The sequence below is a fragment of the Folsomia candida genome, unplaced genomic scaffold (genome assembly GCF_002217175.1).
Source record: "Folsomia candida strain VU population unplaced genomic scaffold, ASM221717v1 Fcan01_Sc002, whole genome shotgun sequence".
NCBI lineage: Eukaryota > Metazoa > Arthropoda > Collembola > Entomobryomorpha > Isotomidae > Folsomia > Folsomia candida.
The window spans coordinates 18,706,353-18,926,026 of record NW_019091194.1 but is presented as its reverse complement, the minus strand read 5'-3'; the positions used below and the strand labels follow the sequence as shown (position 1 = coordinate 18,926,026).

The window sequence follows — 219,674 nt, the reverse complement described above, 5'->3', positions numbered from 1 at the left end:
TGTTAGAGAGAGAGTTTAGCTTGTAAGGTGAACTCGAGTAGGGACTAATCACCGGTGATTTCCGGTACTACTTACTGTTCTTCCAAACATCTAATTTGTGTCGGCATCAGAACGAATCAAATGTGCAGAGTAATCGCATAACTGCGTAAACCCTGCATAGGGATGGGCCAAATAATAGTCGTAAATTGGATAACACTTAAATTTCATCTTGCATAAATTGTACCACGCATTGTTTAAACATATCTGGCTCAAGGAAATAATATTTTATTTCGGCCTCCATTGTGGCCAAAGAAGACAGTTGAAAGGACACGTTTTTTTCCCTAGCCGAGTTTACAATCTGGCCGTCTGGTTGGAGATACGGTGGAAAAAGAAGAAAGGCTATGCAGTTCATCAGACTGACCAGAGCAGACAACCATCAAAATAAATCTGCGCCGTGAATGGAGGATAAACTCGGTTGAATGAATTGCTAAGAGGAGAAAGTGCTGATGGCGAATGAGGCTCAGGAGGAGAGGAGAAAGTAGTTCCACAAACAAACCACAGGCAAAGGAACACTTTGGACAGAGTTAGAAACAAAGATTAATTTCTTAGTGTAGGTTTGCTCATCCGAATCGGATACCAAATCCCTGATTGAGTTTCATCGCTCACATGTTCTGTTCTCGACGTGGCGGAATTAAGAAGACGGGAGATGAAGAAGGAGGAGAGACGGAAAAGTATTTCACAAAAGTTGGATAATTTCGTGGATATTATTTTCCATGTCGTGCATCTATCAAGGTCTAAAATAAGATGTTGTACAAATAATTAAGTAAAAGAATAGCGTACGTGCAGAATTACGTACGTATTATATAAAAAAAATGGTCTCACATTTCGTTACCAATGTTGGCAGTCAACTATGTCACCATACGATTATGTAAGACCACGATATGTTTCGAGTTTCCGTCTGTGAAGCCATTTTAGGGAACAAGTTTCAATTCCATCTTTCATCTTCTTGAATAACCGACCAACCGAAGGACGACGGAGTAGAGAGTTAGGAACGGAGAACAATAGGACAACAACATAATAATAATAACGTCGACAAAGAGGGAGGAGGAGGAAGAGGAGAGCTACGATTACAAATAAATTGCCCAGAATTCTCTGAGAGAACTGTAAACAAACGAAAGAATAAGAAGATTTTACCAAATAAACAGCAAATTTGGGCGAAAAGCATTCCTTAACTGTAATCTCGGCTTGCTTCATTTCTTGCCCCTATATGTTCACCTACCTAAGTCTACAAACAAGCCTTTGTTCAATTTCGTCTCGTTCCTCCCTGAAAGCGGTTTACATTACTGCTTACGTTGACGACTTGGCCATCTTTATAGCAATGCACTGGGGACCAAGGTCTTCCACCACACGAGTGCTTCTCGTGTGGTACATATGCTGGTGCCTTGCCCTGTCTGCGATTTGACGTAGGATCCATTTCCGGGCAAATTCGTGGTACATTTCAGAGCGGTGAGTGCTGTACAGATTTTCCTAAACACTTCCACATGCATGTTGGATGACTGATTTATCGCCTTCTAAAATTGGCAAAGGTGTAGAAAAATATGTGCTCGAAAACCGCACATCGCTTTCACGTTCCTCACCACCGGTGATGTTCTGATGAATACTTTTGCCTATTTGTTTATTTTCTCAGGTCTCGTTAAATGTACGTTTATTCATCGGGCGCCGTGTTATTCAAGGGCAGATGTGGCTGAAAAGGTATAAATTACGGAAATATATTTACCTCTGTCACTTCCAAGGAGGCACACCTGGTAAACATTTTAACGGAAATGTAAATATTCGATAAACGTGCAAAATATTTTCTTTGGTATTATTAACCTCGTGCTCTTACACGATATCACATGTGATAATCTTGCCAATATTGAGACTTAATTCTTCATATTCTATGTTTATCCTACGGTTTTTGCTGGAAGGGTTATCTGAGAATGGAATGTGATTGACACAATCGGGCGAAATTTTAAGAATGAATAATTACCGTAACACTAACTAAGGAAGATTCTACGATGAAGGGACGGTAACTTTTAGTTTTTGCATTATTGTGAATCTTTATCTCATAAATACACAGAGAAAAGTGCATATTTCAAGACAAAAGTTCACTTTCGTCGTTGTGCAAGAGTTTTCCTTGCATGGAAAATAAATACCAATGATTCTTATCCGGAAATCCGATACGTATAACAATAATAACGTCTTGGGAAATATTTTATTTCAAATCAACAACAACAGGTACTTGATCTTTATTTAGAAAAATAGTATTACCATTACACAAAGTTGGAATTTCAAATTATTCTGTACTTTAAGTGGTTATTTATACATGTGTGCAAGTTCGAATTTCAAAATGTATTCCTTTACAGCAAGCACAAGAAGGGGGTAGAATCCAGACGAAATTCTCATATTCTTGTTAAGATCTCACATTTCAATATCTTCTTTTTATTGAAGACGTATAAAATTTCATTTCGAAAGTGATCCGCACAAAAAGCATGACGACAACCGAAAAGTTGCGGTAAGCGAGAGACTCCAAACGTTTTGATGACACTTTTAATATGCTACGAGTATGGAGATCCCAAACGTACGTTGATGTGCAATAAATTAATCGAAATGACGAAACAAAACTAGGGAAATCATCCAAATTATGATAAATCGCATCCTCGAATTATGCATCTAACATAAACTAGCAGAGTTGAGAAACCCCTCCGCAACTGATGATGGTTCGAGTTACGTATTAAACCACCACGTTCTTATTTTATAAAATATGTCCGAAGCATCGCTTCTATGCATTAGCTTCACCTTGATTTATTTAACTTTTGTTTTAATTGCTTTCTTTCGGAAGGGCGCTGTCACTTTTCCCTCGAGCATATACTCTCAATCCTGCAGCAGCCTTGTTGCCCAGCACTCGGTCCAGCAAGGACTGCTTGGTCTTCCTACGGGCTGTCTGAACCTCTCTGCAAACCTGGGCAAGCAACAAGTCAAACTTCAATTCTCATTAATTCACCCCCTGTAAATTACCTTGTCAAGAAATGGTGGAAAGCAAATGAACCTTCCGATAAACTCAATATATATAAACTCATTTTATCGAATTTAAGCCCTCCGAGGGAAGAAGCTTGAAAAATCAAGGCCTCTCTTTGACCAGGCACCACCACCACCGGCTACTGTACAAGGGCTTCAAAGATTTACTTATACCGGCACGTCGTCCTGCTTCCCATGTAGTTCTTCACTTAAGCTGTCACTCAATCAAAGCCAATTCCTTTAATCACATTCACGTCTCAAACTAAGATTTTAGTAGTTTGACATTTGCTATTACTTTGAAAATCAAGTGGAACGTGGAGAAGAACAGAGCGAACATCAAGAGCTTGAGACCATGTTATAAGGGAAATAATTCAAACATCTGACAGCCATCGCTGTAGTCACACACACGTTTCTGTTCTCTCTCTCGCCCAGCCTCTTGGAAAGAAGAAGATTGGAAATTACTTATAAAAATTCATCGAGAAATAAAACGACTTTTCTCCCTTTGACGATAATGAGATTCAGAAATGTGACTTTGACACATCAGGTTTCCAATCTGTTTTCCTCGTAACGTACTCACATATGAACAAGGTAATTTCATAAGTAAGTTCAGATTTTGCAGGAAACATGACCCCGATCGAATCCGTCAAATATAAAATCAAACAAGTGACAAGAGCAAGAACATTTTATGTCGTCGTTTCTTCTCGTCTCCTCAAAAGCACATAAACAAGCATTTCTGGCTGAACAGGTGTGTGTATCGCAAAATTTGACGCTAGATCCAAATCTTTGAAATTGTTTTTCTCCTTTTGTTACATAACTTTTTAGAAAAAATAGAGAGAGAGAAACACGAACGGTTGGTTACCTCATGAAACACTTCTGCAACTTGAGTGACCTGCTCAGACGCTGCGACTTCAGCGAACGAACAGTCCAAATCCTTGGCAAGGGTTTCTCCTGAAAGTAACCAATAAAGAGAAATAATGGAATATTTATTGTACAACAAGTAGTGTAAAAAGCGGTCGTGGTGGTAAATGCATAAGTAGTATTCACACGTGAACGGGAGAAATCTGTTAACAAGGAATGTGACAAATTCTGATAAATAGAGGAGTAAACGCAATGCAATGGTTGCAAATCTGTCGAGTAAGATTTACAACCACCGGATAAGAAGAAGAAGGAAATCCGTGACCAACCCAGGCAAAAGAAAGTTTTGGGTCAGAGGTGTAAAAATTGGAAACTTTGTGCGGAAAGAAAAGTGCAAAGTTGTGCAAGATTTGAGTCAGCAATATAATGACCATCTTTGGTTGGCTGGCTGGCAGGGGGAAAAAGTAAAGGAGTGTGACACCCAATTTCCTACAATCATCGTCAACATATTTACAAACGCTGAGTGTCAGATTATATGTAGCACTCGCACTGGATCTATTCAGAATTGGGGTTTGATTAGTTTACACGGTTGTAAAAATTAAAATATGTGCACACAAACTTCCTGCGTCGTCAGGTAGGTATGAGCATGTGAGAGATACGTACAAGACACGAGTAGGGAGTTGAGATTTCCGAGAAAAATCTGTTCTGTCGAAGGGTAAAGATTATTTTCATAGATTTCCCACCACCATCACCATCATGCCAAAAGTATCATCCACTAATTCACCATATATCTACCATATTCACTTGGTATCTATGCTTTCTCTTACATCGTAAAAAGGAAATCTTATGATACGACCACTCCTTCTTCGCACTCTCCAAACTTTTCCGAGATCACACATAACACACGCAGAGAGAAACAAAGTGTGGGAAAAGCGTCGAAAACTTTCACGTTTCGAAGGAAATGTGAAAGTACTTTAGTTAGTCAATATTCAAACTTGTGGAAACTTTGCTTTCGAAGGTTCGCAATCAAAAATATCTTCCTAGAATTAGGCAATAGTTGTCTTTCAGTATATGTACGTAGGTACGTAGGCAGGCAGGCGAAATTCGTGGTGGCAGAAGGTGGCGAACATATACGTGAGAAATAAGGATTTGATACTAATGTGGCATGCACATCTCGTCATATATTCGCATGAGGTGCATAATAGTGTCTGGTAGGCATTATACCACGCTTCTTCCGCGTGCCATGTGCTCTTTGACAACATATTTTTCCATGACAAATTTCGATGGGCAAACATTACTTGTAATGATAATGGACAAGATATTATTAAAACTTGGTTGCAGTTTTTCGTGCTCTATTTTTACTCCTGGTAGCAAAAAATGCAGGTCATCATGAACCCACATGTCAATTCGTCTCACCTTCTTCCTGGCTGACTTGTCGCAAATGGACCAGATCCGCCTTATTGGCCACGAGGACGATGGACGTGCTGGGGGAGGAGGAGGAGGACGAGTTGTCCCTGCTGAAGCTGAAGCCTCCATTATTGTTGGAGCCCCCACCGCCGCCCGAGTGCAGGTTTCCGGCACTCCCACTGGCGGAGAGACCGTGCGGGCTGGCGACGGTGAGGGTGTTGCTGCTCCGAGTCTCTGTCAACTGTTGTTTCACGCGTTTGATGTAATTGAAACTCTGTCGATCAGTTATGGAGTAGACGAGTAAAAATCCGTCCGCCCATTGCACCGTCTCCGCCGACACGAGCTCGTTCCCCGTCTGTAAATGATAAAATGCCTGGATAAGTAAGTATTAAACTTCAACCGACGACGACCAACTTTGTTCCCAACTCTTCAATGCTCTCATACTCTGTTGTGTCAATAATACAGGGAAAAACTTTCTGAAACGGTAATTCTCTGGGTGCCATCCACACTGTCATTTCACCGTCTGCCTCTTCCCTCAGAAAAGTACTAATTTACTGAAGAGGACGCAGCTCTGAGGATGACATCCCTCTTTATCCCACTTCTCAGATTCCATCCACCACTTTTACGAGAAGGAATTGGACCAAATTTAAAGACGCTAACAAAGTCTCTATTTTCCCAATTAGGAGAGGCATTCATGGAACACGAGGCAGTGATCTTTCGACAAGGGAAAAAAGTTGCAAAATATTTTTTTAATATTGCCAAAAATATCATTTTTTACGATGTTTATGAACCGCCTAGGCGAGGCTAATAAGAAAGTCATACTTTCTCCGGAAATGCCATCAGTTTAGAGTTTTCTTCTTCTCGTGTTTCCAATTTCTTTGGCAGAATCTGTGCTTAAGGTTTCACTTTCACCAAGGCCGATCTCCTGTAGTGAGAACTGCGGAGAAAGTGGAGGGGCTATTATCTCCCCCCGATTCGGGACTACACGGTCGCTGTCATATCCATCACTCACTCATTAACTTTCAACTACGGGCGAGGACATATTTTTTGAAAGCGTCTTATGTGCATCTGCTCCGCCTTGATTTTACGGTAAATCTTATCATTCGTCTATCATTTCCAAAATGAATTTGTTGGGAAAATTGTTCCTACTTTTTAACGAAATAGTTGTTATTGTTTTTGAAGTAATGAGATTAAAAGTCCGTCTTTCCCAAGGCAAGTGATGGTGATGCTCTTACATAGCTCAGAAAATGGCAATTACGCCCGAGCAGTTGTTTAAGACGTTTAAGACAAATAAAGGAAATGGAAACGGTGCTGGAGTCACACTCCAAAAATACAATTTCACCATAATGAACTTATCAAAACTGGGCTGTCGGAAATGAATTGTTTTCTCTTCACAATACAATTCAATTATAAGCACTTTATTTGGGAATCAGTGGAAACTAATAGGAAAAGAAGACGAAACCAACTCCTCCTGAGTCTCTCTCCGCCAACTCTTCTTCTTCTGGCACTCTCGCACAATCAATGGCTTACATACTTTTTAAAAAGTGTTGTTGAACCAACTCCCATCCGAGAAGAAGAAGAAGAAGGGAAAGCACATCATCGTTCGCCTCCTCCTCCTCCAGACGGAGAAAGTTTGCGAGAAATATGGACAAAATACAATTACAAGTGTCGAGAATGAATTATAGAGCGGGTGTGCCGTGCTGAGAAAACAAGCTTTTCCTGACACAAGAGGCGAAATATTATTAGCAAGTGAGGAAGAAAGTGGTGGATGGATTGATGGATATAAAGAGACGCAGATTGATTTCAGGAGAATTCCAGAAAATCATAGGAAATTGACAACTCAACCAAAACAAACGAAATGAGCTTAAGTTGCCAAGTCATCAATCATTCCGGATCTCTCTTTGGAGAGGACAACAAGATTTTCTTAACCTTTTACTTCCATAACCACTTCCACATTGCTTCACAACAACAACCAACTGCACTTACCACGCCGTGGGAGGCTGGCTACTTCACCCGAGGTGAACCAGGAACAACTAAATCCCTACTCGATACATATGTAATGTGCACCATTGGGGGAAACCAGACCATTATTTATGAAAGTTGACCATGGGTGGTGGAGGATAACGTAATTTTGTCCTTATTTGCTCTATACCTACTTCTCCAATGGGTCCCTGCACACTTATCTCCACAGGTACGAGTTTATACTATTGATGGAAAAAATGGCTTTCAAAAAAAACTGTGCCTGGCAGTGCGAGGATTTTTCTTCAAAAATAATCCTTAAGTGTCATACACACAAACAAGCAATCTAAACGATCCCCACCGATTCCAGATGAATTTTGATTCTGACACACCTTTATTCCACCAGTGGAAAAAATCAACGATACCATTTTCATGATAAGAGAGAAATGATGCAAGTCTCCGTGTTGGCTTGGTGAGGTGACGCTCGCCGAGCTTTATTGACTGACGGATACACACTCCATGTCGGGGAGAAAGTTGCGAAGTGATACTTTCCATTAGCCAACAGCCTCCTCGGTCACGTCTGCGACAACAACGTATTTATTTTGTGGTTACGAGGAATAAATTCTTGTGGAGAAAGAAAAAGTAACGATGAGATCAAATACGATGGTGACACAGCTCTGTGCCCATGCCTTCAATAATATCACATCAAATAAAATATGTACAATTTTTGTCCATCAACGACTCAAAAACGCCATTACACACTTTCTTACGTAGGTAGGAACTGATTGCTTACGTCTTGGCGTGTACATATAGGTAGATAAGTGCACACTACGTATTCATGATGCTCTGGCTCGTTACATATTTGTCTACGGAGAGGAATCATCTCCTCGGGTGTGCGGATGATGCCACCCGATCAATCGCACCCCATCAATCGCACCCCGGCTAACGCACCCCACCATTGCCACCCCTAGGATGATGCCACCCCCGATCATTCGCACCCGAGCAATCGCACCCCTGTAGATGCCACCCCTTATCAATCGCACCCCTAGGAGTATCCCACCCCCGATTTTGTGAGATTTTGACAAATTTTCGGGCACAAATAAATGAGTGTAAATATGCGATATGTTGCTGAATTTATTGGGGTTATAAAACAATGCTAGGATTATCTCATGAGTGAGATTACCAGCACAGTTTAGGAACAAATTTTGGGTACCGGGACTGTACCTGCAACACTATACAAAAATGGTATCGGAACTATATGTACGGTTCCACCTGTACCAAAACTGTGCCAGTAAGATACCGATTTCCTTGTACCAGCACGAAATCGGTATACAATTGGTACCGAGAAATGGGGCACAAAATCGGCGCTGGCATGTACCGGAACCGGACAGGTTGTGCTGGTAGGGCGTCATCGTTTTTAAATAATTGACACAATTCTAATAAAGGATTTATACATTAATCCTGCTATATACTAGTAAAAATAAAGCAAACGTGTACGTATGTATGTACATATTACTTTCTTAATGCTTCCCAAAGGCGTGTAATTTATTCAATTATCATCAGGCTTGATAAATTAAATTCATATTTCGACAAAAAATCTATAAAAAATTAAATCTCCGTAAAAATTGAAACACGTAAGTCAATATCAACGAAAATAAATCTCAGTAAAAATTCAAATATCGTCAAAATATAAACAATTAGGTCTACAAATTAATCAGTTCAGCTTTATTTTTACTAGTAATAGGATTAATGTGTAAATCCTTCATGAATTCTTAGGATTGTGTCCATTATTTAAAAACGATGACGGTAACTCAAAATCTCACTCATGAGATAATCCTAGCATTGTTTTATAACCCCAATAAATTCAGCAACATATCGCATATTTACACTCATTTATTTGTGCCCGAAAATTTGTCAAAATCTCACAAAATCGGGGGTGGGATACTCCTAGGGGTGCGATTGATAAGGGGTGGCATCTACAGGGGTGCGATTGCTCGGGTGCGAATGATCGGGGGTGGCATCATCCTAGGGGTGGCAATGGTGGGGTGCGTTAGCCGGGGTGCGATTGATGGGGTGCGATTGATCGGGTGGCATCATCCGCAAATCATCTCCTCGTCAACTAACAAGTCGTGGAAAGGAATGCGGAATGGGGAGAAAGTGTGATGGGATGTGACAGCACATTATATTCCAATGGCAGGATGATGAATTTCAATATTTAGAGAAAGAAACGTGCCAGCATAAAAACCAGGCTGAAGTAGTAGGCAGTCGGGTGATAATGGTTTGTAAACAGTGAATTTTCCATGAACAAGCACTCTCTGTCTCTCTGTTTGTCTGGAGCAATGGCCTTGCTATTCTCAGACCCATACATTTAGTACAATAATTCACATTAATAGTTGATACAGTGAAAAATGGTGCTCAAAGATATATTTCTAATTGGATGTTGTAATAAAAATAGTTGTTTATTTACCTTTGGACAAGAATCTAGAATTTCGTAAAGGACGGGTTCTGAATCCACCATCATTTCGTGTTTGTAACGATTTTCTGGAAATTATGAAAGTCAATTTTTTATTGAGATAGTTTGATTTTTTTGTAATTCTTACCATTTTGATGATCATATTCGCCAATGTATCTCCTCGTTAGAAATCGAACGATTAGGGCTAAGCATAAAATAAAGGGACCTTTTTATGCAAAATGGCACGTAAATTTTTGCAAAGTAGCTAAACTCACCACTCTTTCCCACTCCAGGCGCACCCACGACGGCAACTTTCACCTCGCCCAAGGAGGACTTTTTACGACGAATCCCACGAATCCCACTTGAACTCATCTCGCTCCACTTGACTCGTTCCTGCCTCCTGCGACGCTTCCTAAGTTTCAATCAATATCAACTATCTCAAAATCAATTTAATTAGATCATTAAATAATAATTATTAATTTTGCTATGGTATACTGATTAAGTTAATAAAATGGTCAGTACCCTAAAATCAAGTGGGATAACATTAAATATGTGCACAAATCTTGCTCTCCTACTCACCATCACATCATCTCGATTCCACCCAAATAAAATCAGTATTGAATAACGTGATCAAGTTGAAGAGAAAGTTTGTACTAGATTGGAAACTACCATCGTGATTTGGGTCAAACGGAATAAATCATGGATTTTATGCAATCATTTGATATAGTTTGAACAAATTAAAATCTAGAGCACAGATATCACGGAGGATACGTATGTACACATCTCTCCTATATTTAGTATAATAAGAAGAAGCAGAGTGTGTATATAGGCAGGAGCAGGATTGATGTTCCACTTCCACTTTATTCATCCCCAGTAAACCCAAGCCTTTTACAACCTTAAATATTTACCCAGATCTAACAGAGCGTTGTTGACCGTAAAACTGACATTAATGAGCCTGTCTGCAGTGCAGGTGGTGGTGGTGGCAATACATTGTAAATCTTCACACCGGCCGTGTTAGGAGTATGTAAACCTAGTTCCTCCGATAGCATGTAAACCAACCTTCTTCGTAGGGATGCCCTGAGAGTGAAACAAAGTCTGATGGATTGCAGAACGTTTGCTGGGAAGTGCGTATCAACGCCGGCCAAAATCTCGTTCCGAGCGTGGGGAATCAGAAATGGATGTCTAGCCTCGCCAACAGGACGTAATTTCAAGATCCGATTTGGAACTTGTATAGACAAGAACCAACTGAGAGTTGATGAAACGGAACGAAAGATGATTTTGAATCCCACGACTGCATTCTTCTCTCCAACTTTTTTTCCCACTCGGATGTTTGTACATTATGCGAAGACATTATTACAACACGACGACAAGTGACCTTGCCCGACAGCCAAGTAGGTCTTTCTCATCTCGCTCAGCATTACAATGCTCAGTCGAACCATCGCTTTCATGTTTGTGGGTTATCACCCGTCGAACAAGAACCGCTGCGAATATCCCCATGACATCGGGATCAAGGTCCGCGTCTTTTTTCTGCACATACTCAATTGACCGAAACGACGGTTTGAACCACCTGCTTTCCTCGCTGTACTAAATAATCTGACTTAATGATTACTTTGTAATTATCAGTTTAATTATAACTGCTACTTGCTGACGGTTTTATGTATATGATTTCAGAGCGTATTCATTCTTTCGTTTTCGTTAGGAGAGCGTGGCCTACTTTTAGCCTAAAACTTTTTTTCGAAATAAATATTTATTATTGATTATTTACAATAAACTTCACTCTGGTAAATCCCAATCCGTCGAAAACCGTAATCTTACACCGTTTGGAACCAATACTGGATTATTATCCAAGGAATTCGCTAATGAGAAGGGGAAAACGTTATATAAAGTATTGGAAATATAAGAACAAAGCAAGAAACTTTGTTCATTTAACCAACATCTGGCCGACCGTCGGAAAAAAAATGTTTGGTAATGGTGCACATGCAGAACGGCGAGGATGTCATCTTGCTCGCGATCTTCTTCTTGGCCTGTGTGGAATACGAGAATAAGACGTGTTTCTTGTTTTGAATATGTCATCTGTCACTCCGACGTTGTAACGTATGAAGAAATGGCAACCAAGACTGCGCTCTGATCTTGAACTCTTTTCTTCCTCCGACCAACAATTTTAACTAGGCAGAGAAGAGAATCCTCAAATTCGCTGCATGCTAAAGAAAGGAAAAGTTATTTGTACATTGATGACGTTCTTCTCTTTGTAGATAAGTGAATCCAAGGTCAGATTACTACACGGATAAGGCCGCCTGCTGCTCCCCCGCCTACTCTCTTGACATTTTGTCAAGAATAGACTTCATTATATAAGCAAAAAAGGTTGAGTAAGAATGCATCCAAATTAGAATACCAAAACAGAGCAGAAACGAATTAAAAGTACGAAAGGGTGAAAATCTTGTCGTATAAGATTCTCACATCAGACGCGACGCGAACCAGCCTAGGACAAATTTGGTATAAATCAGCAGACGACTAAGGGAAAAATATAGGATTAGGATTTGCTTTGTCAGAAATCACACCACTCATGATGATCTCCTCTCCTACGTCAAAGTGCACTCACTTTCAATGTCTCTGAAAATGGAGGAAATATTTGTATATGCTGGAACATGGTATAGATGAAGGTATAAATATCTCGAAAATCTCGGAGAAGTTAGAATAAAACAAATCTCTTTCCTACATCAAGATTGAATCCATCAAATCCATTCCGAAAAGAGGATAAATATCAGCAAGAGGGGAAAAAAAGAAGAAGAAGACGTTCATCTTAATGGATTTGCATACGACGTGGGATGGGGTCTGTTGTGATTTATGCCGTAATAAATATTTTTTCGCTGTCTGAGATAAAGTGAAAGTACAAACCTTACCCAGAAGAAACATCCTTGTGTCGTTAGTATATTAATGTTTTGATTGAAATTAATTAATTATTCATTGCCAAGAAAAACAGAGTTATCACGTTCAATCGTACCCAATTATCACGGAGGTGGAGGACTACACATTTTCATCCTAAGGAGATTCCCTTCAGACACTTCCATTCAAGTAAATTAATCATAACAAGAACAACAAAAACAGGAAAAAACACTGGCAAAAATCTCTCTGGACCAGAATAATAATCAATCCTGAGATGGATTCCATCCAGGCAGCACTTTTTTTTGTAATTTTGTAAACGTGTTTTTTATAGTGCACTTTTATCTTTGTCTTTCGTAAGGTGAGTATTTTGAGCCAACAAATTTTCACAATGCTGCATCAGATGGGTGGAAATGTATGCAAATTATGACGAGCAAAATGAAGATGGATCATGTCCAAGGCGAATATGAATATTTCATGGCGTGATGAAATAGTCTCCAACAACTGTCCCCTCTCTCCATCTGCTGTTCTGCCTTATTTTCCGGTTTTCACTCCTCAGAAAAAAAGTAATTTTCCGGACCTCTGTCCCTAACCCGATAAGAGTGACGGGTTGATGAGACTTGTACTTGACTTTTGCGTAGGGAAAATTATTCATATGTGTTATTACATCAACTCTCTTCTCCCGTCTGAATAATACAGGGACGGAGAGGAATGTATGTATTCTCACGTGAGGAGGGAATTCATGCCATGTTTTTGTACGACAATGTTCACGTTATAATTTAACATGGTCGTTTTTTCCACGCAATTGTACATCTTTGCTTTAGGAAAAGGCAGAGTAGAGTTTTATAGCTTCATAAAATAAGAAATGTCAATTCGAACCAGCAGAATTGCACTATTACATTTGTCCCGGCCTATAAACGTGCACTTGTGGTTGTGGAAATGGAGTACGGGTCGTCAATAAGAGATGCATAATAAAAGTTCCATGCTACGTACCCCAGTCAGTCAGTCAGAATATCAAAAGTAATCAAAATTAAAATTAAATCTCATTGTGTGCACGAGTCAATATTTATTTTACTGTTATTACGTATGGAACTGGGTGTCCTCAGCCAGAGGAGATATGAACATATATCCACCAGGCCTTATGGTGTTGGTAGGTACACAGATATGCATTCACCAGCTTGGGTGAAATAGTCTCATGAATCTGGAATGATGCCCACCAACCACGGAAAGCTATAATCTCCATCAATCAACAAGGCGACTGTCGTGGGATTATTACAGCTATAAAAATACAAATCATCCATTCAGATTTACGACTGACAATGAGTGACAAGCAAGATTTCTCCACAAAAAGTGTCACATTTCCCCAACGCTAACATTATAAATTTGAAGGTTAAATTAAGTTATCCTTGCGAAAGATTGATATGGTGTTCATCTTATCACGATTTTAAGGGTAAATTGAAATTGGTTTTGATGGATTAAATCAAGTTTAATATCTTCTTGGGAGATGGTGAATGATTGTAAATGCCTTGTGTCAGGTAATTATTTAGATCGAGGTGGGTAAATTGAGGAAAAAATGGGCTGTCGTTGTCAAAAGATGATCTTTACCAACTAATTGTGTGCTTTATTAGCGTATTTCTCTATTAAAGCGCCTCCTTTTCAGCCTTCCTTGAAGACCTCCTCGCCTCAAGAAGATTTTAAAACGAGAGAGAGAGAAAAGCCATCATTTCATTTCTGTCCGTCTTAGAAAAATGCAGTCTCGGAGATTCAATTTGACACAGCTAATGGAGAATAACGAGAGAGAAAATCAGTGGGACGCATGGACAGATGCTTTTAGCTGTCGCATGGTGTGGCGTCAACCTTCGAGGTTGACTGCTTATCACAACATTTCCAAGTCGTACTACTACAACTGCAGGCAATAAGAAATATAAATATGTGTGACCCATAGCGTCAAGTTCACACGTCCGTGTTACTTACCAGTCCAAAATTTTGGCATTAAACTTCATGCAGAAAATCCACAAGCAGAGGAGCGGAAAGCAACCCTTGAGAACCCTCTCTTTACGTTTAATACACGTTTTATTGTGGACAAAGGACTTGTAAAAGTAGTAAAATTAAAATACAAAAGTGTAATGTCCACATAAAAAGTGTCCATATTTCGAGAGGCGGACCCACCCTTCGTTAGTATCGCTACATGAACACACGTTATTCACAGAAGAAAATAAATCATGAGCCAATAAATGAGCAAATATTGCAATTTGAGAATTGTACATAAAAATAGAGTTTGCAATAATACCCGGTCGGTCGATATGCAAAGAGCGACTTGCCTAATGCATTGTTCGACTTGGTTCGTCCTTCCATTTCATGCACCGACCGTGACTCAGGCCATATTAATTTCAGAATTTCTCTCTTTGTCATCGGATCTTGTACTTCGTGAAAGCTCTCTTGCAAGCTGTCATTCATTCATGTCACGTTTCCTGTTCCATCTGAAAACTTAAAAGTGTGCCATTGTGTCATCGTCATTACCTCCGAGACGTTTCTGGATGGAACACATTTGAGGATATCAGGATGATAACGGTCTTGTTTTCACAAAAGGATGATCTCATCATCGTCTCAATATTTATGGATGGATTTGTACAACAAACCAGTGCAAAGTTGTCCGCCTTTTCGCTTCTACTTCTACATAAATTATATAATGGAACGGTAATGACAAAAATCAGAGGCATGTTTGTTTCCTCGTTGTCTAATGAAACCTAATATCGGGATGACGTCGTACATCCTAGAATTTCTAGCAATGTTTTCCAATGATATGCTCACTCCGCAAAGTTTATTCCATGATTTATGACTTGCCACCGAGTCTAACACTTGTCATAAAAACATTCTTTCTTAGCACATCAGCCGTCTTATTAATTAATCTTGGCTTGGCTTTTCCACTCATTAGACGTTCATGTTCGGGACGACATTTCATGGACGTAGAGAGCCCCATAAACAAATAAATGAGGAACTGCGTATGTATAAGTAAATAAGATGGCTTCCCTCTCCGCGGTATCACAGATATCTATTAAAACTCAAACAGGAAACCACTCCTGAGCCATAACTCATTATTTCAAGTCCCATGCTGATTTAAGAAGGTGCGAAGGTTGTGGTTGCGGTTGGTGGATGGAAATGCGTAGGTGGATCTGAAATTAGCAGAAACGCAGGAAGAGTAATGGGCGCATTAGTGCCTTCTTTTCATCATCGCCGGAGAAGCGTTCTGAATTTTTTACGTCGCTCAATTAAAACTGTAAAATGGGAATTGTAGCGTTGCAAACTCCGAGAGAGCCAGCGATTCAATGATTTGGAGAGAAATAATTTATTCCCCTGTAAAAAGATGTATTGCCCACCTACAGCTGCAATGCCCCATTAACATCATCACTATTTAACTAACGCAGGTTATCGCTTCCGTGTTGGAGAAGAACATAACTTAATATTTAATTCACTTCCTACTTACTTACAACGTTTCCTCTTCCCCATGCACAATGCAGCTGGTCGTTAATCTAAATACGACGACTAAATTGCCATCACGATAAGTATGATTGCGTTGAAATGATTATCAGTTGAAACCTGGAAAAAAAGTCAACGCTGAAATTGTGACAAATGTTCAAAACAAAAATTCGAGATGGATACACTTTCACGCGAGAAAATGTGCATATCTGTGCTTGTAAATAGGATGCGAGTGTATCTGACGACGCTATGACCTCCTCATGAATATTTTGACACTTGCTAAGCCAACTTTATCTTTCCTGCTGGTTTACAAGGAAAAAATTCAATTTGCCATTTCAATGTTTCTTACAAAAGTTGATAATATTCTTGTTGACTTGGATGGAAAAAGTTTTGTAAGGTTTTCGAAGCAATAAATGTGACAAATGCTATCGTTATATTATTCACAGCATCCTCTCCTCCTACAAGTTGCATATCCTCCAGCTTATATTTTTTTCAGGGGCAGCCAATTCCTACTTTCGACTGGGTGGGATCCCGTAATGTGTCGTAATGCACAAAAGGAAGCGGAACTAGGGACGTGCTTAAAAATTAAAATTGCGTTGATAAATGTAAATTCGGGTAATTTATATGACAAAAAAATTGCAAAATGATCCGAGTTTTCCTCATTTGATCGTAATGCGAGAAGTAATATCTTTTAAAAGTTGCATTATATATCCACTTTTCCACTCAGGTTCTAAAATCAACAATAAATAAGTAACTACAGAGAAGTCTGCGTAACACCTTCTTCGAGTAGGAGCAGCGGATATGATAGAAGAGGATGCGGCAGGAGTAAGAGAAGTTGGAAAGTGGATAATGTTGGCACATCATTTGCATAATTTTCACATTTCCTTTCAATGTGCGATTTCTCGTGCCTAATATAAACATCGCACACACACACATTCCGTATGCATAAGGCAACCGCAAGTAAAAATCAAACTGAAACCCAAAACTATTTTCCCATGTAATTTCCTCTGATTTTAAAGTTTATACGGGTTCATGATATTTGGCTAAATGAAAGAAATCAATTACAAGTCCTGTGCTAAACTATTGGTTTCGTGGACGTCACAGGACGATTGAAAACTGCGGTGTTACTTATGTTCATTGGTGAAAGTGCTTTCACCACCACGAGAAAAGTAGCAACTGCTATTATTTTGAAAACTTTAAATATTTAAAACTACTTTATAAGTAAATTTAGGATTCATTCATAGAGTAGAAAATATCGGAAGTATGCGTAGTAAAGTTTTGATATGATATGGAGATGCAAATGTCCATAAAGGATGAATTTACATCTGATTTTGGCTCTGTGAACAAGAAATCTCAACCGTGACGCCTTTTTGTAATTTCATTGCTCCTCCCTCTTTGATTCCCACGATTTGTTCTAACGGGGCTTCTGCTTGAGATGCGTCGGCAAACAAAACATTGCTCGTCGCCAATTATTCCTCGAGCTTATTGCGGAGAAATAATATGTAAGAGTAGGAGGCAAGTCAGTAATATATATAGAAATATATAGAATATCGTTTAATGGTATATTATCACATCCATGAAAGTTTATGATCATAAAATTGATAACGGTAAGTGACAAAGGTAAGAAACCGAATGCATTGCTAATACCCCCACAAAATTAAGTACCCCCGATCATTCGAGCTCACCCTCTCAAATGAACTTGCGTCTCCTCCTTCACCGAAATGTTTTGATTACTTTCCGTTAATATGATAAACAAACGTCGGAATGTGGAAGACTGATGGCCAACGATATATTTACAAATTCGGGAATTGTTTGTTTTTCTGACCGATCTTCTTGGAGGATTCGCAACATGAAGAAGTATATAAAAGCAGAAGAAGATTAAAGAAGCCTTTCTCCACTCTGCGAGAAGCTTATTTGACATTAAGAATTCAGACCTAGACCTCGATTTGATTTGATGAGATCTCTTCTCTCCGCTGGTAGCTAGGCACGCAAACTCCTCTCCCAGGCAGCTCTGATGGCACTTGTTCGGAATCTCCTAACGAAACACTGCCTCCACCGCCGCTGACTGGCTGGACCCTCCAATCGAAAGTCAATGTATGAAAGCAATGCAAAATAAACAACTCGTTGGAAGAAGTTATTACATGATTCCCTTGCTCATTCTTGTATCAGGCAGGAGGATCTCGTCTCGTCTACGCCAAAATACCAAGCTAATCCCCATACACACACTTCACCGTCCCGATTTCCCATCCATCTCTCCACGAAGAAATGATACTTAGCCAATGGCTAACGATTCATTCACCTTTCTCTCTCTCGCATTTTTTGCGTCTTGCTCTTTACTCGAGGTTGCTCTCTTCATGGTGAAAGTTTTATAGAAGTGAGCAGAATTTTTATGAGGTTTAGCAGTCTCAACAATTTATAAATCTTTTTCTCTCTCTTAAGTGTGTGTAGGGTTGTGTGGTGTGTGCATATGTGTACGAGATGCAATTTCTGGTCCAAGTTTATTTAGAAATTTTGATCTCTTGTAGATTCCTTAATTTATAATTCAGGAGGGGCGGGATATAAAATAGCTGTAGAAACTAAATAGATGGAAACCATCAATAAACATGGAGACGAAGGATCCGTGTGCCGCATTCCTGCCTTATTTTTCCCTTCCGAGTGATTAGATAGATGAAAGCAAATAAAAAATGCATGCAATCCCACAAAAGTAAGTCGTGTAGTAACCACACAACGGAATTGTTCTCCACTCTCGCCTGCTTTCCATTTTTACTCCTTTCACTTAATGGCCGATCACTTAAAGTTCAATTTGCTCAAATAAACCTGGCTTTTAACTCGAGGAGCGTGTTTCATGCAAAATTCGCTCTCTCCATCTCGCTCCCTCGGCTTCCTTCCGATTCTTCTTGTGCTAAGTGTTAAATGCTTTGGAGAAGACGATCTTGTTTGTACGAACCAAGTGGAAGGAGGAAAATAAGAGAAAAGAAAGACGCAAAAAATGAGTGTGACCGTGTTAGCGAGTGAGCATGGGCTCGGAATAATAAAGAAATGGAACCTGACCCCGATCAACTTGACTTGACTGTAGCCTCGTTTAAAACATGGAACAAATAAAGGTTTCTTTTTGTCTTGAGACTAACGATAAGACATTTTTACGCATCAGGGAAGATAAGAAATGGGTTTACTTTCATCCTCCCGTGTCTAAAATGTCTGGAAAGTACGAATCACAAGTGTGTTTTTTGTTGTGCCCTTTGACTCTAAATCTTTGTATAGGTTGATATAGTCCCATAAATAAATATTTAGCAAACTAATCCTAAGCTGTAGTGGTTCTTATTATGTAATTTTATTAAAATACTGCACGATTTTAAATATGCAAAATGGACTTACCTTTAAGATTTCCTCTTTTTTTGGGTAACTCGACGGAAGAATAAAAAATAACTCGGAAACTGGTCCCAATAATAAGTGTAAGATTGCACTTATTCACCTCTGAGCGTGGGATCGATGAGAAATTTGTCACCCTAAATGCAGTATAAATCGAGATTTGGCAAGGATTTTTATTACGCGGAGCAATAGATGAGATGCGATGTTCGTGTATCAATGTACTTATGTGTGTAACTTTACTCCTAAAAAGTAGTAGATTGCATAAATTCGAGACCACGGAACTTCACTCGCGAGACAACTTTTTCTCTTGGGAAGTACACACGTACGTAGAGCCAGCGTAATAATTATATCTATTTTCCACCACCTCTCAACCGATATCGCTATCTCCGTCCGTCCGTCTCGATGATGTTCTCGTACTTTTGCGAGGAGAGTTTGTTCTCAACCGACATTAAGAAAGCGACTGAAAATGCACACACGAAACTGTTGTGAAGTTGTTTAAACCGAATCTTGGTTAAATGGATCATGGTTTTCTTCTTACTCTCTCGAAGATAAGAATTGGGCAACATGTAATTTTACGGAGCCAAGCTCTCAGCCTGAGTGAGACTGTAGTGCTTCTAAATATATATGTTTCATAGCCTGTGGTGTCGAGATACAAAAGTTTGCTTGTTCGTAGGCAGGCTTGTTCATGAAATGTGAATGCAGACTCTATGAATTAGTATGTACATACATACATATGAAGTGATAGGCAATAGTATGCGTATTTATGCATGCACCTGAAAAGTGACATGTGTACAAAGTTTCTAAAAAATTGGTAAAGTTAAATAGGTACATATACGCTATAAATCATCCATGTCCGCCGTTAATTTCTTTTAGTAATAAATATGACCATTGTGGAAAGCGGAAAAGTAGGAGTTTGATGAGTACAAAATTTCTGTAAAAAAATTTGAGTAAAATGAAGTGAGTCAACATGGTTTGCATCTTCTTGACAAGCAATTAAAGAGTCGCACTTTTTCATATTTATGATCCTCCCTACAAAAATGGGCCTCTCTTCCTAATGGAAGAGTGCATTATGACAGGCTCAGTCATTCTATAGGAATTTAGAAACATGTAGTAAATACGCCAATTAAGAGAAAAGATGGCATAATCAAAGGAATCTCTGTCCAGAAGAGCCACTACATAAATTCGAGTCAAGTCAGGATGGATATTTAGAAATGGGGAACTAAATTTAGTTTTCTTGTAACAAAACAAAATGCAAGACATGCAAACAGACACAAACAGCGAACTATGTAACACTTAAAGCATGAAAAGAAGAAAATGTCTTTTCCTGTGATTTGGAACACGAAAAGAGACGCGACTGTGAAGGAGATTTTTGCAATTTAGACTATGCCACGCCGGGTTCATTATAGCTCCTTCTTCATAAAAGAAAATCGTGCCAAATTAAAGTTCAATACTTGTAGTGTTGAGATTCCATAGTATTTATTACTTCAACAATCATCAGCTTTTGTAGCGTAATTACGTTATGTTACGTGTTTGTTTGTGTAGCAACATAATTTTTGCTTCTTTCCTAAATAACCAATAATAATAAATTGTAACTTAATAATTCAATCGCATATTAATTAATATTACTGAATCAACACATGAATTAAACAACAACGGCAAGTAATGTAGCATAGTATCACCCAATTTAAGTAAATCTACAAATCTCTGCTTTGGCTTCATCGAATTGCCATTTTTATGCACAAACTTGAATTGATTGCGTCAATAATTAGTTCATTTTAGTAAATCTTGATGAGTTGATTCAATCAAAATGTACGGCAGCAAAGCAAATATTATTTCTTAATGTAGGGAAAGTAAATACAAAAAAACTAAAAAAAGAAATGAACATGATTGATTACTATATAATGTCGAAAGTCTGATATATATGTATTGTAGTATATCTGCAAATAATGTTTTATCAATTTAATTAGATAGCTATAATATAATTAAGTAATTTTTTATATTTCACCGTACTGTATATAATCAAAATTCGGTGTGTTTTAAGTAATTTTTAAAAATAAACACAAGAGGTTCGACTGCGGGTTATACATTTATGTAACATTGTAACGAGTTTATTATAATAACGGTGTCATAATTATTAATTCAAGCGTCTTACAATTAGTCTCGATTCGCCAGTCAAACAGGAAGAACGCCTTGGTTGGATATATGTAATACAAAAGGTAGATTCCTCACAGTGCGAAATATTCCTAACACATTTCAATATTTGTGACAATTATATCAGAATTAATAAAAATGACGATAATGAGTCAAAGTATGAGATTAAATTAAATAATATAAAAACATGGTCAGATTCGTACAACTAGTCATGAACTTTACCAATCGCGTCATTTGGTCATCCATCAAGTCAATATACAGGGTGGTTAAAATGTCACGCCACAATGGAAAATTTTTTCGATGGGAAAAATTCGTAAATTTCCATTAGTTACCGAAATTTTGTCGCTAAAATTCAATATTTTTAAAATTTCGTCATCAATGTTCCATTAGTTTTGATAATAATTACAAAAATCTTGATCCAAAATCTTGTAACTAATGGAGATTTAGGGGTTTTTCCCATTAGAAAATTTTCCATTGTTGCGTGACATTTAAACCACCCTGTATAATCAAGTGAATATTTTTGAGGGCAAAGGAGAAAACTTGTTACGTACATTCCTCATTCAATATAATTATGTGTAAATATTGATTCTAGTTTAAAGTACGAACGAGGTAGTTAAGAAACGACAGGATGGCAAAACTTGTCTCAAACAACTGAATATAGTTCGTCGTGCTAGTCACTGTAAAATAAAATTCATCTATGGTCATACACCCATTGCGTATCTACACAATTTTGAAACTATGGAAGGTAATGATTATAATTTTAACCGAGTAGACTGACTAAGAGATGAAGATGTCGTATTATTAGCTTTGCTCGAAGGACTATTGTTGGAGGACAAGGATGGCGAAGATGAAGAGAGTAGAACCGTAGAATCGCATGAGGAAGGTACTTGTTCAAAATTTAACCTCAACAAATTTCTTTGACTTAAAGCTTCTTTCAATTTTGTTTTAGAGTCGCCACTGCCACAAGTAAGTATGCTCTTGTTTACATTTAATGTCGGTGTTCTCGAAGAACTTGGTGAAGTCATAGGGACGAGGTCTACATTGTTGTTTAAATTAATACTGACCATACTACTTGCGAAGGGAGCTGGTTGGGAGTTGATTTTTTGGGATGAGAGGTTGGGCTGGTGGCCTATTTTTGTTACCACTGGTGCTGGACTTATTGTTGGTGGTACAGTTATTGTTGTTGTTATTTGTGATGGTAGGAGTGGGACCGTTTTTTGAAGCGTGTCCTTTTGATGTTGTCGCAGTTGTTGTTGCTGTTGTTGTTGTTGCTGCTGCTGCTGCTGCTGTGGAGGTTGATGCTGAATTTGTTTTTGAAGATTTGCTTTTGTGGTGGCGGTGGGATGATGAAGTTGTTGAGGAAGAAGGTTTGGATGTCCCTGCAGAGGAACCACTGGCAGATTTATGTTTGGAGTTTGAAGAGTGTTTGGATGGTGACTTGGAGGTGGCATTTGTGGATGATGATGTAGTTGGTTTTGACTTGGTGACTTTGGGAGGTGAAGTATTTGCTGATGCATTTGTGGATGGTGATGTACCTGGTTCTGACTTGATGAAAATGATTTTGAATTTGGGAGGTGAAGTATTTGTTGATTTATCTTCGTTACGTGGTTTTCTATTTTTGGATCTGCGGACCGTTTTAAGAGTTGGGCCTGGGGTTGCAGGTGGGATGGGAACTTGGACGATGGGGGCGGGGGCATGTTTCGATTTTTCTGTCTTGAAATCTGCACCCGGTCGAAAAGGTATGAGGAACCCTTCGGACCCTCGAGTCCAGACAGAATTTCCATTATCGCACTAAAATGCAAACTCAATAATAAGTCGTGATAAACCCGATTTAGATGTTGACTACGCAAGCTTACTATCAGAAGCACTGTGTGAAAGAACAATTTCCTATGACTATTCAGAGTTACACAAAGGGTTAGTACAGTTAACATTGGTCAGTTAAAATTCCATTCATTCTCAAAATATTTCGTTTGATTAATAAATCTATTTAGAATGCGCAAATCTTTGGTAGATATAGACAAATATTTTGAAGACAAACAATTCAGTACTAAATAACTATAGTACAATTTGAATTAATCAGAATGAATGAAATTTTTCTGCGAAAACCAAACAAAGCGTAATTATGCCAAGTTTGGAAACACATTGTGTACATATATTGTACAAATACGTTATCACACTTTTCAAAATAGTAATACTCATACTTACGAAAAATATGAAATATGGTCACGAAAACACGAAAACACACATTTAAACAAAAGCATTTAAACCAAATACCAACACAAAAATAAAAATGAAACCACAAATAAATTAGTTAGTTGATAGAAATGTGTTTCCCAAAGAATCCAAAGCAAAGCTGTAAATAAAATTGTTCATGCGGCAGAAAGGCAATCAGCAACGATTACACAAACACAAACCTGTTTCCAGGTGAGATAGGGTGTGACGACGTGGAAGTTGAACTAGACGAAGAACAAATACCCGTTGAAGAAGACATAACCATTCCTACCTTTAATCTTATCTTATGTGCGTATAGCTTTCGAAGATGGGCGCATTGTTCTTCAACGCGATTCCGGTAGTCCATAACTCTAGAAGTGTAATACTCTTCTACTCCACGAACTCCACCAAGATTCATTTCCACCATAACCCGTTCCAGCGGATCCTTTATCACAAATTGATAATGTATAAAGAAAATTAAAAACCTGACAGAGCACAACAATTCAGTACTCACAGGAAACTCTTGTTCACAACCAGCCATCTCCATTTCTCGAACTTGTTTTAATCTATGAGCCATTTTCATGTAGAAATTTTCCATTACATCGGCCAAGACTTCAAGTGGCCGTTCATTTACATCTAAAAAAACACGAATAAAGCACAATAGAATCAATTCCATAACTCATAAAACAGTACATACAAACAAATTAGTACGATTAAAGCATAAAACGATACATACGAGTATATCCTCCATGAGCGAGTAAAATCGGCAGTCGATTTTGAATAATCTCCTTCGCTTGCCCCCCAGTGATTGGAATGTTTGGAATCAATAGCTGGCCTTTGGGAATCGGCTCCTTTATCTTAGGTATCTCGTCCATCTTGTAAACCACCGACTCCTCATCGATAAGCTCTACTCGAGTTTGCAAATCCCGTTTGTGGCGAAGCAACTCGATAGTGTGGTTGACCAGATGATTTTCAGGTATTTTGAAAGGGACTCCCCTACTGCGCGACAAAACAAATGCTCAAGTATTATAATTAAAATCAACTTTCAAAGACTCAATACATATCTGTAACTTCGTTTCATTACCCTCGTGAAGAGCCCTTTCTCCTAAACCATTTAATATTTAATGGCAATGGCAACTTCTTCTTTTTATCACCACCTCGTCCAGCAACCTTCTTCTTCTTCTTACCAACCGATTTCTTTATAACTTTCTGTCCTTTTTGCTTATCGTTAGCCTGCTTAAATTTTTGTAGCAGTTTTGCATAAAAGTCCGCGGGAACACGGAAGCCTCTTGCAAGAGTCATTGCGGCCATATGCTCCCGTTGAGCAATGGTCAGTTGACTTTTTTGTTCTGGTTGTCCGCTAGTTTTCTTCACTTTCGCTTTCACTTTTTTTCCTGGACCTTTGACTTTAACCTTAATTTTCGGTTTGCCTTTTTTGCTTTGATACCTTGTACTTAAATTTCTTGTATATTTCTTCAACTTCATTTTCATATTTTTAAGTCTTTCAGCCGACGCCGAACTCTTTTGCGCAAATGATATCGTTGCGAGTCTCAATGCCTTTGCGGAACACGTTTTCCTTCTTTTGTTTACATACTTGACAACTTTCCTTTTCTTTTTCGTCACCAAATCGAGTTTAGAATACATGTAAGGAAACCCACGTTTTCGTCTGTTGTTGATAGTGATATTATTGTTCGTTCCTGCTGCTGCTGCATATGTGGATGACGACGAAGATGAGGATGATGTTGAAGCTGTCAAATATGCTTGCATACACTTTTTCGAAGTGGATGGTTGTGGTTCTCTTTCCACACTAATCGAACGTGCCTGCTTCGCCCTCGGTGCTGATGGAGCTCTTGGCGGAGGCATCAAGCTCGAATCCTTGTCGGTTACAGAAACTTGTGACGCGGATGTGATGGTACATGTCGGAGGAGGAAACTTTTTCTTAATGACAGGATTCGCCGCCCCCAACGACGAAAAAATTGGCACCGGCTCGATCCGTTGATTCGCAACGTTATGGTTAGCCTTGATTTGGTTGGTGGCAGTATGTCCTCCCAAACTTCCCAATAGGGAAGGTCGACTCAATATCTTGATGGGGTCGTACTTTAGAAGAAGTAAATTTTTGATGGGAGGAATGCATGGCGCTGGAGGTGGTGGTGCGACGGGGGGTGTTTCCTGGTGGTGAGATCCTTGCGACATGGCCGTCCCCTTTGCACGGTCATTGGTTGAGGTCACTGAGCACCCAACCTCACCCAATCCAGACTTGGATTTACACCTTTCTATCCTCCTTCCTCTTTCCCCATGAGATGAAAGTGCTTAACACATTTCACACCGTGTTTCTAATACACATAACAAATTTTAAATGAAAATAAGTACTTGATTTGATATAAATAACTACTAAAGAATATATTTAAATGTCAATTAAACTAATATTGAACGTGGCTTATCCGTGGTTTACAAAGTTAGTTGAACACTCGAATACGTCGAGACTGCCACTGAACAACACGGAACCAAACCCAGAACGGGGGCTTATCACTGCTCGGCAGAGAAGGAAGATAAGGTTGAGCGGAGAACAAGCTGATTTCGTGTGAATTTGGTGGTGGTGGTGGTCTTGTGTTTGTGTGGTAGCCGAGTAGCTGGATTCGAAAAGGTGCGCGAGAGAAAGGGCCACAGGCCACAGAGTGAGAAACCCCGACAAACCGCTCCGCTTAAATCTCACCAGTCTCACCCGGAACGGAGTATTTCACCCTCACGTGCATTTCAGGTTTTTCTCATCCATCCTCATTTTCTGATCTCAAGAAGATAAGCTTTAAAGCGATAAGCCAAGAGATACAAGAGATATTAAGCGGAATAAGAAGCGGAGACCAGGAAGAAGGAAGGTAACTGAGATTGATGGTAGAGAACATATCAATGTTTTTTTTTTAATTGTGAATTTTTATTACATCATTTTTCTCTGTAGGAATCAAAGTCTTTAAGAATTAAAGTTTGATAAAAAGAATGAATTTCGACACGCCAGCCAGCAGCAGCTTATTCTCCTCGCCGGGGGCAGGCGGGATGGATAGCGCGTTTGGGAGTGGTACTCCAGCCCTGGGGGGTGCAGGGGGTTCGATGACTGCTCAAGATTCGGCTGAACTTCAAGAATTTCTGGCTATGGAACAAGAAAAGGCGAGAATGAGGTTGCAGGTAAGGTTGGACACGATTCGCCTTGATTACATAATTTTTTGTTTTGTGTTATACTGTTATTACGATGTGTAACTTAAATTTTCTCTTATGTGATGTATTAAAGATTCAAGCTATGACGGATCTCTGTTGGGATAAATGTATGGGTCAACCTTCGTCAAAATTGGAATCTAAAACGGAAGCATGTATGGATAACTGTGCCCAAAGATTTGTGGACGTTTCATTACTCATTACACAAAGATTTGCTACAATGTTGCAAAGACAGGCTAACATGTAACGCTGCCAGAGTCTAGGTCATTCAAATTTAGTTTCATAGCCAGTGTATTTAAATATTCTTATTGATATAACATGAAAAAATGAAAGATGCGTTTTTGGTTATTGTTATAAAGTTACTACAATTTGAAATGATTGTGTTCATTGTATGCAGATTGAATTTAATTCTATGATGACAATGTTGTATGAATAATCAATAGAATTCTCGTAGTATGAAAAATGATTTATAATAATTGTCTTGTAATACAAAATCACGAATTACTTGAGTAATTCAAAAAAATGAGAAATTGGCCGTGCAGGTCAAAGCATATATGTAAATGTATAAATCAAAAATGAGTAACTAATACAACACAATTCATTTCCTATATAAATTCTCATTTCATTGTTGATTATTTATTAATTTCAATGATTTGATGAACCATGTACTCTTACAAACTGTCACTCAAATCAAGACACTCATTCAATTACACACACTGACTTTACCAGTAGTATAGTTTCACTAAAAAAGATTTACAATACGTGACTTAAACAATAAATATAGTACCTAGTTTTGGTGTGGATTACGCCTCCTTTTTACTCTATCTCCCTCTTTCTCTGGACATTTACTCGTGCATAATGCATATAATTCATCCAACCAACAGCAGCACTGAACTGATTTTCATAACTGTTGTTTTGAATGTACTGTATATTTTTAAGCAGTTAGTTTAAGGGTTTCATTGGAGGAGCTTGCTTCACTTGGAGGATGATGGAACGCATACGAGAAATGTCTTTTGTATGTTTACTAGCTTTAGGATTAAAGTCGCACAATTTCGCGATTCTCTCCCACTCCGTTCCAGGCGCCATTGGTTCTGTGTCAGCCACAAGTTCTTTCTCGGCACTCCTGAAATTAGTACAAATATTTTCCCCATTATAGAACAATAAATGCTTAGTTGACATGCACAAAATTGTACTTTTTTACTCTAAATAATAACATTGAACTACCAGACATAATAATACGCCACACACCACACGAGACGAAGCAAAACTACTACTGCAATACAAACTCACTACTACATACGTAATTCTAAAACTGCATTATTATTGTTCTTACTTTGACGCTTCCCTAGGAAAGCATGGAACCATTGAAACATTTAAGTCATGATACGAATACATTTTTAGCACGCTTAATTGGACAGAAGGACAGAGTGAATGAAAAAATATAAATTTTATAAACTTGTTCAGTCAGACACCACTTTTTGAGGAAAGGAAGACAAAAAATTTCAAACGCTTATTGATATTCGTTGCTCTGAGAAAATGAAAAACGAGAAGAAGAAAAAGAAATGATCTCTTTTTCTGAGAAAGAGATGTTCGATCAATTGAGTTCCAACTTCCTATACCTGTTTGCATTTCTAGTTTTGACCACTTGTTCATCATGGGTCTTGTACCATTCGTCCAATTCTTTTCTGGCTGCCTCCTTCATTTCCGCTTTCTTTTTCTCCTCGTCTTCATCTACAGATAAAGAATGTAAAATCAATTAGCATCCATCACATTTACCACGTCACGTTTCGGCATAATGAATGAATGATTATCCACCCACCTTTCTTTTGTAACCGCCCTTGCTGTTCTTCTCGCCACCTTTTGATTTTTTCTGGCTCCTCACGTGGAGGTCTTTCTCTCTGTGGGGCCTCGTTAAAAACAGGCGACGGACTTCTTCGAGAAGTTTCAAATTCTGTAATCAAACCAAAAACAATTACAAATTATAAACACCCCCTCGTTTTTTAGGAACCTACTCATTCTAACCACACTTAACTAACTACACTTATTTTTAATTAGTTATGCTTAACTTTACACCATGATAAAAACACCCACCTGATGAAAGCCCATTTGTGACGACAGGTTTAATGTCATCGTCATCCTCCAACCCGGCCAATTCTTCTTGTTCTCTAGCTAAAAATTCTGCGGCTGGATCTGCCTCGAGATTGTTCCCGTCCCCGTCAAAATCCTCCACCGGGGGTTCCGGTGGCCCACCAAAAGTGTCGGCAAAATTGTCCATTTTTTACTATTTTTTTCAAAAGTCTATTGAATTTAGAAAATTGCAATTATTGTTTTTCACTCCACTTGATGAGTCTGACTAACACTTTTCTTCCGTCAACTCCCTACTGTCAAATCATCAGCAGCCAGCAGCAGAGGAGAGATACAGTTGAACCTGACTCACAGACAGATGTCGGGAAATGCAAAACCTGAATTTACTAAACTTTCAACAATGCTACGTATCAAATAATGGAGAAAAAACGAATGCCTATTTCTTTCAAAATTTCATAAAATTATGAAGCATTTGGTACGATCTCATAATTTGCATTATTCTGGAGCCTTTGAGCCACCCCTTTTGATTAGACTGACCAGGTTTTTACCACTTTCAGACGTTATTGTGAGTCAATGAGAAACAAAAAACGCCCCGTAGCGAAGCAGTCTTGCCTTGCCCCGTCTCAAAAAGAGCACGGAGAGGGAAGCTACGAAAAGTGCCCACCGGCATGGGTATCGCATAAAAGGTGCAGTGTGAAGTTAGAATTGTTCTGGAAGAGTCACATTTTGAGTCACGTTTTCCGTTTCGCATCTCAAAAAACGTGCTCTCACTTTTTTTCTTCAAAAACTGATAAGAATTTGTCTTTCGCAAAGTTTAATTCGTTGAAGCATAAAAAGAAGGAAAATGGTAAGTGAATATGTGTGGTTATCATTTGGGGAGGGGGTTTGTTAAGTTTTGGGGGTGAGAGAAGATTTATTGCAAAAGTGATGAAATTTAGATTTTTTGAGAAAGTGAAAATTTGAATAATTGAGTAAAAATTAATAAATTAAACAAGAGGGATATGAAATTATGGGGTTGAGGAGTTACAAGGGTGGTTAACAGGGTTAAAGTCTAAGAGAGTATTGTTAATATTCCTGGTTTTTGTCACAGGTGTCTTTAAATCCGGTGAGGATCTTGAGGGCTGAGGCCGACCAAGAAAAGGCAGAAATTGCTCGGATGAGCAGTTTCATCGGGGCCATTGCGGTTGGAGATTTGGTTAAATCTACTCTTGGGCCGAAGGGAATGGACAAGATTTTGGTAGGATTGGGAAGAAATGAAGGAACGGTGAGTCAAAAGAATGCATAATATTAAATAATATTAATTGGTATGAACTAATTGGTCTGCATAATCCAGATTGAAGTTACGAATGATGGTGCAACGATCTTGAGGTCAATCGGAGTGGATAATCCGGCAGCCAAGATTTTAGTGGACATGTCTAAAATTCAGGATGAGGAGGTGGGCGATGGAACGACGTCCGTTACTGTACTGGCGGCTGAACTTCTTCGCGAGGGGGAAAAATTAGTGGATATGAAGTTGCACCCCCAAACAATTCTCAAGGGATGGAGGGCTGCTGCCGTGGTGGCTTTGGATGCATTGGAAGCGTCAGCTTCAGACAATAGGTATGTTTCGTTATATATATTGCCTATACAAGATAGTAAATGTTGTAATAATGAGTCCTACTAATTAAATTTGTGCAGTGGTGACCCTGAAAAGTTCAAGGAAGACTTGCTTAACATTGCAAGAACAACTTTGAGCTCCAAGATCTTGTCTCAACATAAGGAGCACTTTACAAAGTTGGCTGTGGATGCCGTGTTGCGTCTAAAAGGATCTGGAAATTTGGATGCTATTCAAATTCTGAAGAAGCAAGGCGGTACTCTGAAAGACTCCTTCTTGGCTGAAGGTTTCATTTTGGATAAGAAAATTGGAGTCAACCAGCCACATATGATTGAAAATGCTAAAATCCTAGTCGCTAACACGCCTATGGACACTGATAAAATTAAAGTGTTTGGATCTCGCGTTAAGGTTGATTCTACCTCCAAAGTTGCAGAAATTGAAGCGGCTGAGAAGGAAAAGATGAAGGACAAGGTTAACAGAATCTTGAAACATGACATCAATGTTTTTATCAACCGGTATGTTGCATTGCTTTCACATTGACTTTATAATTAGTATAATCAACATTTTTAGTAACTAAATTATTACCTTGTTCTGCTAGACAATTGATCTACAACTACCCTGAACAATTGTTTGCGGATTCTGGAGTAATGGCAATTGAGCATGCAGATTTTGATGGGATCGAGCGACTAGCCTTGGTCACTGGGGGTGAAATTGTATCCACTTTTGATGATCCATCCGGCGTTAAACTTGGCACATGCAAGCTTGTTCATGAAATTATGATCGGAGAGGATAAAGTTATTCACTTTAGCGGTGTCGCTCGTGGAGAAGCATGCACCGTCGTCATCCGAGGAGCCACTCAGCAAATCATTGACGAGGCTGAACGATCTCTCCATGACGCATTGTGTGTCCTGACTGCGACGGTGAAGGAAACTAGGACCGTGTATGGTGGAGGCTGTAGTGAGGTTCTCATGTCCACAGCAGTATCGAAACTTGCTTCTGAAACCTGTGGGAAAGAAGCTGTTGCCATTGAAGCATTTGCGAAAGCTCTTTTGGTATGTTTTGAAGTTTGATAAAATCTGAATGGCTTTAAACAATTTAATCATAAATAAAATTATTGTAGACCCTACCAACTGTAATAGCTGATAATGCTGGATTCGATTCTGCTGAACTCGTCAGTCAATTGAAAGCTCATCACAGCCGAGGGTTGAAAACTTATGGGTTGAGTAAGTTGCACATTCATTATATTTTTGAAATATTTGTTCATTAAATGACGAACAAATATACTTACAAATGTTCAATCAACATTTTTAGACATGGATCAAGGAGAAGTGGGATGTGTTGCTGAATTGGGAATTACTGAATCTTTCGCTGTTAAACGCCGCGTTGTGTTTGCTGCTGCTGAAGCCGCCGAAATGATTATGCGAGTCGACAATATCATTCGTGCCGCCCCACGTCAACGACAACCTGATCGAAGCCGATGCTAATTTTAGGATTTCTATTATATGCATTTAATTACAGTTTTTCTACTTACCAATTTTCAGTAACTATATAACTTAATTCGTTTCTACACATTGCTACTACACTACAAATAACAACAAGAACAACAGGTATTGTCGGCTCTCCATTTTTTGTTATTATAAATAAAAGATGATGTCGTCATGAGAAAGACAATGACCATCATTAACATGGAGTAACTGGGGCGTAACATGTACGACAGGGCAGCCGCCACCCGGTTGGAACTATGGCCTGATTTCGTAACAGCAGTTCGGAACCACGAGAAGGGAACGCTGCTATGTGTTTAAGAACGCAGAAGGTGCCTCGGACATGTACCGTATTGGATTTAATGGGCTAATAATTTCAGCTGGCTTCTTTTAAGCAACCAGCTAAAACTATTAGCTTATTAAATAAAAAAATATGGTGCATGTCCGCAGCACCTTGTGCGTTACTTCGACACACAGCAGGTGTCCTTTTCGGGTTCCGAACCGCTGTTACGAAATCAGGCCAAAGCTCCAACCGGTCTTGGGGAAATCGTATGTCGTACATATTCCGACCTAGTTCCTCCGTGTTGATGAGGGTCATTGTCTTTCTCATGATATTCTAGAATTGGAGATACCATACATAAAATTTATAGTGTATTTTTTCTATATAACAGTCAACCGAGAAAGAAGGGCTTGTCTTTGTGATGCAACTCTCATCTGTCCTCCTCCCAGTGATCCCAGTGGTCAATAATAATAATAATAGCTCACCGGTTTGTTAAAAAAAGTACTCACTTTTAATGTATCTGAATAAAAAAAATGCCTTAAACAATAAATGCAAACAGTAATACCATGAAAATGTATTTTGATTTAATTCACGAACGTGCATGTTTCTGAAACCCATCAAACCCTGCATCATGAACGATCTCAAAGAAATGCTAACTCTTTCGTTTAACAATTCACATATTTTTATTTCGACACAAAAAAAAACATTTATAATATTGTAAATCATTGTCATCATATTTATAAACTTTATACAAAACAACTCGTTGAGTGAGATAAGAACATTCGAGTTCCAGTCAACCATTAACTGCTTTCCATGACCTCGTCCTCCGCATGCTCGTACGTTTGCTTCATCCACGTTGCTCATGCTTCTGTACGTCGTCATACTCGATAAGATTAAGGGAATCACAGAAAATATAATAATTTGTGTTCAAGGACCATAACAAAATTTGTAACAATGTGGTTTTTGACGGAACTGATCTTTAGCTCATACATAATTTGTCGTCCAAGTGTTTCATACCTAATTTTTATAATGTTCCGACTATTAAACTCTAAAAAATCTCAACAAATAATTCCTACTTACCTAACTTACAATACGAACTAGTTACATAAACGTTACGGTAAAGCTTTATGTAGTTTGTATCCTTAACTCAACTAAATTTACATGAAATATTACACAAATGAAAGCAGAATGGGTAATCTCACACTGTTTGTGGAATGTTTATGTATGTATGTATGTAAATATGTCTTTGTGATAAATCGTTGTATAATATTTAATTGTTGTCAGTAAATAATAGAGCTAAGTAATTATCTATGTTACATTAAATCATTCAGAGAAACCATACATTTTGGATTATACTTAAACTAGAAATAAGAAATGTGAGTGCGTTTAATAAGGTAAAATAAAATCCTAAAATGTATTTGACTAAATTTCTTTTGAGAATAATGAGACATTCGATGGGATGCTGTTCATACCACAATCAATATTCACCTCTTTCTATCTACTGCATGTCATTCACTAACTTGTCGCAATAACCGTAATATAATGATGATGTATTATGTAAGTATGTGTGTGTGTGTAACATAGAGCTAAATATAATATGCATATGCATCTATCTATGTATATATTAGAATTGAGAATAACTCTATCTAACGAGATACGGGAATTGAAAACGTTGACCACTGCACTAACCACTAATTGTAAAAGATAAAATAAATGCAACACATAGGAATTATTCAGCAATCACTGCGAATTAAAGAGAACATGAACTGCAGTCCTGGGGCTGAAATGTGTGAATACCCCGTTTGTTTAATATTAATTATAAATCACATCACATAAAATTGTGGTGGTAATAATTAGCAATAAGTAGAAGTTAGTTTGTTAAGTTGATAGGACAATTAGTAGCACCATGAATGACAAACAAAAAAGGTGTAAATTTACATGACAGGGCGAAGAAAGAGGAAACATATAGAGAGAATTATTCCTAATTAATAATGTCACTTAAAAAAAAGACTTGCTATTGAGCTTTCATTCAATATTGTTATGTTACGTGTAAAAGAGTAATAATGGACCGATATATGTATTTATATAATATTTGTATCATCACAAATTGTTACCGAGTTTGGTTGAAATGCAGATGCTTTTTTTATAACAATTTTCAGCCGAAATTTTGGAAAATATCGATACGTTGATATTTTTGAAGGCACGATTATTTCTCAGTGATATGAACAAAGTCTAGCACATGTTAAAAGGTATTGATTGCACAAAAGTTGTAAACTACATTTGTAAGTAAACCTGATCATAAAACTAAATTTGATGCTGAGCTCTGGCGTGTAGTTTTCTCTTCAATTAGTTTCTGTGTGGTGTTCCACATATTAAAATAATATTAATAATAATAACCTAAACGACTACCAAACTTCTACTACTGTTAAAATAAGTATACTGATATTACTGGCGAAAGAATTGAGAATCCCTTGAAATCTCAGGTTAATGTCGCATAAATTTAAATGCCGATTTGAATTGAGGCTAAAGGGTCGTTGCATGTTGAAATCGATTTCTTCAACAAGTTGGAATTTATAGCATCAGAAAGTAAAATTTGCCATATTCCTTCTGAATTATTAACCAAATCCATTGGTGCGCGTGGGTGTGGGGTTTCAGTTATTCAGCCGGACCGGATTCTGATCTATATATTACTTAAGATACATACATACGCGTGATGAGGACTATTTACGATGATACGTAAAATATTATTAAAATTGCTTATAATAATATTGAGTTAGTTGGAATAGAGCTTTTGAATCGATACGAAATTAGCGTTAACAGGTCTCCAATTCGTTGCGTTATATCCAAATTTGTAAACCAATCTTCGTCCTAATACTGGCTCGAAAACGTGGCTTTTGTAGTAGTATCTGAAACAGAGAGAGGAGACCAAATTATAATTAAATCATGCTAAAAAGGCAATAATAATAAGCACAATTTATTCGTGCTACACAATTGCATGCAACTGAAAGTATAATTTCGTGCCGTAAAAGTTACATAAAGCGTCCCACCTCATGGCTCTACTCAATTTTTCATACGTCATCCTCGGGTTCCCCTTAATTTGTCCCCACAGTTGAGCAACTTTTTCAGAATTAACGAAGCGAAAGTGTCCTTCTTCAGGATTTTCCCACCGTACCAGACTCGGACAGTATTCTGGATTCTTCAACAGGTCACGTATAAACTCCCACAGACGCCCAGTCTTCTTTTCTGCAAGAAGTCATCAACAAATCCAGACTGTTAAGTTATATATATATTTATATATATTCTACATTTTATTAGATAACTCTCTGATGTGTATCTTGCAGGTAGAAGGACAAGATTCTGGCGGCAGGGTAACCTTTTTGCCCTCTATTTTAATGCTGCATCCCATCATCATCATCATCCTCCTCGTAATCAGACGTTGCGTTATATATACATTCATCATGAACAACTCTCACAATATGATTCACACCAATCAGCTCTCATCCCCTCAGCCACAAGTCGTACGACGAGAAGCTGCGAATTGTGTGGATCACAATGAAACCCATGATAATGTTCTCACTCGCATATCGCCACGAATTGGTTTTGGGAAGGACACAAACATTGTTGTAGCACGTTACATTGTTAAAGTATCAAATTAAGTGGAATCAAAAATTGCAAGTTTTCTGCTCCTATCGGACGTTACATCGGAGGTGCATCATATTACACTTCTCAGTCGTAGATATTGTTGGTTTTATCGTGCACACCGCTTTGGACTAGTTCTGCAGCTATCGTATCATTATTGGTATCATACACATCATCACGGTCTTGGAAGGAGTTTGTTCAGTGTATAATTGCACTGCTGCTGCTGCTGCTGATGGGCAAGTAATGGAAAAAATGGTTTCGAAATTCTCATGGTTAATGTGGTGCGTTGGGCCACGGTTGCACAATCAATCTCGCAGGTAGTTAAGATCGCTTCGTAATAATAATATCAACCCCACTCGTTTGTTACTACCTGGCCAAATGCTCCATTAAAACGTGAAATAAAATCCATATCACGTCACACTATGCTACTTATTCTGCTATGAAAAAACGACCTCCTCCACGCCGTCCAATACTGTTTCTTTCGATCGGACAAGAAATGTTCAGCTTTTTTTGTGGCCGATGCAAGCCTACGATGCTCACGGGGTAGTAGTTGTTAGTTTACATTGAAAGAGTAAAAAAAAATAGAATCGTATGAGTTATCAAACGCTATGCCTATTTTGACCACCCTCCACTTAAGAAGAAGTGGCTTCTAGACAGTCCTAGAAAGAAACAAGGAGCAAATAAATATGTATGGATGGACGTACGTAAGTAAAGAAACGAGATGTAAAATGCTTAATGACACGTGTAAATGGTCTATAAAATTGAATTCGAGAAACAGAGCTACATATGCAACGACGACGAAATTGTCAGGTGGGTACATACGTGGAAAACAATGGTGTGTGCATGCATGCAGCTCATGTAATGACGTGCATTGTTGGTTGCATACTAGAAATTTAGCATTATTTATGCCATTATCAAAGCCAATCATGTCCGATTATTGGATCGAAATTGTTCTAAGGATCGAGTACGTGGAATACATTGCTGAGAGTTCATGTTGATTGATAACGAACGTTGTCATGAAAAGTCACATTTTTTTCAAAATTACCATTGCGTTTCATCTTTTTGTCCTTTTTTGGTGGCCGGCCAACTTTTCTCTTGGGAGGTGACACGTGGCATATTTCTTGTAAAGAAACGCTTCCTCTCGATGACTTTGATTCCATTTCTGAGTCAATGTCGGTATTGTACGAATTGATGGATTCTGAAAAGGCAGACGACAGGGGTAAATTTGGGCCAAATTTATGTACTTTTTGCAAGTGCCAAATAATTTGGCGTTTTCGCAAAAATACGATACAAAGTTGGGATTTGGAAGTATAAAACTGGGTCGGTTTTGCTACTGACCTGAGGTGGTTGGAGAATCTCCCTTGGGCAAGAAGAGGTACTCCCCTGGGTCACAGGTCAGATCGTCCCAGTTGTATTCCTGCTGCGAGGAGTTGGATGAAGGATGCCCCAGTGCACCCAAAGGGTCGCCGTTGAGGTTCAAGTGGTGGTGGTGGTGGTGATGATTATTATTGTTGTGATGATGATGATGGTGGTGGTTGTGCGGGCTGAAGGGGGACGAGGAACAGATACAGCCAGGAGAACATTGACCATTGTGGTGCAGGACGCTGTTGTTATTGATCATGGAATTGCTGCCACTGTTGTGGTGCTGATGAGGAGGAGGTGGATTCAAATCGGAAATAAACATGTCGTAGTTTTCCGAAAAGTTTGAGGGCGTTTCAGGTACTGGAATGCAATAATGAGTACGTTAATACATTCCTATCATATTTTAGTACGTCAAGAATGACCATTTTGAGACTGAGATAAATACTCCACGTACTCAGTCACTAAATAAATCACCCAGAACAAATACGTACTGAGAGTCATTTTAGGTACAGCTTTTTGGATACATGGTTTGAAGATCTGTACGCGTACATCCATTCATGTGACCGCAAATCACCATTTGTAAACCAAAGTAACGATAATGGAACTTGTTTCAGACGAATAACTCAAATTATTGGCGAGTGTGTGTGTGTGCAAATCATTAAGTGGGTAACAGAAATTTTGCACAACTTTGACGTATTTCTTGTAAAGTGCATTAACTTACATTTGTGGAAGTTATTGTCGGACGAGGGGGGAAATCCTTCCAGATGAATCTGGTGACATTCTCCGGAAGAGTACGGGTCTCCCAGGTTGGGTAGAGGGGTCAAGTAATGAGAACTTTGAAAGTGGCAGTCTCCTCGGTTTTGATGATGAATCGTGGTCGTTGGCGAGGTCGTCCCCCCGCTCGAGTGCGCTAAACTCGGCTCGTGCAACATGTCAATTATGTCATTCATTTTAGCAGGGTGCTGTTGATTCAAAGGTTCCTGTTCCCACATCCCCATGTACGACTGCAAAAAGAGGACAGGAAATTGGCTTGATTTATTTATTTTAGTCCTAAGTTTATGTAAAAATGACATTGCAGAGAAACACAAAATCGTATCATGTAATGAGTGCATTGTTGGTTTAAAAATGCATGCAAAATAATAAGAGTGGTTCTTGTAGTTGATGCATAAATATGCACATATGCATGAATATGTAAGGCATTTAAATGCGGAACGCGACACTGTCCAATATGCTAATTAATGATTGGATTAAAAATAATATTTTCCAAGAAAGCACAAAAAATTACCTCTTGATGAATGTTCACTGGAGTGACCGGGCTCAGCGAACTGTTCATTTTGCAATCCAACATATTGATCGATGTTCCATGAACCTGAAATCAGAGAAAATATAAACATGAATACATAATTTATCGAAATAGTTCACATTCATCGCCATGCAAAATGAATGAAAATCCCGTCCAGGTGGTGACAAAGTACGCGCATATGCATCTTGTGCATGGAAATGCACACGTTTGACAAACCAAAGTACGTTGAGAATGAAGACAAAAATGAAAAATGCATGAGTTCATTGAAAACTATTCAAGTTGACAAAGTTCATTTCTTGTAAATGAAAATTAAGATGTAACAAGCTTATCAAAAAGTCGCCATTTTCAGTTAAATATGGACCTTGATTTTTGCCCATGTATTTTACGAATTTCTAGAAACTTTGACTTAATAAATTTCCGTTATTATTCACCATTTAAAGAAAAATCTTGAAAAGAAAGAATCGTCTCACCATGAATGAACAAAGTTATTGCTAAACTCTTCACCGCTTGGAAACAACTAGTCCAAAAAATTAAAACGATCCAGACTCAAGAAGCTACTCCTACCCTTGACTGCACAGGATTGAACAAGAGCGAAGAAATTATTACTTTTCGTCCAAGAAATCACAAATTAAAGAACCCTTAACTTATTGTCACGAGATAATCAGATTTGCTTAAGTAGCAGTAGAAATTACCACTAATTTTCTCTTATGTATAAGTGTTTGAAGAATCTAGGCAGAAATACGAGTTAAAACTGAATTTTAAAATGCAGACTGCTTTTTGTGTCACGTCTGGGAGGGGAGGAGTCCCGTGCCATATGTAGCATACATTCGGCTGAGGTTTTACATAAAAACGGTATGGTTTGACCTTCTTACTTATTCGTCAATGACCAACGGCAAACTGATGAAGTGATGACTGTTTCTATATTGATCCGTGTTTTGTAACAAGACTTCTCACATTAGACTTCCTCGTTGGAGATTTAAATGTTTGGACTCCAGCCACAAGAGGCATAACAATAAAGCCGGTACCGTTTCGGACAATAGTTCTCGTTGCACACAAACTTTAAACTCCACTGCACGCACTAAAAGCGATAACTACCTGTCTAAATGGTTGAATGGATTCTAAAGATAAATTGAAAAATCCCACAACCATGTAAATGTTTATGACCAATCAATTCTGCAGTGGCGTCGCAGTATAGTTGTGATGTTAGGTGTTTATTTGGTTGGTTATGGTTAAATACTTATTTGGATGCGATTAGCTGACTTTAATTGCAGAGATAATTGTATGTGCTCGACCATACAAAAGTCAATCCTGTGAGGACATACTTTTAGTAGCTGATTAATAACACCAATTAGAAATCAGGACCAATAATCACTTGATGAAATGCAACCTCTCTCAGCCTCAGAAGACTGGTGGAGAACCCGCATCGACCAAGATGAGCGAGCCCACTGGAGAAAGAACCAAGACACAAAAGTAATAAAGTAGAATTCAATCACAGCCACACCACAGCAAACTATGTCTGCATTTAGCAGCCCAAAATGGCCGGAAGCACGCAGACCACACGAATGACCACTTGAGTATCGTCGTCCTCCTCAGGATAATTCTAGACGAAGAAGAGACGCTACCCAAGAACTCGGAGGAGGATGGGAATCGTATCTGTACTCACGAAAGGTTCTCCGCGCAAATGCATGTCGTTGACTTTCTTCGTCTCACAATTAGGTAGGTTATTGTTTCGAATTAATTACTCTGATTTGCATAATGTTCCTTGCACTACTTTTCCCTATCTTTGTTCTCACAAAGGGGATGCTTGTTTCTTGGTTGGTGTCTCAGATTAGTGTATTCTGGTCAATCGAAGATGTCCAAGATTACCCTCTTGCCCAGAATACCACTCACTTGCTGCCACTGCTGAGTAAATACCACTGCTACTACTACTTTGGGTATGACCACTGCGAGAATGGGAAAAATAATATGCTGTTGATGGTGTTTCGTTTCATGCGTCACTAATTTCCAAATTCAACTCTTCAGTGATATGACCACAATCATATTTAGAATCAGGTCTATGACACTGACAGCACACCTCTCTCGCTCTAAACGGCCGTTAGAAATCAAATTAGTTAATGACTCTTAAGTTTGCACGGATATTGGTTAATTTAGTCAGGCACCAAACCAAACCGACAAAAGTTCTTCCAATATTTTATTTTATTGTTTCTAGAGCAAATACTTGACGGACTGTGACAACTGATAGCGTCGTGATGATGCTGATCTGTGTGGGTACATATGTATGTGCCTAGAAATGGTTGGGATTACGTGATGCGATGGTACATATAACGACATACATATGTGCATAAGTAAATAGCTACACACACAAGCAGCTTGCTCGCCAATTCCTCATTTTCAGTTAATCAAATTAACATTACAACTTACATATTCTAATAAATAAATAGCTACAAATTTCAGAGGAGGAGTTGGTTTCAGCTGGAGCACCACTAATTATCTAATCACAATAATAATAATATTCTTCTTTGAACGAAATTTGGACATTTCTCTCAGAATGTGGATCATGCTCTGTTCGCATAAGAGCATACCAACCAATTCATAAATATAGCCATTAGTCAGAAGAGCTAATTGCAGGGTTCACTAAACTTTACAGATGTTGCTAAATATGTACGTATCATAGAAACGATGAGTAAATTCAGTACCGATGGGTGACTAAACTTTGGTATTTGTCGTCAATTTTTGGAAGCAAGGTTGGCTTAAAAATTGTTTAAAAACCTGTAAACCTCGTCACGTATCTGGAACTCGAACTTGAACGCGAATGAATACATGCAACTTAATTTTTGGCGAGAGGTGAGACGCCAAAATCCATAATTTTACAGATACAAGGTGTACAACAAAGTTTCTTAACTTAATTTCGTCTAGTGTCGGCTTCCTTTCAAAGATATCAGATCACGTAACCGTCACTTAAAAATGGGGCAAAATATGGGAGAAAATAAATTACGGCAATTGAGACATTATGACGACAGCCACGAAGGAATATTTCCAATTAAATTCCACCATGTATCCGTTGACCATTGAGGAGGAGACCACCGCATCGCTTTTTAGTTTCCAAACATTTTTCGCATGTTGTGTATTTGTAACCTTTGGTTTTTTTTACTTGAACGAAAGAACCAATTGAAACTGATTGAGAAATCCTCTAGCAAAAGGCTTTTACAAATACTTATGTACACACACACAACTAAATCAATCTTGGGATGATGTTCTCCACACACTTTATTGACCAGAAGAGAGGAGGAAATAGGCTAACCAGTAACCAAAGTTTGGTACTGATAAAAACGACTTGAGCAAGGTGTTCTAATGATTTTTTTGCGTCGTGTTGTTTTATGTGGTTGCAAATTACATGGAAGTATTGTTCAGCAAATTGTTTATGCGTGGATTGGATTCTCATAATTTTGAGAAATAATAATAATGCATCATTGCCGAATAGTAGATGTGATAAGATCATGACGAAAAGTAATTTCCAGTGGTGTGTCCATCCATACATTAGAAGCAGTCATTCTCTCATTACGTCCTGGGCAGATGTCACATTATGTCATTCCACAGTGTGACACTGCTGAATACCAGGATTCAATGACATCCCCTGCTCACCAACCACCACGGCTGGGGAATCCTTAACCACAGTTCATCCGATATTGTGAAAATCAATCAATTATTGAATGTGGTTGATTTACCAACTGAAAAACCACTGCAGTGCTGCGAATAATGCTGATTAGTAATAGTGTGACCAATGTACGTAATAAATAATTATGACAAGAAGGGGAGGATGAGATTTAAAGTGGTGTAAATGAGAAATATATTACGTGCTGGCCCAGTTCAGAAACCTCTTGCTTATTAATTGCTTAATTACTCAATGATCATCCGCTAACTACACAAACCAATGTTTATTCCTGACTAATTTGCAGCATGATTAGATAACGTTGATGTTTAATATTAAGTAAATACGTTCAAATTGCTGGAGATGGGATGTGTTTATTTTTTCGCTGACACATAATTTTAATCAGATTATCAACAATGTTCCAGACTGAATGGGGTATAAATACAAAATATTGACATTATTTCCACTCAACTGGACCCGGAACAGGAAATGGAAATATTGCAGAAAACTATGGTTTATTTATGGATATAATTAAGTTGGTCACCGCATCGCAGACGGAATACTTCGACCTCATTTAAGTTTTAAATGCATCAACGAGTACAATGTATGCAAACAAAATGCTGCAAATTTCAGTCTCCTTTTTCTCATCTTGATGGCATGTCCAATTATGTTCTCGACTCGTAAATTGAATCATGTAACAATTCAAGTCAATACGTCAATAGGCAATCAGCGTCGTTGTATCCTTTGCACGTCACACCGAACTAATTAATGTGAGAGTCTGTGAGAAATACAGAAGTTGGTGGAAAATATGGCTTATGAGAATTAAATAAAAATGATTAAGTTCTACTGACCAAGTTACACATTACGTAACAATATTTAATTAAAACATGCATTGCTGTACGAATACTTCAAGATTAATTTCCAGATTTATATATTTTTACGTATTCTGTTTTTTAAGGCGTGGGTTAAATATGTGCTTCAGATCTGCATCTGACGTTACGGAAAACTTCTGCGAATTATTTGTTTAACAGATCGAATAAATTCAGTAGGACTGCAATTTATGTATAAGTTGTCCGGTCTTTTTTATACGTCTGATGGAAAAAATGATGTGACTGCTACTGATTTTTGCTTCGACTCTGTGAGAACTCAACTCTTCTGTGAAATGTCATCTTCTTCTGTACTGCAATTTAAATAATTGCAAAAAATTGCACTCCTCGACACGGGACAAGAAATTTATAAAGTTGCGACAAACAGAGGCACACGCTGATATTTCATGTCATGTGAAATCTTTCGCAGATACAGCAAACGTCTGACCTTGGTGGTGCATCCCGTACTGCTTGATGCTTGTGATTACACGCTTTCTTTTTTAACAGAAATGCAAACCACATGAAATCTGGAGATTTTAACCTTCCAACTCTTAGAACGACAATTTGATGGACAGCTAAGAAGAAGAATAGTGTAGAACACGTGCAATTTTTGGGACATGTTTACAATATTTTGATCCATAGTCTGAGAATTTCTCGAAAGAATATAAATTTTGAAATCATGTATTTTAATTGATCAAATTCGCTTTCGAATCCAATTACTGTGAATTGTGTATTTTGTAATTTCGCTGAAAATTACTAAATATTTCGTTGAAAATGCTGTAAATAAAGTGAAGCATGTTGACGGACGGAATAAATATATAAAAAATGATCTATGATCACATTGCACCCAATATTTTGCGATAGTTGTAAGGTGAAGGCTGGCAGCTAAAAATTATTGCCGCAAGACAATACAAAGTATATTGGAGAATAATTTAATCGTACGTATGCACAACCAAATCTCGCTAGCCAACCTGGTCCACCTCAAGATGAAACTTTGCACTTGAGAATATTATCTCACGATCCATTTCTAATATTCTCTAATTAGTGATCCCCCACCACTATCATTACGTATTTGGGTATCACAATAATTACGACAAGTCCACAATCCAATCCAATCCAGTGAACGCAACTTCCACTGGACAACAATCAATTCATTTCCCTCGAAGTAATTACTCAATTACGGCCAATTAATAATTTACACATTACAATAATGAATATGTATTTTTTACTGGAAAGAAGTAGCAAAAAAATGCATGGATTTCACAATTTGCAATTCCACCCGAAACAAAATCCCTCCCATTTTTATACATATGCACACGTGCAGTGTTACATATATGTAAATATGTACTCGGTTATCTGGTTTAATTGAGGTACTAGTAGCATTCTATCAGCAACAAGATTCCCAGATTTTTTTAGCCTGGAACGTGGAGACATTTGATATTTTTTCTTTCTTTCTTTCATGCCAGCAATTACTTCCAGTTGAAATAATTAAGGCGTTATGAATACGTATACGTATTCACCTGATTGCATGCGTACTAAAGCTTCCCAGTATTTTTTTCACTGTTTTGACACCTATATTTTCATCGCATTTTATTGAATCCCATTTTACAGAGGGAGTTAAAAAGAGTTCTCAACAATTATGAATGGAAGAGGACGACGCTGAAGGTCTTTCAGTTCAAGTGAAGCCGTAATAATTAATGAGTTAGGACGACTAACTAACCAGCGAGAATCATAACAAGTTGAGATTTTGGACATGAACTTGAGACCCTTGAGAACTTGTCATTGTCAGGGGAATGGGATGGAATGGGCGGAAGTAGCAATTTGGAGATTGGCATAATCCCAGTAATTTACTCTTTGTTGCATTAATCTAAAAAATGGGCGATGTGGTGGACAATCCTGAACTACTTGCTTGGGGAAGGTATGTACGTATGTAAATCATTCGACCTCCAGGAGGATACCATGCACCGTCATAACATGGATACATAACAACCAGCAGACTTGTTATTGTGGCTGCATCGCATGCAAACTCGCAATTTAGTCCAGAAAGAAATTAAATATTTGCGAAAGCCTACTTTTACATGTTCATTATACAACCAACTCGGAATGAAAATATACTTTGGTGCTGAGGAATCATGACTAATGTTTGAAAAAAGGTCTTATCAGACTGCAGCATCACCCACCAGCATCGTATGAAAATACTTATCTCACATGGTTTTTTGTACGAATTAAGTATGTGTATCACTCCACGTTAGATTGATTTTTTAAGTCCGAATATAATTGAATATATAAAGTTACGCATGCAAATTTTAAGATTTTATTTAAAAATGGGTAAACTAGTGCGTTTTGTGTACGTACGTAGGAATGCTGCACGTGGTGCACGTGTCAATAATAACCTAATGACTTTGGGTAGTTTTGTGATTCATAGCAACTTTGTACATACATATTTCTTTACGCAAAGTGAGTGAAATGCGATACCATCAACTCTCGCAGTTAACAAATAATTCATGGACAATGCAAAAAACATTGTATGCAAGAAGAAGAGCTGCCTACACATGGACATCCTTTTTCTCATCCCTCCTCGTGCAGTCAAAAGTCGACCCACGGTTTGCATCTAGTTTGTTGTATAATTCAGATTCGTCGTATTTATCTTCTACTTCTTCGTCAGGTATGAATTAATCGAGTGCAATTTGAATCATTTAAAAAAACGGAGAATCTGGCCGTATAAACTTTTTATGTAACCAATATTCCAAATTATGTAAGGTGTTTTCATACAGGAATTTGGAAAACCCATCTTTAAAATTTTTTAATTGAGCATTAAAAAGCCTTTGGTAAAAACTAACTCACAATTATGACAACAATTAGTTACGATTTTTATGTGCAAAACATGATGCACTTCATTTGTGCATTCTCTCTCATCTTCCCCTCGTGTTATTTGCACAATAGCTCAGAAAATATGTATGCAAACTTCCCAGATACATATTTGCGTCTTTGTATGCGTTATGTACATTTTCACCGCAAGAGTAATATAATTATTCGGTTGGTTGAGTATGCACTATAAGCAAATTCTGGAGGTTAAAAAATTCAGGTGGAGGAAGGCGAAATTTTGGTCACAAGATGGTCGGTTACCATTATATACTGTTTAGCAAGTGAAATATGTGTGCAAGCACTCAGGCATCGTGATCATTCATACGTTTTGCAGGCTCCAGTCGTACCTTCCATGATGGAGTGAAGGGAACACGAATAATGTGATATTTTAATTGCTTCACTCACCAGCACAACGAAGCGATTACGGTTTCACGTATAGCCGTATTGTTTTGTGATGTTTAATTAATTTGCAGTATCATAAACGCACGGCCTTCATGAAAAAGTCAAGAGCAAGGTTGCCCATCTTATGCACCACCATCATTACCGACTCCCTCTCATTCATTTCCATGTTCTCCCCATTTTCTCACAACAAACCAATTCAATCATCTATTTTTATTTACCTATTTTTTGCATGCTTGCAAGTAATCCTTAAAAAAAGTGAGACTCTTAAAAAAATAAGAAGAAGGTCAATTATGCGACACTAAAAGTTCAACATGCAAATTGAACCGGGGCGACGTACCGATTCAAAAAACTAATGTGATCCCCCACTTTTCATGAATAGAAAACTAGGCGGTTAATGAAATAGATTTGCATGCAATTATGAAAATGGTGGCTTTTGAAAGTTGGGCTGACCTCAGGAAGAGGGTTAGCGTGCCCAGTAGCAGTGGGGTTCAGTTTCGAGAGCGTGTGAAGAACTCCAGGCAGTCGCATTATTTAAACAAGGTGAACAATTGGATTAGCCACCCAGTCTGCAGAGCTCAACGTTACAGATAAATGGGTACGCGATAACGAAATAATAATAAATAGTAATACCCAATGAGATGTGGATGCAAATAAGTAGGTAGATTTGTTATGTGCTTGAAGGAAGACTCGATTTTTATGTGCAATTTACGGTTCAAGACTGCAATTTTTAAATGGAAGGAGTGTCCAAGATTTAAACAGGGCGATATGTACGTATTATGAAACTTGGTGTGCAAACCCACGCAGTTTTAGGAGGTTGATGCCTTATTTTTGATGCCAGAAGAGACAGAAAAAACGTTTTAGAATAGAAATACGCACCGGTTATTTATTCCTTATTTTGTGGAGAGTACTCATAAAAATATGAACTTATGGAAAGCAGAAGTCTTCATTTCTCACACAAACGTGCGTATTTTTGGATCAAAATTGGGCAGAGATTTTGACCAAATTTTACTTAACATACACGAACGCACGAAAATTGCGAAAGGCAACCTTCAGTTTTATTAAGCATGAACAATACGATGTTAATTTGTGGGAGTAAATTTTCCAGCAAGCGACTATTTATTATGTTTCTTTAATGTCCGTCCACGCAGAGACATTGGATCTACTTACATAAATGCCAAATATTTAATCAGGCAGTGGCAAAAATTGGGCATTAAACTTTTACGCAACAAGTGTCCTCCGCTCTCGCAGGATTTCGCCCATTTGTTTATTTTAATGTCCGCAATCATTATCATAAAATTAATAAAGTTTGCAGCAATTAAGTAGGGAGATAAGAATGATGGGCTAATGTGAGATTCAGCTAAAGTTAATAAGTAGTTAATAACATGCGTTAACTAACATACTTTGAATTGAAAACTAATGTCGTTTAATTTATGGGCTGAAATATTAATTACGACCGAACCTCTAAATGTCAATGTGTCTCCTTCACACAGAAACACGTGAATTGTGAGCTATTATTGGAAATGATTACATACACCATGCTTAATTTTCCACATAAAACGAACTCTGAGTCCTCAATAGCCCCACTAACTAACTCTGTTCTCAAGATCCAGCCATACCATAAAACCCTGCCTTCCCTCTCCTCCTCTGGTTTCTCATGAAATCGCGTGAAGTGTTACTAGCTTATTGTTACACATAAGAAATAAGTTTCATTTTCTTGCCCAAATGAAAAACAATTCATGTAATGACTGCACATTTTGATTGGAGGAGGCTTCTTCATCAAATACAAAATGTTCGTGGTCGGTCTTTGTTTGAGGCACGATAAGAAAATATGTGTGGAATAAAGAAACTAATAATAATTTATCTAGATCTTCTTGGGTACATTCATCATATGCTCGTAGATACATGAACTCGTAGCTTTTTCTTTAGTTGGAATGAATGATGCCTTCATAAAAATAAGTAAACTGCCGATTTCACAGACAGACACGAGGGTTTAAACGATTTCATCCAATCCAGCAGGCAAAATTCAGGTATGAGATATTCTACTTTTCAAAACAAAACTATTTGTCTAGGGTTTTTAAGACTGGGAGAACTAAATATGTACAACATTGTGGTGTAATGTGTGGGTATATATTTTTTAATGAGCAATATACGAAGGAAATGGCATATGTACAAAGTCATAATCGGACTAAAACCTGGCTTTTTTATCCAGTATTATATATAATGTTGTTGATTTGAAGTAGGAATTATTATGGCTAAGTAATCCTGATATTAATGTAGAGATTTTGAAAATGGAAAGCACAGTTTAAGAAATATTTTGAAAATTGTGAGCTAAAACAGCGAAATAAAAATTCTTACTTGGTACGTGTCGCATAAATCCGTATTCCAGGCACGAGGACAAATCTCAAATCGTAATAGAGGATGAAATGCTCAAGTTAAGTTGGGAAAGTTGAGACATATTGCACCAAGAAGAGAAGAGAAGACTGAGACGTGTGTATTTCGGCTATCTACACTTTGTTTATTGGACTTTCATAACTTTCCCTTTCAATTCACAACCCTTGTCTGTTCAAAACTCACTGGAAACACATGTATTTTTTGTCGAGAATCAAAATTCGTCACTTATTTAAAAAATCAATGTCAATCAATGAAAGTTTCGGATTATTTTCAATTCTAAAATTCCTATAAGTAAGTAAATAACGTGTGTAGGAATCCAGACATGCAGTAGATCAGAAATCGTTCCACTCCAGGCCGAGTCTAGCTCCACAATAAAATTGCATGCATCGAGTAAGGTTGAGTAGTAGCAAAAACCATCGCAGTTAACTACACACCACATTCGCCAACTTTTTTCACTATGCGGCACGAAATGTATGCAATGCATATGATTCACCCGACCTGCGAGCAAGGTGAATTCAGCCAAGATTTCTACACCTGCACCACAACCAAGACGACCAAAGAGCAGTCCACTCCACACGACGACAACAAACCAAACTCCTCGTTTCAATTGCTTTTCTTCATCGAATGGAAATTTCGTAGGAAAAAAGCCGTCTACGAATTCGGTATTTCATCAAAAGGTTAGAATGTAAAGCTACAAAGTGTTAAAAATACTATCGATTCGGATTTATGAGGCTATGAAAATGTGGTTACTTGGATGTGGATGAGAGGAGGCATTGTGAGACTTTTAATGGGAAAATGTACATTTTTTTAGGGTAAATCTACTTTCTCCACCATTCGTCTCACGTCAGAAAAATAACAAAAATTTCCAAGATTTTAAACACACCAGAAACATGAAAGTATTGAGTCTGTCACGTACATATTGTTGCTGAGATGGGTAGCTGATGTTGAGAAGGGTTGATTGCGATTGCCCGTGACACATGATCCCCATCGCGTTAATCATCGTAAGATCGGTCTTATTCCTGTTTGAGCAAATGGATACTGGTAAGAATTACCATCCTCACGGAGAAATTTGTCTCTCCACGCGTCGCTTAATGGCACTTCTGCAGTGAGACTCGGGTCATTCAGCCTTCAAGGGTTCCAACTCTGGAAAAGGTAAAAAAATGGGCAAGAAATTAGTTGTGCTTACGAAACAGTAGTAGCGGTGAGATTTGTGATTTAGTGGGTTAATATCAATTTAAAATCGAGTTTAATATCTACTCGACGATTTTCCAGTTATTCATGCTTTCTCCAAAACGACTTTCTCCACTTATTGAAAAATATTTAGAATTTAAAATGTGATTCATTTTAGATATTCTAATTTAAGCCATGCTTTTGAGATTTAGACGATTCTATCAAGGATGCATCGCTAAGTATGTTGCAATTAATTTACAAAAATGTATTTACAACTAAACAATGAAATGTTTAAGAACTAAGGGTGTTAACTGTTGATTAATTTGCATTTAATTAATACAGCACAAATCCACTGAAATGGTAAAGCGTGATAGCTTAATATGTTTGCCTAGTTATCGAAGAGAATATTACGGCATGCCAATCATCTTTAATCCAAGGCTTGATTTTGGCCAAATTTGCAAAAATCGTGTACTTAGGTGTCAACCACAGTCAGTGTGCATTTTTATGCAAAACAAGACATCTTATAAAGAGTAATGATGTGGTCCGGTCTCAAAAAAGGATAAAAGGAATAAAAACTTGTTCCATAATACAATGTTTCGATCGGGCAACAGGTTTTTTCGATGTGGGCAGAGATCTTTTTTTTGCTGGATGATACACCTCATTTTCCAAGAATCGCAGATGAGGTGGGGCTGGCAGTTCTGCAATGGGACTTGATTCATGCAAACGTACTTCATAATCCCGACATAATTTGGAATGGTATTACCACCGGGTTACTGCGCAGTTCTACTTGACCAAGCAACGGAATTGCTGAAAATCAGGTAAGAAAATGGGGTTTTTAAGTACATAAGTCTTTCCGTGGTGCTGGACAATTTTGAAGTAGAACAATGATTATTCAATCAATTAGAGGAGTCGGTATTTATGATTTTCAAGGTCTGGTCATTATCAAAAGTCTGAAAGTCCGACATCTGATTTACTTCAAGCAGGGGCGACAAAGGTAACAAAGAGAGGATTTAATGAAGCATTTAATTTCGCACATCATAATTTCCCACGGCGTGTTTTGACGTATTTTGAAGTTATGAATGAGTCTTTTTTTGCAGTCAAGTAGCGGAACAATAGTCTCGTTTGAGGAGTAATTATCACAACAGGAGAATAAATAATTACGTTTATTATTCGACTCCAGGGATATGGTTTCGGTAATGAACAATGGTTCGAAAAGTAGAGAAAAATATAATACTTGCTTATATTGCAAATACTTGCTTAAAAATTTTACAAACTAGCCCATTAATTTAATGCATGGTTTTTACAATTTCAGAATTTAGAATTTTATTAGAAACATTCCAACAAATAGTGGCAGTTCGTATATCTAGTTCCCTGTTTACAATTATTATTAGTCTTTCGTCCATAAAAAAAGTGTGATGCGCTGCCAGACTATTTTTTAATAAATATTAAACTAGTTGATTATTTATAATATTTTATAGGTGAAGATATTAAGAATGCGTCAAAGATAAGTAAAAGGACCGATTCGGACGGATCTCCTGCCCTCAACATTTCGAAACTTTAATGCAGAAATCAAAATTAGTGATTTCGTCACCATGCAATACAACTGTTCTGTATAATCCCATGGATGTACAGTGTCAACTTGGTAATGTGCTTTCATTGTGCATAAATTTAATTTAAGCATCGATATTTTTTAAATTTCTGAAATATCAAATTATCATCAAAGTCATTTACTTATTCTAAATAAATAAAATAACATTGTACTTATTTTACTGGTATAAAAATCAGAGAGAGATCTGGGACATGAAACCTCAACGTCTCATCCGATCCTTTTCATCGTCCCATTTACGCTTCAGAGATCGATCGTCAATCAAGTCAATAAATTGAGGAGTGACTAATTAAATGTAGAAAATTCACGCAGTATATTAATAAGTTTGAACTCATGAACAAATAAATTATTCACCAAGACTCGTAAATAATGATGGTTCTTATGTTACAGAACTGGCCGTGTAGCATAGCAGTACAGTCACCTCCGGTGAACTGACACCTGTAATCCTCCGTCATTGTCAGCCTTTTTTTGGATGACACCGTGACCTTTGATTAAACCATTTGTTTGGGTGGCCCAACCCAAGCAAGCCCAGGATTGACTGACGTGGGGACCTGACACCGAAAACGAGGACCTTTTCATCAAAAGTAAACCGTGGTCATCAAGTATGCAAGCGGGCATCCGCGTTGACAATACAGCATCCCACCAAGTTGTGCATCCGTATTTTTATACACATACGTAAATAACATGGGTACATATGCGAAACATTTGCCATTGATTCTGATTCTAAAAAATATCTTGTGTTTTTAAGCAGGCCTTCTAGAATTCCTTCAATTCACAATATTCTACCGGATCAGACTGTCAAATCATGAAATGTAAATATGTGGCCTACCAAACACTTGGTTAAATTTGAATTTGATCCGTAAATAAAACTTAGCAACACTTGGCCAGCTCAATAAAAAACAAGGCTTCAATGGCCTCCCGGAAATTGATGACTTTTTATTCACCATAATGAATTACACTTTCCGGGTGATAGTAAATACATAACACGAGTCTATTTGTACTGTACATACGCCATGCATACGTTACCAATTCTTTCAATAAAATTACAATACAAGTCTCCTGTTACATGTAAAAAGCCATCAAAAGTTTCAATGACTAATTTAACGATTCTCATTTACTCTCCAATGACCACATACAAAAACCTAATTGCAACCTCCATCCACGCCAAAAATAATGCCCCACAGCAGCACAAGCTTGCAAATTGGTTGGTCAGACTTGAAGTCATCATCAGGACATTCGAGTCATCGTCGTGGCGCGATAGGAATAGAAAGAGTGAACCCGGCGTTAATAATTTGCCCACTCATCAGCCCGGTCTTATTGTACGTTGGAATATTGAGTGTCAATCAAGCTACCAATAAGTCAAGACAAAGATCAGCAGTCAGTGGGCTTGCTTCCATTATGCTCAAGTAAAAGATAACTGAACTCGTGGTGCTTTTTATCAGGCGAGGAGTCGTACTCTCTTTGAATATGAAATGAAATCACACGGGTGAGCTTGACATTTTACATGCTCATATTAATTCCCCCATTATGAATACGTACTTACGTACGGAAATTTGAATAAATAAAACATGCAGCCAACAACATGACGGCAAACAGGTGACAGTAATATGCAAAACATTATTGATGCCGTTGTTGAAACAATTAAAGGTTCCGTACAATACGAAGATAAGTATTGCCCATTAACGTCGCATTCTTAATTGACTTTTATTAATTAAAAATTACTATTCATTTCAACAGGTGAGTAAATATGCAATTTTTCGAGACACGGTTTTGTTCAATTTCTGAGAACTGAGTCGAAGTTGGGAAGAAAAATCTTTGTAAACAGAGACAATGCACCATGACATTTCTGACCCAGGGATGAACGAGTCTTCTTAATCGTCTTAAAATATACGCACCCACAATCTGCATCAAAACTCTGCTGCCTTGTTTCATAAATATGCAGTCGAGCCTTAACAAAGGAGCAGACAACAACGAGGCAATGAGACAAAGGGTGTTAGCAATGCTCGTCAGTTAATCGGATATTCTGGCCACATCAGAACATAATGATTCGGGACATTCGGAACACGGGGGGCCAAATATGCACATCCATCTCAGACTAAACGTTTCCCGTTGTTGCAAATGCCAACGGAATAAGTAGATAGTCGAAGGGGCAATTTAATTGCAACTTCAATCAGCAATTAATTCATCAACATCATCTCTTCTTGTTCTTCTCCGCTGCTTATTACTCACTGAACAAATCGCATTAAACCGTTTTTGATGCGGTCACTAAACTTTGTATGATATGATGTGTCAATTCATGATTTAGGTTACGACCCCCGACTCGCGAGCGCGTCTTGTTTTTTTCTTCAGACGGTAACAAAGTGGTAAGTTTAATCTCTCAAATCTATCAAATACGTGGTGAAAAATACGTACTTGCTGAATTATGAATATCATCGATAATACGGATTGAATGGAAATAGATGCATTGATTATGCATCAAATAGAGACATAATTTGAATGAAATTAGGCCAATAACATGGTCGGCAAGGATTAGTTTGGTTTGCCATTTCCTCTAAACCTCAATGCTAATCTTCTACTTTGGCGTTTTTTAGTAGCGACATGTTCCACATTTTGGAAATCCCATTTGTACACAAACCGACAATTACGTTTCCAGCGGATACGGGATTCTAGGCTAGAGGACAACAACTCGGTGGTTAATTTTTTTGTGGTGCTGATAAGGTTCTGAGGAACATGTAAGTTATTTTACGCATAAAAAATGGACACGAGGCTTCCACTGGAAATTACACAAATCAGAAAACACAATTGCAAGAAAACCTTGATGGCTAGACCACCTTCCTGTTTAAAAAAAGTCGGCTAGTAACCCAAACTCGTAATCAATTTTTCTTTGGAAACAAACAATCACCGCTCAAATTAATAACAAATGTAAATTAATTATGTAAGACAATAGGATGACACTATAGGTTTGTTGTTAGCAATGTTAAAAAATTCATAGGAATATTTAATTCATCTATGCAAAATCGAAATATCGTAATCTTGGGCAATAAATGCATGGAACAAACTACCAGAATGAATCATTTCATGTGATTCTCCACATATTTTTAAGAAACAATAAAATATGCCTGTTTTTAGTAGTGTAATGATTACAAGTAATTTTAAGTAATATTTGTGTCGTATTTTTGGCAACTCTGTGATAAATGAAAAATCTGCATATATGACGTATTAACACTATAATTAACTGATTTAACAATATTTGACGAAGTAGCAAGTGTAACAAGCTTCCCAAGCTAGTTTGTTTTTATAATAATAAATAAAATTCAAGATTATGGATCATGACAATTTGATTAGATATTTTCATCACTATTTACAACTAGATTACAGATATTATCCATGCAAACCTATGTATGCGCATATAAATCACATTTTTAATTCTAAAAAAATATAAAATTCTGAACTTTCTTTTAAATAATGATCTTCAACAAATGTCTAGATTTTAAAATATGGATTGCATTTTCAAACTGTAAATTTCCCTTATTGCAAATAATTTTAGAAGTACAAAAAGAGCCTATAACGTTTATACACACATATAAATACATATTACATAATTAATATTTTACTGTGCATCTCCTCTTGTAAAATTCAAACTGCTTATGAAAATCACTTTCCAAGATTCATCAATTTTTTGCCTCAAAAACAATCCGTATTTAAAAAATCAAGATTCACATATAATTTCACTAATCATGCCTGACGACGGAGAAAGCACGTATCCAAATAAACCACTCAATTTACAAAAAAATATAAATATGCACTTAATACAAACAAAAATAAAGAAATGGAGGCAAACTCATAAATTAAAAGGGAGCAAATAAGTGGCATCATGCGTTAATTGGCGATGCAGATTCATGCAAAAAAGTGGCTTGCACGGCAAACAAAAGTACCTAATTGAATTGTACAGGAGAAATCAATGAACTCGTCCATATCAGAATGCAGGGAGACCTGTAACGCGAGAGATGCATAGAAAAAGGCGAGTAATTCACTTTTGCAGATCACACATAACACGCCGCCGCATACGTTCCCCATGAATGAAAACCAACACGTTTTATCGTCATTCGCGAAAATGAATGAATGGAAGAGTTGAACAAGTGCAAAATCTACGCAAAGTTAAAGTTTCGAGCTTGCCAGCCATTCACTCTCGAGTTCGAAGCGTTCGTTGCCAATGTTTGTATACAAACAAAGTTTGTACACACCAAGCTTTCAGTCGGTATTCGCCTCACACGTCAACAACATGAACTCCCAAATGTACCTCAGTCAGCAGCAGACGTGGTAGAAAAATACTGCAATTTTTGCACAAGTCCCAGCATTATACTCCAGTCGAGAGCTACTTTTTATTAGCGAGTGGCGTACTGCACCCCTACTCCGCAAATCATTACACGAACTAATGTTGAAAGGAAAATTTGAAAATTGTTGAATTTTGAACGAACCGAAGCACTGCTTTGTTTAAAATAATTGTTGCGTTTTGCTTTTATAAAGTAGAAGATTTATCAGATATTTAAAGCATCTATTTAATAAACAAAGCTTAACATTGCATACATATTTTTGCGAAAAATGGAAAACCCGAATTTTAAACACGGTTAAATTTTGAAAGAGTAGAATTATTTCATTTAAATGGCTTCCCGTAAAAGTTGGCATAATTTAAAAGGATAATTCACTCAAATAAAATTCGCATTTGTAGAAATTCGTTGAAATCTAAGACGCTTCCGTATTAATTAATTTGACAGCTCAAGATTCGCAGTAAAATTTGAACTTGGCTCTAAAGTTGACGGCAAATTGCTACGTCAGAGATAAGGAGATATCACTGGGTTGCATCGCCAACCGCTAGAGGGCTTCGCCACCTAATGCCACTAGCTTTCGTAGCGGACAAATTAATTTGCACGAGAACAAGGATATCCTTGAATATTGGCAACTCGTAAAAAAAATTCGCAAATTGTTTCAGTTTCCGAAAATTTGTATCGTAACACCTTCTTACGCCCCTGCGGTATGTTGTTCAACTCGTTTGTTTTCAGATAAAAGTCATTCACCATCCTTTTTTTACACTAGCACTGCATTGTGATATTCGTATTTTATTCGTGTTCAGGTTTCACTGATAAATTGCACAGAAAATTTTCAAAAATATTCTTACCTTATTTTCCTTAAAGTGTAACTGTAAGCAGTTGATTTGTTTTGTAAATGGCGACTATTGCAGATTAAAATGACGACACGAAATTAGAAATTAGCTCGATAGAAATTTATTTATTTGTTTATTTTTTACTTTTATTTTGAAAACGTTTAAATTTTCACAGGTCACAAAAGTATTTAGCGTTCTTTTCGTTAAATTCGATTGCCTTTGGTGCCACACTTTAAAACTCATTTGTTCTATTTTGAAAATTAGGAAATATTCGGTGGAAATTTATAGAGTTGAATTGTAAACTGGTTAAAATCTCATTTTTCTTGCTGCCACATTTAACATTTCTGAATGAACATTGCACCCCCAGAATTCACAAGAGTAAAATTGAGAATAACTGAGCAGTTGCATCTCTTTCTCTCTCTCTCTTAAAACCCGTAGTCTCAACTTCCCTCAGAAATATCTATCGGAAAAATCGCCTCAACTTATTCACAGCAAGTTAAACCATTTGGCTGATAAATCCTAATAAATCCGGCGGTGCTAAAAAAAAGATAGCCCTCCCCCTCTCATTGATAACTAGGCTGCACTCAATTTCGGGGATATCTCAATAATTACTAAGCTCGCGATTGAATCAACTCGTATCACGGGACAGTTTAGCCCAGCTTTTCCTAATTGATGGAAAAGAAACCCACCAAATTAGTGTGAAAGACGTGGATATCTGTTATTATAATTATGTTAGGGTAGGGCCACCAATTTGGAAGTTGTGCCGTTCATGCTCTGGAGGATTTACGAACCTTGTGCAGGAATATTAGTACTAATAATAATAATAATAATAATATCTCTGGTAAGTGAGGTATAGTTGGGACTCTGTATTTATATCTCCCTATAAGTGGCTTAAAAAGGCACCAAAAAACGACAGAGCTAGTAAAGTGAGGCGTCGGCAACGATTTACTGGAAAATGAGGAAAGTTTGGAGCTGGAGGGAAGAATAAGGCTTTTTCCAATGAACAATTATTTTGCAAAATCTCAATAGATCTCTGCTACTTCATCATATCATGTACACACTCTTTGGCTGCATTGGACACTGCATCTCTCCTTCGTATATTCTGCATATCCCCCACCTAACCGTGCCAAAACGCCATGCATATAAATATACGTGGCTATATCCAACCATATAAATATATATAATCTTATATTGCAAACCCTGGTCCTACTCCTCCTCTCTTTGTAGTAGCAGAACCAACAATATAGCTACATCCCTCTCCTATAGGCTGCTCCTTCCTATACGAATTTTACCACGACCCATATTGCCTTTCGCACGAAGGATACTATTCATTTAGGCAGGGAAACTATGATGATGTAGTATTGCAACTGATAGGCTTCTCTCCAGTCCAGCCTGCCAGTTAGCGTTTCGTTTCGTACCACCAGCGTCTCCCAAGTAGTGACACACACGCCATAACCACTCCTCGCACTCACTCACCCAGCAACCCACGACCCACCGACCCACAGACAAAAGTGCACTGGTAAGTAGGTGAGCAAGGCAAGACGGGAAAAAGCCAGGGAAATCCGAGGTGACAACTATCTAATTGGGCATCCTGAACTTGACATTGAGTCATTTGGTCGAGTGGGTGGGGAAGGAAGGTCTAAGCTTTCGCAAAAATGGGGGACATTTCTGCAAAATTCGCATTTCTCCGTTTCGTTGGATGGGTCAAAAAAGCTCTGTCTCTTTTGGTGACGAAAATTCTCAAAAATTTCAGAAATACTTGACTTATTTTCCGAAATAAAACTTCAATTCGGAAATTCATCCACGTATTAAGCACACTAGTCATGCCCAAGATGCGTCCACCACACGGAAGGAAGATGCCTGCAAAAAATCTTCCCATGCACAAAGTGAAGCATGTTGTGGTGCGAGGAAGGATGTTGGATGCATGTGTGACCATGTCCTCTTATACACAAATAAATAAAGCAGCACAAGCCAATTGTGTTTGGGAGTTCAGGGTGATGAACAATAAAGTATCAATATTTTATAGCACACACACACACATCAAGCACCTATTTGCATTATCTGCACATAGTCATCATCATCACCCAAGTAGTGAGCACAGGTAAGGGAATTGTGTAAATATCAAGGTTGACATAGAACCCACGGCTCGTGCAGAATTTGGAGAATGGATGATGCAGTTTTTCATGGCTCGAATCTAATCCAGTTCTGTTATTAGCAGAAGAAGCGTCCGTATCAGTGAAATGTAATCACACTTGCCCTTATTTGAACTTCCATTCATCCCCTGTCAAGCACTTTTTGTGCAGCAAACACATAAGCATGAGGCCAGTCGGTTTCTCATTTAGCATTGACTGCCACGAGTCTTTCCAGCTTCGAGGTTTCTCCTTGTACGAATAATTTGCATTTCGCACAAATTTTCGAGGCGAATGCAACTGGAACAAGCAGCATCGGATCTGGACATGCGAACGTATGGGGACAACAAGTCTTTTGTTGTGCCATGGATCATGATCATGAATGAAATGAACAAGCTCTTCTTTGTGCATCGGCTGCTGCTTATCTGCCCAGTTAAATACGTATCTACATAAAAGTGAAGGGAGGTTTATTTTGTTTTGAAATGAGGATAAATATTGTTATTATTTACTTCATTCTATGGCTTTTTGGAAATTCGATACAATTTAAAAATATGTGTGTACTTGGGAGCATGACATTTAAAAAATGCAATCCGTGGTATCATCCATTCCGTGATGATGTTAGCGTCTCTTTCTGCCTGACGCCACCATCGCGTTGTTTTTTGTTGCATGCAGTTGAGGTAGTGAAGGAACCGAGTGAAATGTGTGTCAAATGGTAGGTAGCTACATACATACACAGACTCGATGCTCTTCTGTGCAATTCTGTGCACTCTGTAATTTGCAACGTGCAAAAAAAACCATGCACAACGTGGAAAGGTATTGTGGACAGTACTTTGTAAATGCAATGCATAACTCTTTATGGATTTATTGCTGGATTGATGGACAAACTTTCCACGTGTAGACCTCGTCTTATATTTTTATACATACATCTGTACATCCTCACTTCACACTCAAAAAATTCCACTTCCAGAAGCAGATTAATTCAGTCGTGGTACATGATCAGCGAAACTATTTACATAGTTTTCACTAGTGGGAGATTGTGCCAAAAAGTTTGGAAATGTCAAATTATTATAAAGTTTTTGTGGATGGGATGAAATTTCGTGCCTTGACGAATTTAAAATAATGGAATGAGATATTTGGGCATTTAAACTGATTGGCAATCTACTTATTTAGCAAATCTTTTGCAGGAAACCTGGCATAAAATCATGAAATTGGTGAGAAATAAATAAATATATGCATGTGATGCAATTTCCTCATTTCAATTAAATCAAACTGCTGCTGGACGGAGTGGTAAAAAGGGTTTTAAAGTAAAGTTTATCTTGTTATCGAGACATACACATGTCACTTCGACTGCCTGACTTGAAACCACTTTGAGGATGAGTGTGGCGTTAACCGGAACAGGATTTAACTCGTTTAAGCAAAGTTAGTTATGTATGCAGTAGTGGAGTCTTTGATCTTGGACTTTTTCTTCTGCCTTCGTGAATGTGCATTTAATTTCTTGTCGTAATGATTGTGCAAGTCAAGATCATTCCAATTCAACTTCAATGTTAAGGCGAAAGCTCTGCGCGTGTGGTAGGTACTTAACTTGCCTCGCCATGTATGGATAGGCCAACGTCACGTAGGTATTCTGTGTATTTTTCTGCTGTTACCTTAGATGCACTTAGATGCACTTTTGTAACACCATTGTCCACCTAGTCGCGTATTCTGTCCTGCATTAGATACTAGAACATGTGCATATTGTGTACAGAACGGTGTAGCGCTGTTTTAGTGAGGGTGAGAATAAGCCCTCTGCCAATTATGTGTAATCATTTACAGCTTTTAATTAGGACTTGTAATGGCTAATTATACATGTTTGATACATACTGGGAAATTGGTTAGATAAGCATAATTCTAAATATAATATTTCACACGTTCCCTGTACATTTCCACTTATTAATTATTCAATTCCATACACACACGTCCAAAATGTACGGCTGTATGACATGTATGTATTACAACTGCATAAGTACTGGAGTTTGGGTAGGAGATGCATAATAAATAGAGTTGCAAACTTGGCCTACAGTAATAATAATGTGCAACTTCCATAATATCCTCCACTTCCACCACTTGTTCACATGCAGTGTCGGAGGGAGAACAGTTATTTTTTAGCTTGTGGACGGAATTGGAACGCGTGTGGTGATCGAGGTCCTTCGCCGTGGAAGGGTCATCGTTGACCTACTCCTGCTCATTTCCGCCACGTGCGCACTCCTGTCCTTGTCCGCGGCCTAAAACTGCAAAAAAAATCATGAGTCATCTCTTCCCAAGAAAACTTTCTGCAGGGATGGATAAAGTGCAGTGTAATGTATATAATCGTAGAAGAAGTCTATTATCTATGCGGTAATGCATGATGGAGAGACTTGCATTGTTCAAGTAATAGATTGCTTCGTTGGTCAGTTTCTCAAGTCAAAACGGACTGGCAATGAGTTACTAAATAAATAAATAAAAATGCAGTAACATTCGCTACAAAAGTAATATTGGCCCAGTACGAATTTATATGAAATTGCTCGACTTTGCTGCATGCATGTCTTAGACGTTTGCTCAATATCGGTATGCTCCAAACTTATATAACGAAGTGATGCATACTTGCGCCTGGAAAATAAATACTAAATATCGTACCATTACATATCATCATCACTTCTAAATACATACATTTTGAAAATCGGTGTGATGGATTGAAGTACAAATTTATAGCGGAATCAAAGTCCGTGTTTGGATACATACTTTTGTATCACTAAGGCGTTCCTATCATGCTCGTTCTTTCGGGAGCGATTATTTTTGCAAATAATACAGAGCGAGATAGGCGGAGAGGAGGATAAGGGAGTGTTCTTGTGGGATCGTGTAATGGTAATATCATGCAGATCCCTCATGTAATGGATGGCGGAATGAATGTGCTTCATTGTTCTTCTCTCTGCAATTGTATGCAGTTTGAATTGTAGGTTATTCAATGTCAAAGTCAATAGGGCACTAGGTTACTTGTCTGTTGCTCATCATGTCTCCTGCCTGCCGCAACTATTACATATTATCTCCATTATCCAATCCTACCAGGAGGACAGGATGTGCTGCTGCTCCTCCAGCTCCTGCGAAAACTTGTCTTCAGAAGGTTTGAGAATTTGTGTCACCCTGTTAACTAACCAACTAATGGATACAACTAATCTGCTATACACATCTTACTTATTAGTGCTCTCAACCATTTTCCTGCATACATGGTTAACTAGCTATTGGTAATTCTGTGCTTAATGATGGTGTTTTTTTTACATCGAATAACCATGGTTTACAGCATATGATGACTTGCGGAACATGAGTTTTACCAGAGGAATGATTATGCTCAGCTCTGCTTCGTGGGATTTAAAGTTCTTGTGCAGATTTAGTGAATAAGTTATCACATCAAAAAGCTGCTGTTCGGTCGGACTGGGGATGATGATGATGGGGACCAGCATTTATTTGATTGGACATGATGATCACACTTTGCATGATGTTGCGAGATACGGAGTCGTAAAGTGAAATGAGTTGAGGCTGATCTGGAACAGGACTTGGCTTAATAAATCTGGTTTGGTTGCCCACTTGCGACTCTAAATACTTATCTCGATCTGTGTTATTATTGTTTGGGAGATGTGTCTAAAATATCAGAATTGCAACATTTGCAGCTTGCATGCATCATTTGGTTGGCCATGTAGACAGCCAGCGCAATGCAAGCAAAGCCCTATGGCTCAGAGGTACGAGGGTAGGATTGTCACCACGCAGTCACACGTTCGATTCCTCTGGCCGGGAAGCTATTGCTAATCCTACTCGGCTCGGTGTTAGTACGGGGTAGGTGCTGTCTCGTGACAGGGTGAGCCCAGCCATACGGAATGGCAATGTCACTGTGTACAGCCCCTAGCAGAGTCCGTTCTCTGTGGGGATGAGACAACTTGCTACGAAATTATGGCAAGAAGTCGCCATCTGAGGCTGAAAAGCAGAGAAATCTGAGTCCTGGCGATGTAAAACTGTCACATTTTAACATTTTAACATTTAATGTGTTTAACCAACTATAATAATATTAGACCGACCGAATGTCAGATGATAATGATCGCCTGATTATTATTATATTCGGCTGATAAGCCTTAATTGATATGAGATTCATTCTGAAAATAGATAGGTAGTGATGTTGATAGCAATTTTTTTAATGGCCATTATGACGAATTGCTTGCTTGTCAACTTCTTTTTTTTCAGTAATATGCAAACTACTTATTTTAAAAAAATGCTCAAACCTGGAAAAAAATCTCGTAGTAAATATTCATCATTATTGACACATCTGTTTTTAACTTAGCATAAATTTGAATACATTTAGAACCAATATATTTCCTTGTTTTGTTCCTGTATTTTGAAATTAAATAAATTCCCATCGAAAGCGAACTTGACACAAATTGCGAAAACTCAAAAAAATAATAATAATAAAGTTACAAAAGGAAAAAGACGGCAGATTTGCATTGTAACTTATTTCCTAACATATTCCATTTTGTGGGAGTGGAAACTTGAGTGATGGACGGACGGACAGGGCGGCGGATTACATGCGATGATCGACTACTCAATCTCCATCACCACTTTTGCGATATCTGAAGTTCGCATCAAATTATGGAAATGTGTGACAAATCTTGGCTGCTAAATACGTAAAATGTCAGACTCTGGAACACATGTAGAAACACTTGTAAGGAAGCTAAATAAGTTGTAGGACTTTGGCTAATTTGTGAGAACTACGTACAAACTGATGTCATTTGAATGCCAAGTTTTATGGCAAATGAAGCCACATTTTTATCCTGGAGCACATTTAATAGTTTTATTATAAGGATGGAAGAGAGGAGGACTTGTCCAATAGGTTTCCAGTTGTTGTAGGTCAGATTCCAGTCAATTTCTGCAATTTATTTCCCTTGTTCAAAAAGCATCACATCGGTCCACAAAAAGTTGCATGATTCGTTGGTGGATTTAAAAAAGCTAGTCAATTTATTCTAGCTGAGGTTCCAGGTGCACCAATTGTGTCTCTAATGCACGCACACACCTATCTATTTGCAGACGTATGTATGGAGTTATTTAAGCAGCACTTTATGGCGTACGGTTTCAACGCTAATGTCACTCCCATAAATATTGCATCGTTTTTGAACGAGCTGAATTTTATGAGGTGATGGTTCCTCTTCACCTATGAAATCGAAAACCGTTCGAATGATGTGGAAATTTCTGGGATTTCCTTTCAGTTTGTTGGAAATTGTATAATTATATAATTCTAAATGATACATATGGATTTATTCAAGTTCATCTGCTGACGTTTAATCTTTGAATGTTTATGTTTCTCTTAAACCTTAAAGCTTCTTGATTTCGTACTTACTTATATGGACAGTTTTACCATAATGTGCAAATTATTTTGGGAACTTTACTTGACAACTGGTTAATTACCGTAGTTTATAAATATGCTAGAATTAGCGCCATCCATATGTTGTCATATTTATCATCACCCCGATCAAAATTGGTTGAGCTGCTATTTCTGTTTCCAAGCCTTTCGCCAAGGTGGAATAAAAGGCATCCGCACTAATCACTCGGATACTCATCACGTATAAATTTACTTGGATTTGTGCCAAGTTGAAACAGGTTTTCAAACGTAAAGGCGAGAGAGAGAGAGCTTGGCGATTTTGTGGGGAAATACATGTCGTGCAAGGCGGTTGGATACAACTTAATTATTTATGTGACCATCATATGCAATACTGCAATGTAAGTACAGTAGTTAGTTTCGTGGTGGTGGTGGTGGTGGTGCTGGAGAAAATGTGCATGGTCAGGACCGCACGTTAAATTAAACGACGACAACTTGGGGACTGTGCAGAGCGAAGGAGAATTTGAGGGGGGTAGAGGTCAGGGCGTCCTATCCTTCCCACGATGATCGTAACAAGACGGGTACAGGTCACCCCACGGGGGCAGGGTCACCATCGATCACACGCTTTACGTACGGCCCCCTTATTAGACGACGCTTTGAGTGGTCATGTGTATGGCAAAATTGTGGCAAAAATGTAGCAACCTTTGTATACAGAGATACACAAACAATTCGCCTGGATACAAGCCCAGCCAACCATGTCTGCTGCCATATGTATGTACATACGTTATTGTTTTATTTAACATCGAGCAGTTGGACATTGGACTTGCCTCATGAGTGTGAGGAATGATGATGAAGATGAGATATAGCTCCGTGTATTGTGCAATTTTCCAATGTTTGGGGAAATAAAACCAAAATTATTTTTGCAACCGTAAGTCAGCAGAGGCAGACGTACATAGATATGTAGCTCGTTCATTATGATGATGTGAAGGGGTGTGTATTTTATGATGTGGTGTAGTGGTGCAGTTACATGAAATGCGTGGGTCAGGTTCATGCAATACTACGTTCAGATTTTATATTCATTCGTAGGTCGGATACCATTTTAGTAAATACTGACGGACCAAAAGTCATGCTGGATGGATGGATGGTTGAAAAGCTCTCGTTCTGTAGCATGATTATTTTCTCTAGTCACCACTTTGTCTGGCCGCACTAATAATTTTGCAGATACTGATGGAAGATGGTCACCTTGTTAGTTATGTACATGTAACAAACCAACACGCTGGATGCGCATGCAATTTTTAAGTAAGACTACTCAGATTGAGTTATACCACTGCATTAAAAAATGGTTCAACTACTTACATATTTAATTAATCATTAGTAAATATCTTGTAAAAAATAGTTAACTTGCAGTTTTTTCTTTCACCTGATTTTCTCATAATGTCTCAATTTTCTCATGGGTAAAAACGAAAAGGACATTGCAATGTAACAATGTACAAGAGTATTCTCATAATTAGCGGCTCCTGTAAAATATTTATTTCCATTTTTCTTTCCGAGTAGTTAACCAAGCGTTTTCTAAGGTATTTTTATGCATGTCCTGAAGTTACGAGCCAGTTTTCCTGTTAAGTAGTTAAGGGATGCTATAATAAATACTTATAATGCTGTGTGTGGATTACAATGAGGGTTGAATTTACTTGAAGCAATTTTACCGCATATTGCTATTGGATGCAGAAAGATGCAAGTAATGCCGATGTACATAAATGTGCAGGATCAAACGTGCTCATTCAGACAATGTCAATGTGAAGGTTGATGCAATACAGCCACATTCTTATGTGTACACATGATATTCATCCCCTTCGGATCAAACGATGGAGCTAAAATCGATTCAACTTTGGTGAAAATATTTAACTTTTTAGGAAAGTCATAATTAAATTTAAATTTGTCTCATTGCAGAGATTACGGCTGGCATAACTCTTAATTTGCATAGTGTAATAATATTACAGTACGCCGCCAAGAAATCCGGAAGTAACGCTGTAAGAGAAGGACCAAAAAGATGATGTTTAGCTAGTATTAGCATAGACTCAGGATTGTCAAACTAGCTGTAATTTGTGTACCTGGAAAAGTTGGGCTGGGCAGATTTGTACCTTGGTTTTACTGTAAAATTTTTCAGTGTTTTCTATTACTCATTAAATATGAATTTGCATGTGATATCTCAGGTTGAGATAGATTTTATTATTGATGTGATTTATAAGGCACAGTTGTTCGAATGACTGAATTTATTGTAATACTTTGAAATAACAATTTATGTTGCATGGTTTAAATTAATAGCAATCAATCTGTAAGCTCAACTAATTATAAAATTATATACAAATAACTACAATTACAATGCATATACATTGATTAGCAAAAATTTACAAAAATTTACAAAAAAAATGTTAAGATAAGTACCTGACCAAGGATAGTTTGTACAAAATTATTGCAATTAATGTTTATTTGCTTTTCTGACGAGTTGACTTTAGTGGAGTTAAGTTATATAAGTTATATAAGTTCATGGGGATGTGCTACATAATATTTGCATATTTGGTTTGATGGCATAAACAATATCTCAATCAAATAATGTCATACTTGTACAAAAATTATATATTTTCTGAAATTATCGAGAGAAAACCTGGAACAAATATTGGTTATGAAATTCACAAAAAAATTATCATGTATGCACTTTTATTATCCAATGCAGAATTTCCTTTCGCCCACATTTTTTTTACTTAATTTTACTGCATTATAGTCAAATTAATAATTTAAGTCATTCATCGTGACGTATGTACCTCACTCATAAATATTCGTACTTTTATTAAATATATATTTTATGTATGGCAATCCTGATCAATTAAAATCCTACCGCAAATAAAATAGAGGACTCCCTTTTCATAGTTATAGTCATAGTTTTATGTATAATTGATAAGGAACAATATTTCTAAAAACCAGGCAAAATTTCTAAAATGAAACAACATTCCAAAAACCGGACAAAATTCCAAGTATGAAGATGTACCAAATTTCTATTTAAAAACCAGGTAAAGTTTCCAAAATGAGGCAAAAATTCCAAGCATGAAGATTTACAAAAGGGTTAAGTTAGGAATTAAATTACCTACATACGCAAAAACATACTGGATTCACAACTCGATGAAAATTGCACACACAAAATTTTAAAGCGTGAACAAGATTCTAAAAAACTTGAAGGCACATTTTGGTTTATCAGAGTTACAAAGAAGAGCTTAACATTCTACGCAAAAATTCATCGGTATGTGATCGGAAGTCAAGGACACATTCCTGTTTATTTTTAATGCGTATTAAAATATAGTTATGCACAACACAGTTCAGATTGTGTGGAGACATACCTAAATATTTATGCATGTATGTATAATCTGCAATTGCCATTCATTTCCAAATTTCCATGCATTTCCAGCACGGGGTGAGGATTCGTAATAGATATTTAATAGTGCTATTTTTACAACGTATTATTATTCTAATTCTGGACGGTGTAACGTATGCACCTAAACAGTATAAATTCACGTCATCTTAAACGTAGCTCTCCTGACGAGAGGAGTAAAGGAGAAATGAGTCCAAAAGTCGTGGTTGGATTAAATCATCCGCTTGCAGTCCTTGAATTGCACCATCGCCACAAATGGAGACCAGTTTTCGTAGTGTCGCCTAAATAAAAAATAAATAAAACAAGTCCTACATTTAATTTATTTCGTGTTAGTTGGAGAACTAATGGGAAAATGGGATCTATTTTTTTATACCAAAGCAGCGATTAAAACTCCGTCCGAATAATTTCGTTCCTTTTCGTTACGAGAAAGTTGGATGAGTCGATGGAGTCCTCCTCTTTCCAGAATAAGCTGAGCCACCCCTTCCTCGGCACATAGTCTGTCGGGAATTAATTTGTCAAGCACTTATCATCATAAGATATTCATGGGTAACTTTTTGATAAGCAGTTACCTTGACATTGCAATCGTAGATTTTTGTTGGACTCGTTCACACGCCATGATTTCCGCCGCAGATTCGAGAGTGGGTGTGGGTCGTTTTTGGAGAAATTTGAGCAGGGCATGAATACCTCCAGATTTCACAATGCAATCCCGACATGACTCAACGCCTGCCATATTTGCTAAAATAGTAGCAACCTAAAATTGCCAGCAAATAAAATTTCAAATCCCATCCGATTGCCAACGTTGAATGGAATTATGTAACTTACGTGGTCCAAAACAAAGACGGAAAAGTTGCAGCCCGTCGTCTCAATTACGTTGATAATGTAAGAAACGGTATTACACCTTCGGAGGATTTCTACGGAAGAAACTTCCAAAAACGTGAGGTTGGAAATGGCTGCGACGATGAGTAGGAACGGTTCTTCGGACGATTTGCAGCCAGAAATTAGATCTGTTGAGAATAATGGTAAAAAGTTGGGCTTAATATTAAATCCTGGTACAACAAGGCGATAAATTTGCACTCCTTACTTGTCAACGCTACCACGATCTTCTCCAAATTTGCGCCCAAAGTACTTAACGAGGTTTCCAAATCGATCCACGGATCTGAAAGGAGATTGAGGCTCAATTGTGGGATCAGCAGAACATTGTGATATATTGTAGAGATTCGAAAAAAACAAATGTATGAAAAACAAATAAAATGTAGGACATAAATGCCGATATTTTATACTAGGGGAGACTTTCTTAACTCTTCTCATTTTTCCCTTCCCACTTATTCCGTATGCTGGCCTGTGTTGATCGTGCATACAACGTATTGATAAAACTCGGCTCACTGCTGTGCTAACTCCCATATGCTACTCCTATCTAACTCAATAACAAAATAAAGTTATCTTCAAAATGACATCCCCAAGTAATTCCCCAACCGCAAGAGATACGTTTCTTGCTCTTCGGTACAAGGAAATTCTTGAAGCTGTTTTGGACTCTACCAAAGATTGCAGCTCATCCAGCAAAAAAACAGCGAACTCGGTCATTCAGGAAATGATCAGGCCAAATGTAAGTTTAAATATTTATTTCAATGTACTGCGTGTATTATTATTATTATTTATTTTAGATGGAATACTATGAGAAGATGAGAGGGCCTTCTTTCCAGAAAATTACGGTGGAAAACTGTACAATCCAAGATGGAGTAAAAAATTACAAATGCCGAGTCTGTGGTAAGGGACAGAGCCCTAATTACAGATCACATCAAGATAAAGCATTTATGTGAGTGGAAGTTGACAATTTATTTACAAATTGTGGATAAAAATAAATAATTTGAGATTCGTTCTACTTTCAGTCCTCAATCCTTATATTTGTGAAGAATGCGACGTTTCTTGTGCCACCTTGAACAATCTAGTTAGACATGTAAAGAATGCTCATTTTATGATCTCTGAAGGTGCCAATTTTTTTGCTGAGGGTGAGGACAAGTACGTCAAACATGACAAATTTAAGAAAAAGAAACGACCAGGTTAGTTTCAATTAATTTTGCCATTATAAAAAAAATAATAGTTGTTCATATCTTAGATAATGAGAAAAATCAACAGTTGTACATGATAACATGGATAAATGAGGAGACAAAGGAAGTCAAGGACATGAGTATTGATGTTACAGGATGCAAGGACGTTAAAGTGGCCGCACATAGAATATTTGATAAAAACTTCATCGCAGCTGAAAATGAAAAAAAGGGGTAATGATCAGTACGGGATGCAGTTATGTATCTCAATTCCTGGACGGGTGGACTTTTGATCCTGAGAAGGCAGTCCCAATCCCAATTTATAGTTCGGATGAACCAACTGGCCATATCATGAAGGTAGCCTCCAGAGTTGTCACCAACTCAAAATGTCACCATAATTCGCAGAAATCATTACGTCTGATCAAAAGTTGTGAGGTCCAGCTCTTGCAAATATTGGAGACGATTGGTCATCATTTTCCAACAAAAAATCGGGAATATTTCATCAACAAGAAATGGACAAAGGAGTATGCAGACGGGAAAGATGCGAAACGCAAAAAAATAGAATAGTTTACCTTTAGTATTCGTATATATAAAACATTGTTTGTTGACTATTTACCCGTTGCTTGTGTCAGGACGGCAACCGCTTCAATCTTGAGGTCGAAGGAGTACATTGGTTCATACATAAAATCTGCCACAATTTCGAATCCGCTCGCCTGTAAAACATTTCGCATTAAAAACATTGCATATTGAAGATGTTAAGAGATCTAAGAAAGCAAAAAAAGTTGCATTATTTCATCCATCACGGTTTAATAAACTTTTGTGGTTTTGCAGACAAAATATAGGCAACGTCCGCGGCAAGAGTGGTATTGATTCTAAATGCTCGAAAAATGGTTTGGGTTTAGGTTTCGGTTCTGGTCAGGGAAATTCCCTTGCCTCGTTCTATCCAAAATATTAATAGTAATGAGTCAATAGTTTATCAACGTCTCGATGAATGAAAACCATGTAAATTTCATACTCAAAGTAAATACTATTTGAAAATGATTATGAGACTTGGTAATAAAGCCATCACGGTTCCGGTAAATACATAATTTTTACCACATAAATATCGCGTCCATGAGATGGAAGGTTATGAGTGTAACCACTATGAAAACGAAAATATGTAATACGTCTCCTTAACCGGATGGGTTGTGGATGGGAATTTCCGACCATTTTTTAAGGCGTAAATTTACTAGTAAACATTCAAAGTTCATTAAACACAAAATTTTGACTGTAATGATCTTGGAGCAAGGCCAGACTGTGTAGCTGCGTTAAGGAAACTTTGTCCAGAAATGAATACCACACGTACACACTCCTCTCCAGAAATGTCACACTCTCTGCATCCCCACTTTAACAAGTTATTGGTCCACCAAGCTGTGGTCCAACCGGATACGAAACGATGCACCACTTACCCGATCGAAATCCTTGACTGCTTCTCCAACGCAGAGAACGGTGGCTAAACACCGAAGTGAAAGAATTATTAAGTAGTCGTCTTTGGCGTCCAAAATGACACTGAGCATCCCTCGAACCGTGCGAATCTCGGATGCCAGCCGACACAAGTGGTTGCCTCCGTCCATCAGAATGTTGGCGAAGGATTTTAGCGCAACTTTTGCAGGAACTCCGCCTCCTTCCACCGTGTCCAGGACGCAGGTCAAATCTCGTGTCAGTCTCAAGTCAACAACTTGGCTGAATAGGTTGCCCACCGTGACGATGCCGTCGACCACCTCGCTCACCGCGACGTGATAACCTTCCCCCTTCTTCATGTTTTCAGACTCGATGATGGAATGCACGCTGGTGGGCTGCTTGTATTCGGACGAGTTTCCAGAAATCTCCATCATCACTTGAGCCGATCGGTGGAGGCGACGACACGACCGGGACAATTTGTGCTCCAACTTTTGAAGATTTCCGAAGACCGATGTTCCTTGAAACGTTCGGAGGAATTCTTCCACATAACTGACAAGGTTCTGAACTAAGCGAGGCACTTGTGATAAGAAACCAAATTCGATATTTCTGGAAAATTAAAACATTTATCATTAACACGACAGTCATTAAAATCAAGATTTATTCGCGTGTAATCAATAATCTGTTTGAAACGATGTGAGAATAGATAAAGGTTTTAGCAGATTGATTTCGCACATAATTTATTATTCCGCAGTTTTGGAATACTCGACAACTGTGGGAGATTAGGAGCTGCATGGGATCATTATTTAGTTGGTTAATTGTTCAGGTTTTTTGATACGAGTTTCACGTATGCAGCAGCAGGTGTTAGGCGATTGAGGAAAAGTTTGCAGTCTTATTCTTACTGTCGATTAGCTTGAGGGTGAATAATGGAATATCGTGATTCCAGTTATTGGCGCAATCAGAAACATATAATTATTTCTGACAATGTTGGTCAAAGAGAGCTCATGCATTCATAATTCATGGCACCCTTTCCATTCTCACAGTTTTTTTCTCGCTAAACACATGGTGCTGTAGGTGAGATCATGTTAAGTGATTCGGGGGTAAAATAATGCACATCAATTATCAATCAATCAACTCGTAAAACCTTTTAGAAACCATTCTCGCCTGATTTAGGGTAAAAATGTGTAGTACAATTTATACATATGTGAATAATAAATACTTACTTGCAAATCTTGGCAAACTCTGCAGAAACGACGTTGGCCATTTGCTCGACATTCTTGATGCTCATTAATGGAGCAGAAATGCTGTGAATGGCTTCCACCACGGATTTTTTCTTCGTATCGGATCCCGACGATCTACTACCTTGCGACCCATACGTCCCACTGTCAGAATCGGACGCGTTGGAAGTGACAGTGGTCATTTGTTGGTGTTTCTTCTGGTTGTTGGCATTGTCCTCTTCGGAAATTATGGACTTGGTTTGCAACATGTAGAAACATTCATTTTCTGTCTGAGATCTTAATTCGTGCAGCCACAGCCTCATGGATTCGTTGTCAAAGTGTGACTTGACCACGATCGTCCCGTCCGAAGAGCAAGTTTGAACGCCTGCATCGGACGTGCAGGAGACTGCCAGGTCACGAGTGGACACGCGTTTGTACCCCTTGGGAATATTCTTCCATTTGGGACTGCTTTTGATACACGACTTGAGTTGTGAGTGACTAGCATAGGTTGAAACCTCGTTGGGAGTAAAGCTGTTGTTTTCATGGCTGCTGGTTTGTGGGGGATGAGCTTCCGGCGTGGGAGGGAGAGGAAGGGGTCCCCGCGACACCACGGTTTTGTTCCCACTCGTTGAAACTTGTGAAGACGCGGATATGTTTGACTGAGGCGATTTTTGGGGGTTGGAGGATGACAGGGAAGAAAGCGAGAGTTTGTAGTGTTTCTTTGAGCCTTTGCTACTATGATGCTTCTCATAATGCGATACCGTGGAGGAGGAGGAAGTATTTGCTGCAGGAGTTGAAGGAGCAGGTGAAGAAACCTGAGAGCTTGAGGACAACTGATGGTTGAGATTCTTTGGAGAATTTTTGACCTTTTTTGCCGACGTGGGAGACGAGCTGACCACATTGGCGGAGGAGTTTGAGTTGCTACTATTGTTATTGTTGTCCAGAGCTCGCTGGTTTTTGTTGAGGCTTTCAAAGTTGTCAATCTTTTTCATTATGGACAATCGAGAGGAAGGATTGGAAGATGGAGACAGATTTCCTCCACGTTTCGGTGTAGATGAACAAATGGGATGCCCCAAGTGACCATTTTGTTCCGCTGCGTCGGACGCTGGAGAAATGGTGCTGTACAAAGCGTAATTTCCGGCACTTGACCGATTCTGACTCAAGTGGTAATGAACGTTGTGTAGTTGTTGGTACTGCTGCTGCTGAGAGGAATTGCTTCCATTCTTATGATACGAGGAGTGGACTCCTTGTGGAGGAGGTGACTGGCTTTGATGCTGCGATAAGACGATCTCTTGGTAGATGCAATTAGAACAATTTTCACCAACCACGACACCATTTCCGTTAATCTCGACGTAGTCCGTTGGGTGAGGGGTGTGAGCTTCCTTGGGCAGCGTGAAGGTGGATCCACTCCTCCTGATCGTCATTACTTTTCCGCCGCATCCTGACCCCGTGTGCGGTATCGGGCTGGGTACTGGATTAGAGTAACATTCGTACACGTGGTTGTTGCCATTAGCCAGAGAATAGGGAGGCTGATGAGCATCATGTTGTTGGTAAAGGTGGTGTGGGTGGTTCAGATCGTGCGTGTGGATAAACGTGGCCGATGTCCTGCCTCGCAAGTGCTGCTGACACGTTCCATTGGACGATAAGTAATTCAAATTTGAATCCACGCCGCAAAACGAGTCAACCACAATGTTCCCGTTGCTGTTGTTGCTACCCCTGGACGACACTGCGGCCATGAATTGGTTGTGCTGCAATTGGAGGGAGGGAGAATTGCTGAGATTCTGAAGTAGATGGGGAGACGAAGCTATTGACAAGTTGCGTCGAGATGGTCTCGTTTCTCCAGTGTCGGAAAAACCAGAGTCCTGACTTCGATGACTTCCTGTCGAACTCCCAGTCGAGTTCCGGCTTCCGTCGCTTAAGTCGTCTTTCGTGGGAGGGGAGGGAATGCTCCGGTGATGATGAACTCCGGGAGAAGAGTCAGCAATCATCACGGGAAGCGGGGAGCAGTTCAAACGGGAACTGTTAATGTTCACTTGAGGGGACCGGAGGACGGAGAGATGCATTTGCGTTTGATACAATTGGGGCGAGTCAATCCTGCGAAATTCCCATGACGTTCCAGTTGCATACTCGGAATCATAAAGGACTCGACTACGACTTCGGCGAAAGGGGCAAGAATTGTAGTTGGACGTGGAGGGAAAGTTGGTGGGCGTGTCACGTTTTTGCGACGGATCAATTTGGGTCGGGACTGACAAAGGACTTCGATACGTGCTTGCAGAAGCCATCTGAAAAGTAATCAAAATCAGGAGGAATTAGTCAATCATTCGGTATTCATCGCAGCTTAGATTATTATATGCTGGAAGTAGAATTAGGACATATTTGCAGTAGAATTTCGCGTGTTTCAGAAAATAACCACTTTAAAATTGACGTGCAGATAAATAGATTTATACGTAAGCTGCTTGATACCTGTCAGTCATGCATAGCTGTCAAAACTCTTTGTATGCAGCGATCAGCGAAATGAAGCCAAAGCTCAGAGGGTGATCTCCAATATTGGCCTTGTGAAATTGCCTTTCATGCTGGTCGCTCTATCTCAAAAGCACTTTCAAACCGAGGCGAAATAGATGGATGGATGGATGTGATTTGAAATGAAAGTCGGGTTGACAAACAAACACGACTTTCATCAACGTTTTCTCCATCAATAGTCTCGCCCAGTGATGATCGAGGGTAATGAAGAGGATAAAACTTACACATTCCTACGTAACACTTTCCCATAGTTTAGCCAAACTTTTAAACCTCCGCGATCCTGCAACTTTGAAACTATGCAAATTTTCTATATTCGATTATAACTTTAAACTGAGAAAACTTTGTCACGTTTAGTCAATTGATCCACTTCATTGGGTCAAAGTTCCTCCCTAACTTTTAAAATTATTGCATATTTAAGAACGTCAAGTTGAATTTCTGGGAGACTTGATGAGCAAAACAAGGTTAAGAGCCAAGAAAAGAGTTTTGCTGGAAAACTTGGAATATTGATCAAATATTCTTCCTGGTCGTGTACATAGTCCGAGGAGGAAGCTACTTTTGGAGGGTAGTCACTTCTTGCATATATCATTCCCTGCAAATAGCCTCCTCTCTTCACCAAGAAAACGAAGGGGACTGTGAACCTGTACTTGTACTTGTTTTTTTATGGACGAGATAATCCCCAACGAGCTGCAGCCTTAAAAAATTCAGTACTACAAAGTGGATCCTGGTCATCCTACAGATAGTCCTAGGGAAATAATACTGTTGAGTCGAAGAGAGAGAATTTTGACAGGAATGTATCTACAATCTGCATGCAAATTTCAAATACAAAATTGTAAGTAAGTGAAAGTAAGGAATTCGATGGATGTAGATGAATAGGAGTAGATGAATGGGTGTTAAGTAGGCTTAACATCACGGTCAATAGATACTTATACAATGTGCATAGCGTATAAAATTCGTCCATTGTCAAAAATGCTACAGTTTCACGTAGATCATTTTACCATCAATCATGACTAACTGAATAGTTTGGTTGTTATACTTGTTTTTAGTTTAGTACATAAACACGACCAATATCCCGAATAAATAGCAGCCTTCTAAATATGACAATTCCAAATATTCTGCACCAAGGACTAATGGTAAGCATGTGAGCACCACTGGTCCCCGGATGGACTCCAAATTGATTCGTAATTTTCCTCATAGTACGTGTCTACCAAGTCTCAAGTCGATCAGACCAGTTTAACAAGAGTTACGTCACGTCGGACGGACACGACGGTTACATAAGTCCTGAAAATTCGAGTATGGACAGAATAACGAATAAATGACGATCAAAATGCTTTCTCCTCTCGAGACCTTTCACTGCATTGTTGTTTTGTTTTCACCTCTCAACATTTTCCCGTCAATCATTCATGAAGGGTTTGATCCCTCCCGAAACGAAAATCATCTCTCAATGGAAAATTGCTCAATTTATTGACACGTCGGCTTAACCGTCTCTTTGATGACGGAGTAATAAAATTGAACACTTTGCCACTTTCTTTTTGCAAGCCCAATAATATCCTCGCCTAAAAGTATCGAAAAAAAACTAAGACCAAACCAAACGAAGAAAATTGAAAATATAGTTCAACCATGACATCTTAAGCCATTTCGTGGCAATTGTTTGTGCAGAACTTCCCCACCATGCACTTCCAGTTACAAGTATCACTCACTTTCAAGTCCGTCAATCACTTATCGTCTCTCGTGCAGCCGGCCGAAATTCTGAGATGAATCGTGAAGAAGTGGACACACTTTCTCGGACGTGGTACATTTGAGCAATGCGTCAATACTTGTCTGTCGCCTGTCTAAACACTCTCAGTCTTCTTGACCCCGGTCGAAGTGGAAGTGTGAAAAGGGGATCTTGGGAGGAGGAGTTGCCTGCCTTGGCAGAATTTTGGACCAGCTTTTGCCACTGGGCAAATCTTGTCACATCGACACCACCACAATGACGCTGCTTGTGAACTGAAATATGTGAATTTTTGGTGCAAGAAAATGCGATTTTTATTGAGCAGACCTTCTCATTTGTTCCCTGCCCTTAAGCCATTAGGTCCACAACCCATCATTCCGCATGCATAACAGAGTGGTGCTCTAAATCTTCTCACACTTTGAGAAATGAGTGCAAACCATTCTTCAACAAGGGCATTATTCCAACATAAATTCGTCATGGTCAGCAAATCATGCTGTCCATTTCAGCATGTGCAGGACTGCCTAGTTTTTAGGATTTTATTTTAGCAACTCCAGCTCTGTTCTCTATCAAAACTGAAATGTGTGTGTACATCGGCCGGATTACTTTCATCGTAAAAAAATTTCCTACAAATGTCCGCAACTTTGTTGTAAGTAATTCGTCCAAAACGGTCACATCACATGAGAGCTTGCCACACATAAACGACTCAGTCTTAGATAACCTATAAATCACACATCTTCTTAGAAACAAGGAGGACAAATTTCCATCTCATAAATTTTGACGGTGTCCAATATAATAAAAAATTATCCAGCGAGCGTTCCACTGCTGCGGAGCACTTCATTTCGGACAGCTCCCAAGCCGTAGTCACGTTTTGTCCTCCATTAAGAGAGAGAGACAGATTAGAACTTGGGACAGATCGGATCTTCTTCTGTGTCAGTTTCACTCCTTCTTCTTCCACGTGTATAGCTTTGGTTCGTGTGATGAAAAGCTGGGAAATGATCTCATTGGAAATTCCCAACTTCCCACATTTCCAAGCGACCGATGCCTCGTCTTATCCATCCCTTCACTTCTTCTTCCAATACTTTCCCAATTCCTCCACCGCTAGTTTTACCCTCATTTAAAAACAGCTCTCTGCTTATCATTTATTATTCAGCGGTGGACACGGTTACTTCTTTTCCCAAGGAAGATAGTTGATGTATGAGGGGCAAGTCATAGTTTGCTTGCTTTCATCACAACTGGAGGGGAAAGGAGAAACCAAACCAAACCAAACCACCAGCACCACCGCAGGAGGAGGCTTTTTTTCCAGGACCACCAACCCTGCTGGAACTTAAAGACTTCCAATTTCCTGAGAAAGAAAGAAAGAGAAATCGGCGAACGGAACGAAGCTATAAGAAGAACGAGGAAGTAAGAGAACAAACATGCAAGAAAAATACAAGATTCAATGAATGCATCCCCATCATCCCTCCGTCCATTCACTCCTCGGCATGCATTCCAGTCCCGTTTCAGTTCCAAGCAAGCTGACTTTTATATTATTTTCGTCTCTCTCATGAACTTTTGCAGAGTCGATGTATGTATAATGTCGTAATAAAATGCTAGGTAAAAAAAACCAAGTATTAACCTTCTTCTTTTCCGAAGGGGAGCAAACTGGTTGAACCAGGATGTAGGAATTTGAGACTACTTTTCTTGGTGGTGAATATGGGTTACCCGGATCCGGATCCTGGAGTTCTGGTCAACTATGGATCCCACAACATATACGTGTAATACTTCTCACGCTGATCCTTTTATCTTTCACTCTTTGACTTGTTTGACAGTTTAAAAAGCTCCGGGATCAAGTTATAAGTGGTTTGAGACATGGTTACTTGATACCTCGGCTGCCTATATGCTCATCCGAACCGCACGGATATTTCTGTCCCCCTTGGTGTCACTAACGCGCATACTTTCTCGGGAATTTTATTGGTATTCAAATATTCCGTTTTAAAAAAACCTAGCCCTCTTTACATGTCGAAATCCAGAGTGTAGATATTTATGTGTCCGCGTTAAAGTTGAATTTCACTTTTAATTTGTGTAAAATGTCACTTGCACAAAGAGCAGCAACTTCCTCCTCCTTCCCGGATAACGTAGTCCTGAATATATCTGCACATCTGCAAACACAGAGTCGACACAAAAATGTGCAAAATGTCACTGCATTGCTGCACACATTTTTTTCTTTTGGTGGGCAACTAAAAATATTTACTGGTCGAAAATAAAATCTGCCCAAGTCACGGGCACGATTCCAACAGTGGATCTCTCCCTCTTCAACGATGTCGAAGTACTGGAATGGTGCCCTTTAATTTTTAAATGGAATGGTTTCTCTCTCCTCCGATGAAAGGAGGAAGGGTCCCCTGACTGCGTTTCTTTATGTGCCGAATGCATACCTATGTATCCGTATCCAACAATGATGATCCGAATACGACTGGAATTTAAAAGGTCCTAATATTCCACCTCATCTCCCTACCCTGCCATCAAAACAGGCCAAAAGCCATTCAGCGTCACTCATCCTCAGTCAACGTGAGGAAGGTACTTTCCCTTTCATCATCAATACCACATTCCAAACGGTATTTAGAACGTGTACGGGTAGTAGAAGAGCTCAACTGTTGGAGGGGGATCCGCGAGATGCGATGATCAAAAACATTTCGACCGTTACATCAGAGATGATTCGCTCTCTAGCACGGCGACGAGTCTGTGTCTCACTCTTTCCTTATACGAAAGATGTCTGATTTTCAGAAACATTTTACGATGGTTCTCCAATTTATCCGTATTAAAGAAAAAGAAGCAACAACAGCATTCCTGAGGTTCAATCGTTTGAACAACTCGGCCCATCGGAGAGAAAAAGATGAATGGATGAGATGAAGCAGGTACGAGGAGTTGGTGAGGATTGCTTGGCCGAGGAGGAAAGTAAGGAAGGAAAGTGCGGAGAAGAATGTGATGAAAATGAAAAGATGACGACACATGAAAAGAGAATGGATTAGAATGCACACAAGTAAATAAGTGAGGAGAGAGCCGTGGTATTTAAGTGCCCACTAGGCTGCGATGCGACTCTTATTCTGGGAAGGGTCAGACCAAATCGTTCACATCAAAGAGGACTTTTGAGGGTCCTTTGCACACCGAGAATTATTTGTTCTTAACTGATTCTTTTCTTTCACCCTCCTTGAACTGAAATGCTTCAGCATTGCTCAATCTTGCTACTTGAATAACAAAACTTGCTTCATGTTCTGATATAATTTTCCTCTCATGATCATCTGAATAACGTGCTATTAAGCTTGCTCACTCGATAAGTAAAATTATCCTAATTTGGGAGGGAAGCATCCCCGGAAATGCAATAGAAAGCACAATTTGCTCTCCTCCTCATTAAGCCAAAGTATTCCAAATCTGGGAAGAAAATGTCCTTCCTTGGCCAACTCATTATGTTTCATAGTTCTCGTAAATTGCACCATCTTCTCTTCTCCAGCACACAGTTGATGATTGGAGGAAAGTGACAAAGGAGGAACAATATCGACCAGGAACCAACACAATAGCACAATATAATGCCTTCCTGTCTGCTTGCTTTGTGTCTTAAATCTGGGACTGCATCGGCCCAGATAGAGACGAACGACGGGGACGACTTTGACCGGGTTCGTAATAAGTATAATAGATTAGTGGATTCCTTATTTATTACGACGACTGCTACTTAATAACCAAATTTGATGAGGCGTCTCAAAAGTTTCTGGGGGAATGAGTCATGAAATTTCCGCCCCACGCACAACCCACTCGAGAGAAAGTTGGAACAATAAGATAAAGCCGAGTCATGGAGAAAGGCCGAGTGTGGAATATATTCTTCGCCACCATCTTCACATTTCACATCTCACACACAAGTGGCCGACCATTAAAACACTTTTATTCCACTCACTTAATCGTCAAGCACATAATTGAGCCATTTCATTGGGAATGAGTGAGAGGCTCATTTTTTCCTTTGCTCTTCTTCCCCCCTGAAAAGTTTGTGAGACAGCAATATTAACATTCAGAGGGCGTGAGACAGTCCGCCAGTTTGTGCAGAGTTTAGGTGTAATTAGTCAAAGTCCGTTAGTTATTGTTATAAAAGTTGCGATAATTCGTAGGTTGGTACATCCACGGGAAAAGTTGAGTCACATGTATGTACTATTAGGTAGGTAAGGATTGTGCGAATGTGAAGAAGGAAGGAAGTTGCGTATCACGAGGGATTAGAACAAGACTTTTTATCCGGAATAATTTTTGAACTTTTAATTACTTTGGCTTAAAATAAAGAGTGTTTTTTTAGGATTGAATACTCTGCCAAATTAATGACCCAGAACTTTTAAAGAGCTATCATGCGTGGCTTTTTGAAGTGAAGGATTCTCACTCCGGGCTCAATGATATGGTTCACATGAGAGGTTTCAAGTTGGTGTGTGAAGACTTTAAAAAAATGTGTGCGGGACAAAGAATGTCGGTATTTTGGGTGATGGATTTCTCCCCCGTACATTTTCCAGGATTATTACGCTCAATACAGAATCAGTACGTGTTTATGGATTGCCATCAGTCAGACTACTACAAAGGTAAGAAAGAAATACATAGGTATGGAAAAGGGTAATAAAAGCATTTTGAGCTTGTAAGGCACCCTTCCTCGATTTCGGAATGCGATAAGTTGATATTAGTAGTAAAACACCAAAGGAAGGAAAAACGTGATTCCTCCACCATTAATCTTCCAAACAAGATGCGAAACATCATTAGAGTGAGGAGAGAACTTTAGAGGAAGGTAGATATCCCATGATAAGTACATATGTGCAGTAATGGAGGATCGAGTAACAAAAAGTGAAACACCACCACCACCAAGTGTTACAAATTTAGAACAAAAGGAATTTGAACTGCGAGTGAGAAAGAATTGCAGGCCAAAGTGTCTAGACTGCTTGTTTTTAAAGGTGTCGGAAATCAGATGATGCTTGTGTAACCGAGAGGATTGGATTACATGCAGGGATAAAATTTATATAACCTGAAAGCATTCGACAAATTTACGCACTTTAAAGTGCAAGAAAGAAGCAACAAGTCGTATTATTCCGGAGCAGCCTCATCAAAATGCCAGCAATGATTTTGCAGTAATCTGAACTTTATTGGTACCCATATTTATCTGTGTATTTGGCATTAAAGCCCTCGACTAATCCTAATCAGACCAGAACTAGATTCGTACATAGTTCGTCATATTATAAAAGATGGAATAGTTTTGGTGACAAAGTCGTTTAGAAAAGTTATTTACGCTGCCAATGCAATGAATCCTGGCCCACGGTATAAATAAATAAGGATTGATTAAGTGGTGTAAAAATTGAGCCATATTACGTGATATTCAGCGAAAGTCTATTTTTTCGTGGGTCACTTTAGACAATTTTTGTACGAGAGAAAGAGTGTGAGAACCTGGAAAAAAATGCGAATCCGTGAGAAAAGGATTTCTAAAGATGTCTAATTCCGGAACAGAATCCTCCCTTATTGCTCAAACCCCTATGACCACCACCATTTTCTAGTCATACTGCTCCATGAAAAGAGCCCATTCTTTCTCCTCCTCTCATTAACATTTATTTATTTACAGGATTCTATTTGATTAAAGAGAACCTCTTTGGCTTTGGTTTTTACGGTAAGAAGACAAGTTCCCTACGGTGGACCCACTTGGTAGATTTACACATGGATCAAAACTTTAAATTCATCTCAAGTCTCGTCTACCTCTGTGCATTTGTTTTTAGAGTCATGAATGAAACGGAATAAATTGTGAGTACGCATGAAAGGATACAAAAAAATCTGTTTTACACGAGAACTAAAACCAAAAGGGTTTACGAGTGGACATAAATAGCCTGCCTGTAGGTCCTGAAAGAAGCAAGAAAGTTTGTCCTGCATGGAAAGAATCGTCCAGATTTTGGTTTGAATCAGATTAAAATAAACTCAGCTTATCCAATCAATTTGACCAGCACGTGGGATTGAAATATTTTCTAAGCAGTTAGGTCTCGTTCCATATCAAGGCGCACAATATGTCATGTTGTGTTTTGTCTCAATCGACCTTTGAATTTGGACGAAAAACAAAACAAGAAAGTTTTTAGGAACAACTTTCTCACGACTTTTTTCATTCATTCCCTTACCTTCCCTTATAGATCAGCTTTGAAGCAAAATATTAATTGCACTACGGACCGAATTATTCCTTGGATTGGGTAATTAAGCGCAAAACTGAGGAGGACGGAGCGCACATGTTGTACACAAAAAAAGTGTGTCGAATCCTGCCCTGGACGAAAAAATGGACTCGGACGCTGGGCAAAATTTCGCCGACCTACGCACCAACCAACCAAGCAAGACCTGGATGTATGTAGGAGCTCATCAGGAACTTTCACCCACAGAGAAGGAGCACCTAATGAAAAACATGCTGACAACTTGAGTAGATGATTGCACATCGGTGGGTCGGTCGGTTGGAGAGAGAGAGAAGAGCAGCAAATTGATAGATGAGCCTTAAGGATTTTCTCCCGGATTTGAATGGAGATCTGACGGACTTTCCGTCTATCTGTCAGCACTAAAACTTTGTTGGGAAAACAGTCTGCCCCTTAATTCTCTGTGGAGAGTTGTCTTATCGGCATTTCACACGTACGCCCTTCTCACCACCACGACCACAACGTCGCCCTCGTGTAAATAGAGATCATTTCCAACTAATTTCAACAGTTTCTCGCAATCTATTTGTTTAACCGGGTCGAAACATGCATTGCACTGGAGGTTCGAATAATGCTAATCGACACATGAGAAACGAGGACGGTGAAAGTACAAATATGATGCTTTACTCATGCAACAGCAACATTCAATTTTACATTTAGCGTTTATTTCGCCACGACTTCAACAACTTATTTCCACGCACTTGCTGCTGCCACAATTTTCAATAAGCTTACAAGTGGTACATGCTCGCAATAAAACCGTGTACTTTGCAACACCTGCCATTTCTTGGGAATGTGGCGGAATGTCTTGATACGTAGGAAATGGTGGGGTCTGCGTTTCAAATTTGGCTAAGTGCCTTCCTAGCAATTCAAAAGTAAATGATCCAGAAGAAGTCAATTGCCTTGCGGCAGGATACACACAACTTAACAGCCCTCGTCTTCGCAGATTGAATTCTTTTCTACTACAGGGCTCCGGAAATATTAAGAATTACGAACCTTACGAACGGAGACTAGAAACATAAAGGCAATTTGTTCTTGTTGCGACAGGAATGAATTTGAAGGCAGCTTCTCGAGAGAATTCCTATGAAGCCAATTGAATTGAATGGATTCAATCGAGGAGTAGGTCAGTTTCTGCCTCATTTGTCCGACGAATATAAGTTTACTTCCTTCTCAACAACAAATCACTTCACGTCTGTAATCTGCTCCTGGCCTGGCCTCTCCTCCTCCAATTCAACATTCCAAACAAACAAATAACAATTCTCTCCAGCCGACCTCCACAAATCCAACTCTTATTGAATCTTCTTCCCCCCTTATTTTTGTAATGAAGGAGGATTCAGCTCTTCCAGAGTTAAGAAGATTGTTGATCCACATTCACGAGATGAAAGAAGCAGAACAAGGCTCAGCAAATAAGAAAAAGTATCCACAACTCCTCCCGTGGTCAATATGTGACAGGAAAGTAAATCAGTGTTTCAAAATAAATCTGATCCGATTAGAAGATTCCTCGTCCGCACCTCCTCGCAAATACGTAAAAAAAGAAAAAAACTAACAAAATCTGGCATGATGACCTGTAAAAAAGTTGTTTAATCCGACTGATCAATTTATTTTTCCAATTTACACAGTAGCAGCATCTGCTCCTGCGTGTCCACGTATTTGATTCCCATTATGCGTTATGCTACCTAAATATATTGGAAATAATGCGAAATAAAGCAATGAAAAAACGAGGCACACAATTGCCAAAATAATAACGACGTGTGTGTAAGACAAAACGATTCTACGTACAACAAACAGCAGGTTGTGGAAAACAGAAGAAAAAGCAAATCCGAGCGTGTTGATATTAAACATGTTTGTTTTCACAATGATGTGTTATGCAATTACGGCACACAAAAATGAAATAAAAATGGTTATACAGATTCTCGTTCCACCACCAACACGGGCCGTGCATAGGCAGCAAGTTACATGTACACATACAAACAAATGGTGCTGAGCATAATAAGTAATTAGGAATAATCACCATGTTCATGCCGAATCAATAGTTAAGTCACGTTGATTTGTAGTTTGGATTATACCACTGCATCACACTTTTAATGAAATAATTGGCATATTTGGCAGGAGTTATGGAGCAAAGCATTCAATAAAACATGCGAGTAGTGCATAATTGTAATGGATTGGACCAACTTGGGATGACCAGTTTGCTTGCCATGCCGAAATGTGCATGTACATTCAAATTGAATGAGTGAGTCTCTCTCTCAAAGACAAATTGTGTTGAATGAAGTTGAACAGAAAATCGAGTTTTTATGCGACCATTCGACTTGTCATATTAGTGGGTACAAAGCGCCCAATTAAGTTACGCACAATCGAATCTGGATTGACTTTTTCAACGTGTTCTTTTTGGCAACTACCTAAATTTCTATGTAAACTTCGTCCTACTCTTGCGTGCCAAACGCCAAAAATCTTACTTGTTGTATAACCAAGAGTTTTGCGTGGTCACGAAGAAACAGACCAAAGATCAACTAAACGGTGCGTCCGTATAAAAAATTATGATAATTATTCCTTTAAGCATGCCCCGCAGATGTAATCGAATAAAATCTTATTGCAAATATTTATTATGTGCAAAAGATGCCGTCAGAGATATTGTACGCAAACAATTGTCCAGGAATCGAGAGTAAACGTTACACATGTACGTGTCACTCACTCATTAAGACAAATTGAAAAGTAAGACGAGAAACAAAAGATAGCCCAGCCCAGTCCCACGGCAATTTAAGACTTTATAAGTTAAACAAAATTACGTCTTTGCCCACGGACATGCAAAATCTCTCGTCAAGTTTTATCTTACCAAATTTTGTAGAATTTCTTCCCTTTATTTTGAACATGAGGTGTTGGCGTGTCACACTGAATTGGTCTCGTGTCATGTCAAATGTCAAAAAGACGAAGAAGGTTGCACGCAAACAATGTAAATGTCCCAAAAGAGGCGAGATGCCCAAATAATCGTATTAACGTTGATTTCGCTAAAGTGTGTGAGTTATTAGCTTGGACGGCGTTTCGCACAAGTACGTCTAATTACTCTTCATTATTTCTTATCAATTACAAGATTTATCACCACAGACCAGATAACACGGCAAAGTGACAAATATTATGGTGAAATTGGACATGCAAAAATAAAAACAAACTGTTAAAGAGTACAAAAAAAGTTACTTACTTACAAATGACACCAACTATTTTAGGAACTCAGAATAAAAAGTGTGTAGCACAACAACCACGTCAAGTAAACATCTTTGGTCGTCTTGTAGCCATGCAAGATTGCAATTTATGGAGTTGCATTACTTTGTTTTGTAAACATTTTAAAAGTGTAAACCACAGAGTAAACAGGCACGTAAATTATTACCAACATTTCTTGAAACTATCCATTTTCGTGGCCATCTCTCATAACCAATTTGCTTTGCGTTTCCTTTTACAGGAGGAATAAATGTATTTTTAAGTGAGAACAATTGCACCATCAACAACTTCCAACGTTACTACTAGATTTTGTAATATGGACACAATATTTTGGAAACTTTGGAATTTGACCCGATTTCTGGAAATGTTTTTATAACACGGTCTCCATCTTCTCCACGTGTATGTATAAAACATACAAACTTTGTTTACCTTGAGCACCGTCGCTGTTTTAGAAATTGAAAACAAACATCGTCACCCCGACGGGTCGTCGCTTCTCGACACGCTATGCAAAAAGTGTGAGGAATGTAGGCAAGCACGTCCGTAGATACGTCAATCTCTCTAAAGAAAAAAGTAGGAAGAATGGGACAGCACCTTCGAATAAATCGAATCCAATTACTGACCAGACGAAGGAATGTCAACACGAGGAAACTGTTTGAGAGGCAGGATGAGACGACTCTCTGGTGATGCGACAAGTCGTGAGAGTAAACTGAGGAATTTGCCTTTGCTTGTTGCTGCTGGACCAAAATCTCGACTACAATGGTTGAGCAGATCACTATAACATTTCATTCTCATCTCTCGTCTCGACTTCTTCTTCTTTATGTTGCTGCTTTCTTCTTCTTCTTCAAACATCTTCATTCTGCTCCAGTCACCAAGCAGCCCATTGTGCGAGAAGAGGGGCTGCAATGAAATCCTGCCATGCTGGATGAGGTCAATGAAGAAAGTTTAAATAGGAAGACAAAGAATAATCCCTTCCAGTCGTCAGCGTAGCGAGTATTCACAAAAATCCAATTGCACAAGTCTTAGAAGACTCTGAAATTACAATTCTTTTACAACGCGTAGAAATTATTGGATGGAAAATGAAATCCCCAATTTTTCTTGACTCCCTACAAAAGTTTTTTATTTATTTATTTGCTACAGATTTTTTTTCGATTTGAAGTGAGACATGTTACCCCGTAAGTGCACACTCAGAAATATGTATATACATTTACTTAGTATCGTTATCGCCCTTTTTATCGCAGCGTCTCAGCCACGTAGGACAAACAATGATTCTAAAAATTCAAATATTGTTTGTTTTATGCCTTGAGTGCAATTTAATGTAATGTAGCTGTCTGTCACTTGCACTAAAACACATTTCACAATGGAACGACCTTGCTTTTCTTTTTTCTTATTTAACGTTTATAAATAGAAGAAGAGAGGAACGAACGTGTCACGAATGATGAGATGGGAAGAAGGAATCTTCAATATGGAAATCGTGAAGGATGGGAAACGACGACCCTTGTCTCGAAGTTCTCCAACAATGCTGATCTCAGGCTCAGAATTAAATCAGAAAAAGGCTATTGTGTTGCAATATTTGCAATTTTATATAATAATATTCGACTGTATGAATGGACACAAGTTTGTGTGTGTATCTTTCTAAAAGTGCCAAGCCTTGAGGTGAACTGAGTTAGATGGAAATTGACATATTTTACTCATGCGTAAATGAGAAATTGTTGTCAGCACAATTTCAATATTCCTTTTAAGGACAAATTTCTTCTCTTCATCACCGATAAGAAATCTAACAAATAATTCCATCCAATTCAGCATAGATTGTTTTTCCTACGTAGGAAAATATTAGCAAATGAGACACATTACGCAGGTACATACATACATATGCCTCCTATTAAATTAGCAGTTAGCATTAAAGAGCACGAAAAGTAATAATATGCAATAAAAAATTAAACTAAAGTGTCGTTTGTAAAGTGATACAATGTGCGCTGCTAATTGGATAAATGGTTACATTACATGCGTTCCTCCTTTGCCTTGATATCGTCCTTTTTAATGTTTAATAGGATGGAATAAAATATAATATAAACCGGCACGACATGTTTCACGACAATTGTGGTTGGGGAATAATTTTGCATATGTAAACTGTGCACATTGTTCGTTCTCTGTGATGTGGGCGAGTGTGTGGTTCGTAATATGCACATAGATAGATGAGCAAGGAGGAAATGATAAGAAGTATAAACTATTCATGCAGGGTTTTCGTTCGCCGTTGATGATGGGACGGAGTCTCATCAGATACATAGCACAATGTACAAAAGGATCGTCTACACGACGACGATCCAACAAAGAAAGAAGGCAAATGTCACCGTCCGGACACTCCTGAGGAAGAGATAATCGCATCAAGTTGATGATCAGCCATCTTGATACGATCTGTGTGAATGTGTCACTCCCTCCGTAGTAGCACGACCAATAATCAATTATCGACCATCAATTACCTCCACTAATGAGCAGATCGCCAATCTTAGTTAATTTCGTGGGTTCAGACCCGTTGTAAATGCAAATGGAGTGGTTTCCTAAGTTTTTTTTGTGTGTGTACATGAAATATTCTGCTACTGCACAATCTAAACATGTACGTACTGTACACACTTTAATGAATTTCTGTATCATTTCAATCGACTTGGTTACATTTTTATTGCTGTGTAGATGGAAACATGATTAGGATAACTTTGATTGTTTCTCCATCGAAAAAAGTGGACATTACACACACACACACTCACTGCTTTGTCTCTGTGTTAAGGTAAATGAGTGACATGGATGGTCAGTAGGACGCAATTATGATTTTATAAGTAAGGACTGACGCACTTTTTTTGGAGTCAGTTTATGCAGAGATTAGATGTTCCGATTAAATTTGCATTACATTTTATTTGATCGCTTATTTTTTTATTGGCAAAATCAAGCCATCAAACAAAATTCAAGGTAAGTGATCGCATTCACTGATTAGGATTAGATTCAATCGACTGATGGAGTATTACATTAATAGTCGTACATAAGTCACGAGTGTGAACAGATTTTTAAACATTACATGACTGCTTTTGTAGTAAATTTCTTAAAATTCCGAGTCAGGATTTTACCAAGCATACTGATCGATAAGGACACACTTATGTCACTTTTATCCCATAGTGAGAGGTGACAAAACATTGTATTTTGATCTCATGTCGTTCCTGTCCGTGATGCTATTTACCAATCGTACATAGATTGCAGATAGATTCTCAATTATCTGTTGTAATAGCCTATCTCAGATCCGTTCAATGTCAGTGTCCATCAAGTTTTGATAAATTGATCATTTATTAATGCCAATTTGCAAACGCAGCCAACTTTTGTGAAGAAAGTTTTTATTAAGAAGCAATTTGTCAATCGCTTGTATTGAATATCACTGCTGACCACGTGACACAAATTTGCGATCATTATGAATGTTGTCTGCTGGATGTGAAAATAATTAAATTGAATATGATAATGAAGCTGACAATTTGTGAATATTGCCACAATTGAGCAATAAGGTTCTGATTATTGACGCTTCATGCACTTAAAAGGGGATGGGAAATAAAGTCGTCATAAATTACTGGCTCTATCAATATGGATGTTTTTTATGAACGGCAGACGAGGACAAAAAAGGCAAACTTATTATGCCAGCTACTTCTTCGATAAGTTGTAATAAGTTGCATCTTTTGTGCAAAATGAAACATGGACGTATATCATATTCATAATTGTATACGTACGCATTTACCCATTACGTCGACAAATATAGGAATTTCTTAAGTCTAGCCGGCAATTGTTTAATTAACCTCGAGACGAGTTGCATAAGACTTTGTGGTCTGATGCAAATGTGTGAGTTTGAAGTATTTATGTGGCAAGTGTCGACAGGAAGGAGGGCTTTACGTACATGGAATGCAGAGGTATTTACTGCCGACGGAGTGGTTTACAATTTCTTCAACTTTCCAGAGACAAATCGAAGCAGGTCAGCTTTCCAAAGTGCAATATTTTATTTTCGCAGTAAGAGCAGCAGCAGTTCCTTCGTTAGAGTCAGAAGTACCACTAAACGGCCACATTTATGGAGTTGAAAAGTTGAAATGAGTTATGATACAACCGACTGACCGACTGCTGGTTTCCAATTAAAAAAATAACTGCTCGGAATAAATAATAAGTAAAATGACAAGTTGAGGTAGCTACGTGTGGAGATGTGAAATCATATTTCATTTCGTGAATACTTGAAATTTTAGCGCCTCATCAATTACCTGTCATCCCCAAAATTAATCAAAGTTAAAATTTACTCGCTACAGTAATGCAATGTTTATTCCGCTGAAAATGTGAAATATAGACACGTAGCAGGAATAGGGGAAAAAATCGAGGAGATCTATGTATGAGATTCTTCAACTATTTGCAAAATATTATATGCACTCTGGGCAACATTTTATTGGGAAATGTGAAAGAGGGAAAACAGAACAATTGTTAAAATGTGGTCAATAAATATTAGCCGAGTTGACTCTTGATCCCAATAAACCACAAACACGAAAACATTTTGCAATTTTCTGTGGAATAAGTTAAAAAGCGTTACATGTTCGCTTTGTGTTAAGAAGATGATCCCACTGCAACAACAATAATGTTTATTGCTCTTGCTCTGTGAATTACTCTGCTTTGTATTTGTAGTTTAACAAGAAAACTTAAAAATCATCCCGGTTGGTCAACGACATTCCATTTATCAAAGTTTTCGTACAATTTATTAATCTTGGGATTACAATTACAGACCTTGAGCCAGATGCGATTTTTAACACAATGCAGAAATCGAATTATCAATTCCAATTCAACCCAAGTTAATAATATTATTCATTGAATATCGTCTACATTTAATTGATTGGGTGGGTTGTTGCATGCAAACTGCTACTTTCATTTCTCAGTTCGTTCATTCCGATTTTTTGATGTTTACACAATTAATAACTACAACTACAATTATACCACTAATTTCAATCTAAAAAATGCCATATGTAAATTGAATGATACAAATTAACCAGACTGCTACCGTCCACAAATCAGTGCTTTTATTCTACTTTTATGATGAAAGTATTAGACCGACTGTAAAACGCTTTCCCCACAAACTTTATTACTCTCTCTGTTAAACTTAAACCTGGACTTTCCACCAACGAAACTGCCCGCATAAATCTATTAATTTGCAAACCATTTAATGACCCATGACCAGAACAACAGTCTCCAGTCCCATCATATTCACCACTTTATCAACAAACAACGGACTGAGCTAAATAAGTTCTATTCTGTTGTAAAACTGCGCATGTATGTACATAAATTCCTTGTAAATAAATGAAAAAGTGACAAAGACAAATTTAAAAACATGAACACACTCTTAACAAACTTGTTTCATTACTATGTCACACACAGAATGACATCGACAATTTCGACAGTAATGTTTCGTTTTGAAGAAGAACATACACATGTCCATTGCCAAGATGTCAAACGCCTAATGAAAATTCCAAACTTTTTTTGCTGTACTTTACAAAATTGAATTGTAATTTGTGACAAACTAGACGAGGAAATGAATGTAGCGAATTAATTCATGAAAAACAAATATGAATACGGCGTGGCGTACACACAATGCATGATTTTACACAATAAGTGCAGAGAGTTGAATAGGTGAGCACAAGATGTAAAGTTGATTTATGCTCAGAAATTATCTCCAAACTACACCGCCAGTCCATCAATGTCACTCGATACAACATTTGACTAATTAAATCGCAAATTGTAAATACTCTTGGTTGGCGTATGCATGTAACAACGTACTAATTTGAATGGCCAGTTTACTTACTTAGTTAGCCAGCTATTGTACTTATGGACTGGCCAACCAATTCCGGTCTTATGCAGTGCTCACATATTTCAGCTTCATACAAATACGATACTTCAGATCCGCGTTAGCTGCCCAATTTGTTCTTCCTTCAATTTCATGCTCATCTTCATCTTCGCTACGTCCATCATTCTGCTACATATTTGTGTAGATAGAAATACTTCCCTGTGTTTGACCGAGGAAAAAATGGTGTTTAAGAGATTGATGGTGGATTAATGCAAAACTGGGAAATTTGAGAAAGTAATATGTAATGTGCAAATACATAAAGCTATTTATAAATCCATCATTTCTTCACTGTGCAAATTCTTTTTAACTTCTACCTCTTTATTTGACCAGTAATATTTTGATTCTGTGCAGCATTCTGGAAGTTACGCCAACAGCAAGGTCGAAGCATCTACCCCTCCCAGCCGATAACTTATCCTTCCGTAGCTCTATCTATGCAAGCCTTACCAGCACGTAGGAGAAATTCGACCAGCTCAAAAATAATTACGACAAAGCTGCTAAGCAGCAGCGCCAAGTATTGGAGAATGCATCAAGGAGAAAGTCTACAAACAACATTTATTGACCAGAAGATTCATTCAGTTTGGTTTCTCGTTTCAACATCCTCTTCAGAAAAGGGTAAGGAAATGTAAAAAAAGACACAACAGGAAGGACTTAAACCGAATGGTTGATGATCTTCGTCAACACCGTGAAATAAAGATTATAAAATGCAATACAGGGAGCTCCAGAGTGAGAATGCGTTGAAAAAAATTGAGTAACCCGCAATCAACTTTTACCAAGCCCCCAGAACTCTACCAGACTTCAAGAACATTAGAAATATGACATTTGACTGGTTTTGAAAAAGAAAATAGTAAATTTATGAGCAAATTTATGCGAAATTTTATGACACTCACACAAACTTGTACATATACCTTTATATGAATACCTTACAAATGCTAAATATTTGTTTCCTGCTATTTTTTTCCTAAGAATTGTTCGTCGTTCGATGTCAATTGATTTTTGCGACGCACGTTGTGCAGGGAAACATTCGTATTGTGCATATGCCATCGAGAACCGAATTTGAATCTTCACTCTTCATGCTTCGTGTGCATGATTTGAATAGATGGCAATTAATCTTAATCACGACCACAGTTCAAACCACTACTGATTCAGCATCTGATAGAATTTGCGCTCGTCACATTCAATCCAACATTTCGCTGCATTCATGTCCTGTAATCATTTATCAGCACTATTATGAAATCAGCCAGCGAGAGGAAAATTTATGTACCACAAACTTTCTCCCATTTATAAGCAAATGCCACACGAGTGACTAGGTTGGTCTCGTCAATTAAACAAAATTCACAATCAACCTGGCAAATTATACAACAACGCAGAATATAATAAAAGGGGGGACAAGTCAGAAATATTGGCAGGACAGGGTCTGACAAATTGCGTTGCGCAATAATGACGTGCATAATAGAAATGTTCAATCAACATGGTCCCCATTATAGCTAAAAATCAATCCCGAATCTAAAAAATTAATACATTGGATCGCATGTAATTTGTGCGTAGAACAATAGAGTTAACCTAAATGAAGATCTCCATATAAAATAGGACATCGAAACTTGGAAGTAAAGTAGATTTAATTAAAAATAGTCGGCAAATTCATCACAAAAACAGTAAACACATCCAATATGTCACTTCATTGCTGTTAGCTTTTGCAGAATGCGAAAAAAAATAATTACACACATTATTATAAGTGGAAAATTGTCATTTGGCATCAATACTTGAAACCACTAAATTAGATAGATTCGATATTTGCGTATCTGGCAGAGCGAGTAGTTCTTGTCGAATCTCGTCATTAATATATTTCGTCCTCCCATATATCCGCCCACCTTATTCAACGCCACAACAACAAAAGTTTATTTCCACCGAGTCAACATTCTTTGTTTTTTGTTGAATATGCATGCATCCGTGCAAAACTTGCCAAGTTTTTAGTCAGTTGGATTCTTTTCTGCCTCGTTAGGACGACGACCATGCGACAAACAAATAGGTAATAATTGCAAATTGATAACATTTTATGTTCTATTTTAAAAGGGAGATAATTGTTTTTTATCCATAAGTAGCAATAGAAGCTGGAAGATTTGAGGCGCCGATGCTCCATATCTGATCAATCTGCCAATGGCATGTCGCGATTGCCAGATTTGATTACCAGGATTTGTCTGCAAAGTAAATATGTACATGAGCTGCTGATTTTTCCTAGATGCGATATTACCTCAACTTTTAGTCAAAGTCGCAGAATCTGAATGAAGAAAAAATGAGAGAGAGTATGAAATTGTAGGGTCCATTGACAACGAGTTTTTGCATTTGAGTCATAAACATGACAACTTTTAATTGCTCGTCGGGGGTTGATGTCAAAAACAATACGAGAGAAGTTTACCAATTCTTGAGTTTCTTGTAACCTCCACCACACTCTTCGCTACCTATTTATTTAAGTATTTGCAGGAGTAGTGAGTTTAAAAAGGAACGAGCCAAAAGTCAATCAAGCATTATTATTACTTCATTTGTTTATTACCTTCTCACTCGAGGATGGATACACATATTTTTCCAACAATTAATCCCCCTCCATTAGAGAGACGCCTAACCACCTACTGAAACTAAATATAGAAATGGTCCTACCAAAAAAGAAGCTCGCCATTGAAATGCATAATGCAAATGATCTCTTCTCATCGTAAAACAAACGCAATCAGTCAGTCACCTACGTATTTATTTACTACGAATCCGTCGTACCGTACATACTGCCACCACCACCTTCTCCTCCATCCAACTATGGTTATTGGCAGTAGTAAAATTTATTATCAAATTTATTATTATCAATTGGTTTGTTAATTGTAAAAGTTACAACATTTTTTTCCAATTAAAAATTCAACAACACATTGTCTGACAGGTGTTGGATGATGGGGTTGAATGAGCAAAGATAAGATAAGGAAAGAAATCTTGGGCAAGTCAGTAATTTCTCCGGTTTGGATGAATAAATAAATAAACACCACATGGGAACATGTCATTAAAGGAGGAGGATGACGACGCAGCAATCTTGAAAAATTTGTCACCCATCACGTATCATCACTGCACAAGCACTTGCCATATTCGTAATTGACAGTTATTGACGATTAGTCGCACAATCTTTTAAATAAAATCATCATTGATGCTCAATAACGCCATAGAAATGGTTGAATGCGAACTGCTTGGGTCAGGTCATCGTGATTCTGTGACATCATGTTTGTAAGAAATCAAGTATCTACACATATTTAGACGTGATAAGCTAACGACTCATCGGGACACCATCGCCTATGTACGATATGGCCCAGATAGCTTAATCACATCATTTATACTGCAATCATCAACACCTGTTTGATACGTAACAAACAGCAATGCAAAGAAGGATGAGGATGTTGAAGACGTGGAATTTATGTGCATCAAATCAGCCCACGCAGTACCACGACCACGAGTAGCAGCAGAAAAGGTGCAAGTGCATGACATTTATGTCTGTCATTTTTGACATGTGCTGTTGCAAGTGTCAAGGTGGCAGTAAAAAAAGCGTGAATTTGATGTCAGAGAAGTGGATATATTTTGATACAAAGTATTACAAAATATAAGTCATTTTTTTGAGTAGGATTTTGGTGCGATACAAAGTTTTCGTCAATAAACTGCTTGAGTAATCTGCCTCAGATTGAATATCTTGAATCTCTTTTAACTTTACGATTCCATCCATTTGGCAAATTAATTAAATAAGTGAATAGTAAACCTTCCACTAATGCCGTATATGGCGGACATTAACTTTTTATAAATAAATATGTACGTCTATTTATTCGTACATTTTGTACCACCAGCTATTCATAGATGTGTTAACAACGGTAGTAATTGTTATGTAAAGACATAAAAATTTGCAATCACTGCAAACAATGGAAATTGTGGTGATTATGGCGAGGATTAAGGTTTAGGATGTCTCATCAGCTACCAAGAAAGTGGAAATTTCGAGGCCGTGACGACAGGTTTGTGTTTGAAAGGATTAGCATGTCAACAACGTCCATCATGAATCGATACTGCCCAAACTGAGAAACCGATTGACATTAAGACGTTAAGATAAAGCTATTTTATTGGCACTTTAATGCAAAATGTCATTGGAATTTGCCCGACACTTGGACCGACGAGTTTATCTAGCAATCAAGTGACTATTAAAGCCACTTTTAGGAGTAAATTAACACCTACAACCATGTGGTTGGTGGGTGCCTGTTTCTGGATGGAAAATTTTTTTTTGGTGTGGCGTGAGTGTGACATTATGCACCTGTTGCCCTGCGACAATATGCGATCTGCCATCATCTTGATCGACTTGTCCATTGCAGAAACTTACCAATCTCAACTAGCAATAAAAATCTGTAGCTTGATTTTTTTTTTGCAAAACTTGAACTCGTAAAATATACGGTCGTGGGGTGAACATTGTCATGTACATTGTACGTACATGACAAGTTGGAACCTCTCTCTCCTTAGAAAGAGAGGGCCAATTGGACTACATTCTACGTGTAATAGCTCGACTTGGACCCATTCGGAATTTATTGGCTAGGAGGACTTGTTCAGTTGAATGCAATAAAATGAAACCTTGCGGCTGGAATCAATGTGTTTTTGAAGTAAATAAAATGTATGAATGCCTTGATATCGACAAATATTCTGAAACTCTTAACCAATTTCTTGTGACGACCTTTCCGAGAGCTATTTTATACTGAGTTATTTACTCAAATTGTGGTCACATATGACTTAATTATTCAATTTAATCTATCCGACAATAATTTACATAAATAGTTTCGAATATCAATTTCAATCCTTTAATAATGACTAATCGCGTCTTAAATTATTGCAATCTAATTTAAATATTTAATGCGTCAACAATACAGACAATTTGCATGGATACGAGAATTTTCTTATGCATACACGCCACAAAAGAACAATGGATTTTTCAAAGTAATTGCAAAGTCCTTCAATTTAAGGAAATTGTTGACTGCTGACTAATTTCTGAAATATGCATGCATTTGCGAAGGTTTAACTGTACTGATATTCCTTTCGTTTGATTCGTGCCTAATAAAAACTTAACGTTTCTAAAAAAAAATTATGAATTTTTTCACTTACTTTTTAATTAGCAGGCTAACGTCCCACCAGAGCAGTGAGAGCACGCCATCATTAGAATTGAATTTCCGTCCTTGGGTAAAGCTTCCAACTTGAAAATCACTCCTGAACGTTTGGGATCCAATTTTGAGTTCTGCAATTGTATCGTAAAAATTAAGACTGTTCTTCAACGCCTTCGATTGGCATTTGTATTGAATAAAATATTCTAAGCCTGACACATCCACTTGCTCAATACTTTTGCAATATGGCAAACAAATAATGTTTACATTTTACAAGGCTGTCCACAAATGAATACCTCAGTTTTACGACAATCATTAAATTTTATTCTAGATTTCACACCGACATACAAAATAGCGGTCCATAACGCTGTCAGTTCAATAACAAGTGCAAATTCTAAATAATATTTTATTATTTTATTGCGACCAGCTACATATTTGTTCAGCCAGGTGCGCATAAATATGTGCATAAGACTTATGTCATAAGTGCGTATGCAATGTGATTCCTAACTGAAATTCTGCACTATTGTCTCACATTACTATAATTTAGACAAACAAACCCTGTTTAGTTTTAGGTACAATGGAAATCAAGTCAAAATATTGGTACGATTTCGTTTTATTAGGAAAACCAGAAATACTTGTGTCCCCTACAAATGACAGGTGCAAGAAATCGCTTACTTAATATTTTTACCATGCAATATCCACGTGCTAGAGAAATCTATTGATTTCTAATCTTGGCAAACGGTGGTGTATTCTACAAGATAAAAATTGTTTTTATCGCGACCAAAATATATATTGCACTTACAGGGAACAGGATTTACTAAATTGACAACATTATCAATATGATCTCTTTTCAATCGTGCGCTATTTGAAGGAGTCAGCCCATAAATAGGAACGTGAAATTGTCGAGTTTTTTGTGCAACCCCAACATTATGGCCGTATTTATGTAATGTTCCAACATTTTATGTCGGCCATCTGGATGAGCACATTAGACAAAGAAGATTTACAAACTTGATTTATGAAATCCAGAAATTGAAATGGTCCAAACAGAATAAACTGTCGTCGTCCTTCTGCCGCAGCCACACCACTTTTCGAAACCTGCTTCACCTTCGCTTCGTTATTTCAGACCAGAACCTCTGCCAGAGCCCAGAACAAGAATGCAGAGTTATTGACGACCCAAAGGCCAAGAATGTATGGGTCTTCTTACATATTGCGAAATACATAATGCGAACGTAATGGTGTTTTGTTTCTGAAATTTATTACCTTACTTTCCAACTTTGAATGAGTCGTGAAAGTACAACAATCGATTGTAAATTAAGACTTCTTAAATTCAGAGTTAGCAATTTTATTTAAAACTTGAATTTAATTTGTCATGTTCAATGAATGAAGTAAGAAATCTGGGATATGTTCCAAATTGTTGACAATATTTATACTTATATTATTTCTTACTTGCTAAACATAAAACAGTTCTATATGTAAGTTTGTGATATAATTCGTGAGTCAATTTTCTGGAACTATGTGCTTCCGCCCTTTGTCCTGGAAATGTTTGTTTTCTTAAGTTTTTTCATCAATGCTGAAGAAATGCAGGAGCATGTGGCCGCTATCAAAACAGGGGAGGAATCAAATAGTGTGTGCCTGCTCATAAATAAATGATGAATTATGCATGAAACAACATTGGATCGAATACATGGACATTCCAATGATGCATTGTAACCTATTAAATTATGTATGCACCAATTTTGAGGAAAAAAAATCAGGAAATCGACAAACAGTATTGACCAAATAGGACAAAATTCGGACTCAATTCTCAATTTCAAGTCAAGTCAAACAATGAAAGAGGAATCTTGGTGATGAGAAGAATAATGAGGACGACAGGACTCAAATTCTTGCTAAAATTAGTTTCTAACTGAAATCTGCAGACATTTATTAATTTCTAGAAACGAGAAAAAAAAATCAGAAAGAAAAAGTATCCAACCTGCGAATTCATCCCGAGGAAATGAAAACATAGTGGCTTCCTCTCATAATGAAGACAAAGTGCCGAACGCAGCTCTCATCAAATATTCCAACACATTTGGAGAGGTCGACGACAAAAATAATGAAATCAGTTTTTAAATCACTTCAATTTCGAGATAGACCTCGAACGAAGGAACAGCAGAAGCGTTTTGCATCTCGTCGTCCTCTTTCTTTGTTGCGAGACATTTCAGAACGGCAATTCTCTCCCGTCCTCCTTCAGCCCTATCTAATCTCAAGAGGGGAGCAGAACGACTTGACATTTACATTTCTTAATAAAAAAATAGGAACATTTCTTTCCAGTTTGATCGGATTTTTTTTGTTGCGAGGAGTCTTGCTATAATGAATAATGAAGGAATGAAGCAATGACGGGAATCATAATCAGGGCGACGTCTCACTCATTATTATACAGCAGCGGTAGTCTCACTTTTGTTCCGAAAATCGGTACAGAATAATTTTACAGTTGATCCCATCTCGCTTTTGTGTACAGGAGGTCTGGCTGGCTGAGATTTTGTACCTGGTGAACTTGTGAGGAAATGCAGGCAGGGTTGGGGAGGAGGGGATGTTCTTGAATTATGTAACGCTAAAAAGTGATTTTTTGAACTCCCACCCTCCTGTTGTAACGCTCGTACAGCACTTTTCCAAAACCCCCCGTGTAACATGACGAAAATTTAAATTTAAAAAACTTCAAAATCACACATTTTTATCTTAAATGCCAGAATAAACGTTATAGCAGTAAAAAAATCTGGAGCCGCAGAGCAGTGAGTACGAAATAGAGTACGAAAAAAAAATCGTATAATCACAAATCAATCGTGTAAAACCATATAATTTATGAAAATTGCATTTTGGGGCGACAAACAAAAGTTACGTAACGCTCGTCTCAAGGTTCGTAACGGAATTTTGAAACCCTCTCCCTCTTCTCGAAACGTTACGTAATTTAAGAACGTCCCCGGCGTAGCAGTTGTAGGCTGGCAGAATGGTTCTTTAAGAATACGATGGTATCTCTCCCTCTCTTATGAAAAAGCATATCTTTACGCAGTTTGATTTGCCTTTTTCCTCCCATGACATCGACATTTGAGATTGTAACAATTATATTGATGACCGAGCCAAATTCCAGTTTAAAATTTGAGCAAAACCTGTCAAACAACACGCATCATTACGCACACACGGATCGAATATTCAAGGAGTGTTTGTTTGCCAGTCGTCTTCCTCTTGAGAGGATCAGGCTTTGACAAATATTCCGAGCTACTGCTGCCGATGTCCGAGCAAGTGTCTTGTTTCATGTTGATATTGACGTTGTAAAATATTTGGGCTGTTGTATAATTGTTGGTGCGCAAACCAAAAAGAGGCAAATTAAGTGGGAGGGCTCACAATGATGTTGATGATGATGAAGAGGATTACAGAGGACGACAGCCTTTTTAAAACAATAAAAGCAAAAGGGATTTGATTTTGGTGGACGAGTAAGCAAAGGAATGTGTTGGCTTCCTTGTCCTTCATGGGAAGCGGATAATTTATACGAGTGTACAGCGAATTGACATTATTGAATCGGTTCATTTTAATGAGATGCACACACGCTGCTTGGCATAACAATGGGAAAGTTGCTCTCCCTTTAAATCAAGGTTTGTAGTTTCATTGTTTTCAAAGTGAAAAGATAAAAAATTTGGTGTACGTGTCCTGGAAATGCGACGGGTCGAAAATGCATAACTCTGCTGGGTTTTAAAAATAGACAGTTCATAACTTTTGGAAAGTAGTTATGTGCATTTTCGTACTTGTAAAATTGAGTCAGACTTAACGTCGTTTATGTAACTTCTTGACATTCCGGGTGACACTGGGGATGCAACGTTATGAGTAAAGTGACCAGAATTAAATTTTAATTTTGGTAAATTTCTCCTACATACAAATTGTATGCACTTCTATATGTACATATTTCACAGCATTAACCACATCCCGAAGGAGGAGAGCTTGTTACTGATGGACTCGCAGATTTTGATGCCCTTTGGATATCTTGGACTGGGTGAATGTACGAAAAGGAAGGAGGTGATTCCATGGCCCCATTTACGCCGCCACACCCACTCAAAGAGAAATCACGTACTAAATTGTTCGCATTACAAAATTTATAGAAAATCAAATTTTTCTCGGATTTTCAATTTTTTTATAATTTTCGTAATCTTGTGTAGTCCGTATCCGACATCAAGCTAAATTTTGAAAATTTCTTCAGTATTTTCAAAAATATTCTAACCTGCGGTGTTTCTTAAAAAATAAAAATTTCAAAAAAGTTGAGTTTGATATATCAAAACAACTATCTAAGATCAAGTGAATGCTAAAATTATGAAAATTCGAAATTGGATTTTTGAATGAGCCAGAACTGGGTCTTTTTCGCGTTTTTGCGCAAATGGGACCATGGAATAAACCCCTTTTTCACTCTTCGTACACTCATCTTGTACTACTACATTTACATATCCAAATGGCATCAAAATCTGTAAGTCTCCCAGTCACAAGTTATCCTAAGTACTTTCTAGACTTGTTGAAAATGAATGAAGAGTTAGCCCGACTTTAAGTAAATTTTGCAACATCCAGCCCCACGTAAAACTTGGTAGAAGCCGAGATTAATTAAACTACACCAGGCTTTCCTTAAGTAAAACTGGTCGTGGAGAGCGAGAGTCGCCCTTGGGTTACGAAACTTACCTCCTGGATTGCACTCGTCTCTTTAATCCGCCCGCAAATCCGTCCGTCTCCCGTTAAGCATAATTTGTAAAAGCATTTCCCACCCAAAGATAAATAAAACCTGCACCGAATTCGTTCCGCACCTCCGCCATCCGTCCCCCTTAATGCATATCCATTAAGTCGAGTGGGATGACAATATTTGCCTACAATTTTTCCATGAAAGCATGAACCCTTCCAAAAAACCGTGTGTGTGCGGAAGGAAGCTGTTCGAAATCATCGGTCAAATCCTGCCAGAATGAAGACCAAGAAGCATTAAAATTAAGGGAAAACTTGTCTCAGTCGTACCATGAATGAAACACGTATATCTCGGCAGCTTGGTAATCTATGCAGTCACAATAAATCACTGTGCTTACATTTTCCCTTGTTTTTGATTTATACTCGGCGAGGATGAACCACCACCACCACGATTACAACCGTAAACTTTAAAAGTGAGGTAAACTTTCCTCCTAAATCCTAAATCAAACCCACTTATGTACATATTACACGTCTCCCAGCTCGCCACCCATTTATACATTTATGCATTCATGTAAATTGTAAACGACTAATCTTAAGCGGATTTTGTGTAAAAATGTAAAACTGCAAAGTCGTAAAAGAAATAAATGACCTTTTGGTTGAACCAGAGAAATTTCATTTTATGATACACACATACGAATTGTACTACATTATGCAAATTCAATTGTTATTGAATACAATGTCGAACTAATGAAAGTTTAACCATGGTGCGAATTATGTCTCGCGTTACGTAAACATGAGACTTTTCGCAGCAACTTAAGAAGTCAAGAGTGATATTGTCCTTGCCTTGTGTGTCCTGCTGGGGTGGGGTGGGGGTGAATAAAAAGCTGAGAATTATGCAATATTAAAGCAACAGTAGTAGAAGAAGAAGAAGAAGCTGTACTGTTCTATTTCGTGGGACAGGTTGGTTATGTGTAGTTGGTGCCATTTCTTGTACCAGGAAAGATCACCACACAACTATCCTTTAACTTTCTCCTTCTTCGGTTGGGTGACATTACTTCCGTTCCACGGCCATAAATAAGACCAGATCTCGTGATTCTTTACCAGTGGAGAATGCGACTTTTATACGAAGCCTCCGACCAACCAGCGTCGTTACTCTAACCTTTTTTTTCTCCTGGCACAACTTTTATTTCTTTCCCAATCTACACATTTCCGTGATGCTTGTGACACGGCGTGGCCCTGTGTGTACAGAAAAATATAAATATTCTGCATCTCTTCAACAGTATGCCTTTTTATTGTTGAGATTGATGTCGTGCAATTTTAGAATTCGGGATGTGCACCAGATGCGAAAAACAGTAAAAACAAGAAAAGTCGTTTTGATTAATTTCTCGTTCTCAAAACAAATGTCTTATTTGATCTGATATTGGATATTTGGAAGCTTTTCTTTCCACTTTGCTACTACATACGTATGCAAATTCTGCTGAAACATCAAAGGAAAAAAATGTCCCGTAATCCCGAGATGGATAAAGCTACTTAGGTATATGCCAGCCATATACACGACACTGCTCGTCGTACGTATGTCCCCAGGAACTGCCACCCATCTGAAAATCTTCATTGAAATCCATTCATCTCTTCAAAGAGGGCAAGAAAGTCAAAGTGAAACATTTGTTTGCCATTCAAGCTGTCAGTGGTGGTTCGCCACGACGGGAATTCCAACCAAATCTCGGCTAACTAACCTGGTCTCTGATAAAAATGCGACAATCATGCAGTATTTATGCCTTCATTCATTGGGTTAAGTGTCAACATAGTTGAACATTTATGGCTTTTCGATATCTTAATTGCGCACTTACTGTTTAAAAGATGAGATGAGTAGCACGTTGTAAGTCAAGTTGCTTCACCGGTATTTTATCTGCGAGCGAGAAGTTTTTTTCGCTTTTTCACTCTCGTTAATTCAAAATTTAAAAGGTTCATACATGTATCCGACTTTTCATTAAAGTTTGAATGCGACATAATTTTAATGTATGATAAACAGTTATGTTCCATTTCATGGGATTGATAAAATCCCTTCCGGACATTACGTCGTGCTCGTCTTCCATCCGAATGGGAGGACAGGAGAGAAATTCCTATGGTTAAGCAGAGAACCGCAGGAATTTGATCAAATCTGCACTGGGGCTTTGTTTAACCCCGAATGGGTCATTACTCCTGCTTTATGTGCCGACACTAACAAAAATAAGTACCCCTGGAACGAGGTGACCTCTGGGGAATCAGGCTCACTTTGTGTGAAAAATATGAGACAACAAATGAAACGGACAGGTGAAAAGGGAAGAGTTCATTTTATGAGTTGTACTTTTTTTGTCAAGAATAAAATAGTACACAATTTAGTATTTTCTGAATTTCTGAATTTTAATTCTGCTCGATTTACAATTTATTAGGAAAATTATTTGATTTTTTTAACTTGAAATAGATAACTTTCACCTTTATATTCTTCGCATCGAATCACAAGTCTTAATAATTATAAAAAACGTACAACGTGTTTAAATAATTAAACATGAGACAAACGAATGCAAAAGTTTAAGGCGATGGTAGTGTACTAAAAATGACGGGAATTGGGCATATTTTATGACGCTCCGCAATCCAATGTGTTCTTTATGGAGGGAGCATGAGATTTAGTCATGTTTCTCTCTTTGACTATTTGTTCTGACCATTCACGCCGATTCCGAACATGTTTCGTTAAATAAACATTTTTTTAAAAGTTCCGAATAATCTTTAAGTGCAATTTCAAAGCCCAATCTACTACAAATCATGTCTTGTAATTACTCTGAAATGCTAATGTCTTTAGAAAACATGACACCAACATTTACCAGTTGTAATTCTGAGAGGGACGTACTCTTCCCGTTGTACTAAATCCATTCCCTCTCCGCGGGTGTTCTTCAATAATTACTTTCCGCTTAATGAAAAAAAAACTTGTATTTATCTTAAATGTTTCCAGCTTCCATTCAGCCCCAGCAAAAGAAAACTGTTCATTACCCAATGAAATGAGAAAACGAAGACGCTGCTGCTGTGTCCATTTCGTGAATACGTCTAATCTACACTTTGTGAATAAAAGGTCTCCATTTCTCGCAGAAATTGGTTGTGGCACGGCGAACAAAAAACAATTATTGGCCTCTTAGGAATAAATTGTTTCAGCTTAAGCCCCATGAACTGACTAAGAATCTAACCAGCAATTTTAATGTAACGAATTTGTCATGCTGATTGTAAGTATAATAGTGAAACAAAGTGGCCACATGACTCGGCTCCTATTTGCAAATATGCACTCACATGCGTATATATGAGATATAGTAGATGAGATTTGCAATCTGGTTCCTAATCGCAATAAAAGTCTCTAAATCTGGGATTGTGATGAATCGTTGCCACCAAAGACGAAGACAATTTACGCATTTGAATGGAAAAAAATAAAACTTAATTAAATTTGAAATTGCATTTAAGACTAATGTTCTCCATCTAAAGGAGAGGTTTAATTTCGAAAGTGAGTCGTCTTCAATCCAGGTTTTCTTTTCTTTCTCGTGTGTGTTTCTGTTTGTTATGTCACTTTGTCAGGCTTTTGGTTTTGCGATATATCGTCCTCCTCGAATCGGAGATTGGCTTTTACTCGTTGCGATGAATTTATTAGCAACAAAACAACTCCCACAGCTAAGAACAAGGACAAGTTGAAAGTCACATCTATGTAAGTATTTCGACGACATGAACTTTCGACAAGCTGACAAAATACCCATTCACAAATCCTCGACGTAATGTCAAACGTGGAATTTATATCCTACATTAAGGAAATTACTGGAGGGTAAGGAAACCAGACGGAGAGCCAGGTTTCTCAATACCACAGGAAAAAAAATATATGCACAAATGAGCCCACAATCAAACAAGAAACCACTTTGCCTTGAAACTTTGTCATTGTCAACGAAAAACAAGCACGACTGAGCCAAGAACAGACCGAGAGCGAAACAATGCAATAAAATAAAATGCATCGCATGGAACAAATAAACCGACCGAGAGACGCGAGTAAATCAACCGGATCAAAATTAAACCTTTACTTTTGGGCGAAATTGACAAGCTCGTCATCCGCAAACATACTCTTGCTTTTGGCCTTTCTGAAATAAAGTGTTATTACACGAGATCAAAGGAGCGAGGAGTTCCACCCACTCCGCCGACCACTTTTACACAACTCTCCCCTCTTTTCTGGAGTAAAAACTCCATTGTTCTAAACCTAAATCAAATTAGGTGATGAATCGACTCTGCAAATTCTCTTTTTGTGAGGGCACGTCTTAAAAATCTTAAATAATCAACGCACCATCATCAGCCCTAAGTATTTCTAGACTTTAATGAATTAAGATGTTGGTTGTTCAAGCTAAACATGATTTTTTGTGTCCAAATCGGAAACAATGCTTTATTGTCATTCATTATTAAGCAACAATACACAATTCTCTGCAGCAGCACTTGTAATAATAAGAATAAGAACATATTTTTACGAATATGAACAAATCCTTTGTCTGCTTCGTGGCATGGTGTTTTGCAGACAGCGTATTATTTTTGTCGCAGGCGAGGAAGGGAAGGCGACAAACTTTCCGTCGTTAATCAACCACTTCATATCAATTCTTGCATCTCTGCTTGCTAGCAGACTGAGCTAAAACAATGAATGAATAAGTTGCACAAATTTTAACATTAGAGAAGAAAAAAACGCCACCACACGGGCAGAGAATTGTGAGTTGTTTTGTCATTGAAACCATTAACTGATGTCCTAGTGTGTCGCTAGCGTGTTGTTGTGGGCGCATCCTCAATAAATCTTGACAAAGTCGGAAAGAAAACTGTTAAGCTCCGCTGTTTTCTGAATATATTTTGCATTTTAATTGCAAAACAGAACAAAGTCAATCTCAGCAGGTGTGGATTTTTTATAAACATGGAAAATTATACGAAACATTTCATATCGTGTGTGGTTGTACTTATTTAAATACGCATTTATGTACGTATGCACCTCAAATATCGAAGAGATCTAGGAACACAAATCCCCCCGTAAACCATTATTTGCAACAGTTATAAGTTTAACACTTATGTACAAATGATTGGAAAACATGCCATTTGCACAAGAAAAAACCCATAACTCACATTTTGCTCATGCACTTTACACTATTCCACGGATACTCGTCTCAAGACTTATCAAGGAGAATAATCTAGGGATAAGAAAGAGTGAAGCATCTGACGGTTTCTGTCAACAATTCAAAAGTAATCTCATATCATTAATTAAAGTGACAGTTGAATTAGTTTCTGACCCAATGCACCCCTGAACGTAACTACCTCAACTTTAACCATGAAACTTACTTGACGTAAATACGGGAACGTGGGGAAGGTACAAATTGCACAAGTAAATAAAGTATCATGCACTGCGTACTACCATCACCGTTAATCTTGATCTCGCATATGAGCAAGAAGGGGGACAAGGCAGTGACAGTCCTGATAAGACGTTGATAACCGCACTGTAGTTTCTCTCTCTGTGCTATTCTGCACAATTATTCTAGCAATTTGTCATTGCGTTGGTACAGGTGAGATGTTGCCTATTCACGTTCACGAGTGCAAAATGTATGAACCGTGGCAGAGCCCTGGTAAGGAAACTGACAGTTAATTAATGAGGAGCAAATAAGTGTTATGGGCAAGTGAACCACTTTAAATTAATTAAGAAGCTGTCTCTCCACTACTAACCTGCTCGTGCCCACCTCATTCGTACCCCTAATTAATTACCTTTGACTATTCATACAGCCATAAAATTAAAAATAATGGCATCTCCTCTCTCATCTCGGAATAAGTATGTGCACAAACTATATTTATTTGTGTTCTTAACGGAATCGTATTTTGCAATAAAATTACAAGTTATTGCCCTTCAGTGTTTCTAGCTTTAAACGATAATGGTCATAAATAGTTGTACATTAATTACATCCCCAGCCCAGCTATATAAGTGAAAACATGAAAACATTAGTCAAATTCCGTTTAGATTTCTTATTTGATTACTCTTGAAATTTATTCCACATTGATTTTTATTCTTGTTTGTAAATAAGTGAGTGCTATTTCATGGCCACCCAATTTTCGTACTTTGCCAATTTAGATCTTCCACAGCCCGATCTAAAATTGGCTTTAAAAAACTGACGCTGCACAACGCAAAATATCTTGTGAAAAGTAATTTTAACGCATTTTTAATATTTATTTCCGAAGTAGAATAAAAATTATCCAATCTAATCCAATCTCGAGTAGCGGCTCGTCTCATGTGTCACATGAGGCGTTCACATATTGATAATAAATAAAACTATGTATTATTATTTTCCTCCTCCTCATTCCACGCACCGACAATGGGAGACGACAAACTTTGACTTATCGTGTATATCGGTTTCAATCTAACAAAATGAAGATGACTGAATGAGCACGACATGCATAACCATGTATTCATAATAAATAACACCGCCATAAAATAAAATAAAATACCAATTCTTCACATAAATACTTAAGCAAACATTTAAAAGGCATGTTTTTATCCCCACTTTGTCTTTGTCACCTCCGTCCGCTTCATACATAAAAGTGCGGTGGTGTGAATGCGTTCATTTTAATTTATGCACTTACAGAAATAAAACCCCCATTAAACTCACAGGAACACGAGTCAAGGGTGTAATAAATATGTGGAAAGAATTTTCTTAAAAAACTTGTGGTATTGTAATGACGTGCTCACAGAAGGAGGAGTTCGTCACTCGTAACTGATCTGTAAAAGCACTGACTACATAAACCTGCTTGACGTTTAGACAAAGACGTCCTTTGTCCTTAGGACTGCTGACACCAGGGCTAAACCGACCACAAGCATCGTCAGCTATACAGTTGAACCATTCAATAAACACGACTCTGATGAAATGAATGGATTTTATTCGAATAACGTGACTCACAAAGAATGTATTGGATCCAGACTTTAAAACATTATTATAATTGCAGACAAGTCGTCGAAATACGACGACAAATAAATGTTGTGTAGCAGAAATTGCTGAAATTCTTTAGAATTGTTCTTACCTATGTGAAAACAAGGTTGTAATTAGTAATTTAAATTCTACATGTCGCAAATGTTGTACAAGTACAATTAAAACAATGGATGAATGGCTGCTGCCTTCTTTCTGCAGAATCCTGTTTTACCATCTTTTTGCAAAAAAGAAAAACGTATAAAATAAATTATTATTATTTACATTGACTTCTTGAACAGCTTTGGTTTACTTAACGGAAATTGTTAATGGTGGCAAAAGTGACATTCATCATTCACTTAACTCGTTGTCTAATCTCGGTCGGTCGTTACAGCTTTTTATACCTGCGAGTCTACGCATTTGCCACATTGTTATCATCAAAAACTCAACCTTTTACGGGCAGACTGAACCATTAGCAAGAAAAACAGATAATCCAAGTCTATATTTGATTACCCAATCATACATATTTAGCTGCTCACATACATTGTATAAATGGGATAAATGTAGAAAATTTTAATGAATTATGGTGTAAATGCCAGTTGCAATAAAGTTCTAATGAGTAAAAGTCATTAATGATAAGATTACTTACTTGGTTTTTATTTGGTTCACAGTAACGATCACTCCATTAATTAAAGTGGGAAAAGCATTCACATTCTCAAGTCAATGTCAATACGTACGTAGATTCATCATTTTTATGTGTGGAAAGATGGGATCTTTCCTTTTTTGCGTATTTACAGATACAGTGTCGGACAGATCTCTACGTCCACATAGTCGCGTCAATTTCATTTTCAAATTGTCACTGAACTACTGAACCAATTTTCATCATTGATATATCTAATTCTCACAAATTTAACGTAATTTCATAAAACATATGAGTTATTTCTGAAAATTCTGGGAAAACTGAGAATCATAGTGCAGAGCGAGAGAGGATGAAATTTGAGCGGACAAAAGTCTACGTCCACTTCACTTTAATTGTCAACAACAAAAATCTCTCCAATTTATAAAATCAGGTAACTTAATAAATCTATCAATAACATATGCCGCATTAATTTTTAAATAATTTTCTTCCAGAAAAATATGATGGCGTCGACACGCAAGGAAATTCCTATCGCTATTCGAGATCTTGTCATTCAGGACTGGAAGGGTGGACAAAAAGGGGGGCTGTCGCAGAGACAAATAGGGACCAAGTATAAATTAGCAAGGACAACCATCCAGACAATCATTAAGAACTTTAGAGCTAATGGTTCAGTCCAAAACAAGGTCAGAAGTGGTCGAAAACCGATTTTGGCTCACCGAGAAGTACGCCACGTGCTCAACAAAGTCAACGTTACACCCTCACTTAGTGCTCCAAAGCTATCTACCGAGATCAAGGAGATGTTCGACAAACAAGTTAGTCCTAGGACCATCCAAAGAACAATGAACAAGGGAAATTTGAAATCCCACAGAGCAGTCCGGAAGCCTCTTATTGTACCGAGGAATGCAACCAAACGAGTGAAGTTTGCCAGAGACCACATTTCCAAGCCACAAACATTCTGGGACAGTATTTTATGGACTGACGAGTCAAAGTTCAATGTCTTTGGGTCAGATGGGCGTCGTAGAGTGTGGAGATATCCAAAAGAAGCATTGAATCCAAAAAATCTCAACCCCACAGTTAAGCACGGCGGCGGGTCGGTAATGGTGTGGGGATGCATGGCTTCAAGTGGGGCAGGAAAAATGGAATTTGTTGACGGAATTATGGACCAATACAAGTACCAGGGAATACTTGACCGTAATATCCAGGAATCTGTTCGAAAACTTGGACTTGGACGACGATTTGTCTTCCAACAAGACAACGATCCGAAACACTCTGCCAAGTCCACCATGGAATACTTCAAGAAAAAAAAATTTCGAAGCTAGAATGGCCTCCCCAATCTCCAGACTTGAATCCCATTGAGCATTTGTGGGACCACATTGAAAGAGAAATAAGAAAACAATCTTTTTCAGGAATTCCGGGCCTAAAATCCAGAATTCTTGAAGTTTGGGAAACCATTTCTGAAGATGTGACCAAGAATTTGGTAAACTCTATGACTCGACGCCTTGAATCCGTCCTTAAAGCGAACGGAGGCCCAACAAAATATTAAAAATTAATTGTTATAACATTCCTTATAAATTACAGTTTTTTTTGTATGTTTTCTCTGACTGGACGTTGACTTTTGTCCATCCAATTGTTTTCATTTTGAATTAAAATACATCTCTGGCCTAAAATAAATTTTTTAGCGGAAAACTAATAATGTGCTATGAAATTACGTTAAATTTGTGAGAATTTGATATATCAATGATGAAAATTGGTTCAGTAGTTCAGTGACAATTTGAAAATGAAATTGACGCGACTATGTGGACGTAGACATCTGTCCGACACTGTAGATGATAGCCTGCACACAATTTAGCTAGATGAATGTCCAATTCGTCTGTCATTGACTTATTTTCACCACAAGCAACATGTGCATTTGTGTTCGGTGAACAATTTCTGTGAGGTTGATTGCATAAAAATAATGCCGAGAAGAATATAAAAAACATGACAAAAAAGAGTTGAATATTACACAGAAAGCTAAATGAATGAATTACGTACGTGCATACATACGTACCCACATCACTTTTACATATGCATTTTCCTGCATAAGTTTGGTACTTATTATCATCATTATTATTATTATGAATACTTGGGGATGGAATATTAAGTGAATTGCAGTGGAGTAGGACTGGTAAAAAGTTGATGGAGCAGTGTTATTTGTTACCTGCCTTGGCTACCCTCTCTCTCCACATTCGTATCAAAAGTTGAAATGAACCCTTTCTGTCCATCTGTCACCTTTGCCTCTGCCACCGTTTAGAAGATGTTGGTAGCCGCAAATGTGGTTGCAGCAATATGCAAGCCGATGGTCGTTCTCAGCACAAAAAAGTATTTTCGCCAAGGCAAATTTAAGAAGGGATACTCCTCCCATCCAACAACTTGGAACGTAATATGACTGACTGACTACTTACAAATACTTCTGCAGTACAAAGGAGCAACGAGGTAGGAACTTTTCAATGTGCGAAACTAACAAGATCTGCATTTATTACTGCCGAATGTGTACTTGTTGAGATGAGAAGTGGTGCATTCTTCCGAGCTTGTTGTAACTTTAACCCAGATATTTGTACAAAGGATTAGTTTGGATATTTCTCTCTTCCAGAAATCTCCCATTGTATGTACCAACTAACTAGTTGGGTTCAGTTACAAACCGGCAGCAATTCTAGTTTATGCGAAATGTCTGCTGTAGTTTTTGCACCACCGTTGTGGACAAACATCAACTTCCGCTTTCTTGCAGAAAAATAATAATGACATCTTGCTGCTCTTTTGGAAGAAGAAAGTTTAGCTTGAGGATTTCAGAATTGGGTTACATTTACAATTCAACAGGGTCAATCTAAAAAGTTCACATTCATCAAATATCTAACTTCATTCATAAAAGTTGAGGGTTGCATAACATCTTATTTATTATAGCAGAACTCTGAATACGTATAAAATAAGACAGATTTGAGTGACACGATATTTTTCAAGGAAAGAATACTCTTTATTATTTTGCATGATAAATATGCATTTTGCATTCACACACGTGTCATTTTGATACCATTGAAGCGAAGGATTTGGCAGTTTAAGCCACACTCGAGCAAGGGAAACATGACCGCTTTAGAAGAAGAAAAAAAATCATACACCATTTGAAATAGTTTAGTGGCAAAATACACAGACTTTTGAGAAATTTGCCATGTTTGCCACACACACAAAAGTTTCCGCAACCCCATATCCTGAAATAATCATTCACTGCTCCTGACTGCACATAAATAACGAGTTTTATCAACCATGAAGGAATAAAAAGAGCTCAGGCCGCAACATTTCTGACACTTGGTTGACTCATTTTCAACCTTTAAAATGTGCGACATTTCTCCATTTGCAACTGCTCCAGGTCAAACAATAAGCGAGACAACATTCACTCATTCTTCCTCTGAGCAGGTAGCGTCGTCTCGGGCACAAGTTGCCTATTACCAAAGTGATGTGATGATGATGATAATAATGCATATTGCAAATTCAAAGTTGGAGTTTCCTCCTCATAAAAGGGTGATGCCGCCCTTGAGACGTGGCCATAAAAAGGAAAACTTTCTCCCTCCTTTTATTTTATTTCTCTTCTTGGCACTCTTGCACTAATCCTTGTTGAGTGCCATGCCAAGTGTGTACTTCTCAATTGCTGGAGGACAAGGATGTAGCCTAAAAAGTGGAAAAACGCGGAGGAAAACCTCACAAAAAAGAAATAACAGCAAAAAGCTTGAGCCCCTTTGATTCCAAGATTCACAGCCACGTTAAACACTGGTGACAGATGGGTGCAACTTTGCTTAAGCGACGAGAGCGTGCTGTTAATTCTTCGTTAGAACTTATTTCATTTCACAAACAAACTGTATTACAAAAATACACCGACGAAGACGACGCCACGACGACGACCAGTCTTCGCAATAAGTTAGTCTTTTATGGTAATCATGCCAAAAACTGAATTCGGATGTAAAACTGGAGCTAGCAGCATTTTATTGAATTTACTCAAAGTACTGCTTCGAAATAATGGGAAAACGATGAGCCATTATTTTCGGATTTATTTACGTATATTCGTTATCTAAATATGTATATCTGGAGTTCCGCCGCATTAATTATTCTCAATTAAAGCTCGACTGGTTCCTTCGTAGATTATGTTTTTACACATCCTTCCCTTCACGACTAATAGCGGCCAACAATGCGTTTTACAGTTGAACAGGAAATGCATTCAGCCACTTTTCCTATGATTTAGTCTACATAACGTTTACCTTTTTCTAATTTAATGAGCTGTGTATCTCACAAAAAACTAAATACTTCTTGACATTTAGTTTGAACATTTAGTGCACTAAAACAACAATTCCAGTTTTATAGCTCAGTGTGTAATTCTCACACGAAATGCAATGTTTTTTTAGTAGAGTAAACACTGACGGTGTTTTTAGTATGTAGTTATCAAGGATGAAGATTGCAATATAAATGTCATTGCACATAGCCATCCACCAATAAAGAAGGTCAATAAATACACCATCAGAATAACAATCCATGTTTGATCAGCACGTAAAAGCGCGTAGTTTTGCTTGTAATTAAATTCTCATCAAAATGATATCAACTGACAAATTGACAGAGGAGAACCACCCACCAAAAAGCTGTCGACTACACAACTGCAGTATCACTTTTATTATTGAGCCAATGACCTCGGAAGGAAGCTGGGTGGAAGTGAGCCACGAAATCCGCAGCAAACTTTCACTCTGGATGAGTTTAGTGAATGAAACTGAATGAATGACCATCAAAAACGAGAAACAAGATGTGCCAGAGAAGGAAAAAAATGGCATCGACATCTTTACCAAAGGAACAACAACGGAGAAAATTTGTCCTTCTATTGTTACTCTGGGAGTGAGTTTTTTTTAAGTTTTTTGCCTAATTCGGCAAAGGCATAAAACCCCAAGAAAATTGAAAACCTATATTATTTGCTTCCACGAAATAAGGACGGATCTTCCATGCCCTTTAAAACTCGCTTACATATATTAGAACTGAATTTTTTTCTAGCCTCGCATACATAGATGGCTGAGAAAATGAGCGCAGGAATCTGCAAAGGGAAAAGGAAGTTGCATGCAGGAAACTTAATTCACGTTGAGATCCTGGCACACCAAGAGAAGGCTTCTCTTCAATTCAGAAATTCAAGTAAAGCATGAAATTCATCGGGGAGTCGGTCTATCTACGAAACCGTATTTATCTACTCAAGGCGAGATATGCATGCACCCATGTTCACATCCGCACATCAATAACCAAACCTCCTTAGCACCTTAAAGACCAGCAGTCGAGATGGAATGATGGATGGCTGCGTATAATTCTAAACTAGGTGAGATTCCTGGGGAAAGAAGTAAACAAGTGCGTAGTACATACACTGGTGAAAGCGCTGAATGGTAGATTTTGTGTAATCCATCCGAACCGAATCCTAATATTTAGTTTTAAAAAATACCCATACCGATCTGACTTTTCGGTAATTTAAAAATCCAAACTTTGGGTCAGGTTGGGATGGATATTTTATCCGAAAGTCGGATAACCGACTCAACTCTGAGCATTGAGGAGAGAAATTGAGGTTCTTAAGTTTATATTTCCTTGCTTTTAGTTAAGGAAAGAAAATTAAAGAGAGGGAAATTAAAGCTCAGGGATTTGTTAGTGTTATTAGCAGAGGATTTGTCCGCTGCACTATTAGGGAACTTGTTCTGCTAGTTTTAACTGTTATTCCTTATAGTTTCAGGTGAAAATGCACTTTTCTCTGCTCCCGAAGCTGCCGTAGTGCAGTCTTGTTTGAAGGTTAACTCACTTCGATCATAATATTTGATCTAATTTGAGACAGAAGAGGAGTGTGGAAGGCAAAGAGAAGAAAGATGAATGCATCATCTTTATGGGTTCGTTTTATCCGCATAATACTTAATACTAATTGGAGTGAGTTTTGCCGTTAAAGAATTAACCCTTCTTGTGAATAGTTGATTCTGAGAGAAATCCCATTTGAGCCATATTTCTGATACTGATTAGTCTAGTCTTTCTGAAAATAATAATTCTAAGCATAGTTCAACCATTGTACCCACGTGTTCATGTTTAGAAGATTGGTGAAAAAAACCTTCATAATGATTATGTAACATTGAGGCAATTTACGCAGTAAAATCCGTAAATTCTGCAAAGTTACAAAATATTTTTGAAGGAAAATTAGCTTACAAATTTTTGTAAACTTACTCAGGTAAAGGGCGTCTTTTTATTTTGTAAAATTTTATAAAATTATATTACAAACTTATGGATTTTATAAGTTATCTGTGTGAATTGCCTCATTATTTAAATAATATTTTCATTTTTGAACGCAAAACACTTGCAAAGTTTATAATTTTTGCCATTTTCACAAATATGATGAATTAAATTTGTATGTATCGAATAAATTTAAATATTTGTTTACCCATTCTTTTGTTACTGCAGAGTTTGCAACATTTGTTTAGAAGTAATACGTACATATGTATCTGCACTGTCAACAAATGAACGCTGCCAAGAAATGCACCTCCTGATATGCAAAACCGAGAGAGAAATTATGCTTGTTTTTCATAGCAATATCCATTACCCATCAATCCAGTATTGATAGGTAGGAAATTTGACATTGAGCAGCGACTAATCGTCATTTACGTGTGCACATATCGCCATACAAGTTTAAAAACCTGTATAAATTGAATCCATCGCACGTTCACCTTCTTTCTTTTATGTAATAACAATGACAGAGCAGTGGTTGCATTATTTGCTCCCTTCACATTGATTGTTTTGCTGCTGAAGTTTGTGACAAACTGGATTCAACAAAAATTTCTGGGCTAGATGAATGCCAAATTAATTTTAAATAGCGTGTCATGTCATTTTTGCAAACTAGTGGCATACACTATTTGCGATAAGGAATTTATTTAATGCTCCATACCCGAATTATTTTACGAGTGGATTGGATTCTAATGTGACGTTGAACTGACGTAAACCGCCCCAGAGAGTTGTATCCATATTTATTTTGTACGACTATAGGCGAGGTTTGAGAGAATTGAACTAAATGAAATTTAAGCCAAAGAAAATGAGACTGTCAAATCCTCGCTTTGTGCTAAAACTTCATATGCACTTTGAAATCAAGTGAGTACAATGGCATAACTTCACAGGACCAGTTTATCCCTATTCCGCAACCAGATTGTGACTGAATTTATCGCATGCATGCAAAAAGTACGACTGGAATTAATGCGATTTTCCGTAAATCGCAGTTGTATGTTCTAGTCGAGCTCTGTGTAATGCATATTTGGAGAAAATAATAATGCATTAATGCGAGATTATGCTGGACATCATTATCTCCGTGATCCGATTAATTGGATAGGTTTCATTTCATACTCGGTATTCATGGTGGATGTGAGGCTTCGATTTTTTAATGATACTAGTCATTCAACCAAAAACTCTTGCTTGCGATCCTGTTAAATCTATTTAACTCTCGCCATATTTGTAGGAAATTTTTACATGATTTCAAATAATTTGCTGGTAGTACCCCAAGTAAAAAGTCAAGCGTTGATGCATCTTTTCACCAGATAAACGAGTTGAGTGAGCAGCGAAATCGACTAATCTAGACGGACCAGATTCAGTGAGACTAATTAAAGCAGGACATTACTACTCATCATCGTTCATATTCCAGAAAGTTCGGCTGATCGAGTCCGACTGCGACTCTGGTGCGGAACCTTTTGCAATAATGGAACACCTGGCTTCCATCCATCCGTCGAATTTCACCCTCCTCGTCCTCCTCCTCCCGTATGTACTTCATGGAACGACGTATAAGTAACACTTGTGCCGCAGAGTGTTAAGGGTACACGACGTATTTACCAGGTTTAGTCCCACTTTAGAGGAGGTAACGATATCTCTACGTACCTTTAGCAGACCGCAGTACGTGCCGTAAATTTTCGAGCCTTTTCCTGCTCGCTCGCATGTTTTGTGTCATGAACTCGATAAAATAAAATACTGTTTGAACATGTAGTATGCAATGCACACAATGAGAAGCATATGGTCTTACCCACCCAAAACTGAGGCATGCATGAGTCTAATTGTGATAAAGTCTCAACTCTGCTGCTGGTGATTTTAAGGGTCCCCTGACGAAATAAAGCTATCAAAGCCTTGTCCACGAAATCAAATAACGACTAAACAAGTACATTGCGAAAGCACACGAATACTTACAAGTCGAAATTCAATAGAGTACAAATAAACAAACTGGAATGGAGCATGGACCTGAATGTAGTTATCTACGTACGTGTGTGTATCGCATTTATCTTGTGAGACGGACCACTTTTAAAACTTCTTGAGTGTATCATTGCAGAAAAATAAGGTTTAATTTGACTCATGCAGTTTATCATCTTGTCGGAAATAGCATTGTGACAGGGTCGTTAGTTGCAAATTCCAGGTACAGCCTGGCCTGCTCCCATTTTACGTATACAATTAAATACTTCTACGTATGAAAATGTAGGTGAGTGGAGGAGATTGTGCTATTTCTCACTTTCTGAAAATATTTACATTATGTAATGCACCGTGTAGCAAAAGTATGCAAAAGTTTTGGTCCCCGAGTTTGGCAACCCAATTTCCATCAGGGCAGGAGAGTAGATAAAATCAGGAATGATATTTCCATGAACATGTGAAATTATGCAAGTTGTTAAGTAAATCTGGGGCGGCGGGTGACATGAGTTATTTTCCAGTTTGTCTCCCCACCGACTCAACCCCAGCACATTACTATGCACTATTTTATACCACCACAAAAGACAATTTTGCTTACACAACCTCTCATTTGCATTTCAGAAGCAATTGAAATTCTCAACTTACACTTTATTTTTTTCTCTCCAAATCTGTCATCGCAAGATGAATCCAAATCCTGGGTTGTTTTGGTTCCTCACCAAATAGTTTTTATTCGGGAACAACGAGAGAAAGAAATTTATATTGTGTCACCCAACCAGAGAGAAGAAGTGGATCTTCTGCCATTGACACTACGACCTCTCGAAGCAATTTTTAATCCAGTCGTGGTTAACTTAACTTTTTTCTTTTTGTTTGCTTCTCAACTCACGATGTTTATTTATATGCAAATTGTGTTTGTGCTGATCTTTACCATTTGCTCACTTTCTGGGTCGGGTTTGATGATAATACGGAGAGAAAAGTCGCATCAGGTCCAAAGTCTGTGCAATAACTGGAACACTTGTGTTTTTGAAAACTAAACAACACAATTGTGGATATTGTCCAAATATTGGGGCAAAAGTATGGTTGTAATATTTGATAGCACTTTGTATCCGATACCGATGCTGGTAATAACGTGAAAAGACTCACTTTAGCACAATCCTCAAAGTTGGAGTAGCAAGATGAGACTGAACGATTCTCATCCCACTCCGGCAATTTTTATCTGACTCTCTGCTTCCCAAAGCTCAAAGCCTTCCTCTTCATTCACGTAATAGCAGGCGGAATGTGCGAGTGGAAAAGTCGAAGAAGAAGTAAAGCTGCAAATGCAAACCAGTTTTGTCTCATGCACAGCACACACATGTCTCACTTTGTGCACTGCTACATTTGCCAGCAGTGTGTTGTAAAGGACGGCTTATTTCATGCAGGGTTTGGAGGTTTTCTTTTAATAAGTTGTTGATGATGGTTATAACAAACGGAAAATATTTGGTCTTGTCCAGTTCTACTAAAACTAGGGGGAGGGTTCACCAAGTTGGGAAACTTGGGACTTTTTTGACAGTTTCGAATATTTCCTGAGCAGGGGTTTGTCTTTAAAAAATGTAAGTTTTTTTTCAAAAAAGTTGAGATTGAAGTCGAATATGATAAAGCAACTAACACGAATATGTAAAAATTAGGAAAATCTTTGGAAAATTGAATTTAAGTCATGGTTTTAGTGCGGCAAGTATATGATTGGGCGCCCATTGAAAGGGGTGTGGTTGGCACAAATGTGACCTTGGCATCAAATCGCTGGTCACCTTTAATGTTCTCTTAGGGTACTTTAACATATCCAAAGGACATCAATATCTGGGTTTCCTAACTTGGCGAACCCTCCTCCTAAATACCGAAGTTAAACTTATGGAAAACGGAAGATCTTACCCATATGTTTCCGGAGGGGGATAATTCTTATCTTATTTTCTCTCTTATTTTCGGCTGGAAATTTTAGGGATGATCTTCCATAGGGTACACATCAGCTATGTGTGATGCGTCTCAATTTAGAATTTTTCAAAAATACAGTTCCAACTGTTTTTGCCATTATACGGTTAGCATTTTGCTTTAATTATTTGTCACGCCTGACTTCTCTCAGATACACTCCAGTTAGTTAGTGACTCATTCATTTTAATTTTAATACCTCTTGTCTGCCTCAACATTCAAGTTATTGTTGGTAATTCTCCAGCCGGTTTATTACCGATGCGACAAATACATCAACAAAAATTCATTCCTCTCTTTCCATTCAAACTTTAACAAGCTGGAAAAGTCAAGCTGGAACGAGAGGGTGATGATATTACACCGTTTGTACATTTACAAGTTGGTTGGTTGGGTGGGTGTTGTGTTATTTACGTCGGACGTAAAGGCCTCTCCTCCAGTTCCGTCCAAACATAACATCCTCAATATTCACGACGAAACACATTCAGTTCAATGAGATCAGATCATGTGGCCTATGGTTGGTTGGTGGGTAGGAGGGTGACTATTTGGTAGCGTTGGTAGGTGCTGAGCAATATGGATGGAGTTGGATTCTCAAAAATTTAAAGGGTTTGAAAACGGAAGCCAAGTTCCTATCACATTTTCAAACCATTCCTAACACACCAAACCTTTTATGTTTGTTGTCATCTGGAAAGAAAGATTCCGCCCAAAGATATTTCCTATACGTTCTGCATCCACGTAGGGTTGTCTGCTCTTACCGGATTTTATTTCCGCAGCAAAAAGTTCCATGAATACTGAACTAAATTAAACCATAATTTTGTCTCTCACTTAAATTTATCCGAAATGAATTTATTTTCATTTTCCCATTTCTGGGAAGAAAATCTGATTTTATTGCTTGCGTTCATCATCGATTTTACAAATTTACTACTTTGCACCGTCGGCTCGAATAAGTCTTACGTTGCAGGACGAAGCGAAGGATAAATGCCAAACCAAATGCCAGATTCAGAAGGATTTTGGGTGTGTAAATATTTTTCCAACTGTAATACAAACTTGTGTATGTAATACTTTGTTTGTGTATATTTTGACGAATGTCTAGCTCAAGTTCTCGCTTTTGTCCACAAATGGCAGAAGAATCTTGGTTACCAAAAAGCATCACCTAGTCGTTTGATGAGGTTTTTAGAGTTTTCGACTTTATGGTCATGATGAGTCCCATTACATAAACTGTACGGACAAGAGCAGCTGAATTTACCAAATGGCAACATTTACAGATCCATTCGAACTTCTCTGCTGACTCTGAGCGAACATATTCTGAAAGACTTCCTGTTTCAAAACTCAAGTTACACCACTTGTGCTGCTGCCGTAAAATAAAATACTGTTCAAGGGCACACACTCGGTCCTCCTTCTACTCTCCATACCTGGTACAAGAAAAATGATTAAGAAGAGGTTTTGTGCCTGCTTTAATTGACTGGTTAGCACGACGTACACGCGTAAATATATAATACAGTTCAGTTCATATCGGATTCAGGTGCGACTTGAGAGTAGAGTTTGAATTAGACTGGAATAAAAGAATATTCGGTGGAAAAATAGACTGACTGACACATTGCATGCTGATCATTCTTCATTTTCATTTCATTCATGTACACATGCTTATTAAGTAGCTTCAGCTACTTTATGTGAAGACTTTGTCTGTCTGTCTGTCCGTCTGTCTGTCAGCAGGATAACGGGAGAACGGATAAAGATAATCGAAATCGGTTTTCGCCATCATACATAATACCCCAGGGGGAGGATCCTATCAACTTTTGGGTGCAACCGGACCACACCCCCGGTCGCCAGGGGGTGTGGTCGGGGCAAAATGAGATTTTTAGTGCAATTGAATCTATGGATGAAATGGAGTGAAATTTTGAGTTCCCCCGTTGTGCCACACCCCCCGGGCGCCAGGGGGTGTGGTCGGGGCAAAATGAGATTTTTGAAAAAATTGAATGCATAGATGAAATACAGTAGAATAAAGTGCTCCCGAGTTGTGCCACACCCCCTCGTCACTAGGGGGTGTGGTCGGGGCAAAATGAGATTTTTGAAAAAATTGAATGTATAGATGAAATACAGTAAAATCAAGTGTTCCCGCGATGTCGTGGGAGTGCTTGGAGTGAAGTAGTCTGAAGCTACTTCCGTATGCGCGTTTGCGACGGTTTATTTATGTATGCGACTACTGCTTCTTGAATCAACGGTTACAGCAGAAAAGATATATGTACAAGTAGGTATATGAATGTAGGCCCAAACAACTCTTCTTTCTGGCAGATGTGCTCTTCTCCATCCGCACCCTCGCAATAATTGGTGTACGAGGAGCATCAGTCAAATCTGAAATTACCATTGTAATTTTTACTATGAACCCGTGTTTAAAAGATGTTGAAAGAAAATTCTAAAGGTGAAGAACGTGCCTTTCGTGGTGGCCTTTTGTGCTCAAGTAGTAATTAGTGACTCAATAGGAAACACCAGTGCACGTGCTACAGTCCAAGACGAGAAGACGACTTCCATAGTTAATCTACTAACGCATTATTCTTATTATCGTAAACCTTAATTTTTTTGTGCAGTATAAGAAGTGTCGACGGTATAAAGACTTGTATTTATTGTCGCTTTCCAGATTCATCGCTTCATTACACGTCAAATCTTCCATTAAATCGCAAACTCGTGCAAATCTGCCTTTTCTCCTGTCGCTAATGTCAAACGCTGACCAGGAAAGATAACATCTTCCTTTCTCAAAAATATATGACACCAAGTCCAGTCCAGGTATTTCTTTCTTGACAGACAGACAGTTAACTCGACGAAGATATAACTTATTTCGGACGCCTTTGGCTTGGCTTGTGGCGCAAATACCAAAACATTACTGGCACGAGCCAACTGCACAAAAAGAAAGAAAGGACCCTTTCTTCATCCATTTCCAGAATATGCGGCTACTCATATTACTCCTGACTTTCCTTTTGACCAGCGCCCATAACATGGATCAGTATTATACAAAAAGAAATGTGAGACTTCGAAGGGATCAAGGAACATCTGCCACCCACCCACCCACCAAACCGCCATGCACTATTTCTACTACGTATGTGTCTCACCTGCAACAATTCTTTGTTTATTCATCCGCTTAGGTATACATATTCGCCACCAATGTGAATGTGCCATCCTATTTACGACTTGAACGAAAACCTTTCACATGCCTGGAACCAATCTTGTTAATGCTTAACATTGTAACGACATGATGCAGTAAACTTGTACGTACATCCCTGGCTATCCCAGGTCAAATATCGTAATAATTCTTAACGATGCATGTTTTCCTTTCATCCTTGCTTGTTGGGAATAATATTGTACTTATTTCGGAACTGTCTGTGTACGAGAACGTATCATCGTAAAAAACGGATGGCAGGTAGCAGTAAAAAAAAGGAAGAAGAAGAAATCGCCCCATAATCGATTCAAGCTGGACTCGCCAACAAAGCGAAGAGGATTGAGATGTCAACCACCAAGTCAAAAAAGAAAGGAAGAGTTGGCGAAAGAAAACTTATTTTGTGTCAAGAATTACTTTATTGCAAGGAAACTGACACTGTTATAGAGTTAAATGAACGAGAAGCTGAAATGTCATTCACCAAATAACAACACAATACATGTCACGAACAATAATTCTCAGAAATAACTGCCAAAGATTGCAACTGTCTTTATGACAAAAACATCGGAGTATCTCTTCATAAAATAACTTTTTTTGGGGGGAAGGATGAGAATTCTCATCTTTTCTGTCATCGTCTCATTTTGCTAAGATGAAACAGGATATTATTATTCTGCAAATGTTCTGCTGAGACATGAGACAAGCGCCATCTCGCCAAAAACTTGAGGAGTGGCAGTGCCATAACCACTGAGGCCTTTAAAATTTCATGAAAATTTTCAAAACGTAGTGTAGTTTTGAATCTATTTTGATTCCCTAGAAATATAAAGGATTGTAGAAATTTCTTCCAATTTTGCTTTCCAAGTCATTTCAGAATGGAAAATACGGCACTAGGAGAAAGGACCTGTATTGGGGCTGACGTGGAATTACTCGTGTAGTGGTTTGAAAGTTCATCTGAGAAACATCGTCATCGTCACGTCAAGTCATTATTTGTCAGCCGATTGGGTCAAGTGAAGATTTTCGAAACTTAAAATTTGCAGTCTTGTGTGTCCTATCGGTGTTACCTTATCTTCCATTTTCTAAGGGGATTCTTAAGAAAAAGAAAGCCCAGTTAGAAACCGATTGGGTGGTATTGAAAAATTTCACTTGTTTAGAAAACGGTAAGTCAATTGTTCAATTAACGAATAAGGACACGTCATATGACATTTAGTACGTAGCATAATTGGAGATAGACAATTGATTTGAATGGCTACCTGGGTTGGGTGTTAATTTGATCGACAGTTGGATTTATTAATAAAAGTTTGAATTATTAATTACAGGACACAGAAATCTTATTAATTTAGAATCCGGATCCAGTAGCAATTAGTAGTGGTGGTTTAATTGGTTAGTGAGATGGCTGACGAAGGTCCGAATAACAGTGCGGAAATTCAAGAGATTTTCCGGAAACTGAAAACTAATTCGGCAAATCGGGTGAGTCAGAGAAAAAAATTGAATTAGGATCATTGACGATGATCAACGTTTGTGGAATAATAAATAATTTCTATCTATTCATATAAATTAGGTTTGTTTTGACTGCAATGCATCTAATCCTACCTGGGCCAGCGTGACATATGGCGTCTTTATTTGCATTGATTGTTCTGCCGTCCATCGTTCTCTTGGAGTTCATGTTTCTTTTGTGAGGTCAATTCAGCTCGACACAAATTGGACGAGGAATCAACTTCGGTGCATGCAACTTGGAGGAAACGCAAATGCTGTAAGATGTCTCATTTATAAAAGAACGTGTAAAAATTAAATTTGGGTAGAATTAGGAATACTATATATTTCTTCTTTTTTTCCGCAGCAAGCGTTTTTCGCCCAGCACAATTGTACTTCCGTTGACGCCCAACAAAAGTACCATTCAAGGGCCGCCGTCTTGTACAAAGAGAAATTAAGTCAGCAAGTTTCAAAGCATAATCGGCTTCATGGTAATCAGGTAAGTTGATTTCTACAAAGTAAATCTAATAAATTAAGCATTAGTAGATAGAGTATATTTTGTCTATTTATCGTTTTAGATTGTCTTTGAGGAGAAATCGCATGCAAGTCACACAGAAAAAGAGGCTGACTTTTTTGACGAGATTCATAAAGTTGCTCAAAAGACGGAAAATCTGGCGATAGACAATGGAATGAGGTTATTCGAACCCAAGGTAATGTATTAATGGCTTGGGTAGCTTGGATAAAAGCGTCCGGTTTATCATTGATTCAATTATTTAATTTTAGAGTTCAAATAATCAAGCTGGTGATGGGCCTAGTGTTGATGGAATTCTCTCTGGATCCACCCCAGGATCATCTGCCCCCCGAAAATCCACAATTGGACAGAGAAAACCTGGAAACAAGGTATTCATTCAAAGATTGGATGGATTCACGATGTCGTATATCTTCTCTCAATATTAAATTAATACTTTACTCTCACTGTTTAGTTGGGTGCAAAGAAAGGTGGCCTAGGAGCTCAGAAAGTGAAAGCCGATTTCGCTGAGATTGAGAAAGAAGCAGAAATGATGGATCAAATGAAAGAAAGGGCTGTCGAGCAGGCCAAACTGGATAAGGAGCGACAAGCGGAGCAAGATGAACGCCAGGTGAGCATCAGTTATTAAAATAATTCTTTATGAAATCAACTAAGGATTGTCATGTAATTTATTAACTTAATATCATAAAACAGCGAATCACAATGAGCTTAGCATATCAAGACCTCAGTAAACAACAGACTAAACGGGCTAATAATTTGAGGACTATGGATCCAAAGAAGGCAGATCAGGTCGAACGTCTCGGAATGGGATTCGGCATGAGGAGGTATTTACTTGCTTATCCTCAGTTCTAGATCAATTCTATAGAGTAGAGATAGAAATAGTAATTCTTTCGTTAATGATTCAGCGGGATCAGTCATTCCATGATGTCCGACATGCAAACGATAGATCAGCAAGCTCCAAGTTCGTCTACTAGAGGAAATTCTAATAGTAATACTACGAGCAGCGGATTGTCTTCCACTCGTTCCGCATTTGATTCTGGTGATTCCTTTTTCGACGATTATGAAGTTGTGGATGAGGCAACAACACATAATGTTACAGGCCTTGAAGGGTAAGTTTAAAATTGAAAATTAATTACTAACATTATTATTAGACACACGACACATATGTAACGTTGTACATTTATTTACGTAGATTGACAACCGCACCGAAACGCAATGATGATTGGGACTTTAATCGTCAGTCGACGGCCAAAAAATACAGCGAAGAAGATTCTCACTACACCACACGATCAAAACCACGCGAGTCGGCAAATACGTCTTCTTTAGTTGCTGGTGATGAGGCGCAGAAAAAGTTTGGGAAAGCTAAAGCCATTTCTTCCGATCAGTTTTTCAGTGGCGGGGATGACAATGATGTATGATGAACATTTAACCTAAATGATATATTTTAGATTGGTATTTCGAATAACGATAAGTGAAACTTGATTTAAAATTCGTAGTACGAACGAAGGACCAACTTATCACGCTTTGAAGGATCTACTTCCATTTCTTCTGCAGATTACTTTGGGGATGGACGACAGAGGAATGAAGCTGCTGGTTCCTATTCCAATATGCAGGTATGTATGTCAGAATAATTATCGGTGATTTAGTTTGAAAACATTTGGCATGGTTATGACCCTCCCTGTTTGCATTCCTTTCATAGAATGTTGATCTGGACGATGTCAAAGAAAGCGTACGGCAAGGCGTTACAAAAGTTGCCGGAAAAATCAGTAACCTTGCAAATGGAGTCATGTCATCCCTTCAAGAAAAATACGGCTACTAAAACTCCTCTAATTAATTAGATAAATACTACTCTACATAGCCAATGCGTTTTCACAATGTTTTTTAAACTGTAAATATCCAAGTGCTACAATATCATTCATTGGACCATCATTTTATATTGTGTCAAACTTTCTTGTGAAATGTTATAGATAAACCTAGTCTAATCAGGAAAAAAACACAGCAATTCCTGCTTTCAATGATGCCTCCTGATATGAAGATATCTTGCAAGTTGTCTATATATTATGATTTATTAGATCCTATCCTAACCTGAGAAACCTTAGAAAAAATGTAACGCAATCTTTCACTTGCAAATTGTGAAACAAAATTCTAATCGCCAAATAGAAACCACCATGAACCGTTAATCTCGTATCTTATTCATTAGAAAATTTATCGTGCACATTCAAATGGATTGTATTATTCCCAACTATGAAATATAAAATATTTTAAACTATTTAAAGATCTTCAACTATAACGTCATCATTTTTAATTGTGCCATATTCATTGGAGCGTTGACCATTTGGACAAGCGTGCTTGTGGAAGGGGAAGAATGCAAGGGCAAAGCGGACGTGCTAGTAGCGTTGGAGGCATTTGAAGCACAACTTTGTAAAGGTCCATTTCCTTCCGTGATTCTCCCACAAGAGCATTTGGCCGTCGCCACGGCGTACATCCGCTTAACCCTCTTTTGCAGGTAACGACGAAATTCAACTCCGGCAGCAAAATATAGGAAAAAGTTGATGGCGAAATTAAATTGGTAGAACCCAAAGAAGAATGACCGGATGTATTTCAAGAGGATTTTGTACATCAACCTAAACAAGGAAAAAACAATTGTGTGTGCTGTATATAGAGGTAGACGAATTATTAAGCTTTACTATTCACCAGTGGACATATGCAGATTTTTGTGGCTCCAGTACTGAAATTGGAGCATGGTGGTGCAAATTCCAGTATAATTCCACAGTTTGTACGGCACCCAAGGGGAAGACTAGTACGAGATAGGCAAGAGAGACGGCAATCAGCATCGGGTTCGTGGGGCTGGGTTTATTAATAAAACTGTGTTTCCGCTGAGGTCCTGACCTGTTGGGGAGATTTCTTGTATGCTCTAAAATAAAATCAGTTAATTGCAAATTCAGAAAAAAATACTATGAGATGGAATTTATAAATGTAGTTTAAAAATGCAACCTGTAAGTCGCTGCCGATTGATTTTGATTTTTCGAAGTTTCCAAAACATGAGGCAATTAAAAGTGAAAACGATAATGGTGGGTATCCAAGTTTGGAATGCAATTCGAACATAGGCCATTCCTTCCCAAACATAGCGTTGCGAGTTGCATGGAACGTAACCGAAAACGCTGTCCTTTTCGAAACCTGTGTGTAACAAGGAAAATAAAGAATTTAATTAAGCACTTTGACATTATGAAACGTTCATTCATCATATTATCCACAAGTACCCGTTAAAAACAGTTTTGAGAGGCAGAAAAGTGTAAAAACCGTGGCAAGAGTTGCCACCACCACTTTGGCTCGTCGGTTCCTACTCTGTCGAAATAACATTGGGTACCACACGGCGAGGGAGCGTTCCACGGTGAACGCTACGACGATCCAGGCAGAAATGGTTTGAAATACTTCGACGAAAACGCCATGAGTTCTGCATAGCCATTCGGTTTCCTGAGCGATTTAATACATTAGTATGCAACATGGCATTAGTTAGTAGAAGTGGAGTTAGTATGTAGTAGTTAATAAATTTGTGCATATCATCGCTACCATAAAATATCCATTGAATTCGTGACTGGCTCCTCTCCACACCCCAATTAAAATATTGACAATCAAGTTGCCAGTATCGCAGAAAGCCAATGCGATTAAGTAGACGCCACTCCCATTCTTGGCAAGACCGGATGAGATAAAAATATAGACTGAGAGACTGTTGAGAATTATGCCTGAAATAGATATCCAAATTTTCCAGTAAATTTCATAAAGTCTCATGCAGTAAACTATTGACGGCAATCTTTCCGAACCCAATGTGATGATGACAAGACTTCCGTAAGATAAAAATGTTCTCGTCAATGTAATGAAGGGATGAATTTGTAGCCAAAACAGACGAATTTCACACGGCCATTCTTCATCACACTAAACAGACAAGTTTAATTTTAAAAAATTAATGAAACTCGAGTAAGAACTTTATTTCCTGTGACAAAATCAAGCCATAATTTATGAATTCACTCACGGGCTTGGTGTCAGATAAGTTGAAACAGGGATGATGTGGACGAAAATCCAAAGCTTCAAGACCAGGGCAATTGCTACCAAAAAAGTTTCAAACGAGAATAAAACTGATTTATAAATTTAGCAGATTTATAGCATGATGTTCGTACCTTAAGGTTAAGTTTTCTTCCATATTGTTGGAATACAACTAACTACAAGTCAGTGAGGGTTGAAACTGACAGTGAGTTGTGGTAGCAAACTGGGACAAGTAACATGTTTGATTACACTTTACCTGGAACGTCTGAGCATTATTAAGGTATTGAATTACACTTCCGAAGGGACTGTCTGGGCATTAAAACGTGAGTACATACATACGTGTTTCTTATGCAAAACTGGGTTTCCTTTTAATGCACACAGACCATCATAATCTACTATCGAAACGAGGATTATTTTATTATATCCATGAAAGCAGTTTATTACGCCTAGAGTTATGATATTGTGTAAATGTTTAGCTTGTGATCATACTTGTAAATAACATGGAGAAAATGAATGATGCCATTAAATACAACAATTATGGCATGGCGATGAAATTTGTCGCCATGCCATGCCTACACTACAGCTGGTGGGAGCTGTTGGCCGCCCTGAGAAGGGCGTTTCCAGAGCACACGACGAGGACGTCGCTCCCTCGTGCTCCACGCGGGCGGGCCTCCACTCTCGCCCGAAGGCGTCCGCGGACGTCTACCTCCCGCCGACCGAGAAAACCCTGCCCACGTCGCCGCCTCTGCAACCGCGTTCCCCATGGGGGCTCGTCTTACCCTCGCCTTACGAGGTGGGAGCGCACCCGTAAATCGGCCCCCATTAAGGCTTCGAACTCGGGAACCCGGCCAGCCCCAAGGGGAGTGCAAGCTAAGGAGCCCGGTCACCCAAGGGTTGGAGGTAGAGAGCCCCCTCACTTGCCTAGCGCCACCACGCATTTTGGCAAGCCCCGCCGGCTCCCCACCCGGTGAGTCTGCTTGGTGGGAGGAGCATTGGAGGGGGACTTCCCGTAAGGCTCTCCCCTTACAGTATTGCTCCCCCGGACCACCCCTCCAACGGGAAGAGAGTCGGATCACCGGCCGAAGCCAGTGGTGGGCCCGACTCCCCAGAGAGGCAGGGCAGCCCAAGGGCGCAGCTGCAATGGGGAGCTCACCCAGGGACATGTCCGTCCCCCGCGAGCTCCGCCCGCAGACTGACAAAAAATTCTCGTTCAGCTCCTTTTATACCCTCTGAAGGGCGGTGAAAGTGGAGAAAGTCCTGCCATACCTATCTATGTTATAGTCAAAGGCATGTGTTATACGGCTGACACGCGCATAACCGCTTATCACACTAGTTACCTACACATGTGTCATAGCTATACGCGTATAGCCACTTATCATACACACGTAGGTATCACACATACATATGTTATAGGCTATAGCATGTGAGATAAGCCGCTATAACTTATAGCCGCTTATCTCACGTGCTTACAGTTATTTACGAATAATTCAATTAATTATTTCGATGTCGTTAGCGTTGGGTAAATGTCGATTCTTATAGTTTTTTGGTCGCTGATATCGAATCTGAGGTCAGTTTTTCGATTGGAACATCGTGAGAAGGGGCACATGGCCAATTAATTATGTTAAAATAACACAAAATTATTAAGCTACAAATATAAGGCTGGATTTTGTATGAATAAATTAGAAGTTGCCATAAATTCATGTAACTCTTGTCAATCAGAGCGTGCCATCACTGCATCTGCCACCTTGTGATCATTTGTGTAATAATCTACATGCCAACTGCATCTTCTTCGCCTCCTCGTCCACAAGTTAGTCACCATTTTGTTCTTTTCTCCTCACCGAAGAAGAAACCTGCCTCTAGTAAGGTTTGCTAGGGAAAGGAAGAAAATAATACGTGTAGGTAGGTCAAAAGGTCAAGTAACTAGATTTAAATTTGTAACTAGAGTTAAATATCGCCGTTTCTTTTCTTTCTTGTTGTAGGAACCAGTACGACGACTGATTACGCCGAAATGTTGCTTGATAAGGATTTGGACACTCTTAAGGACAAATGGTGCTATCCGGATCGTCCATTGATGATCAATCAGAAGTACTCGTACAAATTGCTGAGTGCTATTAGCCCGGACAATTTTTCACTCATCGTTAATGATTGGACGTCCCTGTTAATTCAAAGGCAGATTAAGGAGGCAATGAATCTTCATTTGCAAGACGTTGCCGGTTGTGCACCGGTTGACGTTGCCTGTCTGAAGGACGGACTTCCTGTAACTGTCAAATTTAAGGATGGGTATGATATGATAATGAATGGGATTTATGTCATTGCTAATAAGCATACGATTACGATAAAATAATAAATCTATGTTTGTATATTTCATAGCAAACTTCGCCGAGCAGAGGTCAATTTAGTTAACGAGAAGGGCGTGAACGTGTACATGGTGGATTCAGGAGTAGATATTTTGGTTTCGGCTGATTCCATATATCCGTCGTCAACTGAACTTTTGCGACTTCCGAAGCTTTCGCTAATGTGCCGTCTTGCTCAAGTTGTCCCATTTGAGGAAAAGAAAAAGTGGAAAAAGTATGACTACAAGTCGCTGTTCCAAGGAAAGAATACGTCAGTATTCGAAATTTCTTTCATTGACCGTGAGGTCTCTGAAGTTCGGCTCACGTGTGACAAGAAGGATGTTGGCTTCGAAATGGTTATGAATTTGGGTTTAGCTGATTTTGTTCCCCTAATTACTTATGGCACCAATGATGAAGGTAAAATATTTTTCCAAATTCATTGACATAATATTGATCGACCTCAATTAATAGTGCTAATAAATCAGATTGTGCGATGATATTACTATTGGATGAGATATGTATATATTAATATATTGTAATTTATTTTACATAACTTAGGGCCACAAATGCTTGGAAAGTATCCTCGATATGATTACAGTGATTGGATTGGACAGAAAATCGGAGTCTTTGGGACAAAGATTTCAAAAGTGGGATCGAATTTCAAAGTTCATCTTCAGCTGCATCCATCTATAATGGAAGCTGTTGACGCTGGATTGTTGACGTATGACTCTACTTCCAACGACGTAAGTAAAATTACTCCCTAGTCACTACGAACTTCGTAGTACGAACGAAGTGAAGAATATGCTTAACTTAATACACTATATAAATAAGTTATTCTATTCGTACCTTCTTTAAGAAGGCTTCTTATCACTCGATTATTTGTGTTATTAATAATGTGCACTGTTCTTAAAGGCCAAGGACTTTTCAAAGGATATTGGCGATGCTGTTCTTGTTGCGTATGGCGAGGACAAAATGAATTATCGAGCTACCATTTTTCAAAAGTCAAGGGATGGGTACTTGGTGAAACTGGTAGACTACGGAGACTTTGTCAATGTTCAGGAAAAAGATGTAAGTTTTAATTTTAGAAACTAATCACTCTAATAGTTCATGTCGCATTAAATCGTATCGTCATGAATTATGTTTTAGATGCTCAAAATTCCGAATGAACTCGTTGAGATTCCTGAAGCAGCCACACCCTGCTACTTAGCAGGACTAATGGCAGCGGACCCGAACAAACTTCCTTCAGATGAAGCCATCAAGGGCAAATTGATGGAGTTGATTATTGAAAAAAATCTGGAATGTTACCTAGGTCTTGTGGGTTTCATTGATGGCGTTGATCCCCGAGAATTTCGAAAGTAAGATAATGAAGTAGAGATTTTTAATTATTTAAACTGCGTTTTAACCTTCACACTTGTCTCTCTCCCTCCAGATGTATAGTGACCCTCGCCTCAGAAGAAGGGAAACCACTTCTTCGTAATTTTGGCCTAAGAAAGCCAAACCTCTGCAAGTACTATACAAACGTTGACCACGAATTTCCAATGATCGACCAGGATCTTGCGAAGGAACTATTTAGTGGCCCCTCAGCATACATGTCGGGAGTTCAATATGAAGGAGTTGTGTCTTTCATAGAAAATTATGACTCGATTTGTATTCAGCTAGAAGGTGACGACCATCGAGCAGATGGACTAAGTGAAGAACTTACCGAATTTTTGAATATCTGGAATAATGTCCCTCAACTGGATCCTTCATCTCTGATCAATGGAACTTACGTCGCGGCCAGGCAAAACATTGAAGATGATTTAAGCTACTATAGAGCTAAAATTTTGGAGGCTTGTCCAGACAAAGACGAGTACAAAGTAGTTTTTCTGGATTATGGAAATTATGATGTCATTACTTCTACAATGATAAAGCCCCTCCCGTCTTACTTTTGCAAGGACAAAGCGTTTGCTCTTAAAGTCTCAATCCCAATCAAAGTACTCCCCGGTGTAAGTGAAGACGAGGTCTATCACTATATTGAAAAGTTTACAGAGGAACAAGAGCTTACCGTGTATCTCAAAACTGTGGACAACTTAATTTATGCTTGGACCATACGTATGGATAAGATGCTTACAACATCTTTGATCGAGGGCAAGAATCCCCTCGTCAAGCTGAGCATGCCAGCCCCTACTGTTCCATTGAAAAATTAAAGTAAAACTAAAAAGCGTTAGTTATTTAGTACTTTATGAATGATGATGTTTTTATTTTCCAACTTGTTTATTATGCAATATCTATGCTTTGAATATTTACTAAAGAAGTTTTACCAAAACTAAACCCAAATTATATAATTTATGAGTATACCTAGCCAAAATTAAAAATTTTCTTATGGATTTGCGTACTTAACTACATATCACGTACAAATCACAACTAACAACTTATTCCTATTCATTTTTACAGTGCCAACCACAAAATGTAACTTTAGCATGAAAATGTTTCAGTGACCTGACTTGAAAATGGTCAAGTCAGTTAATTATTTCAACATTGTTGAGGTTGAGAAAATGTCGATTCTATAGTTTTTTGGTCGTTGATTTCGAGTCTGAGGTCAGTTTTTCGATTGCGAAATCATGGGAAGGGACACATTGCCTTTTTTGCCTGTGCTGTGGATTGACCGGCGTCACATGACTTGAGGACACATAAAATTACAAAAGTGCAACTATAAGGCTGGATTTTGTAGTGTGAATAAATTAGACGTTGACATAAGTTCATACAATTCTGCAGTTTTCTCGAGCCTGTGACATTTAATAGATAAAAGTAAACATCATTTGCACGAATGCTTAGAAAATAACTCAACGTCGAAGAATTATCATCACCACCACCACACAGCCAGTTGTGTTGCCTTGATATCCAGCATGCACATGTTATCATTAAACGCTGCTCAGCGAGTTGTCAATCCTATGTGCCAATCTCATTTTTATTATTGCAAGTTGCAGACGCCATGGAGAAGTAGTTTAATCCGATCTCAATGCTGTGTCGCGTCGTGTTACTTACTACGTCTTACTATGCTGATTTATGTATGTACTAATCGTAACAGGTATTTCCCAATTTCCTCATGACAGATTACTCTCAACGGAAAACACCCAATCAAAACATTTGCAATAATAATAATAAAAATATAAAACATAACTTCATATCCTCACTCGACCAAAGTTGAAGAAGCATTGCAACTTGGAATTTCCAAGCCAAGTCGTCAAGTGGTCCTCATGAAATAGGAGACAAAGAGGGCAGCTTGGCGATTGTTTACCTTGGTGCCACCTCACCTCACCCTGCCTCAACCCTCGCAACCCTCCAAAACTTCATCACGTGGACTCTCGCAACCTTCACACACTTGACTCGAGAGAAAAACCAACCACTTGCAACTCCACTTTCTGCCTGCCACTTCATACTTTCTATAATAATCAGTCTGCTAGATATTAATTTACTAATTAATTCTACTGGTCAAATTTATACTTAACAAAGGCTTACAACTGACCTAAATGTATTCTTTTGTAAAACGTGTAGTTTCTAAATACTCTTTTTTGTCATCGATGAGTAATAGTTTTGGTGTTCCAGTTATCCCTCCTTTGCCTTCACTAACCAAGTCTAATAGAATTTTCGAAATAAAATGCCATCCTGAAGTGATTCTGAAGTGATTAGTAATTCGTAGTAGTGCTTCGTTACGCTTATTTTGATCATCTAGTGACTCGATTAACAATTAAATAAAATATGGAATATTTAAAAAATATGATTGATAATAGTCTCCAATTTGCATCATCATCGCAATCTTCAGAATCCAGTGGGAGCGGCGGAGGGGAAGATTCAGGAAATAATAACAACGATGACACGAAGAAGAAGGACGGAAGCCCTCCTTCGATACGCAGTGATTCAAGTCCAACAGCGTCAGAAGAAGATGACTGGAACGGATCAGAAGAAGATTGGTTGATTGAAGATGAGGAAGACGAGTACACCGTGGAATTAGAAGTGCCAAAACAATTTATTCGCGTGCTAATTGATCAGTATGGAAATCAACCTGGTGCTGATTTGTCTCGCTTAGTCGGTCAAGAAAAGACGATCTCGCTCAATGCCGATAGTGCCTTTGAATTCTTCCGGCGTATGTACATTTCTACCAAGAACGACTGTATTCCATCGAGAATGGCTGCAAAATGTGATCCCTTTGAATTGAGCACTGATGAAGATGCCTTAAATACTTGGAACACATACTTAAAGAATGTCAAACAAGAAGAGAGTGACAGGGAGTTCGCAATGCGACTCAATGACCACCAAGTCGTGGTTAATGGCAAGACAGCTAGTGCCTTCAAAGATATTTTGGAAACGGAAAAGGAAAAAGCTGCCTTGGAATTAAAGGCGTATAAAGAGTTGACAAGCGTTAAGTGGACCATGGCGCAGAACATTAAGTGTTCTCAGTTAAAATCCCTTTTTCCAGCCTTGCAACCCAATTTAGTACAAGAAGTTTATGTCCAGAATAGATTTGACTATGATAAGTCATTGGCGTCATTGAAAGACGTTTACCCATCAAAATTTGTCGATAAACCGAAAGATTCCCCACGAGCGAGGCACCGGACGGAGTCAGGAAATGGTTGGTTCTACGAACCAGAAGTTGTTGCTCATATGCCAGTAAGTTTTGTATAAACTTTGAATTGAATAGGTTCGAAACTTTGTTGTTGGAATTTATAACTCTTGAATGGACGTATTTTTACTCTTTGCAGAAATCAGAGAAAAGTAGCTATTTAGAGCAAGCTCGCTTGTGGCGTGAGGAAGTTATAGGTTATGAAGACTTGTTTAAGAAGAATAAGACTGAAGCCCTCGAGCATCAGCGATCTACACATGGTTCGTACAACTATAAACTTGCAGAGGTGAGTTTTCACAATACATGATACTTCAGATATATAATGATTTCATAGCCGTTTTATTGAATACCGATTTTGAATATTTCTTAGGCGAGTCGTTATAACAACTTGATGAATGATGCCCTTGATCAGTTCTGTTATTTTAATCTGCTTGGTCTTAATGGCGGTAAGGCCTATATAATTTTAGTTTGAGCAACTGTTCACAAATAACATTAATGTCTATTAATGTTTTATAGGGAATAATAATCCAAATAAGATTGACCTGCACGGTATGCGGGTTAGCAGAGCCGTCGAAGCTGTAAAAAAGTTCTTGGAGGTACGCTGGCTCTAAAACTACTCTATTTATTACTTTTTACCTTTCTCAAACGTATGTATATATAATTTTATAATCATTAGAATTATAATTGGATTACATTATAATTTTCAGAATCGAAAGGCCATGATCAACTTGTCAAATGGTGAAACATGCGAAGTTATCATAATAACTGGGTCCGGGAAACATTCCCTGAATAATGTAGCTCGTCTATATCCTGCAGTGAAGACCTACTTAACGAACAAAAAATACGAGTGAGTATCAATAAACAATCAACTTAATTGAACTTAATAATCCATAATGCAATACTATGTTCAATATTGGTCTTCGTTTCGTTTACCAGATACTCTGAAGGATATGGAGATGGCAGCTTTGCTGTTAGGTTAATGAAAATGAATGCCATGAATTGATCAATGGAAGCAGGTAGATCAGGAAAACCGCAATTTTACAGCCGCAAACAATAGCTGAAACGGCGAGGTCGGTATTTTTTAAGTTATGTATTATGTTCCGCATATATCTGATTCAAGACAAGACCTTTAGTGGACCAAGTAAAAAACCCTTATAAGTTAATCATCTCATCTTATAAAATATAAGTCAATAAAAATCGAAGGAAAACATAAGTACAAAAGACAAAGGACTGTGATGATAAAAATTCCTTTTGCCAGAATTAAAATGGATATTTCCACATTGCAAACTTCGATACTTGATTTATTTTTATACATTTGGTAATACCTTCCAATAATTATACTAATAAAGATTATGTATGAACTCGCCTTTTTTTACACTATAATAAGTTATTACGCGTAAAAAAATAATTGATATAACTGGTGGTGCACGCCTAGTCAATTTTAGGTATATTGTAACCTGTAGTACCGTCAAAGATAAGACTACAATAAAATACTGAAAATTTTACAAATGTTGATGGACATGTCTAAGTAATTTATTAATAACTCAACTTTACAAACAACGAGAAGCATCAGAGGTGAATAGAAAGAGTCATTTAAAATACGGAGTATGAAGATTGAGGATAATTTGTCATTAGTTTCCATCAATTAATTTGCACTTAACTTATATCTAGTGTTAATTAATATTTATTCAGATATCAGTCACTGGACGAGTCAGAACCTGACCCACTGTCATTTTTAGCAGCTTTCTTCAGCTTCCTCTTCTTGGCCTTGACCTTCTTTTGCTTCTTTTTTAGTTTTTTCTTGAGTTTTTTCTTTTTCCTGTATGAGTCTGAATCCGAATCAGAACTCTGGTCACTAGATTTCTGCGCAGTAGCCTCCACGACCCTGTACACAAGCAAAACGTGAGTTAATGATAGTTCAATTGAATTGATTAAATAACAATTAGCATTGAAATGATCTCTACTTACGGAGGAGCAACAATTGTAAGTTCACCCTTAGAATCCTCCACAACTCGCTGTTTGAGTAACTTTGTTCGAGATTCGTTCAACAGCGTTTTTCGCTTCCCTTTGCATTCGTACGTCCAATGGCCGGGAAGGAGACACTTTTGACACCGACGACCTTCAACGGCTGCAGCCACACCAGTACGAGTCGGAATGGAATAGGACGTGAACCCTTTGCTCGCCATCGTCTGTAATCGCAACGACGAATGTAACGGATGCTTACCTGCGATACATTATTATGACATTAATTATTTCAGCCTGATTTGATTTGATTTAAACCTTTATTCAAGTGTTAATAGAAATAATCAGTTTACAAAAACTTTAAATAGGTTAAAGTGGAAATGCAATTTTCTAACAAGAAAATCGATGGATATGATCACTTACACCTTGTCTGGATCTTCTTGTTGCAACTTTTCTTTCACACTGTTTGGGTTATTCAGTTACTTTACAATTACAGGTATCAACAAAAATTGTATTTTCTATATTTCGATAATTTGTAATTCTCCTTTCCACACGATATTTTACAACCGGTGGTTGTTCGGGAATTCAAGTTCCCTCGTGCGAGTTGAATTCGGATCAGGTGTTTCTCACATTGGCATTACCAACCGGGTTGTCTAAAAGCCTATTGTGTTTTTGTTACACAACAACAACACAAATAAGAATTTTTTTCGCTGTGCACAAACACTGCACAAAACCATGCAAATTACCATTCGAAAGTGGTAATTTACATTAGTACACATGGCGAATCAGAAAGATCGCTCGGGTGGGGGTGGCAGTCCGGCCCCTTTGCCCAAGCCACTCTTCAAAGTGAATGAAAAAGTACTCTGCTATGAGCCAGATATTAAGAAGGCGCAAGTCTTGTATGATTCGAAGGTATTAACGGATTTGCAACAAATTCTAGTAAAACGCAGTTTTATTTAGTCGTCACTTTTTTGTTGGGCAGGTGCTTGAAGTCGTGAGGAAGTTAGAGACAACTGGGGCTTGTTATGAATACAAAATCCATTTCCAGGTAATGCTTAACATTAATTAGGTGCATACATACATTGTATATATATTTCTGACATGCCATGGACCTGTGTGTCATTGTAGGGTTGGAAGTGCACATGGGATCGCTATGTCAGAGAAGAAAACGTTTTGAAGAGCACAAATGAAAACAAAGAGCTGCAGCGACAACTCAGAGAAAGAGTTGATGTTGAGAAAGCATTGCAGTAAGTTTGAATTAAAGATATAGCTGGTCTTATTACCGTTAGTAAACACATTTAAATTCTTACAAATTGATGTTTTTACATTGTAGAAAAAAGAAAAAGAAGAAAATCTCAATCAAAGAAAAAATTCAAGCAGTCACTGTAAACGCGTCAAACATCAAGAAAGAGGGTAAAACTAAAGGGAAGGGAAACAACAAGGGGCAACATACAACGCCAATTATTAAGCAAGAACGGGATTTGACGGATTATGATAGTTCGGAAGAAGAGGGAGAATTAGTCAGGCAATCCGAACAGTTGGTTATTCCCGAAGAGCTGAAAAAAATCTTGGAATACGATTGGAACAAAGTCAGAAATCGGACATGGGTATGTTCAAGTTGAATAAAAGAATTAGTTTCATAGTTGATAATTAAAAATTTAATTGTGTTCTTAATATTTCCCAGCTTATCAAGCTACCTTCTCGAATTACCGTGATTGATCTATTAGAGGAGTATATTCGCTTCTCAGCAAAAGCAGAGTTGCGTTCCTACATTGCAAAAGTGGAGCACTTGCAGGCACTGATGACACAACCAAATGTGGGATACTTGAATAATGTAATGGAAGTTTTTCCGCCTCCGGTTCGCCAAACTCCATCGCTGAATGCTGCAGTAAATGATGAACTGATCAAAACACTGAAGCGGATCACATTTAGAAGGATCGTAGTTCAAGATGTCCGACTCATGTTTGACTCACTATTGTCACAAATCTTGTTGTTTCAAAACGAAAACGATCAGTACGATAACTTTTTGGCTGGGCATTTTAGTACGCCAGTGGTACCAGTTCCGGATTTAGTCCCAGAATTGATTATCACCATGTAAGCTGATATTTGCAAGATTGTTTTATACTTTTTATCCTAATTTATATTCAAATAGAACATTCATTTGCTTTTCAGTAAAACGGAGCCGATAGTAGAAGATGATCCAGATGATTTGATCATTCAGAACGTCATCAAGAGGAACATGCCACCGCCACCAGTTCCACCATTAAAACGGAAAACTCGAAGTCTGGGTGGCAATTCTTCGGAGAATAAAAGCTCGGATGTCAAAGCAGGGCCAAGCAGAAAAAGTACTCCACCTTCACTACCATCTCAAACTATATTTGCACCATCAACAAGTGGTTCTGCATCTTTTGTGGATCCTACAACTCCGTTGGTCAAGGCAACTTCACTCCGTTATAGGTAAGTATGGGTAAAATACCGACTAAATAATTAGTTATTCCTGTTAATTAATGAAGACCCAGATTGTATGAGAGTACTGCCTGTTATATCCCTGCGTCTGTGCAAAAAATACTGAGTGAAAAAACCCCCAGCGCTTGGTTTTTTTTACTCAGTGCTGGTTACTTCGAACAAGTTTCACCATGTCTCGCTTGTCTGGAGGCTGCTGTTGTTTAGTTGAGAGTTCGAGTCTGAGCAAGGTAGTTAGTTGGTAAGGCACACGGCTCAAGGAATAAAGTAATTAAAATATGAGTTTCAAAAGGGCCCTGCCTGACATTAACGAAGGCAAGAAAGTAAGTAAAGTAAAACTAGGTCGTAAATCCAAAACGGAAAAAGTTATTGTTGAAAACAGTGAAAGTGATTCGGATGGCAGTCTCTATGATGAAGACTCTTTCTTCTTTCAAGTGAGAGCAGGTTATCGTGTTCAAGTTTTCGTCGATTTAACTGACCCCAATAATTATAGTTTAAAGTTGTCGTCGGTGCATAGCATAAGGGGATATGGGAGGGATTATTGCGACACGTATAGATTAGTTGAAGGTGAACAAGTTATTTACACTGAACGGCAGAATACTAACTTTAGGTTATTCAGACTTTTTGAAATCGAATTTGAGGAATTAAGTTCAACTAGTTCTAGTGTGAGTGCTTCAGAATGTGGATTGTTTCTACTTTCACGTGTTATGAAAAAGCAATACAGAAAAGACCCTGCTAAATACCTCGGTTTGTCTCCACGTAGTTTTAATACGGAAGTTGCCAAATACGCAAAGCACCTGAAGGATTTGCAGACTTTAAAAGCAAAAGTTAAGAGTTTGTGGAAAACAGACATTTTTGAAATTTCTTTCAACACAGATATATGTAGTGTGTTTAAAGATATTAAAGTAACAACAAGAAATTTTTACAACATTCATTGTACTAGAGAAGATATTGCGCAATTAATGAAGACAAATATTCAACCGATAAAGACCCTGCCGAAAGTATTTAAAAACTTAGTTAAACATGATGATCGGTTAAGTTGTGGTTATTGTGACAGGAGCTACATGACGCAGAAGAGTTTAACAAAACACTTATCCATCTCCCATCATAAAAAAGCAAACTTTATTTGTTCTATATGCAAGTTTTACACGCATAATTCTGTCACGTACCAAACTCACTTTTCGAAACATCCAGCGTTTGACTGTCCCAAATGTAAAATACCTTTTACCAATAATAAAAATAGAAAAACTCATCAAAAAAGTTCCTGCCCTGGAAAAATTAAGCAACATTCAGCGGTTTCTAAACATTCCAAAAATACAATTTCTGGGTCTTCATGAGCAGTGAGAATACTATTTAGTCATTTTATCATGTTTGGAACAATGCTTCAACTTCTGTTTTATCTTTTCAGTAACGATGTCGGAGAGATTGAAATGATTCCTCTGAGTCAAATTAAAACTGAACCACTGGATAATGACGAGCCTGTCCAAAAGCAAAGAAAGTTTCATGGTGCTAAGATTGTGTATCCGTCAGAGGAGGATGATGACAAAAGCAAAATTCCTATCCTCCCAGAATCTCTACTGATGCGGTTAGTATTCATATTTTAGAAAAATTTCACGTATTGTTCTATATTGACGATAAAGCAAAATTAACTTGATTAACGACAGGGCTAGCGCTCCAATCCCAACTTCTGCAGTATTTAGCAAGGAAAAATTTTGTTGTGAGCTGGAGGATAAATGCAAATTTCCTTGGGCATGTCGTCATTTGAATGAATTTATGGACGAGTTGTATCAGTATCAACTGTTACCTCCATCTGAAATGAATAGTGCAGTCCCATATCCATCGATGTGCTATGGAATGCAACATTTGTTGCGTCTTTTTGGTACCAATTTTTAATTTATGTATTTAATATAATAATATTAATTTAATATGTAATTTTAAAATAGCATCGCCAAAGACACAAACGCACATTAATTTAATCATATGTCATTAATCATATCATTAATCATATGTCACTGTAATTAATAGTTAAAATGCCGGAAGTACTAAGCCGAACTGCAATCCCACGAAGGAAGATGGGCAGCATTGTTGAAGAAATGAACAGTATTTTGAGGTAAGTGTGTTATGTGATGAGCAGATTTTCAAATATTTTACTCGAAGTATAAAATAATAATGTTTACTTACTATTGTCATTTATAGATATTTCACAACTATTCGAGGCATTGTGACTAGGAATGATTGGTACAAGACTGGAGCTGCAACATATGAGGAGGATTACATTACTGAAAGCAACTGTCACTTGTTTGCTGGGGGCACACCAAGTCGGAAATTACTTAAAAAGTCCACCAAGGAACACCGAAAAAAGTCAAAGGGCAAACGAGAGAAAGAGAAGCACAAACGAGTCAAAACTGAACCCTCCAGGTTCTCTTCAAAGAGATGTCTTGCAAAACCTGGAACTGCGACACTGATTGTGAATAGGGATAGGATGGCAATGGTTGCAGCCATGAAGAAACAGCGCTTTTTGACACCCTTTTTGACTGTGAAGAAAGAGCAGGTAGCGACGCCGCCTCCGATCGTAAAGAAAAAGGAGTCGACTGTGACGTTTGCGAATTTTGTTACTGTAAAGAAAGAACCATCAGTTGAAAACATAATTCATCAAGAATCAGCACCCATTGCAACCTCGTCAAAGAAACTCCCAAAGTCAGGTGGCGGAGAACTGGTGGATGATCAAGACGGAAAGCGGAACTCTCGACGACGACTGTCTGGAAAAGTTGACGACGCTGTTCTCAACAGTGGTGCTACTATTGTAATGGGAGTTCGTAAATCTTTTGGTCGGGAGGATTTGTCCCGAGAAACATCAGTGGGGCCGACAACAACTCCGCCCCCAGCACCTGCTGCAACTCCATCGAGCTCCAAGAACAAGGAAGCTAAGCCGTCATATTCTCTTCGACATCATAGACCCTCATACAAGTAAAACATCTCTTGTACATCAAACAACAACAACCAAGCACTTATAAAATGAACGGACGCATCTTAAAATGCCAAATCCATCATTTCAGAACAAAAGTACGATTATCTATTACATCTTTATATTATCGATTCGAGATTTACTTATAAGTTATAAGAGAAAATTACAAGGATGGTTTTAATTTTCAATCAGACTATTTTTATAATTATATTCATATTATCAAAAACAAGCTGTATGATTAAGTAGTTAGCAAAACTTTTATTCTCTTGCCCACGTTGCTTTGAAAAGAAGTTTGACTTGTAGTAAAAAGAGTATAGCTTTTTTGTCTCAAATCGTATGAGAAGCCACAATTGTGGTCTTTAAGCATTCAGTAGTGTCACTCAAGTGTCAGTAGTTTAATTGTCGTTTCAATATCTTGATGTTTGATGTCTGTAGGTTAGAAATTTGTAACCCCTTCTGCTGCTTTTATTTAACCTTACAGTTTTTCAATATTTACCTTTTTAATATGTTAATCAACAGCTATGTTTTAAACCTCTACAGTTTTACATAATTTCAAGTTGTTATCCTTTCCTTTACGCGTTTTTAATTAGTCAATTTAATATTTACTGTTGTAAACTGTTGCAATCTTGTTTTGAAAATATGACACTCGACGTGATTACGTAATCTTAAATAATTGAACCATTTTAATTTCTATATGTTTTGATTTCGTCACCTAAGAATACTCTTATTTATTTATTTTTTTATACCCGTTAAAGTTTTATCCAAAAATTGCTAATAGGTTAATCCTAATAAATGTGATCAAGATGGTTAGAATTTAGAAACGTAGTATTTGTGCAGCACAAGATGCTAGTAGAGATGCTTCTTAATGTACCGGATCTGTTTATTCATCAAAATTACTTTTCTTATTTCCAACGAACTGCATGAGCTACAATATTGTGATCACTAATAATACAAACTTATGTAATCTCATTTAGTTGATCTTCTCCGCCAAAAATTACGGTTCCGGAATATGATTTTTGATCAATAAATTTTTTACGTGTTGTAACGATTGAAATTCTTTCTGCACTTTAGTAAGTTCCTCCATCACATTAACTCGATCAATACAAAGGGCCAAATTCTGTCGAAAATTGTTCTGGGCGATTTTGACACAGGGAGGTGACAAGATTCCGAATTGGCGGATGAGCTTGTTCTTATGTTCAGAGGAAGTCTTGTCCTCAAGGAGAACCCTTGTACAATTAGTCTCCTTGTCATGGTCCTTATTTTCCGAAAACCCCACCGTGACAAGAGCCTCGTATTCCTCCGAGTCTTCCGTGGGGAGGTAGACCTTGGAGACAGAATTTGGTCCTTCGACGTAGCGTGCCTTTGCCAACTGGAGATAACCCTCCTTTTGGTGAACTTCTCCCTTGAGGCTCAAGTCAACATATTCCTGAATCAACTCTAATTGTCGGATAAGGACAAGGTCCAATTTCTCACAGACTTCATCCAGACTAGTCGAGCTTTGGTCGTGATTAAGGTCCTGAAATTTGAGACAATTATATGACTTGTATATTTTTTATTAAACAATAAACTAGAGAGTGCTTAAATTGTAGAATCTACAATTTAAGCACTCTAAGATAGATTTTACAAATCTACAATGTAGATTTATTTACCATTTTTATATCATCAATAGTTAGAATCAAAACACGTCTAACTTGTCGAAGTCCAAATGTCACAATCTAGAGTCTATTTTTATAATTTAGATTATTTTAATTTAATGATAATTCTAATTTGTAGGTTGTGTTTGTTGTGTATTGTGTAATGGAATGACTGTAAAAAAATGATGACTGTAAAATGTAAATAGTCCACCTGTTTTAGGGTGAGTTTGCTTTGGGAGTTGCTCGAGTCACTCATTCGCTCGTCTCAAATTCTCGTGATGAGAATCTCATCTCATTTACGACGCTTTTGCTTACAAGCAAAATATTCACATCCATAAAAAGATGAGACATTTCATGTATTTTCATTTTGCAAATTAAATGCAGGCGTTAGCTCAACTTTGCATCTATACATAACACAAATAGACAAGTACCGAAAAATAACTTGACGCTTAATGAAAACTAAAATTTTCTATCTTTGGACATACTGAAAGTCAACCTAATTTGGTGTCACCCCGAGCGTTTACTTTCGTTCATAAAAGTTCTGACATACAGAATTTAATTATTACGTGTATAATACAAATTAACGATATAAATATCATGTCATTAATCCACCCAAAAGGTCACGAGTAAGTATTATTGGCGATGAACAACAAGATCTATTCGAATTCTAAAATATGCATATACGAGCAAAATATGCATACTGGTTTAGTTTACTATGTGACCATTAAAGTGACTGCTGATTGTAAGGTTAAGCTACTACATGAGGTTCTTTATATCGATATAAAATGTAATTCACCCGTCACCGGCTGGAAAACCAGTAATCTTGACACTTTTTATTATAGACACATTTACATACGTGACTCAGTTTTTCACTTTTTGGAAAGTAAATAATTTTCTAAAGATCGACATTAGTAGAAAATGTATTTTGGTTGTGCAATCCATAGTAGAAAATGTAATATCAACACTCCTGAATTTAACCAAATACAATATTTTGTGCCTGTCACTAATTATGAGTTATAGCGTATAAAACTCAAAATTCTTGACTTGGCTCAAACTATTCGAAATGGACATTACTTTCACTCCATACAGTGACTTTAAATTGTTTAAAATGAATCTTCAGTTTGCTTCATTTTTCAAGGGAGAAAATATGTCTTTACATTAAGTTTTGAAGTACAAATAAAAGTTTTAAGTGACATTAGTGTTGAATTAAATTTGTAGATACTTGGCACTTGGGCAGAGATTAAACTCCCCAATTCCAATGTCATTCCTACGTTGCTATTAAATATGTACAAATAAATAGTACAGACGCAGATTCCTACACAATCCAGTATATATAATTTTTAATTAGATAAGAAATTAGAGTTTAGTAACCTTGAGAGAGATATGTAGTTCACCAGATGTATTATCACATGTATGTATTATCTTTACTATAATTCAACTCGACCACACCATGCCATAGACATTCCACCCAAATCCCTGGAAGAAATTGCTCAACTTTCCTGAATAAAATTATCTACTTCTTAAGTGCAATATTTATACATATGATGATCATTTTCACACATATGCAAAACGAAAGTGTCACTTCTTACGATATGAACTTCTTGTTTCTCAAATCATTTGAGGTGACAACTTGACTCGTCTATAGATGTAAATCATAAAGTTTACAGTTTAAATTGTTTTACAGTTTCATAGTTATTCACACGCTTTGGCTTTCTCGACGTAACGAAGTACTCAGGTAACCATTTATCAAAGTTATGTGTAATTAAAACTATAAAAGTCTCCTTAATGGAATGCATACTATACATACTTGAAATGCACAATTCTTAATTTCAGCTCGTACTCATTGGCAGATCTAACCAAGCGATTTGATCATTCGTCACGATCCTTATGTTGTTCGTACTTTAGATCTTGACAACATGGAACAATCTGCTGAGACAATACAAAATGCAGTTTTGGTGTGGACCTTAACGGTTCTCAAATTTATACAACATGGAATTATGCAAATACTGAACTTCTTCACCTTTATGTTTGGTAATGCCGATGGTGAGCTGAATATTTTCACTGCAGAATTATAATTACAAGTTATTAAAGATGCAAATATACTGTATAAATCAGGGACAAATAAGGAAAGCGATAAATCTGACAAGCCAAAGTTAAAATCTGTGAAGCAGATCCCAGGTCCAGCACCTCTCCCAATATTTGGAACCACACTCACAAGTCCAGCTCTGAAAATGACAAATCTCTTAAAAGCTAATGAAGGTTTTTGGATTTTTGATGAAGATAAATGGTTTAAATTAGTTTACAGAACTTGCAATTTTACTTACAGGAAGATGGAAAGAATTTGGTCCGATTGTGAAGGAAGAACATCTCTGGGGTTTTCCAATGATCCACCTCTTGGACGCTGATCACATCGAATATGCGAGCAAAATGATTGGAAATTTTAGACCAGGAATGGAAATCCTCACTACGTACAGGAGTAATCATCCTGACCGATACGACTCTATTGGACTAACAAACGCGTAAGGTCGTTGGATACATTTTATTATAATTATTTTAGTACAAGCACCTCTATATTTCACGTTTAGCCAAGGAGAAGAATGGGAAATGCTCCATGGTGCTTTGAGCCCATTGATCACAAACCTCAATTTTATCAAGTCAATAGCCCCCGCAGCTGCTGAGATGACGGCCGACTTTAAGGACTTAATCAAAGAGTCAGGTCCATATATTGAAGATGTACAAAGCCTGGTTAGAAAGTTCGCAGCTGAAAGTAAGCTCGTGTTTTCGAAAAATCAGACACCTTTTTAATATTATTAGGTCAACTTTTTCAATCACAGGCTCTTTTTACAACGTCTTTGGAAGGCGCATGGGTTTCATGTTCAACGAGGTCCCAACGAATATGCAAGAGTTCCTTCATACCCACGACCGACTTTGGAGAGCAGTACACCAGTCCTCATACGGCTTCCCATGGTGGAAGTATTTCCCCACCAGTTTGTGGAACCAGAACGCCAAGAGCGAGAGCCTTCTTTTGGAGTACAACTAATCACAAGTAAAATTACAGGTTTCATTTCATGTACTCAATTTCTTCTGTTTTCAGTATGATGGAAAATATGATTCAAACATCAATCAAGGAAGACTCAACTCATGAAGGGCTGTTGGGTGGATTGCTTGATGTAAAGGACGTATCATACAAAACTAAGCGGTTATTGGCACTAGAAACGATATTGGGATCGGGGGACAGTGTAAAACCTGCAGATATTTTTATCTCACCTATTATTCCGTCATGGCCAAAACTGTAGATTATATTTTTAGGTCATTTCTGCATTGACTTTCGCATTGTATTGGATCAGTCGGGACAAACGGGTTTCTAACAAACTTTACGAAGAGCTCAAGACCATCCTCCCCACGAAGGACTCTGAACTTAACTATGACGAACTCCAGAAGCTTCCTTACTTGAAGGCTTGCATTACGGAGAGTTATCGAATGAGCAACCCTGCTCCCAACATAATGAGACTTGTGGAGCAACCCTTGGAGTTGGGAGGCTACCTGATACCAGCCTACGTAACATGACCAAATCTAGTTATCTTTCTCTTAATCCAACGGTACCTTGTTTAACTAAGTGCCTTAAATTGCTCCAATTTCAGTCTCTACTCATTCTTCAGTGGGGTTTTGCTGTTATGCAGGAGGATTCCTTTTACAAACCGAAAGAATTTTTACCAGAGCGTTGGATTTATGAAGGAAATGAGCCCAGATTCCAGCCCCACAGACGAAGCCTTATGCACCCCTTTGGCTACGGAAAACGTTCGTGTCCAGGAAAAAGAATCGTCACGCTCTACGTGCATGTCCTATTGGCCAGGGTTAGTTGTTGAGATGCATTAAAAATGGTATTTTTTCATAGTACACATATTTAATTGTGGGACTTAATACTACTTAAATTACAGATCTTCCGGAATTTCGAAGTTACAGGAAGTTGTCCCTTAGAGCCGAAGTATGAATGGCTAATTCAGCCCGGGAATGTTCTTCCCTTGACCTTCAGAGAGAGGTCTGATGACGAGTAGATAACAATTTGGTGCCATAATGTTGATTTACCGTTGTAATATAAATACATGTACTCAATAAATACATAATATTTTAATTTAAACAAGTTTTTTAACAATATTTTATTCACTGAGTAACTGCATTTTTGGAATACTGGTTATCTCCCTGTTATTGGAATAAATTAAATTAAATTAGGCACTCAATGTCAGTTAAAAGCATGCAGTTTTTTTCCCTTTGGACTTTTGTGCATCAGACTGCATTCTCACCATTCGCATGGCCTCATAATAAAATTCTAGCATTTAATGTGATGGAACTGGGTTGAACATCATAATAGAATATCAAAACAAAATGGATTGTGCTGTGCCTAGCTCACAAAACCAAGGTTTCGAGTAAAAAAAACTGGCCTTAAACCTTGTAACTGAAACATTCGGCATAGTTCCAAAAACCCTTTGTCGCGCATAAATCAGATCTGTCAAGTTATGTCATGAAACAATTGAATTTTTGTGAGATCCTTCAAACTTCAATTTGTGGAAGGCTTTGAGTTGGTATAAAAAGACAATGCATTACAGCAAATCATCACTTCAGTCTTCTCACAGCTTTCCTCAAATTAGTCAAAGAAAAATTGTAAAATTTCTGGAAATATCTTCGAAATCATGAAAACGATTTTTAAAATCACCTGCCTCCTGATGACTGGCTCTATGATACAAGCTCTAAGTTTTGACGGTGTTGACGAACGGTATCAATGCGACCAATTTCCAGTCCAATCTGGGCTTGACGATGCCTGGGTAAGAATTTAAAACGAAATCAGTCATACGAGTTGAAACATGCAAATATTGTCCTAGGTTGCCAGTGTCGACAAGTGGTACATCCCACTTTGGAACAAGGTCGAATTCTACCACAATGCCCAACAATTTTATGGAAATTCCAAATTCAACCAGCTCTCGCAAAAAGATTTGGACAATACTTGTGCAACCTACAGGGAGAATGGGACAAGTGTGACATTTTCCGCATTTGGAGATCAGCAACTCGAATACCACGCTTATCCAGACCCCATTCGTGCAGGGATTTATTATTGGAGTGCTCCCGACCAGACTGGAAAATATGGTGATTTTTAAATAATGCATTTCATATATTACATTCATTAAACAGTGTCTTCAATATTAAAGTTACCTGTTAATTTCAGAATATGTTGCAACTTCGTACACCACATTTTCAGACAATGCAAACTACGTCGTTACCGTCTGCTTGTGGAACGATGGGCGCAAAGGGTTCACCGTTGGAAGCCCCAAGTCGGCTTTGGATGCTCAATCGTTTAAGCAAGTTAAAAAGCATCTTCGCCAAATCGGATTCAGTTCCAAATACTTTGTTCAATACAGTTATGAAAAATGCAACATTTGATTCCAATATTTTGAAATTCTGAAATTCTTAAAATAAGCCATAATCTGAAAAATTGACAGTATTTTGTAAAAATTTTGTATGCTTTCCTCCCTGTGAAATGCAACATCCCATCCGGATAATCATGCAAGTTGTTACTATTTCAATTTGCTATAAATAATTTTGATCAGACAAAAATAACACAACGCATTCAATATTCGATAAGTTTGTCGTGTTCTTATTTATTTGGTGCAAAACTTGAGTTTCATCACAAACCACCAGACAGAATTTTAATAACGTATCAATTCTGAGTAATGCAAGGAACTGAATTAACCAAATTCTAGCATAGTTTTATGTAAACAAAGTGACAACGAACAACAACACATAAACTTTCAAGGATTGGCATGATACAACACTTGAACGTTATGCAGATAAATTTTGACAGACTTTACGTTCTAAATTAATTAATTATGGTAACTTTTGTTTGTGGTTGCAGGTAGTAGTGGGTCAATAATAATAGTTATGATTGTATATCATACTTACTATGCATAATTAGATATTTATGTATGTATACAATTAATGATTGACTGTAGGTATACGGGTTCAACTAAATGTACATATATTTACTTGACGATGGTACAACTAGCACTTAACTTCATAAAAATTCATGAATGTGAACAAGACTTAACGACATATTTAATGTAATTGCGCAAGTATTACATACAATACAAAGAATAAGTTCGTTTGGTTGATTTTTGGAGCGAACTTGACGATTTTCTTGACAAGATCATAGTTTGAAGTACTTGAATTAACGATGAATCTAGTTTAAATACACATTTTCACATATACTCTTTGTCCTATATTCATACGTACTTTTACTTACTTGTATTTATCAGTACTTAATTAAACATTTACTAATTAAGTATTTATTCATAGACTAATAATTAGTTTTGTCCTTGACGACAAAACTAATTCTACTCTGATGCATTTTGTTAGTGATGGCCGCTGTTTGCAGGTTACCTAGTTCCTTATCTGCTAGATATCATATATAAGTCAAATTATACTTCTAGTTCTACATTTCAAACACAACGTAACGTATCTCAGTACCCATTCTAGAGTTAACTTTAGGATAACAGTTCAACTCTGATGTTTGTATAGCTGTAAGTATTTTATGATTTTTCGCAAAATATTTGTCCATTTTTGAAATCTCATTTGGAGTAGTTCGTCAGCTACATGCAGATCGTGTTTACTGGCAATTTATTTGTATACTAAATATTGTATTCATATTTACGCCTACTTCAACCCTAATACTACAAATCTTTGCAGGTATCACAGACAAACTTTTCTCCTTCTACTCTTTGTTGGTGTCATTAAGAATTCGACTTATTTTTGGAATTTACGTTAATCTCACTAAGAATCCAACATGGATGTTGTTGTTGTTGAAGCCAATGGAAATATTGTGATTGGTAAAATAAATTCTGTATGTAGTTTTTACACGTTTTTTTTCCTGCCTTTGTCCAACTTGCTGCTAATAATCGTGGAAGATTCTTTTGTAAATGTTGATCAAAAATCTCAAATCGGATGCATAATCTTCCAGTCATATCCGGATTCACGATAAAATCTCGCTCTGTCTCCCCTCATTCGATTACTTGGAATATACATTTTCTAAATAGTTCGTTCGTTCGTGTGTGCAGTTTGCCACATTAAAAAGTCATCGATATATTTAATTGGCTCTGTGCATTTATACATTTATTTATATATTTACCTTAGAATAAGTTACCCTTGAGGCTGTAACGTAACGCTTTACATGGATAAAAGTCATAAATTTACTAAAGTGCATGAGACTATATTTAGTAGGAATGCGTGTACATACATCATATCTCAGTACCGTAAATATCTCATTTCCATTATGTAATTGTGCTCAAACATAGTCATCCTCATTTATAAATAGTTATCATCATCATACATAAGTCTACAAGGACCAGGGAAACAACAAATTAAGTACTTTGCATGATTGCTGCACCCGCGATCGATATATATAAATGTTCTCTGATTACTCTTTTTGACTACATGTGTAAGAACAATGAACGGTAACTGACTTCATAATTATTACTGTGTAATGGTAAAAAACTCTTAATTATGGTACACACATATATGACTGTTGAATCAGGTCACAACTGAAAACAGTAGAAATTCCAACAAACAAAATACTTTCGAGCAACGAGTGACTACTAGACCAAATATTATGGCAACCCCTGTTTCGTTACTTATCAAAATTCATAATATAAAAACAAAAAATGTCAACAACTTATATATATAAAGGTTATCGAGCGATGAGTACATTAGTTATCCATCGTTGGGCGTTCGTAATATTGTGGAGAGAAAATGTCCGGCTGGCCTCGCCAAGATCTTCGCGTGCAAACGTTGGGTCCACGCCACCACTTGTTGAAGTCCTTGTAGTGCCGTGGTTTTCGTTCCGACTTGTCCGCGTAGTGCGCCATGGTGCAGAGACGGCAGAAAAAGTGCGTGTTGATAAACTCACCGGTCCCCTTCCACTGAAAGTACTCGTTGTACAGCTCATTATTCTTGTCGAGGAGGTACAAATACTCGGCGAGTTCCTTCGGGGAGGCGAAGTCATCCACGTGAATGTACGATTTATCCGGGGCGACGCGTTTGTAATCATTCGGATGAGCACCCATCACGATTGGAAGCACATTGTTTCTGAAAGGAAAAAAAGATTATGGGAATTTTACATTTTGTGAACAAATTATTTTACTGTTTAATTCCGCGTCAGTTTACACGACCTCAAAGTGACAAGAGTCGTTTTATTAATTTAACGTCATGATTCTTCCGGTGACAGTATGAAAATAAATCTCATTTCATTAACCAAGTTAGCACGCTTTAATCCAATGGCTGTCATCAAACTTGCAGTTATTGGCTTGGCTTAGCTCTAGCGAGACATGTCCTGATACAAGGAGCACGATAAGTTTGAGCAGCTTAACTTGTCGAGGGGAGAAAGTCGTCGAGGAAGGCTGGGAGAGAAGATGGACACCATTAAGCATAATCCCCGGATGAATGGGATTTCTTGGCCAGACAGAGAAAGCTTATTATCAAACTTGAAATGAGATTATCCTTCACATGACAATCGAGCCGAGGAGATGTTCTCTCTTGGCCAGTTAGTCGGAGAAAGCAGGACTCTCCTGCAATGAGATATTGCAATAGAAGAGGTACATCATATGTAGCTTCCTACTTGGGTTTCTCCTGATAAGTCACAAGACTTTCTGCTTCCAAACTCCCAAAATACATTTTTCCAATATCACAAACCCATATCTACTACTTGATAGTCCATCATCCGTGTGGGCAGCTCTCCTTTTGTCAACATATATTTCCAAATTGCCCCCAAAATATATAGGTTCTGACGACACTTATCATATCGTCAAAGTATTGACAAAAACGGAGGCCATTTAGACTTTATACTGTGAAGAACCTCGTATCAAGAACTTTGCCAAGCTTGTCTCTTCTTTATTAAATTCCTCTTCTGGAAGCAAAGTGGTTGTGACAGTTTGGCTACTTCATTCTAAATGCATAACCAGAGAGAGAGAGCAATGTACAAGATCCACTCATGTAAGGCATGTGAAGAGTATATGTATATTTAAGTAGTACTCAGATTCAGAGAAATTGTCCAACTTTCTCGGAAATTTCCAGCCAGAGAATAATAATACAAAGCTGAGGATGTACAAACCATGTTCCAAGTTCAACTCTGGAGCCGTAACTCAAGAAGAAAGTCAGATTCAGATACAAATACGAGAGTAGTTTGTTCTTGCTCTCTCTGCAACCGCTTTCGCCTTTGTGTCGAGGTGTAGCAGGGCGTTAGTAACAAGTACGAGTTGGAAAATCAAAGTCTTCTGCATCAAATTTAACTGTGCTACATCGCACCCAGCAAAACCAGGCAGCGAGTAATTGATCCGCCAAAAAGACACGGAGCGAGATGGAAAGTGTCCATGTCCCTTTTGCACACTGGACGAAAGGATCCTTATTGTCTGTCATTCGACGAGAGATGTAATGCGATTCTGAAACAAAGGAATAACGGACGGGCGACAAAGTAATATGCTTTTTTGGAACGCGACATCACCCATTCGCTCCCTCCTCCTTTAGATCTTTCACACTTTGGGGAATGTTTTGGATAGTGCAATCAGGAGAACATTCACTCCGAAGGGCAGGATGAGAGATGGGTATTATTCTTGAGGGAAAAGTATGCCGTATAACTGAAAAGAGCTCGTTCGTAAAGTAAAAATTATTATTCATCCACGGAACAGTGACTACGAAGGAATGAGGAAATTGTGATTTTTTCCTCCTTAAAACTTTATGGAAGAGATAAAGTAACAGCGTTACACAATTTTATATAACGCTCAACTTGTGTAGTCCTTGTGTTTCGCAATATTAAAAAGTAATTTTCATAAATTATTCAAAGAATTTCGAAAACAATTTATGTAATAACTTTTCTCCAAAATTTTCTTATAAACAGAATTATTTTTTCTCAGAAGCAGGCACAAAAATGGGTTGAATTTCGTCACTTAAAAATGGAGGGGATGGATGGCAGCCTCTTCTCCGTCCGTGTTACGTGGATATATTGGTTTTGAAAGTGAAAGCCGATCGCTTTTCTTTTATCCTGCCCCTGGGGAGACAGCCGAGGTGAGATAAAAGATCGGGCTATGATCCCACCTTTTCCCCAGTACGACCTCACAATATCCTGTCAGCAGCATACCAACCACGACCAACCGACCAACAATGATGATGATGACGATCTTTGCTCTCCTATGAAAATCAATGAAGCAACAAAACTTTATAATGCTAACAAACAAACGTTGCGTAGGATTGAACGACGTGCAGTCAAGCCACTTCCCGTTATGGGAGCACCATTACCCTTTCTGATATTGGATTCGAGGGGGCGCGAGCACATTAAAAAATAAAACTTTCTCCATCCCAACCTCCCATCCGCATGGTTATTATTATTATTATTATCCTTGCATGTCCTGCATTTTATTACTTGACTACAACTGCTCGTCGACTAGCCATGATCTATTTTTATTCGCATTTGCAGTCAACCAACCAATAATGGGGAGCGAAATCTACGAATGTATATGTATGTATGCTGCTGGACACTGCATACTCGTCGTTCCAGTTTCAGAAACAAAACCCAATTTACGGAATTCTCAAGTGCTCTGAAATGTGTTTGAGAGGGAGCGAAATTGAGTGATCGGCATTTGAAAATGAAAGAAAACCAATAAAGATTTCTCTACGAGGGAAGGCGGATGGATACGGATGCCTTTAAATGAGACCAAATTCGAGTCAACAACAAGATGAGATTGGATTTCTGCTATGAGAGGAGGTAAAGAGTTAAAAGTAAATTTGACTAGTTACATTGCCAGCAGTTTCCTTGGGGGAGTAATGAAATTTGAAGGATATCATCATGCTGATTTATAAGCATAAAAACATGTCTGATTATGTATGTGCTTGTGACATTGTCGTTTGATTAAAAACTTTTGACATTTTCCTAACCAATATTTACTCAAAGTTATGATCTTCCCTTTCCAGACCTCAATTTCCAACAAGTTTCAACACACACAAAGCAATTGCCGTATCATCAGGAAGATAACTAGACGTCATCATCTAACAACAACAAATTGACCAAGTTTCTACTTTACGGTTTGATGTCTAAATTGAGATATTTTTTGGCAGACTTCTTACATCTCGATTACAGCTCAAGTATTGATCTATGTATGCAGAAGAATAAATCAAACTCCGCAGTAGGAGAAATACATAAATGTAATTTTATTTTTCCTATCTAATACTTATCCACTTTGAACGGGATGGATTTTCGCAAAATCTAAAACTTGCCCAACCAACCGTAACCGTGCGTCTGCATATAAGTTGTACGTACAAAGAGAAAGTCCCTGAGAAAATCTTGCACAAAGTGCTCGACACAAACATGTGCAGATTCTAAAAAGTCTTTTTAAAAAGCTATTTGAAAAGGACACATGGGGACGGCGGAGTGATGTCATTGCACATTGCCAGCTTTTACGTATGGCAAACAATGACTCGCTAAGTAGTGGGGTTTTGGCTAGCATGGAGTGGTTGGTTGGTGGCCATACAATAAATTCGGGATTCAGCAGGATGCATGCTTTAGTTGGACTTTCTCTCTCAAAACGCTGAATCGCTTTCTCTATTTCGTATCGCTGGTTGGCATTTCCTCCTCCATCGGAAACCTTGGAGTGTTGCACAGAAAGGCTTTCGTTTCGTATCGTGGAGTCAAAGCGAGTAAAAGTGATGGCTATAAATTCTCTGGATTCGGCATCAGCAACAGAGTAGACGAATCATTGGGTGGAGTCGGGCTGTATTCCACTTTCGCATCCAATTTCTGAAACTCAAGAATCAACCTGTATCGGTTGGTCGTTAGGAAATATGTAGTAGGTAGCGGGTCCTGGTGCTGGTGGGTGGTTATGTCCGTTGGACTTTCACGGAACTCAGCACGAGAAGGAGGAAGCAACAAGAGCACTTGAAATCTTCTGTTCCAGACACAAAGCCACATGAATGGAGAGAACTTAGAAATGTACTTGTTAGTGGGGGGTTTGTGGACCCACAAGCCTCGATTGCCCTCCTTTCTCATAAATTACTGGGCTTAGAAGGATTCACTAGCAGCCGCCGCCATCATAAACCACGTACAATTGGCAGAGGTAATTGTATTGCTAGGACTAAATAAAATGTATGCCTAATGTGCCCCATGATCCAACCTGGAGGAAAGTAGCATCACAAGCAGCAGCAGTGGGTCGGACAAAGGAGCCAGTGTTATTTCGGGAGAAAGTGTGGTCAGCAAAACTTGACGATGTGAATATATCTGTATTTAGTGAGGTCTTGCTTGACAGCAGTGAATCTGGGCTGAAGGACGGGTAACAAATTCCACCACCACTACAAACCTTCACCTAATCTAAATCTCCTCTATTGGTAATTGAACTTTGTGACTTGTATATATCATTCAAATTGGAGTTCGACATCTGGACTCGAGTTGAGTTCACAGCTCGCTTTGATTTATGGAAGTTTTGGTTGGAGAGAGAGAGAGCCGGAATGGAAATGAGATTGGAACTAAATTTCGCATACTACACGGAAGCATCCATCTCTTTTTCTGGCTGCCTGGCTTGGTTTCGATCCAACATCTGCTGACACTACACAACCGGATGGACGGATTGAATCAGTAGTGAAAGAGTTGAAAATAGACACCATCAACTTTTCGGATTTCAGAGATTGCCCACATTATGCTCCTCCGCTCGTCGGGAGGGAGAGCAGGGAAATTGGAGTGAGAAATTGAGATTTTATTTGGCCAAAGCGAGGAATTCATTTCGAACGGGGTATGAAAGACGGAGTGAAAGTTGATGTTTCTCTTACCCAAGTCCATTTACGAAAAACTTTTCAGAGATGTAGTCCCTACAATTAGAGTTTTCGAAGGCTAGATAAAACTTGTAATTCTTGGCTAAAAGTTCGAAGCATTGCTTCGCATTGGCTCTCGAACAGGAGTGGGTTCCACAGGCCCCGTAAATGTCCACCTCGATGTACTTGGACAGCTCGCTGGAAATAAAGAAAGACATCAAATTGGTTCAAATTGGTTCATTTAACTGCTAAATATTTGTCATCTGAACAGACGATTTCTTACCGAGCGTAGTCTAAGCGATTATTTTTAGCGACGCAGTTGGACACGAACCAAGCCACCTTCTTGTTCTTGCCTTCAGCGTAGTTTACACCTGGAAATGAGATTGAAAAGTCATTAGTAACTTGTTGGTCGGTAAATATATACACATTTCAATCAACTACTTCATAACGTTACGAAGTCTTAATCAGGACTATGTACATACATATTTAGTACTCCCAGCAACTGCGAATAATCCAATTTAGTTTGAGTGCGCATTCGATAATATAATTTGGCTCGTGGTTGACTGCCAGCAAGTGAAATCAAGTTTCTGTCTGCATCGAGTATTTGTATTAGAGAGTAAACATGTTATTTACAAGTTGCTAATGAAATTCTCAACAGCTTTGAAACGAAGTTCAAATAAAAATGGTTTTCATAATGTCTGCAAATGTAGCGAATAAGTATGTGAATTTCTTTGATTTCGTTTTTTCTAAGGTGGGCTAGAAAAAACACCTGCGCATGCATTCACCTACTGGAAAGTTTGTCATTCCTGATGCATTTGAGGAAAAAAGTGTTTCAAGTAAAGAAAAATAACCATGGTCATCATGAACTAATCTGCTGAACCAAGGTTTTCTGGATCCTTCCATCAAACGAGAAGTTTTAATGGAGGAGAAAACGTATTTTCGTCAAATTTACGCATGAAACAACCCAGTTCTCAAATCTGGTACTTGAATAAGTGAAAGTTCGCAGGGTCTTTTCATCCTATATCAACTAGGCATCGGCTAATAAGTGAGTACACCTTGTAACAGCACTAAGCCGAACCTCAGACCTTTTTTCATGTTATAAACTTATCTTCTACGTGCTTGAACATCACCAACGTTTCGTTTCTCATCAAAATCAAGTAAAGAAGGAAAAAGCGAGATAAATTTAGACGGCAATTTTCCTAATTCCAAAGCGCACCAGAAGGATATTTATTTAAAGCAGAGAGATGAGTGAGAGACGTAAGGAACAAACACCATTTAAACCCGAGAGAGATCCTCTCCAGTCAACCAAACGTTATTTACTCTTGATGAGTAGTCTGGAAAACTCAAATACGGGTAGGACTGATAATTGTGTCAATATTCTAGTCATCCATCCACTGATTACTCAGCCAAGTTGGGAACTTTGAAATTTGAATGATGAGTAAGCACCAACCTTCATCATCAACCAACTTTCTCTCCAATTCCAGACCAATTTTCCATCTCGCAGAGCGACTACTCGCTCCTTGAAATTGGTCATTACTTTAAATATAACAAGTTTATTGAAATGAGAAGCCAGTGAGTAAACGGTGCTCTGTGTGATTTGTGCCGACAATTAAGCCAGCATAAAAGAAACACATTAAACGCATTGATGGAAAGGGCTTAAATAAATAAAGAGTGAAACACAAGCATCAAATCGTTTTACAAATGTAAAAGCTGAACCAACTGCTGGGTGGTTGGTTTTATTACTACATGACGACGGTAAAGTCATCCTATTAGCCTTCCGGGATCTGTATCCAGGCTGCTCGTGGTTGGAAAACTCTGTGTGCAACCAGGAAACAAAGGCCAGAGAGACGTTTAATGTCTGACATAGGTACACGAAGTATAAGCTCGAACTAGGGAGCGGAGAAAGTGGAGGAGAAGAGATGGCATCATAATTTGTTCTCGCTAACGTTTACGACAAGACATTACCTTTAATTTGATACGGGATCACTATTTGTTGCGAGCCCTGTCGTTTGTCACCACCACCGCTGAACAACATTGCTCACGACCAACCAACTACCACCCCAGACCAACCAACTACCACCCCAGACCAACCAACTCAACTGCCAACCATGAAGCAAGAACACATTTAAGGTTTCACTTTGCAGAAATGTTCTTTCCTTCGTTCGTCTGCCTCCTCTTCTATGCGTCCCTTGTGCTCTTAACTTTTACTCAAATAACTGAACAAGGATTCCGCACTGGGAAAAAGTATATATTTTTACTTTTGAGCAGTTCTTCTCATACCTACGACGACCAGAGAGGAGGCAGATGTACGTACCGAACTTATCGTTGGCGGTGTGGTCGTGGGACGTTGTTGTACTGCTGAATAGTGTGCATGGCGTAATATATGGTGGTCGTGGTAGCGGTTGCCAATCCAACGTTCGTGTGGTGAACATGCAATAACTGTATAAGGAAATGTAGTGGTGGTGGGGTTGTTTCTTTTTTTAATTTCCCCTGGCTATAAGAATTTCTCCTCAATCTCCAAGAATTCTGGGACGATTCATCTCTGTCATCTGAGAAAGTGTCACGAACGACTCACAAGACCGAAAGAGACAACTTATTAAAGGGAGAGAGGAACCACTCTTTATGGGACCCGCATCTTCCGAAAGCTTCAACTTTTTCGATTTCTGTTTTCACAATTGAGTGAGGAATGAGGCTTGTCTCAGATTTAATTTGTTAATGGGCAAAATCGGGGGCTCTCTAAGGAATCAAAAGTCGAGTCAAGAGTGTGGTATCGTCTCATGAAGGCTACTTAATTCTCAGTGACGCACCTGTGATGTATCACTTTCCTCCATGCTTGACGTCAAGCCCAGAATAATATTTACTACTGACTAAGGAAGTCAGTACTAATGACGAACAGTGTTTATATGTGGTTGGACAGGTAGGTCATTATTAGATTGGTTGTGAATTCTGCACCTGAACGATACTTTGCCTGAAATTCTCATCCAAACTTGGACCTGAGGAGGAAATGGTAAAATACAGGAGAGGAAAGGTGACGGCCAACTCCCCGAGGAGATATTGTAATCAACTACACCCTGAATAGACGAGGGACACAAATCAAATAAAGTCGTAGTTCACTCTAATGCATCCGTTGAATGAGTGTTAGTCAATGTCTGAGCACAATTCTCTCTCCAACCTTTTATCAGTACAAGCAAAATGCAAAAGTAAAAGAAGAACTCACCTTGTTGTAGCGTTTTGACATTTTCGTCATAGTAGACCCACTTCTCGTACGGAGTAACAATGTCCGAGTCGTGTCGATATGTAGCTGTCAAGTTGAAGACGTTTTTGTCCACAAAGTTCTGCGTGTTTAGGGGACACTCGAGCATGTACATGATCCACAACTGGTGCGGATTTCTCTTCACTTTAGGATTCATAAAGACGTCTTTGAACAAAACAATGTCTGCTTTTGCTAAGTGCGCCCTGTTCCCAGTTAGTCGACAAGAGTTTACGGGACACTTTTGTTGGAGGAAAACACTACGACCACTTGTAATATGAGATCCCCAACTCATCCCTAATCCGTAATAGAGCAAAATTGTCTTTAACTTTCCTCTCCTTTGCTCACCCGGAAATCGGCCGCCGAAAGAAGTCTCGTTCGAGCCAACAGTCTTCATCGACCCCGAAGTTATCTGGACGCTGCCAGTGCTGATGGCTACGTTGGCCAATATGTCGTCATCTTCAGCTGTCGTCTTTACGAGTCGGTTCAACGATGAAGAAGACGAGCCACCACCACCCCGTCCCGTGTTGCTATTACTTTTCTCCACCGTGGGGTTACTCGTGGACAATGTGGTATCACTGCTGCTGCTGCTGTCGTACCACAGCGTGGCGTTGGGGTTGTTGACGGGGTCGTCAATCCAGAACATGAGTTGTTCAAGGATCCGATCATTGTTGAGATTGTCTTCGTACCACAGCCTCGCCTCGTCCACGGAGGTTGAGAGAACACCGCTCGAGAGGGAGGGGAACCTCGTCCCACTCCACATGTACCATGGCTTATCCTCCCCAGTCTCGAAAAGGGGGGAATCTGATGACGAAGAGTCACCAGCAATGCCGCCCTCCTTGTTCGGGGGATTTCGCTTCCTCACCTTTGCATTGAGACTTATCACATTTTCATCCACACTGTTTTGAGGAACTGCTCCATCTTCGCCGAGAAACTGGTGGTGGGGCTTGTCCTGAGGAAACTTTCGATGGGTGAAAGCAGCGTATTGTGCCAAGTGCAGGGGTGACGTTTGGAGTTGAAGAGAACCCGCAGCTGGGCCGGAAGGAGACAAATGTGGGCCACCAGAAGTGGAGGATTGTTGCAACAGTCTTTTCACATCTTCATTAAAGTTGACCAGGAGGAGGATGGCACAGAGTCCGCCACACGTGTAGAAAATTGCAGACACACGCAGCCTTCGCAGTCTGCGGAGCATTACGGACGACGTGGTGGGAGACGCTCGGTGGCGACTGACACCACTACAACACCCCATCCGCTGGGTAGCTGGACAAGTCTTGATGACCTGGCTGTAATTACCCTTCGTTAGTGCTTTGTCAGACTAGATTGCTACTGAGGATCGACGGCGGCGGGGTAAATGAGTGTGGGGCATGGATTGGGAAAGAGATGGAGGACGAGAAATGGGTGGTGTTGCTGTGCGAGGAGTGGTCGTTGTTGGTCTTTGCTCCCATTTAATCCCATGTTTCTTCCTCGATTTCCGTCCTCATCATCCTCGATTATCGTGAGTTTCTTCTCTGTTAATGATGGCATGGCGGAACAGCAGCATCCTCCGTGCGGCGGACCACTTTTCTCCCTGTCACATAAAATAAAGAAGCCTCATATTAAACTTGGGCTTTCTTGGTGGTGGTGGCGATAATTGCGTTTGGCTTTGACACCACGAGACCCCGTGAAGAATACTCAAATACTGCGCCGCAATAAACGACCATGTGAAAAGTGAGCTTACATAAGTGCACCTTATCTCGTCTCCCTTGTGCAAGGATGAAAATTGCGATACGTAATAGTTCCTGAGTATGTATGTACATCTATATTTATAAGATGAGAGCCTATAAAAGCAAGGTTTTTCATATAGTGATATCGAGTGGTGATAATTTCTGGGAGGTTAGGTGACCCTTATTTAGCACCACCTAAATAGTCCCTGGTTTATGTACCTTGGTTGTAAAATTCTTCCATCCCTTGCTGTTTTCACGATATGAATGCCACAATTTTATGAGCGGAATACACACGTATTTACACTTTTCCCGGGCCAACAATCGCAATAAACTATTCGTTTTGTTGTCTTTCTTTTTGCGAAAAAAAAAGAAAATTCTAAAAAGGAAAAGTGAACAGAATAAAAGTAAATCCAGTTCCACGTCTGTCTACCTCGTGCCTCCCTCCTCGCCAACAATTTGGGGCAGTACCGCTTAAGATGTTGCGACGTGGTTGAGTAGCCTAAAATAACACTTTCACCGGAGCATCAGAAGCTAAAAGCTAATGGACTTTTAAAGCGGATTGGACCATTCAATGGAAGAGAAATGTTGGTAAAAATAAATTTGTAATCATGTCCCTTCCTTATATATTCTCTCCTCATATTCTCCACGCAGCATAGGTCAGCCTGTAGGAAAAATCAAAACGAGATCAATCTAATTTCCCGTCTCGATTTTTCCCCCATTTCCAGACGAGCAGTGGAAAAAAAAAGATCCAGTAAATGAGCACTGGTTTAAGAGGATTTTCTCCATTTCTTTTTTCGCACGGCTTTCAATGGGAGGAAAGTCATTCATTTTTTATAGCCTCCACGGCACACCACCATCAGTATCACGACTCGTGGAAGAAGAAGCTCACACTTTTTCTTCTCCAACGTTGGCTTGAATCGGTAAGGAAGAAGAAGTACGTTTGCGGAATTCTGAATAGCACATGATGAAGGTGATGGCAATAGGATTGGATTATGGATGAGGGAGAGAGAGAACAAGGCCTGTGGTCGGTTGGCCAGTCCACTCAGCAACATTTTTCAAGGATGACAAGTGCTGTCTTTCAGATTGAAAATTACAGTCACTTCATCCCTTCCTTCATTTTTCTTCTCCTTTTCCACCAACCAGCTAATAACGAGATTAGTGGAAACTCAATTTCACCTCCTTTTCCACCTTCATCAGCAGGAAGGAGTACCACCAAGCCTTCCATGGTCGTAATTTGTGAAATCTAAATTCTGCAGGTGACTTAGTTTCGGATTGGGAATTTGATTGAATTTCCTCTTCTTAAAAACAGGAGTGAATTGATTCAATCAAAAAAAGTCAATCAGCAAATTTTTCCCCTTCTTTTTTTTAATGAATTTGGGCTGATTTAACTTTCTAATTCTTTCCGATACGTACCTAGTAGGAGAAGGATTTGGAAAGTTTATAAATACAAACAGAAAGACGTAATAACGGACTCAATCAGACTTGCGCTTCCAACTTGCAAACAATTTTTTAACGAGAAAATTGCAAATTTTGAATGGAGAAAGTTTTCTTCGTCTTGTTAAGCTTGCTTGGCGTGCGTCATTTATGTCGAGAGAAAATAACTTCACCCAGAAACACGAGCACCGCTGTGTATACCATAAAAAATACAGAGTGCCCCTATCCTAAAAAAGATAGCTATCCCACTTTTCTTTTCAGGATTGAAAAAAAATTCTAGAATGCTAAATGCTTCCGAGGGCAGCATATATAAGCCCAACCTGCGGGTCTCATCTACAATTCTTTCAATCTCCAGGCGTCAAAGGCAGCCTGGATACGTGACATGTCAAGAATTCTTTCCATTATTCGTGTCACTTATTCTAATGCGCAAAATGGCTGTTGCACTCCACCTGCGGAGAAAGCTGTCTTGTTTAAACAGTCAGTGAGTCAGTTAAGAGAATAGAATTGCCATTGCTCCCACCAGCTCACGAACCAAGCCAGTAAATGCATTCTCATTCATGATGGTGTTGTAGGTTTATTATCTCATAAATACTAGAGCAACACACAGCCAACGGACTAGGACGATTAGGCAAATTACCATCCAACTCCTGTGTTTGTTTGTCGAAAGAGTCTGCTTTGTAAACACGAGGGAATACACGCACCTGCCTGCCTGCCACGACCACTGGTCAAATTGACACAAATCTGAAACTGCCTTTTTGGAAACTTTTGCCAATAATTTTATCTCTAACTTAACAAGCTTGTTCTACATAAAATTTATTTTTACGGAATCATTCACAAGACTGCTTTATACGAGAACGGTGTAATTTGGCAAACGTCCACACACCAATTTTTCAGTCGGAGCTAATTTGAGATTAATTGTATTATTACGGCAATCAGAGATTATTCCCTTGGAGCCAGGGGATAAATGTGACCGTGTGTACTGAATGGACTTGAATTTCACGTTATATTATGTATAGTACACACACACATAAAATGCAGGCATCGCTTGGGCAAACAAACCAACAAAACAACTGGACAAAGGAATTTCCTAATTTTCTTCTGACATGACACCGTTCGTGTCAAAGATAACCTGCTGCTTACACACGGTTTAGCTTACGGGACGAGGGGTGTTGGTGCGATATTTATCCAACTATTAGTTGCCAACTTTTGTTTCATGTCTATCTACGTATATTTTTAAACCGAGAAGGCATTTTTTCCCTACTTTTGTTACGAGTAACCGAGTAACCAAGTGTGGGTGGTATGTATCAAAGGCTTAAGGGGAGCTTTCACTTAATACTACGATACACTTGTAACGATGCAAGTTCATAATGACGAAACGAATCGATACACCCATGAAAGTTGACCCTTGACATTTTTAACTTTGCAAAATTGAGATATATCGATATGTATGGCTAAATCTACAATAGTTGAAGATAAAGAAATGAATTTTATTCCCGTAAATTGGAGACCTTTTGATGTTCGTGATGCTGAAAGTGCCTCAGGAAAAGAAATGCGAAATCCCAAAAGTATCTACAGATTAGATTTCTCGCCTTTCTTCTTCTTCTTCCTTCCACGCCAATTCATCGCATAGGACGACTGTGTGCTATACGATCGTACGTTCGTATGTGGAGATGTGAGAGATGAAACTGCGAATCAAGAGGTGAGGGCGAGAGAATGGGCGAAATTGGATATCTATCTGCAAACCTAACGGAACGAGACAGGAGAGGAGAAAGCCTTTTCTGGGAGATTGCTCAAAGGTGTAAAAAGGAACAACTCCCTCTTCTTCTTCGCTCTGCACTTTAGCACATGTCTGCATGCCTCAAGATTTCACGGAATGTGGGTGTCACACAAGTACATCCATCCATACAATCCTCGCACAAGTAATCAAGGCTCAAAGACAAATAAGGTAAGTGGCGAGAAAACGAAGCCCTCAAATAGTTCGTTTCGTTAGAAAAGACAAAATGTTCCAAGGCACGCAGGGCCGCCGCCGCCGATGGTGAGAAATAATCCGCAATTCTCTAAACTTTCTTTTTCCTACTGAAAATTGAGTTTTGGGTTGACTTTCAACTTTGTTCGGTTCATAGGAAGCACATATAGTTCGATTTGCCACTCTCACCTCTTCCACTTGAGGAGATGGAAGGTGCTACTTGGTACAATCCTGTTACACGTGTATGTATGCACAATGCATGCGGGTAGGTTGTTTTAGGCCGGGGTTTCTCCGAAAAAGGCTCACATTTACAGATCCCAGCTCGCCCAGCAGAAATAAATGATACATGTCAAACTTGGAATTGAGACTGGATTCAGAAATGGTGTTTCGCTTTCACACACTTTTACTTAAAATGAAATGACACTGAGGATGAAAACGTACTCTGTTATTTTCTTTTTTCGCTACAACAGCATTTTGTGATAGATATTTGCCAAACTTTACCCATCAAGGAGTAAATGCATATATAATTCTTAAAAAAAACTAGAAAAGGAAAACTTTAAAGAAAAAAACAAGAGACATTTTTCATCTCGTTGCACAAATTATAAGGGAAAACGTGCATATTAAAACTTTAAAAAAGAGACTAGCTTCTTTCTCCAAACTTTTTTCACCAATCTTCTCCAAAAGACTTTCTTATTAACCTCTTCCGCAGATTTTGGGATCCAATGTGGAGCCGAGGACTTCTCCTAGCTTCAGCTTGTGGAGGAATAAGTTGTCGATCATCAAGGGAATAATGGCGGAGTAATGGCAAGTTAGCAAGGGGCCAGGAAAAGGTGGATAACTTGAGGTACATACATACGTAGTAACCTACTCCATTCCAATAAACCAGCCACCAGGCCATCTTGGATGGTGGAGTGGTGGTATAAATTCACTCTGCAATTGCCAAAGTTTTTTTTCTTTTGCACCACGTAGACCTCAGTTTAACCTCAAGCAACATGACACCACATCCCACCGGCCTGCCTGCCTCCATCTCTTCATAAACCTGGAAAAGTGAAAGTGATTCTCGCCAAATGCCAGAATCTTATCACTTTGAGCAGCAGCGGCGGCGGCGGTGCCACAATTTTTCCAAGTATAAAATTTCCACCCGTTCCATTCCTGACATGTAAGTACGTATCGTTAGCAGTATGGCAATGTGGTAATTTTTCCATCCTGCCACAAATAACTTTTCCTTTTCCCTTTGCTATCTTTTCCCTCTTTGTAACACAAGTTTAATAAGGTGACGAGTATTAGAGAAAAGTTTTGAGGAAAGGAAAAGTCGAGCAAGATTCTTGATATTAATAATCCACCATTTCGCTCCTTTTTCCTGGCCACGCACCTTTGGCGGATCGTTTCCTTCTCGAAGGAGGAATTTTCATCGGATGAATTTTTATTATTAATCAACCTCCAAAAACTGCCGACCACTCGACCATTGAAAACAGCGCCCTGTAAACAAATGCGGTACATTGACTCAGAATTAAAACACAGCCAACGCCCCAAGGTAATTACCGTGAAAGGCTTTCTGCAAGAATGATCTTTACATTTCATTGCCTCTTATTTTCTGACTTGGCCCAAATTTGTGTCTCAGACAAAGAAAGCTGTAGCCACGGAGGCATAAAAACATAGTCAAAAGAGGACAAACAAACGCAGGTCGTACAAATAGGCTGGCCTTATACAAATTTTGATTAATTGTTGTTGTTTCCCCTTTCTGATCACATTAGGAGTAAGATTCGTCGACAAAGGCAAAATTGAAATGTTTATTTGCACGAGACAGCCACAGATTCGGAGAAAGTTGTCCTAACAAGCAGCCCCAACTGCAGCATTGATTATTACTTTGTTTGTCCATATAAAAACTATTGGGCCGAAATTTTGGTTGGTGGTGCTGCTGTTCCGACTTTTTGGTTTTGTCTTGAGTTGACTTTGCTCTGCTCAACTTAACGCATGGCTACGTCCGATGTTTCGAATTCTGAGTGGATGGGCCCAGACTTGGTCGGACGGAATTGTTGTTTACACGTCCCACCCCCATCGCATGAGAAGTGGAAACCACATCACCCACCACCACCACCACCACGACCCGCCAGCGGCACAGAAGGAGGCAGCGAAAGCAATTCGCCCAAAGTTTGAAGTATCAATTTGATTAGTGCATGATTCGAATCCCAAGAACAAGGTGGTAAGAATACATTATTCCGAACAGCTCCCATTCTTACTGTAACTGCACGGAAGTGGGAATTACAGCAGGGAAATTTACCATATTGTAAAATTAATTTCATGTAATGCATTAATACACGAGAAACTGAGAGGCCATTTGATTTGCTTGATCGTCCTACGTACGCATTCGCGACGAGAAGCTGGCTTCAAGTAAATTAAATTATGCCGCAATTCAGCAAGACGCTTCTAATGCAAACTGCCGACCGAGAAATAACCGTGGCACGGACGGAACACTTACGTAATACTTAATGCAGCAGTGCTAAAACCCCTTCGAACTTGGCAGCAGAGGGGATTAAATCGCTGGACAAGCGGGCTGACTGAGGGACGTGATGATGCCAGAATGGAAACCAAAGTTAAAGTCACTCGAGCGAAAAACCAACACAGCGTCTCATCCAATTTCTTCCTTTCTTGACTTGGTTATTTAATTGCAATCCCAAGAATATATATGTGCACCCACCAAGTGAGAAGGGAGGAAAATCAATAAGAAGTAAGTAAGTAAAGCTGCTCATCTCTCCTGTGAGATGCATTTGAGAACCATAACGCGGCTCGAACCTTGTTATTCCTAATGAGAAAACAAAGACATGTTACAGCTGTATCATGAAAACTTTAAGTAATTACTTTCACTTCCATCCCACCAAAGAACACTAATCGAGTAAAACTAACTAACTAACCAGGAAGACGGGGAAAGGCACGATTGCATAGATACGGACCTACGTACGTGGGGCGTGTATGTACTTGTGTTGGGTTTGTACGTACGTATATCTGGCTGATCATACAGCCAGAAAGTATAAATTATCCCTCATCCCGTCAGGGTGATGAGAGTCTCGAGTGAAAATTGCCTCGGATTTTGTTGGACTCGGCCCAACTTGCTCGTCCCAAGGATCGCCATCCCGTCGTAATGAACAACCTACTCCATCAATTAACTGATTATATTCTTAATAAAGCACCTCGATCCATATTTTATGCGGCGGGGTGGCGATGCAGGAACGGCATCCTCCGCAACCTGTGTCCACCTTGGGAAATGCTGAACAAAAGAAAATAATCGGATTCCTTGTGGGAACAGACTGTTGGATTACAAAAGAGAAAACTGGCGAAATTCAATTATGTCGCCGTAAGCAATAAATAACACACGAGTCTTGCAAAAACTTTGTTCATATTTTAATTTCAGTTTCCAACTTTGCTTCTTGTGAGAATCTCTGGAGAGAGAGAGAGAGAAAGTGAGCGAGAAAGAAAATTAATCATGATGGGACGACGACAAATAGGTAGATAAGAGAGCGAAGACAATGCATGCGTGGGATAAATTTGTGATAAAATAAAAACAAATTGGCCGCACTACTTTCTTTCTACCTGTCACTTCTAGTACGTTAGCCTCATTATACTTCCAGCAATTGATACAGTGCAGTGTCAACAAGAAAAATTAGGTTTGCAAATTTTTCGCTGATTTTTATAAACGACGCAATTTCAGATCTAATTTTAGAGCGGAATCACACATTTATTTCACGTGTATCTGAACAAGTTCCTTTCTTCCTTGCTAATTCATTTGCGTGTCGGACAATGTGCGGAATTAATTGCTTTCTCCTACTCGAACGGGAGAACAATGGGTCCTCCTCCCACGGAGGAGACCAGCTTTCTTCTCCCCATTCTAAACCCACGACAACAATGAGACCTCCTCATGCACGCTTTTCTTCTTATCAGCTCAGCCCACACTTGAACTGAATGCCTCGTTTTCCCAATGAGAAAAATACACGTGGCTGCTTATTCGTAAGCAAAGTGGCGTTGAATGAGAGTTGTAAAGTGAAAGTGTGCCAGTGGTGGTGGTGGTGGAGAGGAAAGTGAGATTGAGTGAGAGGTGGTGCAGTCAGTCGGCTATGCACTTGTCCTGTAAGTCCATGTGTCGCATGATTTATTGGTCCCCACTCTCTCCGATTACTTGAGAAAAGAAACTCGACTCTTATTTTCCATTTATTTTGAGGCCAGTCAAGTCATGCTAGCGTCACTCTTGGTAATATTTGCCGTGCTGCACTACCTCGTCCCTGGTCACCTCGATAAGAAAAGGAACAAAATGGGGAAAATGTACGCGTAATTGGAACAGGCGGGCTGGATCATGACCGTGATGAGGCATACATATGTACATAGATCGACCTAGTGCTGAGGTGAGGTGAGAACAAAAATTTGCGGTCTGAACGACACGAAACGTTTCAAGATTCTATTTGGAGTTTTCACTTTTGAATTAATTGTATTATTGATTTTCGTTGAGATGTGAGTGAGCCAGACATTTGGACTGAATGAGACAGCCACCGAGAAGTCGAAATGGTTGACAGGCATGACTTGCCCCTTCATCAGAAAGGATTTACATTTTCTTGCAGTTCCATTCCCTTAACTTTTCTACCTCAGTCTGCAGTACGGTCATGTCTGACAAAGTGAAATACGGTGAGGCTGACGACGATTCAATTTTTTTATAAATGTAATGCAACTGACGACATGTTTTACTTATGTTTGTAATAAAGCCCGAAGGTGTTACGTTAGGTATGCATTTCCAGAGTATGAGTGCGATTTACTCAAATGTATGTAAATATGCATTCCGACTTATTTGTGCTTGAGTGGTTATTCCCAGAGTCATAAAATTTTTGTAATAAAATAATTCTAAATTATGCTGTTATCCAGCTATGCAACGCCTTGTGCCGAATTACACATTTCCGCTGCCCTCATTTTTCTTTGTCGAAAATAAAGTGACCAAGGTGTGCATATGCAAATTCATTCTTTATGTAACGAGGATCGAATGACTGACCTTGTTTTTCTTATTGCCTTTTTCTCAAGGAGCAGCAGACTTTCACTCGAAATTCTCCGACCTCTTCTCACTCTTCTTCTGACGGCGGCGAATCAGTCGGAAAACTTTGAAGGATTAAAGTCAGTCAGTTGATCTTTCACGAACTCTTTCACATCATTTTGGAATGTTTTCTGAGAGCTGTAATTCAAGAAAAAAATCAATCTGAAATAAAGCTTATTTACACTCAAAGGATTCCGACGAATGTCTAACTAGCTTCCAATATTTAGAACGGTTTAAGAAAATTTTACGAATGTAAAATAATATTGAATTTTCACCTCGTGAAAATGTTGACACTTTCTCCCCGCTTAAAACTAGATACATGTAGCAATTACATACCTGCATAATGCCAATACCCGTTGAAATGATGAGCACGATGTACAAACACGGAACACAATGTGCTATCTTATTACACAGTCGTGTGTATTTATTTACTCTTCAACTGACCACAGAGCCGAGGGAATATTGCGTTTCGCCAGGATTAAAACTCTGCCTAAATTAACTCTTATTTGTTGTTGTGACCGTGAAAGGCTGACAGAGAAAGAAAGTGCGTTAAGAGTTTGTATTTGTAGGAAATGCGGATATCGGATCCGTCTCGTGGTCTGCTCCTTTCTCTCGCTCTCCTATCCACGGAATGCTCCCTATAGCTTCCACTGCCTCCCAATATCTACCCAATGCCAGCAGTGAAAATTGTACCCAAACTCTCTCATCCACGTTTCAAACCTCTCTGTGCCTGCCTTCAAACCTGCATCTGCTTTCACAACCATCGCCACTCGGGTCCCGAAACGGATGGTGGATCTCCACTTTTTTGGGAGAAAACATTATGCACAGAAGCATACATGCAAACTTTTGAATGCAGTCCTCCTAAGTTTGCGAAATAAACTTGATCAAAGTCTTAATCACATTATGAGTCGTCATTCAGCCCTGCTTTTTAGAGCTACCCCTGGGTCGAAGAGGCCACCATTTCCCAGCTGGACTATGGAAGCAGGTATACGTAAAAAAGGAAGGTGAAACAAGGCTGGGTATACGAACGAATAAGCTGCTACATACATGTGGCCTGTCCTATAGGTTTGTGTGCAGTAGCTCCCTTACGTTTTAAACGTGGGGAAAGTGAGTGAAAGGGAGAGATGGCGAGCATGCGGGGCTTGCCACCCTCGAGTTCTCCCTTCTCTCCGACCATGCACCACGGAACCGAGAACGGTCGACTCTTACTTTTCCCCTTTCTTACGTCTGACTCACTCACTCGATGTCCCATGTCTTACGTCCTTTCGTGTCTTATGAAAACGGCAGACTTTTTCTTTTCCAATCCCTTTTTTCTTTTTTTGGAGGGAGTGCGTCGTGGAAAAGGAAATCAAGATATCATCATTTTGAAATGGAATCAGAGAAGAACAATGCAATGCCTCGACTCAATTTCTTTCATGTGTGGAGTACATTTGCATGATTTTTTTCTCTGACTTACTTGGGAAGAATATTCGTTCGAGTGTGTGTGCGTTTCGTTCGAATAATCTTTCTTTTTCCTCCTTGGGAAACTTTCTCTTAGGTTCGTGCAAGTAAGGAGACGGACATACGTAATTGTACATGTGGATGGATGTACATAGGTCCGGATTTAACGGTGGGTTGACTTTGAGCATTTTGTAAATGTCAGATGCACCCCACATGGCCAAGTTTGTACTTTGATTGTTGTGAATTTATTGTTTCCTAATAGTCGGGAGAAACTTTTGAAAACTTTGGTACATATTTCAGTCAGGCAGGCAGGCAGCTAGTTATGTTTGCTGCCTTGTGCGACCAGAGAGAGAGAGAGATGCAAATGTAGGAAAAGCCAACAGACTTCACACACACCTTACACACACGTTACATAGCTCGTACTTTGTTCTCTAAACAAAAAGATTGTTGTTTTTTTCTGCCTTTCATTAGGGATTCGTGGGAGAGAAGGGTCCGTCCGTCGGTCGGTGCTTGTGATGTTGAGAGGTGGAGAAATATGAATGATACTATGATGAATGCGATACATGCCTCCGCCTCGGTTTCCTGAGTGCGGTGGGAATTCCCTTTCTTCTCCCAGACCCAATTCATCCTTATGTTTAATCTCATCTCATTATTGTTCCGAGGGAAGAAGGGATCTCTGCTGTCTCAGTCCATTTCTACCAAAATGAGATGACGACGACGACGACGACGGTAGTCTGGCTTTTCTATAAAAAAAAGTTGCCAAGTACGCGTTTCTCGTAGTCCTGGCTTGCAGAAATGTTGAGCCATTTTCATTACAGAGTCCAATAATACGTGCAAAAAACCCTGGAGGAGAGTTAAATCTGTCCAATCGTCAATTTTATCAGGGGAAATCTCAATTTAATTTGGAATTTAATTTGAATAAATCTATTCTATACTCTGGCTGGTTATCAGGTATTCATTCCATCTACTTACACATTACTTATATACGTTCGTACCTTATCCAATGCACAGAATTACTTGGGATTCTCCAGAGTGAGACCTTTTGTAGTTAGGAATAATACGAGGCTCTCTTAACGGAGGGGAAATAGGATGCGGATGATGATGCAAAGAATGGGGAGAGGAAGAAGGCGAAGTGCACAAAGCAGCAGGATACAGGCGACGGAGAAAGCGTGTATATTTAGGGAACAGGAGATGGCAACGGCAAGAAAGTAGATGCAGGCGGAGAAAGGTGTTCTTCTTCTCGTCGGCTGATTGATAAGTGATTGTGAGATGACGAGACGACGTGTTGTTTAATCTTTGAGGAGATGGATGAGAATCTCACTCGCCACACCGGCCCATGTTTCCCTTTCTTCTTAAATTACTCTCCACCCAGCCACGCTACGGATGCTTCATCATCAGTCATCATTTATCAAACCATCAAACAGTTCAGGTTTCCAGGCCTATTTGAGAAATCCAGGTTTCCAGGGAATGGAATCAACACGGCAGCAAAAAGTAAGCACTCGTAGAAAATTGTGGGGCTAATTTCTCTCCAAAATTCTGAAGGGGAATTTTGAGATTACACTACTTTAGGTACTAGGTTTTGAGATTGATTATATAAATAGAGCGAAAAATGGGTAACCACAAAATTGAGTTGAAGATCAATAGACAACCTTTTCAGTATTTTGAATTCTATTCAAATGTCAGATTATATGCCCATTTTTATTGTTGGGAGGATACAATATTAATAAACTCTCAGGCAAGATTCATAGATAAGTAAGTATGGAATGGATCCTTATCAAAGGAACTGAACAAATAACAATTTTGTCAAAAATAAGCACGTTGTATAATCAAATAAAAAGTTAGTACTTTAAACTTTGATTTGTTAGAGATGCTCAAATTTCATACGTATTTTGCAAGTATTCTCATTCTCAGCCCGTTTCTTACTTATAATAGAATCTTGTAATTGGATAAATAAATCTAACCGAATGAAATATGCTAGCGCTCAAAGTTGAGATCAAAAGTTAATACGACTCTACTTTATGCAACCTTTGTGGCTTCTAACTGAAAAATTAGTTACACATTTGACACACATAACTTAACCACGTGTCACAATGTCCTCGTCTATTTAGCCAACCAACCACCATGACTAATTTCTATACCAGGATTGAAAAAAAAACATGGAAAATATACTTTTCTCCACGTTCAAAAATTAGTTTCCAACCTAAATCCTCTACCAACCACACCCATTATTATCACAGGCCCACCAACCAATAAGGATAACCAGCCAAGCAAGTGATACAGGATGATTAAGTCAACCCACCAACGTAGGTACGTACGTGCGCCATATATGCGCGTCGTGTTTGCCACAAATCCTCCTGGAAATTGGATCCTTGTTAAGTAGCGAGCCTCTTGCAAATTTAATTTCTTTGTAAAGCCAAGCATGCCATAAAATGTGATGTGATTCGAAAGTAATGCAAGAACAAACTTGGAAACCATAATGCCATTACACCAATTCCGCCGTCTCTTCACATGGCTTATTTAGATTCTTCGACGAGCCTCTCACCATTTTTCCGACAAGAAAAAAGTGCGAGGATAAAAGCCACCGAGCTACTTTCTCTTCCTTTGTGCGGCCATGTACTTATACACTTTTCCGAGCCATGTTTTCACACATTTTTACTTCGCATGGGAAAGAATGGTCTTCTTTCTGGGGAGAAAAGAGGGTTTTGTAATCAACAGTGTGATGAGTGGAGCGAGAACGAGAGGGAGAAAGCGAGTGGTAATAATTAAGAAAATTAAATTATGCCCATCTGACTGAAGCATTTGAGTAAAAAGGAAGTGGTTTGATTTAAATATTCTGCTGTCTGTACAATTTTTGGAGGTTCGTTTATACCCAGACTTGAAATACCCAAATTTTTTTTATAGGAGAAGCTGCATACCTAATGGCTTCTAAATTTTGGTTCAGTTATTCCGTCCCGTCATTTATGTTCAGAATTTGCTAAATCGATGTATTTAGTTATACTTGAAGTATGGACGTATTCATTGCGTGGTTTGCAGTGAACAAAGTAAAAAACGAAGCTATTTTTGCATATTTGCTAACTGTAAGTGTCACTATATACTGAATTTAGCTAGACGCAGTTTTGTAAGATGGTAGGTATTTTTTTCTAAAAAGAAGGTATGTATTATCTACCCCGTGAATTTCTGGCAGCGCCTTTGTCAGACAAAAGGGGTTTCAAAATTGCAAATTTTACAAAAAAAACATCACTCGTCTGAAAGATTTGCGCCAAGTCATGCGTGCTTCCTAGTTGTTTCGAATCGCTTCGGGATAAATATTAAACTGGAGCTGGCTTACTCACTTTTGTATTATGCAAAAAAAGTACGCATAAAAAGTTGCAGAAATAAAATCACCTGCGGTTCTTACGTACTGCGGGACTTTATAAAATGCAGAACTGTTCCAATTAATTAGATGCGATAATTTAGCTTCTTTCTACAAAACGGATAAAAGTGTAGTCTTGCACGTGCAATAATTCCGCTCTACATTATTTTACTACCTGCTTCAATGGACGTGACTCTTTGGATGGCTCTCGTTTGTGGTGAGGACAATCGTGACACGAGATGGATGAGTGATGAGGTACATAAATGCGAAAATTGCAGTGAATTCTTAAGAAGTTGTGAACTTGTGACAGAATGCGTAAATAAGTGATTACCTAAATTGTTGATTCGAAGAAGTATTTTTAGACACGATGGATTCAGCCTTAATTGAAGCACATTATTGTTCCGAATCATGAATGAGTAAGAACAAATCAGCCACTTTTATTTTTGGAACTACGTACCTAGAACACCTATGCAACATAGGTATTCTTGTTACTTTGCTAGAATCAGGTGGGCAGTAATTAGGGGTGTTAAATCCAGGTATAAGGTCACCGAGAACGGAGACACAAAACGTTCACCAACCCAGTGGCACTCCCACGTATGATTTGCATAATATGTGTCAATCAGACAATCGAAATTGTCTTCTTTTGTTGTGCTTCTAGCCAAACTCAGACATTGTGCTGAGCCAAGTGCAAGTCATGGAGGAATTTTTGATGAATCATTTACGTAATTGATTCAACTGCGAGTAAGACTTCGTTTGATTTGAGCTTTCAGTCCAAAGAAAAGGTCAGTTGCTAACGAGCATGTCCTTACATAAGTGTCTGTCTGAAGCGGATAAAGTAAAAGCAACCACAACTTATTATTTTCGCTCCTCACATCAAATTTGTAGAGGAGGAGACGCATTGACAGAGAGTTGGGTAGCATGCTGCTAATCTAAGTATCTAACTACATAAAACGGGTCAACAACTCGTCCCAGATCTAAAACGTTGAAATTGTGAAATTATCGCATTTCATCTCGTAAAGATTATCGCTAAACAAGATGGAACGCCTTATAATCCGTGGCGAATTAGGTTTGGCAGAGAGAAAGGCGGAGTGAAATGTTCATCATTTCTCAGAACGAGTGAATGAGCGGAATTCCCATTAAACAAATTTGTGACAAATGGTGTGACAAAGAAAATGGAGGAGCTCTCTACTCCTTCCTCATCGTTGACAATGAGTCCATCAAGATTTGTCCCTTCTTTTCCAATGTATCCTCCAAATTGCATTAGTTTCAAGGGCTGACTGCCATTCTTAACAAGGTACAAAATACAGCGTGGAAATCGGAATAATTCTCGTAACGAGCCACAACACGTAAGTATTGCGAGCGTCATTCGATTCGCAATCAAATACTCGGCATTGTTTACCTTTTCCAGCGCTTTGTTAGACCTTGGAGCAATTTGTACTGCAGTAAATTCGAGCACTCTCAAAGGACGGACGTTATTATCCCAAGGATAACATATTGCGAACCCACCCAAACATTAAATCATGAATTCACCAGACACCAGTCAGTATCCCATGAATCCTATTTAGTCGTAAGGAGAAAAAGCAGATATTATTTGGGTGTTGGGAATTGAGAGCCATTTCTCAAGCGAGGAGACAATGAAACCGAAACCCCAAGTGCCGCAGGGTCTCGTGAACTCGCCTTTTAGAACGGGCCACATAATATTTAGCTGGAGCGATTAAGGGCAAATTAAATATCTCGAGGCAGCGATTCTAATGATGCCAATAATTTTATTGGAATGATAAACTCGGTTGCGTAACTTTTATGGTGGGCTCATTCATCGACAAAATGCACATATTTCAACCTAAACCCTTCCCATCGTCGTATCACATTAACTTTTATTTATAAAAATACTAGCCCATCCCCAGAGAATAATTTCAACTTCAATATTTCCAAAATTGGATCGTCTCGATTTTCCCATTTTATTTTCAGGTCAGTCACTTCACCACTCTTCCTCCTCCGAGGGCTGAATTTTAAATTCCATCTTTAATCACACCCGAGCCATTTGATGGCCAAGTGTCATTACACAAGTTTAACGTAACCAAACTAATGCCAAGTCATCAACGGACTAAATCTTCTCCTGGCGTTGATATACATACGAGTTTTAGGTCCCAGCATTCATTTCCATGCGATGAGATGAGATCGACCATATCGGAATCCCTTCCGCTCAAATCCCCCCAGATCTCGCATAGAGATGCTAATGTTGTTCGAGACGAAAGGGTTGATCGTTCCACGGCGACTGTTTTGATCTCTCTGCGGGTGCGAGTGGAATGTGTTCAGTGAAAAATCGAAAATCAATTGTGACTAAAATAAATCAAAACCAGAGCAAAATTGTGATCGTGAAGCGCAGCGACGACACGACGTTGTTGGCGACTCCAAAACTTCAAGTGTGAAAACCAAAGGAGAAGGACGCTCATTGTCCAATGAAACATGAACATTGTTATTATTATGCCTTGACCATTGATTGTTACCCAACGTTCCCTACGCACATCAGCGACTTCCTCAATGCTCTACTGCCCCCAACTTCAAACAATTTACAAAAGCAGACTCAACCTTGTGTGAAATTTCGCGTTATTAAGTTCAGGACACAAACAGATATCTTTCTTTGGTGTATTTATGATGATACGGCTGCTGCAAACAAGTGAGGCAGAAATGCCTTTGCTAATAATATATATAGGAGGCCAATTTATAACAAAGGGTCAAAAATAAAAGATTCCGTACCATTGTGTAAAAAATTTTCATGGGAGAAGTTGCATGGTAAAAAAGGGTACAATATGCACACACATAAACCGTAACAAGACACGAATATGACGAAGACATGGATGAAAAATGGGCGAAAAAGTTCAAGTGTTGGTCATAATGGCGTCGAGATAAGTTAGATATATGCATTTTTAAATAGACGGTAAAATAAAATTGAATGGTAAACGATCCTTGTAATGCACACCCATCAGGAGAGACCGGAAGAAATATCATTATTTTTCTCCCCGTTTTAAAAGAGACTGACGAATCAAGTTTTAACAAAAGAAGGGAAAAAACGAAAAGTGCAAAAACTCAACCGACCAAGTTTGACAGAAAATCAGTGGTGCACAGAGCGTGAAGCAAAAAACCTTCCTGCGGAAGACTTTTATTTTTCCGGATTGAGATTCACATCATGATGGCATGTGTCCAAGGGAAGCTCGACAAACCAACGCCAACCACTTGACTACTTATCGTCTTAAGTAATGAGATACACAGTTTACCGCTTGATTGTCCCCATCAAATCGCAAGGGGAAGATTATGCACGTGTATGTGTACCTAAGTATTTGTTTATCATGCAAGATTCAATTAATCTCGTGATAAAAATTCAATACCCAAATTTATCCATTTTCCCAGAAAGCCGTTATTCTTCCTGAACCGTAAAAAACAATAAATCATTCAATGTCCATGATACTAATATCTATATACGTACCAGTTCTTTTATATGCGTTACTTGCACCCATAAATATATGGCGTCATACATACGTAGCATTTCATCTCAATGCACATATTCTGCCAACAAACAAAGAAGCTCTAACTACGCCTTATTGTGTAACACAACTCTTTCCGTTTGTAGCCATTGCTGAAAGCACACATATTTGTGTGGGATCAAATTGGGTAGGAAAACTGCCATTTTCACGGACTCGTGCTGGAGAGATACATAAAACAAAAGGGTCGCTCTTCCAAACATTCGACTAATCAGTATCAACTTCAATGGAGAGAGTGAGTACATAGGAAAATTGCTGCTTACACAACTGCCAGGTCATGTGTCCACCCACCAATCATTCCCATTCTCTCTGACTGACTATACATACTTATGTCGCACAAATAAGAAAGCATGCTAGGCTAACATACGACTCAATTTGGACACTTTCTCCTCCTATTCAATTTAATTTCTTTGCCTTTGGACGACACGGGAAGAATGTGCAGCGTGAAGTATCACATGTCGGGTGTCTTGAACCCACCAGCATGAAATATACACACAAGTCGAACCCACCAAAACCAATAACAATGAATGAGGTGAACTCCTGGGTATGCATACATTCTGGGGAGGAGGAGGTGGGAGCTGACCATTTCCGACATGATAAGTACTGCCTGAATACTTAAAATATTTATCATTTTTAGCAGCCGGAACCCATATTAGCGCCATAACGACGAGTAACCGCAGTGGAAATGGACGAGTGCGTCCCCAAACACACGTCACAAAGTTGAGTTCAATAAAAGTGTATATTTTTCTATTTCTCTTTTTCCTTCCTTGTGTGTGATGAAGCGATGAAATGAAAGCGTGTCTCTCGGTCGTGGTGGGAGGATTACTTGAAATTCTGCGAAAGCTTTCCCGAAAAAATATATACTTATTGCTGTTGGTTGCGTCTTTGGCGAAAATTCCCAAAAACAGCAGTAGTAGTAAAATACTTTAGACAAGGTTTACTTAATGGGGAATTGAGCCGAATTTAAATTCCTCCTGGGTGGGGGGAACCTCCCATTTTATTCGAGTTTTGTGCCTGTCTCGCATTTTTACTTTGATTTTATACGCATCATATTCTAAAGTTGGTTAGAATCCGCTCCTCTCTCAGTTTTTATTACGTGTCGGACGGACGCAGTGAGTGGAGAAATCTAATCCAACCACGCAACCAAAGCAAACCCACGGCCCACCGCCACTTCATGTTCATGGGTATTTTATTACATGAAAGTGCATTGGTGTATTTGGTTTTATTTTGTGGAATGGCTTCAGCCATAAATAAATAAGTGTCAGAAAATAGCGTGTGCTGAGGCCAGTAGTCGTTTTTCGCTCCAGTCTTTGCTCTGGCTGGCTGGCCATCCTATTAGAAGAATTTAAGGAAGAAGGAAGCCGGCCCTTACCAGAGCTTCGCAGAAATTCGTGGGTGTGCAAAAGTAAGGCAGGCAGGAAGTAGCGGGTGATATATGAGAACATATATTTCCATTAAGCACAAATCCAATAAGATAATGCGATGGGTTGAAATGAAATAATCTCCTCTCCGACGACCACCCATTTGCTTTACATACGGATAAACACGCCATTCGACGACGACGACGACGACGACGAGGTCCTCCTCACAACAACCGGGGCCTAATGAGTTTCATCATGTGGAAAGGCGACCAGCATTAGCAGAAGCTCTCTCTCTCTTGCTTTTGATGACAGGGATTCAGATGAGATGAGGCAACGCAAATCTTTAAAGCAGCATCTTCTAGCACAGAACGTGCTTTTCTTATGCTACGCAAATTTCTATGCAAAACCAAACCATAGATTTGCGATATGATGATCAGACAGATCTGCAGTTTGAAATATGTCCATAGAATCGGATGAAGAAAGCGCAACGTTCCAAATGTAAAATACTATTTGCTTAAAATACTTATTGCCCAATCCTCTGATACGTATGCATATAATTCCTTCCAGAATAAACATGGGACTTAAGCGGATTTATTATACGTATCCAAAGAATCAAATTGTATGGGCAGTCTCGAAATGTTTACATTTCACTCTGGATCATATTTCAGATTGGTTTCGTCTTCCATAACCGAAATCCAGCTAAGCTATGAATAATTCGCCTGTGCAGTGTAATTCGAAGAAGGGGTCGGACAATGATAATTCCTCCCTGTCACTGTGAACACGTTCTCTGGGATAAAATTCTAAACAGACAATTATTTTGCACAGAGATGATGATGACCAAGTACCAAAACAACTGTACATGAATACCATGGTTCAAAAAAATCTCTAATTATACGGTGCCCAGCCCATCTTCAAGCGTTGTACTTCCTAGACGAAAGAGAAGAAAAAACGCGAATATTGTAATTACACAGGACAATGTCGGGGTTTAAGTGGATGAAATGCAGGCGAGAAATGCTGCTAGATTTAATAACACCAAAACTGTGTCGTTCCTCTTCAATGGCTCGTTTGAGAGGAAAATCGACATTTTGCGGACTCCGGGCTCGCCATTTGATTCGATTATATACTCGATTATGCACACATGTGTGTGTATGTCCTTAACCAAGTGAAGTGGTTACGGCATAATTCCTTAAAATCTAAAAGCTTCGGTTCATATTGAGAGAAATAATTTGTGCGCCGACTTGTCAGATAAATTAAAGCACTCCACTCCACGAACTTATCTTCCGGTTACAGAAGGCCAGAAAATAATTAAAATTTAGCAAGACTCAAATTGTATTCAGCCGTGTCAAGACTTATTACGAATATGTCAGACGAATCCCCAGATTTTGCGGTTTCCTACCACAGTCGTGGTTTCGGGTGACATTAGCTCAGCCTAGAATTTGTACTTCAATGCACTTATACTAAATCTAGAATTTATTGGTGGAATATGGATCGAAAACGACAATATTGAAAACAAAATTTAATTAATTTATATTAAAGGCTGACTTGGTTATACAAACACAATATGGATTATTTAGCGTCTCACATCCAACTTTAACTACCAGTCACGGCCACATCATGCATGTCCCAATAAATGAAAGTTTTCAATTTTTGTAGTGATTGACACTTTACGACGTGTGGAACGGCAGAGGAGGATACATATGCATATATTATTACTTAAGCATAGATTGCGCAGTAGTGGGCCTGTCAGTTGCAGGTCAATCAAATCCAGATCGCAGTTCAGAGAAATTTGTATTCTTGCAAAAATATTGAGATTACATAAAGCCATGTCAGAGTTGACCTTTTGTGCGATACGTACACAGCCTGCTTTCATACCAGAGTTGGCTGATAACTGCAAATCCTACGGTCTACTAGCTACCTGCCCAAGTTAAATGAATTTCTAACGAAAGATTGTTATGAAATGATGAAATAATGTGTTTATGATCGCTTAGGAGTTGTTCAACAGTTGAGGCGAGATATTTCTATGGGTAAATGTAGCTGGGGAGATAAGTAATTGAAAAATGCCATCCTTTCTCGTCATTGTTCATCCTATAAGCAGAGCAAGTCTGCAGGATGAACAAGGGGCTCACAGTTTCCAGTCTCACGACTATCAGAATTTATTTTTTGTTGGTTTGATTTGACTCTATTTTACGAATTCCGTTCCGTTTTGTCACACTCAACATCACGCCACACCGGAAAATTTGCACTCTTGCACTCCCAGTGAGACGCATCAGCCTTCCAACCAACACGAACTCTTTTTCAGAGGAGGAAAAAAATGAGTTGAGATAGATGCAAAATAAATGCATTCAATCAAAGCCATTGCCTCTGGGTAGGTGGTGGTGTGTCAAATTAGTGACAAAAGTGATGTAGTCTGCTGTTTGATAGAGCAGAAGCTTAAACTTGGATCAAGTTTACATTCATTCGGCCTCCTCTCTCTCATCTGAAGAGGAGTTATAAAAAAACTGCCAAAACTATGTGACAAAATTGTATATACAGTGGGGCTTCCATTCCATCATCACAGCGTTTAGGTGGTTGTCGCAGTGGAATAAGTGGTGCTATTAGCACTACAATAAAGCAATGAACTTTAGCCGTGGAGGAATAGTCTAAATATATTTTGTAAATTTTACAGGACGGAATTCCCTGCTTGAATTTGCACATGCAGATAACAGGAGGGAGTCAATTTTTTTAGATGACCTCGTCTCAATATTCTACACATGCTTATTTATGACTTTTATTCAGTGTCGTTACTTATAATTGATAAGTCGTCCATGGTTTTTTCCTCGTACGTACTCAACCCATGCGAAAACATGTATGATTTTATTTTACTTACTCAATTTGTGCCGAGTTTGTATGATGAGTGAGTGAGGAACTCGCCCTTCTTCAATTAAATCCTGATTGAGGACAAATTTTGGAACGAATAATGCTGAGTAAGTGGTCAGTTGAGTCAGATCATGGAGTCTTCTTCTTCTTCTTGTAAAATTGTTGGTTTTATTAACAGCTTTCTTTCATAAGTTAAAGGAATGGTCGGTCATGGGCGTAATTGAGGATGATTTACCTATCTTCGTGCTATAGTAATCTGATGATGATGTGCCAGATAAAGATGAATGTCCACGACTCACTTGAGTTTATCTCGTAATAAATATTTCTTTCGAATAACACGTCTCAATCCATGTTCCACACACAAACTTGCACACACTCACACACACCACACACACATTAAAATGTTTTATTGTCTTCTCACCATCATTAGTAAATGTTATGGGAGGCAGAAGAGACCACTAATAATGTGGCGCATGGTACGGAACCACGGCTTTATTTTACGCTTTGATTCCGATAACCAAACTCACAACCCCAACATTTTTATGGGATGGGCGTCCATCGTCTCAAAAAGTGAAGAAACCTCAATCTAAATCGGATTGACTACACACTCGTAGTTTTTTTCTATTTTGAGATTCTACACACACCGGACGTCACTAAATCACTGATAAATGTTTAATTAAAATAGTTCAAACTAGAATTAAATATTGCACAAAAGGGTCGAATTTAATGCTGCGAAAAAACATGTTCAATTAGTGTTTTAGTAAAGTTTCTACTTTAGTTGGGGCAGATGATTAAATTGTAAAATTCAGTGCAGGCAGCAGCATCAATCCCCATGAAGTGGCGAGGGCGGACATACACCGACTACTGCTGCAATTTGCACTCGTGTTGAGCATTTTAACTAAGAACTTTGTTAACTAACTTTTTACTTAACATGGCTCAAAGGGTTGAGTTAACTCATCTTCAGTGGTGTGGTGGTGTGCAGCAGCAGAAGAAATCTTAATTAGGAAAGAATGAGCCCGAGACGCAGCTCATGTGCTCAGCAATAAAGAATGTGCAACAGAATGCAATGTCAAGTTCATCAACTTTAATTCCCTGCTTTCTTCCGCTTTTAATTGACTCATCATTTTATTTTATACTTATCTTAATAGAAATTTAGTTTAAAAACCATTGTTTCATTGGTATTACGTAGGTACGTACGTAGTTCTGCTTGTTCAGAAACCACGAAATATTATCTAATTAATGGTTATGCATAAAAACCTTTGTTTTCGTAATACGTCCAACTTTCCTAGCGTCCAAAAGAAATTTTTTGATACAATGGGTCACACATGTCAAGCAGGCTGGTTAAGCGAGAGATTTTTCATGAAACTGGTACCATTTTACATATGTTGTCATATAGAACAAAATGGATCACTCTGAAACTTTGGATTTTCTAGCGACATACTTTCGCACTTTTAAAATTAGATTCTCTAGTAACGCCAAGTATTTATAAACTGGTTGGTAATTAGTCCTAAATTAATAACTGACTACCGTTCTCACCAAACATCACATCACATCACATCGCATTAATTGCATATTAGGATCAATAAAGTCTCAACCCAGAGGCCTGTCTATCATTCCCTCTCCGTCTCACTCACTCACCTGGGGAGACCAATTTGATGCGTGGTTATTACCATTGTTCCACGCTCCTGATGACAATTACTCTCTCGATAGTAATTAATCCCATACAGCTGAACAATAGTAGTAAAACAATATAATTACACTAAACCAACGGGTGAGACGGCACACAAATACGTGTTATGTGTATGTCGTGGGTGATATTTTGTGGCTGTATCTACATATCTGCCTCATAATCAGTAGAAGCACAACAATGGAAACAGCAAGTGAGACAATTTGCTTCACCCCCAGCGAAACACTGTTTGCAACTGAACTCGCAGAGAAGCGATCTGCCTGCAATTCACAAATAATTTCATGCAACGATGATAATACATTGCACAACGATGATATTAAGTGTCTCATTGTCAAACTTGTCCCTTCACCTCAACCTACAATATACCTCTCCTTTTCAATATAAATGCAAAATTCTGCCTAATTCATCAACAGTGTACTCTGGGATAATTTGAGTATATGTGAATTGTATAAAATAAATAAATTTCAGTAGTAAAAAAAAAGAACGATGCGATTGTCTGAATACTTGTAAATGCTGTACTTTGATGACTTTGCAGTCCCTTGGGTTCAGTTGTAAATCGAAAAACGGCTAAATTACTATGATTTGATTTTTTTGCTGTATTGACACAAAAAAAGGTAATTCATTTCGCATAATATTATATCCATTGTTGCACAAGAAGGTAAATATTACCATAAGGATTCCGTTTTTTTGGGGGGACCTCAAAGTTTAAGGTAGAAGAAAAATAAGCTATTTCACGCACATTAATTTAAGCACTTATTGCAATTGAACATTTAAGTAAATGAAAGAAATTTATATTTCGTGATCAAAACAACCAACCGGCATTTTCACCAATTTGTCCTTTTTGTAAACAAGTGGGAATAAATCTGTACTTAATTTCGTGTTAAACTGACATTTAGATTTTTTTTGAGAGATTTACTTGGAACAAAGTGTTCAGTTGCACCGGACCAAATGTTTTGCTAGTGCATCATCACTGAATAGTTTGTTTTGTGAGTAATTTAGTGCTAACTGAGGAGCAACGCGCATTCATTCATCTTCGTTACTGCTTCATCTTTGTGGCAGAGGTGGTAAATAGCTATCTGCACATTCACGTTGTTGACTGATTCAAATTAAATGGAAATTGAGGAACGGTACACTTTAGTCCACTTCTGTACTTGAGATGGTTAATTGCACAAAAAATGCAGAGAGTACCGTTCTTCACGGGCTGCCTGCTCAATAAACACTTTGTTTCGAGGAGTGAATTGGGTGCTTTAATATTCTTTCTCCGTTCAAGTAATGGAGTATTCAATGAACGATTTATAAATAATGATTCACAGGTCGGGACATTGTTCTTGGTTAAGTTTCGAGAACTTTACATATTGGAAAACAGACTAAATTATATGGTTCACAGGTTTATTTCCTGCTTTGTTTTCAACTCTTGTCAGAAACGGGCTAAGAAAATGTAGTCCGTTCTCGGTAGACAGATTTATTTCTGAAAAAAAAATCAAACCTTAAATGGTCTGGATGGTAATTGTGCATATGTAACGCAGGTAATTTTACCGTATTTTGCCAACATTGATTGAAAATCGTACCCACATTGGGCATTTAATACGGACTGAAAAGATCCCATACACAATTTTCATACAATATAGTACACAATTATAGAACAACCCTTTTTACTTTACAAGGAGGATGTAGGATAAGTTATTGAACATTATTGACATAGGTTTAGATTGGCCACTGGTTAGCTAAAAAAAGTGGTATTAACGCAAAAAGTGTCTCCTGCGGAGTCTGAGACAAGGCAAGAAATGAAATTAATATTTCCAACAGAATTAAATGAATGTATGTAGATTACTATGTGATACTTAAATACTGACTTGTTTCAATAGTACGGACACTACTTTCACTCATGACATCGTCTTCAGTCTACTGGAGATCATTTGCATATTTTGCATCGCATGCAAAAAAGCTGGCTACGTTCGTTCATGAGTGAAAGTGAAGATGAGCTTATTGAGTTCTTTGTTAAAACAGAATGTAGAATAATCTTCCATTTACGAAAATACGGCGAACAATTTCTGCAGATATGAAATTTATGTAGACATACAGGATGTGCAGTAATTAAATAAGTACATATTTGATCTTCCTGTCCATGTCCAATACTCTGTATTTTGCAAAAATAGCACTGTTCATAATCATGCAAACAGACGCTTGCAAATGAACTGGGTGTTAGGTCAAATCCAGAAAGCAATGCTCATGGTTTCAATAATTTTAACTTTTCAAGTGCAAACTTGCAACGAAGAGTTGAAACGCGAATCTGACTTTACTGTTTAAAAGAGGATTGGAAGCCAGTTATTTTTAGGAATTAATGTCATATAAATAATGTCATAGGGTAAATGAGCTTATTCACATATGTGGAATTTATTGTTAAGTATCTTTCTGACCCAATAGAAATTGTGCACACGAAGATGCAAAAACAGAATTCATGCTGCTTAATTTAATTACATTTACAATTTTATAATCAGAAAGTTCCTCAAGAAGATACATGTGCATACATGTGCATAAGTGCATCAAAATGTCATTTCAGAGAAATACACACGATGCACACTTTTTCTGCAATAAGTGTGCCAATTAAATCTGTAATACTAATAAAAAAAGCAAGCCAGTAGTCCTTGTTGTGATGGTTGTAACTCGATCAGAAAGTTGGGTGCGATGCAATTGTTACGTCGCCCATTCCTTTTATATTTACTTGCAAAACCAACTTCTTCGTGTAGATGGAAGGTTGATAAGTTGTCATTATTATTGACACGGTCTCCAACCAAATTCATTTCATTTTTAGTCTCTCCTCGTCCACCACAAGCCTCCAAAGGTGCATCGCATCCTCGAAATTTCTGCTGATTCGTGTAATGAAATGCTTTAAATTAAGATTTTAACCTCAACACAGACGACCTCAACCTCACGGTGTCACCAATTATGTAATCCTCACACCAAGGAGAATGTTTTTTCGCTCTGACTTTATGAACTTGACGCTCATCAGAGCGTCAAGCTCTTCAAGAACGATGCACATATGTCTATATTTCTTGGCAAATAAATAAAACACATTCCATGACAAATTAGCTTGGAAATGGTAAAGTGTTGTGTCCATATATTATATTTTAATGACGAATCGTATCCATAATTATCCCTTGCTGATCTTAATTTTTATTACATACGAAGGAGTTGGACTGGTCTGGACAAGCAACAAGGTGGACTAAATAGTCTGGTTGGGTTTGCCATGCGAAAGGGCAGGAAGCTTTCGAAACTCATATACATATTTAATTGCTTTTTCTCTCCTTTCAAATTTCACTGTTCTAAATAGATGACGAAATGGGAGGTTGACTCGGCGTTGAAAAGTGTGCCTTTTAAGATAAAATCGCACATTCGTTTAACTCAATATATTAGATGCGTGCCACACCTTTATCAAAGATGCTTAATTCTTCTTATCTTTCATAAAAACAATGGAATGAGAGTCAACCTAGTGTTTTTATCATTTGAGTCAAATTCTGGGCGATTATTATTCATCATTTCATCACAAGCTATTCAAAATTTGAATTATCAGCTATAAATTTTTTAACGCCTTCACGTTATCCTTTTTCTAAATAAGAGAGGAAAAAGAAATAATCAGTGAGATGAGACTTGTTGATAAAAATGAGACGATAGAATAATTTGGTAAAATAATTAATTGGTAGATGCTCACTTCCGGTTCCATTTTCTAGGTTCATCCGTTCCGTCATTGGATAATGCGGTCCTTCGTAAAATCAAAAATTGTTTTGGGGAAGGGAAGCAATTATATTATTGACTATAGAAAATACTCCGTTCAAATTTCTAGATCGGAAAGAGGATGAATATATGGCGTTAAATTCGCACACATCTGAACAATGGGGATGAGTTTTGAGCAGAACAGAGAGCAAATAAAATTCGAGAGCCCCCAGCCAACAAATAGAAGCGTATTTCAAATAGAAGTATCGGTGCATAAGGAGGCGAACCATGAAAATTCATGACGGAGGCATCAACTCTTGAATGCAAGAGAAATGAGGCATTAACAGGATTATGGCGTGGCACCTTATGAAATGTGAATTTGTTGTTGCGTGGTCAGTCTCTCTCTCTCTCGGATGTTGGAAATTACTTCCTGAACATACATGAATGGGGAAGAAAGAACGTGATCCACAATGCCGAACGTTGTTATTATTCTTATTATTGCTGCGATTATTGAGATTCGCATCTCCTAATAATAGCACCCGTGCAGTGTCAAGTCGAGATTTCAAATTTTAATTCGGCCTCATACATAAGGCGTGTCCAGGGTTAAGTTGGATAAGACGACATTAAATAATACCGCCTAATTCCTGAAAATTTTTGTCCAGCTATATTATTTTTTTGAGACGCAATTTCAAGGGCAACTAGTAGGTATAAAGCAGTTTTTGTAAAAATGGTGAAATTCAATAGAAATCTGGGTAAAAGTACAAACCTCGCGAATCGAGTTTTTTCAAATACAGAAAAACGTCGCTCGACGTGACTCGAACTAAACGTGACTACCCTTCAAAACCGAAGAATGTTCCAAAACAAGAAGCTACCTTTATATTTCGAAGTATATGGATGCAAAAAGCGCAATTTCAAAAAAATTCCAAGCCACGTCTTGTCATACCCACCCATTCAAAAGTGAAAGTAATTTAAAATTCCTTCAGCACAAACGTGTCCCAGTGAAGTCATGGCTCTGCACGGATACTGAAAATTTCAAAAAGCTTGTTTCGCAACATTAAAGTACATAAAATGGGGATTACAGAAAAAAATAAACAAAGTCCCCCAAAGTACACCAAAGACCAAAAAATGAAGTTCCAGAAATTTTGCAAAAAACTGTGTCGATAAATGTCAATAGAAATTGTCATCATTTGTGACGAGAACTACGAAAAAGTTGATCCATCCAAGACTTCGAAAAACACATTTCTTCACTCAGTCATCCCTGCGAGTGTAGAGTATCAACGGAAATTATTCATGGAAACTTAACTCCCTGTAAAACTATTAGTTATTCAAGCCACGGTTAACATTGGAAAAGGTGTCCTTAAAACGGAAAACCCTCGAAATGTCCATATTTGCGAGAAATCGAAAACATTTGAACCTTATTCAAAAGAATATAATCTAACCTTCGCTCCAAGGCGAAAAACTTGATTGGATTCGACCGTTAATGACAAAAAATCAGCCAAGACATTTCGCAATCGGGTGGAAAATCGCTAATTTGGGGGTTGGTGCAGAAAGTTGGAATAGTGGCCAAGAAAGTGTTGTAACAAATGTTCCGCGACAAAAACTGAATGGTATGATTGCCACCTACACTGTACCAAAGGTTTTATCAAAATTTTCTATACAGGACGAATTCCACAGGTCATGATTCTCATTCCAACTTAAGCCTGGACACCCTATATTTACCAAAAATGTGTATACATGCATGCATTTTCAGTACGTTACAGAGCACCAGTGTGGAAACCCAGCGTGTCCTCCCGTGTATCAAATGTCTCTCTCTACATGAAAAATCGTAAGCCGCATAAGGATTTAATCCAAAGAAGAATATGTGAATTCGAGATGTAAAACAATTGATTTATGGTTTCGTACTATCATGAAAGAAGACACGTTTTTGTAGTGGATGAATATTCCATTGGGTTAATTTCGTCTGGCTGGGCTCATGTGACGTCTGAAACGGAGATTTATTATTCTGCTTTGGGACGTATGTATTTATATTATGCACATGTCTAGTTTTCATCAGAACATAATTTAGCAGAAACGGTACGTAACAAGGTTTTGTTTTAAATTTGAACAGTGTCGTGTTAATTGCTGGACATTGTGACTAGTACTCTAACGCACACATAGTTCAATGATGCGAACTGAAATATTGTTAAAATATTGATGGAAAGTTACTGTATTATGTGACGTTTATTCTCGCTAATTGTATTGCACATATATGTATGCAGTTCTATTCGCCATTAGGTTTAACCTTGAGCTGCTAATAGAAAATAGAACAATTAAAAACAACAGTGTTTATCCTACACTAGCAGAAAATCGCCCTTGTTGCATATTTTGCAATTGCATATGGATATTTGTGAATGATGTTACTCACATACTTTTTTAGTATATGAGTTAAGTTGGACCTTTCAAACACCCATGATCTCTGTTTTTGAGCAGTCGTTTGATGGCCCAATAAACAAGTACCGGAGATGTTAAAATTCTGGAAATATTCTTACAAAATTATAGGGATGGATTATGGCTTAAGATGTGCTTGCGTCAATTGGGATAAACTGTTTAAAATTAAAATAACCTTTTCTGGACTGTATACAATACAAGATTCCTGTTCAAATTGTCAATAATCATTCATTACCTCTACATATTTCCTTGATAAATAATTAGTAACACATATTTACTACAAATTCTCACATAACAAATTTATATTTCGAAATAGATTTAAACTTCTACATAAAAAATTACTTGTCGTAAATACAAAAATTTTGTATTTCACATAACCGGAATTATAAATGTGAATGCCCAGGAACCCGATTCACATAAGAAGGTGTAAGTTCTGACACATTGGACACTCCTAAGAGTACAAACTTTGTCAAGCTTTTTGTTATTCTTCTTGTTTCAACTAAATATAATTCTCACCTGACAAAGCCATCGTGAGGTCGAGCTCATCCCTCAAAATGTGCATAACTTTTGTGGCACCCACAGTTCCACCGACAGCTAAGCCATACACGATTGGTCGACCCACAAAGACCTAAAACCACATTGCGAAAGAGTAAATAAAGGTCATGAAAGTTTAACGTGGCGGATATTTTGCATACCATGTTTGCGCCAAGGGCCAACGCCTTGAATATGTCGGTGCCACGACGGACGCCACCATCCACGTATATTTCGCACTTGCCTTTCACCGTCCTCACAATCTCTGGTAGGATATCACACTGTAACGTAAAAATGAATAATATTCTCAATTTTTAGTGAAAGCCTAACATTTTATGAATGATGTTGTACAGTTGGCACGGCCGTATCAACTTGTCGTCCACCATGATTACTGACAAAAATGGCATCGACTCCGTGACTGACAGCAATTATGGCATCCTCCACTGTCTGAATCCCTTTAACAACCAACGGCAAATTGGATATGCTACGGAACAATTAATTAATATAAGTACAATATTTATATTGCTTAACCAATGAATTTGCAGATACTGTAATCACATCACCTCTTCAACCAAGATACAGCCTCCCAAGTAACGCCGTGATCCATTATGTCATGAAGCTCAAAAATTTTCAATTCCTTCTGTGCAGCATCCGGAGTGGCGTTGGGCAATCTATTTATATTTTTATAAATTACTTACTGAATGACAACTGAACAGGTATTGACATCTGTAGATAAAAAACTGAGTACGACTTTAAATGGGACGGGAACTCCAATGGATCTCTCCGACTGCTTCGTCTATTGCCCACGGATTGTGCATCCAGCGTTAGCACAATTGCTTCAAACCCAGCTTTCTGTGCTCGGTTAATTATTCCACGAGTCAAGGATCTGCAATATTACGAGATTATTTTATCTGTTATCAACCTCCGTCCGTCACCTGCTTTCTCTTTTACTTGCCGATCTTTATGCATGTAAAATTGGAACCAACGCCTAACGTTTGGAGCAGCAGCTGCAATCTCTTCGTAACTCTTGGTTGCAAACACGCTCAAAATGAAGATGCCCCCAATGGCTTCAACGGCTGAAAAATGATTGTGTTCCATGTTAATGTGGTACTGAATATATTGGAGAAAAATCATATTAATGAATCAAACCCTTAGCAGATCCACATTCTCCGTCGGAATGAGCCAGTCCTTGGAAGGCTGAGGGAGAAACGCCCAGCGGAACTTTGACACTTTTTCCAAGGATCATAGTTGACAGATTTCTGACCGATACATCTCTCAGCACTCTTGGTCGAATCAGCAACCTTCAAAATTCGAAAATAATTTCCAAAATAATTCATTAAATTTGATAACGATGTATTTTTTCTACCTGGAGAAAGCTTCCGTGTTTTGTACCACGGTGATCTCATCGTCCGCACCGGATGTGAAATAGTCCTTGGCATTCTTTGCTAATACTTGCTTCGCTTCTTGAGCAAAGTCCTCCACACAAACCAATCGGTCAATCTTTTTCATAATTTTATAGACGACATAAACTGGAACAATAGAGTCGTTAAAAAAGTGTCGAATTTTGTGTGTATATGGTTTCACTGTATATGCAAATATTGGGTACAATCTAACACTCCAAATTTACAAACCAGACTGTCCTTGCAAAGTAGTTTGTACAAGAATCGTGTCAAATTATATGATGGTATTTTATAAAGTCTATAAACTATAGGATATAAAAGTGCAAATCAAACGAGGATAATTAATATAATATACATCAGACTTGTTTATTATTGAGATTAGAAAGGTTACAGGTTAACATTTGATATCAAATTCAGTTTACACTAAATAACTTTTCAATGCCAAAATATCGGTTACAGATTTTATGGTTTTCTTAAACTACTAGTTCCATCCATGGATGTATTGAGCGCTTTTATTGTACATATATATGTAAGTAGGAACATTAAACCAATTTGTGTACTAAATGTAAAGTGATAAGATTCCCATGTAATCTGAGTGTTTTAAAGTCTTTAACTCTTTCAAGTCTTTTCAACAATTGTAGTAGGATAAAATAGTTATTATTTGTACTATACATAGCAATAAATTAAATAATTACATATTATAGGAATGATTATCTATTGCTAAAAACTTGTTCCAAAATAAGAAAACTTAATGAATAATAATAAAACTCTTTTTTGTGATCCCACTAGAACACGTAATTTTTTTAACTAGCACACAGTACAATGACTCATAGTTTCCATTACAGTATGGTTCCCTTTAAAGCGTATTGATCCAAATTGATAACAGCAAAATTATATACAATAAAATATATTGAGCAACCACATAAATATTAACTATTAGATCTTACTATTCTATTTGATATTGTATTTTTTGTGGTTTAAAATTCCAGTCTGGCTTTGGAGATTCACAATGGTATTTATAGCTAATGGTATTGGTACGGGAATGAATCACAACAGTATTTCATAGTTGACTTAATGTAAGGCACCATGTGACACAATATCACATTCAAATTGTTAAAAGTTAGTAGCATACAGACAAAAGAATTACGACATTCTAAAACTACATGGAAATAAGAATTCCTCATCGATAACAACCAACATATCAAGTTAACAAGTTATTCCGGTTGTTTCGCATTGCTTTCAGCTTCTCGTTCGCGATTGTAAGCTTCCAGTTCTTTGATCAAAATAGAGCGTTGTTTCATCAAAGTCGCTTTCCCATCACGACATCGAGGACAATACCAATTGCCTCTTGGCTTACGTGCTAGCTGAACGCATCCAAAGTGAAACCACTCTATTGGACAGAGTTCATTATCGCAACAAATCATATCTCCGTAAGAAACCTAATCTCCAATTAAATGAATTAATCCACACATTGCAATAGTAGTAATAGTCTAAAAATGGTCAGAGTACATACCTGGCTACAAAGACAGTAAAGGGGCTCAATGTCAGCCCCAGGTATCTCGGCGGTTTGATCAGCGGTCATTTGCTGCTGCTGCATTTGCTGCCACTGAATATTAGCGTTTTCCTTAGGCTGAAATTTCTTGGTTGCTCCTTTTCGTTTCACGAAACCGTATCCACGTTTCTTCTTGATAACAAATGACACCACTTTCTTTGGAGGGGGCTTGGACGGCGGTGGAATAGCAATAGATTCTTTAGGGTATTTCACCACCAACCCTTGTGAAGTGGGCGAGGTGTTCACCGAAGATCCAGACGACCTAGCGCCCCCGTGAGGCTTCTTCTTACCAGAGCTAGGCTTGCTTACAGTAGTCGGTTGTTTCGGGGTTGATGGCAACTTAATTGGAGATAAGTCCTTCTTTCCTTTGCCAAGTCTTTTAATTCCAGACTTGACAACTCGCTCTGATTTCATTTCGTTCACTTTTTGGGAAGAATTAGCTGGTGCTGAAACCTCAGTTGCGACCTTCTGCTGATTTTCTGTATTAAAATTGACTTATTAATTAAGTAATAAGTACAGAGAATATCCACGAAGTGATGTAATGGCTTTAAAAATAAATTACCTGCTATCACCGCTTTCTCAGATTCATCCAAATTCTTCTTATCCAAGCTTAGCTGTCTCGCTTTATTCTCAATGGTTTCAAAGATTGTCTCCGCAATTTGTAGCTTCTCTTGCTGGACATGCATCACGTTCATCTTTCCCATAATTGAGTTCAGGGTGCCGATACCGTTGATAAAATCTCTCGAGCCTGAGCGTTCATTCCCCGGGTTATCAATTTGATTAAGCAAATCCTTAATGACGCCCCCCATTTGAGTCCAGCATTCTTAAAACATATTTACAACCGACAATTTAAAATTATAATCTTAAAAACATAAAAAACCTTATCCTTGCAACCTTCTTACCTGCATAGTCCACGTTCAGCTCCTGCATTCGGCTCATATTCCTCTGAATATCATTGGGCAGATCGTGAAGGCAGTCAATATAATTATCCAAATATATCGCCGCATATTCCTTATTCGCCTCCATGGCTGGCGTACTTTTACTTCCGTTTCCACTTTTTCCTGCAGCTTCTGACATGTTTCTCCTCCCTTTTTCTGCCATTGTAGCACCGTTTTCTCTCCTGTTCGAAAATCTACCATGTCCAGAAAATACGCTTATAAATAAACGAAGTAAAAAAAATACAACAAATGAAATGCTTATAAATATTTCTTACCCGTTCTCCTCACACCGAATAATTAAGTGACCACTAAAAATGACTAGAAATACTCACTACAACTTTAACTTTTTAACGGTAATTTAGTTTTTAAAAAACTGTAACCAATTTCATATGCAAATTAAAAGAAAAGAAAAACCGGAAACCTGACTAAACCGAAGAACGGTGATGAGGAGAAGACGAAGACGAGGCCACGTGCAGTTCGCTTTTCTGGGAACCACTGACTCGCACAGTGAAAGACGGTTGCTGCTGGTGGTTGGTGGTGGCTGGCGTGGGTCCCGGATCTGAAAACAGAGGGAGGATGGCATTCCAGCAACAATGACGATTTGCATAATGCACGCTAAAAAACTATATAGCTTAATTATTGCTAACCAAACAATGTGTACTTAATGAAACGAAGGACGACTTGAGTTATGGCGCATGAACGAATTGAATATGTATGTAGCATGTACATAAATGCATTTAAAAATATTTAACACACGTCGTTCCATATTTGTTTGTATCTCAACTATAATGCTAATTAAGAAGCATGTAAATAAATTGAATTCCAGTTAACTTTTGAGGAAACTAATCGTGACTAATTTAACCCAATAGTTTTAAAACGACGTTGTTTTTCTCACTATACATGCACGAGGATGACAATGAAGAACTGATCGGCAAAAAATAATTTTTATAATTTTCGAAATAAATATATGACGATCGTGTCTGGTTTAATGGCGTTCTAACGGGTTCTCCGAGGGTGGGTGCCGTGTTGAATGAATTGGTTTGGTAGTACAATTCCTATTGCTTGATACTGGTGCATCGTATGATTGTATGTGAGCTTTGCATATATTATTGTAAAACAATATTGAGATATGAAAGGTTCTAATCAGTTATGCTTCGTGACTGACTGAGCATTCAACGTGTGTTGTGTCGGCTACAAATTAAATCAATGTCCTAGTAAACAAAAATAATAAAGAATTATTAGCAATATTTAATTTTTTGTTGGTTAATATTTGTATACAAAGTACAGTTAATATAAAATCATTAAATGTATGCAAGTCATTTCGACAAAATACAAATATTGCAAATAAATATATATAGTACGTATTCTTCGCCAATCCAAAATAGAGGATTTAATTTGTCCGTTTCAATATCAATTGTTGCAATAGATTACGCCAGATTCCTGCAAAAAAATTGATCAATTACATGAAATGCAGCTTAGTTTTGTTCAAAGTTCATAAAACAAAAAAAAAGTATAATTTGTACAAATCAAAAATTAGCATAATTAGTTATCAATGCGAACTCAATAAGGAATTGAATCACCGCAGCTGCGCGCAGCCAGGTCCAGCGTTAAGGGGGGAGTGATTTGGAAAGCCGTCTTCCTCCACCTGCGTTGTCTATGCGCGACAGGCCGGTCGGGCAGGCCCCCATAAAGACTGGTTTCAAAATGCCGTGATCACGACTAATTAAAACACAGTCTTTATTGGAACCGACCGGAACGGCCCATGCACAGTCTTCCTCATTGTAGGTAACCTGCCACTCGGGGGATTCGTCTCCAGTCCACTAGTTGACCGTAGGGCTATTAGTTTGATACTCCTCGGGGATGAGTTGCAATTTCCAACTCATTCCAAAGGAGTTTCAAACTAAAAACCCAACTTGGAAAGCCGTCTTCGCTCGTGTCGTCTATGTACGAAAGGCCGCCGCCAGCCGTACTATTCCAGACTGGTTTCAAAATTCCGTCCATGACCCATCCGGACCATTCGGAACAGTCTGGAGCAGAACGGCTGGCGACGGCCCACGCACAGTCGTCCTCATTGGGAGGGAAGACTGGAGAAAACTGAAGGATGAGAGATGACCACCCGGACTGAGAAAGGCATGCCAGAAAATGGCACGTGTCTGCTCCAGTCCGCGTGAGAAATTAAACGAGACGAGGAAGGGTGCGAGGGGCGAAATAAAATTTTGCAGCAAAAGTCTAAATATAAATTTCTCAATTTCCCCATTTGCCGAATTAAAGTTTGAGTTAGGGAACAGTCTGGGCATCGATATTCATATCGCTGAAATGAGCATTGTGAAGCTTAATTTAAGTGAGATGACTGCTATTAATAGACAGACTATCGGCAGTATGTGGTAATAAACATGCTGTAGAAATTAAAATTATGAGATTTAAGCAATACTCTAAAAACATTTAAAACGTGACTATCAGAAATAATCTCAACATTGGAGTTTTCATGTTGTGATTTTTGCATGCATTGAATTCATTCATATTCCCATGTTTGACACTAGAGTTGTAATGCATGTCCAAATTAACAAAGTTTTGTAGACACCCTGCCATTCAAAACCTGGAAGAGGAGACCCCACGTGCATGAGAGATAAATATAATTGTACAACAATGAGTATGTGCCAGCATAATTTATGGTCCACATTTTTAACGCTCGATTAAGGACGACTTCTTGTCTCCAATTGTTTTATTGTTTTGGAGGAGGAGGAACACAGAGAAAGTTTCATTTCAATGAGGATCGTAATAAGTACACGCACTTTCCATCCAATGTGCGTATCCTCCTTGTACATAGGAAATAATCAGCACAATGGGATATTAGCATTACAAGTTGGATCTCACATAATTAATCATGCAAATTTTATTTATGGTTTTATATTTAGCAAAGTAATTTAGTGCCTATGCAACAGATTTCCTGACTTGTGTCACATGGATTATCAGAAATTGCTGTTCTTCGTTCACTTGCTTGTTTTTGAAAGATCTCACGAAATAATAACAATCGTATTAATACGCAACAAAAAAATTCATGAAATCATGGAACAGCGGGTTTATACCAGACGACCTTTTCTCATCCAACTCTTACATACATAAATACATATGTCGACATGTAACAGAAATTTGTTTTCCACTTTACAACGAACAATAACGTAACGTGAAAAGTAGTGCAGGGCTTTATTTATTTCGCGTAAATTAAGAATGAGACCTCATTGTTGGGAACAAACGAGCTTGGCTGCTGTGTCCTGTCACTTTTGAAACATTTTGTTCACTACATTTCTCCTCCTCTTTCTCTCGTAATTGCAAAAGTAAATAATCATGAAGTAGCAGGATTAATATGAATCATTAAAAGAAAGAGAAACGCAGCCAGTCCTGTCAGTGCGCCACGGTGTAAAATATCGCCATTGATTGAACGCCCTGCATACTGCGCTTCTCGACTCATTTTGCTATTCCTTCCCACTGGGCAACCAAGTCGACGCTGTTGATCGTCATCTTTTCTCGAGGCTGCGGTTCCATTGTGAGGAATGTTTTTAAAATGTTTGCAGATTCGCTTCGGTCTCACCCACCATTTCCAACACCACCATTTCCACCACCGCTGACATTATTCGAGGCAGCGTGAGTTGTAAGTTTTTATTTTATTTTGCGGATTGTTTGCTCTTCTTCTGATGGTCCTGCACACAAAAGGAATGCAGTGCAGCGGACACAACACAACGGAACACAATGCAAAATGAAATACAATGTTAACAATTTTGAAGCAACTTGATGCATCCCACTCATTATTTATTATCCTCACTTGTTATCATTATTTCGTTATTTTCTATTTGTCTGGGCAGAATTGTGGCAGGTGAAGGCAATTATGTTGTCGTTAGATGTTAAAACTTCATTCCACTGTCGGGCTGCATTATTATTCAAATGGTTAAAATGTCTGTTAATTTCCGCTTTCTTTTTGCTCACCATGTTCCTCTCAATATGTGGGACGAAGATGCATTTATTTATGCACCTAGTTTGAGATGAAGAATAGAAAAAGTATTTATGTCGTAAGTGGGAACGCCGTGCAGGAGTTTGGCATACTGTTTTCCTGTCTAAAAAAACAAGTCTTAAGGTTGTCCCCCTTTTTGTGTAACTGGACTTCTAAAATATCTCTAATTCAGAGTTTAATTCAATCATTTAAGCTTGCTCGCAATTTCTATTTTTCTAAAACAAATGACCACTACTCACCAACGCTCATGTACATGCATACACATGTGTATTTAGTTACTGCAAATTAAGGAAATTCACGTTGGAAAATATATTGTTATCATGAAAAAGTAGAATATCCACAACACAGAAATATCTACTTACTTATGACGCTAGAAAAACTTTCATGCTCGCTCATTGTTGAATGAAATCCGCATGTGAGCATGATGGAAGAGCATGTATGTAAAAGAAGAGATAATTAATGCATGAAATAATTCAAATTTAAAAGTAACAGTCACTTAATTCTTAACACATTTATAGCTTTGTACGCACGCACACAGAGAGAATTATCCCCAAAATTTGCTATCCCATGCGCAGGGGGTTATCAGCATCATACTCTGCTTGCAATCTTTTGAGTCGTCGTCGTCTCATGAAAACCATTTTAATTCAACGAACTCTGCAGCAACGCTTTCAAGCTTTTTTCACGTTGTTAAATGAGATAAGATGAGATGATGAGACGACGAAATTACTTGCGGCTGCGATTCATTGGAAATTTGTGCATCTCATTGTTTCAGTGTCATTAGTTTTAAACTTGGTGGCTGGCTGGCGATGTGATGGTTTAACTCGGTGTGGATGATAGTGGTACATAGGACTGAGATTTTATTTTAAAGCTATCCCACGCCTTCTTCATAAATCTTCATTTCATAATCACTGTCGCCCGCTTGTAAATTACCTTTAATAAGCATCGTTTTACTCCAACTGTATTTTTTCCCCTGCTCCAAAATCGTCCTTCCCCGTTCGACAAAATAAAACAAAATAAACGTTGAACGTGAAATTGCAATGGGCCTGAAAATGTGGTCTGATTATGATTTTTCCTCCCAGCACATCGTCTTGATAGATATTATCCTTCCTTGTTGTGACCAGTTTTTTGATTGTCAATGTCATCCTGGTGCCGAATTCATGTCGTGTTTTGCAAAGTTTAACCTTTTCCCTGCTTCCCTATAAGATGTAAAATTTAACTGTTTAATGTGTGACTTTGCTCGAGGCTGCTGGTGTGCCGAGTGAGAAGTTCGTGATTGTATGGAAATTGATTTTGTAAACGGGCTTCGTCGTCGTTATGAAGCAGAAGAAGAAAAACTCTCCCAGTCGCACACATTTGATATTGAATTTCAAAATGAATCACGTCTTTCTCATTACATGTTTGTTATTGTTGTGGTTTTCCTCGTAGTGAGAATAAGAAGTTGGGATGATGTTTTGTTGACCAGATTGGCTTGGCAGAGGAGTTATCAGCAAGGGCGTCAAGTGATGAGCCGAGCCGAATCCGTTATAGAGGCTTGAGTTTTAGAAAACCGAGTGACATTTCATTATTTCATGCACAAACAGTTTACGTTTTACTTACTTGGTTGCTGCATTTGCAGCTGAATGCGATGCAAGTACCCGAAATGGCATAGAATTTGGAATACTACAATGGGCTAAAATTTGTTAATGTGATAAGTAGGGTATGATATGATGATATATGCATATTTATTACACGGTGATGACGATATATGGTGTGAAATCTGACCCATTTTAGTCCGCTTGGTTAGTGTGATAACCAGAAATAACACATTAATTTGGGATCTTTCCACAAGGATATAAATAAAATGGTTCACCGTCTAGCTTCTTCTGACCAAACTAAAAAGGATCCATCCGTGAAATGCATCAAGTCGAAATCGGATTTCTTACACTCGTGACGTTGGTTTAACGTGGTGATTATCTTTGGAGAATTATGACAATGGTGTGGGCTGCATATTAAGCATATTTAGATGGAGACAGTGCTTAGAGCGATCACCAATTTCTTCCCACCATTGTTGCATTTCTCTCATTGTATATGCTACTTTTCACACAGGTGAACCAGCCGTGTGCACTGGTTGAATAAAATTGCTAATTCTCAGCTTAATAAGTAGTGGAAGGGATTCAAATCTATGTACGAGCTACACTTTGTAGTAGTAACACGACGCGACACAGCATTGAGATCGGATTAAACTACTTCTCCATGGCGTCTGCAACTTGCAATAATAAAAATGAGATTGGCACATAGGATTGACAACTCGCTGAGCAGCGTTTAATGATAACATGTGCATGCTGGATATCAAGGCAACACAACTGGCTGTGTGGTGGTGGTGATGATAATTCTTCGACGTTGAGTTATTTTCTAAGCATTCGTGCAAATGATGTTTACTTGTATCTATTAAATGTCACAGGCTCGAGAAAACTGCAGAATTGTATGAACTTATGTCAACGTCTAATTTATTCACACTACAAAATCCAGCCTTATAGTTGCACTTTTGTAATTTTATGTGTCCTCAAGTCATGTGACGCCGGTCAATCCACAGCACAGGCAAAAAAGGCAATGTGTCCCTTCCCATGATTTCGCAATCGAAAAACTGACCTCAGACTCGAAATCAACGACCAATAAATAAATTTTAAAAAACAAACTTTGGTGAAGGACGCGCTTAAAATATTAAAACAAGAAGCATTACAAAATGTTACAATATCGTTTAATATTTAGTAACTTTTACTTCACCGTGGGCCCAACTACCTATTTCATTTTCACAGCGATAATTAACACTAAATGCAACTAAAAGAGCGACAATTAAAACGATAAGTCTATCTGCTTCAGGGATAGTTATTAAAATGAGTCAGACGTTGGCAAATTTTCTCTATACCACATGTGCAAAGTCACTATTTATTGAAAGATAATAATTCAAATCTAGCAAGTTTATTATATAAAAATTACGTATTTCGTTTACACAAAATGCCTGAAAGTATTTTTTTCCCTGTTAGTTGGGCCCACGGTGAAGAAAAGTTACAAAATATTAAACGATATTGTAACATTTTGTAATGCTTCTTGTTTTAATATTTTAAGCGCGTCCTTCACCTAAGTTTGTTTTTTAAAATTTATTTATTTAATTATTTTCAGTGAAGTGTGAACTTAAATGTATAAAATCATAATATCAATTCTTAAACGTTGTGAACTTTCCCATGGGTGAATGCGTGGCATACTAATTTAATCCCGAGTGGGTGGATCAGTAACATTGTATTTCATGGAATTTGATCAATGCTTAATTTTTCAGAATTTTAAGGAATGTTACATATGTTGAAATAGTAATGCTAATAAAAAATAAACCTGACATTATTAGCATACGTTAGCAACCAGTAACCTAACACCTGTATATATACGTAAATAGGTTGCTTAATGACAATATTTCAAAAAGCTCTAATCCCTTGAGTTTTCATCCGATTAAGTTGAATAAAGGCTTAAAATGTGCGTATTATCCAGGAGAATAGTAAAAATGGCAAGCCCCCGGTGGGAAATACTTCCTTGATGCCAAGAAATCGATTTGCAACTTTACCCATCGGACTTTCTACCTGAAGGAATTAGAATTTGGAAAAAATAAGAAAAATGTCACTGTAGAACCGAATTCTCTAACTATTTTGTTTCAACATGTTTTCCGTACAACGAACGGTTGGGGAGAAATCTCAGTGGGAGTTTCTCAAAGTTGCAGCTGAATGCATACCTAGGCTTCGCCGTAACCATGGTGATCTTTTAACATGATCACTTTATGGTTACTTTCCCTTCACCTAAGAAAAAACTATAGAATCGACATTTTCTCAACCTCAACAATGTTGAAATAATTAACTGACTTGACCATTTTCAAGTCAGGTCACTGAAACATTTTCATGCTAAAGTTACATTTTGTGGTTGGCACTGTAAAAATGAATAGGAATAAGTTGTTAGTTGTGATTTGTACGTGATATGTAGTTAAGTACGCAAATCCATAAGAAAATTTTTAATTTTGGCTAGGTATACTCATAAATTATATAATTTGGGTTTAGTTTTGGTAAAACTTCTTTAGTAAATATTCAAAGCATAGATATTGCATAATAAACAAGTTGGAAAATAAAAACATCATCATTCATAAAGTACTAAATAACTAACGCTTTTTAGTTTACTTTAATTTTTCAATGGAACAGTAGGGGCTGGCATGCTCAGCTTGACGAGGGGATTCTTGCCCTCGATCAAAGATGTTGTAAGCATCTTATCCATACGTATGGTCCAAGCATAAATTAAGTTGTCCACAGTTTTGAGATACACGGTAAGCTCTTGTTCCTCTGTAAACTTTTCAATATAGTGATAGACCTCGTCTTCACTTACACCGGGGAGTACTTTGATTGGGATTGAGACTTTAAGAGCAAACGCTTTGTCCTTGCAAAAGTAAGACGGGAGGGGCTTTATCATTGTAGAAGTAATGACATCATAATTTCCATAATCCAGAAAAACTACTTTGTACTCGTCTTTGTCTGGACAAGCCTCCAAAATTTTAGCTCTATAGTAGCTTAAATCATCTTCAATGTTTTGCCTGGCCGCGACGTAAGTTCCATTGATCAGAGATGAAGGATCCAGTTGAGGGACATTATTCCAGTTATTCAAAAATTCGGTAAGTTCTTCACTTAGTCCATCTGCTCGATGGTCGTCACCTTCTAGCTGAATACAAATCGAGTCATAATTTTCTATGAAAGACACAACTCCTTCATATTGAACTCCCGACATGTATGCTGAGGGGCCACTAAATAGTTCCTTCGCAAGATCCTGGTCGATCATTGGAAATTCGTGGTCAACGTTTGTATAGTACTTGCAGAGGTTTGGCTTTCTTAGGCCAAAATTACGAAGAAGTGGTTTCCCTTCTTCTGAGGCGAGGGTCACTATACATCTGGAGGGAGAGAGACAAGTGTGAAGGTTAAAACGCAGTTTAAATAATTAAAAATCTCTACTTCATTATCTTACTTTCGAAATTCTCGGGGATCAACGCCATCAATGAAGCCTACAAGGCCTATGTAACATTCCAGATTTTTTTCAATAATCAACTCCATCAATTTGCCCTTGATGGCTTCATCTGAAGGAAGTTTGTTCGGGTCCGCTGCCATTAGTCCTGCTAAGTAGCAGGGTGTGGCTGCTTCAGGAATCTCAACGAGTTCATTCGGAATTTTGAGCATCTAAAACATAATTTGTGACGATACGATTTAATGCGACATGAACTATTAGAGTGATTAGTTTCTAAAATTAAAACTTACATCTTTTTCCTGAACATTGACAAAGTCTCCGTAGTCTACCAGTTTCACCAAGTACCCATCCCTTGACTTTTGAAAAATGGTAGCTCGATAATTCATTTTGTCCTCGCCATACGCAACAAGAACAGCATCGCCAATATCCTTTGAAAAGTCCTTGGCCTTTAAGAACAGTGCACATTATTAATAACACAAATAATCGAGTGATAAGAAGCCTTCTTAAAGAAGGTACGAATAGAATAACTTATTTATATAGTGTATTAAGTTAAGCATATTCTTCACTTCGTTCGTACTACGAAGTTCGTAGTGACTAGGGAGTAATATTACTTACGTCGTTGGAAGTAGAGTCATACTTCAACAATCCAGCGTCAACAGCTTCCATTATAGATGGATGCAGCTGAAGATGAACTTTGAAATTCGATCCCACTTTTGAAATCTTTGTCCCAAAGACTCCGATTTTCTGTCCAATCCAATCACTGTAATCATATCGAGGATACTTTCCAAGCATTTGTGGCCCTAAGTTATGTAAAATAAATTACAATATATTAATATATACATATCTCATCCAATAGTAATATCATCGCACAATCTGATTTATTAGCACTATTAATTGAGGTCGATCAATATTATGTCAATGAATTTGGAAAAATATTTTACCTTCATCATTGGTGCCATAAGTAATTAGGGGAACAAAATCAGCTAAACCCAAATTCATAACCATTTCGAAGCCAACATCCTTCTTGTCACACGTGAGCCGAACTTCAGAGACCTCACGGTCAATGAAAGAAATTTCGAATACTGACGTATTCTTTCCTTGGAACAGCGACTTGTAGTCATACTTTTTCCACTTTTTCTTTTCCTCAAATGGGACAACTTGAGCAAGACGGCACATTAGCGAAAGCTTCGGAAGTCGCAAAAGTTCAGTTGACGACGGATATATGGAATCAGCCGAAACCAAAATATCTACTCCTGAATCCACCATGTACACGTTCACGCCCTTCTCGTTAACTAAATTGACCTCTGCTCGGCGAAGTTTGCTATGAAATATACAAACATAGATTTATTATTTTATCGTAATCGTATGCTTATTAGCAATGACATAAATCCCATTCATTATCATATCATACCCATCCTTAAATTTGACAGTTACAGGAAGTCCGTCCTTCAGACAGGCAACGTCAACCGGTGCACAACCGGCAACGTCTTGCAAATGAAGATTCATTGCCTCCTTAATCTGCCTTTGAATTAACAGGGACGTCCAATCATTAACGATGAGTGAAAAATTGTCCGGGCTAATAGCACTCAGCAATTTGTACGAGTACTTCTGATTGATCATCAATGGACGATCCGGATAGCACCATTTGTCCTTAAGAGTGTCCAAATCCTTATCAAGCAACATTTCGGCGTAATCAGTCGTCGTACTGGTTCCTACAACAAGAAAGAAAAGAAACGGCGATATTTAACTCTAGTTACAAATTTAAATCTAGTTACTTGACCTTTTGACCTACCTACACGTATTATTTTCTTCCTTTCCCTAGCAAACCTTACTAGAGGCAGGTTTCTTCTTCGGTGAGGAGAAAAGAACAAAATGGTGACTAACTTGTGGACGAGGAGGCGAAGAAGATGCAGTTGGCATGTAGATTATTACACAAATGATCACAAGGTGGCAGATGCAGTGATGGCACGCTCTGATTGACAAGAGTTACATGAATTTATGGCAACTTCTAATTTATTCATACAAAATCCAGCCTTATATTTGTAGCTTAATAATTTTGTGTTATTTTAACATAATTAATTGGCCATGTGCCCCTTCTCACGATGTTCCAATCGAAAAACTGACCTCAGATTCGATATCAGCGACCAAAAAACTATAAGAATCGACATTTACCCAACGCTAACGACATCGAAATAATTAATTGAATTATTCGTAAATAACTGTAAGCACGTGAGATAAGCGGCTATAAGTTATAGCGGCTTATCTCACATGCTATAGCCTATAACATATGTATGTGTGATACCTACGTGTGTATGATAAGTGGCTATACGCGTATAGCTATGACACATGTGTAGGTAACTAGTGTGATAAGCGGTTATGCGCGTGTCAGCCGTATAACACATGCCTTTGACTATAACATAGATAGGTATGGCAGGACTTTCTCCACTTTCACCGCCCTTCAGAGGGTATAAAAGGAGCTGAACGAGAATTTTTTGTCAGTCTGCGGGCGGAGCTCGCGGGGGACGGACATGTCCCTGGGTGAGCTCCCCATTGCAGCTGCGCCCTTGGGCTGCCCTGCCTCTCTGGGGAGTCGGGCCCACCACTGGCTTCGGCCGGTGATCCGACTCTCTTCCCGTTGGAGGGGTGGTCCGGGGGAGCAATACTGTAAGGGGAGAGCCTTACGGGAAGTCCCCCTCCAATGCTCCTCCCACCAAGCAGACTCACCGGGTGGGGAGCCGGCGGGGCTTGCCAAAATGCGTGGTGGCGCTAGGCAAGTGAGGGGGCTCTCTACCTCCAACCCTTGGGTGACCGGGCTCCTTAGCTTGCACTCCCCTTGGGGCTGGCCGGGTTCCCGAGTTCGAAGCCTTAATGGGGGCCGATTTACGGGTGCGCTCCCACCTCGTAAGGCGAGGGTAAGACGAGCCCCCATGGGGAACGCGGTTGCAGAGGCGGCGACGTGGGCAGGGTTTTCTCGGTCGGCGGGAGGTAGACGTCCGCGGACGCCTTCGGGCGAGAGTGGAGGCCCGCCCGCGTGGAGCACGAGGGAGCGACGTCCTCGTCGTGTGCTCTGGAAACGCCCTTCTCAGGGCGGCCAACAGCTCCCACCAGCTGTAGTGTAGGCATGGCATGGCGACAAATTTCATCGCCATGCCATAATTGTTGTATTTAATGGCATCATTCATTTTCTCCATGTTATTTACAAGTATGATCACAAGCTAAACATTTACACAATATCATAACTCTAGGCGTAATAAACTGCTTTCATGGATATAATAAAATAATCCTCGTTTCGATAGTAGATTATGATGGTCTGTGTGCATTAAAAGGAAACCCAGTTTTGCATAAGAAACACGTATGTATGTACTCACGTTTTAATGCCCAGACAGTCCCTTCGGAAGTGTAATTCAATACCTTAATAATGCTCAGACGTTCCAGGTAAAGTGTAATCAAACATGTTACTTGTCCCAGTTTGCTACCACAACTCACTGTCAGTTTCAACCCTCACTGACTTGTAGTTAGTTGTATTCCAACAATATGGAAGAAAACTTAACCTTAAGGTACGAACATCATGCTATAAATCTGCTAAATTTATAAATCAGTTTTATTCTCGTTTGAAACTTTTTTGGTAGCAATTGCCCTGGTCTTGAAGCTTTGGATTTTCGTCCACATCATCCCTGTTTCAACTTATCTGACACCAAGCCCGTGAGTGAATACATAAATTCATAAATTATGGCTTGATTTTGTCACAGGAAATAAAGTTCTTACTCGAGTTTCATTATTTTTTTAAAATTAAACTTGTAGTTTGATGAAGAATGGCCGTGTGAAATTCGTCTGTTTTGGCTACAAAGTTTGTACCAGACTTTTAATTGTGTAAGTTGCCTAAACACAATGCCACTGCGGATTGATTTGTCACATATTATATCGCAATAACCTAATCCTATTTCGCACTACTTTGCGTAAATGCCCAAGGCTAAGAAAACATCTCTAATTTAATCGTAGCTGCAATAATTTGAAATTTTTTCTACCCTTTCTTTTTTTATTTAGACCTTGGTCAACTCAGAATTTAGAATGCATCCACCTCGAGTCGTACACTGTTTCTAGATCAAGATGCCAATGCCAAACATAAATAAATAAATGAATAAAAATATTTTACAGCATTCCGAGTCAACGTCCAGGACGTGAAGCTGCTGTAGTTTGAAAAACCAGCCAGAAATAATTTTTATTTTGACAACATTATCCACTATTAAGTTGAACAGGCTCATTTACATGGTTAAAATGGCGAAACGAACAACTATATTCGACGGAAGGAAGGAAGAACGAGGTCTTCTTCTTGCACAACAATGATACACTTTTGGTTGGACAAGAGATTACTCAGTGTCAATTCGGTTGAAAGCAGCAGGAGAATGATGAGCATTATGAAACAAGGGCTGAGTGAGCATTACATGCATGCACAGATTATCATCTGCCAATCTTTCTGGGAGAAATTGAGACTCACAAGCATGAAATATTAGATGAACAGATAGCTCTTCATATTTTTCTGGCTTTTTCTGCAATCCCATATCTGCTACCAGAATACGCAGGGAGAAATATGTACATAAATGTGGAATGGAAATGATGAGGAAGAAGCCGAGCACACGTCTGTAACCACTTTTGCCCTTCAATTGTTATTATTATTAGGGGCAAAGTTGAGGATAATTACTATTTTTAGTGACGCAGTTTCCCTTCCAACAGTGGAAAGGTACTTGCAAGTCGTGATCTAGATAAGAGCTCTGGGTTGACCTCAGAATTACATATTTCAAAAAGTTTGTATGTACGAGCACATATGAAATAAGAGTCAAAGGAAGAAGAAAAAAATATTCTGCACAGAATTTCCAGTCAGTTTCATCATATCATTCACATGAATGAATCAAGCTGTTTTAATGTTGGCTGCTTCGCAGCTTGTTATTGAAACCACATGTAAAACAACAAAAATTTTAGTAACCAAGTACGGAAAAGTTAAATATGTATGTTCAGTCGTATTTTTTGTTCCGCGTGGAAAACGCAGAAAATTTGTAAAAATACGAGCTCCTAATGATAACCCTCTTCAAAAAGGTATTCTTATTATTATTACAAGTAATTGTAGCCACGAAGCAATTAACTAGAAAAAAATCCTTATTTTCTACAACACCTTCTAACTGGGATAAGATGGCATGCTGCTTATTATTTCATTACATTTCACACTCATGCATACATACGTACGTGCTTATATTAATTGAAAAATATTGCGCACCTACGTATGTACAAAGCATTCGAAAGTTTGTCTTTGCCAAATTTTTGGCAATTAACAACCAACTCATACACTGACTTGGAGGGAGTATCACTTGAAATTAAATGCTACAATTTTGAATAGGAAAACATTTTTCCTTGACCGGATGAAAAAGTTGGAATCTTTCTGCGGAAATGTAAATATTTGACATTTTGTAATTTGTCCTGAGGGGGAAATTAATGGACAAAGCAGTTTCAGATGTATGTATCCAGTCAGCGATCTGTAACCTTGATGATTCAAAAGGAAGGTGATCTACTACTGCTTCGAAAGTCGTATTATTTTCATTTTCTCTAAGGTCAATTGCCACTAAGAATTTTGAGTTTTCTTCGCAACATTGACGACCTCGAGGGAGAGAGCAGAACTTTAGTGAAACAAACTGAAAATGAGAAGAAAGTTGAGACCTGCTACTTTTCCATGCCGTGAATAAAGCGTACTTTTCATCTTGACTGTAAACTACACCCGAGGGATTTGTTTTATCATTTTTAAAAGTCAAGTTTTTTTACTTCTTGTAAAGCGTAGTATATATTTTCTTAAACAGAAAATGAACGATTTTTTAAAGATACAAAGGTCATTCATAATCAGTTAACAATTTCAGACTAATTTTCACCAAGAAAAATGAGACACTAATTCTTTGCCTACCACAACGTTCCAATTACTCCAATTGGGTTGATTACTTATCTTGGATGGAGCTGGACCTAGTGATTCATTACTCATAAGAATGATTGGATTCTGTTTACTCTGCGAATTAGCTGCCAGATTAAGGAAAGAGTGAAGTAACGTACCTAGCAATTCATTCGTATTATGCAATCAGACAAATTTACATAATTGGGAATTACAAGTATTAGAATTGTGGTTAAGATTGAATTGCATTGTTTTAAATTAGTTATCTTTACAGAAAATTGTCTATAAACTCCTTTCGTGGGAAAATATAATTACAATATTTATGCATTAACTCTAAAATTGGTTGTACATAAGTCCCATAAAATAAATGAGATTTCCAGTAGCCCACACAAATCGTACTTGGCACAGGATTACCAGTATTTTGTTATTGCTGCAAGTCTCACATTTTTATTCTGTTCACGAACCTTGGTCTGTGTACGTTGTCCATTAGCTTACCGTTCGCATAGGATTCTGGGGTCATATTTTTAGGGTGCCAGCAGCTTGCTTGGGAATCAATCACGGTTCGGAGGCAGACTGACGGGGAGAATTTGATGTGATGAACAAAACAGTTGGTTCTATTTGTTTTTGTGCGTGTGCCAAATCTAAACGTGGCCACTTTTATGATAAACGCACTTTCCAAAATAGAAATACACTGGGCGAGAGATGATGAAATGGAAAGACGTGGAAATGCATTCATTTCTTCGATTGTTTGTTATTTCCCAAAGCCCACACCGTATAGGAAACTCAGCAATCTCATCCTCAGTTAGTGCTAATTGCATGCATGAGGATTTCTAACTTTGGTGCGAATGCGTAATAAATTTTATTGTTATTGTATCGGATAGAACACGAGCGAGAGAAATGCGTGAACAAATATTGAACAGTTTATTGCTCGGATATTGGTTTTCGTAATCCGTTCTGTGTCTGTAAGAACCTGGACGAATCTCGGAAATATTTTATTAGTAGAGAAGCAATATTTCGCAGAGAGATGGATTCTCCTAATCAATTTATTGCTCACGGGATGTGAAAATGCAGCTGATGTTCGGAATTTATAAGTGTACAACACGCCAAGTAAATAAGTTATTAGGTAGTTTTATGCAGTTATCATTTATCAGAATAAAAACGCTCAGAAATTCATGAAATTTTAGTTTAAAAATTTTCTAACGCATGAAATGGTAAACAAAAACTTAGCTAATTTTCAATATCATCAAACAACGAATCCTACTCTGGAGTCATTATTGAAGTGCTATAATTGGTCTTTAGCTTTCCAATCCTGTTCACCAAACAGAAAACAATAAGTGCGTAATAACAATAACCGAATAACCCACCACCACAGTGCAATTACATCAATTACGTAACCAACATTCTGCTCCTGGAGACCAACGAAGGTGGAGATTAACGAAGAAGGTGCAGCAGCAAAATCCTTCCTACACAGATGGTAATGGTTTGTAGTCAATTACCATTACCAAGAAAATTACTTGTTGGTTATTGATATGCATAATATCCAGTGTTGCATGTAGCCCAGTCAAATCATGATGATTGCGTCTTTAAATGAAGGTTGCATGCTTTGTGAGTCAAATAGAAGTAAATTTTTAAAGACGGCTTTTGCTCCTTCTTGATGCATGCATACCTAATTCATGAGAATGTGTATCTACTTATCTGCGTATGAATGAATAACGCAACACCATTGTTGAATTGTGGTTTTCTTGTCTCACAATCCTTTAAATTTTCGAGGAGAATGTTATTTCCTCAGAGAAATTCCACAACCAGCCTCCCTCCCAAACTGCCTCTCTGTTTGTTAAGTTTCTCCATGGGTGCATTATAAATCTTTCTTTTCACGCGGAAGATAAGCGACGCAGTCTCACGTTCGAAGGCCGAGATGTCCATTCGCACTTATTTATAGGACAAGCACAGTCACATTTGCTTCACGTTGGTTTGTGAGAATGCATACCACCCACCCACCAGAAAGATGGGTACACAATTGTGTGCTTTAAATAAGTACTTGCATCACGTGACCTATTGCTTGTCCGATAAAGGAATAAATTCGTCCGTCTGTGCCGTACATACTCGATTACTTTGATGGTTATTAAATTACGCCACGATGAATATTGTCTGCCTTCTTGCCTGCTTATGTATCTATGGGGTTGGGTTTCCATACTCATAAGTAAGTAATATGGTGTGATTTGACTGGATGCCATGCCACGTAACGAAACTTGAATAAATGACAGCCAGGCAAATAAGTGGTTTGACTTTTAAACTTTCCTAAATTTATAGATCCTCCAACAATCAGTTTGGTCACCGCACCACAGATTTTTTGAGGGTGTTGGTTGATTTAGTTTCCGGCATCAAGTATCCATTCTGCTCCTCGCATCAACAAATTGCATCACGACGAAGGAAATAAATTAAAGGCTGGAGTAAAAATACGCTTGTGTTACAATCTGTCATTGCTGGATTTTTATGTTTTTTTTCTGCTGGTTTCCCCGCAGTTTCACTGGTTCCGTAGTTATTCGTGCGTGCATGCGGAGGAAAATTGTGTAATGGATGTGATACATTGCATGGAAATAAATGTGCTACCTGGAAAAAAGTGGAGGTATTATGTGCGATGCGATGCGATGTATGGCGTGGCGTCGTTGAGGTGGTGCTCGACTCTTTAACGCACTTATTACGCCGGGCGGATGTCAGTACATGCGTTTTGAATTGGTTTGTGCATCTATCTACTTGCACGTGGAAAGGAATGAGAGATGCAGAACACAAAGAGGAGATACAACAATGACGAATGAGTACAAACACGGTTTTTGTACGATAATGTCAAAAGTCATGTTATGTCGCACTTTATTTAAATGCTCAACAAGGCTTCTCACCTTTTTTTTAAGTGGAAAACAATAGCACAGACTTTACAAGACCGTTACGGATGTTTCATTTTAAGATTGTTAATAAAATGGTTTTAATTAAAGCATGTCAAATCTTTTGCTACACTCGTGCTAAGAAACACGTCAATGATATTTCCTTCACATTTTAGACGGGAGGACATTCCTAGTTTAGTGTATTTAGAGATTTATCCCATTACAGAGTAAGCTAACTATTTGGCATGTCATTTCCAAAATGTAAACGACAGTTCACGTAAGGTTGAGCTAATCCAACTTGATGATCAGTCATTTTCTCGAGAATGGCAGAAAACTGGGGTTGGCTTTTACAAAAGAGATTAAAACTACTATGAACCTCCAGTTGGTCCTCGTGTTGGCAAAATATCACGGACATCAGCACAGAGAAATACGAGGTTTGGATGGCCAGCGCATATTCTAAAGTACATGAATAAGGCGAAGTTTTGATACCTCGGAGCTCATTGTACTTCATGGTGCGGAAAGTGCGTGTATGCGTTGCCATATTTTTTTATTCGGTGGTGCTGGATAAGAAGTCAAAGACATTTTCTTGCCTCAAATTTGTTCCGCCATCATCTCTTCGCAGTCCGGTGTCGCCCACTCCACGTCGACTCGGCTAATGTGATGTATGTGTGTTAGAAGTAGCTCATGGTGACTCTCATCATCAAGCTCTTTCCAGTGTCTCATCCATCACGGGCATTATTCTGTTACACGCTGCTGACGATGAAATGATGCGCAGGTGAGAACACAAAAAAGTTGGTACGTATTTTTCATAGGATTTGGTCTGACTGGAATGTTTTTTAGCTGAAAGTTGCATTCTGCTCATCTAAATATGTAGTTTTGTGCGGATGTAAAGTATTATGCAATTTTTATTAAGCTTAAATCATACTTTTTATTCGATTAATTTTTTTTTGAAAATCCACACAATTGCGGCCAAGTGAGGACATGGAGTACAAAAATTGGTACGAGTGTGTGTACCAGCAAATTTGTCTGGGTCCATAGAGGTTTTGAAAGAATCAAAATCCCAGCCCAGTCAGGCAGCATGTTTACCTTTCTATTTTATGATGGTTGAGCATATGAACAAAATTGCCATCAAAACTGACATCATTAAAAATAAGAATCCGGCGTAACAAGCTCAAGCTCTTTGTACTCGAAATAATCAGGATCAATGTTCTAGAACAATTCTGCTCGGATTTAGAAAACCAACATCAGCAAGACTTGCATGGCATGAAGGGAAAAAATTTTATTTTATTTTTATTTGATGACAAAGTGTGTACATCTCCTTTAGACTTTCCAATGTAGCGCGGCTCATATTCTACGGTCAGTCAAAAATAAAAATTTTAACGAAACGAGACGAATTACATTTTAATGGAGGAAACGAGTCCATCAAAAATCAGAAAAGTACCCAACTTGTTAGTCAGCAGAGTCGCAGTAGCAGTGTGTAAAAAGTATGTACTTACATGTGTAGTAAATAGGAGCGTCATTGGTGTGTGGTGCATCAGGTTGACTCAGTTAATGGAAGAATATCCACCTTAATGGCAGACAAATAGAAAGAGAAAAATTGTTTTGTGTGTTAAATAAGTCTTAGGAGGAGAGCTTCACTACTTGCCAGTAACAGATTTTGATGCCCTTTGGGTTTCCATGGTCAAATTAGCACCTGCCACACCCACGAAAAATGAACAATTGAAGTTTTAAAAATTCTTGCACCATCATACTCCCAGATAGATGCTTTCTCTTATCCAATATTAAACTCAACTTTTCTGAAATTTTGATTCTTTCGAAGAGACTCAAATTTCTAAAATATTCAAAAAATTGATTTTTATTTCAGGTACTACAACTATCTGGAATTATAATGTTGCACGAATTTTCAAAACCAGAGAAAAATTGGATTTTTGTTGAGCATTTGAAAATCGTGATTTTCATGGTTTCTTCCCTTTTGAGTGGGTGTGACGGGTGTAAATGTGGCCAGGAAATCAAAACACTTGAGCATTTTAGTACACTAATGACATCGAAATTGTCATTGGCAAGCAGTGCAGCTTTCTTCCTCAGTTCACTGTGTGTACAGAGTTGCATCTCTCTTTCATTCGCAGCTAACCCTTTAAAATTGTTGCATCTTTTGACTGAGTCGGTGATGCGTTTTATTTTTCAGCGTCTGGGAAGAAATCACGTTCATCTGTCAACTGAAATTTCATGGTCCCACGGTCAAGTAAAGTGCAAAATGGTTCAGAATTGGTTGCATTGCATGAAATTTTATATTTAAAACTTCTCAACCTGAAACGTTTGAATGGGTGTAATTTGCATTTGATTTCCTTTTCTAATGATTTTTTAGATTTTCAATATTTGATTCTCTGTGACGCGACTCCTTGGCCTTTTTTTAAATGTCGTCTTGATCACAGTTTTAACAAGGAGATGCAGTTTTAAATCGAGTTGTATAACATTTTGTCAGAGAAATATTCTCCTTATGTACACAGACAGGGAGTCATTATGAAGTAGGAATTTGCTTCGATTTTTATACATGTGCTCATTGTACACGAAACCTTTTGTGTTATCATTCCGCATTCGTTGTGTATGACCGCAAGTTTTCCACTCCAAAATGAAAACCGCTAGAATATGCCGACATCTGGGCCCATCATTATTTATTTATTTATGCAACGAAATGCAGAAGATGTGCTTAATTTATTTCTGAAAAAAGTCTAAATGTTGTTTCTTTATTAGTTGTTATTTATAGCGTAGCCCAACAAGATTTCGTGTAAAGAGTTCGTAATAAGCTGACAGGTGACGGGCATTTTCCGGGATCGGTACTTGTTCTTCAAACGTATTGAAACTTGAAAGTCCACTACCGCGTACGAACATACGTCGTGAGTCTGGGTTGTGAAAGCCATTTTCTTATCCTGTCACATGAAATTGTGGTATATTGAACTCTACCATTGCGGAAGATGACATTCGGGTGATGGAATAAAAATGACCACGCGAAATGAGACGTCTTCTTCCTTATAAAATTTCCCATTTCTTTATGGAAATTATGTAAGATTTGCCAACTATACTTTGGTTTCGTAAAATGTAAAATCAATCATCTCCAGGAAAATAAATGAGACCAATTGCTTTCATTTATTCCATGCATTTTTGGGGCTGGGTTATATGTAATTTATGAGCAAACTTATGAATGTAAAGATTACAGCATAGACTTTAAACTACATTCTCATTTATTACCCCAACAAACATCACAAATTGGAAAATTATGGCAAATTATCTTAAATTAGAATATATATTTTTAACCTCATGGCATCCGAGTAATGACGGCGATTTTCAGAAGCACTTGGGATCTGTGGGACCTTTAAAAATGAAAGAGTGCACATAATGGTATTTCACGTTTAAAGGTATTCCTTTCCGTCGGAAGTTCTCTTTTGTAAAGACGACGCTGCTATTCATCACCAAGTTTCGGTAGTAAAATTATTGCTTTGCTGGCAAGTAAATATTGTTTACAAAATAAATGTATGTATGCATAGCTAAATGCGGGTGTTGAACAAAGTTATGTAAAATTTATTATGGTTCCTTTAGTCCTTTTAGCAGCGAGAATCAGTATTTTTAAACACAATGAAAACATACTTTAAGAGAGGGTACATTCAAACTTGAAATCCTTAAAATACATATTATTTTATCATTGACCATTAAAATGGGTCAGAGAGCTGTGGTAAATATGCATTTTTAGTGTTCCTCCTCTCTGAACAACGTCAAACTTGGTAACAATTATGTGTAGAAAATCAATCCCAATCTCGCTCGTATTTTTCGAACCTTGGCAGACAAGAATTTGATCTGACTAAATTGGTTTTCGGTTAGAAAATTTTGTTGCAATTTTCTTGCACTGTGAAAAAGTGTCATGGGAAATTTACTCCTCTGGTTACTTACATAAACGGGTTGGTGGCTTATTGGCCTTGCATGCATCACTGTGCTCTCACTTCTTTTCCCATATAATGACTGAAAAAGTTGACACTTTATTTTCGCAGTGAGATGACAAGTTCATTTCTATTTTGGTTGAATGGTGACTTTGGATTTGTTCTTGTGTGGGAAAGGGTTTAATATTTCTCCTTATTAGATAACACGTCATTAACTTTATAGCATTCACCTGTGTGCTGCATATTTGCTGCTAACTCAACCTTTTATTGGAAAGATGAGATTCATAAGAATTTATCCCGATTGGAAAAATACATTTCTGAAGGACTAAATAAAATCTAGGAAACATATTACTACGAAATAAATGATTGACGCATTCATTCGAATTTTTTAAAACCTCACACTCTGTTTCTTGAATTTTTGGTCCATGTAAAATGATCTCATCTTTTTTTCGAAATTTGGCTACCGGTTAATGCGATGTTGTGGTCGGGGAAGTAGACGTCGTGTCTGAATTGAAGTGAATCGCACACCTGGAAGAACTTACAAAGTAGTTTGAGCTGGATAGATTGTGCTTGGTAATAATGATGGGAAATGGCTAAATTGTAAAAGTTAATGGACCTCCAATTTTTTTAAATGTCGGGATCATGGAGCTACAACTTGAGGACAAAAAATTAATGTAAAATCGTTCACTCTAGAACGTGTTATTACCTTTAAAAATGTATGCAACATGCATTAATGAACAGTAGAATATGCACTTTGAGAAGGTTTCCGTAAATACGAAAATACAAATAATAAACCCAAATTTAACGATTGAATGACGCATCAACAATCTTCCAGATTTGGAACAAATTTCAATTCATATTTACCAACTTTTTATAACATTTCGTCACGTAAACAGTTCATGCATCCTGATATTTTCAAGTTCCGGAAAAGAGCTAATTTTTTTCTGTAGCAGAAACAAATTATTTTTTATCTTGCTGTGTATGCAGATGATTCGCAAGGGAATGATGCCTCTTCGTTGTTTCAATAGATGATTGGGAGATAGGAGTGGACGAGCAAAAACTATCCACAAGAAGTGATTTTTTCCAATGCTGCCTTCTCAATAGTTCCTTCGAAATATTATTTGTACACGCTTATCGGGAGAAACATCTTTCAGATAAGCACGAGAGAACAAACAAAGAAAATCTGGTTTGGTCATGTTCGACACCTTGTTTGCTTGGATGGATGCCTGGCTCGCTTCCGCAGCGCAGATTGGCAAAAAATCTTAATGAAACGAAGAAATCACTCACTTCAAATTTATCGGCTTGAAAGGTTCTAAATAATCTCGCTCATTTTAGCAATGCAACCATCAATATTGATTTGATTATCGTACCTTCACGCATTAATAGCACTCGCTTGTTTGAAATTGTTGAAGCCTGTGTAAAAAAAAGTGTGATTATTCATTATTTAAAAGTGTTATTCCCCTCCTTCATAAATAAAAAGATGCTGCGGACTGATTGTGGCTGACGTGTTGAAGGATCGCATTATTGTCTTGTTTCTGCTGACACTTGGATTTTATATTTACTAATCTCATCATCATCATGGAATTAAACCCGATAGGATTTACTTGACAAGTTTGAATTTCAGCTGTCAACAGTCCTCTATAAATCAAAACTACAATTAAACGAGGGGTAGAGAAAAATTGCAATTATTATGTCGCGTCAGTGTTTTAAATAAATATATTTTGGTTGGAATTTGAAACTGGAAGTAAAATGAGCAAATATAGAGACTGACTCGCCCTCGGTTTTTTTCTCCGGTTGTAGCAAAGCAATAAAGGATTAGGAATATCTCTGCTAAATGATGACACGTAATTCTGCTGGGAAATGGGCATGAAGGAAGAATGGGATGAAGGGAAAAAAGAGGGGATGATCAGTTTTGGGGAGGGACTGCATCTCTGACCCCGATTTACCCTACGGATCTGACTGAATGGGCTGGAGTAATGTTTCAGATGATATTTATTTGCGTTCCACACTACATACGCATCCATCCCCATTTAATTTGTGCATGCATTTCCCCATCCAAGAAGAATTCATTGACTGACTCCTGTGG

General features: G+C 38.3%; 20 protein-coding genes and 3 long non-coding RNA genes across 47 annotated transcripts; 11 read left to right on the top strand and 12 right to left on the bottom strand.

Moving 5' to 3' along the window:
• Positions 1 to 2,205: 2,205 nt before the first annotated feature.
• Positions 2,206 to 19,988, bottom strand: LOC110843849 (ras-related and estrogen-regulated growth inhibitor). Its single transcript, XM_022089894.2, has 7 exons — positions 19,442 to 19,988; positions 9,985 to 10,121; positions 9,858 to 9,914; positions 9,725 to 9,798; positions 5,308 to 5,653; positions 3,896 to 3,984; positions 2,206 to 2,980 (listed from the first exon to the last, which is right to left on the bottom strand). Exons 2-7 carry the CDS (start codon positions 10,079 to 10,081, stop codon positions 2,840 to 2,842), a joined length of 804 nt encoding a protein of 267 aa, XP_021945586.1. The 5' UTR covers positions 10,082 to 10,121; positions 19,442 to 19,988; the 3' UTR covers positions 2,206 to 2,839.
• A 903-nt stretch (positions 19,989 to 20,891) lies between these two features.
• LOC110843847 lies at positions 20,892 to 26,390 on the bottom strand. 6 transcript variants are annotated; one of them, XR_004834068.1, is made up of 6 exons: positions 24,882 to 26,389; positions 24,534 to 24,796; positions 24,312 to 24,433; positions 24,001 to 24,242; positions 22,084 to 23,377; positions 20,892 to 21,802 (listed from the first exon to the last, which is right to left on the bottom strand). XR_004834068.1 is itself a non-coding variant. In XM_022089891.2 (6 exons), exons 2-6 carry the CDS (start codon positions 25,988 to 25,990, stop codon positions 22,339 to 22,341), a joined length of 2,775 nt encoding a protein of 924 aa, XP_021945583.1. In that variant the 5' UTR covers positions 25,991 to 26,130; positions 26,250 to 26,389; the 3' UTR covers positions 22,071 to 22,338. The 6 variants fall into 6 exon arrangements, 4 of the variants coding, with proteins under 4 accessions (XP_021945583.1, XP_021945584.1, XP_021945582.1 ...); XR_004834069.1 differs by having other exon boundaries at positions 22,138 to 23,377; XM_022089891.2 differs by lacking the exon at positions 20,892 to 21,802 and having other exon boundaries at positions 22,071 to 23,377; positions 24,882 to 26,130; positions 26,250 to 26,389.
• A 126-nt stretch (positions 26,391 to 26,516) lies between these two features.
• Positions 26,517 to 27,618, top strand: LOC110843846 (mitochondrial import inner membrane translocase subunit Tim8). Its single transcript, XM_022089889.2, has 3 exons — positions 26,517 to 26,670; positions 26,751 to 26,974; positions 27,078 to 27,618. The coding sequence occupies exons 2-3, from the start codon at positions 26,789 to 26,791 to the stop codon at positions 27,246 to 27,248; spliced, it is 357 nt and encodes a 118-aa protein (XP_021945581.1). The 5' UTR covers positions 26,517 to 26,670; positions 26,751 to 26,788; the 3' UTR covers positions 27,249 to 27,618.
• On the bottom strand, positions 27,612 to 29,401 carry LOC110843845 (clathrin light chain A). Of its 2 annotated transcripts, XM_035848183.1 has the most exons (5): positions 29,093 to 29,401; positions 28,821 to 28,952; positions 28,621 to 28,732; positions 28,335 to 28,346; positions 27,612 to 28,124 (listed from the first exon to the last, which is right to left on the bottom strand). In XM_035848183.1, exons 1-5 carry the CDS (start codon positions 29,274 to 29,276, stop codon positions 27,944 to 27,946), a joined length of 621 nt encoding a protein of 206 aa, XP_035704076.1. In that variant the 5' UTR covers positions 29,277 to 29,401; the 3' UTR covers positions 27,612 to 27,943. The 2 variants fall into 2 exon arrangements, with proteins under 2 accessions (XP_035704076.1, XP_021945580.1); XM_022089888.2 differs by lacking the exon at positions 28,335 to 28,346 and having other exon boundaries at positions 29,093 to 29,399.
• Positions 29,402 to 29,771: 370 nt separating this feature from the next.
• Positions 29,772 to 33,008, top strand: LOC110843844 (T-complex protein 1 subunit beta). Of its 2 annotated transcripts, none has more exons than XM_022089887.2 (8): positions 29,772 to 29,933; positions 30,177 to 30,350; positions 30,420 to 30,685; positions 30,764 to 31,195; positions 31,279 to 31,732; positions 31,801 to 31,903; positions 31,992 to 32,287; positions 32,833 to 33,008. In XM_022089887.2, the coding sequence occupies exons 1-7, from the start codon at positions 29,931 to 29,933 to the stop codon at positions 32,162 to 32,164; spliced, it is 1,605 nt and encodes a 534-aa protein (XP_021945579.1). In that variant the 5' UTR covers positions 29,772 to 29,930; the 3' UTR covers positions 32,165 to 32,287; positions 32,833 to 33,008. The 2 variants fall into 2 exon arrangements, with proteins under 2 accessions (XP_021945579.1, XP_035704073.1); XM_035848180.1 differs by having other exon boundaries at positions 32,812 to 33,008.
• A 97-nt stretch (positions 33,009 to 33,105) lies between these two features.
• On the bottom strand, positions 33,106 to 57,573 carry LOC110843843 (nuclear transcription factor Y subunit gamma). 4 transcript variants are annotated; one of them, XM_022089885.2, is made up of 8 exons: positions 56,871 to 57,573; positions 49,835 to 50,061; positions 38,728 to 38,811; positions 38,164 to 38,446; positions 37,419 to 37,802; positions 37,126 to 37,278; positions 35,489 to 35,684; positions 33,106 to 35,347 (listed from the first exon to the last, which is right to left on the bottom strand). In XM_022089885.2, the coding sequence occupies exons 2-8, from the start codon at positions 49,916 to 49,918 to the stop codon at positions 35,215 to 35,217; spliced, it is 1,317 nt and encodes a 438-aa protein (XP_021945577.1). In that variant the 5' UTR covers positions 49,919 to 50,061; positions 56,871 to 57,573; the 3' UTR covers positions 33,106 to 35,214. The 4 variants fall into 4 exon arrangements, with proteins under 4 accessions (XP_021945577.1, XP_035704075.1, XP_035704074.1 ...); XM_035848182.1 differs by lacking the exons at positions 49,835 to 50,061; positions 56,871 to 57,573 and adding an exon at positions 48,883 to 49,278; XM_035848181.1 differs by lacking the exons at positions 49,835 to 50,061; positions 56,871 to 57,573 and adding an exon at positions 39,618 to 40,777.
• LOC118434484 lies at positions 50,260 to 52,761 on the top strand. Of its 5 annotated transcripts, none has more exons than XR_004834071.1 (6): positions 50,263 to 50,906; positions 51,019 to 51,082; positions 51,186 to 51,281; positions 51,567 to 51,730; positions 51,874 to 51,989; positions 52,085 to 52,760. It is a non-coding gene; the product is annotated as an uncharacterized LOC118434484 (long non-coding RNA). The 5 variants fall into 5 exon arrangements; XR_004834072.1 differs by having other exon boundaries at positions 50,267 to 50,906; positions 51,874 to 52,382; positions 52,446 to 52,760; XR_004834074.1 differs by lacking the exon at positions 51,874 to 51,989 and having other exon boundaries at positions 50,260 to 50,906.
• A 9,037-nt stretch (positions 57,574 to 66,610) lies between the features above and the next one.
• LOC110844950 lies at positions 66,611 to 118,934 on the bottom strand. 3 transcript variants are annotated; one of them, XM_022091289.2, is made up of 10 exons: positions 118,334 to 118,934; positions 97,167 to 97,296; positions 72,479 to 74,754; positions 71,267 to 71,864; positions 70,435 to 70,531; positions 68,858 to 68,932; positions 68,599 to 68,780; positions 68,346 to 68,527; positions 68,150 to 68,273; positions 66,611 to 68,057 (listed from the first exon to the last, which is right to left on the bottom strand). In XM_022091289.2, exons 3-10 carry the CDS (start codon positions 74,752 to 74,754, stop codon positions 67,926 to 67,928), a joined length of 3,666 nt encoding a protein of 1,221 aa, XP_021946981.1. In that variant the 5' UTR covers positions 97,167 to 97,296; positions 118,334 to 118,934; the 3' UTR covers positions 66,611 to 67,925. The 3 variants fall into 3 exon arrangements, with proteins under 3 accessions (XP_021946981.1, XP_035703806.1, XP_035703805.1); XM_035847913.1 differs by lacking the exons at positions 97,167 to 97,296; positions 118,334 to 118,934 and adding an exon at positions 86,100 to 86,854; XM_035847912.1 differs by lacking the exons at positions 97,167 to 97,296; positions 118,334 to 118,934 and adding an exon at positions 78,319 to 78,905.
• Positions 118,935 to 123,709: 4,775 nt separating this feature from the next.
• LOC110844217 (ADP-ribosylation factor GTPase-activating protein 2) lies at positions 123,710 to 127,051 on the top strand. Its single transcript, XM_022090367.2, has 12 exons — positions 123,710 to 123,940; positions 124,100 to 124,250; positions 124,342 to 124,533; positions 124,621 to 124,752; positions 124,832 to 124,963; positions 125,037 to 125,153; positions 125,237 to 125,392; positions 125,476 to 125,606; positions 125,688 to 125,891; positions 125,975 to 126,194; positions 126,279 to 126,395; positions 126,482 to 127,051. The coding sequence occupies exons 2-12, from the start codon at positions 124,173 to 124,175 to the stop codon at positions 126,599 to 126,601; spliced, it is 1,599 nt and encodes a 532-aa protein (XP_021946059.1). The 5' UTR covers positions 123,710 to 123,940; positions 124,100 to 124,172; the 3' UTR covers positions 126,602 to 127,051.
• On the bottom strand, positions 126,954 to 129,116 carry LOC110844218. The gene is made up of 8 exons (XM_022090369.2): positions 128,958 to 129,116; positions 128,813 to 128,885; positions 128,604 to 128,715; positions 128,353 to 128,525; positions 128,043 to 128,256; positions 127,777 to 127,959; positions 127,477 to 127,696; positions 126,954 to 127,406 (listed from the first exon to the last, which is right to left on the bottom strand). Exons 1-8 carry the CDS (start codon positions 128,978 to 128,980, stop codon positions 127,067 to 127,069), a joined length of 1,338 nt encoding a protein of 445 aa, XP_021946061.1. The 5' UTR covers positions 128,981 to 129,116; the 3' UTR covers positions 126,954 to 127,066.
• A 1,453-nt stretch (positions 129,117 to 130,569) lies between these two features.
• On the top strand, positions 130,570 to 133,540 carry LOC110844819. Its single transcript, XM_022091116.2, has 7 exons — positions 130,570 to 130,722; positions 130,803 to 131,103; positions 131,194 to 131,573; positions 131,715 to 131,899; positions 132,069 to 132,224; positions 132,303 to 132,511; positions 132,586 to 133,540. The coding sequence occupies exons 2-7, from the start codon at positions 130,832 to 130,834 to the stop codon at positions 133,340 to 133,342; spliced, it is 1,959 nt and encodes a 652-aa protein (XP_021946808.1). The 5' UTR covers positions 130,570 to 130,722; positions 130,803 to 130,831; the 3' UTR covers positions 133,343 to 133,540.
• Positions 133,541 to 134,403: 863 nt separating this feature from the next.
• On the top strand, positions 134,404 to 137,271 carry LOC110845054. The gene is made up of 6 exons (XM_022091411.2): positions 134,404 to 135,803; positions 135,896 to 136,042; positions 136,127 to 136,202; positions 136,273 to 136,352; positions 136,464 to 136,603; positions 136,693 to 137,271. Exons 1-6 carry the CDS (start codon positions 134,895 to 134,897, stop codon positions 136,757 to 136,759), a joined length of 1,419 nt encoding a protein of 472 aa, XP_021947103.1. The 5' UTR covers positions 134,404 to 134,894; the 3' UTR covers positions 136,760 to 137,271.
• LOC110845056 (zinc finger CCHC domain-containing protein 10) lies at positions 137,268 to 138,297 on the bottom strand. Its single transcript, XM_022091413.2, has 3 exons — positions 138,142 to 138,297; positions 137,725 to 137,980; positions 137,268 to 137,641 (listed from the first exon to the last, which is right to left on the bottom strand). Exons 2-3 carry the CDS (start codon positions 137,940 to 137,942, stop codon positions 137,452 to 137,454), a joined length of 408 nt encoding a protein of 135 aa, XP_021947105.1. The 5' UTR covers positions 137,943 to 137,980; positions 138,142 to 138,297; the 3' UTR covers positions 137,268 to 137,451.
• Positions 138,298 to 138,362: 65 nt separating this feature from the next.
• On the top strand, positions 138,363 to 144,200 carry LOC110845052 (male-specific lethal 3 homolog). 2 transcript variants are annotated; one of them, XM_022091407.2, is made up of 10 exons: positions 138,363 to 138,630; positions 138,701 to 138,766; positions 138,847 to 138,965; positions 139,052 to 139,325; positions 139,403 to 139,812; positions 139,891 to 140,175; positions 141,590 to 141,766; positions 141,846 to 142,060; positions 142,207 to 142,291; positions 142,378 to 144,200. In XM_022091407.2, exons 1-10 carry the CDS (start codon positions 138,496 to 138,498, stop codon positions 143,150 to 143,152), a joined length of 2,541 nt encoding a protein of 846 aa, XP_021947099.1. In that variant the 5' UTR covers positions 138,363 to 138,495; the 3' UTR covers positions 143,153 to 144,200. The 2 variants fall into 2 exon arrangements, with proteins under 2 accessions (XP_021947099.1, XP_021947100.1); XM_022091408.2 differs by having other exon boundaries at positions 138,558 to 138,630; positions 138,847 to 138,969.
• LOC110845055 lies at positions 144,010 to 145,033 on the bottom strand. Its single transcript, XM_022091412.2, has 2 exons — positions 144,796 to 145,033; positions 144,010 to 144,662 (listed from the first exon to the last, which is right to left on the bottom strand). The coding sequence occupies exons 1-2, from the start codon at positions 144,796 to 144,798 to the stop codon at positions 144,141 to 144,143; spliced, it is 525 nt and encodes a 174-aa protein (XP_021947104.1). The 5' UTR covers positions 144,799 to 145,033; the 3' UTR covers positions 144,010 to 144,140.
• A 537-nt stretch (positions 145,034 to 145,570) lies between these two features.
• Positions 145,571 to 148,921, top strand: LOC110845053 (ecdysone 20-monooxygenase). Of its 3 annotated transcripts, XM_035847918.1 has the most exons (11): positions 145,584 to 146,402; positions 146,465 to 146,515; positions 146,614 to 146,823; positions 146,896 to 147,039; positions 147,107 to 147,299; positions 147,366 to 147,547; positions 147,615 to 147,810; positions 147,875 to 148,019; positions 148,090 to 148,338; positions 148,422 to 148,634; positions 148,719 to 148,918. In XM_035847918.1, exons 3-11 carry the CDS (start codon positions 146,697 to 146,699, stop codon positions 148,833 to 148,835), a joined length of 1,566 nt encoding a protein of 521 aa, XP_035703811.1. In that variant the 5' UTR covers positions 145,584 to 146,402; positions 146,465 to 146,515; positions 146,614 to 146,696; the 3' UTR covers positions 148,836 to 148,918. The 3 variants fall into 3 exon arrangements, with proteins under 3 accessions (XP_035703812.1, XP_035703811.1, XP_021947102.1); XM_035847919.1 differs by having other exon boundaries at positions 145,571 to 146,515; positions 148,422 to 148,661; positions 148,719 to 148,921; XM_022091410.2 differs by having other exon boundaries at positions 145,584 to 146,515.
• Positions 148,922 to 149,382: 461 nt separating this feature from the next.
• Positions 149,383 to 150,409, top strand: LOC110843012. Its single transcript, XM_022088914.2, has 3 exons — positions 149,383 to 149,600; positions 149,658 to 149,919; positions 149,999 to 150,409. The coding sequence occupies exons 1-3, from the start codon at positions 149,469 to 149,471 to the stop codon at positions 150,211 to 150,213; spliced, it is 609 nt and encodes a 202-aa protein (XP_021944606.1). The 5' UTR covers positions 149,383 to 149,468; the 3' UTR covers positions 150,214 to 150,409.
• Positions 150,410 to 150,411: 2 nt separating this feature from the next.
• LOC110843011 lies at positions 150,412 to 184,812 on the bottom strand. 4 transcript variants are annotated; one of them, XM_035847916.1, is made up of 7 exons: positions 183,816 to 184,812; positions 183,591 to 183,727; positions 170,994 to 171,170; positions 160,829 to 162,428; positions 157,895 to 157,982; positions 157,630 to 157,809; positions 150,412 to 152,910 (listed from the first exon to the last, which is right to left on the bottom strand). In XM_035847916.1, the coding sequence occupies exons 4-7, from the start codon at positions 162,108 to 162,110 to the stop codon at positions 152,532 to 152,534; spliced, it is 1,929 nt and encodes a 642-aa protein (XP_035703809.1). In that variant the 5' UTR covers positions 162,111 to 162,428; positions 170,994 to 171,170; positions 183,591 to 183,727; positions 183,816 to 184,812; the 3' UTR covers positions 150,412 to 152,531. The 4 variants fall into 4 exon arrangements, with proteins under 4 accessions (XP_035703809.1, XP_021944604.1, XP_021944605.1 ...); XM_022088912.2 differs by having other exon boundaries at positions 183,591 to 184,812; XM_022088913.2 differs by lacking the exons at positions 183,591 to 183,727; positions 183,816 to 184,812 and adding an exon at positions 171,369 to 171,740.
• Positions 170,018 to 171,131, top strand: LOC118434420. The gene is made up of 5 exons (XR_004834001.1): positions 170,018 to 170,358; positions 170,463 to 170,635; positions 170,713 to 170,731; positions 170,870 to 170,943; positions 171,023 to 171,131. It is a non-coding gene; the product is annotated as an uncharacterized LOC118434420 (long non-coding RNA).
• A 6,876-nt stretch (positions 184,813 to 191,688) lies between the features above and the next one.
• LOC110844888 (peroxisomal (S)-2-hydroxy-acid oxidase GLO3) lies at positions 191,689 to 193,582 on the bottom strand. Its single transcript, XM_022091214.2, has 9 exons — positions 193,303 to 193,582; positions 193,086 to 193,237; positions 192,892 to 193,012; positions 192,688 to 192,822; positions 192,500 to 192,607; positions 192,288 to 192,420; positions 192,101 to 192,217; positions 191,922 to 192,033; positions 191,689 to 191,856 (listed from the first exon to the last, which is right to left on the bottom strand). Exons 1-9 carry the CDS (start codon positions 193,443 to 193,445, stop codon positions 191,789 to 191,791), a joined length of 1,089 nt encoding a protein of 362 aa, XP_021946906.1. The 5' UTR covers positions 193,446 to 193,582; the 3' UTR covers positions 191,689 to 191,788.
• Positions 193,583 to 193,677: 95 nt separating this feature from the next.
• On the bottom strand, positions 193,678 to 196,726 carry LOC110843564 (inhibitor of growth protein 2-like). Of its 3 annotated transcripts, XM_035848390.1 has the most exons (7): positions 196,474 to 196,726; positions 196,248 to 196,385; positions 196,102 to 196,144; positions 195,791 to 196,020; positions 195,451 to 195,711; positions 194,850 to 195,367; positions 193,678 to 194,775 (listed from the first exon to the last, which is right to left on the bottom strand). In XM_035848390.1, exons 4-7 carry the CDS (start codon positions 195,987 to 195,989, stop codon positions 194,551 to 194,553), a joined length of 1,203 nt encoding a protein of 400 aa, XP_035704283.1. In that variant the 5' UTR covers positions 195,990 to 196,020; positions 196,102 to 196,144; positions 196,248 to 196,385; positions 196,474 to 196,726; the 3' UTR covers positions 193,678 to 194,550. The 3 variants fall into 3 exon arrangements, with proteins under 3 accessions (XP_035704283.1, XP_035704282.1, XP_021945221.2); XM_035848389.1 differs by having other exon boundaries at positions 196,102 to 196,385; positions 196,474 to 196,725; XM_022089529.2 differs by lacking the exon at positions 196,474 to 196,726 and having other exon boundaries at positions 196,102 to 196,450.
• A 7,103-nt stretch (positions 196,727 to 203,829) lies between these two features.
• Positions 203,830 to 206,800, bottom strand: LOC110844836. Its single transcript, XM_022091137.2, has 7 exons — positions 206,647 to 206,800; positions 206,266 to 206,566; positions 205,796 to 206,175; positions 205,470 to 205,654; positions 205,145 to 205,300; positions 204,858 to 205,066; positions 203,830 to 204,783 (listed from the first exon to the last, which is right to left on the bottom strand). Exons 2-7 carry the CDS (start codon positions 206,535 to 206,537, stop codon positions 204,027 to 204,029), a joined length of 1,959 nt encoding a protein of 652 aa, XP_021946829.1. The 5' UTR covers positions 206,538 to 206,566; positions 206,647 to 206,800; the 3' UTR covers positions 203,830 to 204,026.
• Positions 206,801 to 207,862: 1,062 nt separating this feature from the next.
• On the top strand, positions 207,863 to 209,011 carry LOC118434475. Its single transcript, XR_004834058.1, has 4 exons — positions 207,863 to 208,411; positions 208,484 to 208,556; positions 208,656 to 208,724; positions 208,899 to 209,011. It is a non-coding gene; the product is annotated as an uncharacterized LOC118434475 (long non-coding RNA).
• The last annotated feature ends 10,663 nt before the right edge of the window (positions 209,012 to 219,674 follow it).

What these genes read in the sequence shown, in the direction of transcription:
- LOC110843849 (XM_022089894.2), bottom strand. Translation starts at nt 10,081, where the DNA reads ATGAGTTCAAGTGGGATTCGTGGGATTCGTCGTAAAAAGTCCTCCTTG. An exon ending in GCCTGGAGTGGGAAAGAGTG is followed by an intron (nt 9,915 to 9,984) that starts GTGAGTTTAGCT and finishes TTTTATGCTTAG; the next exon opens with CCCTAATCGTTCGATTTCTA. An exon ending in TTGCAGAAGTGTTTCATGAG is followed by an intron (nt 2,981 to 3,895) that starts GTAACCAACCGT and finishes TTGCTTGCCCAG; the next exon opens with GTTTGCAGAGAGGTTCAGAC.
- LOC110843847 (XM_022089890.2), bottom strand. Translation starts at nt 25,990, where the DNA reads ATGTCGCAAGGATCTCACCACCAGGAAACACCCCCCGTCGCACCACCA. An exon ending in GTTGTGAACAAGAGTTTCCT is followed by an intron (nt 24,243 to 24,311) that starts GTGAGTACTGAA and finishes TTTGTGATAAAG; the next exon opens with GATCCGCTGGAACGGGTTAT. An exon ending in CCTATCTCACCTGGAAACAG is followed by an intron (nt 23,378 to 24,000) that starts GTTTGTGTTTGT and finishes TTTGCATTTTAG; the next exon opens with TGCGATAATGGAAATTCTGT.
- LOC110843846 (XM_022089889.2), top strand. Translation starts at nt 26,789, where the DNA reads ATGAATTTCGACACGCCAGCCAGCAGCAGCTTATTCTCCTCGCCGGGG. An exon ending in AGGCGAGAATGAGGTTGCAG is followed by an intron (nt 26,975 to 27,077) that starts GTAAGGTTGGAC and finishes GATGTATTAAAG; the next exon opens with ATTCAAGCTATGACGGATCT.
- LOC110843845 (XM_035848183.1), bottom strand. Translation starts at nt 29,276, where the DNA reads ATGGACAATTTTGCCGACACTTTTGGTGGGCCACCGGAACCCCCGGTG. An exon ending in CACAAATGGGCTTTCATCAG is followed by an intron (nt 28,953 to 29,092) that starts GTGGGTGTTTTT and finishes GTTTGATTACAG; the next exon opens with AATTTGAAACTTCTCGAAGA. An exon ending in AGGGCGGTTACAAAAGAAAG is followed by an intron (nt 28,733 to 28,820) that starts GTGGGTGGATAA and finishes CTTTATCTGTAG; the next exon opens with ATGAAGACGAGGAGAAAAAG.
- LOC110843844 (XM_022089887.2), top strand. An exon ending in TGGGAAGAAATGAAGGAACG is followed by an intron (nt 30,351 to 30,419) that starts GTGAGTCAAAAG and finishes TGCATAATCCAG; the next exon opens with ATTGAAGTTACGAATGATGG. An exon ending in CATTTGCGAAAGCTCTTTTG is followed by an intron (nt 31,733 to 31,800) that starts GTATGTTTTGAA and finishes AAATTATTGTAG; the next exon opens with ACCCTACCAACTGTAATAGC.
- LOC110843843 (XM_022089885.2), bottom strand. Translation starts at nt 49,918, where the DNA reads ATGATTAACGCGATGGGGATCATGTGTCACGGGCAATCGCAATCAACC. An exon ending in ACCCATCTCAGCAACAATAT is followed by an intron (nt 38,812 to 49,834) that starts GTACGTGACAGA and finishes CTCTGATTTCAG; the next exon opens with GTTCATGGAACATCGATCAA. An exon ending in CAAAAAGATGAAACGCAATG is followed by an intron (nt 35,685 to 37,125) that starts GTAATTTTGAAA and finishes GACTTCTTGCAG; the next exon opens with AAAAGAAGACTGGGCGTCTG.
- LOC110844950 (XM_022091289.2), bottom strand. Translation starts at nt 74,754, where the DNA reads ATGGCTTCTGCAAGCACGTATCGAAGTCCTTTGTCAGTCCCGACCCAA. An exon ending in GATCGTGGTAGCGTTGACAA is followed by an intron (nt 68,781 to 68,857) that starts GTAAGGAGTGCA and finishes TATTCTCAACAG; the next exon opens with ATCTAATTTCTGGCTGCAAA. An exon ending in CCGTCTTTGTTTTGGACCAC is followed by an intron (nt 68,528 to 68,598) that starts GTAAGTTACATA and finishes TGGCAATTTTAG; the next exon opens with GTTGCTACTATTTTAGCAAA.
- LOC110844217 (XM_022090367.2), top strand. Translation starts at nt 124,173, where the DNA reads ATGGCTGACGAAGGTCCGAATAACAGTGCGGAAATTCAAGAGATTTTC. An exon ending in AAACTAATTCGGCAAATCGG is followed by an intron (nt 124,251 to 124,341) that starts GTGAGTCAGAGA and finishes CATATAAATTAG; the next exon opens with GTTTGTTTTGACTGCAATGC. An exon ending in CGGAGCAAGATGAACGCCAG is followed by an intron (nt 125,393 to 125,475) that starts GTGAGCATCAGT and finishes ATCATAAAACAG; the next exon opens with CGAATCACAATGAGCTTAGC.
- LOC110844218 (XM_022090369.2), bottom strand. Translation starts at nt 128,980, where the DNA reads ATGGAAGAAAACTTAACCTTAAG. An exon ending in TCTTGTCATCATCACATTGG is followed by an intron (nt 128,526 to 128,603) that starts GTTCGGAAAGAT and finishes TATCTATTTCAG; the next exon opens with GCATAATTCTCAACAGTCTC. An exon ending in CAATCGGCAGCGACTTACAG is followed by an intron (nt 127,697 to 127,776) that starts GTTGCATTTTTA and finishes ATTTTATTTTAG; the next exon opens with AGCATACAAGAAATCTCCCC.
- LOC110844819 (XM_022091116.2), top strand. Translation starts at nt 130,832, where the DNA reads ATGTTGCTTGATAAGGATTTGGACACTCTTAAGGACAAATGGTGCTAT. An exon ending in ACTGTCAAATTTAAGGATGG is followed by an intron (nt 131,104 to 131,193) that starts GTATGATATGAT and finishes TATATTTCATAG; the next exon opens with CAAACTTCGCCGAGCAGAGG. An exon ending in ATGACTCTACTTCCAACGAC is followed by an intron (nt 131,900 to 132,068) that starts GTAAGTAAAATT and finishes CTGTTCTTAAAG; the next exon opens with GCCAAGGACTTTTCAAAGGA.
- LOC110845054 (XM_022091411.2), top strand. Translation starts at nt 134,895, where the DNA reads ATGGAATATTTAAAAAATATGATTGATAATAGTCTCCAATTTGCATCA. An exon ending in TCTGCTTGGTCTTAATGGCG is followed by an intron (nt 136,203 to 136,272) that starts GTAAGGCCTATA and finishes AATGTTTTATAG; the next exon opens with GGAATAATAATCCAAATAAG. An exon ending in CTGTAAAAAAGTTCTTGGAG is followed by an intron (nt 136,353 to 136,463) that starts GTACGCTGGCTC and finishes TATAATTTTCAG; the next exon opens with AATCGAAAGGCCATGATCAA.
- LOC110845056 (XM_022091413.2), bottom strand. Translation starts at nt 137,942, where the DNA reads ATGGCGAGCAAAGGGTTCACGTCCTATTCCATTCCGACTCGTACTGGT. An exon ending in CTTACAATTGTTGCTCCTCC is followed by an intron (nt 137,642 to 137,724) that starts GTAAGTAGAGAT and finishes GCTTGTGTACAG; the next exon opens with GGTCGTGGAGGCTACTGCGC.
- LOC110845052 (XM_022091407.2), top strand. Translation starts at nt 138,496, where the DNA reads ATGGCGAATCAGAAAGATCGCTCGGGTGGGGGTGGCAGTCCGGCCCCT. An exon ending in AAGTCTTGTATGATTCGAAG is followed by an intron (nt 138,631 to 138,700) that starts GTATTAACGGAT and finishes TTTGTTGGGCAG; the next exon opens with GTGCTTGAAGTCGTGAGGAA. An exon ending in GCAACTTCACTCCGTTATAG is followed by an intron (nt 140,176 to 141,589) that starts GTAAGTATGGGT and finishes TTATCTTTTCAG; the next exon opens with TAACGATGTCGGAGAGATTG.
- LOC110845053 (XM_035847918.1), top strand. Translation starts at nt 146,697, where the DNA reads ATGGAACAATCTGCTGAGACAATACAAAATGCAGTTTTGGTGTGGACC. An exon ending in TATGTTTGGTAATGCCGATG is followed by an intron (nt 146,824 to 146,895) that starts GTGAGCTGAATA and finishes TGTATAAATCAG; the next exon opens with GGACAAATAAGGAAAGCGAT. An exon ending in AGCGAGAGCCTTCTTTTGGA is followed by an intron (nt 147,811 to 147,874) that starts GTACAACTAATC and finishes TTCTGTTTTCAG; the next exon opens with TATGATGGAAAATATGATTC.
- LOC110843012 (XM_022088914.2), top strand. Translation starts at nt 149,469, where the DNA reads ATGAAAACGATTTTTAAAATCACCTGCCTCCTGATGACTGGCTCTATG. An exon ending in CTGGGCTTGACGATGCCTGG is followed by an intron (nt 149,601 to 149,657) that starts GTAAGAATTTAA and finishes ATATTGTCCTAG; the next exon opens with GTTGCCAGTGTCGACAAGTG. An exon ending in CGACCAGACTGGAAAATATG is followed by an intron (nt 149,920 to 149,998) that starts GTGATTTTTAAA and finishes TGTTAATTTCAG; the next exon opens with AATATGTTGCAACTTCGTAC.
- LOC110843011 (XM_022088912.2), bottom strand. Translation starts at nt 162,110, where the DNA reads ATGGGGTGTTGTAGTGGTGTCAGTCGCCACCGAGCGTCTCCCACCACG. An exon ending in TGTCAAAACGCTACAACAAG is followed by an intron (nt 157,983 to 160,828) that starts GTGAGTTCTTCT and finishes TCTCATTTCCAG; the next exon opens with GTGTAAACTACGCTGAAGGC. An exon ending in TTTTTCGTAAATGGACTTGG is followed by an intron (nt 152,911 to 157,629) that starts GTAAGAGAAACA and finishes TTTTCCTTTCAG; the next exon opens with AAACAATGTGCTTCCAATCG.
- LOC110844888 (XM_022091214.2), bottom strand. Translation starts at nt 193,445, where the DNA reads ATGAAAAAGATTGACCGATTGGTTTGTGTGGAGGACTTTGCTCAAGAA. An exon ending in AACACGGAAGCTTTCTCCAG is followed by an intron (nt 193,238 to 193,302) that starts GTAGAAAAAATA and finishes CGAATTTTGAAG; the next exon opens with GTTGCTGATTCGACCAAGAG. An exon ending in TTGATACGGCCGTGCCAACT is followed by an intron (nt 192,218 to 192,287) that starts GTACAACATCAT and finishes TTTACGTTACAG; the next exon opens with TGTGATATCCTACCAGAGAT.
- LOC110843564 (XM_035848390.1), bottom strand. Translation starts at nt 195,989, where the DNA reads ATGGCAGAAAAAGGGAGGAGAAACATGTCAGAAGCTGCAGGAAAAAGT. An exon ending in GCTGAACGTGGACTATGCAG is followed by an intron (nt 195,712 to 195,790) that starts GTAAGAAGGTTG and finishes ATATGTTTTAAG; the next exon opens with AATGCTGGACTCAAATGGGG. An exon ending in TGAGAAAGCGGTGATAGCAG is followed by an intron (nt 195,368 to 195,450) that starts GTAATTTATTTT and finishes ATTTTAATACAG; the next exon opens with AAAATCAGCAGAAGGTCGCA.
- LOC110844836 (XM_022091137.2), bottom strand. Translation starts at nt 206,537, where the DNA reads ATGTTGCTTGATAAGGATTTGGACACTCTTAAGGACAAATGGTGCTAT. An exon ending in ATGACTCTACTTCCAACGAC is followed by an intron (nt 205,301 to 205,469) that starts GTAAGTAATATT and finishes CTGTTCTTAAAG; the next exon opens with GCCAAGGACTTTTCAAAGGA. An exon ending in GATCCCCGAGAATTTCGAAA is followed by an intron (nt 204,784 to 204,857) that starts GTAAGATAATGA and finishes CTCTCCCTCCAG; the next exon opens with ATGTATAGTGACCCTCGCCT.